The following is a 239,601-nucleotide window of genomic DNA, read 5'->3' on the forward strand; positions in this document are numbered from 1 at the left end:
ACACACTATTGCATTGCTGGTTTGTCCACCATGACCTCATATCTTCTTCTTTTATATTTGTGCCTGGCCAACATTTTTATGTCCTGTACTGGTGATCTTGTGTTTTTGTCCCAAATATACCACTTTACATTTGCCTCTGTTGAATTTGTCTTCTTTTTCACAGGCCCATTTATCCATTTTGTCAAGGCTGTTTTGAATCTATTTGTTTATTAGCATTTGTTTTTAAAGCTTTGAGTACCAGATTCTTTCTCTTCTTCCCTCCTTACCCACCCCAACTAAGAAGACAAGCAATTCAGCAATTCAATATAGGTTATGCATATGCAGCTATGCAACACATTTCCATAATAGTTATATTGTGAAAGACTAACTATATTTCCCTCCATCCTATCCCACCCACCATTTGTTCTATTTTCTTCTTTGACCCTGTTCCTTTTCAAAAGTGTTTGCTTTTGACTACCCCCTCCCCCTATCTGCCCTGCCTTATCCCCTTCCCCCGCTACTTTCCTGTAGGGTAAGATACCCAACTGAGTGTGTATGTTATTCCCTCCTTAAGCCAAATCCAATGAGAGTAAGGTTGACCCATTCCCTTTCACCTTACAGCTCTTCCCCTCCATTGTAATAGCTTTCTCTTTACTCTTATGTGAAATAATTTGCCCCATTCTATCTCTCTCTCCTCCCAATATATTCCTCTCTCACCCCTTAATTTTATTTTTTTAGGTACCATCCCTTCATTTGAATTTATTTTTTGTCTTTCACAGTTTTAAGAATCTTACCAAATTTAAGAGTATCTGTAGCTTTCATTGCATATTCTCAATTCCCTTCATCTGTGTCATAAATATAGATGTTGACTAGAATAGACCTCAAGACTAATCTCTGGTACACCACTTAAAACAACCATCCAGGCTGATATGAGACAATTGATAGCCATCCTTTAAGTCTGATAATAATAATAGCATTTATATAATGTGTTTTGAGTTTGCGAAGCACTTTACAAATATTATCTCATTCGATCCTTACAACAAGGATGTGTGGAGGCACCTGCGTGGAATGAGGAATGAGGAAACTGGGGGAGACAGAGGTTAAGTGACTTGATCAGGGTCACCTAGCTGGTAAATGTCTAAGGCTGATTTTGAACCCAGATCTTCCTGACTCCAGGTCCAGCATTCTATTCACTGTGTCTCTGAAACAACCCTGAAATCAATTATTGATTTATCCCAAAACAATATAATCAAAATTTGCCTATTCTTTAGCGAACTGTCAATGAGGCTGTCAGGTAAAATAGAATAAAAAAATCTTACTGAAATTAAGGCAGAGAAAAGTGACATATGTAGCATATCTGGGCTATCATTCTGTCATAGACGGAAATTCAATTGGTCTGGCATGATTTATTCTTCACAAAGGCATTTGGACAGCTTTCTTCCAGATATCTTTGGTACATTGTTTATTTCCTGTTCTGAACATTGAACTGGAAAGCAACTGCACTAATCAATTAATTGAACTTGATTCAACATATTTGAATTAAAAACTCTATCCCACATACTTTTTGCAAAATTATAAACAATTCCCTTCATTCATGTTCTAGTTCTATGTCTCATCATGATATGGAGGTACCCCTGGCTTCTCTATGCTAATAAAGAATAAATTTCTACTTAAATGGATGGACTTCAAGTACAGACCGAGCAACAAATCACTTATCTGTTATTGGAGGATCAGCCTTACTGAGGACTGATAGGCTCATCATGAGAAGGTTACTCATCAGAAAATGACTTTTTTTTTGGTCTTAGCAACTCATAAAAACTGTCTACTAAGACACGGAGGGGTTATGACTCACCCTGACGAACTTATGGCTCTTTCAAAATGTATACAAACTTGATAAAAGTGGGCAGAGATGTAACTAGTGTAGGGAGACTGGGGCTTTGCCCCAAGTGCCACATCTGGACAGACAGGATGCACATTCACCAAGGGGGGAGGGGATGGTTTCCTCCCATATCCCCTACATCATGGTCCTCTGCCATCCTGAACCACCACAGGGTATGACTGCACCTGAGTCTACATCCCCAAGGTGCTATCACCATGGTGTCCCTCTCCTTGAGCCCATCTTCTCCCACATATCCTCTAGGGCAAGGGCTACATTGTCTGGATGACTATTAACCTGCTTTTCTGATGCAGTGACACCTAACTTTGGACTGTACTCTGTATCATGGCTACTCTCCCTCCCTCTAATGAATGTGCTCAGGTAACAAAATTCCTAGTTAGAGCTCTGAATAGCAGCACCTCGTGGTGACACTGTCAAAAACAAGTATTTTATTTCTTCTCCTGCTTTGAGGTATAGGGGTTCAAGGGACAAATAAGATTGTGTACTACCACAATGAAATGAAATCGTCAGGCATATATTTCTCTAAGTACAGTTTGCTGTCAAAAATCTAATAAACACTGAAGTATGATGTCGGCGATAATCAGTTCTAACCAAGCTCCAAATACCTAGAAGTTCAATTCCATTAAGTATACAGCTTGAGCTCACAGCTTCTAAACATGAGGCCTCTCTTAACACTATCATAAACATTGTGATTATGATAAATGCTTCCATATCTGCTTATTTCAAGCATAAATGCTTTCCTTCTTTTTACAGACAATTTGGGATAAGGCAAATGCCATCAATCCCATTTATATTCATTTGCAGTCTCAGCCAACATTTAAATCCAAGGCTCCAGAGAACAGCAAAATGTCTTAAATTAATACATTACAACTTCACTGCCTAATGCCAGAGACTGATGGGAAATTGGCCTCCCCCATGGTACTGTAAAGAATATTCATTTTTCCATCTGGAAACTGAGCATTTGTAAGGATATTGAAAACCGGTGTGATTTCAATAGCTATATAAACTTCACGAGCTCATAAGGCATTTTTTCACTTTTATGAAATGGATTTCATTGTAGGGAGACATCATGGCTTAATGGATAGAAAGCTGGTCTTTAGGATAGGGTTTTGCTTATACCCAGAATGATCTGACATGGTGGCACCCATGTGGAAGACAATAGGCACCGGCTTCTGGGAGAAGTCATTCTGTATTCCCTTACATGGGTGGCTGTGCAGCCAGAACAGGCTACATCTCAGAACCTCCCAGACTGGGGTGGTCTCTCTTTCTTTTAAAGCTATGTTTGGGGGTGAAGGTCTTGTGCCTCCACAACATGGCCACCATTCACTAAGCTGAGGCAAAAGGAAGGTGGTTCTTTTTCCTTTCCCACCTTGGGCTCTGTGGAACCTAGAAATGGGTTTGGAGTTTTAGTTTTATTTTGTTCATCTTTTTTCAGTTCTCAGCTGAGGCAAAGGAGTCCCAATGCTTGGGAGTATAAACCATGGAGACCTGGGATTCCAGGGATTCCAGGCCAGAGGTAGCTGCCTGCTCAGAAGGCAAGTCCTGAAAAGTCAGGGTGCCAGCAATCAAGGCCAAGGGGGTTTTGGACTTGGAACTTGGTGGAATTATGCTACATAGAAACTGAGTCAAACTGTTAATCTAATACCCCTCTGTTCTCCAGAGACTAAGGGGTGTGTAAGGGGGGATTTATCTCCTCAGGTATTAGAGGGAAATGCTTATATATTTGATCTTGATGTATTTTTGGAGTGCTGGAGTATCCTAAAATCAGGAGGTAATAATCAGTGGAGGATCATCAGTGGCAGAGATTAGACACCCACTAAATTCCATGAAGGGTATTGAAGATCCCTAAGGGAGGGGTAAAATGTAACACACATGGCCTTCAGGCAGTGGGGGCCAGACTGTTATCATGGATGGTTCTTTGAGTAAGGGGCAAAGAGGGATATGTCAGAAAATGAAGGTGGCACAACAAAAGATATCAATGAAGATTTTGTTTTAAAAAGTTTTTCATGGACTGGGTCTTGATGAATTTTTTGTTGTTCCGTTGTTTGAAGTCATGTCCAACTCTTTGTGACACCATTTGGGATTTTCTTGGCAAAGACACTGGAGTGGTTTGCCATTTTCTTCTCCAGCTCATTTTATAAATGAGGAAACTGAGGCAAAAAGTGTTAAGTGACTTGTTCAAGGTGACATAGCTAGTGACCGTCTGAGGCCAGATTTGAACTCAGAAAGATGAGTCTTCCTGATTCCAGGCCTAGCACTCTATCTTACCACCACTTAGCTACCCTACTGTCAATATTAGTAGTCTAGTCAAGTAAAAAGTATTTATTGAGTGCCTACTATGTGTCGGACTGCTTAGTACTGTCAATAAAAAAAAAAAAGATTAAGGAGGACGGAGAAGGGCTTCTTGCAAAAGGTGAGACTAGTTAAGCTTGAAGGAAGGGATTGGGGGAAAAGCTGGGAGGTAGAGATGAGGAAGGAGAGACTTCCAGATGTGGGGGACAGTCAGTGAAATGCCCTGAGTTGGGAGATGGTGTGAGAAGAACAGCAAGGAGGCCACAGGAACTAGGAGAAATGAAATTCTCTCTTCCTCTTCAGAATTCCAGTTTCTGTGACAGTTGCCAGAAGTTCCATGGAAATATGGAATATTGAGAGAATGGGAAGGAAATAGTATAGAAAGATACTTCCATGAGGACGAATCTCCACCTCACAAATAGAAATCCTTTTAGTGGAGGCTAACATCCAAAACTATCCCAGGGGCTGAGTTTCCTCTTTTGTTAGAACTGCTCTTCAGCAATTAATGGGCTTTCCATTGTGTTTCCCAACTGTTCTGCACAAGTGAACCAAACCAGGAACCAGTTGAAGTCATTGAAGCTAATACTACTGGAGCTACTGTTTCCATGGCTCCCATGAAGCCTCTTTGCCAAACTGATTGGATTTGCAATTCACTCGCTAAGCTTGTCTGCTTAGGACAACATAAGGCAGTGAACTTTTGCATATAGTGAAACTGGAGTTGCAGGGAAAAAAAGTCTTCTTAAGGAGGAGAGAAGTGAAGGCCTCAACTGGGGGATGGGATGGGGTGGAGGAGAGGAGGGATGGTTCAGCTAGAGTTTTACTGAGTCCTTCCTTCTTGGATACCTAGTGTTGCTCTATCTGGAATATTTCTATTTGGGGCAAGAATGAACATATGTCATATTCCAGCTCAATTGGAAAACTGTTGTTACTTAAAAAAAAAAAACACCACTTTTCATGCTAATGGAAATCTTAAGGCTGAGTATTAGATGTTTGGGGTATAAAAGGGCCTTTAAAATAAAATGAAGTGAAGGGAGTTCTGTTGCAATTAATGGAAGCAGTTCCACTGTGTAAAAGACCTGGGGAACTTGTATTCTTCTATGTGTTACAGCCTTGGAAACACTGCTTCAAACTTAACATATCTCTTGTGCTTTTTGACCCGTTACTAAGGTGCTTGGGAATTTGTCCAGAGAGCCAGGAAATCATTGCCCCCAAAGCCCCTGAAAGTCGCCCTAAACCAGGTCATTATCACCCTCTCTCTGAAAATCATGGGGCAGTGACAGCAGCTCTGCAAGCTTTGCTTGTCATTGTTATCATTTTCCTTTTGACAGTAATGGAAGGGTAGATATGATTAACTCAAGAGACTCTAAACAACCCTAATATCTTGAGGAACTTCTAATTTTTTAGCTAGATTCAGAAAAGGAATAGAATGTCAGACACTCCTTGACTGTGTGACAAGTCACTTAACTTCTTGCTGTTTCAGTTTTCTTTAAAATGGGGATTATAACTACTAAGTTCCAATCTAATAAGAATATTAGTAATTATTAGCATTTAATAACAGCAACAATATTGTCAGTCAATTAGCAATATTATGAATAATTAAAATTTATTTTTATCATGAATAATTATTAATATCAACACAATAATGATAATTATGATGAAGTGGGTGCTTCATGTGAGTTTGTACTGCATATTTCCATTGGTATGAAACCAGTGACCATATTGTACAAAATTATAGTTTTAGTGTGAATTCCAATAGGAATTCATTATTTGCATTAATCAGAATCTAGCAAGACTGAATAAAATAATTTACACAAAGCATTTTGCAAGTCTGAAAGTGCTATAGAAATGTTACCAATGGGGGCAGAGTCAAGATGGCAAGTAGAAACAGGACTTCCTTGCAGCTCCAGCTTCCACCTCCCCCAATTCATGTAAAAAATGACTCTAGACAAACTTTGGAGCTACAGAACCCACAAAACGACACAGAGAAGCTAGCCTCCTACTGAGGACAGCCCAGCAGGCAGGAAGAAAGTGGCCAGCGCAGTGCTCTGGGAGCCAACCCCAGCCCCACTTGAGCCAAGCCGGAGGTCTTAGCCCCAGGCGGCCTAACCAGCCCCTGGCTAGAGGGACTTCAGATCACCAGCAGCTGTGGTGGTTTCCAGAATTATCAATACATAGATGCCAAGGACAAAGGGAGAGGTCAGTGCAGTGTAGACTTTGGGACCTGGGAATTCGGAGTGCAATCTGGCCTTTGCCCTCTAGGGTGAGAAGCTGCTGAGCTCCTGCAGTGCTGCTGCCATGTGGCAGCTGCAGCTCCTGGCCTGCAGATTGTAGGGGGACCAAGTGACCAGTCTGAGGGGTAATCACTCTTGCTTTAACCTACTTGGATCTGGATTGCTCTCTAGGGTGGAGGTCCTGGGGTTTGTGAGCAGTCTTCCAAAGCATGTGGAGGCTTCAGAGAGGGCACCCAACTACTACCTCCAGCAGCTGCAAAAACCCCAGCGTTTGGGATAAAGCTCCTGTTTCTGGTAGCAGAGTTCTACTGTGGCGAAAAGTCCAAAAGTAAAGTAATTGAGTGGCAACATGACCAGGCAAAGGAAGCAAAGCAAACAGAGCAACCCAACTTTACACTCCTATTTTGGGGACAAGCAGGATCAAAGCATGGAACAGGAGGAAGACAGTGAAGCCAGAACTCCTGCATCAAAAGCTTCCAAGAAAAATATGAGCTGGTTACAGGCCATAAAGGACCTTAAAAAAGGATTTTGAAAACCAAATAAGAGAAGTGGAGGAAAATTTGGAAAGAGAAATGAGAATGATGAAAGAAAATTATGAAATGAGAGTCAACAACCTGACTGAAGAAAATAATTCCTTAAAAAATAGACTCAGATGGCAAAAGAGGCTCAAAAAGGCAATGAGGAAAAGAATGTCTTAAAAAGCCGAATTTGCCAGATGGAAAAAAAATCTCAAAAGCTCACTGGAGAGAATCATTCCTTCAGAATTAGATTGGAGCACATGGAAGCTAGTGACTTTATGAGAAATCAAGATACTATTAAACAGATCCAAACAAATGAAAAAATAGAAGGCAATGTGAAATATCTCATGGGAAAAACCACTGACCTGGAAAATAGATCCAGGAGAGATAATTTAAAAATTATTGGAGTACCTGAAAGCCATGATCAAAAAAAGAACCTAGAAATTATCCTTCAAGAAATTCTCAAGGAAAATTGACCTGATGTTTTAGAACCAGAGGGCAAAATAGAGGTTGAAAGAGTTCACCGATCACCTCCTGAAAAAGATTCCAAAAAGAAAACTCCTAGGAATATTATAGCCAGGTTCCAGAGTTCCCAGATCAAGGAGAAAATATTACAAGCAGCCAGAAAAAAACAATTTCAATATTGTGGAAACACAATTCAGGATAACTCAGGACCTGGCAGCTTCTACACTGATTGAAGGGCTTGGAATATGATATTCTGGAGGTCAAAGGAGCTGGGATTAAAACCAAGAATCACCTACCCAGCAAAACTGAGTATTATGTTTCAGGGCAAAATATGGTTATTCAGTGCAATGGAGGACTTTCAAGCATTCTTGATGAAAAAACCAGAGTTGAATAGAAAATTTGACATTCAGATACAAGAAGCAAGAGAAGCTTGAGAAGGTAAACAGGGAAAAGAAATCATAAGGAATTTATCAGAGTTGAACTACTTATATTCCTACATGGAAAAGTGATAATTGTAACTTATGAAACTTTTCTCAGTATGAGAATAGTTGAAGGGAATAGAAATGTGTATATGTATATATGTGTGTATATGTACACATACATATATATGTCTATATAGGAGAATAAATGGGTGTATGAATACATATGTGAATGAGTGTATATATGTTTACAGGTATACATAGACAGAGGGCACAGGACCAATTGAATAGGAAGGGATGATACTTAAAAGGTGAAATTAAGAGGTGAGAGAAGAATATAATGAGAGTAGATGGGGAGAGACAGAATGGGGTAGAAGAGGCATGGGAAATGGTTACAATGGAGGGGAAGAACAGGAAAGCGAAAGGGAATGAGTCAACATTATTCTCATTGAATTTGGTTTACAGAGGGAATGACATACACACTAAATAGGGTATCTCACCCTACAGGAGAGTATGGGGGAAGGGTAAGAGAGGGGGGATAATGGAAGGGAGGGCAGGCTGGGGGGGAGGGAAGCTAGAAACACCCACTTTTTTTTAAGCAATTGGGGTTAAGTAACTTGCTCAAGGTTACTTGGCCAGTTATTTCTGGGTGTGGTGCTAAGTATCTGGTCCCAGATTTGATCCCCAGGTCATCCTGACACTGAGCCAGTGCTCTTACTCGCTGAGCCACTTGGCCGCCCCTGGAAACACCCACTTTTGAAAAGGGAAAGGATCAAAGTAGAGAACAGAACTAGTGGGGGTGGGATAGGTTAGAGGGAAATACAGTCAGTCTTCCACAATATATCCACTATGGAAATATTTTATGTAGCTACTCATGTGCAACCTATATTGAATTGCTTATTTTCCCAGTGAAGGTAGGTAACAAGTGAGGAAGGGAAAGAATCTGGAATCCAAAGTTTTAAAATAAAATGTTTAAAAATATATACGAATGTTATTATTAATATTTTACATGTAACTGGGAAATGAGATATACAGGCACTGGGGCATAGAGATCCACTGTGCCCTACTGGAAGTCGAAAGGGGCACGGGGGAAGATATGGGAGAGAACAGATTGGGGTAGGGGATATTCAGTGGGAACACTGTTTTGGGGTGGTGGGTAGGGAAAATTGGGGATAAAATTTGTAACTCAAAATCTGTGAGTGCAAATAGTTGAGCTGTGCATCTGTATCTGTAGTGGGTGTTTCCTCATTGGGAGTACCTTATGTCAATGAAATAACTAGTCCAGATAAAAGATGATCCCTTTCATTCCTAAAATTCTGTGGCTCTATATTGGCACAAGCCCCTAAAATATACTGCATAATCTTGGGTGGGTCACTTCTTTCTGGGACTCAGGAAACTGAGATTAATATTTCTATTATTAATGTTATTAATAATATTAATTGCTAATATTTATAAACTTGGATAGTGTTTTAAAGTTCACAAAGTTCTTCACAGATATGATCTCATTTTACCTTCACAACAACCCTAGAAGGTAGATGCTATTATTTACCCACTTTACAGATGAGAAAACTGAGGCCAGGAAGGGAATAAGCATTTATTTTATTTTATTTATTTCATTTTATTTGGTGCCCACTATGTGCTAGGCATTGTGCTAAGTACTTTGACAAATATCTCATTTGATCTTCACAACAACTCTGGGAGGTAGTTGCTATTAGTCTACCTATTTTACATTTGAGGAAACTGAGGCAAACAGAGGTTAAGTGACTTGACCAGAATCACACATCTAGTAAGTGTCTGGGGCCAGATTTGAATTCAGGCTTTTCTGACTCCAGACCCAACACTATCAGCTCTCTCTAGGTTAACCTAGATAACCTAAAATTCTAACTCAAAAAAAAATTTTTTTTAAAGGATAACCTCTTCAGAATGATGAACAGGAGCAAAATACTTAGGTGCTTTTCTTCTTCTCTCACTGTTCACAGTCTTATATTGGAATATCTGTTGTGTGTTTAACAAACAACTCCAAAGTCTGTTCTTTACTTCTGTTGAATCCCCTACTTGTCTTCCCACACAAAGAATTTCACAGTTTATGTGGGTCTAACTCAGAGTTATCTATTTCAAACTAGAAGCCGTGAGAAAACAGTCATGTGTTTAGTCTATCTCTTGCCATATATCTATATCTTGCCACAAATAGCACTATGAAGAGACACATTTTAATAAATAATATTTGATAATTATGGTGACAGGAGGGTTTGAGAAGTATAAGACTAGATGAATGCCATAAATCTTGGCATAAAAAAAATGCAGTGTGTCTAAATTCACAAGCTACAGACTTGATCCAAGGAGCAAAACAAAATTAGCAAGATTTAAATATGTGTTGAATTGAATTGAACTAAGTATCTAATCTCTCCTCAAAAACCCATGAAATGCTTATAAGTAATATTAGGATCTTTTTGGATATGAGAATAGATACTTTCTATGTTAAAGTGGAGTATTTGTGTATGAAATATATGCATGTGTAGTAGGAGTGGCCTGGCTCATGGAGTTTTAGTCCTTTCTAAAATATATACTGTGTTTCCCCGATAATAAGACCTATCCCGAAAATAAGCCCTCCCCTTACTGTGTAAGATTCCTCTAAAATAAGCCCTCCCCTGAAAATAATCCCTATTGAGATTGCTACTGTAGTGAAGGTGATCCCCTGCACTGCATGCTACATTATGGTACCCTCTGTATGCACCGTCCTCCCTTCCCCCCCACCCCAGGTGAAACGCACGCCGCGCTCTGAGCTGCATCCAATCAGAGCTGCAGCAGTGAGCGCGTCATCCTGTTCTTCCCCAGTGATTTGCTTATTGAATAAAGGTACATTTTTTTGTTCACATTTACCTGTTTATTAAAATTGCTGTCAATGTTCATTAAAATAAGCCCTCCCCTGAAAATAAGCCCTCTGGTGTTTTTCTGTCAAAAAAAATAATAAGACAGTGTCTTATTATCGGGGAAACACGGTATATATATATGTAACTAATGCTGAGTGAGGGGAGCAAACCCAGGAGAACATTGTATACAGTAACAGCCACAGTGTGCGATGACTGACTTTGATAGACTTAGCAAGGACCTAAAACAATTCCAAAGGACTCATGACGGAAAATGCCATCCACATCTAGAGAAAGAACTATGGAGTCTGAATGCAAAATAAAGTGGACTATTTTCTTTTTGTTTGTTTGTTTCATTTTGTTTTTTTCTTTCTCAAGGTTCTTCCCATTTATTCAAATTTTTCTATACAATATGACCAATGTGAAAATATGTTTAATAGGAATATATATGTAGAGCCTATACCAGATTGCGTGCCATCTTGGGGAGAGGGGAGGGAAGAAGAGGGAGAAAACAGAAAACTTATGGAAGTGAATGTTGAAAACTAAAAAGAAATAAATTAACTTAAAAAACATATATGTATACTGTGCATACCCTCTGACCCAGCAATACCACTGCTAGGTCAATATCTCAAAGAAATTTTTAAAAAAATGAGCAGGGAGAAAGGACCTATATGTACAAAAATATTTATAGCAGCTCTTTTTATGGTGGTTAAGAACTGGAAACCAAAGAGATGCCCATCCATTAGGAAATGGCTAAACAAGCTGCAATATATTATTGTAATGGAATATTATTGTGCAATAAGACATGACAAGTAGGATGATTTCAGAAAAACCAAGAAAAACTTAAATGAACTGATGCATAGTGATGTGAATAGAACCAGGAGAATGTTATATATGGTAACAGCAATATTGTTCAATGAAGAATTGTCAATGACTTAGCTATTCCCAGCAATACAATGATCCAAGAAAATCCCAAAGAATTGAAGATGAAGCATACTATCCACCTCCAGGAAAAATAAATAAATAAATAACTGATGTTGTTTGAATATAGACTGAAGCATGATGGTATTTTCACTTTCATTCTTTTTCTTTTATTAGAGTCTTCTTGTAGAAAATGACTAATATGGAAATGTTTTACATGATTGCACATGTATGACCTATATCTGATTGCTTACTATCTCAGGGAGGGGGGTAGGGAGAGATGGACGGACGGATGGATGGAGGGATAGAATTTGGAACTCAAAACTTAAACAGAAAGCCAAATGTTAAAAAAAATTGTTTTAACACATAGTTGGGGGAAAATATATTTAAATATGTGTATAAATATATACATATATAAATACAAATAAATATATAATATATATGCATACTTATATTGTGTATATTATGCATGTTATTATTGTTGTTCAGTCGTTTCAGTCATGTCCAAGTCTTTATGATCTCATCTGGAGTTTTCTTGGTAGAGATACTGGAGTGGTTGGCCATTTCCTTCTCCAGCTCATTTTATAGACAAGGAAACTGAGGCAAAGAGGGTTAAGTAACTTTCTCAGGGTCACACAGCTAGTAAGTGTCTGAGACTAAGTTTCAACTCAAGAAACAAATTGTTCTCCTGGTTCTATTCACTTCATTCTGTATCAGCTCATACAAATCTCAGGTTTCTATGAAATCATGCGCTTCATCATTTCTTACAATACAAAAATATTCTATTACATTTATACAGCATAATTTGTTCAGTCATTCCCTAGTTATTGCGCACCCCCTCACATTTCCATTCTTGATCACTTCAGAAAAGGCTACCTATAGTTTTGTATATCTTCAGAGTTTGTTTGCTTAGGACTACTCCTTCTCTTAATATAGCCTCCATTTAATTTCACCCTTTTTCTTCTCTCTCCCCCCTTTCCCTTCTATTTACTAAATTCACGTGTGTATGCGTTTGTGTATACTCTTCCTTTCTTTGAATAGTTCAAATGAGAGTGAGATTTATGTGTTAGTCTCTTCCTTACATCCTACTGTGTTTGTATAAATGTCTACCTGTGCACTTTGATTATGTGAGGTAATTTTCCTTAACCTTTCTTTCTCTTCCTTTCCTAGAATATTCCTCTTCCCCCTCTCTTTCTATTCTTCTCTTAAGATCATTCATTTATAACAGAACCACTCCTCGACTTTGCCTATTTAGACTCATTTTATGACCCCTGATGATGATAGACTTCGTCTTTCCACTTTTGAATATAGGGCAGCTTATCCTTTTTTTAGTCCTTTATGATTGTTCATTCCTGTTTATCTTTTAATGTTTAACTCCTGTGTTTATACTTCAAAGTTTCTATTCCGCTCTGGTCTTTTCATTAGACATTCTTGGAAGTCCTCTATTTCTTTCATTTTTTTTTCATGTTGCATTATACTCAGTTTTGTTGGTTAAGTTATTTTTGAATGCAAGCCTATATTCTTTGCCTTCTGGAATATTGCATTCCAAACTCTCTTTATTTTTAAAAACCCTTGAATTTATATCTAAGTTGAGTTGGTTATTTTTTTTTTGAGGCTTTGCTTATAGATGCTTTGTAGTCATTCTCCCCTCCGACCCCCCCAGGCTTGTGTCTTGATTGTTCCTGTCACCATAATAACTTTTTATATTGGAATTCTTTTTTTGTTTGCTCTTTCTTCCATCTTACGTCCTGACTTTGGACTTTATATTAGGGCCTGACTCTGCCCATTTCAGGTGGGAATATCCAGGCTGATCTTGCTGTTGCTTTCTTAGAGTACTGAGTATTGTGTTAGTCCAGGATCTCAAGGATAGCTCAGACTGGGAACTCATAAACTTTCAGTATTCTCAAAGTGTCCGATCCAGAAAAGTCAGATTGCCATTTCCCTGGTCTGAGCGTTGCAAATTCTTGACCTGGGTTTGGATCTGAGTAACAATGGTCTCATCTACTATCAGCCATCTGGGAAGCTCTGCTGTTTCAGCGACAGTTTTATAGGTTCCCCTTCAATCTGGGCTTCTTGTCCCTCTTGCAGGCTTCAGACTAGAAGCTAGAAACAAGACTCTCTTCTGCTTCTTGGGTACAAGCCACACTGATGCTGGCTTTTGAACTTGCTCCTTAATACACTGCTCAGAGCCTTTGACAAGTCTGACAGATATAATATTAATGAAAAAAGTTTGAACTGTGGGGAGAGTCACATGTGACACCAAGACAGTAGGTGAACACCTGCTGTTGGGAAAATGATGCTAACAGACTTGCTCAGTGTAAGGTTGCCACAAACCTTCAATTTGTAAAAAAAAAAAAAAAGTGCAGTATCTGCAGAGTGTAATTGAAGCAGAATAAAATGAGGGCCGCCTGAATTAGCTTTTTATTTCTTTTCTGGATTATCCTGAATTTGTCTGGTTATAGTCCTAATCTGTTGTTTTCTCTTTCTCTTCAGCAGCAAGGTGGTACAGGGGATGGAGCCCTGGGGCTGTGGTCAGGAAGACCTGATTCTAAATCCATCCTCAGACACGTATTAGTGGTATGATCCTAGGTAATTCAGTTTATCTCAGTTTCCTTAGATGAAATGAAATAATACCCTAGAACCTTCCTCAGTTTACCTAGTATCTGGGACCCAGAACTGGGTAGTGGGGTCCAAAGCTGCTGATTGGTACCTGTTCCATAGCAGTGCCCTTACATAGGTCTGGGTTGGGGACTGGTATGTGTCTGGGACCTCCTCTTGCCTTAAGGCACAGTCTTATGGCATGCTCTACATGGCCCTGACCTAGGTAACAGACTATAATGGGAATGGGAATTTGAAGATCTTCCCTGCCCCTTAATAGACCTACAGGGGAGTTTGAAGACCTTCATTGCTTTGAAAGTAAACTCTGCCCCCTCATAGGCTGAATGTGATCACATGGGACCTGTGATGGAGGGAATTTGCTGAAGGGTGTAGCAGAGCCCACAGGAAGCTGGTCAGAGCTGGCCAGATGATGGGGGAGAGAGGAGCTCAGGCAAGGAGTCAGATAAGCTCGTGAGTAAATATTGCTCCTGTATTGGTTTGTGGGAAGGCTGAAGGATGCTGTGGCTCTCAGAGTTATTATGGCTTCTGAATATCTTTGGAACTATGATGGAATGAGTTTACTGGTTTTGGGATTTGGTTTTCTGGTGTCTAAATTTATCCTTCAGTTCTATCCTTTATCTGGAGAATCTGGTATACTTTGGCGATCAAACATCATGCAATACTTATAGGTACGGTCTTTATCTGATTGTGGGTACTGTAAATATTGCATTGGCGCTACACAGACCCATCCTCAGTGTCCAAAGACCCCTTTGTCTGTCTCACTATCTTAATCTGGTCTGGAAAAATAACTCACTGTGAACTTTTCTTGGGTTTGCCATCAGGATTCAATTTTTTTGCATCTTTTGTACATCTATTTGGAGGCATTTTGGGGTGGATGGGGAGCTCACTGTACTTCAGGTTACTCCATTATCTTGGTGCTAACTTCTTTGAGCACCTACTTTCAGTCCAAGTTACCATGTGGAAACAGAGGAAGTCAGTTTCTGGTCATGATGTGTTAATGATTGGCCCAGCACCAAGAAGAGGTGACTCAAGAATTGCGGACTCAGAAATGAGTATACCTATTTTTCTGTCTTTTCCTTTTATGACTATGAGGAAGAATTCTGATCTGTCCAAAGGGTTGGGGGAAGATTGCCCTCCCATATCACCCTAAGATCTGAGCACATGGCCACCTCACTCTCTTTGTGTTTTTTCTTTCCTGATTTTAGGCTAATGAGTATTGAGAGATTAGCACATTTGACCTGCTCAGTTCTGGAGATTCAGAGTCTCACCAGTGACAAGATGCCACCAGTAGTTGCCATCCAGTGGAGACAGCTACAGATAGATTCAGAGAAATGTCAGCAGAGAAATGTGCCAACTATGGACTCAATATAAGCATAGACCATTGGAGACCAGCTGTGATGCCTTCCCAGCTAAGAGGAATGTTGAAGACAACACGAGAGAGAAAGGGATTTAGGAGCCAGGAGTTTTGAGGTGCCCCCCAGTCCCATGCATTCTCTATCCATTTGCTTCTCAAGTAGTAAGACTTGAGAAACACATCTTCCACTTCCTCCTCCAAAAAGTATCTCCCTATCCAGATGAGCAGTGATTAAAATTCTCATTAGAATTTCATTTTTTCTATTTTGCCATATTTACACATACTCCTGGGAAGTCTAGCTCTGTTATCAAACTAATATCTTAGTGTCAGATCCTTTATCAGATTTTATTTATCAAATCCTTTCTTCAGGATTGTAGAGTTCAGATCTCTGAGTATACAGGAGGCTGAAACTGAAAGAGGTAAAATGATGGGGGGAAGGATAAATAATACTAATAGCTCATAATTCAAGCACTTTACAAATAGGAAAGGTGGGTGAATATAGATAAATTGCTTATTTCCCAGTTTTGCCTCCAGTTAACTAACCTTGTACCCAGATAGCCAATGACAGAAAGAGAGAGCCATAGGTTGTGAGGAAATTGTAAGTTATTGTATTCATGGACAGAACACTGTAGGGAGCCTTGAGAGCATACCAATATAATTTTGATAAAATCCAATTCTCCCCACTCCAATTCATTCTTTACATTACTTCCAGATTAAATTCCTTATGGACTGAATTTGATTACATTATTCTTTTGCTAAAAAGAAAAACGAAACAAAAAAAAACTGCAGTGAATCCTTCTTATCACCAAATGAAGTTCAGATTCCTTCAAAGTATTTTATGATTTGGCACCACCTTACATTTCTAGGCTTTTATCATACTATGCTCCTTTGTGTAATCAATGTTCTAGTAAAACTGGAAGATTTGTTGTTTCTATACACATGCACACACGTATATATCATATGTATGTTCATATATAATATATGAGTGTGTATACATGTGTATGTATATGTACATATGTGTGTATTTTGTTCACATTGTTCCTTATCCCTAGAATCCCCTCCCTCCTCCACAAAATCATTCCAATCACCAATACCATCAATTTATCCCATCCTCAAAGGCACAATTCAAATAGCAACTCCTAAATAAAAAAATACCTGATACCTCTCAGTAAGTAATGATCCTTCCACTTTTAGAACTCTTACAACACTTAGCCCTTCTCATTCATTTGTCAAGTTAGCATATTGCATTATAGTTATTTGTGCATGTGCCATATTCCTAGGCTAGTCTATAAGTTTCTTAAGTTTAGCAATAGTATCTTATGTTAACTGAATATCTCTCCCAATACCTAATGCAGTTCTCTGAATTTTCCATAAATATTTGCTGAAGTATAATTGGTATATATAGCAGGAAGAAATATAATGTGATCTATTTGATAGATTTCAGGATCTATTTTGTTGGGTGACTTGTCAAATCTAAAGGACAGCTAAATTCAAAAGAAGTAGAACCGTTCAATAATACACCTGCAAAAGTAGGTTCTTATGTATAAAAGAATACAAAATTGCATGCCAAATTAAGCACCTAGGATATGTGTATTTTGTCCTGGATCCTACATGTTAGAATCTTTTTTACTCCACCATCTTGGCTCTACTCCCCCCCCCAACCCCCCCAAATCTTTTTTGTACACTGATAGTTTTTCAGTTTGTTGATTTCAGGACATATTACCTTGATTTCATAACAACAGTTCCTCCAAACTTCACATTTCTGCAAAGAAACTTTTGGGTCTATGAAAATAGCAATTATAGGAAACTTTCCAACTCTCACTACCCCCCTCTTTCCTTATTCCCTCCCCTTCTTCCACCCACGTCCTCAGAATTCTAGGTGAGATAACTAATTTTCTGGTTTTGAACCAATGATAGTTGTTTCACAGCTACCAACAAAAACATTCTCCAAAGCCCTTGTTAATATAAATTGCAATAAAAGTCACATTTGTTTTCCTGCTTCAAGCTGATAGATTTTGGCTGTCACTAGTTTGATAAGCAATCAAGTCTTCATTTCTTTTAGTGAGTTTGTTATATAGTAATCTTGCTTGCTGGAAAGGTCAGTGATATATTTCCTCACTTTTATTTAGCAGGTGCAAATGAAGGTAGGGATGGAAAGGTGGGCAGGGACTATTATACTAAGTATTAAGGAAGGAAAGTATCTTTAACTAGCCTTTCTTTCACTGAAGGACAAAATATAGGAAGTCAGTCAAAGTATGAGCAAGCAGTGACTGTGGATCAAAGAATGAGATAAATATATCTCCTTCCTTCCCCTTAGTACATGGGGCTTATATCTACCATCCCTCCATTTCTGGGATGATCTTAGTGGCTTTATCCAGTTGGTAGCCTGGTTTCTCTTTTGCCTTAGCTACACTGATCTAGTTTATAAGTTTACAGCTCCTCACTGTTATGGTGCTAAGTGTTGTATGGATTATGTTCATTTGTGGAACAAGTGATTTTCATTATCATAAGATCTGCCATGAACTCTTCTTTTAGGAAGAGCTCATTAGGGGTAAGGGCTCCCCCAACTTCTGCCTGCAAGGGTGCTGATGTCACTACAGAATAGGCATTCTGTAGATAACAGAGAATGGTTCAGGTGGTGGTGTTAAGAACTCCATGTTTCTGGACAGGAGCTAAGATGGAATATTAGGAGGAAGAAGTACGGAAAGATCCATCATCTAAAAGCAAACCAAATCAGAACAAAACTTCTCCATTTTGTTTTGTTGTTGTTGTTGTTGAGTCATTCAGTGATGTCTGACTCTTTATGGACCACAGCATGCCAGGCCTTCTATCCTCCATTATCTCCCCAAAGTCTGTCCAAGCTCATGTTCATTGCTTCCATGACATCTATCCATCTCATTCTCTGCTGTCCCCTTTTCCTTTTGCCTTCAATCTTTCCCAACATCAGAGTCTTTCCCAATGAGTCCTGTCTTTTCATTAAGTGGCTAAAATATTTAAACTTCAACTTCATTATTTGACCTTCCAGTGAATAATCTGGATTAATTTATTTAAGTATTGGCTGATCTGATCTCTTTGCTGTCCAAGGGACTCTCAAATGTCTTCTCCAGCACCGCAATTGGAAAGCCTCAATTTTGCAGGGTTCAGCTTTCTTTATAGTCCAACTCTCACAGCCATACTTGAAAAAACATAGCATTGCTTATACAGACTTTTGTCAGCAAGTTGTTATCTCTGCTTTTTAGTATGCTGTCCAGATTTGCCAAGGAGCAAGTGTCTTCTAATTTCATCTGCAGTGATCTTTGAGCCCAGAAGTATAAACTCTGACACTGCTTCCATTTCTTCTCCCTCTATTTGCCAGGAAGCAATAGGATTAGATGCCAAGGTCTTACTTTTTCTTTTCTTTTCTTTCTTTTTTTCTGCTAAGTTTCAATCCAGCTTTTGCACTCTCTTCTTTCACCTTCATCAAGAGACTTTTTTTTTGCTTTTTGGAGGGCAGTTGGGGTTAAGTGACTTGCCCAAGGTCACACGGCTAGTTTTTGTGTTAAGTGTCTGAGCCCAGATTTGAACTCAGGTCCTCCTGATTCCAGGGCCGGTGCTCTATTCACTCTGCCACCTAGCCACCCAAGAGACTTCTTAATTCTTCTTCATTTTCTGCCATCAGAGTGGTATCATCTGCATATCTGAGATTGCTGGTATTTCTTCTGGCAACCATAACTGACTTTTTGATTCATCCAGCCTAGCATTTTGCATGACATATTATGTATACAAGGTGACAATACACAGCCTTGTCATACTTCTTTTCCGATCTTAAACGAGTCAGTGGTTCCACGTTTGGTTCTGTTGATTTTTGACCTGCACACAGGTTCTTCAGGAGACAAGTAGGATGATTTGGTACTCCTATCTCTTTGAGGACTTGCCACATTTTGTTGTGATCCATACAGTCACAGGCAATAAAATGTAGGCAGTAAAGAAGTAGATGTTTTTCTGCAACTCCCTTGCTTTCTCCATAATCCAGCAAGTGTTGATGATTTGATTTCTAGCTCTTTTGCCTCCTCAAAAACCAACCTGCTCTTCTGGCAATTCTTGGTTCACACATCGCTAAAGCCTAGTTTGCAAAATCTTAAGCATAACCTTGCTGGTGAGTGAAATGAGCACAATTGTTCAGTACATTCTTTGGCATTGCCCTTCTTTAAGATTGGGATGTAAACCTATCTTTTCCAATCCAGGGGCCACTGCTGAGTTTTCCAAGTATATTTGCTAGTATATTGAATGCAGTACTTTAACAGTGTTACTTTTAGAATTTTAAATAACTCAGCTGGAATTCTGTCGCCTCCACTAGTCTTATAGTTAGTAATGTTTCTTAAAGCCCACTTGAATGTATTCTTCAGGACCTCTTGCTCTAGATCATTAACCACACTAGCATGGCTATCTACTTCTGTTAAATTCCTACCATTTTTGTCTTTTGTCATGAAACATTTCCTTTTTATCTCTCATTTTCTTGAAGAGACCTCTTGTCTTTCCCATTCTATTGTTTTCTTCTATTTCTTGCATTGTTCATTCAGGAAAACCTTATCTTTCTTTGCTATTCTCTGGAATTCTGCATTCAGTTGGGTATATCTTTCTAATTCTCTTTTATCTTTCACTTTCTCTCTTTCTTCAGCTATTTGTAAAGCCTCATCAGACAGCCATTTTGCTTTCTTGATCTTCTTTTTCTTTGGAATGTTTTTCGTTGTTGCCTCCTGTGCAGTATTTTGAACTTCTGCCCACCGATTTATAGGCACTCTACCTACCAGATTTAATTCCTTAAATCTACTCATCACTTCCACTTCATATTCATAAATATGTTATTTAGGTCATACCTATATAGACTGATGGCTTTCCTTACTTTCTTCAATTTAAATCTGAATTTTGCAATAAGAAGCTCATGATCTGAGTCACAATCAGCTCCAGGCCTTGTTTTAAACGTGCTTCTCCATCTTTGGCTGCCAAGTATATGATCAATCTGATTTTTATATGGGATATCTGGTGGTGTAGAACCCCTTTTGGGTTGTTGAAAGAGTGTTTGCTGTGATCAGTGACTTATCTTGACAAAACTCTATTAGTCTCTGTCCTGCTTCATTTTGTACTCTAAGGCCAAACTTGTCTGTCATTCTAATTATATTTCCTACTTCAGCATTCCAATCCCCTACAATGAATGTGGCATCTTTTTTGGTGTTATTTCTAGAAGATGTTGTAGGTCTTCATGGAATTGAACAACCTTGGTTTCTTCAGTATCAGTGGTTGGGGCATAGACTTGTATTACTGTGATATTGAGTGGTTTGCCTTGGATTTGAACATATATCATTCTGTCATTTTTGAGTTTATTGAAAAAACTTCTCTAAACAGATCTAGAAAATAAACCAAACCAAATCCTGATCAGGAAATCCAAGAAAAAAATCACAGTGAGTCATTTTTCTAGCCTAGGTCAGCAAAAAGAGACAGATAGAGAGGTCTGCAGACCCTGGGGTCTGGCCCTGGTCAGGAGCATGCCTTGAGGAGAAGCACTTTGGCACATGGAGACACTATGCATCAAGGTGAGAGGAGGAAGTCCAGAGGAAGCAGAATATCGTCTAATTCAATCTAATTCTAATCCAGCTTAGTCTAATGAGGGCCTCACTAAGGTGGTAGCTGTATAGTAGAGAGAAGGGATTAGATGCAGAGATATTGAGGAGGTTAGAAACAGGACTTGGCAACTGATTGACTCTATGATTCATTCTATTTTATCCCAGAAGGTACAACTTGAAGCAATGGGTTTAAGGAACAAAGACACAAATTTAAGTTTGGTGTAATGTCTTAACAATCAGAACTATCCAAAAGAGGGGTGGGGTGCCTTGCTGGGTAGGGGAATTTCCCCTTCCTTGAGGTCTCCAAGCAAAGGCTGGATGACCAATTGTGGGTGTTTTGTAGTACAGATCCTTTAATCAGGTATGGCTTAGGATAGATGGTTTGTGGAGGTCTCTTCTAGCTCTGAAGTTCTGTTCTTCTCTGATGCCATACACTGTCAACATTTAACACAGGATAAGCATTTTTTTTAAAAGAAGTGTTAGAAGTAGTAACTAAAATTAGAGTTTTAAAGAATTATAAAAACTCTCACCATCCCACCAAAGAAAACCTCCACATGTTTAGAGGTTAGGTATATACTTGTAACTTAGTCATCTCTTCAGAAACTATCCTTGTGAGCTATTTATCAGAATCATAAATGTGTGTGTCAGTGGGTCAGTAAGCCTGTTATGTGCCGGGCACTGTGATAAATATTAGGGATATAAAGAAAGGTTAAAAAATAGTTGCTACTCTAAAGGAACTCACAAGTATGTGTGTGTGTGTGTGTGTGTGTGTGTGTGTGTGTGTGCATGTGAGTAAGACCACACAAGTTAACCTTTGAAAGTAAAAAGGGGAGAAGAAAAAAATACTAATTTTTTAAAATGAAACACAAAATAGTGACTTTTTCCTTGCCTTGCATTATATTCAAAATACTATTGGGACTATTTACAATTATAAAAGATAACAATATTTGACTGTTGGCATAGAACATAATGTCCTATAGAAATAAGTGCATTTTGGTTATTTACAGAGTGTATATTAGGAACTTCTAAAAATTCACAAACCTAGAAAAATCAAAGGCCTGACTGTCTTTCACCCTCTCTACCTCCTCCTCCTCCTCTACCAATCTGGCATTCAACCAACCATTTCCATTTCTGTAGCTAACAGCAACCAGGGAGGGGTTTGGCTTTTATAAGGAAAGTAAACTTTGTCTGGAGTAAAGAGGGAAAGGTTCTGTTTGCCAGTGGCATCCAAATCTGAACCAATTGACTCAGCGCAGAGTTTGTGAAGCTGAAGCAAGAATTTCACTGGTGAGTCTTCTGGTACTTATCCTTCTCTGAACAGAAAGAACAAGCAACCTGTGTTCATTCTGAACAGTCCAACCTAACTGCCAAAATGTTACTGCTGGCTACTTCATGCCAGAAATAAAGCTTGATCAAGATCACACTTCTTCAACTTCTATCCCTCCTTGAAGAGGCAGGAAATTTGGCTTCAATGGAATAAATCTCTGCCAACACTAAAGAAGGGACTAAAAGTGTGTTCTTAATATGAAATCCTGAGTCCTAATCCAGGCATTGATGTTCAAGTCCTCTCTATGTGAAAAAGTCCATCTTTGCTTCCCCATGTTCTGCCTCGGGACAATAGTTTTTGCCTCACAGCTATGTGATGACTTAAAATCAATACTTCTAAAGAGTTATAGAAAGGAAACTTGATGTGCACTATCAGTGAACCCATTTCTCCCCGTTACTGGGAATGCACATACGTTTCCAGTAATATGCATGGAGCTGGAATGTGTGAGCCTTTATTTTGGCTTTGTGATTTGGAGCTGCAGATTGGTTGTTAGAGAAATATTTCCATTATTAAGTGACTCTAGGGCTCTATGATTTTTCTCCTTTTGTTTTTTGTTTCATAGTGCTTTATAGATAAAAATATAAAATCATACAATTTTTCTTTATTTCTTGACAATTTTTTTACTTAAAAGTTACATGTAAAAACAATTTCTAGCATTCTTTTAAAAAAAATTGAGTTCCAAATTCTTTCCTTCCTTTCTGCCTTCTCTCCTCATTGAGAAGGCAAGCAATTTGATATAGATTATACATTGCAGTCATGCAGAACATATTTCCATATTAGCCATGTTGCAAAATAGACAAAAAAAAGAATAAAAATAAAGAAAATTTTAAAAAATATATGCTTTGATATGCATTTAGATTCTATCAGTTCTTCTTCTGGAAGTAAATAGCACTTTTTATCATAAATCCTTTGGAGTTATCTTGGATCACTGTATTGCTGAAAATAGCTAATCAGGGCGTGGAATCTGTGGGCCTTGAGGCCACGTGTGGCCCTCTAGGTCCTCAAGTGAAGTCCTTTGATTGAATCCAAACTTCACAGAATAAATCCCCTTAATAAAAGGATTTGCTCTGTAAAACTTGGACTCAGTCAAAAGGTGGCACCCAAAGACCTAGAAGGCCACATGTGGCCATGAGGCCCTCAGTTCCCTACCCCTGACTAAGTCATTCACAGTTGATCATAGCACAATGTTGCTGTTACTGTGTACAATGTTCTACTGGTTCTGCTTACTTCACTTTGCATCAGTTCATATAAACCTTTTTAGGTTTTTCTGAGGGTACCCTGCTTATAGTACAATAGTATTCCATACCACAATTTGTTTAGCCATTCCCCCATTGGTGGATATCCCCTCAATTTCCAATTCTTTGCCACCACAAAAAGAGCTTCTATAAATATTTTTATGCAATATTTGTTACATCAGAAATTGCTGTGTTAGTCTCAAATACATTAATAATTCTCTAATACAGTTGTTGTTCAGTATAGTCGAATTTAATTATCTACATGAAATTATTTTGCGATTGTTTTCAGCAATGTTTAAATTCAAGGTTAGTTCCCTTCATATAATGTGTGCCACTTCTTCTAATCATCCAGCAATGTGTACTAAGGGAATATAAATTGATTTTACTATTAGCTTAAGTATAACATCTAAGAAAATAATCTGCTTCAAAGTTGGTAGGTACAAAACTGCATTTGGAGTCAGGAAGACCTGTGTCTGAATCCTGTCTTAGTAATGTATTGGGGGCCTGGCCATTGAGAGCCCAGCCCTGGTGAGCATTTGTGGTATGATCGAAGCCTGACTCAATTCCTTACTGGAACTCTGGGGCATGCACAGGTATCCTATGACTATTTCTGGTCTGCTAACCTTGTGGTGAGGCTTTTAAAGGCTTCACTATCAGTTTCTGAGCCACAACTGAGCATGTATGCAAAAGGCCCCATTGACTCAACCTTGTCCTGTTTCTTCCCTGGCTAGATTTGAGTAAGGAGAAGAGGATGGTTTTAAACCTGTGACTGGGGAGAATGCCAGTGAACTACTCTCCCTACCCAGGCTGACATGAAGGCATGAATGCATGGCCTTGTTTCTACTTCTGTCCCTCTTGTACTTATTCCTTCCTGCCTTAAGTGAAGATAGAACAGATTAGGATGTGACTTTGTGGGCTCTGAAGGTCAAGAGAGTTTCAGGGGTCTAGGAACTGGAGCCCATGTCAGGGTTAATGCCCAGCCAAGCCAGGTGAAAAGTAAAGGCCTAAGTTGTCTGCTTGAGCAGCCCAGCAGCAGACTGGCACTTAGATGCTGGGTTATATAGTATGTGGCTATCACCTATACCATATTCAGAAGAAAACTTCAGAGGAGGCAAATGTTTCATAGTATTTCCTTTAAGATAAGGCTAAGGACCACTTTGGTATTAGGGAGAGTGTCCCTTGGTTTGGGTGGGATGTTCTTGGATATCTTCTCAATAAATATCCCTTTGTAAAAGCTAATTGATTAAACAATGGTGGAATGCTAATCAAAGGTTTTGATAATACTGAGAAGATATAACTTGAACTGGTTAGATGATATCAATGAGATAATTAGCAATTGAAACTGAGAAAAACAATATAAGGATGCCAGTAGCATTAGAAAGGTACTCCCAACCCCTCAGGGATACCCCTAGAAGCTTGAGGAGGAGATGTAGTATTATTCTGGGGACCCAGCTTTCCAGTAAGAGAGTTGGGACAAACAACCCCAGAACCTAGTAGCAGAACCTTGATCTAGAAAATTGTTTAGTTTGAGTGGCAATTGGGACAAGGAACCCACATTTCACAAAGGCTACCCCATTTGGGGTTTTCTTGGCAAAGATACTGGAGCAGTTTGCCATTTCCTTTTCCAGATGAGGAACCTGAGGCAGACAGAGTTGAGTGACTTGCCCAGGGTCACCCAGCTAGTAAGTGTCTGAGGCCAGATTTGAACTTAGTAAGATGAGTCTTCCTGATTCTAAACCCAGTGTTCTATCCACTGTGCTACCTAGCTGTCCCCACAACCTCCCTGCTCCCAGAGATCCATTTATGCAACAATTTTATAAAACCAAACAAAACTTTTAAAGACTTTTGCATTCTGATCAATGCAATGACCAGCCCTGGCTCCAGAAGAACAATGATGAAATGTGTTCCCCATCCTTTGACTACAGATGGAACATAAACAAGCATTTTGGAATAAGGCTAATGTGTAGATTTGCTTTGCTTGACTGTGGACGGTTTTATGTTTTTTTGAGGGGAGAACTAGAGTAATGCGGGGTCATTGATGGTGATACCATAAAAAAGAAAGAAAGGCAGTGAAGCATTTTTTGAAAATACACTGAAGAGAACAGAAAGTTTAGAGACAGACAATCAGGACAGCTTTAAAGCTAACCTGTAGAATTTAATATATATTGGAAAACATCAAGCTGATTGTATATATAATAGGGATCTGCAGCTTTATATATTAAACAAACAAAAAACAAAATAAAAGACTTTAAGTTGCAGTTAGTTATTGCTCTGCACCAATGAATAGTTTCCACAATGGAAGTTCCATTCACCAGTGACATCACAGGTCCACATCACAGGCTGTACCCATTTCAGGGCTAGGCATTATTAAACAAGGTTTAGATAAGATAAAATTCCTGCTGTCCTAGACTGGATCTAGTAGGAGGATGTAATACATAGATAAATAGTTGGTGTTAAAGCATCATAATTACATTAGAGAGATGTAAAGAAAATATTTTATGAAGTTGATGGGAAAAGGTTATTACTGACCAGCAAACTGCAAATGACTTCCTGGTAGAGGGAGCATTTGAGTTGAGCTGTAAAAGATGAGTATGAATTCAACATTGCCATGAGTTACTGAGTTTTGTTTTGAGGCAATTGATGTTAAGCAACTTGCCCAAGGTCACACAGCTAGTAAATATCTGAGGCCATAACTCAGGTCCTTCTGACTCCAAGCCCGGTGCACTATCCACTGAGCCACTAAGCTGACCTTTGCTGTGAGTTATTTATACACTCAGATTGTTGAGGGGGTAATGCTTGGGACTGATTGAACAGAAATATCTTTTTTGGATTTTTCCCCTGAGCTGTAGTTCTCAACAAATAGAAAAATATGAAAAAGATCAAATTCAGTCACTCCACCAGTGGATCTGTAGATTGCTTATTTCTTCTAAGTGACACTTTTTTTTAAATATTAAAGAATACTTTTCAATTTTCCCCTTGGAAAAATTAAGAAAAAAAATTAACTTCAGTACTTGGACCTTGGAGTTTGCATTGCATATGGAATGAGCTACACATAGCTTCATATTCCATTGATAGAAGGGATGGAGAAATTTTTTATTAAATTCATTTCTTGTGAAGAGTTTTGAGCTTTTTTCTTGACTGGTAAAGAAAAAATGACATTTTCTCAGAAAACATATAAACAATAATAAAAAAGAATAACATCTTAAAATATAGTATGACTCTTACCATAAAACCTTTGACAAGACCAATGTAAGTGAATATGAAATATTCAAACAAAATTTATTTTTTTAAAAGTAACTTTCATCTCAAGTGTAATTATCAAAGTTCACTTTGAATTTCTGTGACAATCTCTTCTCCCCACCCCTACAGCACCCAAGAGGGGAGAATTTCCCATTTATGATGCATTTAAACTGCTGAAAGGCAGTGGTAGCATAGTGGTTAGGGGACTGGCCTTGGACTCTAGAATACTTAGGTTCAAGACAAGTTCAGGAAGCATGTAACAAACAAAAGCAAAGAATATAGTAGCATAATGTTAAAAAACAAAACAAAACAAAACTCAAAGACCCCAATGGTGGAAAGTGCACTGACTTTTGAGCCAGAGAAGACAGATGGGTTCAAATTTCATACTACCTGTGTGACTGTGGAAAAATTGGATCTTCCTGGGATTCAGCTTCCTCATCTGTAAAATGAAGGGGTTGTATGAGATGTCCTTCTAACTCTAACTCTAGATCTAGTATCCTGCCCTGACACACGCCTGATGTGTGATTATCTTTGTCACTTCTCAATGTTCAGGGCCATGAGATGAATTATGGAAGGGTTGTCATTTTGCATCGAAGGAGAGTTTCCAGCTCTGAAATCTGTGTTCTCAGACCTGTGAAATTATGGCTAGGATCGCCCTGCCCTACTTCACCACCCCCCTATCCTCCTTACAATAAAAAAAAAAAAGACAATTCACTCATCTGTTCTTAGTTTTCATTTTTCTAATTTCTTCTAGGATGCAACAATCTATTGTTCACTGTTTCTTAGATTTTTCTCCCTCAATCTTTTGAACATGATGAAGTTTTAGCAAAACTTTTAATCACTTGCCAGAATTTAGTGGACCACTTCTTCTGATTTATCCATTTCCATTTGTTCTCCCCTCATGCCCTACAGCAATCATTTCTTTATCTTCTATCTCCCCGCCACTGCTTTCTCCTTTCCATCTCAGACAGCTACTTATCAAGTGTCCTCCTCCAGGCCCATTGTAATCTCCAACACTCTCCTACTCCTTCCATCCTTTATCCCCAAGACTGACATCATGTTCAGCAAAGCCCAAGGGATCTACAAACCCTGCTTTTGGAAAATCTTTTATCTCTGGCTTTTCTGCTTGTGGCCAAACTCAGTCATCCCCGAGGAAGTCACTGTGAAATCACAAGTTTTGATTGTTATTGTTAATCTGGGGGGGGGCAGAAGGGGGAGGGAGGGAAGCAGGAAATCTTCAAAAAGATTCTTATTAAAAATGAGTCCCAGATCTTGACTCATTCCCATCCATGCTTGTCATCTGGGTCAGGGGAAAGTTGGGGGGAGGAAACTAAGGAAAGAGTACTTTATAACATAATGAGTATTTAATAGGGATAAGCCTACTTGCTATCAGTTTTTCCCCTTCCTCCCCCTATCTCTCTTCATCCCATATAAAAGTAGTTGATCTCAGCAATGCTACTATCTAGTTGAAGCTAGTCACATTCTGTGATACAGTGGATTTAAATGAGCATCTTAGAAATAATATTCTTGGGAATTTTGTTCTATCTGTAAATACATCTTGATAGGAACATTTTGCTGGATGTTAATGTTCTGTTAATGAAGAAGTTGGAACTCCAAACCCAGCTTCTCGGAAACAGTCTGTGTTTACATTTGAAACTTTCTAAAAAGTTAAGAGAAGCATGTAAAATAGAGTCAGAAGTGATTGATTAAAGGAGTTTGGGATAGTTGGCCTAGAGAAAAAATTGGCTCAAACTGAGAGAAGACTCTTTCCTGGGTTTTCTTCTCTTTTTTCTCTACACCTTCTCTCTTACTAATCTCATCAGCTCCAATGCTCTCAATTATTATCTCAATGAAAGGGCTCCCAGATCTATCAATCTAGTCCTACTTTTTCTCCTGAGCACCAATCCCTCAGCACCAACTGTCTCCATGACATCTCCAACTGTATGTCCAATGAGCATCTCAAATTCAACATGTCCAAAACAGAACTCATTTTTCTCCCTGTAAATTCACCTTTCCCAAAAGCTTTTCAGTTTCTGTCAAGGTTATCATCATCCTCCTTGTCATGCCTGACTCAGTCATTCCTTATATCTTGTCCATTCTACCTCCACAACATATTTTCCATCTACCACCTTCTTTTCACTCATGATTACCACCTTAGTTATCAATTACTCAATAAACTCTTATTAAGCACCTACAATGTGCTTAATAAATAAAATACTAAATGCAGGCACAGTCTAAACACTGGGGATACAAAAAGAGGAAAAAGACAGTCTCTGCCCTTAAGGAGTTCACAATCTAATAGTTCAGACCGTCATCACCTGGACTATTTCAATACCCTCCTAACTGGACTCCCAGCGTCCAGTCTCTTACCACTCTAATCCATCCTCCACAAAGGTGTCAAAATAATCTTTCTAAAGCACAAATTGGACCATGCCACTTTACCGCTCAGAAACCTTGAATGACTTTCTAATGTCTCTAGGGAAAAAAAAATACGAAGTTCAGTTTGGTGTTTAAAACCCTTCATAAGGGGTGGCTAGGTGGCACAGTGAATAGAGTACCCGCCCTGGAGTCAGGAGGACCTGAGTCCAAATCTGGCCTCAGACACTTAACACTTACTAGCCGTGTGACTTTGGGCAAAGTCACTTAATCCCAATTGCCCCTCCAAAAAAAAAGCAAAAAAACCCCCCCAAAAACAAACCCTCCACACAAAAAACCAAATCCCTTCAGAAGATGGCTCCCAATCTGCCTCTGCTGACTTACTTTGCCTTATTTGCCTTCATTTACTCTCCCTTTTAGGCAAATCATCTCACTTGTGGTGTCCTTTGTTCTCAGAGAGGACCAAAAATGATATCACTATGCTAGAGTCAAATTTCAATGTGCTGGACAGTGGCTGATAAGACCAATACAAGCTTGGAATGCTCTATCATAGGCTGGGCACAAATAGTCTGTGTGAACATTTGGGATGGAATCTCTAAATTTGCCCATCCTGTGTTTCCTTTGAGCTGTTTAAGTTCTGCTTTGCTCACAGAGCACAGCACCTTCTCTGATGTAGGCACGCCATGCTGAGAGGTCCTATGCCAGTGTTTCCCACAATCAATTCCAAAGTTCTTAAGAGAGACCTTGAGATTGTCCTTGTATCGATTCTTCTAACCACCATGTGAGTTCTTGTCCTGTGTGAATTCTACATAAAATAGTCTTTTTGGCAAGTTTATGTTTTGCAATTGAACAATGTGGCCAGTCCATCGGAGTTGTGCTCTCTGAAGCAGAGTTTGAATGCTTGGCAGTTTAGTTGGAGTAAGGACCTCAATGTTTGGTACTTTATCCTGCCAGGTGATCTTCAGAATCTTCCTAAGACAATTCAAATGGAAGTGATTCAGTTCTTTGGCATGGTGCTGGTAAACTGTCCAGGTTTCATAGGCATACAACAATGAAGTCAGCACAATGGCTCTGTAGACCTTCAGTTTGGTAGTCAGTCTAATACCCCTTCTCTCCCATACTTTCCTTTGGAATCTCCCAAACACTGAGTTAGCTCTGGCAATGCATGTGTCAACCTCATTATCAAGGTGTATTTCCCTGCAAAGTATACTACCAAGGTAGGTGAACTTATTCACAGCATTCAAAACTTCTCCATTTGCTGTAGCCAATGGTTCCATGTATGGATGGTGTGGTGGTGGCTGATGAAGCACCTGTGTTTTCTTGGTGTTAATTGTTGGCCAAAATTAGCACGAGCAGCAGAGAATTGATCCATACTGGGAAGGAATTTCTCCTAAGCCCACTGCTCTTAAAGTCTCTTGCTTCCTTCAAGGTTTGACTCATGGGTTACTTTTTATAGGAAGCCTTTCTGAATCACCCAGGTTGTAAGTTCTCTCATCTTCCTCAAATTAAGTTGTTTATACTCACCTTTGGCCCAAGTCACATAAATACCAACTGTCCCAACTTCACCTGCATCTCTCCATGCAGGTGTATTTCACTGAGGCCAATATAAAGCAGGTGGATGTTGCAACCTAGAGTGGGACCTTGGGATCCTGGACACCCACATCCCCACCCTCCAAGTGCTGAAGCCAGGTGTACTGAGGATGGCACAACCACCAAAAATTTCATGAGTAGTGGCTCCATTGAAGTATATGCTCTTTCCTCTGTACAGTTGCTGGCAAAGAAGCTGTGTCCTTGGAATGCTGGCCATAGAAGTTGCTAAATTCAACTTGGAAAAGGCCCTCTCAGACCTTTCAGGGGTATCAGAAGAAGCAGATTGGGCTGAGGTCCAGATTAAATTGAAGCCACTGAAGTCAAGGTGAGTGTTGAACTGAACCTTTGGAATGACCCCCAAATTGGTGCTGATCAGTATGCTCCACAGTCACCTTGGGCCAATTGGCTCAGAAAATGGCCAGGAAGGAGAACATCTACTCTAAGCCCTTGTAATGCCATGCACAGAAGCTTTCCAGAAGAACTACTACTGTGAACAGCTTTTTAAAGGTTTTGATTACTCAGTATAGTGATCACTCTATTCCATAACAAAAGCAAAACATCCATGGAAAATCAAGGTGCAGCATAATTCAAAATACAGCATTCACCATATTTCAACTTATCACAGAAAATCACAATATAATATTCTCAACATAGTCTCAAAGTAAAATAGTCACTCTTAAGTTAATTCAATCAGTCACAAAATAGTCACTCTTAAGTTAATTCAATCAGTCGCTTATCCTAGTATCAAAGTACATATCAAAGTCTTCCACTCTTGGGGCAAAGTCTTGATGAATTCAATCAGTCACTAATCAATAGTCAAAGTACTCAAAGTGAAATCAGTCACTTATTCAGTAAAGTGTTACTAAGTATCTTACACAAAACCCTCCACCCCTTAGGTCACTAGTAAACTACAATTCCATAATTACTCACTACTCAAGGAGAGGTCTTTTCTTCATCTTGACTTGGGGCCTGTTCTCAGATTCCCTGGATCCCCTTCCATGACCCCAGATTCTACCTGGATTCAGTGGCAGACAGCTCCCAGTTCCTTGACCAGCTCTCTGGGGAGGTCCTGCTCCACACTGGCATTCATAGGGTTTGGTCCATGTCAGCTCCTTCACCATGTCTGCTCCAAGGAATTCAAGGCTCAACCAAGCCACAAACAAACAAACTCTCAGCATCCCAGCCAAAGTTTTCAGGACTCAGTTCTCCATTCTTCTGTAGCTGTTCTGCCACAAGATCTCAGTCTCAAGGAAATTCTGACTGTGCCTCTCTGGGGCTTTTCTTATATGCACAGTATTATCTACATCACTTCCTTCAGCCAACTTCCTGTTATGTTAGTAACAAGGGGGAGGAGTTCATACCTTCTGTTCCCCCAATCAGAGGCTGGATCGGTTACTAAGTGTTAAGTACCTGCTACTTTTGCCAACACAAAGGGATCTTCGAATTCAAAATTACATTACCATTACAGCCCTCTGTCTCCCACCTGTCTCTATGAAAGGTCCCCAAACCCCAGTCATGTGTATATACCCTTCCTAAGGTCTCCATTTCTCAGTTACCAGCATATACCTCTTTTTTCCATGGGAGTAATCTTCAGCGTGACCCTACTTAATCCCTAGGGTTAGGTTGTGGCTTCTCCCTTTCAATCTCCTCAGTCTCAATTCTTGATTCTGCTGTTTGTCCCTTTCTTCAGCAGCCCCTCTAACTGTTAAGAGACTGGAGGAGTTAGTGTGCTTGAAAGGTAGCCTGGTGTGTGATCCTGGGCAAGTTATGTAAATTCTCAGCTTGTTTCCTCATCTGTAAAATGAAAGGGCTGGACAGGATGACTTCTAAGGTCTTTTTTAGCTTCAAATATATGACCCTATACTTATCTGTTTACATTTTACTTCCAGAAAAATATAAGCTCCTTGAGGGCATTTTTTCATTTTTCTTTTTATTAGTATAAGGTAACTTTTATTGTCTCATGGATCCCTTTGGCAGTCTAATGAGGCTTACAGAAGACCCCTTTTCAGAACATTGTTTATAGGGCAGATAGGTGTGGAAGTGAATAAACACCCGCCCTGGGTCAAGAGGATCAGAGTTGAAATCCAGACTCAGACACCTGATACATTTACTAGCCGTGTGACCTTGGGCAAGTCACTTAACCCCAATTGCCTTGCCTTCTCCCTCTCCCCCAAAAAAGAATGTTTATAGTGCTTTTAAAAGATGCTTTTCTTAATCATCCTTAATATTAGTGCTCTCTCCAATATATCCTGTATAGATCTTGTTTATACATACTTGTTTGCATGTTGTGTCTCCCATTATACTATGAGCTCTTTGAGAATAATAATTATTTTTTGCTTTTGTTTAGGACTCAGGACCTGAAATAAAGTAGACACTTAATAAATGCTTATTGACTTCCTGAATAAAAGATAATATGTAGGATTATAAAAATTTTATTTTTGAAAATTTATTACTATAATATATAAAATTACAAAAAAGTATATATTGAAATATAATTATCAAAATGCTTTTAAAATTTGTCATATAGTTCTGTATCTAGCAGCAGGTCTAAGAACTACTATATAAAGTAATCATATTATGAGTATATATAAATATAATTGTATTACATATAAACTATATTACAAATATAATTATTATGTAATAATAATTCCAAAGTGGTGACGAGTATAAATGATGTTTCAAGATATCTGCAACAACTTTAATGTGATATGAAAATATCTGATTTCTGTTGGTGACAAAGTCAGAGGTACTGATAATTTACTGTCTTTATTGGCTACATTCATAACTGAAGGAAATGTTAAATTTCTGTTAGAGGTTAGTAAAAATAAAGATGTGATTTTTTTTCATACAAATTCATGGGTCCCCTGAAAATATACAGCAGACTCTAGGTTAAGAACTTTTGTCTTAGTGCCTAGCACTGTGCTTTACACATATTAGGTATTTAAACACTTATGGGATTGGATTAGATTTACTATAACAATCCTCAAGTATGAAAAGTTATCTTGAGGAAGACTGATTAATATTTCTTGGGTTTGCAATGGCTCAATAAACTGGAATTCATTCTGTATAATCCTGTCAGCAACTGTTTGGATACATTATTTGATACTATGGAATTACTGGGATTATCTTCCACTATTTAGTTTGGTCTAGGCTTGACCTGAGTAATTTTTGACAGAGAAACATTACCAAGAACCAAATATATACTCATGAATTAATTGACTCATTCAGTGAGGCAAAAGATTAGGGAACCTGGTATGTTAGTGCCTTGGCCCTGCTATGGTCCACTTTGTTCCAGAGGATCTGGCAGTAACAACCCTCCATCCATGTCCTTCAACAAAGAAAGACATGACCATCTTTCATCACTTACATATAGCAGGGAAGGTTCTCTGTGCCCTATATCACATACAAGTATATCATACTTGGAGAAGGCTTACTACTATTTTCTTTTTGGGCATCTTAAGATTTTCTGAGACATCTTTGGCCTTTCCTTCTCTCTAACTCTACATCCAATCAGGTTTTTAAAAATGCTATTAAATTCTATTTCTACAGTCTCCAATTCCTCTCCTCCTTTCTGATTCCCATTCCCTGGCTCTTGCCCAGGCCCTCACTGCCACTTATCTGGACCACTGCAATAGTATCCTTCCTGCCTCCTATCTTTCTCCTAAGTTATCTGTGGCAGAAAAATCATATCAAATGAGATACAAGTCAGATTTGGGCTCTTTTAAGGTACATTAGCTGGTGCCAGTTTTAAAGATTGGCTCTTTCCTGTCTAGTTTCCTCTTTGGGGGCTAAATATGTGAAATACGTTTTGAATGACTGAAACCACAATGACATCCCTGAAAAGCATTTATCTTCACGCATCCATCTCATGTAGCTTTTGAAACTGAGATTAGATGGACAGTGTCTATGGACATTAGAAAGACAACATATGGTAGAATGTAAGCTGGGGTCAGGAGAGAGTTCATTATAATTGTTATGGGCTAGCAATTAAGTGCCTTCAATATACTTTGCAACATATACTGGACTAACTATGGGGTCTTAATCCAAACTGCCTCCCTCCCCCCTCAAGTTTAGATGCTGCTTTTAAGAGGAAGCCAGGGAAAGTGATACCCTAGCTAAGCGACAGGGCAGCCTAGCGGCTCCAGGGTGGGCTAGATAACTTTGCAGGACCCTTCCTAGTCCAAGAGCTTAGAGATTCAACTTGGGCCACCAGTGCAACACTGAACTCTCCGTCTTCTACGCCGGGAGCTTACCGGAACAGGTAAGCCCGGAATGGCGCGCCACGTGTCGAAAAGAATGAGTTAGAGAATGAGCGACTTTCCAAGCGCAAGGCTTTCCCAGGACTGGCGTTCTCGGCCGGGGCTGGGAGAGAGGGGGCTGGGGGACACTTCCCTAGCTAAAGAGCGTACTAGCCCGGGCAGTGGCCGGAGAAGGTGTAGGCTGGGCGGGGAGAGAGCCGGCCGGCCTGGCCGGGGGAGGAGGGAGAATCTAGGAGGGGTGGGGGGAGAGGCGGGGCCCGGCTTCCTTCGTCACTTGATAAAACGCCTGTGAGTCTCCAGAGAACAACGGGCTCTTTCAGCTGTTCGAGAGCGGGCTACGAGGGGGAGAGGCTGGACAGGGAGTACGGCTAGTCCCGGGGGGTGGGGCAGGGGAGTGGAGCTGGGGAAGGAGAAGGTGGTAGTGGTGGCAGCAGAAGCAGCGGCGGCGGCAGCAGCAGCAGCAGGTCCCTTTCTCCTTTCCCTTCCCCGCCTCGCCATAATTGCCGATGGCGGCTGCCGGGCAGCCGGAGCTCCTCTTCTACCTGTCGGCGTGTCTGCTGCTCCATCTCTGCGCCGCCTTTAACTTGGACACCCGGGAGGAAAACGTGATCCGCAAGAGCGGGGAGCCCGAGAGTCTCTTCGGATTCTCCCTGGCTATGCACTGGCAGCTGCATCCGCAGGACAAGAGGCTGTAAGTTCTCTGCCCTCCGCGTCCCTTCCACCGTCCCCCCCCGGAGCAGCTCTCCCCCGCCGCCGCATAGCCAGGGAGAATCCGAAGAGACTCTCGGCCGCGCGCCTCGCCCCTCACCACCATCCCTCCCAGCCCTGCCCTACCCTCCTCCCTTCTTCTCTCCTCCCCTCCCTCCGCCTCTCCCTGCGAGAGCCCCGGAGGCGCCTCTTTTGAGAAGAGCTTGAGCACGTCCACACCCCTGCCGGGCTGCCTGTCCTCCTCTTCGCCCCACCCGGAGCAGCTCTGCCCTGCGGCCAAGCAGATCCATCCCTGGCCGAGGCTGGCGACCTGAGGGGGCTTCGGAGGGGGAGAGACACTAGCCAGTGCTGAACTTACCCGTGGCTCCGGGATCCCGACTCCTGATTCATCCTTCTCCACATGAACCCTCATCCTCTGGGGCGGCGGCAGAGGATGAAGGGGGAAGGGGAGGACACGGTACTTGGTTCACTCCCCGGATAGGGCAAGTGTCCAGGCGGCGGCAGCAGCAGCAGCATTACTCTGGTTTCCAACTTTCACCCCCACCTCCACTCTATCCCCATTGCCCTCCGGGAGAGTTTATTTCCCTCTTGAATGTTTTTGCGGCGAACCTGGCAGGTGGCGGCCTTTCACAGGTCCACCTTTGTGTGTATGTGTGCATGGGGAGAAAGTTGTATCAGAGAGATCTGGGTCTTCCTCTCAGAGCTCCACCTTTGTGTATGTGTTCGTGAGTGTGTGTATATGTACACGAGGAGAGAGTTGTATCAGAGATCCGGGTCTCCCTCTTAAAAAGTCCGCGTGTGTGTGTGTGTGTGTGTGTGTGCGTGTGTGCGTGTGCATGAGTACGTGTGTGCACACGCGCGCGCGCACACAGGGAGAGAGTTGTAGCGGAGAGATCCGGGTTTCCCTCTCAGATTCACCTTTGTATATACGTGTGCGCGCGTGCCAGAGAAAAAGTTGTATCAGAAAGCTTTGGGCCTCCGTCTTAGAAGTGTGTGCGTGCATGCGTGTGTGTGTGTGTGTATGCGCGCGTGTGCGCATTCGTGCGTGCGCTCGGGGAGAGAGTTGTACCAGAGAGCTCGTGCTCTCCCTCTGAGCTGATGAGTTCGGGGGGCCACTTGTGGTAGCCAAGAGTTTGCAAGTTCGTTTTTATTGTGTTTCCTGTGGTTTACCCCTAAGGCGTGCGCAAGTCTTGTGAGGATTAGATGGTGCTTTCCTGTAGTAGCAGAATGAAGTCTTTAAAAACATTTTTTAAGGGTGGAGTTAACCAACCACCTGTTAGCAGAAATAGATCAGCTGAGAAAACAAGCTATAAAACTGGGCTATATCCCCTTCCTCTCTACCTCCCGCTACTGCTGTGGCCCCCCATACTCCCCTAAACCCCCAGCCAAAACCTGGAACCCCTGTTCCTTTTCACTGGTCTCCCCACCCCCTTCCAGAGGTTAAAGCAAAAGTCCGATCGGAGCTTAGTCTCTTGGAAAGAAAGTATGGAATAGTGACGTACCCCCTCCCCCCATCACTGTCCCAGCCAAGCCTAAGGAAAAGGGGTTAGCTTAGTTGGCTCAGCCTGTCTTGTCTTTTATTCTTTCTAAGAAAACTTCACAAAGTCTTTCCACATGATCCGGCTTATTAGAAACCAGTTCGAGGCGGGTTTTTTTTTTTTTTTAAGAATACAGTGCTGGAGAGTGAAAAAAATGGTTTTTTGTTTTTTGTTTTTGGATCTTGGTAGTCACGGTCTTGCATTCTTGATCTGGGCTTGGGGAAGAAAAAGAAAGGAACAACAAAAGGTTACCCCACCACCACCACTCCCCACCCCTAAGGCTTTTAGTTAAGTCGAAGCCATTTCAGAATCAGACCAGAGAAAATAGAATGCTGTTTCCCTGGACAGAACTTTTCTGCATGGGAAAAGTACATAGAATCATATCCTTTTTAGAGAAGGAAGGAGGAACTTAATGACTTAAGATGAGAAACTTGGAGTTTGCAAATAATTCATTGGAGACTGACACTTAAAGAGGCTGCTCAGAATGCCATTTTTCTGTTACACCTGTTAGTGGAGCAGGGCATTTTGATTTAGACACGTTTGAGGAATCAGGACGCCTCGGCACTGTTGAACTCCTGTAGAACTTCCTGGCTAAGTTTCTGATCTGAGCTAAAGAAAATACAGTTTGACCTAACTGGTTCACATTGTAGAACTCTGTGTCTCCAAAGGGCATGATTATGTAAAAATGTTAGTCTGTGTGTGGATTTGGAACCTGAATGGTCTAAGCTAGTCACAGGTCTGCCTATGTAGTAAATTACATGTTGGTGACATTTTTTTCCTACAAAATTCCTGGCAAATTTGATGGCTCAGGATTTCTCAATCAAGACAAATTGAAAACAACATTGGGATATGAACAATTTCCTAAATATGCTTTCTGAAATTTGGTCGTTAAATCTGTTAATCATTCATTACTCTCTTACATCTCCTTTTTCATCTCCTTCGGTGAACAGTTACAGAATTCTGTTCAACCCATATTTAATAAGTGGCCACTTAGGATGAGGCTGTGTTTGAGATACTGGGGAAATTGAGAAAAAATCAAAATCAGTTACTGCTCTCTAGGAATTTAGCCTGTGATGTATAAAAGTGAATCGAAGTACAGGACAGTGATAAGAGCAAAGGAGAGATTGGACAAAGTACTCTAGGTAAATTTGAAGAAAGACCACTTTTCTTCAATGGGGGAATCAAGGTAAGTTTTTATGGAGGTTGTGGTGTCTGAGCTAGGCCTTGAAAAAGTTGTAGATGAGAAAGTTTATTCCAAATACGCAGTGACCTGGGGAAATATTGAGAGTGCAGAGGGCAAGCTGAGATGGGAAACATCTAGTAATAGAGAATGAGAGCCTGAACTTGAGTTGTGGGAGTATAAGTGGAGACCATATATAAAGTAAGAGATTGTGAAGGTAGAATCACCGAATTTGACAGCCAAATGAGTGATGGGGAGAGGCATTAAAGAGGAGAAGAAAAGATGATTCTGAGGTTTTGTACCTGAGAGGATGGTAGTGCCATCAAGAGAAATGATAAAGTGAAAGAATCTGGGTGGATCTGGGTGGAACATCATGGGTTTAGTTCCATTGTGTACATACTGAGTGTGAGGGGCTAGTGATATTTAGAAATGGATGTTTATAGTAGGCAGTCACTGATAGGACTGGAAATGTAAATGATAGATCTGCCCTAGAAACTATCTGGGAATCACGGGTGGTCAACTTGGTAATTGAACCCACTTGAATAGATGATGAGGGAGAGAGTGAAGAGAGAAAAGAGGGTATAGGATGGAGATTAGGGATTAGCCATATTTGGGGAACAGACAGAGGATGATAAGGATGCTAAGAGGTGATCAGGACCAAGGGAGATTAGAATATCCAGAAGTAGGGAATGGTCAACAATTTGAAATGCTTGTAGGGAAACTCAAAAAGGATCTGAGATTCTTTGATTTATTTCAGATATTGGATAGGATTAAAAAATATGAAGTTCTTGTCTTATAATCAAGTGGAAAGCACCAAGTATCTAGGAATGTTTTTCTCTTTTTTTTTTTTTTTTTTGCTTTTTGGAGGGCAGTTGGAGTGAAGTGACTTGCCCAAGGTCATAAGTGTTTAGTGTCTGAGGCAGCATTTGAACTCAGGTCCTCCTGACTCCTGGGCTGGTGCTCTATTCACTTCACCACCTAGCCACCCCTAGGATCTGAAAGTACTAGAAGGTGAGAAAGCATCTAGTTCTTAGAATGCCTAAAAAGAACATAGGATCCTCTTAGGAAAACTACTCACTCTTTTTTTTTTACCTTCAAATATAGTAGGATTTCAAGACCTGGAAGTTTATCCATTTTATTTTTATCTTGTAAAAAAAAAAAGATTCACACCATTTTACCATAGTCCTGGAAAACCATCAGTTACTTTCAGCCAGATTTTTTTTTGGGGGGAGGGGTGATCACTCAGGTATGCTGAACCAACTTTGGGCCTTAGCAAGGCCAAGCTTCTTGGGCTTAAAAGCTATGTCTTGGGCTTAAAACATGTCTACTAGCAATTTTGGGGGAACATTTTTGTTTTTGTTCTGCAGGTAATGCAACCAAGCTATTCTTAGGGTTAATATAACAAAAATAACCAGACGGCTAGAGTAAAGTGAAGGGTTATGGGAACAGCCAAAGGAAATGCACCTGTGACTTAAAGCAAGTGCATTATACTGTGATAGTGAGAGGCCATCCAATAGATTGTAAACCACAGTGAAAATGTATTGACTCAATTTCAAAAGCAGGGTTCAAACAGGTAGTGTTTGAATATCATAAATTCCAAATGTTGAACAACTGTGCATGTAGAAAGAAAAAGGCCTGATTTTTAGAGTTTTATGTTTAAGTTAAATTGAATTAAATTCTATTTAGAATTATATTAAAAAGTGTGCCACCTCCATGACTGATATGTGGTGAAGTGGTGAAGACAAAATCCTGATGGGGCGATTGTTGTCTATGAGGTGTTGACTAGGGGGTCTGATTGTTGGGGGTCTTTTTATAATCATAAAACATGAGCTTTTCCAGATTGTCTCATGTTTTCAGTTCTTAATTCCCGATCTTTTTCAACTCCTTAGACAATATATGGGTAGAGGTATAAACTTTCTCATTCTGAATATTACAGTGAAAGCTTTGTTGGCACTCTTTAGATTAATGTTGCAGAGTTAGTGGATTCTGTTTTGGAATTTCTAGGTTGATAAAAATTTCTATGCCATTTCTACCCCAAACTCAGACTCTGTCTTCTTATGCTGTGCTTTACATTTAGTTCTTTTAAAAATTCAGGTCTACAAGAGTGGAAAATTGAAAGGGTGTTTGTCTTTAGTTTTGTGGTGTAGCACATAAACTTGGACTAAAGAAGACCTGATTCTGAATTCCTTTCTCAGCCACTTATTTGCTCTATGACTACAAAGCTTCAGTTTCCTCATCTCTAAAAGAAGGATAATAATAAATAGTATCTACTTGACAAGGTTGTGGCAAGTATCAAATGAAATAATATGTGTAAAGGCACTTTGCAAATCTTAAACCATTTTATAAATATTAACTTTGTCACAAGTCATCTATCACCCCCTCACTAGAAAGAAAAGCAGAAGGAGGTGGAAAAAGAAGAGGTGTGGGGAAGGCAAAAAGGAGGTGTGTGACATGGATTTAACCTTTTAGACCTGGAAGGGAATTCAGAGATCTGCATTAATCCCCATAATTTTATAGATGTTGAAACTGAGGAGGCCCCAACAAATTATTTTCCCAATATTATCCAGATTACTAAAACTAGAACTCAGGTCTTTTGACTCCTAATCTGGTACTGTTTACAGCCATATCAAATTGACCCAATTACTTTTAATTATCACATTCAGGGGCAGCTGGGTGGCTCAGTGAATAGAGCACCGGCCCTGGAGTCAGGAGGACCTGAGTTCAAATCCAGCCTCAGACACTTAACATAAAAACTAGCTGTGTGACCTTGGGCAAGTCACTTAACTCCAATTGCCCTCCAAAAAGCAAAAAAAAAAAATCATATTCAGTCTCTTCATACTTACTTTATGGACTTGGGATTTTGTCTGCTAGAGCAGATAAATATCCCTGTGTGCAATCCCTATGTGTGATCTTTGCCCATTTTTCAAAAAAATCCTGGAAAACCTGCCCAGTGGCTAGAGGTTCCTGTGTACCATTTGGGAGGTCCATCTGTTGTCTCTCATCCTCCTTACACAATTGAACCACTTCCTTTTCTAGTCATTTCCTTGGTGATGTATTTTGCCACTATTTCTTCTGCATAAGTCATTGTTGGTTAGACCTGCCTTAGCCTGCTTAGACCTGCCAGGTGTTTTTACATCATCCTTTAGATTATTTGTAATTTTGAGATCGTGGTATTCCACAAGTTATAGCCATCCAGTGTAACTGAGAAAAATAATTAGTTTTAAAGATCTTTTGTAGTGAAGGCCATTTGAATCCACTGGAACCACCCTACTGTCTCTCCGAGCTCATCAATTCTGGACATGCTTCCATGGGCAGCTCTTGACAAAAACACATATTTATAGAGGAATTCTAAGGGTTATTTGTGCTGCTACATCTCACAGTCTATTCAATAGGAGTTTTTCATCCCGTGTGTTAGATTAGTTTTCTTTGCAGTCCTATCATACTTACCCAAAAAGTCCTGTAATGTGCTAGGTCTCCAAGCAAGTAAGTAAGATCATCTGCATTTATGATATACAAAACAAACAAGCTGTTGGATTGTAAACTCCCTGTGGATTGAGACCATTGTCTTATCTTTGTAAATACCCCATGCAGTATATTGCACATTATAAGCATTCATCAAATATTTGTTGAATGGATACTTTTTTAGGTTTATTATTGACCTAAAAGGTTGCCTTAGTGGTTTTAAGCCTTAAACCTATCTAGTTAAAATTCCATTGCCTGGCATTGAAGGCCCTCCCGTCACTGGTTCCACCCTACTTTTCTAGCTTTATTTTATCTAACTCTTCGCCTTTATACACTCTACACTCTTGCCAAATCAAACTACTTTCTGTCCCTTGAATAAGCCTTTGATGGAATATTTTAAAGACTAATTCTAATATCAGATCTTCCATCAGGCCTTCCCCATTGTGATGATTGGTAATAACCTTGGACCCCATATAGCACTTAGATTTGCACCTCTTTAATGCATTTATGCTTTATTTAAAGTTAGAATTATCTGTGTATTGATGTGCTGTTTCCCCCTCCATTATGGTGGGTAGAACATGTCTCATCTAAGCTGTGTATTTCCCCATGGACAGTGTTCTATCACAATACCTGATATGTATTGAATTGGTTATTGTCAATAATTTACCTTAATGAATTTTCTAAGTCTTAGGGCAAAAATGATGATGGGCAGTAACGAAGTAGAAAGAGTTCTGATTTAAGAGGCTCTGGGTTCAGATCCAGCCTTGCTTCTTAGTACTTAGATTACCTTAGATAAGTTTCTTCCCTTTATATATAAAATGAGGTATTTGGACTAGATGAACTCTAAGGTCCCTTCCAGTTTGAATTCTATTGTCCTATGAGTATGGGTGCATTTAAAAATTAGCTCCTATTAGAACAGATGTTTTTAGGTATAGGAACTGGTACTGGACCTGTGATTTACTAGTATGCAGAACTCCCAGGTGAGTCAACTCCCTCTACCAGTGCAAATTGGCACCATCTCTACAGTTTAGAATCTTAGAATTCCAGGACCCTAGGAATAACTCTTGGGAATTATTTATTCATTTCTGTGAGTCAATGGACCCCTTTGGCAGTTTGGTGAAGTCAACGAACCCCTTTTCAGAATGATTTTAAATGCAACAAATAAAATGGTAGGATCAGAAAGAAACCAATTGCATTAAAATATTGTTACCTAAATTCAAAAACAAAATCAAGTTCTTGGATTCCGAGCAAAGAAGCCTAGTTTAGTGAATTGCTTAGAATTCTGAAAGCTTAAGGAACTTCTTGGGGTCTGAGGAGAAAATAACCTAGCCAGTATGTGGCAAGACCAGCCAAGACCAGCTCCATCCACGATCCCAAGGTGCCTTTTTGAGATTTGAAAACATTGATTAGGTTTGCGCTTTTGATCATAAGAACCGTGCTTATGGGAACTTGTTTATAAATAGCATTAAGCACTATATTTAAGCTTTTTAAAAGCAGAAGAGTGTGATATTTGAGTACTGCATTTGGAAACATACTACTTGTGCCTAATGCTGTGGGGACTGTAAAAAAGTGGCTTTAAGTGTCTTTTTAGGTTCTCTACAAAAGAAGAATTTTTTTACTCTAAAGGCTTATTTGACCATAGAATTTAAGTGAGTTCATGAAGTAATATCTTCAAGTCTGTAATCCTCCTTCAGTGTTTGAGGAGTAGTCATTGCCGGAGGCAGAGGGATAGACTTGGTGACATCCGCAAATGCCTTCAAGCCTGTGATTCATCCTCATTAGCTCTTCTGGTAAGACATGAATCTGTGTCTGAAGGCAAAATATCTAGACATCTAGAGACATGAAAGGAGTCTCTATACTTGACAGTTCTACCCCAAATGTTCACATGGCTGTTTTGTGCCCAACCAGTCAGTAGCAGAGCATTCTAAGCTCATATTGGCCTGATCAGCCACATTCGGACACACTGAAACTTACTACCATAGTGATGTCATTTTGGTCCTCTTTGAGAACGAAGGACAACATGTGTGTTGTGGGGGGGAGGGTCCTACGTGCCACTTCTTGATTCCCGACTCTTTACTACAGTGTGTTATTTATTTTACCTTAGTTGTTTAAAAAAAAAGAGGAAGAAGTGGGGACAGGACAAGGATGAATTTCAGACCTGGCAAAAATTTGTAAGGCTCTGTTACATTTGGGTAAGATTTATATATCGTTTGATCTACTGAATTGTACCAAAGGCTATTATTTAAACATCCAGGCTTTGTCTCTATCTAGACAGCTTCCCACACTTCCTTTTTTTCATCATACTTCGGCATGGTTTGCCCCTCAAAACCAAATGGGGGATCAGAGTACTGTTCAGGAAGAGCTTGTGAGTTGAGTAGAATACTTTGCTGTGCAGGGGCATCTTCAAAGGGCTGGATTTGATCATCCTGAGCTTGAACAGTAAAGAATCAAGTTAATGAGGGTAGACTACAGTACTTTTTTCCTAACTAATTTAGTTACACCTATCAGTTTTAATTTTTTACAGTCTAGTAGGGAGGTAAGACATAATGCATATTAAAGTGATCAGCTCATTAGGGAGTTTAAAAAGTGGATCAGGAGGCTAATGAGATTTGGGAAGGTTTAGGATGATGGCATGGAGGGGTCAGAGCATAGTCTATATGTCTTTGAGGCATCTCCGGTTTAGACTGTAGGTAATGCTGTCCCATGATCCATAGCCTTTTATCATTACTGAATGTTAAAAGCCCATCTTTTAAATACCAGTATAATCTTTTTGTAACAGTGATCAGAATAAATTAAAAATTCCCTAAGATATTTCCCTAAGCTAATACAGCCTAACTACCTCCCCTCCCCCTCTTGTTATTCAGGTCTGGACCCAGCATGTTGTTTAATCTGAATGATGTTTACGGTGTGTATATGTATGTGTAATTCTGGACTAACTCAGTGAGCTGTAAATACAACTGTTGTGATTTGGACAATTCTCTTTATCCACTTTGTTTTTTTTCAGAAGATGTGTTTGTATCCACAATGCTTAGCATAGTGCCTGACACAGAGTAGACCCTGAATAAGTGCTTACTAATTAAAAAAAAAAAATAAGCCCAGAATATTACAAGATATCCTTGGTGAAATCAGTGTAAGACAAAGTGCTGCTTTCTATGTAATATGTATAAATGTAATAAACTTAGAGTAACAAGAGATGTGGCTTGGCTATTATACTTAAACTTTATACCTTAAGGACATCTAGGATGATAAGCACACTTTGCTGCGGCATTTCCCTTGGAGCCTCTCTCAGTAGAATAGTTGCCTGGATTCATCATGGTCATTCCTATGTTACATGCATCAGACCCCCCACCATTATGGGCTATCATACTTTATTTTCCTTTTTCCCTTTGCCTTTTGAAGTGGTTAAAGGGGGAAGATAGAAATTTGGAGGGAGTAACAATGATGACAATTGTAAATTCACCCCATCTATGTCTAACATCTATGTGTTAGACATAACCATTACCATACTGTATATGTGTACCTTTCCTATTTAGAGTTTGGTCACATTTAAAAGCACATTTTCCCTTTTTTAAGGCTCTATTTCACAGTCTTGACTTAAAAAACTTCTACAATCTGTGATTTCTTTGGTGTAAGTACTCCTTCCACCAACACATATGCAACCTCTAAGTGCCTTCGGAGATGATCTTCATACCGTGCCTGAAAAATTTGCAATTTAGCTAACCTGCAAGGTGGGTGGTGGGCCTGTCTGACTTGAGCTGGTCAGGCCCATAGACTCTGCAGCATAATCTTGAGAACCCAGCATCATCTCATCACCACCTCATCATGATCCATTAGAGTAAGACTGTTCCAAAGTAGCTACTACAAAAGATGTGGAAGAAAAATGCCTTGTAGGCTTTTGATGGTTATTAATATTGAGATTCAATACAAGTTTGGGTAGTGTTTCCACTGAAGACTAATTTGAAAGAGAGAAGATGAATGTGCAGAGAGTTGTGGGGTGATGAAGTTCTTAGATTGGCCTTTGTCATGAAGGTGGAACCCCCATGAAGAGGGATTGTATTATGGCCAAGCAGAGTTCTTAATGAAGAGTTCCAGCTGTTATTTTTCTTCCCTGGTTGCCATGCCTTCTCAACCCCATGTCAGAAAAGTCCCTTTTGCCTCTCTGGGAGGCACAAGAAGTAGTTTGCAAGCTGGTACAGTTATTCTGGAGGCTTGATAAAAGTTGGGTTTCCCCATTTTGTTTGATTCATAACTTTTTAATCTAATGTCTATTTACTCCAGAGCTCAACCTAGTCGGTCACTAAAGAAACATTCAAACTTCCTACAGTTGGGAGACATGTAGAGGGTTTTGAAACACTGTGTTCCTGATAAGAACAAGTAAAATTTATTATAAAGCTGATATTTAAAGGTAAACAGTGATCTCTTGGAATTAATTGAAAGCAGCTAATTGTTAATCAGTCCCAAATAGGGACAAGTTATTTGGGTTTCTCACAAACACAGTTCTCTTTCAGACTAGTAACTGGAATGATTACTATCTTATCTTCTCCTGTTTGGCTCCTCTGTGTAGAAAAACATGGCACAACAATTCCTAGTCAGTTTACCAGGTAAGTAAGGTTGACATTTGTGCAAGTAAAATGATGGTCAGCCAGAGCAAGCAGCCAGCTGTCAATCCAGTTTCTCTTTTCAGTTTTAACAGATCTTTTCCAAAATGTAACTTCTCCCTTCTTTAACCCCCCAGATAGAAAGTAGAGAAAACCTTTGTCCTGTGAGAGGGTGAATAAGCACTCAGTAAAAATAATGTTTGGTTCATTAATGTGTGTGTGTATTTGGAATGTATCCCATCGATGATGATGTTATATCCACAAGTTCACAGATGCCAATATTTCAAACAGTTCCAAAGATATCGTTCACTAGTGATGCCTAGTGATGTTTCAAAATACACACACACACACACACACACACACACACACACACACACACAATATGGTGTTCCTAAAGTCTTTGTGCAGTTTTAAGCTATTAAAGTTTATGTGTGTGCACATGCATATATGTGTATACACACATATGTACACATGATAAATTGTGTGAAAAACAGAATGCATCATGTTTGTTTGAAATGCCTTTTCAGTTATAATTTAAGGCAAATATTTATGCTAATGTTTTTTTCCTAAGTCTTGGTTGGATAGGGAAGTAAATAAGCAGGGATCTTTTGAAAGAAACGTGTTGCAAAGTTAATGACGATGAGTAATAAAATCCTTGGTTAATGCTTTGTTTTCTAATAATAACCAATATCTGTTATGACTGTAGCCTCAGTAGTGTCTAATATCTCTTCTCAGGTTGAGTTCAAAATAAACTTCAAGTACATGTCTTTTGCAATGTATGGCTTCCTTATTTTCATTAAAAATGGTAAGTATTTTAGATTTTCTAGACTTCTAAAAGACTGGAAGTCCATAAACCAAAAGTGAATACATTAAAGATAAATTAGCAAGCATTTATGAGGTGCCTACTATGAACCAAACACTGTGTTAGGCACTTGGCGGGGAAAAGACAAAAATTAAACAAGCTCTAGCCTCAGGTACTTAGCATTTTATCGAGAAAAATCTGTGTAGAGAACTCTGAGTATGGAGACTCTTCTCCCTTCCCTCCCCTTTGCAGATTGTAATCTTGCTATGATTTGGTAGATTAATGTGAAGCAACTAGGGTTTAGGTAACTGCCCTGGGGGGGGGGGGGGGGGTCACACACCTCAGTATCGGAGGCAGGATTTTAACTTAGTTCTTCCTAACTTAAAACCTAATCTTTTTTTTTTTTTTTTGCTTTTTGGAGGGCAGGTGGGGTTGTGACTTGCCCAAGGTCACATGGCTAGTTTTTGTGTTAAGTGTCTGAGGCCGGATTTGAACTCAGGTCCTCCTGACTCCAGGGCCGGTGCTCTATTCACTGCACCACCTAGGTGTCCAAAACCTAATTCTTTATCCATTATATCACCCGGTGTCTGAAGCAGAAATATCGTGGACCAAATAATTTTTTGGAATCATGGCAAGAATTTGAAGACTTCTCTCATATTATATTCTAATAACGTTCCCTTTTGCTTAGTTGTAGTTAGCATTCATGATAAAACAAAGCATATTGTCCTTTATTCAAAAGATAACAATTGAATTAATGCCTAATAAGGGCGTGGTACAAAAAGAAGTGTAATGGATATGCCTGTGGCATATGATAGTAAACATATGGATGTTGTGAATCTTTGGGAATTCTAGGCAGTTGCCAGAAAAATGAATGGACATTTGTTTAAATGTACCTGTCCTGTACTGGATGTTTTCTTGTCCTTTGTAAGTTAATTCTAATAGGTTTCACTATAGAGATAATATCAGTCTTACCAGTTAGTTGATGATGATGTATTTTTTGATAGAATATAAACTCCTTTAGTGCAGGGAGTTTCATTTTTGTTCTTGTATCTTTGACATCTAGAAAAGCACATAGTATATAATTTTAAAAGTTATTTTATTTTTAATTGATGAAATAAAACATAATATAGTATAATAAAAAGATGATTATGCTTAAAACTGCAAATCTACATGCACAACTTGTTATTTCTTTCAAATATATAACAAAATTATCAAATAAAATTCTTTCTTTTTTCTTTCTTACCTACCTCTCACCCCACCCTAGAGATGGCTACCATTATACATAAATAAGCATATGTATGTAAAATTAGTCCAGACATACTTCTATTTATTAGTTCTTTCTCTGGATGCAGATAGCATCTTTCTTCATATGTCCTTTATATTTAATTTGGGTATTTAGAATAGTCAAAATAACTTACTGAGAGTTGTTCTTAAAACAATGTTGCTGTTACTGTATACAGTGTTCTCTTGGTTCTGCTCATTCCACTCTTCATTATTTCATTCAAGTCTTTCCATGTTTTTCTAAGATCATTGAGCTCATAATTTTTTGTAGCACAGTAGTATTCTATCACAATCTTATGCCACAACTTGTTCAGCCATTCCGCAATTGATGGATACCCTGCAATTTCCAGTTCTTTGCCACCACAAAGAAAGCTGCTACAAACATTTTAGAACATAGAGGTTCTTTTCCTTTTTCCCTGATCATTTTTGGAAATAGACCTAATAGTGGTATTGCTGGGCCAAAGGGTATAGGTAGTTTAATAATTCCTTGGGTACATAGTATATACTTAATAGATGCTTGTTGATAATTGACTTGTAGTTCTCTTGTGTTCATAAATGGCAAGGGAACATTTTGAGAAAAAAATCTTGTCTTCCCTTTCCTTCAGTTACATGACTATAGCCCTCAGTTCTACCAATAAATTCCATCACAATCTCTGGGTCAGGTTAAAGTTAATTATCACATGGTCTGTGGGCCGTAGGCCAAAAGCACAAGTTGAGTCCTCTTTCATTATAGGAGAGCTCTATAACATGTGCTGGGATTGGGATAGGAGCAGGTAACATGTAGCAATGGAAACAGTCCCCTAGTAGCCTGTCCTTAGGCATTAAAGATAGGAAAATGAGAAGGATAAGAAATGTGTGCTTGAAAGGGGAGAAGAGAAACATGGTCATGGGAAAGATTGTTTTAGGGCTCTCCATCTTATGTTTAAACTACCATTCTCTTTGTATCACTCTTTTTTCTGAAAGTGTGATCCAAATCTATACTGTTTGTTTTTGACTTGTAGGCTAAAATAGGTTACCAAGTTCAAATGAACCCAGGGAAGACACAGTCCCTATTGTATTTATGTCTTGGTTGTCATAAAGTAAATATATGGAATTGGGAGCTAGTATAGTAAGAGGGAAGCCTGTGATTTTTTTGCTTTTTGCTGTTTCAGCTGATTTCTCCGTAACCCTAGCATCCCTTGTGTTTTCTCTTGCTGCACCATATTGATTACCAGTTTGTTTACTTATTGCTAGGAGAGCTGTGGAAATCTTTGTTCTAAAGGGATGTAGTCAGCCCTTTGCATATCACACAGTGTCCTGTTATTAAAAAAAATGGGGTGAGAACTAAGGAGGTAACTTGAAAGAACTGAATAAAGTGGAAGTGAAGTGTCTGAGATTATACATGAGCCTAAGCCATAGATTAAAGAAGTTTAGAACTTCTGATTTAGGCCAGTCCCATCATTTTACAGATGAAGAAATCAGCCAGGCTAGTGACAGATCCAGGACTACAGCCTGGATCTCCTGATTCATTGTCCAGTGATTTTTGCTAAATTATGTAGTTATTTTTTAAAAGCAATAATTTTTGCCTTCCCAGGATTCCTTTAATCAATGCCACATGATTTCATGCTTGACATTGCCTTAAATTGAAGGAACTGGAAGTTTTACATCAATGTTCTCATTGTAATGATAATAATTAACCGAGCAGGTGAGAAGTACATTGGCAGAGTGGATTAAAAAGTCCTGGCCTCAGGAAACCTAGGTTAAAATCCTGCCCCTGACTCATACTGGATGTGACTCAGGGCCTCCTCAGCATTGGTAGAGGAAGTACTCTCTCAGGAGCCACCTTACCTGATAAAATAATAGGTCTAGAAAAAAAATTGGGCATTTTTGAGGTTCAAATCATTTTATTCTTTAAATTATTATATATCAGAAGCTAACCATTTTTCAAAAATGGATAGACCACAACACATTCTTGTATTAGAAATATGAATTCCAAAATGTCCTTGAGAATCCAACAAATACACTTAGGCTTAAACTGAGTGTCTGCTGCCCACAGTTGTTCAGACCCTGATTCATAAAAATTTAAGACCATTTTCAGCATGTCACAATAGTGGATACTTAAAATATTCAATCTGTGTAGATGTATAGAGATCTTTCTAGTGGAAGAAATATGCCATCTCCATGTTCCGCTATGCTATTGGAGCCATTCTTCCGAAGATACTTTTAGTGAATCTATAGAAGATAAACTCATAAAGTAATAATAATAAACAAACCTAATACCACCTACTATGTGCTCGGCACTGTGCTAAGTGCTTTATATATATTATCTCATTTGACCCTCACAACCACTTTGGGGTTGTTGTTGTGGATGGAGTTCCGAGTCAGGAAAACCTAAATTCCATTTTAGCCTGAGATAGTCACTGTGTGACCCTGGGCAAATCATTGAACTCTATTTGCTTAGGAGGCAACTAGGGGACTCAGGATAGAGCTCTGGGCCTGGAATCAGGAAGACCCAAGTTTAAATCTGTCCTCAAAACACTTACAATCCGTGTGACCCTAGACAAATCACTTAACCCTGTTTGCCTCAGTTTCCTCATCTGTAAGATGATCTGGAGCAGGAAATGGCAAGCCATTCCAGTAGCGTTGGCAATAGGGCCCCAAATGGAGTCATCAAGAGTCAGACAACTAATTGACTAAACTACCAAAAATAGCATTGGGAGGTAGGTGCTATTGTTATCTTCATTTTGCAGATGGGGAAACTGAGGCAGACAGTGGTTAAATAACTTGTCCAGGGTCACACAGATAGTAGTGACTTTATTTCTTTTTTTTTCTATTTGGAGGGCAATTGGGGTTGACTTGCCCAAAGTCACATGACTAGTAAGTATGTCAAGTGTCTAAGGCTGGATTTGAGCTCAGGTCCTCCTAATTCCAGGGCTGGTGCTCTATTCACTGCGTAGATAGTAACTTTTTAATATTGGCAGAGTACTTTCATATGTAATCACATGTGATCATCAAAAATACCCAGTGAGATAAATTCTGTGGGCTTTATTATAGATCCTTTTACTTTAGTTGAAGAACTGAGGTTCAGAAAAATAAAATTACTAAGGATCATAGGTTTAGAGCTCAAACGAACTTTGGAGATCATCTGTTCTACATACTACAGATAAAAAAACTTGGGACCCAGAGGGTTAAGTGATTCTCTTGTGGTCCCAGAAATACTAAGTAAGTATTAAGTTGCAAAGCCAAAATTTGGACTTAAGTCTTTGGACTCCAGATCTACCACTCTTTCTCCTGCATTGGTAGTAAATAACAGAGCCAGGTTTGTAAGCCAGGTTTTTTATTCCAAATTGAGACCTCTTTCCTTTGCACCAAGTGTTTTTACTTTTTAAAAATTTCCATCATGGACTCCTTTGACAGTCTGGTGAAGCCCATGGACTCTTACTCACAGTAATGTTTTTAAATGTGTAAAATAAAGTACGTAAGATTACAAAGAAAAATCAGATATTTTGCATTACAGTTATCAAAATATGGGGGGAAAAGTTCACAGTCCCCAGATTATTAAGAATTTATCTATTACACCAAAGGCAGAGACATTATCCTATCATTTGGTCCTTTGCAATAATTAGTACAGAGCCTTGTATGTAGTACATGTTCATTAAATATTGTTTGAATCAATGTCCATCTTTGGTCCCCCGACTAAATTTTAAATTCCTGGACAACAGAAATGTCACTTACTGCCCCTTTGATGAACTACCCCCCCACCCCCACCCCCGTTTGCATACTAGGCACTTGTTGGAATTGTTTTAGAGTAGAAACAAGTTGTCCCGTAAAAGCCCAACTTGAATTGTCTGTTTGTATACTGAAATGCCTCTTTAAAGTTCCTTAATCTGCAGAGGCCCAGACTTGTTTGACTTTACATTCCCAGGTTCTAGGGGAGGTTTTGCTATGCCAGGAGCACATTTACAGGTTGAAGTTCAAAAGGAAGCACGTTGTACAGGGAACACCCAAATTTGGCAACAGCTGGCTCCAGAGGTAATAACTCTCTCATTGGCATGGATGGTACATTCTTTCTTTGTTTAAACTGTTTTTCCTTGTCTTCCTTCAGGGCTGTATGTATCAGTCCACTTGATTTTAATAGCTTTTGTTGTTGTTTTCCGTTCTGTGACACATTTCCATGGTTTGGCTATTATTGATTCATCCATCCAGATCCTGCTACATGTAATTTAACATACTTGCTTTACTCTCTACCAGTGTTTTCATTAGGAATTTCCCAATACAATATTCCTGCAGTATACTGTATCAGCAATGCCATATTCACAATGCCTATAGAGATTACAAATATGCTGATATAATTATCCATCACAAAATACGTCAGGTTTGCCATTTGGGGAAATAAACTAGAAAATTTATTAAGATACCAAAAGACTGAGTCCCAAAACCAGAAAGTGAAAGCCATCAAAGTAGTTATGACATTGGCACAGGTAGATAAAGTAGAAAGCACCCACATTCTCAAGCCTTTAAAACAGAACAGGCTACCTCAGGCAAAGGTCCTCCTCTCCCCACTCACAGCAACCACCCAGTGTCCTGGAAGAGCGCTCCCAGCAGCTCCGGCCCCTGGCAGTCCTCAGCAGGAGTCCTAACTCAAAAAAAAAAAAAAAGGCAACCGCCGCCAACTGCCAACCGCAGGACCGTTAGCTCGGCTTTTCACTTTCTCTTGCTCTGCTATGTCAGCACGTCCATGGGGCATGGGAGATCTTTAAATCCCATAACCCTTACATATACCTCTTAGCTTTTCATATGGGAGTAGTATGCCCAGGCTCATATGCCAAGAATAACATTTTAATTAACTTTTTTTGCATCAGGTTTAGAAAATAATATCTGCTAAACATTGAAGCACAAGGACAAGCCATCCTGTCTTTATTTATACATACAGAGTACTTACTGAGGGAGATAATGAACCAGAAAATGGAATAATGCTGCCAAGTAGTGCTATTCTGAGGCAGCTAGGTGGCTCATCGAAGAGAGTGCTGGGCCTAGAGTCAGGAAGACGTGAGTTGAAATCCCGCCTCAGACACTTACTAGCTGTGTGACCTTGGGCAAGCCATTTAACCTCTGTTTATATTAATCCAACTAGAGAAGGAAATGGCAAACCACTCTAGTACCTTTGCCAAGAAAACCCCATGGACAGTACGATCTACAAAGTCATGAAGAGTCAGATGGGACTGAACAACAAGTGTTTTCTACATTTCACAGGATCCTAGATTTAAAACTATGACCTACCCATTTATTTTACAGATGAAGTAACTGAGATCCAAAGAGATGAATTTCGTTACCCCAGTTCACATAGGTAGTCAGTTGCAGAACCACAACTTGGACATAGATCTGCGGATCTGAAATCTACCATTCCTTCCATTCTATCATTGCTTTTTGTCACCTTGTCTGAAAGTGGAGAAAACTAATGTCAACTTGATGGAATCCTAATAAAGGTGCCCCCAGCCCCACTATTCTAATGTCATTATAGGCCCCACTTAACAGCAGGCCCACTGTACCTACCCCCCATATCCTAACTACTTCATATATGTCTCACTACTCACTAGAACAGTGGGTATGTCCATGAACTCACATTTCTCACAGAAACAGTAGGTGTGTCCATGCACTCAGCCACAACCACATCCATCTAGTTCCAGATAAGACCACAATAATCAGCCAATCAGAAAGCAGAACCACCAGGATGCCCAAGCAGAATGTGGACCCCCAAAATAATAGAAGGGACTTTCCCTAAGTAGTCACCTTTGCAGTAATAGTAAAGAAATGACCTAGAGTGAATTTATGATGTAAAGAGACTTATTATAATACCATTATCATACATATGTACTCCCCCAAATAGGTTTTTTCAGTATGCATTGTGGGTAATTACATGTGCAGTTCCACTGTGGCTGGGACCCCTTCTCCATTGCGTAATCCCTTAACAAACCCCTCCTGCCTTTTTAATATTCATAATTTCTGTTATGTAATTGCATCTTTACCCTATAAAAATCCTACTGAAGTTGCTGGTTCCTCTTTGGTTCCACTACACTACAACATGAAACCCCACAGTTTTTGGTGTCCCAGAGTTTAAACTTCAACATACTAGTGACAACAATCGATTTGACTCAACAAACACTTATTAGCTTTGTATTGGGGAAAATGCAAAGTTCAGATGAAACATCTACTCACCCTCAAAGAACTTAGTGTGAAATGACAGTAACCCTCAGTCTTACTAAGCCATACAAAAAGTATTTGACACCATTAGCTAGTGACTACAAAGCAAGATTGGCTATTTTTGTTTCTTTTAAATAGATTTTATTGATTTTTTTTTTTACATCTCCTAGATTTCCCCTGTGTCTTTCTTCTTCCCCCTTCCTGAGCGCCATTCCTATAACAAGTAATTTTTTTTTTTTTGCCTTTTTGGAGGACAATTGGGGTTAAGTAACTTGCCCAAGGTTACACAGCTGGCTAGTTTTTTTGTGTGTGTGGGTGTTAACTGTCTGAGGCCAGAATTGAACTCTGTCCTCCTGATTCCGGGGCTGGCGCTTTACTGACTGCACCGCCTAGCCACCCAAACCATACCTTTTATTTTTTAAGTAATTTTTTTAAAAAGAATAAGTGGAAGAACAGAAAAGATGTTAGCAAAACTGATTGACTTATCGAAAAGATCTGAGATTGTGTGCAATGGTGCACATCTCTGGATCCCACTTCAGTAAAGTGTGTGTTTGGGAGGGGGTTATCTTCAAAGGTCTCTTCTTTGAACCAACACTTGTTCTTTATAATTTCATGACATTAGTTGTTGATTGTTGTGTGGTGTTTCTTTGTGTTTAAATTGTTGTAGTCACTGTACACTTTGTATCGATTCACGTTAAGTCCCTCTATGTTTCTCAATAGTCATGTTCAGCTTTTCTAACAGTATGATAATATATTCCATTGCGTTCATAAGCCACAATCTGTGCAGCCATTTCCCAATCAATGAGCATTTACTTTGTTTCCAGTTATTTGCTACCACAAAATGTGCTGCAGTAAATATTTTGGTGTCTGTGGAGCCTTTCTTTTTTGTCAGTGATCTATCAGTGGAATCTCTGGGTCAGAGAGTTTGGACTTTTTAGCCACTTTATTTTCATGATTTCCTAATTACTTTCCAAAATACATGTACTAATTCATGGCTCTACTAATAAGGTATTTGTGAGCATGTATTTCTATAACCCTTTCTTATCTTTTGTCATCTTTGCTAATTTTCTGGATGTGAGGTAAAATTTCAGGGTTGTTTTGATTTTCATTTCTCCTATTATTACTGATTTGGAGCTTTGCAGGATTGGTTAATAATGCTATTATTATTAATGATGCTATTATTGTCATCAATAATGATATTATCATTAATAATAATTGTTTTCATTCTGATTTCATTGTGATTTCATCTATATAGGGAACTCTCAGATGGGAACTCCCTTTACCAGTGCAAGTGAGCGCCTTCAGTCTTAAAGAGTTGCCTAGAGTCTTAAGTGATATGCTTAGGTCACAGCCATGAGTGGAATAACGTGCCCAAGGTCACCCAGGCAAGTGAAGCATTTGAGGCAGAATCTAAACCTACTTCTTCCCGGCTCCCAAATCCAGCTCTGCTCACCACACCATGTGGTCTTTCCACCCACATTCTAGAAGGGATTGTTGGGGTCCACTGAGCATGTTTTCATAGCTGATTACTTTTCTAGCTGAAGAAGCAGCAGAGCTTTTAGCTAAAGAGCTCTATTGATTTGTCATCACCCTCAGCCCATTTGATTGAGTAGACAGTACAAGCAAGGTCTTCTTGATTGGCTTTGGCTAGATCCCAACTATTTAACCAATGCCAGAACTGGTTGTTCTTCTCCTTGGACTTCACTTCTGTTACTGAACAAGATGTGCTCATCCCTTCTTCCTCACTTCTCATTACTTTAAACAGAAATGGAGACCTTATCAAACTCCCTTTTCTCTCTCTCACCCTAGCAGTGACTCAGCGTTTGATCCTGGTGAGAAGAGCCAGGTTGCTGCAGGCTACTTAGCAGACTGATGGTGTTTTAAAATGTTTTGACATGAGAATTAGTTATAAATGGGTGCTTAAAAATTTTTTTTTAAAGCTTTGAATCCCATGCTGATTTTAAATGGGAGTGATTCATTCCCTTCTGAAGAGAATACAAGGGGAAATGCTTTTTTAGGCTAGATACTGTTTGACATTTGCCTTTTAAATTCCCATGTACAGTTCAATTCAGCAAATGCGTATTGAAGGCCTATTGAGTAGAGGCAGCGTGCTTGGTGGTGGGATACCAAAGTGGAGTTGGGGGTAGGAGGGAAGATGCAATTACTTCTTACCTTTGGGAGTTTATATGGAGGAACTGTAATTCAAGTTAGACTATGACATACATAGTAGAGGTCATTAATTGTGTTCTTTGGTCTTTTTCCAGTTGTGTCCAACTCTCCGTGACCCTATTTGGGGTTTTTTCTTGGCAAAGATATTGGAGTGGTTTGTCATTTCCTTCTCCAGCTCATTTTACAGATGAGGAAACTGAGGCAAACAGGAATAAGTGATTTGCCCAGGGTCACACAGCTAGGAAGAGTCTGAGGCTGGATTTGAACTAAGGAAGGAGAATCTTCCCATCTCTGATCTGGCACTCTATACACTGTGCCATCTGGCTGCTCCCCAGGAGAAGTCACAGAATCATAGAATTTATAATTGGAAAGGGTCATAGAGTTGATGAAGTTCAGCCTTCTCATTTGACAGATGAGGAAGCTACAGTCCATAGAGGGGAAGAAATTTAGTCCAAGGTTAAACAAGGTAGTCTATAATAGAGCTTGAATGTGAAACAAGTCATTTGATTGCAGTTCAAGAGCTCTTTGTACCATTATACTGTGTTGCCTAACAGCAATGCATGAAAAAATTGAGTAAGAAGTATTCCTCATTGGCAATCTGGAGAAAGCCTTCATGAAACTTGGGACTTGCACTGAGCTTTGAAGGAAGAGAAGGAAGGAAAAAAAAAGAGAAAACATACATCTATTTTTAATTTATTTTGTTAAATACCAATTAAAAATTTTTTTAAAAATACTCATTTAAAATTTTATGAGTTCCAAATTCTCTCCTTCCCTCTGCCTTGAGAAGGCAAGCAATATGATATTGACAGTATGTGTGACGTCATACAGAACATTTCCAAATTTGTCAGAAACATGCATTTATTAAGCACTTTCTAAATGCCAGGTACTAAGTGTTTTACAAATATTTCATCTGATCCTTACAGAATCCCTTCTGAGTGGGTTCTATTATACCCATTTTACTGTAGAGGAAATGAAGTGGATATGAAGTTGAATGACTTGCCTAGGGTCACGCAGCTAATAAGTGCCTGAGGCTGTATTTGAACTGGGGGGGGGGGATTTCCCTGACTCCGGGTCCTGTGCTCTGTCCCTCCATTGCCTTTCCTGCCTCCCCCCAAAAAACCAAACCCCAAATAGCTGGTAGCCACGTATTCATGTTGATCCTCAAATAAGCCTGGCCCTATTGGCATAATCTTTGTAAACCCAAGGTCACCTGTGCACTCTGTTTAAATATGACTATTGAGAGAGGGCTTAGATCATGTGAATAAAACCTACCTTTGAGGTAGAATTTGCAAAGTAAGGCAAGGCCCCATCACTTCTCACCACCTTATTACATTCTTTGCTTTAAGAGTTATTCTGTTGGGATAAAGCATTACCTCCAGAAGACCACTAAGGAAAATAACAGATATTAACTTGTAAGGCAGGAGCATTAGCTCATTTGTCAAAATTAATCAGATTATTGAGCTGTCACTTTAAAAAATCAAGGTCTTTGAGGAAATGGGATATAAAACAGTTAACTTTTGATTAGGGAGCAGTGTTTAAAGTATGGAGTGTTGTCTGAGGAATATAACTTGCCTTTATTTTTTTTTCTTTTTTCTTTTTTTTGGAGGACAATTGGGGTTAAGTGACTTGCCCAAGGTCACACAGCTAGTTTTTGTGTTAAGTGTCTGAGGCTGTATCCAAACCCAGGTACTCCTGACTCCAGGACCGGTGCACTATTCACTGTACCACCTAGCCTCCCCTTTGCCTTTATTCTTAAAAGAGAACATATATACATATATATATATAATAGAATCTTTTAAAAAATTTCTCAAAATCTTAATTTTGAACTTACCATATTGTGCTAAAACATAGCAAAACCTTCTAAGCTTAATCAGGAATTTAGGACTCTTTGCATTTACTACTGTGCTTTTGGGGGAGCTTTTGTGTCTGCTTTTCATACTTTTTCTGTCTCTTCCCTTGTCTCTTTCTACTCAGTGTGGCTACCTGTATTGGTCTCTTGCCATCACTAGTGTGCTTTGGCCTCAGAAATCAGATGGCCAAAATGTCAGCATTGTAAGTTAGAGGTGAGGTGACTCTGAGTGAGTTCCCTGAAAGCATCATTATATAGTTAAAGTGTATAAGCTTGAAGTATATAGACTTCCTGTTACTTATTCTGGTTATGAAGAAACCTTTATTTGTTTCATATCCTGATTTGGCACAGTATTTTGAACAGGTAAGGTTACCTAGAACTGAGTTCCAGATAGGTAAAGAGTCACTTTGATATTATGCAAGGCCTTTATATAAGAAATACAATCACTGACTACTTAAAGCAAAAGACTAAAATGCCTAATACTGTTTTCAGCTCTGAAAAATATAATACTTTTAATAATGAGATACCTCAATTTACTCCTTTTTAAAAACTATTTGATAAAGGTGATTGTTAAATCATTTTAGTCATGTCCAACTCTTTGTGACTATTTGATTTTGGGGGGGGGGGCAAAGATACTAGAGTGGTTTGCCATTTCCTTCTCCAGCTCATTTTATAGATGAGGAAACTGAGGCAAACAGAAATAAGAAGATTTGCCCAGGGTCACACAGCTAAGGCTAGATTTAAACTCAGGAAGATGAGTCTTTCTGATTCCAGAGCTGGCACTCTATCCACTGTGCCACCCCAGCTGGCCCAAAGAACTGAAGGAAACAGTAAATTGGGTGTTAAGAGGACAGTAAAATAGTGAGGGGGGGGAGAGGGTGTGGAGGAAAGGAGAGAGAGAGGAAGAGGAAGAGAGAGAACCCTCATACACACAAAGCACATACTGGAACCAAACTCAGTTTCCAATAACTTTGAAATTATACCAGAGTTTGGGCCTGAAGTACAGCTCTTATGTTATCAACTTGGCTCCTTGCACTTTCTTAATATAGGTGTGTCTCTGATTAAGGACAAAGTAGTTCATACAGTAAAGACAACTCCCAAAATACATACGTTGTTTTTGTTATATACTCACTAAACCTTTTTCAAGGACAAAATAATAGCAGAGAAAAATCAAATCTGTTGATTTTAAATTAGGCTCAGACCTTCAGTTGAAATGAAAAGCTGCTAAGACCTGTCAGATCAGCAGATTGAGAGTAAGATGTTCTGGTTCTATTCCTGTCATTGATTTTTCAATGGGAATTTGATTTCTCTACTTATAAAGAGAAAATCATCAATACTTGTGGCCCATCTCCTTCCTAACTGTTCATGGGAGTCTCCATGTTAGTATATGGAAAGCTCTCTAGACTTTACATAAGAAAATCAAAGCTGTAATAGCCACAAGTAGAGACAACGGATTGTCTGAATGATTCAACTCCATGAGTATTTTGGAGTGCAGTACTACTAAGGCTCTCAATGATTATCTTACTGGCTCTAGTTTCTTATTCACTATAAATCCTTTCTGCCCTAATAATTTTGTAAAAGACAATTACTTTTAAAAACCCACAAGTTCTGTTTTTCTTCTTCCCCTCCAGATTTGAGGGATGGGGATGGGGGTGGGGGTAGAGAGATATGAGGGAGCAATAATAAATGCTTTTTAATTTAAAAAAATAAGAAAAATTAAAACCCGTAAACCATCAGCTTTCCAAAAAAGAAACTAAGAAAAAAAAGTGAGTTCCTAGTTCTGAAAAGTGTCCTGAAGTAATGGATATTATTTCAGTCAACCCTAGCAGCTGCCAATGCTTTTCAAATGCAGCCAATTTCTGGATGGTATCTAACATTTAATCACTTCCTAATTCTGAACTAACTCTTAAGGGTCGAATACCTGATTTTCCAGTTGCCACCCTTTGCTTGGACCTTCATGAAAGTCTATTTGCTAGTAAACTTGCCTCTTAAATAAGTTGTTAAATAATGGGTTTATCAATATAGCATGTCAATATAAGGTATTTGTGTCAGTATGAAAACAAACTTTGGGGAAATGTGCCCATTTCTACTTAGGAGAGAAAACAAAGTTATTGCTCTCTGCTTATTAAATAATCTCTCAAATGACTATTTTCTAGTAACTTAAAAATTAACTCTTAAGTTCTTTAGATTATGCTTTGAGAGATAAGGGAATGGGGAATGAATTTAAAGAAAACTTATATTTAGTAGAAGATTAGTGAGTTTGGAGTCAGAAGACCTCACTAGCTATAGGTTCTGGAGAAAGTCACCTGACCTCTCTGAGTTCTAGTTTCTTCATCTGTGAAGTCAAAATAATGATTTCTTTACTCACCTTATAGGAATATTGAGTGATCCATGAGAGAGCATATGTAAAAGTGCTAATAATCATGAATCTCTGTATCATTATAACTTAAATGTCCCAGATATCTAAGCACGTACAGCAGAAAATAATGCTGGTTTCAGTTAGAATCTGAGTTTGATTTCCACCTTTGACAGCCACTACCTATGTGACCTTGGACAAATCACTTAACCTTTTGGGGTCTCAATTTCCTTCTTTGTAAAATGATGTCATTGGATTCCATGACTTCTGAGAACTTGGTCCCTTTTCAGCTTTAGCTTTATGAACCCATGATGTGGATAAGGACTGGACTCGTGATTTCATTTGTATAGAGGGCTCCCCCTACCAAAGCTTAAGTAGTACATCCATGTATAATGATATAGGTACGCTCTAGGTGAGGACTTGATTTGTGACACACATATAGACATGTGCACAGAAGACATATTTTTGAGAATTCTATACATATACACACAGATATGTGCATGCATATATACATATTATATATGTACATGTGTGTATCTATGTGTCTCAGCTTAAACCTAAAGTAAGGCCTATTGGGCACCAATACATTTGGCTGCCCAGAGCACTCATTATATACAATATACACTGATAAAAATACTCTGGGAAACTCTCCAAGACTGTAAGGTATAGATAGAAAAGAAAAAAGATAAACCAGAGGACAGATGAATATTTATATTATTTATATTGCTTACCTTAACGCTTTTGCTCTAATGATTGACTTTATGTTGTGAAAAAAAGACTCCATGTCCCAGCACTAAGTGCTCCTTTCAGAGAGTTTTTACTTAGTCCTCTACTTTTAGACTGAAGAGAACATGAATTGACCCTGACAGCTTGAAGGAAGTTGCCTGGGAATGATGAGTCATTATTCTTTTATAAAATCAATCTAGCATTACTTACAGACAATAATCCCAAAGAGAATGACCCTGTACTCTAACAAATAGACTCTGAAGTCAAAACTGTCATCAGTGACATGAAACTAAAAGTTAAGTGACTTGTTACCATGATAAATCTCTTGACCCTAGGACACAAATGGACAAGAAATAAGAACATTTTTAAAGTGTTATGTTCAACCTTAGGTTGGTTGAGCAAGCAAAGGTATGGTAGGCACAAATAAAAGTCTACGATGCAGTTGAGCTCTCTACTGTCCCAGGCAATGAATGACTTAGATAAAACTGTCACCTTTGGTTATGAGAAATAGTGCATCACCATCTATGTGAACCTTTGATGTCAAAGGATGGACTATAGCCTTTCGTTATAGAGGGCAACCACGCCTAGAGGTTAAGTAATTTTACTGGAGCCATCACAATATGGGCAGGACAGTGTAATAAATGAAGGGAGGGCCTTTGGAGGCCATCTGGAGATGAGAGCTGCTGAATGCAATTGTGAAAGTTAGTGCTTCCATGTGTGGAGAGGGCTGCCTTAAGAACTAGAGACTGGCTTTATACAACCAATTTCAGTGACACCAGAATGGCCTTTTTTGGATCCTAGAATAGCAGTTATGCACACCAGTAAACATTCACCAAGTCTCTCTCTACTCTGTGAAAGTATCTTACTTCCTAAGTATAAGGCAGAACCTGCCCTCAAGAAACTTATAATCTATTGGGGGAGAGGGGTATAACACATTAAAAGACTATTCAAGGTATGTCAGAGTCTATGTGTATTTAATTGGCAAACAAGTATATTATTATACAGTTGACCATATTTTCTGACTCAAAAATCAGGACACTTTCTTTTCTTGAAATTGGGGCTATATCAGAAAATTTGTAAGGTATGGTCATTGTGTAGATGAAGGCAATCTATGCCATGAGCATAATCAGTCAATAAATATTTATTAAGCACTTCCTATGCGCCAGGCACCATGCTAACTGTTGGGTAGTTTCATGGAAAAAGCCTCCAACTTTAACTACAAAGGTCCAAAAGCTATAAGCACACTAAATTAAATCAGCTGGTGAAGCTATAGTGTCCTTGGTTGTATACACACTTCTGCCCAAGAACCAACAGAGTCAGTGTGCTTTGGAGTGGGGAACACTTAGGGGAGTTTAAGAGACCTGGTTTAGAATTCTAGATCTGGCCCTTATTGTTGAGAGGGATAGAGACTGGACTTCCCATTTCTTTGATGTAGGGTACTCCACAGCTACGCAGAGGATAGATTGGGAAAGGGAGATAGTTGAGTTAGGGGGACCAATGAGGAGGCCATTCCTTCTTGTTAAACTATTGCTAGAGGGTGTCACAGTGGATATAATATTGGACTTGGAGTCAGGATTTATTAAAATTATGTTATGGCAATAATATTGATAATATTCTATAATATAATTACAGTATATATAATCTACCAAGGCATGGAAGGATTGTGTTGTCTACCAATAGAGGCAGTGCCCATGTAGATAATATAAAACCTACTTAATAATAGCTAGCACTTATATAGCATTATAAGGTTTGCAAAGCACTTTACAAATACTATCTTTACTAATTATTATCCTCACAATATACTGGAGAGGCAGGTAGTCTTATTATTCCTATTTTATAAATGAGCAAACCAAGGCAGGCGGATTAAGTGTCTTGCCTGGGATCACACAACTGGTAAATTTTTGAGGTTGTTTGAACTTGGGTCTTCCTGACTTTAAGTCTAGTGCTTTATCTGCCATGCCATCTAGATGAAGTATAAGCGTGGACCTCTATGTACAGTGGTAAACCATGGGTGCTAGCCTGCAAACTTAACAAAAGTCACCCATCCCTTGGGAAATAATCAGCCGAAGGCTGTAAGGTTAGGACTGACCTGAGTTTGGAGGGGTGGGGATGAGGGTGATGAGCTGAAATGTCATTGCCCTTGTGCAAGTGCAAGTGCATTTTTAGGAGGAGCCTTGAGTAAAGCTCTCATTTTGAGCAGTTAAGTTGATCAGTGGCTAGGGTCCTGAGCCTGGAGTTGAAGATCTGAGGAAGAGGAGGAAGAAGAGTAGTAGTAGTAATAACAATAATAACAACACATATCTTTCTGGGTTGTTGTGAGGATCAAATGCAATAATATTGGGTAAAGTGCTTATTAGTACAGTGCCTGGAACATAGTAGGTGCTATATAAATGTTAGCTTTTAATAATGATAATAATATGATGATTATTACTTCTACACTACTGAAAAAGGGGGCAAATAAATTATAAAATTCCATTTAACAATGGCAAATCTATAGCCAAGAAAACTTTGGTATTCAAAATGCCTTATCTTCTGAGGGTCCTGGAGAGCTTATGGCTTTACTGTCATATGAATTCTTAAAATTTCATTAATTTAGAATTTTTTCATTTCAGAAAGTAAAAAGGGAGTGTGTTAATATATAAAATGAAAATTTATTTTCACTTACTCTTTTAATCTTGATAAATCAGGGTTAAAGGTTTTGAACATCTGTAAAAGGGAGATAGATAATTTGTGTTCCAGCTGTTAGTCAACAAAGTTATTTATTGAATGACTTTTAACCTGTGCAGCACTATGCTGTGAGGTATCAAGGATCTTAAAGAAATGTAAGGTACCATAGGCATGTGTACTCAAGAGTAAACAATTGTTGGGGCGGTAACACAGATAAGAAGCAGTTAAAGAATAATGAGCTGACAGTGGCATTGACTGAAAATGCCCTGGGAAATCAGAGAAAGGAGCTCAGCATGGACTACATTACTGAGGGAGAACTTCTTGGAGGGGATAGGAAGCTTAAGGGATTCCAGGAAGGGGAGAAGGGGTTATTGGAAGGTTTAAATGCATGATATGTGGGAGGGAGCAAGGAGGCCAGCTTAGCATGGATAGTAGATGGCATTGAAGAGGCCTAGAAAATTAGGTGAAGTGGCTACTGTGTGACTGTTATAGAGGGTTTGAAAGTGAAGTAGATGATTTTAAACTTATGTAATAAGAAGCCATCGTAACTTTTCTAGGAGGGGAATAACAGGATAAAAATGGTGGTCCAGGAAGATTCATCTGGCATTAAGTTGTAGTGGGGAGTAACCTGTATCAGGGACATACTTGGGGGTTGTCCCAGTTATCTGGGCATACACTAGGTGATAAGGATGAGAATAAAAAAGAAAGGGTGACTTCATGGGAAATTTTGTATAAAGAAATACCACTTGGTTACAGATTGGCTCTATGGGTCAAAATAGATGGAAAAGTCAAAGACAAGTCCAGATTTTTTAGGTTGTTGGAACCATTTAAGATAATGGGATGAGAAGAGGAGTCAGTTTATGGAAGTTAGGGTTGGTGGGGATAATGGTGCAACTGGTTGAGATTTATTTGTGGAGTTTGAAGCAAAGGAGGATAGTTAAATAGAGATATCCAAAAGCTATTAGAAATATAGAACTGTAGTAACTGTAAGAAGGCAGGAGGTATAATAAGTAAAGTATTTAGGTCAGACAAAATTTTACGTAAAGCCTACACCCTGTCTCAGTATTTGGAAGCTCTTATTTTAATTCTTTTTTGGAAGTCAACTTCCAACCTCTATCTCTTTCCACCAGGAAAGCAGTGGTGAGCAAGCTGGATTCTTTTTTTTTTTTTTTTTTACTTTTTTGGAGGGCATTTGGGATTAAGTGACCTGCCCAAGGTCACACAGCTAGATTTGTGTTAAGTATCTGAGGACTGATTTGAATTCAGGTCCTCCTGACTCCAGGGCCCATGCTTTATTCATTGCACCACCTAGCCACCCCTATAGCAAGCTGATTCTTAAGGAAAGGTCTGGGAACTTGGGGTGTCTTCCCAGGGGTGGGCATTAAATTGTGACCTTGTAAACCAGGTTGGAAAGTATTCTCTGAGCAGAATCATAGGGCAAAACTTTGGTACAAATGTTTTATTGGTCTTTCTAAAATAATAGTGGTTTGTGGATATGGGATTTTATAAAAGGAAATTGGGAAACAGTAGTATTTAGGGAGGGCATTAAAATCATTTGGAATATAAATAGGTTATTAGAGTTGATTAGGGAAACCAGATTATTGGGATTTTCCCAAATAAGGAAACTTTAGAAAGATGGAAAAGTTGTGGGAGGGCACACTTGTAATCTCCCTACCTGGAGAGGCTGTCAGATCCCTTGAACTCAGGAGTTCTGAATTTCCTCGGGCTTAGCCAATCAGTTGTCTGTGCTAAGTTTAGCATTAACTGTCCCCTTCCCTGCAAGCCATCTAATGAGGGTCAACCTGCTCAAGTCAGAAATGGAATAAGTCAAAGCTCCTGTGCCTATCATAAAGGGTCTAGGCAGCAAGTGGGAGAGATAGGGAGACCCTGACTTTAAGAAAAATGTTCATGGGAGTTTAGAATGGAATGGACCTTAGTGGTTAATTCTAGGTCAATATTTTCACTTTACAAATTAACCCCCCCCCCCCTGCAAACTACAGTGAAGTTAAGTAATTGGTCCTGACTAACACAAAATATAAGTAACAGAGCCAGGATTTAAACCCAGGTTATATATCTTTTGCTTTAGTCTCTACCAAGTCTTGTATCAAACCCGATTTTTTTTTAATGTTCCTAGAGAAGGAGATTCAAAAAGCCATCTTTGACAGATAGTTTTTATGCCTAGCAGTTCTTGAGTAAGGTAATTCTCAGGTACATGTTGGGAAATGCTGGCTGTAAAATGCTTTGAAGCACTTAAATCTAAGGGGATGCTGGGTAAATGACAAACACTGTTATCTCTCAAAAGATGTTTAGACCTAATACAGTCCACAGGGGAGATATCTTATATTGGTCTGTTACATTCTATTTGGAAAAGTACTATGTCTGAATTCTTACTCTTCTACTTTAAAAATAAGTGCCTAAATAGTAAGTTTGATATCTATGAGAAAGTTTTCACAAGGAAGATAGGAAAAGAGCTAATCGAGACTTATATTCACTTTGAATGTCTTTACAAATTAAAGGTTTCCTTGGTTATATTCACTTTAAACTCCTGCTTCATACTGGCAAAATGCACCTTTCTTTTTCTGAAACCAGGGAACCACCCAAAGTGAGATAGTTTGGGTTTTTGTTGTCAAGATCTCATATCCTAGCTTCCCTCAAATGCCCACTAATGGCTCATGTTCTGCAAGAAGGCTTTCATAGTCATTCTTAGTGTCAGAGATTCTCTCCAGTCTAACCTGTTTAGGTCTTGTTTGTACATAGGCAATGGCACACCATTAAACTGTGAACTTCTTGAGGAACAGGGACCTTTCTTTGCCTTTCTTTGTATGCCTAGAACTTACCACAGTGCTTGCAATATAGAAGGAGCCTCATAAATGTTGACTTCTTGTTGTTGACCATGTATGTGGGCCTAAGTAAGGAATGAACAGTGCTAGTTGGATAGATGGCAATTTCCAGAGGTCTGAAATGGAGTTTTCTGGGATTTGTTTATTACTATAGTTCAGTGGGTTGTTGGTAGACTAGGGTCTAATGGGCCACTGTTCTTAGATTCAGCAGGTTCTTAATTCTGAACATAGCCCTTGCTGGAGAAACAGACCAGACTGACCAATTAGCTTACAGTAAGTTACCTTAAACTGATTGAGGGCAAGGCTTATTGGGGAAGCTTTGGTTTCGTAGGCAGGAAGCTTAGAAAGAAGAATCTCTATTAAATTATGAACCTGTTTGCCCTGTCATGACCTCTCTTTTCTACTAACTTATCCCATCTCTCCTAACAAAATCTTTGCCCTTTAGAGAATGCCGATGGGTAAACTAGAGAATTTCTGATAGGCAAACAGCAGGGCTTTAGGACACATGTATCTGGGTAGTCAACCTTATGGTACTTCTCAGTATATGTTTTAAATAGAATTTTATTGGATGGGGGGAAGGTTAGATTAAGGTATTTCCTATCCCCAGTGGGGAAAGGTTGAAAACTATTTTTCATGAACACCCATAATTCTATATTCTGTATTAATATGTCATATATGTCAGCAAGATAGTGAAGGCTTGCAGGGGTGGGAAACCTGTAGCCCTGAGACCACATGTGGCCCTCTTAACCAAATCTAAACTTCACAGAACAAATCCTCTTAATAAAAGGATTTGTTCTGTAAAACTTGAATGCAGTCAAAAGGCAGCACCCAAGGATCTAGAAGGCCACATGTGGCCTCAGTGCTTGCAGGTTTCCCACCCCTGGAGGAAATGGAGCACTGCTGGGCGTAGTGTTAGGAGTTAAGGAATTAAAATCTGGCCTCAGACACTTTTTGGCTATATGACCCCTGGACTTACCTCCTCTGTCTCAGTTTCCTTATATGTAAAAGAAAGAATGATAAGAGAATCCATTTCCCAGACTTGTGAGGAACAGACAAGATAACATTTAAAGTGCTAATGCAAATCTTAAAAGTGACATATGTGAAATTATTATTAATAATTGTGATGTGTGATAACATGGTTCGCTTCTTGTCTCACTTAGGTACTCAGACACTTACACAACTCTCTCTCACCACACTTTCATGGCAATGCATTTAGCTTATATAGACTTGGATGAAAAAAACAATCAGTTTATCATGAGACAAGTGTTTTTTTTTTTAAGCAATTGGGGTTAAGTAACTTGCTCAAGGTTACATGGCCAGGTGTTTCTGGGTGGGTGCTAAGTGTCTGAGCCTGGATTTGATCCCAAGTCATCCTGACTCTGGGACCGGTGCTCTTACTCACTGTGCTACCTGGCCACCCCAGACAAATGTTTCTTTTAGGGTCAGAAAGATTGCTAGAATAGATTTGGTCTCAGAGGACCTTGGTTCACAACCCAGCTCAGCCACTTGGGGCAAGGCACTCACCTCTAGACCTATTTATAAAATGAGAGTTGAGCTAAAGGAATGGACTGCTGAGGTCCTTTCCATCTCTAAATCTGTGATTTTGGGATTGTATACAGGTGGTTAATAATTGACTACTATCAATAATGAGATATCATTTGCAAATAAGTACTTGAATTTTGATAATTTCTAGTAGGTCGCAACCATAGCTTCATAGATAAATGATTAAAAAAAAAGCAATCAAAGCCTCTAGAATACCCTTTAGACCTCTGCTGTGTAAACATTAGATAGTCTCTCTTGATATAAGGACGAGGCTCTTGTGGGACTTGATGTTAAATAGTATTTGTTAGTAGTTGAACAAAGGATTTTTGGAAATTAAATGGCTACTTCATTTTGATAATTTCTATGTGTCCATATGAAGCCTATGTTCATTGATCTCACTGGAAAATGCAGTTAGTAGGAGTGAGCTAGAGCGATTGCATTACATAGCATTAATCTTATGCCTGGTGCAACCTTCTGCCTCTGATTGTACAACCATGGGCCAGGCACTTAAACTCTCAGTATCCCCAGGCAACTTTCCAAGATTATAAGTTAAGGAGGAGTTGTATGGCATTCACCAGTGGGGGGTGTTTCAACACCCGGGAAATCTCAGGTCTGGGCTTGAAGAAAAAAATCTTGAGTTGAGGGATTGCTGATTCTGATTAAAGTCCACAATCACCTCATTTTTTTTTACCTTCCTAACACCTCCAAACCTATGTATATAGAGAAAATTATACTTCATCAGTATAAAAAAGTCCATAAAACTCGGATGTTCTTTCCCCTTTCTCCTGGTGTACTACTACTCATTGATATTTATTTGTATGGTATATTAAATTTAGAGTACACCTCGCTATTTTGTTCTAACTTGACAAGTCCAGTTTCAGAATTTCACAAGTTTCAAGAGCATGTTATTTAAATGTGAGAGGTCTAGTCATCATGTTTAAATTAGGGAGAATATCAGATCCTTTTGGGTAGCTAGGTGGTACAGTGGATAGAGTTCTGGGCTTGGAGTCAGTCCTGAGTTCAAATCTGGCCTCAGATTTGGACTTACTAGCCATATGACCCTGGTCAAGTCATTTAATTCTATTTGCCTCAGTTTCCACATATATAAAATGAACTGGAGAAGGAAATGACAAACCCCTCCAATATCTTTGCCAAGAAAACCCAAATGAGGTCATAAGAATCAGACACGAATGGACAATAATCCTTTTTTTTTTTAACGGGGTGAGGGAAAAACTAGTTAGACAATGAGTGTGTGTGTTGTAGTGGTAGGGGTACTAGATTTGGAGTTGGGCTATTTGGGTTCAACCCTGCTATTTACCTCCTGTCTGACCTTAGAAAAGTCCCTTCATTTCCCCTTTCTTGGCCTCAGCTTCCTCCCTGTAATCTTAATGGAATATAAGATCTTCCCTGCCCATTAATAGGCCTCACATGGAGCCCATTAAGGGAAGCTTGGTTAGGGGAGACTTGCTTGTAGGAAGGCTTTCACACCTTTTGTTAATTTCTAATCAGGCAATAGGGTTTTTTGATGGCTTCTGGCTCTCAGACATCTGTATATATTCCGAGTTAGTTTTTTGCTTTGGGGGCTGGCTTGCTTATGAGAAGGATCTTATGATACCCTGGTTGAGATTCTGAGTGCCTGTATATTCAGAGCTCACAGACTGCTCCAATGTAAAGGCTCTCTGGATCCAGGGAGGTATGTAAAGTGTATAGTTAATGATCCAGGCAGTCAGAACCCTGTCTGTTGGTCTTTTTTTCCTCTGCTTATATTTTCTTTGTTCATATTTTCTTTGACATTCACGGTGCTGACTTTTCCCCTAAACTAGTGAATATAATTAAAAAAAGATTGTTGACCCCATAAATAGTTATATTTCCTATTAAAGCAGATCTAAGAACCTGTGCTAGCAGCCATTCTGGATATGCCAGTGTGGTTGCCACTATACTCCCCTGAAAAATAAGAAGGGACTGAACTAGATGCCCCATCCCCTAAGTTCCCTTCAGCTCTGGAGTCTATACCTACCCATCCTGTGTTCTCACAGTACCATGGCTCATGGGAACATTCATAGAAAACACCCATAGTTGGTGTGGGCTTGACCTCAGTGGCCTTAAACTGAATGACAGGCAGACATTTTTAGTTGGGAGGAAAAAAGGACCACTCTTTTTTGTCATGATGACAATAGGGATTCAAGATATATGATATTTTCTATATGCCATTAAGAATTTTGTTAGAGGGGCTCTTAACCTTTTTTGTGCCATGCAATTTAATGAAAACTAGACCTTTTCTCAAAATAATTTTTTAAGTCCATAAGATAAAATATATAGAATTGCAAAGGAAAGCAGTTATTTTGGAAATACAATCTGTAGACAGGAAGAATGTAATCATGTGCAATTCAGGATTAGGTCTAATAACTAGTAATCCCTAAGTAGGGATGGTTGTAAGCAATATTTTGAGACATCTGCAACCACTATAGTTTGATAAGAAAACATCTGTGCTTTCTATTGGAGACAAATTCACAGGTACTGCTATTAACACTGTGGTTGTTGGCCACATTTATAATGGAAGGAAATGTTAAATTTCAGCTAAATGTTAGTAAAAATAAAGATGTAACTGTTTTCTCATCCAAGTTCACAGGCTCCCTGAAATCTTTTGATCGAGCCCAAGTTAAGAATTCCTGTTTTAATGGGAAAGATGATCTTCTCATGGTCATTCTCAGTTCTAATCTAATTGGAACCAGCTTCCAGATGGAGAGTCAATTTATTTGATTTTATTTTAAAAATAAACTAATGATAAATTTTGTTTTGGTACAACAGAAAATCTAAACAAAACCAAAACAAAACCCCTTTATAAAGTTCATGCTCCACCCCCGTGCCCCAACAGTTATTTTATCAATTAATCGTAAAAGGAGATGAGTCCTTTCACTTTGATCATATGTGGTAATAAAATCGACCATTGTAGGTGACCAGACTTTTCTTGCCTCTCCTTGTTGATTTTATTCACAATGCTATTTTTATTGTACATAATGTCTGGTTTTTTTTTTTTTTACTCCAACATTTTATACAAGTAGTCTGATGTTTTTCTAAATTCTTAATATTCCTAATGGTGCAATGGTATTCCCATATGTTCATATACCAAAATGTGCTCAATCATTTCTCAGTTTTCATAGACTTTGTTTCACAAATATGTGCTTTTTGTTATCGCAGTGCTGCTACAAACATTTATGTACATATGCTTCTTTGCGTGTTGACTACATCTTCCAGGAGTGGAATCTCTGGGTCAGAAAAACTAAACAGTTAAGCATAGCTTCCCGAGTAATTTTAAATCGGTTTTCCCCAGGTTTGAACCAAGTCACCACTCTACCAATAAATAGCTGGGTGGCACCGTGACTAAAGTACAGAGCTTTGAATCAGGAAGACTTGAGTTCAAATTCTCCCTTAGATTCTAGCCATGTGAGCCTGCACAACTAGTTTAATTTCTCTTGGCCTTAGAATCCTCATCTGTAATATGAAACAGTTGGGCTTGAGGGCACATAAGGTGCCTTTCAGCCCTTCATCTCTGATCCTAGAGTTCCTTTTTTCCCATAACTTTTCCAATGACAAATTTTCTCATCTTTAAACATCTTTGCTACAGGCGGCTAGGTGGCGCAGTGAATAGAGCACCGGCCCTGGAGTCAGGAGGACCTGAGTTCAAATGTGGCCTCAGACACTTAACACAAAAACTAGCCGTGTGACCTTGGGCAAGTCACTTAACCCCATTGCCCTCCAAAAAGCAAAGCAAAGCAAAAAAAAAAAATCTTTGCTATTGGTAATATCATAGCTTGCAATTTATATAATGATTTAAAGTTTGCAGACTGTATTAAATGTATCAGATTTGACCCTTACAACCATCCTGAAAGGTAGGTGCTGCTCATTTTACAGATGAAGAAACTCAGGCTTAATAAGATTACATAACTAACCTATGATACACCTACTAAGTGTCAGAGGAGGGACCTCTCTAGTCTAGTGCCCTTTTTATTATAGCATGCTGCCTGGCTTTTGATGGATATGGTGCAGAGGTGTTTTGGTAAATATTTAACAGCTGTTTTTAAAAACTGACAAATTTTTAAGTTTAATCTTTGAATTCCAGATTCCCTTCCTCCCTTGTCACCCAACCTTACTGGGAAGATAAGCAGTTCAGTTTCGGTTGTACATGTGTGGCTAATGCAAAACAATAACATAGTAGATATATTGTAAAAGACTGACTATATTTCCCTCCCTCCTATCCCACCTCCCACTTGTTCTATTCTCTGCTTTGATCCCGTACCTTTTCAAAAGTGGGTGCTTCCAACGTCCCTACCCCCCAGCCTGCCCTCCCTTCCATCATCCCCTGTCTCATCCCCTTCCCCCCTACTCTCCTGTAGGGTGAGATATCCTATTTAGTGTTTATGTCATTTCCTCCCTGAGCCAAATTCAATGAGAATAAGGTTGACCCATTCCCTTTTGCCTTCCTATTCTTCCCCTCCATTGTAACCATTTTCCCTTGCCCCTTCTATATGAGATAGTTTACCCCATTCTGTCTCTCCCCATCTCTTCTCACTATATTCCTCTCTCACCTCTTAATTTCACCTTTTAAGTATCATCCCTTCCTGTTAAATTGATCCTGTGTCCTCTATGTATACCTGTAAACATATATATATATATACACACACACATTCACATATGTATTTATATGCCCATATACCCTCATATATAAACATATATATTTCTTTTTTTTTTAAGCAATCGGGGTTAAGTAACTTGCTCAGGGTTACACGCCCAGTTATTTCTGGGTGTGGTGTTGAGTATCTGAGCCCGGGATTCAATCTCCAGGTCATCCCGACACTGGAGCCGGTGCTCTTACTTGCTGAGCCACCTGGCCACCCCGACATATATATTTCTAATCCCTTCAACTATTTTCATACTGAGAAAAGTTTCATAAGTTACAATTATTGTTTTTCCATGTAGGAATGTTAATAGTTTAATTTTGATAAGTTCCTTATGATTTCTTTTCCCTGTTTACCTTCTCATGCTTCTTTTGCTCCTTGTATATGAATGTCAAATTTTCTATTCAACTCTGGTTTTTTTCATCAAGAATGCTTGAAAGTCCTCTATTCCACTGAGTGACCATATTTTCCCCTGAAACATGATACTCAGTTTTGCTGGGTAGGTGATTCTTGGTTTTAATCCCAGCTCCTTTGCCCTCCAGAATATCATATTTCAAGCCCTTTGATCCCTCAGTGTAGAAGCTGCCAGATCCTGTGTTATCCTGATTGTGTTTCCACAATATTCGAATTGTTTCTTCCTGGCTGCTTGTAATATTTTCTCCTTGATCTGGGAATTCTGGAACCTGGCTGTAATACTCCTAGGAGTTTTCTTTTTGGGATCTTTTTCAGGAGGTGATCCGTGGATTCTTTCAACTTCAGTTTTGCCTTCTGGTTCTAAAACATTAGGGCAATTTTCCTTGAGAATTTCTTGAAGGATGATTTCTTGCTTCTTTTTCTGGTCATGGCTTTCAGGTAGTCCAACAATTTTTAAATTATCTCTCCTGGATCTGTTTTCCAGGTCAGTGGTTTTCCCAATGAGATATTTCACATTGCCTTCTATTTTTTCATTTGTTTGGATCTGTTTAATAGTATCTTGATTGTTCATTAGGTCACTAGCTTCCATTTGCTCCAGTCTAATTCTGAAGGAATGATTCTCTTCAGTGAGCTTTTGACATTCTTTTTCCATCTGGCAAATTTGACTTCTTTTTTTTTTTTTTGCCTTTTGGAGGGCAGTTGGGGTTAAGTAACTTGCCTAAGGTTACACGGCCGGTTTTTTTGTGTGGGTGTTAAGGGTCTGAGGCAGGAACCGAACTCACTGCACCACCTAGCCGCCCCTAAATTCAGCTTTTTAAGGCATTCTTCTCTTCATTGCCTTTTTGAGCCTCTTTTGCCATTTGAGTTAGTTTATTTTTTAAGATGTTATTTTCTTCAGTCAGGTTGTTGACTGTCATTTCATCATTTTCTTGCATCATTCTCATTTCTCTTCCCAATGTTTCCTCCATTCCTCTTTTTTGTTTTTTTTCAAAATCCTTCTTAAGCTCCTCTATGGCCTGTAACCAGCTCATATTTTTCTTGGAAGCTTTTGGTGCAGGAGTTCTGACTTCGCTGTTTTCCTACTATTCCGTGTTCTGATCTTTTTTGTCCCCAAAATAGGAGTGTAAAGTTGGATTGCTTTGCCTGCTCATGTTGCCACTCAATTACTTGACTTTTGGGCTTTTTGCCACAGTAGGACTCTGCTACCAGACAGGGGAGCTTTGTCCCAATCACTGAGGTTTTCTCAGCTGCTGGAGATATTAGTTGGGTGCCCTCTCTGAAGCCTCCACACGCTCTGGCCAGCTGGTCTCTCACCCTAGCACCTCCACCCTAGACCGCAGCCCAGATCCAAGCAGGTTAAAGCAATTGTGTTTTTTGAGTGATTACCCCTCAGACTGGTCACTTGGTCCCCCTACAGTCTGCAGTCCAGGAGCTTAAGCTGCCATGTGGCAGTGGCTGCATGGCCGTGGTGCCTCAGTGGCTTCTCCCTCCAGGGGATATAGGCCAGGCTGCACTCCCAAACTACTGGATTCCAAAGTCCACACTGCACTCCCAAACTACTGGATTCCAAAATCCACACTGCACTGACCTCTCACTTTGTCCTTAGCCTCTATGTATTGATAATTCTGGAAACCGCCACAGCTGCTGGTGATCTGAAGTCCCTCCAGCTGTTGGCTGGTCAGGCTGCCCTGAGGCTAAAAACTCAGGCTTGCCTGGGGCTGGGCTGGGCTTGGCTTGTAGAGCACTGTGCTGGCCACTTCCTGCAGGCTCTTCCAGGAGGTTAGCTTCTCTGTGTCATTTTGTGTGTCCTGTAGCTCCAAAGTTTGTTCAGAGTCACCTTTTATATGAATTGGAGGAGGTGGGAGCCGGAGCTGCAAGGAAGTACTCATTCTACTCTGCCATCTTGACTGCCCTCTTGCTTATCCATTTTAAAAAACATCAACCCATTTTAAGCGAATCGTTCCTGCACCTTCTAACTGCCCTAATAATGATAAAGTTCTTCTTCCCATATAGAAAGATAAATGGTTTAACCTGATTGAGTCCCTTATGATTTCTCTTTCATGTTTACCTCTATGCATCTCTTGAATCTTGTCTTTGAAAGTCAGATTTTCTATTCAGCTCTGATCTCTTCATCAGGAATATTGAAAAGCCTTCTATTTCATTAAACATCCATTTTTACCCCTTGAAAGATTGTACTTAGTTTTGCCAGGTAATTTATTCTTTTTTTTTTTTTAAAGCAGTTGGGGTTAAGTAACTTGCTCAAGGTTACACGGCCAGTTATTTCTGGGTGTGGTGCTAAGTACCTGAGCCTGGATTTTATCCCCAGGTCATCCCGACACTGGGGCCAGTGCTCTTACTTGCTGAGCCACCTGGCCACCCCTAGGTAATTTATTCTTGCTTGTAATCCCAGCTCTTTTTTCTTCTGGGGTATCATATTCGAAGCCCTCTGCGTCTTTAAATGTGATGCTTGCTAAGCCATGCATGTTCATGGCTATTGCTATACAGTATTTGAATGCTATCTTTCTGACTGCTTGAAGTGCTTTTTCTTTGACTTAAAAAAGATCCCCAAATTAAAACTAGATATCTAAAACATTTTGGTTTGTTGTTTGATTGAGATAGAGTTGAAAAGATACAGCCTAAACATTAAATCCTAAGGTGTGTCCACTGTACCTATGACATCATATTTAGCAAAGCTCTAGTTCATAACTGTAAAAATTAATTAATGGATGATTAGTATGCTCAAAGCTATAGATATGAGAGTATGTTATGTAATAGCTGATTGCTAACATTTATATAGAGCAATAAGTTTTGAAAATTGCCTTATGAATATTAGCTCATTTTATCTTTTCAACAATCCTGGTGTGGTAATTATCCCCATTCTACAGATGAGGATACTGAGACAGACAATTTAAGTGATTTACCTGGGTCACATATCTAGAAAGTCTGAGGTTCGATTTTGAAGTTAGGTTTTCCTTACTCCAGGTCCAACATTCTACTCTTTGATTACACACACATACACACACATTAATAGTGTGTGTTATATACATGTAACACACATGTAAGTGTGAAGTATAAAGTATGTACATGTTGCCAAGAAAATTTGCTACGTACGGAATTTTTCTATCACAGCTACTTGAAAAACAACATTTATGTGTGTATATATAGCATATGCACATATAGCATGCAAGTTTGCATTTCTGTACACACATGCTATACATGTAAGTGTGAACATGAGTAAGTACACATTACAAAATTTATGTATAAAGTTTTTCATTACAGTTACTTGTCAAACTATACATACACAATGTGTACATGTTTGCATGTATATACACATGTACAGATGTGAACATGTAAGTGCATACATGTTACCAAGAAAATTTTACATGTACAAAGATTTTTTTCATCATAACTACTTGCTAAGCTATACAGATATACTGGTTTGTGTGTGTGTATGGTATACATATCACACATGTACATGTATGTATTACAAAGAAGAATTTTATATATATAAAGGTTTTTTTTAATCACTATTTGCAAAACTTTGTAAAATTTTCTTCCCAGAAGAAATTGACATTAATATCCTCTGTTTAGAACTTAATATCCTTACCAGTCTGTCCCCTCTGGGTACCCATGGATCCTTCACTTACGCTGTATTCTGGTCAAACGGGAATACATGCTTTTCCTTCTTTGGGATGGATGTTTCATCTTGCCTCCTTCCCTGTGTCTTTTCACAGACTCACTCCATGCCTTGAACACCCTCCCTTCTTACCTCTGCCTCTTCGAACCCCAAGGTTCCTTTAGAGATTAGCCTAAGTTCCCCCTCCTACTTTAGGCCTTTGCCCTCTCTACCCGCCCTGATCACTTATTCGTGATCTTCCTTCCCCTTGATATTCCTTTGCTTTACTTATTGATGTATATCTTGCTTCTTTTTAGTAAAAGATGTCTCTTGAGGACAAGGAATGTTCCATTTTTGTCCTAAGTACAGTGCTCAGCAAAAAGGCATTTAATAAATTTTTTTGAATTGAATTTTTTCCAATAACCATTGTTTACTCGCTATTAATTGTGTTCCTGGAGAGTAGCAGAAGCAGAGATGAATAATTTAGGGGGAAAAAAACCTTTCCATTTGTATTTGGCTTGGGTGAGTTTCATGTATATATTGAAATATGGGACCTTTCTTTAGTAATAATTTGAGATAAGTAACATGGTATAGCAGAAAGGATACCAGAACCAGAGATATTTAGAACCAGAGATCCTGGGTTTTATTCCCAGTTTTCCTACCAATTAGCTGTGTGACCTTGGGCAAGTCACTTAACTTCTTTGGGACTTCCTTTTCTAGTCTAAAAAGAAATGTTTGGACTAGACAGTCTTTAAGGTCTGTTTTAGCTCTAAATCTAGAAATTAACTTCAATAATGAAGTAGTATTCTGAAGACCTAGGATGACCTAAAATACTGCTGCTTTTTTTTTCCTGCTTTGGCTCCCAGTTCAGTTTCTAATGTTACCAATTATAATGATGGTGACAATGATAAATGAATGAATGAATAATACCTGTTAACATTTATGTAGCACCCACTGTGTGCCAGGAATCCTGTTAAAATACATATTATCTCATTTGATCTCACAGTAATCTTGCAGAGTAGGTACTGTTATCATTCCCATCTTATGATTAGAAAACTAAGACAAACAGGTTAAAAGAGGGTCACCCAGCTGGGGAGTGTTTGAGTTTGGATTTGAACCAGGTGTTCTTGAATTTAGGTACTTCAGTCTGCCCTGCTTTCTTTCAAACAAACTTTATGATGTCCACCCTTCTTTCCTAGCAAGAGAGATGGCTAAGTGTCTGGGTTTCAGAGAGATTCTCTGCATGCAAAATTAATAGAGGGAATATAGATGTTAACAAAGCTGTAATGAAATACAAGAGATGCTGTTGAAAACAATTTACAGGGGATAAATCTGCAGGCAGTTAATTGAGAGTTGACTCTTTTTGAGATGAGCTTGTACTGTCACAAGCTTGTTCCTTTGGTATGCTGTTTTCATGTGTGCTTCAAGCTCTGTTGTTGGCTTGATGTGTGATGGGAAAGATCTGATGATGCCCTGAAAGCTGCTGACAATTGTTTTTAGTTATCAAGATCTCTGGCCTTAGGAGACTGGAGACCATTTTATTTGCCCCTGGCCTGAGAGTCATAATGTGAAATAATTGATAGAATATTGGATTTAGACTTGGAGACATGAGGGTTTGAAACCCACCCTCCTACTGTAGCTGCGTGAGCCTGCACCAGTCACTTCCTTCTCACACCATTTGCTGGTTACTAGGTGGCTCCAGTGAGATAACATGGAAAACACTTCAGAAGCCCTAAAGCCTTCTATGTGTCTTAATCTTTGGTTTAGCTGTTTCTCATGCTTCGAATGCACTCTCCTCTTACCTCTGCCTCTTCAAATCCCCTTTTTCCTTTACAAACACCACCAACATCTTTCCTAGCTACTAGTTCCTCTGTCCCTCAGAGAAATTTACCTTACGTTTATTTTGCAAATATTTTGTGTGCTCATTTATGTACATATTGTCTCTCTTGAAAAAAGGCAAGCTCTTTCAAGGCAGGGACTGGTTCATTTTTATCTTTGCATTGATTGCATTTAATAGGCACTTAATAAATGTTTGTTGATTAAGGCAGAGTAGGAGACAGGGCCAGACAAGCACCCAGAGGTACAGCAGGGGAATTAGATGAGATCAAAGCTACAGCCTTAGTGATGACCCCAGTAAGAGACAGGACCAGCTGAGTGCAAATCATGGAAGGAGACAGGCCCAGACAGGAAGAAGACAGGACCAGACTGGTAACTTGGGCAGCACAAACTCTTAACTGTAACAGGAGGAAGATTAAGAGAAGCCCTGTGGAAGCTAAACACCTGGAATCTTGCCGAAGGCCTGCTGCTTACCTGTAGGAACAACATGATCAAGGTCTTGGGGACCTTCCAGGCCTATGACAAGTTGAGTCATCAGGATACTGAGACACAGGAATTCCTACAGAAGGAGGGTCAGATCTTAGGACCAACTACATACAGGACCAAGCAGGACCTGCCTCCATGATCCATGAATACAGGAGGGAACAGAATCTTACCCAAACACAAAGGGTCATTCCAGAAACTGAGGCTGGAGATGTAAATAAACAGAAGAAAATGCTAAATACAATGAAAAAATACTATGGACTGAGAGATGCCTAAGAGATAAACCCAGAAAAAAAACACTTATATAACAAGTCCACATAGAGTGTCAAAGAAAAGACTACCTTGGACACAAAACTATAAGAGTACCCGGAATAAATGAAGCAAGAAATATGAAATCTAATGTTAAATGACAACTAGAGAGGTATGCTAATCACTTAGAAAACATTATCCAACAGCTGACTTTCATGAAATGGGCCAAATAGAAAGTAATGACTCCATGAGATAATAATATTAAAATCAAATCGAAAGATTTAAAAAAAAATACAGCTTAAAGTAAGTACATTAAAAATAACTGACCTGGAAAGTAGGTTGAGAGATAAAAAATGAGATAGATAATCATTGAATTACCTGAAAATTTTAACAGCAACAAAAAAGCCTTTATTTAAGAAATTATTTAAGAAATCATGAATGAAACCTCCTCACCTCTATTAAAAACAAATGAAAATGTTAAAAACAGAATCCATTAGGTAGCATCCTGAGAAATTCCCAAATGAAAATTTCCAAAAGTGCTACACCCCAAATCCAGAGCTTTCAGATCAAATGAAAAATAATATAAAGAGCCAAAAAGAGAGTTTAAGTACTAAGGAACCACAGTCAGGATCATAAAAAATTAGGCAACTGCCAGTTCAAAGGATAGGAGAACTTAGAGTATATTACAAAAGGCAAAAAGATAAAGACTTATAACCAAGAATAATTTACCTAGTAAAACGGGGGGGGGGGGTAAATAAACTTTTAATAAAATAAAAGATGCCCAAGCATTCCTCATTTTTTTTTAATTGAATAGAAACTTTGAAGCACAAACCCAAGAGAAATCTAGAAAGGTAAATACATGTGATTAATTGCTGGGGATAACAAGATAAAGAATCATTTATATTCTAATGTGGGAAAAGAAACAAATGTCTTCTCAGACCTTAGGCTTCAGCAGTTATAGCTAAAGTTAAATAAAAACAGGTCCTGGAGCTGTTTTCTTAAAAAAAAAAAAGTGGTATTTTTTTTTTTTAAATAGTATCAGCAGAAGGAAACGGAAAGGAAAGGGGAATATGTAACTGAACAGGAAAGGAGAAGAAAGAGGATGGAACTTACTATATCACATAAATAGCAGTGCTTGAGATGGATACAAAGTGACATGGAGGAAGGGTTGGGGGAAATAGGCATCTCATGAACCCGTTTCATTTGAACTATACAAAGGATTGAAAATTAAATTCAACAGGAAAATAGGAAGAGATAAGAAGGGAGACCTCTTACTCTGGCTTTTCCTTGTGGGCATAGTGAAAAGCCAAATGAACTCTAGTGTCAGAGGGCAGATTATGCTGAGGGATTTCAAAGGAAAGAAAGAGTAAAAAGACGTGATTGGGGGTAAGGCAAGGTAAAGAGTCATGACAACAGAAATGAATCACCTCTATTCTAGATCATTAGTGTTAGGCAAATTTCTTCTCTTTTACCACATTCTTTTGGGGAGCAAAGGGAAAGAAGATAGAAAAAGTACAAAAACACAAGATAAAGGGAAATGCATACTTAATAATCATAACCATAAACACAAATGGGATTGAACTCACCCATGAAATGGAAGATAATAGCAGAATGGATTAGAAAGCAGACTCTAGCAATATGTTGTATGTAAGAAATATAAAGATTTACATACAGTTAAAAGTGAAGGGATGGAGTAAAATGTCATATTTCAGGTGAACTCAAAAAAGTAGGGAGTAATAATCAGGAATTCAGACAAGGCAACAATAAAAATAGACACAATAAAAACAATAAGCTGGGAATGTATGTAATAATTATATTATTTCTAATATATATTGTATTATTTGTATTAGTGATAATCACTATGCATAAAGGCACCATAGATAATCAATATCAATAATTATATTCACTGAATAGCTTATTATAAATACTTAAATATGAACACTTTAAAGTGGCTTATATAAATACCTAAAGGAAAAATTCATCAAATTTCAGGGAGAAATGGACAGTAAAACTGTAAAGGAGAGGGAGGGAGTGTTGTTCAATCTACCACCTTTAATTTTAAACAAATGTAGCAAAAATTAACAAATAGGAAAGAAATTTGGGACTGAAGAGAACTTTAGAAAAGTTATTTATGATAGATTTCTGGTAATTATTAAATTGGAACAGAAAGATGTTTGCATGATTCTCTGAGGATAAAACAGTTGAGGATAGCTCTTTTACAAAAATTGACCATCATGTACCAAGGAATAAAAATCTTATAATGATTATACTCTGTAGAGGTCCTTTGAATAAAGGATTAAAATTGATTAGACACTAATTTAATTACAAAATAAATGGTGGAGCAAAGAGCAAATCATAGTAACAAAGGCTATTTCCTAAGAGAAAATAGCAACAATGAGACAGTATACCAAAATTTAGGGTATACAACTAAAACTGTCCTTATTGAGAAATTTATATAGCTAAACACTTTGCTCAACAAAAGAGATAAAGAACAGATCAATTAGACATGCAACTAAAAAGAAAACAAACCATAAAAGAAACAAATCAAAAAACCCTCAACTAAACATGAAATATAGAAATTTTGACAATCAAAGATGAGATGAACAAAACTGAAAGCAGAGAGAGAGAGTGTGTGAGTGAGCACAAGAGTGAGTTTTGTTGTTGGGTGCAGGAAGCATGTAATTTAAAAAAACTTGTTAGGTAGTCTGCTTTAAAAATGAGGCCAAATTGTTCACATTAAAAATGAAAAGGTAAATTCACAACAATTGAAGATGAAATAAAGAAAACTATCAAACTTTTTTGCCCAATTATATGCCCCCCAAAACCCTGATAACTTAGATGAAATGTATGACTTTATAATATAAACATTAAATTGTAATAAAATGCAATACAAAAATACAAAATGCCTATATTCATAGGTATAGATCACTTATATAATCTAATACTGGAGAAAGAAATCAAACAAATCATAACTGAACTCCCAAAATAAAAAGACTAGAAAGATTTACAAGTGACTTCTCTTAAATGCTTAAAGCACAATTAATTCCAATATTACATAAACTGTTTTGCAAAAATAGGGAAAAAGGGGAACCTTCCAAACCCTTTCTGTGTGATGAATATGGTCTTGATAACTAAACCAGAGAATGAGTGACAAGGCAGACGAAGAAAATTATAGACCAGTATTCCTAATGAACATTGACATAAGAATATTAAATAAGGCAGGTTGTTTAATGGATGGAGGAGCCCTGGACTTGGAGTCAGGAAGACTTATGTTCACATTCTGACAGAGATACTATGTGATCTGAGCAAGTCACAACATTTGCCTCAGTTTTCTCATCTGTAGAATGGGGATAATAATAGCACTCAAGGGGTTAATTCCCCCAATAGGGAAGATAGAATTTATTTTTAGCAAAGAGACTGTAAAAACATAGTAAAAAGATACATTTATGACCTGGTTGGATTTATGTGAGGAATGCAAAGTTGGTTTAAGGAAAACTTACGCATAATAGACTATATTTATAACAAAAGCATTTTTAAAATCAACTTCATCATATCAATAGGTGCTGGGGGGGGGGGGTACTTTGAGAAATCCAAGCATCACACTAAAACCCAGGCCAAAATGATCTATAATGAAGAAAAGCTAGAGGCCTATTTTAGAAAGGTTTTATTGATATGTTTTATTTTTATATTGCAAACATTTACAGATTATTCCTACTCTCTGAGAAATCTCATGTAACAGAGAAAAGATATTACAAGAAACCTCTTGTAATAAAGTCTCTTATAGTAAAACAGTTGAGTAAAAATAGTATAGGACCTCATCTGAAAGCATAAGCAGCATTTCACATTTCTAGTAACTTCCCATATGCCTCACTAGTTTAAAAAAAAATTAACAAATATTTTCTCTCTCTCTCACCCTTCCCCCTTGCCAGTAAGATCAGGGATAAAGGGAGGATATCTGTAATGATTACCATTTTTTTATAGAGAGTTCTAAAAATGCTTGCTATAGTAATATAAGATGAAGAAATTGAGAAAATAATTTTAGGCAAAGAGGAAAGAGAGTTGTCACTTTTTGCAGATGAAATGATAGTCTATCCAGAAAACCCATAAAGTGAAGTAAAAGTTAATTAAAACAATAAAACAACTTAAGCAGATTTGGAGGAAATTTAAAAATCCATATATATCTTCAGCATTTGTATATATATTAGCCACAAAACCCAGCAGGAAGAGATAGAAAGAAACATTCCGTCCAAAATAACTACAGGATGTATAAAATATTTGGAAGTTATCTGTCAACACACACATGCTAGAACTATATGAATACAAAACACTCTTGAAAGAAATAGGCCTAAATAATTAGAGAAATATTAATTGCTTGTGGTTAGACTATGCCAATATAATTAAAATGACAGTATTACCTAAATTGATTTTTTTGAAGGGGGGAAGGCAAGGCAATTACCTAAATTGATTTTTATTCAATGCCACAGTAAACTGCTAAAAAATTATAGAGCATGCAGAATTAACAGTGGAATTAAAAAATCTCAATAGATATAATGAAAAAAGTGGGAAAGGAGATCTAACAGTATTAGATTTTAAACTGTACTACAAAGTAGTAATATTCAAAACCTTTTAGTACTTAAAATAAATATAAAATTAAATTTTGAAAAATTAAAATCTAGAAAAGTTAGACTAGTGGAACAGATTATATACACAATTTATAGAAGAAGCAAATGAACCTGTTAGCCTAGCCTAGTATATACATGGAAGGCAGTTAGGTGATACTTGGATAGAGAGTCAGGCCTGAAGTCAGGAAGTGTGAGTTCAAATCTGGCCTCAGTTACTTAGTAGCTGTGTGACCCTGGGCAAGTCACTCAAACCTCGTTTGCCTCTATTACTTCATCTGTAAGATGAGCTAGAGAAGGAAATGGCAGACCACTCTAGTATCTTTGCCAAGAAAACCCCAAATGGGGTCACAGAGTCAGATACAACTGAAAAATGATTCAACAACAAAATATACATGGAAATTCGAATTTTATTTGGTAAGTTCAGAATAAAAACATGAAATTCCTTAAATAGTAAAATAGGGAGTGGGCATAAACTTTTAAACTGTAATACAAGGTGATGGGGTATTCACGTAGAGAAAAACTGTGTGGCAAAGGAGCATCTTATAATTCATGGTTACTGTATGCCTTTTTCTTCCTTCAGAGGCCGCATGAAATTCTCTTAGGTATAGGTTTCTCCTGGGCCCCCAGGTTGATCCCTTTGTAGTGTCCCTAACCAGCGCTCCCCTCTCTCTTCGTCAATGAGTTCTTCTCCCTGAAGCTGCCTTTCTTACAGTGACTATAACTCCCAGCTATTGATGTCTTGTCTCCAGTCTTTTTGATCCCAGCTGGAAGCACCAACTCTTACTGGAACAGTTTCCTTGATGACATGACTATTGGGGCAGAAGAAGAGAAATTCTCTCCCTCCTCACTCTGTTTCAGTTCTTTCTCAGAGCCTTGGTGTTAGCTCTCAGATGAATCTTCAACCAGGAGCTCTTTCACCACTCTTTAAGTTCACTATTTGACTGCCCGACTCTAGAATGGCTTGCTGTTTTTATGTGAATGGTCCAAGACAAGGGTGGGGAACCTGTGGCCTCGAGGCCATGTGTGGCCCCGAGGCCATGTGTGGCCCCCTAAGTCCTCAAGTATGACCCTTTGACTGAACCCCAACTTCACAGAATAAATCCTTTTATTAAGTGGATTTGGACTCCAAGAGGTGTGTTATGATCTTCTTAAGCAATTACAAGATGTTTCCTATATGGCATCAGCCTTTTATCCTCCCATTGGTTAAAACCCTGTAAACCTCTCAAGTTGATTAAAATTCACATCTTGTTGAGACTTCTCAATCCAAGTATCTGGACCCTGTGTGATTATATTAATTGGTCTAGAGTGGAGCTCCACCCTTATACTTGGTTAATTATCTCTAGCTCAGAGATTTTTTTTCAAACCCTCAAAATTTATTTTCTTGTATGTAGTCTCTGGTATTATCGATAAAGGAGAGTGAGTACTCAGTAGACATTTTGACTGCACAAAATCTTTAGGCAGGAGTGAAAAACCAGCCCTCAAAAAATGACTGTTTTGGTACTGGTTCAAAGTAGCAGTGCCACAAGAGTCTATCATCATCCACTAATTTTTGTAAGTCTCAGTTTGGAAATGCTAAAACTTAATTTTGTATGATGAAGCAATATTTCCTCTTCTTTTGATGGGTTGTTCAGCTGAATTGAAGCATAATTGGGAATCCCCAAAGACCTTAATTATTTCCAAGGACCATGAAGCAAAACTCCCCTTTCCCCTAGAATTAATGGTTTAAAACTGCTACAGGAGGATGAATTTGAAATGTGAATGACTGGAGAATTTTCAGTGATGGCTTTTAAGGGTAGTTGGAGAGACTGTATGGTGTGGTCAGAAGAGTGGACTATGTAAAGCATTTTGAAGTAAGCTTGACTTAATAGCCTCAGAGTAGGTCACATTATTCTATCAGTTCGAATGATGTCATGTGATTTCAGTTTTTCTTCCTGACCTTTTACAGGAAGCACTGTGGTTTTATGGTTTTTGAATTTCATTTTGTTTTGTTTTAAGGTTGAAGTTTTTGAAGGCTATTGGTAGGCATGCCATGGTTCTTTGCATAGGCAGTATACATTCTGAGGCAGACAAAATCTCTGTGGAGGTCCTGCTGGTCCTATAAAAGATGTGTTGAAAATGTTGGGGGGTTTTGGGGGATAAAACTGCCTAAATGTAAACCAAGAAGCTTGCTTTTTTTTCAATCATGATAATTTTTCTTTTGTTTTGATCTGATATGGCAAACCAGTTAGATGTCTTGATGTTGCAAGCCTCTCCCATTTTTCCATTAAACTTAAAATGTACATATCTTCAGCACTGTCATCATGGATTTAGGATTGTTGTTGTGAGTATGCCTTTCATTGACATAGGGTAGCTCAGGACTGAGAGTCCAGGACTGGAAAAGAACAAAGAAAGAGTGAAATGGTTTGACTTTTTGCTTCAGTAAATGAAATTTGCTGTCTGGATTCCAGCGGCCGCCTTTAGGGATTCTGACTCTGTGACATAGAAGGTCCTGCACTGAAACTGGCTTCCCCTGAGTGGATCAGAAAACCCCCAGGGGAAGTGAGCTTGGGGGGGCCAGGGAAGGAGGTTAGCCTTAGAGGATACTGGGAGTCTAAAACTTTTTAGCATTCTAGGAACCTTCCATATTTACTGATCTTTCCCCTTAACCTACAGCTTGACTATTGCCTTTTACACTAAGCCTTTACTGATCCCTCAAGAATCTAGTGCCTTCTTCCTCAAAATTGTCTTGTATTTACTTTTTATGCTTTGTATGTGATTATATATGTATATATTGACCTCTAATATTGAAATATTGATAATCAATGTTCATTAAAAGGCACTGTGCTAAGTGGAGGTCATATTTTCTTTGCATCCCCACCACCTAACACAGTTCTTGGCACATAGTAGACAATTTTAAAATGCCTGTTGATGGATTGTTTCTAAGCACTCTATCTATTTCTATGAAAGCAGTGATTTTAGGCTGCATTCGTATCAGTATGATTTAATACTGTGCAGAGTAGGAGTCTTGCTATTTCTCATATGACCGTGTCTGGATTATCAGTTTCAGATCTGACTTACACATTTGAAGAAAGACTTTGAAAGATAGAGCTCATACAGAGGAGGGCAGCCACAATGGTGAGTGAGGGACCTTGAAACTATACTGCCAGAAAGGTCAATTGAAGTAAATGGTTATGTTTATCCTGGAAAAGAGAAGACTTAAGAAGGACATGATTATTGCCCTCAAATATTTGAAGTGTTGTTCTGTGCAAGAGGGATTAGGCTTACTTTGTTTGGCTCCAGAGGGCAGAGACTAGACTTCAGTCCAATATAAAGAAAAACTACCTGACAATCAGTTGTTTCAGTGATGACCCCATTTGGGGTTTTCTTAACAAAGACACTGGAATGATTTGCCATTTCCTTCTCCAGCTCATTTTATAGATGAGGAAATTGAGGCAAACAGGGTTAAGTGACCTGCCCAGGGTCACACTCCTAGTAAGAGTCTGAGGCTGGATTTGAACTCATGAGGATGAGTCTTCCTGATTCCAAGCCCAGGGCTCTATCCGATGCACCATCTCGCTGTCCCCTAACAATAAGAGTAGCTCCCAAATGGAATATTTTAGCATCTCCTGTGCTGATTAGTGGCATACTGTGCCTTTGGTAGGTAAGGAAGCTCTTCTCTTTTCTCTAATTTATTTAGACAGATCTTCCTCCAGTAAGCTGCTGCCCTGAGGTCTGAAAGCGGTTGGAGCCCAGATTTACCTCTTGAATTGGTCTGTATAGTAACCTTTCTATGGTTACTAAACCTGGAGCATATTGTTGATCTTGGATGTGGATAACTTCAAGTTCACTCACCTTTACTTTTCTAAGTCCCTTTTCCCTAATCACAGTATTTCCTGAATCTTCTTTTAATGTTTGCCAGAATTCAAATTCAGCCTTGGATACTTGCTAGTTGTGTGATACGGGGCAAGTCACATAACCCAGTTTGCCTGTTTCTTACCTGTAAAATGAGCTCGAGAAGGAAAGAGCAAACCATTCCAGTATACCCCCCCAAAGTAATAATAACCCAAATGGGGTCCCAAAGATTGGGACATGACTGAAAAATGACTGAACAACAATCTTGGGAAAATGAGCGAGATCAAGGGGCCCTCTGCCGTCTGGGTCTTGTTTTTCCTCCTGTGTGCCTTATTTCTCCTGCCTCTGGAATGAAGACAAGGATTTACCTGGATGAAGGAGGAGAGGATCTGGCTACAAGGGCTTAATGGGAGTGGGGGTGGGGCAGTGGAAGGGAGCATTTCAAAGATTTTCGAATCCAGGCTTGTTGCCATTTAAAAGGTGGGCAGTAATGCCGGCAAACTTTGAGAGAATTTGACAGCGTTTGATAAACTACTTCATTTCTTTTCCTTTGGGCTTTTTTAAAGGCAAATTTGTTTTCTCTGTTCTGAAAACTCTGCCATCACTATGCAGATATATGCAGTGTTTACTGTATACTAGATTATAAGTAGAAAAAAATCAGCTTGATATTTTAATATACATGAGCACGTACATTACTTATATTCCTCTGATGATCAATCGGCTTCTAATGAAGGGGTAATCTTTTTCCTTAACAGAGTCAGCCCCTGTGGATGTGTTGTTGATTTGGTCCCTTCTTATCTTCTCCAGCATATTATCCTTATATATTCATATTTTCTCACCCTCTCTCCCTCTCCCTCCTTCTCTCCCCCTTTCTCCCTCTTTTTCCCCTTCTCTCTGTTCCTTTTCCTCTCCCCCTTGTCTCTCTGTGCACCTTGTCTTTCTCTTCCCCACTTTGTCTCCCCCCTTATCCCTCTAGCCCCCTTACCTGTCTTTGCCTTGTCTATTCCCCCTTTTTCTGTCCTCTCCTCCCTTCTCTCCCTCCTCCTTGTCTATCACCCCTTATATTTGGTTTCCTGTTTTTCATCTCCCCTTATTTACTGGTTCCTTTCCTACTACCTAAAAACACGTCCACTTCACCCCCCATTCTTGTCTCCATTTAATCTCTACTCATTCCCTTCTAAACTCTCTGCAGGCTGGCTTCTAACCTCATCACTCCCTCCAAATCTCTCCCTCCGAAGTCAACAATGATTTCTTAATTTCTAAATCTAAAGTCCATGTCTCAGTCCTTGTTCTTTTTACCCTTTTGTAACATTTGATACCAGTGACCATTTTCTCCTACCAGATACTTGTCAGGGAAACATTCACCTCTTATCTGCCTGCCAATTTCTTCTCCTTTGTTGGACCATCATCCATGCCCCCTTCCATGTATGTAGACTCTGCCTTGGGCCCTCTTGTCTTTTTCTCTACCCTGTCCTTTTGTAGACCATGTTAGCTGTCATGGTTTTAATGATCACCTCATAGATCTATTTATCTAACCCTAGTCTCTGTCCTGAGCTCCACTCCTATCCCACAAACTGCCTATTAGATTTTTCAAACTGACTGTTTCATTGGCATCTCAAATTCAGCATGTTCGAAATAGAATTCGTGATCCTTTCCCCAAATCCAGAGCACACCAGACCAGTGCAGGGCTTCTTTGTGTTCTAGGGGCCCCGCCCAGAACTCCACCCACCCACCTGGATTCTACCAGGATTTTTCTTACTTACATAGGTGAAGCCTAAGGACCCCCCAGACCTTGGCATCAACCATGCTATTAAGCTTTATTGACCCCTGGGCCTTTTCATTCAAATTTCATACAAAGTATCCAATATATATCATCTCTCCCAGTTACAGAGAGTATAAGCTCTTTGTCAGCAGGGCTGCCTTGCTTTTTCATTTATATTCACATGCTTGGCTCATAGTAAGTACTTAAAAAAATGTTTTTCTATTTCTTTCCAAAAACCGACTTCTTTTCCAAATTTCCCTGGAGGGCATCACCATTCTTTCATCTCCCTGGTTCCCAGTGTAGATGTCATCCCCACAGAACTGTACTCCTTGAGAGCAGAGACTGCCTTAGTTTTCTTAGCACATTATTTTGTATATAGTAAGTGCTTAATAAATGCTTCCAAAAATGCTTCATTCATTAATCATCCTTGACTTGTTACTGACTTTAGCTCACGCATTTGATTTTCTCCATATTTTCTTTTTCTTTCCTCTCTCTGCAACATCTCTTGCATTGCTCCCTCCTCTCCACTCACACTGCCATCCCCCTGTTTTCAGCCCTTTTCACCTCTCACTCCTTACCTTTCAGCTAAACTATTTCATTAGCCTCTTAATTGGTCTTCCTACCTTATCTCTCTGTAGTGAATTTTTCCTCCTTATAGCTAACAGAATGATTTTCTTACTTCAAAGTTCTGACCACACACACACACACACACACACACACGCACACGCACATGCAAGCACTCAAGCACATGCACAGGCACACACACCCTACATTCCCCTCTCTAGGTGTTCTCTATTACCTCAAGTCAGATACAAACTCCTGCTTGATATTGAACAGCCTTCCCAATCCCTCCATATATTCTATAGTCCAAACACACCTCCCTATACAACATCTCACTTATTGCCTCCAAAGACTTTGAATAGGCCTAGAATACACTCCCTTGGCTCACCTCTGCCTCTTAGATTTTCTTCTTTGCTTAAGCTCAACTGGCTACCTCCCTCTCTCCCTCTCCTGCCTTTATCCTCCTCTCCCTCCCTCTCTCTCTTCTCTCTCTCTCTCTCTCTCTCTCTCTCTCTCTCTCTCTCTCTCTCTCTCTCTCTCTCTCTCTCTCTCTTCTCTCTCTCTCTCCTCCCCTCCTTCCCTCTCTCTCCTTCCCTCCCTATGCTTCCGTCTTCCTCCTTTCCTCCTCTCCTCTTTTTTTCTCTCTCCTCTTTACCTCCCTCACTTTGTTCCTCCTCCATCTTTCTCTCCCTCCTTCTCTTTCTCTTCTTTTTCTTTCTCTATTCTCTCTCTCAATGGGGTGATAGGGTGGGGAAAAATAGATTTTTATTAATTGAAAAAAAATAATTAAAAAAAAAGCAGAAAACCTGGACCAGTTCCCTACCGCTGGCACAGAATTCAGCCAGAGCTGTAGAAAATTATATCTGCCAGATCTTTCCTCTAAACGTGGCCATCGATCAGAACAGCAGTCAGTCAGGTGACAACATGAATTGAATGCCTTATATTTGTAGAGCACCATCTATACTAAGTGTTCCTGAGATGTAGCAAAGAACATCTCTTTGCCACACTTAGCTTACCACCTAAAAAAGATCCTAGTACAATATAAACAGTTTGGTATTCTCACCTTTCATTTGTGGTCTTTCCTTTCCCCTTCATCACCTTGACAGACAGCCCCCCACCCGTGACCTGCTATTCTTATTATTCACTTGGTACTCTATCTTAAGCCTTTTTGATTTGTTTCTGGTTTTGCATCTCTTGTGCATAGTAAGTACTTAATAAATGCTTGTCCAATTGAATTTAATTATGGGGATCTGTGGAGTCTTAGTATTTTGTGTATGCAGGTTTATCTCTTCAACTGGATTTGTAATCTTTTTAAGATTAGGGAACTGCCTTTCATTTCTTTTGTGTTCTTACCCCAGTGTCCCCACCCAAGGCTCCCAAGTGACTAGTGGATATACAGTAGTTGGATCTATTTTAGGTAGTCTTGACTGATTGTCTCTATTAAGCAGTCTTGGCTAGCCCCCATCATATCATCTCACTGGGCAGGGCTTGCAAAGTCTGTGGTCCCTTTACCCCTTCCCCTCACATGCTTGTTGGTGCTTCTCACATCGCCGATTCTTATGATGTTTTAGACCTAAAAATTGGACGGACTTAGGTAGGTCTTACTTAATAGTGTCTTCCACACTATTCCTCCCTTCATCTCCCTTCTCCTATCCAGAAAAATACAAGCTACCTGGAGAATGTGAATGTACCCTGGGGTGGGGGGAGTGGTAGCTGTAATAGTCATTTTTCATTTTCTCCTTTTTGATTCTTTTCCAGCGGCCTCCTCTCCTCTCTTTCATCTCCTTCAGTTGTTTGTTTCCATTTTACTACTCCAGATTGTTCCATAATCGCCCAGAGTTACCTATGCAAAACAGATCTCAAAAAATGATGCAACATTACTAGAATGAAAGAGATTGTTGGCCTCTCTTCCAACTCTAAAATTCTTTGATTCCAAAGACAGTCAGTTTTACTCTGATTATCCAAACCCAGAGGGTTGGAGCTTCTGGGAGAGCATTAAATAGGAGATAAGAAAACCACCTGCCATAATATCAGCAAAGCAAGTCCTTTATAGTGGGTGGGTTGATAGGCTATCACCTGAAGCCAAAAGCTGACTTTCTAGAGCAAGGAAGCTTAACCTGGTGTCTGAACATTTTGAAAAATATTTTGATACTATTTCAATATAATTGGTTTTCTGTCAGCCAATCAGTAACCATTTATTAAGTGCCTACAGTGTACCAAGCATTGTGCTGAGGATGGAAGGAAAAGAGAGTGTCCTGTAGCAACAAACACCTTAGCATACCCAGGATGGCTGCTAACACAGATTCTTAGATCTGCTTTTCTAAGGGAAGGCAACTCCAAATGGGTTAACAATTCTTGCTTTAATCAGTCAAACATATATCATTTACCTAGTTCAGGGGAAAAAGCACCCTGAACTTCAGAGAATACAAACAAAAGTTACAACAGAAAATAACACAGTTTAGCAGACAGGGCTTCCAGCTGCCTGACCATTACATCCATACCTAGTTAGTTACCAGAGAGGGAAGCACCAACATCTGGGTTTTCAAAGCCGGGGGCTCAGCAGCTGCCCAGAGTCTCATCTGGTCAAATCACACAACTTTTCTCATAGTGAGCCCCAGTGCAAAACCTCACATCAGGGTATATATAGCTTTCTCCTGGGTCAGAGAATGTCACAGCCTTCTTGACCCACTGCCCAATCACAAAGTAAGAAGGTGTGGGCATTCCTGAAAAACAAGCCTCCTGTCACAGGCTCTGTGTGACCACATTCAGCCTATTAGGGGGCAGAGTATATTTTCAAATCAGGGAAGGTTCTTAGATTTGCTTACGCCTAGCAAGGGGCCAGGCAGCAGGGAAGATCTTCAGATTCCTATTCCCATTATATGTCCTTAAGGGACCCATATTCTAATGAGTGAGAAAACATGCAAACAACTATGCCCATTTTAATCTATATCTATATCTATTTTACATCCATAGACAGCTATAGATATAGCACCTACTATATGTCAGGTACTGTGCTTATTATTAAGCTTACAGGGCTTACTTACCCCAGGGATGTAAAAAGATGCAAAAGACAGTCTCTGCCTTCAAGGAGTTTACAATCTAATGTGGGCCGAGCAATGAGGGGAACAGTTGGATCAGTGATAGGAGATGAGAAGAGGGTACCACATCTTAAAGAGTAAACAGATTCTAAGAGGGCAGCTAATACAAATGGATAAGGCTGCCTCAGGCCGGCAGAATCTGCCAAAGTCTTTGACCAACCTTTATAAATGTCACCTTATTCTGGCTAATCTTAGAGATGCTAATTTCTCCAGGTGCTCAAACACTCTCTCTACTTTTGTCTTGTCAACAGGTTGTTGGTTGGGGCCCCTCGAGCCAAAGCTTTTCCACTACAGAAAGCCAACCGGACAGGAGGCCTATACAGCTGTGACATCACATCCCAGGAACCTTGCCAACGCATCGAATTTGATAACGATGGTAAATTCTTCCTGACTTTATTTGGACAAATACAGTTTCAGGGGAGGTCTTATAGTGAGGAGTCATGTTAGAAGGTAGTGACTTTATTGTGAATTTCTCACTCTTCCTCCTTTAACTTTTTCAATAATGGATTATTGGGGTATAAATTGAAAGCAAGCCGACTTTGGAATTAAAGGGCCCTGGTTCAAATCCCACTTCTGTTACTTGCTGTGTGGATTTGAGTGCGTCAGTCACCGCATATGCTCAGGCATATGTTTCCTTATCTATAAACGGAGGCAGTTTGGCCTAGGTGACCTCCAAGTGCTTTACAGCTCTGTAGGGGAATAAAACATCTTTGTTGACAAGTGTCATCAGCAGTTCTACATGTTGATAGTTTGCATCTAAAACTTTTTCTTTCGGGGAGTAATGAGCTCCTAAATCTCAGTGAGGTGTTTAAAAAGTGCTGCTTTTATTGCTTCCATCCTAACAAGGATTAAACAAAACACACCTTTCAGTAATAAAGTATGCTGATGTTGCCACCTATTGACAAAATTAGGTACTGCATAAAGCCATTGTCTGAGAATGAATTCATGGCAGAGGAAAAAAATAAGACTTCATTTTATTCTCAGCAATCGAATCTCCACATTTGATATGAAAAATGCTTGAAAGTAAAAGATGGTTCTAAACTTCAGATCTCTTTCCTAAGGTGAAAGTTGAAAACATGGTTAAAATTCTGGATGCTGTGTTAGAAATTTGTCTTGTGAGAAACAGTAATGATATACTAATAAATAGTAATGGTATCTCCCATTCATGTAGTGTTTTAAAGGCTGACAAAATGCTTTACATTCATTGTCCCAATTTGATTCTTCTAGCAGCTATGTGAGGGATATGGGTTATTATCTTCATTTTACAGATGAGGAAACATGACCTGCCACACAATTAATAAGGATCACACAGTTAATAAGTATCTGCCAGAATTTGAAATACAGGTTTTTCTAATCCCCAAGGCCAGCATTCCCTTCACTGTCTTATACTGCCTTTTTATCTGGAGCCATAGGGAGTGAGATACTGCTTACAGTTTGCTGCCCTTTAACACTTCTGTGGTTCTTTGGGGCAGCCAGGTGGCACAGTGGATGGAGTGTGGGTCCTGGAGTCAGGAAGACCTGAGTTAAAATCCAACCTCAGACACTTATGTACTATGTGACCCTGGGCAAATCACCTAACCCTGTTGGCTCAGTTTCCTCATCTGTAAAATGAGCTGGAGAAGGAAATGGCAAACTACTCCAAGTATCTTTGCCAAGAAAGCCCCAAATAGGGTATGAAGAGTTGGATATGACTGCAAACAATAAAACGTAGCTTTTTAGTGGTGCCCTACCAGGGACTTTCAGACATTTGTCCTTGAAATGTTTAGCCACCCTATTTCTTTACAGTTTTAACTAGACTATTAACTATAGTTATAGTCTCTGCATACTTTTTGCCCTTTTTTTTTTTTAGGGCAATTAAGGTTAAGTGACTTGCCCAAGGTCGCACGGCTAGTAAGTGTTAAGTGTCTAAGGTTGGATTTGAACTCAGGTCCCGTCCTCCTGACTTCAGGGCTGGTGCTCTATTCACTGCGCCACGCAGCTGCCCCCATACTTTTTACAATGTGAAAAAAAGAATACAGGTTCCTTCCATTGCTAATGTTTTAACTTTTCCTGTTACTAGAGTCCTAGATTGCAAAATCTTCTCTATGTCTCAGTGATTACGCTGAATGCTGTTGCCTTCTTGGGGAGAAATGTTGAAAGCAGGGGGAGGACACGTGCAAAACTCCACAGTGCCTTACACTTGGAAATGGAGTTAGAACTTGCTAGTACTTAAATGTTGTTTCCCACTTAACTTTTTGTACTTCGCTTGAATAAAGCTTAGATTCCAGGTCCTTGATTAGCTCAAATAATGAAGATTACTTATGTCAGAATGTGATTTGTGACTTGGTGTGGAAACTTCCACTATCTCATGATAGCCTTAGAGAGCTGTCTGAGGCTTAGACAGGTTGAGTGACTTGCCCATGGTCATAGCAGCTTGTATGTATCAGAGGCAGAAACTGAAGAAACCTCTTTCTGACCAAAAATTCCAAATGCTCTCTGCTACAACACATTGCTTCAAAGGAAAGTGATTTACTAGTTAAAAATTAAATAAAAATGAAGAGGAAGGTCATTCTAGGTTGTTAAATGTAATTCTTATCATTGGCATTTTAGGGACTTACAAAGGATGCTTAAATTGTCAAATCAGCCAACATCCATTAAGTGCCTGTTGTATACCAGGCACTGTGTTGAGTAGTGGGTGTACAAAAAAAAGACAAAAACAGCCCTTACCTACAAGAAGTTCACAAACCAATGGGGAGACAACATGAAAATATGTTGTTAGCAAAAAGAAAAAAAGTGAATTGAGGTCTTTTCTACTTCAAGCGAAGAGAAGTGTGCTATTACTCATTATTAATTCAGTTCTACTGGTGTTCTTTGATTGGATATCTTGGGCTGAGAAGCACCTACTTTGCTGTCTTGGCTACAGGTTGGAGTTAAGAAACACTTCTGTGCTTGTAACCTCTAGCAACAAGTGAAAGTAATGTGCAGAAGTGTTATCTCTTGCCACCATCAAGAAGCACTTGTTAATAATCCTTGTAGGGATGGATCTTTGGTTGATCCCTTTATTTAGTATCTTTTAGTATTTGTGTTGAGTGTCAAAAGGTGTAGAAGAGAGGGTTAACAAGCAATTATATAGTATTATATATTTCAACAACATATGGGGCAGTTAGGTGGTGCAGTGGATAGAGCCCTGGCTCTGGAGTCAGGAGGACCTGAGTTCAAATTCAGCCTCAGATACTTGCTAGCTGTGTGACCCTGTACAAGTCATTTAACCCTGATTACTCCCCCACCCCTCAAAAAAGAACTGGAGTTCTTAACTTTCTATAAGAAATGATGAACTTGTTGATTTTAGAAAAACATGGATAGACTTACATGAAATAATTAAGAGCAAAATGCGCAGAACCAAGAGAACATTGTATATACAGTAATAGCAGTATTGTTTTAAGGACAACATTGAACAGCCAAGTCATTTCGATTATTGTAAATATCCAAATTAACTACAAAGGTCATATGAAGGAAGATGCTTTCTGTAGCCTGAGAAAGAACTGATATGTAGAAGTATATCTAGAATGATTTTACATACACATATACATACATATTGGTGTCTGATGGTAGACTTCTCTAGGGTAGGGAGAGGGGAGAGAAGAAATTTACATGATAAATTTATTATATATTTAAAAGGAATAGCAAGTTATATATAATAGATTTGTAGTTTCATGCGCAATCATCATTTTATTATTGTGTTATGGAATTGCTTGTTTTGGGTGGCTAGGTGGCGCAGTGAATGGAGCACTGGCCCTGGAGTCAGGAGAACCTGAGTTCAAATTTGGCCTCAGACACTTAACACTTACTAGCTGTGTGACCTTGGGCAAGTCACTTAACCCCAATTGCCCTACCTTCCCTCCTCCAAAAAGCAAAAAAAAAGAAATACTTGTTTTATTTCATAAATTAAAAGTAAAAAATGTGGAATGTTCTTAAACATTCTTACAGTTTGTCTAAGGGTGGTAATAATTTCTATGTATCTCTGGGTAGGATCCAGGGGCAGAAAGTTACTATTTTATTTTTTAAAGAAACAAGCAGATATCTTTGTTCATGTTCTCAGAGAATTCCAAAGTGCTAAAAAATATGTGTGATTATCTTTTTATATCATAGCTGACCCTAGTTCCGAGAGTAAGGAAGACCAGTGGATGGGTGTCACTGTCCAGAGTCAGGGACCAGGGGGAAAGGTGGTGGTAAGTACTAAGAATCAGAGGTTTAAGGGTCCAACTGTTTTAGACTTTGCTACCAATGACTATAATGAGCAATGGAAGTGTTTATTCTTTGGCATACTTTGAATAGGCTTGTATTGCCTTTTTAAAAAACCACAGGGGCAGCTAGGTGTCTCAATGGATAGAACACTGGCCCTGGAGTCAGGAGGACCCTAATTCATATGTGTCCTCAGACACTTAGTAGTTATGTGACCCTGGGCAAATCACTTAACTCCAATGGCCTCCAAAAAAAATTACATACAAGTAATAAACAGTTAAAACAAATTTATTAATTATAAATATATGTCAAATATGCTAAATAGTCAAGACATTTAAAAACCACGGGAGTTGATAAGTTGATAATTATACAATATATTTGCAATCCATATAGTTAAGTTGAAACACAAGGTGGCATATTGGATAGATGGCCAGCCTTGGAATCAGAAAGACCTGGGTTCATATCCCATCTCTGACACAGACTAGCCATGTGGCTATGTGCAAGTCAGTTAAACCCGGGACTGGACCAAAAAAAATTATGTTACAAGATAAAATTTATAAAAAGTTAGCATGAGTCATCATAGATTGGGTCACTATATTTGTATGAATTTACATTCTTTGTGAAGAGGAATAAGGGGCATTTAACAAACAAAGGATTCTGTTATTTTTATGGTATTTTTTTGGAGGGGGTGAGGAGGAAGGGATGGTGAAGGATTTAGTTATTGAAATTTATAAGTGTTTTTATTGGTTTTCAATACATGTCTCATAGAACCCTGGAGGTTGCTATGAATTTTGTAATAAAATATTGGAAAATAGAGAGTTATTACCTTTTTAGATTATATGTTCTTTCCCTCTTTTTAGAGTAACGCATACAATAAATGAGAGGCAGTATTGTAATAGTGTAGGAAGTAGGCCTTAGCATCAGGAAGACACCTAGGTTCAAGGCCTTCCTTTGACATTCTTACTGCTTGATTCTAGGCAAATCACTTAACCTCTGAGGGTCCCAGGCATCTTTGTAAGTTGCAGAAGAATTGCTGATCTCCTTGGCAGAGGGATTCACTTTTCTGGGAGTAAACAGTGGTTTATGTTTATGCAACATTCTCTCTATAATAAATTCACACACACATTTATGTATATGTGTACTCACTAATGTGTACATTTACACATGTAACTGAATATATACACATGTGTGTACAAACATATGTAAATCTATTTCAAGCATCAGATGTGCATTGGGTATATGTGCAAATGTAGCAATGGTTTCTTTCTCCCAGAACATAAAATTACTTTTAGTTACAAATTTTTTGGTTTTGAGTTGATTAAAAATGAAGGAAGTAGGACATTTTCTTAGTTTTGGTAAATTTTTCTAATACATTGAGGAATTTGCCATTTCTTCTTTGCATTTTGGGAATTAGCATCTAACAGTTGCACTTGGAACTTCCACTTGGGTGAGAACTAGAAGTGTATTGAGTATCTAGAAGTTAGCTAGTTATCATCTCACCAAGCAATGAGAGGATGCCTTTTGATCAGATCCTAAAATGATGAATGAATTATTATAAGTCATAGAATTAACTGTTGTTTTTTATCGCTTTTGTCCTTTTATTGTCCTTGTGCAGTTGACCCTCTCTAAAACTCAGAGTTATGAACTGTTTTTACAGACTAAATTGTGCTTTTCTCTCTTCCACCTCACAGACATGTGCCCATCGCTATGAGAGAAGGCAACATGTTAACACCAAACAGGAGTCTCGGGACATAATTGGGAGGTGTTATGTGTTGAGTCAGTCTCTTACCATTGAAGATGACATGGATGGTGGAGATTGGAGTTTTTGTGATGGCCGTTTGAGAGGCCATGAGAAATTTGGTTCGTGTCAGCAAGGTGTATCTGCAACTTTTACTAAAGATTTCCATTACATTGTTTTTGGAGCCCCAGGCACTTACAATTGGAAAGGTAAGAGAACCTGTCTCCTTGCAGACAGGCAGTATTATTCCTCTGAGAGCCATGGGAAAAACTGTGGGTGACTGGAACCTGTGTATCCTTTTCATGAAATACACAATTATCAATAAAAAAATAACTTTTGAATTATACTTAATTGAAAATAAATGATTAGATATAGTAAGATAGGGAAAAGGTAGGAAAATATATATCTATCAGTATCTGCATCTATATCTTTATGTATTTACATATGTATACATGTATGTATATGTGTATGTATGTGTGTTATATATGTATGTTTGGTAATTTTACTTTTGCCAAAGAATTTTTACTTTTCTGGGTTTAATTTTGGTCACAAAACACCATGTCTTGAAGCTGGAATGGTCATTATCTATAAAACTAATCTTGAGGATTCAAAGTATTTTAACTGCTGCTGTCACCCCTACAGTGAAGATTAAGTTTGTCCAAAGGAGCACTTTATTACTAGATAACAAATTTTTGTTATCTAGAAATTTTTAAAAAATAGTACAAAAAATGATCTATAGGATCTTGATTTTGGAAGAAAACATTGTCAAAAATCTCTAATAGTTTTAAGCATCTAATAAAGAAGGACAGATTTTAGCAGTCTGTAGCTGTAGGAGAAAACCAAACAAGAGAGTAGTGTTATTTATGCAAATACAAGGGGCAAATGAAATAAAGGAGTAAAAATATTATTACACTATTTAAAAAAGTTAATCCTTCAGAATGTCTCAACTAGACTAAAAAGAATAAGCAAGACTCTCCTTGAAGAGTGTAGCGTAGAAGAAACAGGAGTAGATTAAAACAAAATATCCTAATTTTTTTTCCTACCTCTAAATCTTATGTTTTAAAGGGAAAGGTTTACAATGCCACATTTACATTCTTCTTCAGTCTTAATTTTTTTAGTTCATCTTTATTTAACTTGCTGTTTTTAATATGTATCTATCATATGTAAGCAAACATGTGATACATGGAAATAATAATTTTCTTTGCAGTGTGACTGTAATGGTTACTACTATCAAGTTTGATATCTGTTAAGCGACTCTTAACAGGAGTCTTAACAGGAGGTGAATGTTTTTTTTCCTCAAATCATTATGTGTAAGCATCAAGAAAAGTTAAAGGGTGACAGGTGAATGCATAAAGTAGTGGATGTTTCTTTGGTTGCATCTTTTCCTAGGATGTCATATGCCTACAGTAAGGTAAAGCAGTCAGTTCAATTGATATCAGTTAAATTAGGAGATGCTGAGAAGATCTCTTCAAGGAAAAGTGTGGTTGGGGGAGACAGGGAGGCAGTCAGGTAATTTTGTCCACAGTAGTAATATTAAAAACTTGTACTGGTATAATAAAAATAATTTTGTCAGACATTGAAAGTGTAGAAAACAAATGAATGACTGGCTTTCTTCTACCTCATGGCAAGAAGAAACTTTCCTGATTTAAAAAAAATAATAACAATAAGAATTTTATTGATTTTTTTTTTTTTCCCCTAGGAAAAAATAGCTTTAAATTTTTCCTTCTTTCTTTTGGGGCCTTTTCAAAATTTGGTTTTTGTTAAAAATGATTCTTACGAATACTGCCCTCTGATAAATTTCATAATTACATTTTTACCTAATCTGCCCATGGGTCTCCTTTACAAAAGGTATAATCTCTCAACATGCCTTCTGTGCCTGCCACGTGGCTCTAACCATGTTGAAATGGTATTTAGAGATTTTAAATGATTTCTCTTGAACAAAGAGGAATTATTACTAATAACTACAAGAGGATGCTTCTTCCAGTTTTTGTGGAAAAGGACTCACAGCAGGGGGTGTTTTAGAAATAGCAATGGGATTTGAAGGCAGCAGCCTTGGGTTGGTGCCCCAGCTCTGCCTCATTCTTGCCTGGTAACCTGGAGCAAGTCCCTTAATTTCTTTGACCTCATTTTCTTCAGCTGTAAAATGGTCCTAATAATAGCTGTCCTTCCTACCTCACAAGGGTAGCATGAAGATAACTTATGGAAAGCAATTCTAGACCCTAAAGCACTGTGTAACTGTCAGCTCTTGTAGCGGAGATAGGATGAGCTTGGAGTTTGGTTATATTTCTGGGACTTTCTTTAATTTTTTTGCATGAGCAGCAGAGTGTTTGAGTATATGATATGAAATTCTATTTTTAAAATTAAACGTATACACATAATCTACAGATTTTATAGCAAACATCATGTTTTCATCTTGTTTCATGACGTCATAGAGATTTCTTTAAGATTCAAGGCATCTATTTTTTTTAAATTATCACAGTCTCCATTTTCTTGACTCTAGAATTTACTTGGATGACAGTTATATTCTTTTCACCTTTGTTATTATGATAGACTTCATCTTTATTCTTTCTCACTTTCTTACTCTCCTTTGAACTCTGCTCATTTTTTCTCCAGTGATCACATGGAAAATGTATTAGGAACCATTTGTTTTCTTTCGGTTTTGTCTTCATTCCCTTTTTTGTTTTTTGCCATTTCATTCCTTCAGGAATTGTTCGTGCAGAGCAAAAGAATAACACTTTTTTTGACATGAATATCTTTGAAGATGGGCCCTATGAAGTTGGTGGTGAGACTGACCACGATGAGAGTCTAGTTCCTGTTCCAGCTAACAGTTATTTAGGTAGGAATAAGTGTAGATGGCAAACATTTCCAGACCAGTTTCTTGCTCTATTACAGTCCTGTGTCCCTCTCTCTAGAGCTTCATTCCCCAAATCTTGGAAACTCAGAACCCCAGGATTCATTAGATTCTGCCTAATAAAAACCAGAATGAAGGGTGTACCTGTCTACACCTGTTTTGGCTTGGCAATGGAATTCTACCTGACTTGAGATTATTTAAAGAGAGTAATAATGCCAATTTTTAACCAAACTGGTACCCTTCCTAAAATTCCTTGGTATGGGATGTGGCCCTCTGCTTTGTACATTAGAAGGAGTGCATCACATTCACTGGTGGCTTTTAACTGTGGGCCATACTGAAATAAAAAAAAAAAAAGATAACCAAATATGAAATTTCATGTGCATACTACCAAACTTCTTTATGAAATTATTCTCAAGAGTTCCATTATGTTTGGCAGTGCTTATTTTGTGATTTGGAATCATTCTCTAAAAGGTAAGTATGACCTAGGCCAGCTGGGTCCTGGCTTGCTTGTGACATTTAGTTTCTAGCTTGAGCTTAACTGCTGGAGCTATGATGAGAACTTACAAAATGGTGATTAAGTGTCAATCCCTTTGTGCCTAAGGCTTCTTGGTGTTACTAATGGCTATTGTAAATTATTCAAGTGCACTATGGAAATTATAAATAGGATTTAAAAACCTCTAATTCTTGGTGTAAGTTGACATGAAGAACAATTACTGTGGTTTTCAAAATGGCAAAAACATAAGAACAAAATCAACCATCCAAAACTAAGCTGAAGAATTTGTCTCAAACAAAGAAGAGAAAGTACTTGGATAGAAGCGATTAAAAAAAATCCTCCTTGGTGTAACAGAAATAACACTGGGTTTGGTGTAAGAAGATTTGAGAACGATTCTTGGCCTCACTATTGCTGTGACCTTGGGCAACCCCTGTTATCACCTTCAGCCTTTGCTTTCTTACCTGTAAAATGAAGACATTGAACCAGATGATACCTAAGGTCCTACCAATTCAGTCCTATGATCCTACTGCAAATAAGGAAGCTTGAAGGAGAAAATTAATTATGTTTTGAAATTTTAGAAAACTACCTTCTATAAAAAATGGTTAGGTTTAACTTTATAGACATATGGCAATCCAATAAGGAATTACAAAATGGAAGGGAAAAATAAAGCCTCTGTTCTGAAGCACTATTTATTCACAACCAAAGACTGAGTTAAGGAGCAAGGAAAGGCAGAAGACAAATCAGATGGAAGTCAGTCAAAGAAAGACCTGATGAAGATGAAGATCAAGTGAAAATGACTCAAAAGTGGGAACTGTGGGAGCATCAAGGACTACTAATGACGTGAATTTGAGACTTTGAAATGTGTGAGATCGCCATTTTGCATCTCTGCATTGACTGACAATGAGACAGGAAAGGAAGGCTGCTGTAAATGGTTTGTGCTCCTTCCCATTAGGAATCATGCCTACATTCATGATACTTTTCAAGTTAAACATTGATGTTAGAACACAGACTTGGTATTTGAGTATGTTCTAATAGATCACCCCTGCCTTTTATTTTTAAAGTCAGTTTTATTTGGAAATCTATGCAACATGGGAAATACCAAGTGTGTTGGCCAAAATTGACCTTTGTTTTAGTTTTTAATTCGGTAAAATGGAAAATGTCTATTAATAAATCAAGCCTATATTAAGGATTTACTATGTGCCAGCCACTATGCCAAATAATGGGGATACAAAGAAAAAGTAAAAACAATCCCTGCCCTCAGGGAGCTTATGTTCCTCTAAATGTTTTGACCGCAGGTTTCCTGTCATTTCTAAATATTTACACATCTCTGTCACACTGTCTTTACCTCCTTTTGAGTGAATAATCATTGCATGGGATGGAAAAACTCAACCTACATAGATTCAGCTCTGCTGAAAGTCAAATCATGCCATCTTGCACATACAAAAGGATGCATATATTATGTATGGCTCTCATTATGGCATAGCTTAGAGCCCTAGTGTTACTCTCATTCTAATGCCATCATGAAAATGAGCCTATAGCTATAAGCTGAATAAATGCTTTATAATTCAAGCTGTGTAATGCAAAACAGACTAGATAGTTTTCTTTTGAAGTACTTAATATCCCTAGAAATTAGGGGATAGTGATAGTTCTTATCACTTTTTTTTTCTTATTTGTGTGTCAGGGTTTCAACCGTAGGACAAGAAAACAAACCCATCACTGTTGGTTATGTTTTTTCGACTGTCTAGATTTATTGCTTGATCGAAGCACTTTCTTGGTTATTATTTCTTGTGAATAAAGGGATAGGTATCCGAGGTCTGAGGAGGTGACCCTACAACTTGGAGTCCATTGACTGCTGTCATATCTTTGGTTATCTAAAGAGAGACTCAACAGTTATCACCTTGTTTTCCAAACATAATTGCTTTTTCTTTGATTTCTTCCCCATGTGTATATACAGGCCTTCTCTTTTTGACCAGTGTTTCCTATACAGATCCTGATCAGTTTGTTTACAAAACACAGCCCCCCAGTGTAAGGGTCGACAGATCTCCCGATGTGATGATGAATAGCTACCTAGGTCTGTGACCCTGGAGATGATGACAAGTAAATTGTCTTTGTCATTTTTTTTTAAAATAAATCCACCTTGATTTACATGTCAGCATTTATCTTTAAGTCTCACTCCATTTCACAATAAAAAGCATTTGATAGCTGGGATTTAGCCCTTGAACCACTTTCAGAGACCAATTGGTAATGGAACATTCCAGTCAAAACTTCCTGTAGCTCTTATAGATCATATTTTAAAGTCAGTTCCTAATTTGAGAATTGGAACAGTAGTGGTGAAAGTTTCCACAAGTTAAAGAAAATAAAGAGGCTAAGCTGATACTTTCCTGTATTTGTTGTGCTTTTGTATAGGATTCATTTCTCAAATTTGAATGGTTTGGTATTGGCATTTATGCCTCAGACCTGACCAGTTCACTCCCCCTCCTCAGCAACCCTCCTCTCTCCATGCACACACACATGAGTATACACACACACACATACACACACACACAAACACATTTATGTAGGTATATATTTACACACATTTATATGTATATGTGCCTTATATATACACATATACGTATATGTACATGCACACACATATATGTTTTAGTACTTGCATTCCACTAATCAGTTCTAGCAAACAATCTGAAATAATTAGGTGCAGGCCCTTGTTAGGTGTGTCCACTGAAAATTGTGATGAGAAGTTACAGCTTATTCACCTCTGTTGTTACCAATTTCTCAAAATTTTTTAATATTACATTTTGTTTTTTTAAATAGTATTTTATTTTTTCCAATTACATGTAAAGATAGTTTTCAACATTCTTTTTTTATAAGATTTTGAATTTCACATTTTTCTTCCTCTGTTCCCCCCCTCCCCAAGACAGCAAGCAATCTAATATAGATTATGCGTGTGCAGTCATATTAAACATATTTCCACATTAGTCTTCTTGTGAAAGAAGAATCAAAACAAAAAGGGGGAAAAAGGTGAAAATAGTATACTTCAATCTGCATTCAGATTCCATAGTTCTTTCTCTGGATGTGAATAGCATTTTCCATCAGGCAGCTTCTCAAATATAACATAAGCTCATCAGCATTATATCATGCCTTTCTTTTGCATGTCCATGACTGAGAACCAAGTTTCTTTGGAACATCTATGTGCTATCTATTGTGTATTAAAGATTTCTCTTTTGACTGACTACAGAAGAGATTGATTATAGAAGATATGTCAACATATCAAAACCTTATAATTGTATTATGCAAGGTGAAATGGTAAAACCCAACTTCCTGTATGGATTTTACTCTGCTGAAAGTCAAATCATGCCCTCTGTGTGTATACACCAAGATATCTTCTATATAGCATATCCTATAATCCAAAGGTTGTTCTTATCATTAAAAAAGCTGTATAAATGCTTCATGCTCTGTTAAATGCTAACCAGAGTAGATATTTTCTTTTTGAAGTCTTTAATATGCCTAGAAAGCACTGATAGTTCTTATCATTCATTTTTTTTCTTCTGCTTGGATACCAAGGCTCTTGGCTCTGTAGTCCATTTACCAAAGTGGATGGGGTTGGTGGTGGGGAGGAGGTGGTAATAATGGAAACACCAGTGACATAAACCTTTCCTGTTATAGAAAGTTGTTGTGATGTTATGTGTCTCGCTTTCCTAGGTTTTTCACTGGATTCAGGAAAAAGTATTGTCTCTAAAGATGAGATCACTTTTGTGTCTGGTGCACCCAGAGCCAACCATAGTGGAGCTGTGGTTCTCCTAAAGAGAGACATGAAATCTGCACATCTTTTTACTGAGCATCTGTTTGAAGGAGAAGGGCTGGCCTCTTCATTTGGCTATGACGTGGCAGTAGTGGACCTCAACAAAGATGGGTAAGGATTTCTCAATAGACTTAACTTTTTATTTTATTCCTGCTTTTATATTGAAAAGCATTCATTACTTACTGAGTCTGAGGACTTGAAGATAACTTTGCACATAGTTTTGTTTTTTTTCTGGTAAGGATTTTCTTAGTTCTGCTGACAGATTTTTACTAAGCTGCCATATTTTCTTCATTATTTCTGTTATTTGGAGAAAATGCACATGATAACTGTGAGCATCATCACATTTGTCTGTGTTTTGGAATACAGTTTTTATATTAAATATTAAAACCCATAAGTTTTAGGCCTGCCTAATTTTCTAATGACCTTATGACTTGTACTGCTGCTTAATATATATAAAAAAGTAAATAAAATTTAAAAACTTCATAGTATTTCAACATGTCAGCCTTTGCAGATATTCTGTGGTACTGAGTTGGTTGTTTATAAGCAGTGGTTGGAATATCCCAGAATACTCTGGAGAAAGGAGGGTTTGGAATGGAGAAGGGGAAGAATAGTGTGCAGGCTTTCAGCATTCAGGCCACCTTAGATATGGACTCTCACACATATTGAGAGCCCCATTCCAGTGTACAACCATCTGAACTAGGTTTTGGCCTAAACTAACCCCAGTAGTACCCATGATCTGTACTACTTAGTGTGTGGTACCTAGGATTCCTCTTTGTCGTACGCTGCTGAGCTTCTCGATCAGAGTGTACTGTTGGCATCTCAAATTTAACATATCCAAAATAGAACTCATTATTTACGCTCTGAAAATCTGTCTGTCCCTCTTTCAAACTCTGCTGTTTTTGTTGTGTTGGGCATGCAGATTGCTCCTTAAATCTTCTTTACGCCACATATTCAATCACTTGCCAAGTTCTACCTATCCTATCACATGTTTCACATCGATCCCCTTTTCTCCACCCTCATTCAGGTCTCTCTCACATTATGCCTGTGCTATTATAATAACTTCCCAATTGGCATCCCTGCTTCTAGTCTCTCTCCTCTTAAATCACTCCTCACACAACTACAAAAATAAACTTAGAGCAGAGAATTGACCATAGTACTGGAGAGGTTTGTCATTTCCTTCTCCAGCTCATTTTACAGATAAGGAAACTGAGGCAAATAGGATTATGTGACTTGTCTAGGATCATATAGTTAGTAAGTGCTTTTTGGAGGGCAATTGGGGTTAAGTGACTTGCTCAAGGTCACATGGCTAGTTTTTGTGTTGTGTCTTAAGGCCAGATTTGAACTCAGCTCCTCCTGACTCCAGGGCCGATACTCTATTCATTGCGCCACCTAGCCACCCCAGCAACAAGTATTTGTTGAGTGCCAGGCATAGTACTAGACTTTGGGGATATAATTATTACAGAGAATGAAACAATGCCTTCGTACTTACAGTATGGTATATATAAGCAGTGTATGACATATGTAAGCTTATGCAGGATAAATATAAGGAGAATAAACACAAAGTATTTAAATAAAAGGTAGTTTGAGAGGGAAAGCACGTAGCAGTTGGGGGGGGGGGGAGACAGAGCAAGGAGGAATCAGGAAAGGCTGTGGTGCTTGAGCTGGGCCTTGAAGGAGAAGGGGGCCCCTATATATGGCGGAGCTGAAGAAGTGTGTTCCAAGCTTGGAAAACAGCTAGTACAAAGATACAGAGGTGGGAAATGGATAGTCACGTGTGAGGGACAGAGAGAGGGCTAGTTTGGCTGGATTTCAGAGTTTGGGAAGCAGGGAAATGTTCACTGAGATTGGAAATATGTTGAGGCCAAGTTGTGAACATGTTTCTGTTTTTTATCCTAGAAGCAGTAGGAAGGTTGTGTGTAGATGGTGAATAGGAAAATGTCATGATCCGTAATTAATAATTATCTCTTCCACATCGTAGGGGTTAGGGACATGATGTCCCCGCAATCTGGAAAATCCATGTAAAATTATTTGATCCTTCCTTTGTACCAGAGAAGATGTCTGAATTTTTTCTTTTTTCTTTTATGGGGTGTTGATATTATGTAGTATTATACATATACTTTATATATTTCTGAGTTTCTAAATTTTTTTTCCTCTATCATCTGCTGGCCTTCATGTGTCATCTGCTGTTTTCACAAAACTCTCAAAAAATTCCCATTTAATTTTTTATGCCAACCCTTAACATATCGAAACCACAGTGGGGAAAGTAGTGACTAGAAAGGATAATGTAGTCTGGTTAGTATTTACAACCTTTCTAGGAGTTGGAGTGCAATACTCAGGGGATTTTGATCAAACCAGGACTCCTAAATCCTCTCCCACTTGGATTGAGACACCATGAAGGGGCTCATTATGAGAGTTAATGCAGGACCAAAATTTCCCATCCTATATACTATCCACCTTTTCAGATATCTCAAGAACTGGACCAGATTAGTATGGTCCAAAACAGGATGATTTCCTGCTTCCCCTGAACCAAAAGTACTACTTTGACACACCATTTCTTCTAGATATAGCCTTCAGTATTTGATAACTAGAGGGATTTTGGACCCACCTCTATGCTGATGATGACAAGCCAACTATGCATTTCAGCAATATGGATAGGAGCCTTATACCCCTAAACTTTTAAAGTATTTTGACCTAACTGTATATAATTCTTCCCTTTGTTATATTTGAAGCTGGCAAGATATAGTTATTGGAGCACCACAGTATTTTGATAGAGATGGAGAAGTTGGGGGTGCTGTGTATGTCTACATTAATCAGCAAGGCAAATGGAATAACGTCAAGCCTATTCGTCTTAATGGCACCAAAGATTCCATGTTTGGCATTGCAGTCGAAAGCATCGGCGATGTTAATCAAGATGGATACCCAGGTGAGACAACGGATGACGAAATACTGATGGTCTAAATGTGAAAGTGACTTCCAGCAATTAGTGTGTCTAAAATCTTATAAGAATACTTGTTTGTGACTTTTGGAAATGTAAATGCCTGTCCAACTGTTATATGTTCAACAGATATTGCAGTGGGAGCACCTTACGATGATTTGGGGAAGGTTTTTATCTATCACGGCTCTCCAAGTGGAATAAATACCAAACCAACACAGGTGACTCAGTATCATTGACCAGTTATTTCAAAATTTGTTTTTGTGCCACAACATAAAATTCTCAGGTCCAAATTGAATTTTAAAAAAAATCTTTAGCACTGGGAAATTTACTTCTGGAGACAAACTCCATGACCTATTTATTTTAATTTTAAAATATTATAAATAAGCAGCTAGGGATCAAAATAATCCCAAACAAGGAATAGTTTTAACTATATAGCCTTTCTGTATTTTACAAAGTAGCTCTCTGAAACAGGATTTCCTTCTACAGCCTTGCTAAATGCATATTTCGGCTTGTATCCACCAAGGTGGAATGAAGTGGAGAATTATTGCAATTACCTGGATGATTCAAGCCCTCAAAACTGCTATTAAGGAAAATAAGAGCTTTTTAAAAAAATTGAATTATCCAGATTAGCTTTGTACATGGAACAAGCTAATCAGATAATTACACACTTCTCCTGTGTAGATGCAACATAAATTGGAAGCCTTGGATGAACCAAAATACTTGAACTTTGGGATTATAAATTGGGGTGCCTGTAGATGAACTTTAAAGGAACATGTGTCAAAAGAAATGTTGTATTTCTTTTACAAAACATGGCCAAAACATTCATTTGAATAATCTAATATTCTGTATACCTTCTCATTCTAGGTTCTTGAGGGTAAATCTCGATACTTTGGCTACTCAATTGCTGGAAATATGGACCTGGATAAAAATTCCTATCCTGATGTTGCTGTTGGCTCGCTCTCAGATTCAGTGTCGATTTTCAGGTACACATATGTGCCTTTAATCATACAAATTGACATTTTTAATGGCTTTTAAAATGATAATTTAGATTGAAATTTCAAAAGCTTATTAGTGTCTCTGTTTGCAAAGGCAAATTTAAAAAAATTTAATTTTGAAGATATTCTTTGGCTTTGAGAATTATTTAAGGTTTTAAAGAAAAACCAAAAAACAGTTTTCTAATATAGTAAGTATTGCAGTGCTTCAGCCATCTGCTATTTCATTAGCATGGAAACACAATTCATGGATGAGCTCCCAGTTCATTTGCAAATTAATAGAACCAGAGCTTCATAAGCTTTTTTTGTGCCATAGACCCTGAAGTCAATCGATCTCTTCTCAGAATAATTAATTCAATAATGGAAGAAAATGCCAGATGTTAGTTAGAGGTACAGTAGATACAGTGCTGGACCTGGAATCAGGAAGACTTAGTTCAAATCTGGCCTCAGACACTTCCTAGCTATGTGATTCTGAGCAAGTCACTTAATCCTGTTTGCCTCAATTTCCCCATATATAAAATGAGATGGAAAAGGAAATGGCGAAACAATTGGTATTTTTGCCAAGGAAAACCCAAATGTTGTCACGAAAAGTTGTACTCAACTGAAAAACAACTGCACAGCAACAACAAAACAAAACAAAAGATACCTTTTTTTTCCATCCAAGATTATGGACTTCCCAAAATCTATCCATAGACCCTCAGGTTAAGAACCCCTGTGGGGGCAGCTAGGTGGCGCAGTGAATAGAGCACTGGCCCTGGAGTCAGGAGGATCTGAGTTCAAATCTGGCCTCTTAGACACAACACAAAACTAGCTGTGTGACCTTGGGCAAGTCACTTAACCCCAATTACCCTATCTTCCCCCCTGCAAAATGAAAAAAAAAATCTAAAAAACAAAAAAGAACCCCTGTGGAAGGTGGTCATAGGGAACTGTTTTGGCAAGCCTAGTAAATGAGCCTAGGCTGATAGTTAAACAAGAAATGATCAGTAAACTCCAGTGGCTCCCCTATTATCACTGTGATCAAATGGGTTTGATCCTGTTTGACTTTTACATCCCTTCCTAGCCGGAGCCTTTCCTGCCTTTCCAGGCTTTATATGTTTTATCCCCTTTCCCTCTCCTCCACACATACCCTACATTCTAGTGATGCTGGCCTTGCTTCCTGTCTCCTGACTCTTAACACCTTCTTACTGGGTTCTCTCCTTGCCTCTGCCTCTGGGCTTCCCTAACTTACTAAAAGACTCACTTCAGATTCCACTTTGTGTGAATACCTCTCCTAGTCCCATTTTCTCTTCCCTCTCTCCTGCAAGTCCTAGTGTCCTCTGAGAGTTCCTCCATTTGCACTGTATACATCTTGTATAGCCATAGTCGCTGGTGTGGTCTCTCTCCCATTAGAAGGTGAACTCCTTGAGGGCAGAGATGGTTTTTTCCTTTCTTTGTATCCTCAGAACTTAACATAGGAGCCACTTTGTCAACGCCTGTTGTTAACTAGCCTCTCTGAAGCATGGTGGAATGCACTCTACTTACCTAGCTTTTGAGTCCCAGGGCCAGCTCCTTACCATGCTCAGGTGTCAGAGAAGTGCTTTAGTAGAGGTCTGTGTCATTTTAGATGAACTGAGAGAAAAAGCACTTAAAAATTAATACATTTTTTAAATTAAAGAATATTTTAAAAGAAATGTAGTGGGGGCGGCCAGGTAGCACAGCGAGTAAGAGCACTGGCTCCAATGTCGGGATGACCTGGGGATCAAATGCGGGCTCAGACACTTAGCACCCACCCAGAAACACCTGGCTGTGTAACCTTGAGCAAATTACTTAAACCCCGATTGCTTTAAAAAAAAAAAAAGAAAGAAAGAAATGTAGTGGAAAACCTCGCCTATATGGAAAAAAGCTTCCCAGAACTCTTGGCTTCCAGAATGGCTTTAGACCTGGAAGTGGGTGGAAACACACACACACACACACACACACACACACACACACACACACACACAGCCTGATTATTTTATTATTTTACAAGTGAAGAAGCAGCCGCTCCCTGAGCACTTGGCAACTAAGGAACACATCTGGAGACGAGGGAGAAAAAACAAAGAAGACTGAAAAAAGTGAAGAAGAATGGAGGGAGGAGGGAAGTGAATGGCGGTGGCCATGATTAGACGTGGCCATGGGGGTGGTGAGTGGCAGACACCAGCAGTGATGAAGAGAATGAATGGTGCTGTAGTCTGGGAGAGCAGACAGCCACCCACACCTCGGGACATCATCTCCAGGCTGGTGTGCTCGACTGTCACAGTCAGCGCACCTGTTCCCTTGCCATCTCCACGACTCAGCTGTGTTGTCTTCCCTGCTGTGCTAATTGTAGATCCCTTCTTGTGACATGGATTCTAATCTTCCTTTAGAGGAATGGAAAGGACAGAGGAATAAAAATTGTGCGAAGCACAAAAGAGAGAAACATGGATATCTGTTTATGTCTTGAGAAGGATTAAAACAGGAAAATATTGATAGATCAGTACAGAGTGGGCATCCACCCTGTGTAATATCAGAGCTCAGAAAGAATAGCTGTTAAAATGATTCGCCAAAGAATTTAGTTTCTTTTCTTTTTCAAGAAATCAGATCCTTGAAGCTAAAATTCCTATTATCAGTTACTTTCAGCTTGAATTGCTTTTAACACTTCAACACATTGTTGATCCATCAGACTGAAAGAGGCTGCATGGAAAAAATCAGGGAACCATAGCCTGTGGGCTACATCCAGCCCACACTTGGTTTTGTATCAACTTTTTTGTATAATAAAAAGAAGACTAGATTTGGAGGAGGAAGACTTGAGTTCAAGATCAGGCTCTTCTACTTAGTAGTTGGGTGATTCAAGATAAGTCACATAACCTGTCTGGGCCTCAGTATCCCCACCTGTAAAATGTGGGGAGTGGGTTCTGCAACCTCTAAAGTCTCTTCAGGTTCTGAGTCCTGGGATTCCAAACATCTCTGCCCAGTTGTGTACTCCTGACCTTCATGTAGAAAGACCATTTGAAGAGGAAGTTCAAGGGAGAGGCCAACAGAATTCTAAATGGGTTTTCTTGTTTCTTTCCCCCTTTCAGATCTCGACCTGTGATCAACATCCTGAAAACAATCACAGTAACACCGAACAGAATTGATCTAAGACAGAAAATGGCCTGCGATGCACCGAGTGGCATATGGTGAGATTGATAGTTGTGTGCTCTGGGCTGCCTCTGTCTGCTTCTTCATACACTGGGAATGGTCAGCACTGTCTGTCAGACTGACTTTGTTATATGCATGTGTGTGCGCATGTGTACTATATTGTGTTTTCCTAAGAATTTTAATTCCCTTTATTTGCATACTTGGATACTGCAATGAGAATTCTGGGCCATGGAAAGAAGAAACCTTATGTTATCTTTAGGTGGAACAATGGATAGAGCCCTGGACCTTGAAGCAGGATAGACCTGAGTTCACATCCTGCCTCAGACACTTATGAGCTGAATTATGTGGCCTTGGGAAAATGTCTTAATCCCTTTTTGCCTGACTTTCCTCAATTGTAAAATGAAGAAAGTTAATTAATTAATAGTACCTACTTCTCCAAGTTTTAGAGCCAGCTGAGTGATAACCATGGATAGAGCACTGGGCCTAGAGCCAGGAAGACCTAAATTCCCTGCCTCAGACACTTATTAGCAGTGTGACCCTGGGCCAGTCACTTAACCTCTGTTTGCCTCAGTTTCCTTAGCTGTTAAATAGCAATGATAATAGCACTTACCCTTCAGGGCTATTGTAAGGATAAAATGAGGTAATATTCAAAAGGTGTTTTGTAAACTTCAAAAGGCTATATAAGTGCTAACTATTATTACTATTCTCTTAAACAGTCTTAATGAGTTATCCTTTTTTGGGGGAAAAAATGTAATTTGGGGATAAGCGAAAATGAATGTTTTTAATTGATTTATCCCACCATGATAAGACATTATTTAAGAATGATTTGCTTGATTTCATACAGCCTGAAGGTCAAGGCCTGTTTTGAATACACTGCTAAGCCCAGTAATTACAATCCTGCAATATGTAAGTACCAGAAACTGTATATATGTATGTATTTTTAAAGATTTTAAAAGAAATTTATTCAAAGTTGAAAGATCTTCACAAATTCTAGAAAAAACATAACTGTGGCAAACAAAAGAAATTTTAGGAGTAAAGTGCTTTTTATTAGAGACAGTGAAATGGGTGTAGTAAGATAAAACATGGGACAGGAGCACTTGAGTTCAAATCCTGCTGCAGACACTTTTAAATGTGTGACTCTGGGTAAGTAACTTCTGTAGACCTCAATTTCCTCACCCATAAAATAGGAATAATAGCACCCACCTCCTGGGATTTATTGTGATGATAAAGTGCTTTACACATATTATATAATTTTATAAACTTTTAAAGTACTGTATAAATATTATTATTATTATTATATGAGTATACCTAGTTCCCCCTCCTTCTTTAAAAAAATATAACAGCACATATCCCAGAAGATAGAAAGTCCATTTCTACCAGGATACTTTGGAGAATAACTGTTCCTGTAACTATGCTCAGTTTCATGGCAGCCCAGTGAAGACTTTTCTTTCCAGTGAAAATTAGTGTGTGGAAAAGCTAGCTTTGGGGTTCTTGTTGGTTTAAAAAATGTTCTATGGAGCTGGTGAGAGTTTGACTGATTTACCAAGTCCACCCTCTTTCTGACTCCATCCCTTACGATGTGCTGGGTTATTTATACGGCACCTCCCCTTACCCCACACTCTTTCATGGCCCAAAGGACACAGACAGCATTGATTCTTTTCCTTACTCATCCATTAAAAGGGCAGATTTTCTATGTTCTTGAACAACCCAAGCTGACTTCTTCCACAAGAGTTTGACAGTCTTAATGGTACATTTTTGCTCATAAAATGTAAGAAGAATTTAAGCTAGCTTAAAAGTTTCCTTTTTGGGGGTGGCTAGGTGGCTCAGTGAATAGAGCACCGGCTCTGGAGTCAGGAAGACCTGAGTTCAAATCCAGCCTCAGACACTTAACACACTTACTAGCCGTGTGACTTTGGACAAATCACTTAACCCCACTTGCCCTCCAAAAAGCAAAAAAAAAAAAGTTTCCTTTTTTGTGGTACATTTAGTGACTGAATTTGGTGCATGATGTAAAATGGCAGTACACCTCTTTTTTATTTGAAGCACATAAGGCAAGACAAGGGGTTTGTGGTATTTGTTGTGAGACTTCTTGTGAGTGACCTCATTGGTTTGCTTCATAGTTGAAGCAAGTGTGTCAGAGTTTAAACCTAAATTAAATAAGTATTTAAACCCCCATGGTAAAAAGATAAGAATATAAGAATTTTTGTATTGTGTCCAACTTGTGATTTATCTAGTCTTTCTCTTTCTCTTGATTTGATAGAAGTGCTAGGGACATTATTGTTCTCTAATATATCATTCTCAAAAAGGTTAGATATTCTAGTTTTCCTGAACAAATCCTATTGTGTACCTACCTTCTATTAATTTATCTAAATTCACTTACATTTTTTAGCTTGTACTACTTTTGGGGGAGTGAAGAGGATAATTATTTCAATGAATTTACTGGCCGTTGTGTAGAACAGTACTCTTCCCCTCCCCACCTTTAACTCAAATTTACCACTCTTGAATTTCAAGGGATGCCCTCTGGTTCATTCTAGATTTTTGTGAAATTTGTGTTTTCCTAATGTAAATAGTCCCATCTATACAGATGAATTAGTAAGTCAATCAGCAAACACTTATGAAGTACCTACTTTGTGCTGGGCCTGTGATGGGTGCTGGGGATGCAAAGACAAAAATGAAACAATCCCTGCCCTCAAGAAGTTTGCATGCTAATAGGGAAGAGAGCATGCAAAGATATAAGGCAGTCTTACTTGACTTCTGTTCCTTTCCCTTGAGTCTTTTCCCAGTTGCCTTGAAGGGCAGCTTCCTTTCTCTGGTTTTTCTCCAGTTCTGATAGGCCTTTCTCATTATCCTTTTAGTCTTGCATTTGGTATTGCAGGTCCAGGGTCACTATGACTTTGTGCAAAGAGAGTGTACCAATTTAATTTTAATCTTATTTGTAATACTCTCCTTACTACTGCTCAGCGTTCTCTCAGCCTGCTTGCCAGAGCTTAAGCTCACAAATACAAAGAACAGTCTGCAATGTACCCAAGTATAGCTGGGATTTTTTTCAACCTACATGCGTTACATTGTACTTCCTTATTTAAAAAATCACAGATCCTCTGCTATTCTTTGGGTGGTAAATTAGTCATTCCACTAAACAAAACAATTCCGTGGCTAGTAATTGAAGGCAGAAAGGTACGTAGAAAGAACACTTGGTTTGGAATCCTAGGATTAGGTTTTGAATCCCAACTCTATCATTTACTACCTGTGTAACCTTGGGCAGGAGACATCATCTGTAGGGGGTATTGGACCAGATAATCTTAAAGATTCCTTCTTGTTCTAAACTAATGATCCTATGAAGAGAAATTTTGTTAGAATTCTAGTAAGAAATTTTCAGATCACATTTTGTGTAAAATAGAGGTTTATTCTTCAAAGCATTTATTTGAGCTATTTTTTTTTTATCTTTAATGAGCCTGGAAATGAGCTATTTTTTTATCTTTGGAAGAATAAAGTATGATAGGTTTTCACCATATCTTATGAATTATGTACAGGACGTTGCATTTGTATGATTAGTCTCTCAGTCAAATATTTATCAAATGCCTGCAATACAGAAATGTATTTTTATCTATGTGTATTGTATTTGGAGATATATACAAATATAAAACTTTTTCGGGGAATATTCAAATATTACCTGCTATTCATGGCAATTCCATAGTACTGAAAAAATTGCATGTCAATTAGAAAAATGTTTGCAAAACTATAAAAATTAATACATTTAATTGTCTCTTCCTATATTAAAAAAATAGATGAATTGGCGTGTGGCAAGGCAGTTTTATTGCACAGGCCTTAAATGTAGTAATCCACTTATACAGATACTCATTATTTAGTTTTAATGAATCTTCTACTTGGCTTGTTCTCAAAAGGTCAGTTCAGAGGCAGCCTGGAAATATTTTATGATGATGTGAATTGTCTGGAGGGTTAGTAAGGGTTAAAGTAGAATTTGGTACATAAATGGTTTTAATGCGCTCAAACCCTTCCTGACTTTTTGCTTTGAGGGGCACTCAGCATGTAAGCCTTCATCTAGTTCATTTTAATGTTTGCAGGTCACTGATAAATGGATAATGTCAAGATTATGGAGGGCCTTAAAATGGGAAACATTCCATTTGGCAGCTTTGACATTTAGGAATTCTTCAGATGGACACAGAAATGCCTACTGTTGAAACAATATGTCAGTGTCTCTAAATTTTGGTCTTGCCTATGTGTATAGAAACAGTATCAGTTACAAGGAGACAGCCACATAGCTGTGGGAGTTGTACATGTGTGTGTGTATGTTCATATGTGTGTTTTCATATATAGAACTAGTTAACATGATTGTTTTCAACACATGATATGGCAGAAAGAGCATTGGCTGGAGTCCTTGGACTGAGGTTTAAAAATCCCCCTCCCATGATGCTTACAACCTCTCTGATCTTGGGCAAATTATTTAACCTCTCTGGTCCTCAGTTTCTTCATACATTTAGGGGGTTAGAATAAATAGCTTCTGATGTCTCTTCCATAAAATCTGTGATTTTATGATCCCATGAGGACAATTGGGCCGAAAGGTGATTCCCCTTCCCCCACTCAAAAGCTGCTTCCCTGTCTCTGATTTATGGTATAATCTGGGCAAATTACTTTTACTTTCCCAGGTCTCCGTTTCTTTAAAATGAAGTGGTTGAATTTATATTATCAGTGCCAATAACAATAATAACTAATATTAATAATAACAATATTATTAAACCTAACTTACCTCTTAGCTGTTCTTCTTTCTGGGCAGTTAGCATGTATTGAGTGAATCTGAGCAAATTTATGGTAGTCAGAGAAACATAATAGAACAAATATGCTGTTTGAGGGGTAGGGTGGGTGGGAAATGCATCCTAAAGTCATATATAAATGCTACTTCCACCATCCATATCATGTAAGGAGGCAGTCTGGGTTCAAAACCCATGCCCAGTGCTAGTTTTCTGTATGACCTTGGGAGGTCAGAGTTTTAAAATTAGACCACAGTTTTATCAGCTGTAAAATGAGGGGGGTTGGACTAGGTGAACTCTGAGGTTTCATTCTGTGTTTCTATATTTTAGAAGCTACATAAATGGAGATGATCAAAAATATTGATTTGTAACATTGATACCTAGCTCAGAATTACTGTGTGTAGGAAACTTGATAAATAGTGACATTTCATCATTATAGGAACATTACATTGACAAAAGGACCACACGGCAACCAACTTTTAATTCTTTTTAGAAGTTAATTCCACCATCAAAAGACTACCATATCATAATTGTAAATCTTTATAAGAAAATGCAACCAGAATCACTGTGGTGGTTTTATTTTGTCTGTTTTGTCTCTAATCTTTTTTTTTTTTTTTTAAGACAACTACCCACTTGATAGCACCTACTTGATTCACCTGCCTAAAAGCAATGGGATTATTTTTGCTTTTTGAAGAGAACTTTGACCCCTATTTAGCTCTAGAATTCTCTGATTTGCTATAATCAGGTCAGCCACAAACTTAACAGAAAATACAGTGCTGTGAAATTTTGGGTTGTTCTTGAGCGCCCTCAGGTGGCTTGAGTTGAAATTAATTTATAAATCATTGGATTTTGAATATGGAAACGAGTCAATAAATGTTTCATAGTATCTGTTTACTTGTTAAATTTTCCTTAGCAATTGTGGGCACACTTGAAGCTGAAAGTCAGAGGAGGAAATCCGGATTATCATCAAGAGTTAATTTTCCAAATCAGGCTTCTGAACCTAAGTCTTCACATGCTTTGACTCTGAAAGGGCAGAAGCAAAAAATGTGCATGGAGAGAACACTTTGGCTGCAGGTAAGGGATTAAGAGACTAAGGAAGAAGGGTCAAGGCACAGCATGAGTATTATTCATATTTAATTTAAGAGGGGGTTTTATAGTGGTGTGTACAGATTTCTAAGAGTAGGAAAGTAGTATACTTAAATTCAAAATAAAATACTCCTCAGAAGTGTGTCAGAATGTCACTGTTTCCATGTAGTAAGTTATTCTTATTAGGTGGTATTATTTTCCAGGAAAACATCAGAGATAAGCTACGTCCCATTCCCATAACAGCTTCAGTGGAAATCCAAGAATCAAGTTCACGGAGGCGAGTAAATTCTCTTCCAGAACTTCTTCCAATTCTGAATTCAAATGAACCCAAAACAGTGATCTCAGAGGTAAGTTTGCCTGACTCCCCATCATGTCAGAGACTTTTTTCCTGCAGTGTTAAACAATCTGGTAAAATGTCTTCCCGAGGGGGTAATTACAACATGTGATTAGATTGAGAGATGTTCCTTTGTATAAACTTATATTGTAACATGTGCATTACATATTGCACATTAAACTTAGCTAATCACAATCTAAAGAGGTAACAATAAGAAAAAAATCATCTCTGCTTGTACAATGAAAATAATTCCCTATATTTTTTAGTAATTTGGAAAAATCACCATCTTATTGATTTCTCAAACAAAAGTCATGTGCTTACGTATGTTGATATATGTACATGTTATATACATTTACTTTAGCAGCTGACATGTTTACTGTTCACTCTGACCTCTAGTAATCTAGAGACTCACAGGGATCATAGATCTAGATATGGGTATAAATATTGACATATACATTAGTATGTGTATATATACACACATATACATACATGTTTGTATACATGCATGCATGTATGTATATGCATACAGTTTTGTTTGCCATCAGTGAAATGATGATTTCTTTCCTCCTCTCTGCCCCTAAATTAGGAAGGCATGTAGGTAATTATGAGTATTTTGTAGGCTGAAATTGTTTTTCTATTGCAATTTTTTCATATTATAACCAGCTGAGTTTAATATTTCTATATCGTATATTTCTCCTGTCACAGTGTTCTCAAACTAAAGACCTTTCCTGCCTTTGAAAAGTCATAAAAGTGCTCTTGGTTGGTCTGGTTTTTATAATCAAGGGGCAAGTCTTACTCAAAAAGTGAAGTGATTACTTTAAGCTGTCATCAGCAAGATGAAATGGAAGGCATTAGACACTCAGTTATATTATATTAGAATTGGAGAAAGCTAGTCTGAATTGTTATGAGATGCTGTACTGAGTTGGGAGTGAGATGGGGAAGGAGAAGGATTAGGAATCGGTAGCGTACTGATTTAGAGAGGAGAAGATTCACTTATTTATGGCTATACTTCTCTTTTGCTGTCAGTGGGCCAATTTACATTGATGCTATAAACAGTCTCTATAATCTCTGCAGGTCTTGAATTTTTGGAGCCCACTTTCATAGAATAAATAGTAAAAGGTGTAAGATTTTTTGAAATTAGAGGCAGGTTAAATCTAAACTTTGTAAAATACCATAGTGTATTTAACACTGCTTCATAAACTCATTGGACTGTTATTGAAATGGATATTTTTGTCATCTTTATACCCTTTTTCTGGCACATTTCTGCTTTCTGGAAGAAGCCTCAGTTGTAGCGTGGTGAAACAAAGAAGAAAACATTTTTGTTGTTCAGTTGTTTTCAGTTGTGTCTGACATTGTGACACAATTTGTGACCCCATTTGGGGTTTTCTTGGCAAAGATACTAGAATGTTTTGCCATTTCCTACTCCAGCTTATTTTATAGATGGGGAAACTGAGGAAAACAGGGTAAAGTGACTTGCAAAGAGTCACACAGCTAGTAAGTGTCCAAGGCCAGATTTGAACTCAGGAAGATGAGTCTTCCTGACTCCAGGCCTGACACATTATCCACTCTGCCACAAGACAACATTAGCCATGATTTTACTAAGCCTTCTGTCTGTTTTCCTGTTGGATGTTAACTTATACTCTTTTCTGGTTTTTCTCTAGGTCCAGTTCTTAAAAGAGGGATGTGGAAATGACAACATCTGTAATAGCAATCTGAAATTAGAGTACAAATTTTGTACGCGAGATGACAACCAAGACAAATTTTCTTATTTACCAATGTAAGAATCCTTTTTGTAGCATTAGCATAAACTATTATCATTTGACAAGGGCCATTTGATGGGGAAGGATTTCAAGTGTCTTGAGAGAATGATACTGTTACCTCTCTGTCTTTTTATAGTCACAATGGCATTCCAGAGCTTGTTCTCAAAGACCAGAAGGATATCGCTTTAGAAATAACAGTGACAAATAGCCCATCCAATCCCAGGAATCCTGCAAAAGATGGGGATGATGCCCATGAAGCCAAACTCATTGCGACTTTTCCCGACACGTTGACTTATTCAGCATACAGAGAGCTGAGGGCTTATCCTGTGAGTGTTCTTAAAGCAAACGAGTGTATTTCATATGCGTTTGATATTTTGACCTAACTTTTTGTTTTTTGCTTTCACAGGAAAAACAATTGAGTTGTGCAGCCAATATAAATGGTTCCCAAGTGGACTGTGAACTTGGAAATCCCTTTAAGAGAAATTCCAGTGTGGGTGCTAACTTTTTTTCATTTTATTATTTTAAAATGTTGTTAAGATTTTAATAGATTGGATTCATGTTAATTGGCATACACTTGTGTTTCTCTTTTTTAGGTTACGTTTTATTTGATTTTAAGTACCACAGAAGTCACCTTTGATACCACAGACCTGGACGTGAATCTGAAGTTGGAAACGTAAGAGTTCTTTTTCCTCAGTGCCTTCACTTAGCCTTGCACCATGAATGTGTAGGCCTCGATGAGTTCCCTCTGATCTGACTCATGAAAGAAGTATAATTATAATGAAAAAACTGTTAAAATAAAACCTCATTGTTTCCTTTTCACTTCAGAACAAGCAATCAAGATAATTTGGCTTCAATTACAGCTAAAGCTAAAGTGGTTATTGAACTGCTTTTGTCGGTCTCTGGGTAAGTGTTTGTATTTAGCATAACAAATCAATGTTTGAAAGAACCATTTACAATCTTTACTGAAACCCAGTGTTTTTTAATTTAACAGAGTTGCTAAACCTTCCCAGGTGTACTTTGGAGGTACTGTTGTTGGTGAACGAGCTATGAAATCTGAAGATGAGATTGGAAACTTAATAGAATACGAATTCAGGGTGAGTTATGGTGTTCAGGGTAAGATACGGTGTTCATGACATTCATTTTTTTTACTTGTCTCCCCATTGTCTATCAAATAAACTCCAGACTCTTCAGCCTGGCATTTGAGGGCCCCCACAGTCTGACCTTTCCATCCATTTTTTACATTGTATTTATCACATACTCTCCACAGCCAGGGGGTACAGTTCTAGACCCAAACTTAGGAAAACCTGAGTTCAAATGCAACTCTAACATTTCGTATTCTCTGTTTACCCCAATTTCCTGATAATAATGGCACCTTCTTCATAGAGTTGGTGTGAAGATCAAACGAGATAATACTTGTAAAGCACTTTTACCACAGTGCTTGGCACACAGTAGGCACTATATAAATTTGTTGTTTTCATTGTTTCAATCATGTCTGGCCCTTTGTGACCCCATTGGGGGTTTTCTTGGCAAAGATACTGGTGTGGTTTTCCATATCCTTCTCTAACTCATTCTACAGTTGAGGAACTGAGGCAACATGACACCTTGTAATTATTTGTACTAATGAAAATCTAAAAAAAAATATACTTTTTGGTTTTGAAATGTGATATCACTTGTTTCTCTCAACAGGTTTACCTTCCTATTTTTGTTTTGCTTGAGGAAGGTGAAACTAGGTTTATATTTTGTAAAACATACTGACCATAGTGTGAAAGGAAGCTTAGAGGGGCGGCCAGCTAGCATAGTGAGTAAGAGCTTGGGATGACCTGGGGGATCGAATCCGGGCTCAGATACTTAGCACCACACCCAGAAACACCTAGCCGTGTAACCTTGAGCAAGTTACTTAACCCCAATTGCTTAAAAAAGAAAAAAGAAAGGAAGCTTAGAGGCATGTTGAGCAACAACATTGAAGTAATGAAAAATTCCCTTGCGACTAGCTACACCCAGCAGATGATTAAATTGTCCAACTATCTGCTTTACTTTATCCAGATGACATTGAACCTTGCTGTAAAGTCAGACATAGATTTCCCTTTCCTGTGACTAAAATTCCTTAGCTCAGAAATATAGCAATTACATATAGTAAAAGCCTGCTATGACATGGCTTGTCTATCATAGAAGTGTCATTCCTGACCCGTGAGAGCAGCCACACGAGGAGATTGCAATGGGTATCTTCACATTTGAAGTTAATGGCAATGACCTGATTACATAGACACGGATCAGGAGACCAGTGTGCTTTGCCCTTGTCCTCTGCATGAGCAAACATGGCCCAGGAATCTGTTTTTCCAATGCCTCTCTGTGTGCTCATTCAATTTTTACATCAAATACTCGTGACATTTTTCTAACTGCTTATGAGTGGTAACTGTTGCTATAAGTTTGCAATAAGAGAATTTACTTTGAGATAACATATGCATTTTATTTCCCAACAGGTAATTAATTTAGGTAAACCTCTTAAAAATCTTGGCACAGCATCTCTAAACATTCAGTGGCCCAAAGAAATTAGCAATGGCAAATGGCTGCTTTATTTGATGAAAATAGAATCCAAAGGATTGGAACAAATAAACTGTGAGCCACAAGATGAAATTAACTCTCTGGGATTAAAGGTATGTTAATGAGGTTTTTTTCAACTTATAACTTAGCTAATGTCATTGTGTCAGTGAAATGGGAGAGATTGCTTTGATATATTAATCAGACTTTTTTGAGAAAATCAATAGAATAATAACCTTGCCCTTTCCTCCTTCCTCATATTTTTCCTTTTAGTTATAAGTTACCAAGGAAGAGTGAGAAATTTTCAGGTTAAGTGCCTAATTCCAAAGGGTAGAGCTGCCTTTACTCATTCCAGGAAATGAAAACTTTAAATTTGATGGCCAATAACAGGATAAAATCTATTGAGAACTGAGAAGAGTTAGGAGGCATAATACTATGGTTAGTGTGGTATTATGGTATAGTGAAAATAGAGCTGGACTTGTAGCCGGAAGAGCCCTGTGTTCTAATCCTGCCTCTTTGACACTTACAGGCTGTGTGACCATGAGCAAGTCACTTACCTTCTTAACCCTTAGTTTCTCCCTCTATAACATGGGACAGTGCTATTGGTAATCTTTACCTCACAGGATTATTATGAAGATCAAATGAGATAATGTATAGAAAACCCTTTGCAAATCTTAAAGGGGTTATAGAAATGTCAATAATTATAATAATAATTCTTTAATCATGCTGGAGACTTGGACAGGCAGTTTCAATTCTGCTTTGCCTCAACTATATCAGTCAGAGATATTTTGTAGGACATCTGTTGACCATTGAAAATGTCCTTTAGAAAAAAAAAACATAGATGTAAAGGTTTTTTTTTTTTGTGGTTGTTCTGGACCTGTGAGAAGGTAGCATGGTGTGATAGAGAGTTGGCCTTAGTGTCTAGAAGACTCGAGTTCTAATCCTGCCTCTGAAATGTTCTCTGTATGTAACCCATAACATCTCAGTGCCCCTGGGCATCTATCTAAAGGACTCTTAAGTTTCCAAGCAGATGCTAATCTGCATTAATAGAAGAAATTTCCTCCCTGGGAGTTCCCTGCATCGGTGTGGTGACAGGTTGTTTATGTCTTACCTAATTCTTTGGAGAACTTGTTCTTTTTTTTCAGCATGTATTTATGTAAGCTAGGGATGATCTGCCTGATCTGAAAATCATTAAATGTCAAAAAGTAACGATAAAAACTTTTGCTGGTTTTGTACATAAATTGTGGAGAAAGGAATCTGTGTGTGACTAATATAAAAATGTAGATTTGAAGTAATTTTGGGGAGGGATGATAATAAAAAGGTCCAGATTGGATGGGGAAAAAAAGGAAAGGCAGAACCATTTGACCACTTGAGATCTTCCTGGTGACAATTCTCCTTTTCCTTCAGGAATCTCCTCATAACTCAAGAAAGAAACGAGAAATTGCAGAGAAACAGACAGATGATGGCAGAAAATTTTCTTTATTTGCAGAAAGAAAATATCAGACGCTCGTAAGTGTTCTCTAAAAGATTTAGCAGATTATTAGTATTCTTTGGTACACTACATTTCAACTTTTCAAATTTTAATTTCTTTCTAGAACTGTAGCACAAATGTTAACTGTGTGAACATAAAATGTCCTCTACATGGTTTGGACAGCAAGGCTTCTGTTATATTACGGTCAAGGCTATGGAACGGTACATTCTTAGAGGTATGGGTCTCATGATGGGACGCTTGTTTGGAAAGAGATTTGCTTTCATATAAGGATCAATTGTTTCTTTGATGCATGTATTATCTTTTTCCCAAAACAGGAATATTCCAAACTGAACTACTTAGATATTCTTCTTCAGGCTTCCATTAATGTTACTGCTGCTGCAGAGAATATTAAGGTCCCAAATGCAGGCACTCAAGTGAGTAGTTTTGGAATCATTTTGATCTTTTTCTGGACTAGTTGGTGATACTAAAATTGTCAGTATTTTTTGTTTTTACCCTCTTGCCTTTCTACATTCCTCCTTATACATCTACTCATTCCCTTAAAGAGGTATATGCATTTTAATAGACTCTTAGGTTCAGAATGAAACCTAGAAATCATCCAACCTTGCACATATTAAATTATCAGAAATATTTGTAAAATGAATTATAGAATAATTGACTTTTAGAGTTTAGAAGAATTGCAAAGATTATCTATCTAGGTCAGGTAATCTTAACTTTATTTTTAATGGGTCATGTACCCCTTCTCAGAATAAAGCTTTTAAATGCATCAGACTCAGGATTACAAAGGAAATCAATTGTATTGAAATACTGTTGTACTTGGTTCATAGATCTCAAATTAAATAACCCTGATCCAGGCTAATCCTCTCATTTTTTTTAAGATGGCAGATCCATAATCTCATAAATGTGGGCATTACCTCTACTAGTGAATTTTGTAAACCATTTTTTCTTTCTCTTCTTCTGTGATTCTTGTCCATTTTCTTCCAAAGAACCTCCAGACACCTCCAGATCTACCCAAACAACCTAGAGATCTTCTCTGGGTCTTTTAATATTTTATGGATACAGGGATAACACACTACCCATATGTTAACCCTTCCAATCTATACATAACTGGCCTGACTCCTTTTCCAGTTAAACAGGTCTTCAGTGACCTTTTCAAACCAAAATAATCCTGACTTCTAGTCTTCTTTAATGAAAGTTGTCATTGTACTTTTATAGCTTAATTCTAGGTTAATACTCTGTAACTTACTTAGAACCACCATATATCTTTCTTTTGCCCTTTGGGTGACCAGAGGGAGCATCTTGAGGTCATTGATAGGGCTACATAATTTCCTAAATGAAGTATATTCTGTCAGTCCTGTGCCCATGGCCTTGTCTACCTGCTATGTTTGTTTAAGGTGCTTGCACTGATGGACTAACTCAGTAGTCTGCCAAAGCAATTGTATGCTGTAGTCTGGGCAGTAAGCAAATTTATTTTTTGTCTACTTGGTTGTGTGATTACTGGACTGATCTCCTTTGAGAAGTGAAGTATCTCATTGAGGAGGACCTGTAGTATTTGAAGGATTGATGCAATCGGCACAATTTCAAAAATGAATATTAAGAGGACCTCAGTTTCTCTAGGTAATCCCCCTTCCATTTTGAAGACACAAAGGACATTTCCCCCAAACCAGGGCCAGATTTGGCAAGCATACATCTCTCTGTTTTATGTCTTACTTAATATTGACTCTCAGAGAAGCATTGATTGAACTTGTAACTGTGGTTTCATCTGTCAGGAAAGTGTTGCATGATCTTAACATTTGTATGAAAAAACTTTGGAGAAGAATCATAAAAGCTACATTTTGCTCTACAGAGCCTAATACTTTCTCACGATCAATTCACAATAAACACAAAAGTATCATGTCTTCACAGAACAATTGAGTCAAATAGGACTGTGACAATATATTTGCTCTAGAAAATTATACTTGAATGTCTCCAATGATAGGGAGCTTATCACAAGGAATCCAAATTCTTCCTTATATTGAGCCTAAATCAGTCTCTTTGTAACTTCTAACCAGGAATCTACTGGAGTTGACTTGTGTAGGCTTTCAAATGCTGATTGTTAAATTTTCATTGTGCATAATTTATACTTTAGAAATCAGCAAATGCAGGGTGTCTAGATGGTGCAATAAATAGAGCATAGGCCCTGGAATCAGGAGGACCTGAGTTCAAATCCGGCCTCAGACACTTAACACACACACAAAAAACTAGCTATATGACCTTGGGCAAGTCACTTAACCCCAGTTGCCCTGCCTTCTCCTCTCCAAAAAGCAAAAACAAAAAAGAAATCAGCAAATGCTACAAATAAGGGCTTGATTTCTTATTTTGTTGAGTTTTTAGATTTAAGAAGGTCATGAAGAAAGTACTGATAATGCAGAGTACGCTTAAAATGGTATTACGTATTTTCAGAGAGTTGCCTGTTAAAGATTTACTAGCACAACATTGCTTCTGACTGTCAGTCATTCTTCTGCCCTCTATAGCAGAGGTTCCTAACTTGTGTGTCATCTGTCCCTTTGGCAGTCAGATGAAGTCTTTGGACCTCTTCTCAGAATAATATTTTTAAATGTACAAAACAAAATCCATAGGACTATAAAGGAAACCAATTATATTGAAATAACTATCCAAATATGAAAAGTTTCCAAGTTCATAGACTCCCTGACCTCTCTCTTTTAACCAAGGGGACCATGGACTTTGGGTTAAGAACCTGTGCTCTAGAGTAATACAGACCATGTTTACTTTCTCATTCCTACAAATATTTGAAAACTGATGAGATTTCATTTTTCTTGAACCTAAATATCCCTGGTATTATTACTGATCAGTAATTCAGCTCAATAAACATTTATTTAAAACTTGTTATTGTATAGACCATAAGTGGAGCTGGGGTGGGAGGAAATATAAAGTGTAGTTAACCCTCATTGGGATGCCGTCATAAGAGAAGACAAACCCTACCTAATGATGTATGAGAGAAGGTATATCAAAGTGTCAAGGGGAAGATCATTCTGATGGGGGGCATCAGGGAAAGCTTCCTGGATGAGATAACATTTGACTTGGGCTTTAAAGGATGGTCAGGAGTTTTCTAGGCAAAGGAGGTAAGGAGGATATTGCTAGTGTAGCAAGCAGTATCTAATAAGCAAAGAGTCAGGAAGGATGCAGGTCAGTATTATGCCTGACCAGATCTGAGATTTCCTCAGTGCTGGGAGTCCCTGGGGAGGAACGTCTTTGACCAGAGCAGATCACATCTTAAAGTCTTAAATTTCCTGGACCATTGAGAGGTGAAATGGATTTTCCAGAATCATATAGCCAATATGTGGTAGATGAGGGACTTAAATGTGGAGGGGCCTTCCTGATTCCCTCCCCTATGCTGCTTCCACCCAAGGAAAAATATTTATGCATGCCTACATTCCTCCTTACTTCTTTGCCCTCCATCAATCTTGGTAGCATTCACTGTCACCTCTGAAGTGTGAGCATGCTTATTTTCCATATATATTCTTTCTACTTAATTAACAGTTCTTTTTCTTACTGAACTTTTAATTGGAAAAAAAGAAGAGCTTGATCATTGTGAACTTATAGCTCTTTTAAGTCTCCCTATAGTGAAGAAAGCAGGATTGGAGATGTAAGCAAGTGTGGAATAATAGAGGACAAAATTTTCCATTTAAAATTAAATACATTTCATAGATGGCCTTGCCTAACTGCTTTTGGGGACAAAATCTGAGCTAGAGCTGGTCTCTCAAATTTTTGCTCCTTGCATTCCTTCATACAACATACCCTCATCCTCACAGAATTTCTTCTGTCTCACAGGTCCGTGTTACAGTATTTCCTTCAAAGACAGTTGCACAGTATTCTGGAGTGCCTTGGTGGATCATTCTTGTGGCCATCCTTGCTGGCATTTTGATGCTTGCTCTATTAGTATTTTTACTATGGAAGGTGGGTTTTATTTAGCATTTGTAATGTGCATTTGATTTCATGTTTTTAAAACTATTGATTTGTCAAAAGAGTGAGGCCAGCATGTTAATTATCTGGATATTATGGGAAATTTTGATGTGTGAAGTTCAGCTACCTTAATGTACAGTCATAGAACACATAACTAAATACATTTTAGCAATCCTTGACACTGGCATGCTCTTCCTTTGGGAACAAACAGGTCCTTGATTGCTGGCTACTGTAGTCTTGGCAAGTTTTAGCCAAACCTTCTCCACACCTCCCCATCCCCCACCCCATTCCCCACTGCCTCAATGTGAAATGACTATATGAGGTGAGCAAAACTTGGAATTAATTTGAAAAAAAAAAAAAGGACCACCCATACTTTCTATTCTAAACATAATAGAAACCCATATGGAAAGTTTTCATTTCTTTTTAACTCTAAAAACACCTTCCTCTCTCCTCCTTCTGAAACCACTTTACCACATTAAAAAACATTTCCTTCACAGAGCTTGTACTCATCCTCATATGATTTCCTATATATATATATATATGCTACATGAGGGTTTATGTTATGTATGCATATCATGCATCTTATATGAGGTATATATTTATGTGTATACATATTTCCTATGTGTATCTTTTATGAGAATTCTGTCTGTATATATACTATTGTTCCTAGAGGTTACAACATATAGATACTATTTTGCAGCCTGGGTTTTTAGTATTACTGGTAATTCATAATTTTCTCATCTCATATTACAGTTTTGTTGTTGTTTAGTTGTTTTCAGTTATGTTTAATTATTCATGACCCCATTTTGGGGTTTTCTTGGCAAGTATACTAGAGTAGTTTGCCATTTCCTTTTCCAGCTCATTTTATAGATGAGGAAACTGAGGCCAACAAGGTTAAGTGACTTGTCCAGGGTCACATAGCTAGTAAGTCTCTGAAGCCAGATTTGAACTCGGGTCTTTCAGATTTTGGTGCTGTAACCACTATGCTGTCTAGCTATCCCCATTACAATACAGAGTTACAAATAAATTACAAATAGAGTTCAGAGTATAATGGGCTATGCAGAATACTATTTCCCCTTTCTTCTACAACAAATGAGAACTATGCGTCCTCCAGCCCCTGCTACACTTGTTTCTCCCAAAGTGAATTCATTCTTTTAGACTTCTCCCAGAGGATGTGTTTGGAGTTCTTGTTATCCCAAGACCTTTTGATTCACAGTGAATCTTAGAGCCTGACCTCCATTAGCTCAATGTAAACCTTCTACTGCTCAAGCATCAAGTTTATGCAATTGTGTTTTTCATAGTCTGAGATAAGTCTAACCAACCTATACCAAAATAAAATCAAGAAAAATGAAGTCAAGGAAAAAGTGTTTTGGTGTTAGGGAGTGCCTAAGGATGGCCTTCCAGATAGGCTATGCTATCTAAAAATTGGTGTCATGGAAAGGTACTTCAAAGACATGACTTCTAGCCCCAGCACACTCATCAACTAGATGTGTTACTTTGGCTAAATCATATAATCTCTCTTTGCCTCAGTTTTCTTATTTGAAACATGATGGGGTTTGGATAATTTTTAAGATCCCTTCCTGATCTGCCATTCTATAGCTCTGTTTTCTTTTAAGTTTTTGTGCAGAATACATATGTGACTAAGACTCATTATTTTATGGTTACTCCCATTATACCAAGGCCTTGATTTTTCTCCATTTGGATCCCCCAGATGTGTGAATTCTTGGTGTGGGGAACATACCTCCACCAATGCAGAGCAACTCTTATTAACTTACAGTATTAGAGAATTGCCTGAGGCCTCAGAAGGTTAATGACTTGTCCGTGATCATAGAACTAGTATATGTTATAATCAGGACTTTCTGGCTCCAAGGGTGGTGTTCTGTGCACTAAGCTAGTGATGTCAAATTCAAATAGAAAAGGGTTGGATCTGCGTATTGACTACTTAGAAAAACCACAAATTAACATTATTTCTGTTGTGTTTTTACTTATTTTGTTAAGCATTCCCCAATTACATTTTAATCTGGTTTGGGCTTTGGTTTCAAGAGTTTGACACTTCTGCCTTAGATCATAATGCTGTCCTTTGATTAGTGTGGATAATTGAGAGATCAGTAGGTGATTTCACAAACAAGGATACATTTCCCAATATCAACTAGGTATATCTTTTCCTTCATAACATTTGTCAGCATAAGAAGTTGAATTCGCCAAAGGTCACAGATCTATCAGGCCAAGCTATATTTCAAAAGTATAATTTCAAGGCCTTATGAATCGAGTATAAGTAAATAGACCAAGTTCTCTAGTTATATAAAGGAAATTACAGTGGAAAGTGGGATAATACTTTTATACTCATTTAAAATGACCTAACCTAATTCACTTAAGTTTTTACCGTTTGAGGGTTTCATGTTCATCTGGAATTTGTGAAAATGACAGCAATCATTTTTTCACTGTGCTATCTTCAAATTTATATTGTAATTCGCTCCACAAATACCTAGGCCTCAAGTAGCTGGTATTTGTTCTGCAGAATTTATTGTGAAAGGAGGGAAAAAAAACCTTCTAAGAAGCTCTTTTCCTAGGATTTGTGCAAAGTCTTACTTCGGAGAATTCATTTCCTAACTACTGTCTGAACAAACAGCATAGGTCAGCCTTTTGACCTTCTGCAGAAGGGCACAACTCACCTTCTAGATGAAACCAAAGCTACAGCTTGGCATGTTTAAGCCTTCCATTTGGAGAAAATGCATGCCTTGACATTTTTCTTCTGAATAAATGAAATCCATTCCCCTCTGATATGTTAACCCATATTGGTTCCTTAGTTGTCAGAGTCATAAAAGGAAAATCAGCAGGAGAGACAGTATGTCCTGGAGGGATTAGGTTGAATGTTATCCCAAATATTTAGTGTGCTGTCTTACCTACTGGCTTCTGAAATTGGTATATTCGTAGATAGACTGTAAAAGTAATGGATCACGTTCTGAATTTTCTTTTGTTTGGCTGTTGTACATCATCCTGTGAAATTGACTAAGTACCTTGCTTCCTTATAGTGTGGTTTCTTCAAGAGAAATAAGAAAGATCATTATGATGCCACATATCACAAGGCTGAGATCCATGCTCAGCCATCTGATAAAGAGAGGCTTACTTCTGATGCATAGTATTGAGCTACTTCTGTAATTGGTAATTGATCAATGTTTTTTCATTGCTAGCTGTGGGATCTGCTGTGGTTGTGGTGGCTAATGTTAAGGGAAAGAGCTTGCTGCATTCGTTCCATTAACAGATGAGTTTTCATGTATCTCCATGTGCTTGCTTGCTTTTGTTTATTTTCAATATTTGCATTTGAATGCTCACATGCTTTTTAAAAAAAAAAGTGTAGGAAAAACCCTTCAGCTACAAGTATGATTTCTCTTCCTTCCCATCCATTCCAATACAACCTAAAAGTGTAGCAAAACTTTGAAACCTTATATACTCTTAAAAAGTACCCCAAATCTTTATAGTCACTTATATTTTGCTACATATGTATATGTGTACATGTCTGTACACACATACATAAACACTACTGGATAGTGAGCAAAATTGGAGATTTTAAACACATATAAGAAATTGCTAGTGATTTTTTTTTGTTAGTCATGGAATTGCCTATAACTAGAAGTGATGTTGGCTGCTTTATTAACCTGTTGCATGCTAAAAACATGTTATTTCTCTTGATGAAAAGGATTCTTCATCATTTTAATTTTACCTTATTTTTTCATCATTATCATTTTAATCTACTTACATTAAATGGAGGGGGGATTGATAATTTGGAATAATTTTGTTGTTCAGAAATGTTGTGCTGCTTAGATCAAGAGGTGCAGCCTCACTTTGCGAGACAGGTCAAAGCCCATTTCAGCACATTACGACCAAAATTTCTCTAATTAAGATTTCAGACTCTACACACTAGTGGAGTAATAACAGATACAAAGAAATTTCAGTTTAACAAAATAATTTAGATAGTCCACCGCGTTTGTTGTAGTGGACTTTAACCTCTGTATTTTCTTTTTGGAGATTTCACTTAAGTTTGTGGAATTCCTTTTACCTTTCTAATTTGTGGACCCAAGAGAGAAGTTAAGTATTTTTCTTTCTCTTTTTTTTTTTGACATATTAGTAAATGGGGAAAAGATGACATTTTCCCAACTTCCTGTTCCTTTCCATGGCTTAGTTCGGTACCCCACTCAAATTTCAATGGCATAGGACTTCTCTCATGCTGTTGAATGTTTATTAAATTATTACATTGTTTAAATGGGGTAATAGCTGTGTTTTATGGTAGGTAGATACTATTGTGATATGATCTGAGATTATAAATCATGAAAGAAATGTGGTCAGCATAGAAATATCCTTGAGATGAAAGCCCTCATACCATTTTTTTTCCCTATTGCCATATTAATACTTATGCATTTTTTACCATGGTATTTTAATAATACTGTAATACCATTCAACATAAGCATTCTGTTCCTGTAGGTAGTTGCATAATAAACAGTCTAATCTTTCATTCTAAATATTCTCATCATCCATCATCTAGCTGCATTTCTAAATTGGAAGACTCTTCCTTTACTACCACACTGCATTCCAAACAGTTTTTGATTCTTAAATAACCTAGAAAATTTCCATTCAGATTGCATCTCGTCTTTCAACAGAGCAGCATAGATATAGCTAAAGTATTTAATTCACATAGCACTTCCAATGGAAAAGACATCTTGTATTTTCCAAGAAAAACGAGGAGCCATTTCCAATGTGTTGTGCGTCCCACAGCAGTTCAAACAAAAGGTTTAGGCAGTGTATAATTCAGCTTAATGCTAGCACACTGTTACTTCATTATTTGTAAAGAAAAGAGATTAACTGTTAGATAGGTCAACATATCCCATAAAACTGAAATGACATAGCTCCCAGGAGATACGATAGGAGCAATGAAGCTTTAAACAGGAGGCATAGGTAAGATTTTTAAATATGCTAGTTACACCATATACCATATTCAAATACTATCTTGCAAAATGTTTGTGACTTAACATCAATTTATTTTGGCAAGGAAATCTTCTCTCTTTTTTTTCAGGCTTGATTTAGCTCTTAATCTATTTCTAAAATGTCTTTTATGCTGAAACGCCTCCCCTAGTGTGATTTTAAAATGAACCATAATTCAAATATGACATTGTGACTATTTGTAAAATTGTAGAAGCATTTTCCCAGTGACTCCTAAATTGTTAGAACAGAGATAGGTTTCACTGTTGTGAAAAAAAATTTTTTTAATCTAAAGTCAACAGGTGAAAATGGACTTGGCCTCCAGTTGCAAAAGCTCTTCTGCTGTATTCTCACTCTATTACCCTCCCTTTCTCCAGCCTCAGCCATTTTTCTTTTCAGACATATGTGTTCCTTTCTTAAGGAAAATTATTTCTTTTCTCCTAAATGTGGGTATTACTTTAAAAGGAAAAAAAAAGCTTAGCTATTCCTGCCTTAGTACATTTTTTTTTTGCATTTTATAACTGAATATTTTTGTTTCCCTTTTCTGCCTCTTCTCCAGTGTGGATTCTTTAAGCGCTCCAGGTACGATGACAGCGTTCCCCGATACCATGCTGTAAGAATCCGGAAAGAGGAACGACAGATCAAAGATGAGAAATATAATGATGGCCTGGAAAAAAAACAGTGGATCACAAAATGGAATGAAGATGAAAGCTACTCCTAGGGGGGGAAAACAGCACACTCTCCAGACTGTTCTCTTGTTTTCCAACTCAGAAATTTAAATGGATTTTAAAAGTTCCTTCAGTAATTGAGGATTGGTTTCAGACTTACTACAGACAGTATGGACCTACAGTTTTGAACTGTGGATATTGTTACGTATCCCATGGCTTTTATTTTGCACAGCTAAATTTGAGACGGATGGAACTGATTTTTTTTAAACTGCCTTAATTTAAATTTCCAGATTGCCTTTCATTTTGGTATGGCTGACCCATGATGAGAAAGAGTATGCTGAGTTGTACCTCCTGTGAAATCATCCCGATAGTATATTAGAAAGAAAGCCACCATCATCAGTCGTGCCGATATCTACTGGCATATAGTAAGTTTCATAATTCTAGCATTGCCCTTCCAAACATTTCTTCCACTAGAATTGGAGAACTTTAAATCGACAGTGGTTTGAGCTAAAGTACTGTCTTCAAGTAAATGTGCAATAGAAGGTGATGCTGCCATCCTACCATCTTGTTTTTAACCTCAGATTTGTGTGAATACTGCTCACACCAAAATACACAGGTGATCATCTTCTCTTTTGACTAACACACACACACACACACACACACACACACAATAGGCTTGAATACTAGTGTTTTTTCTGTATATATTTTAGCCCTGGTATTTATTTTTCTCATAAATCATTTTGCCTTTCACTAACACATAGGCCAAAGACTATCCAATTTACCTTTCTTTGATTGGTTTAGGTGATCAGAGTTAGTACATAGGTGGTTAGTGGTTTTGACCTAAATCTTTCACTGCAAAAAGAAAATAATAATTCTTTATAAATATACCAGAGATATTTTTTTAATAACTTAAAACTTAACTATATATTGTAGCATCTTCCCCTCTTCTCTCTTCCCATCCTCCTTCTTCCTAAACTCCATCTAGATCTGGGTTTGGTTAAGAGATAGGATTTAACTCTAAGATTATTTTGTCCTTACTGAATAGTCAGGATCCTTTTTTTCTTTTTTTTTTTTTTGTTTGCCCTCCAGCAACTATTTTCAGAATATCACACACATGCTTTATGGAAGTCTTGAAGGAAATGGACTTGTTTGTCCCCATTTCTTGCTCCTCCAGATGCTCTCTATTAATAGCACTTAGGAAAAAGGCTAGGTGCATATGGTGGATCTCAACTGATCCAATTTGAGACTACTGAATGATGCTCTAATGTCAAAACAGTGATTTTATTTTTCAGACATGATAGCATGACTTTTAATTTTTTGGTTACTATTAGAGCCATCAAAAAAGTACATTGATGTTTTTTTCTCCAACCTATGTTCCATGAGTGACTTTGTGATTATTAAAATAAGAACTTTACAATGCTTTCAAATTGCTTGTTGCATTCTGCTGACATAATAAGGCAATTGCTATGTTACATACATTGATAATATCTTGAAAAGGAATGGGTATCATAAAACAGTTTATTTAACTCTCGTGTTCCAAAATGTTAAGTTATATGGGGAGGGAAAGGAGGAAGGTGCTAATTAGTTTGAAACTAGTATAAGAAATTTCCTGAAGTACAAAATACTATTATGTGTTATTTCATCGATTTGGGCAATTTTTTTTCCTTTTCAGAAACTATATGCCCTTAAAATGATTATGCATTTCAAAGGTCTTCATTTATAGAGACATTTACACACATTGTATTTTGTTTACAATTTTAGTGTCAAAAAACTAGGTAGCATCAGTGTTTAAAAATTCAGTTTTTTTCCTGGATAACTCAACATCCCAATGTAAATGTACTGGCTTTATAAGCTGCTAAGAGGCTGCTTATGTTGGCAGTTTGTAGACCTTTGTTATAAAAAAATGAATGTCCTGAAGTTGGTGTAGTTTTCAACAACACAAAAAGCAAGAATGTTGTTGCAGTGTTAAATTTAGAATTGTTAAAAATGTCATCTCAAGTCAAGTCACTGGGTCTGTTTTCATTTGATAAATTTTTATACTAACTAACGTTGTGAAATCATTCCATGATGAGAACGTACCTGTGGATATTTGTATAAATGTGTGAAATAAAATTTTTTTATGAAAGTATTTATTGCTTAGTCATTGTCATAAAGCCAGCTTTAGTATTGTAACATTGCAAACATTTGTGAGAGAAACTTAATTGCCAGACTTTCTCTTCATGAAACCAGTTATTTTTAGGTCTTATATAAGATTTATGAAATAATATGAGTTAATTACTTTTAATGCACAAAATCATCTGAAAATTGTTCAGATACAGTTTTGACTAGTGTTTGATATAAATGAGTAAACAAATGCCCAAAGGAAAGGTGATATAAAATCTCTAATAAGAAAATTTAGATAATTTAAACAACTTTTTAAAAATTGACAATGGTGTATTGATTTTATGTGAGTCTGTGCTAATGAAAGAGGCAATCTTTCTTTTTTTTCCTTGTCTACATTATTTACCATGCTCTTAGTATATTCTAAGTCTGACACTTATTACCTGGGTCCCATTTTCCTCACATGTAATATGAGGATGTTGGACCAGAAAGCCTCAAAGATCTGTCCAAACTCTGAATCTGTTATTCTGTATCCAGATTGATTTTGGACAATGATGAGATAGTGTCTTTGCCAGATTCAAAATGTGAAGTTATTTGAAGTAATCAAGTAAGTGTTTTTTCCTTTGGCTATTGAGATAAATTTTAGAATTGTTTTCTTTCCTAATAGATGAAAAGCCTAAGAGATTATTTGGTTTAGAAGAATATTTGCAGAATGAATGCTGATTCTGGGCCATCTTGTGTAATAGACAAAAGATTGGACTTGGAATCAGAACACCTGGGTTCTTGTTCTAATACTACTTATTATATCACTGTCATTTAACCTGAGTCTCAATTTGTCTTATCTCTAAGATGGAGCAGCTAGGTGGGCAGTGGATAGAGTGCTGGGCCTGGAGTCAGGAAGATCTGAGTTCAAATCCAGCCTCATATACTTCCTAGCTATGTGTTCCCAGGCAAGTCATTTAATCCTGTTTCCCTCATTTTCCTCATCTGTAAAATGAGCTGGAGAAGGAAATTGCAAACCACTCCAGTATCTTTTGTCAAGAACACTCCACATGGGGGTCACAAAGAGTTGGACACAACTTAACAACAACATGGGAATAATAATAATAAAGTAATTTACCTCACTTATTAAGCCACTGGACACATTGAGAGATTTATTGGAAGACAGCCAGAGAAAAGTCATATAGACATAGTTATAAACCATGCATAACTTGGGCATAGTTGCATTGCTGTCTACTACCCAAATCCATGAGATTACTGATGCACCAAAGAATTGAAGTGGTCTATACTAGTGCAACTGAGAAGCCCAAGGTTGTGTTTAGACTTATTGTAGGCCTTTGATACTTTAAAAAACAAATAGCCCCAGCCAAGAATAAACAAGACTATCATTGCAGTGTTTATTTTAGAATTGTTTAAAATGTCAAGTCAGGATTATAAGGATCTAATGAGATAATTTATGTTAAAAAGCACTTTGTAGGCAGTAGGAATTTATACAAATGTAAGGTATTACCATCATCATCTGTATGAACATTGAGAATTAATGACCTCAGTGGGACTGCTCACTCCTGTGATGCCACTGATAAGGTATCATTTGGCACCACTGACTTCCTGCCACAACAGCACTAAAAGGAATACATTTCCACTCCTGCCTAAGCTGTTTACTTACCTTCAAAGTAAAATGTTGTTCTAGGTCTACTCTTTGTAAAACAAGTCTTTAATCATTTTGACTTAATCCCCACTCTAGCAGCTTTATTAAACTTCTCTGGTAAGATTCAATTCAAGTCAAAAACATTTATTAAGCACATGAGCTATATGCAAGACACTGTACTAAACATAAAGACAAAAATGGAAGAGCCCCTCCCCTCAGTGAGTTTATATTCTTCTGGGCAGATACAACCTGCACAAGTTTAATATAAGGTAGGGAATGAAGAAGCGGTGGGTAGAGATCAGAGTATTCAGAGGACTGTGCCAAGTGATTGAGATAAAAGTACAAAACCTCGCCTTCAATAAACTCCTGTTCCATTGTCTATGGCATGTATAGAGATGAGGATAATTTCTGATTAGGAATGAAGGGGGCAAAGAAGAGAAGTCATCAAAGTGTTCTGAGAATATTTGAGGAGGAAGAAATAAGTAAGAGAAATAGGGAGGTTACACTTGACCTGAGCCCTGAATAAACATTGATAAATAGATCAAGAGAAAAAGGTGATCAAGGATTGTGTTCAGATAAAGGGAATGTCTTGTACAAATGTAAAGGCACAGGAAATGGATGGTTTTGTCAAGTCTTAGTGAAAAGTAATAGCTAGTAGACCCATTTGCTAGAATGATAAGAGTATGTGACCTAGGTCATGATAGGTTATCAAATAATCTAACAAAATGAAAATAAGTCACACACCTAGTTGCTGACCTGTCCTCAAGAATCACCTTCATTAATCTTTTTAACTTTGTATTTGTCTAAAAGATTATGTTATGCTTTCTTGGTTGTCTTCAAAAAACAGTCTTGTCACCCACAATAACCTGTGTCATTGCCTGTCAGAATGCTAATGGATTCTAGAGTGTTTAGTAATGTGGGGAAAACATAAAAACTACAAATAAAGGAATGAACAGTTAGGATGGTCTAAGGTAGAGAAAAGACAGTTTAACAAACAGGTTTCTAGGTTATATGCCCTCAAAGGAGAAGGAAAACAGATTGGAAAACAGAAGGCAAACACAACATTCTAGGTTTGAGGACTTCATCTCATACCTAGAGGAAGGCACTGACTGATCAGCCTTGCTGACATTTAGATTAAGATTTTAAAAGGTTTTTCTGACACCAAAATCAAGGGTCCTGCTACTGGTAGTTTCTAGTGGGGAAAATGAGTCCTAGGGGACTTTGGAACTCCCTTTAGTTGTGACCTCAAGAGAGTTTATGTAAATAAACAAATGAATGTTTTCTTTGGTTCCTGATTATGGTCAAATGGAAAATCAATGTTTCTCCTTCTGTCATACCTTAAAATAAATATAGGTTTTTTAGATCTGGAAGTTGTTTGATCCAGCTGTTATAATTTGGGAGTATTACTGAAGTGCTGACAGAGACCATCTCTGTAGTGGCTGTTTCTACTTGTCCCTATCTCTCAGGAAAGTAATAAAAGGATTAACAGCTAAGTTGTCTGTCTAAGGAGAGAGGTAAGTTGTAAATGCACAGATCTTAGCAAGAAAACTGGCCTAGCACAGGGTAAAGGTGGGCCAGGCACCATGATGGGGAAAATGGAGCAGATAAATACTTGATGATTACATTGAAGTGAGCAATGTCAAGTGCCATTTTTGTAACAGTCAGCAAAGCTAAGTGTCAGGGTAAAAATCTTCTCTGGTCTAGTTCTATTTGTCAGTTAGGATAGCTACAGACACATTTGGAAATAGAAGCTGGGAAAGATGAAAGTGAGGGGAGAGGTCAGATAATGGTGTTTTCTCACATGGTAATCAATCACATTTACTCATATTTAGATGAGAGGATCTCAAAGATCTACCATGATAATATATATATATTATAATAATGATACATTTATATAATACTTGAAGGTTTGTAAAAACATTTTTCATATGTTAGTTGATCTTCACATTAACTGTGGTAAGTAGATGCTATATGGGGCAGCTAGATGATGGAGTGGATAGAGTGCTGGGCCTGGAGTCAGGAAGACTCACCTTCCTGAGTTCCAATCCAGTCTCAGATACTTATTAGCTGTGTGATCCTGAGTAAGTCGCTAAACCTCATTTGCCTCAGTCTCCTCATCTGTAAAGTGAGCTGGAGAAGGAAATGGCAAACCACTCCAGTATCTCTGCCAAGAAAACCCCCAATGGGGTCATGAAGAGTCAGCCTAAAATGACTCAATAACAACAACAGGTGTCATCATTTAATAGGTGAGAAAGCTGAAGCTGAGTTAAGTGACTTGCTTATGGTCACAGAGACATTAAGTGTCTTAGGCTGGATTCCAACTCAGATGTTCTTAACTCAGAGGCCAGCAATCCAATCACTTAACTGCCTGGAGTGTACATTATTGGGTGTGATCCGACCTGAAAGTAAAATTCAGCTCTGGTGCATTGTATTGGCAATATAAAGCATTGCATTAGCAATACAGAGGTCAGGAGGGAAAATTTGTGAGACTGGGATGGGGGCTGAGTCAGAGTACACATGATGGCAGCATCAGCAGTTGACTTGGAATTGGCAATGACAGCAGCAGCAGCTTTGGAAATTTCAGCCTAGAGACAGTAAGGGGCTTAGACAACTGGTCAGAAAAAGATTACAAGGGACCCATCTGCTAGTACTGGGCATGGGACGGAGCACTATTTGACAACTTCAATGCCCATATTCATTTCTAGATCATAGTTCCAGGATAGAGAGAAGTACTTGTGGTTGCAAAGGAGTAGGGGCCCTGAGGAGTGATAATGGTTTCAAGGGATCAGGGACTCTTCCTGGGTAAGGATCAGAATGCTGTGGCCATACCTCTCTCCAAATAAAACCACCTTGGTAGCACTGAAAACATTCAAAACCCCAGAACTAGCTGGGAAAACAGCAACACAAAGAAGTCTCAAGGTTGGGACAATGCCCCTTCACTTCCCTAGGTGATAGGATGGAAAAATGAGCAAACAACAAAAAAGGAATCTGACCATAAAAAAAAAACTACTATGGTAACAGGGAAGATCAAGACACAAACTTAGAAGACAAAAACAAAACCTCAAATAAAATTGCAAATTGAACCACAAGCCCAACTAGAACTCCTAGAAGAATTAAAGACAAAAACAAACAAAAATCAAATGAGAATGGTAGAGGAAATTTTTTTTTTAAGCAATTGGGGCTAAGTAACTTGCTTAAGGTTACACGGCCAATTATTTCTGGGTGTGGTAGTAAGTTTCTGAGCCTGGATTCGATCCCGACTCTGGGGCTGGTGCTCTTACTGAGCCACCTGGCTGCCCCTTTTTCTTGAGGGCAGTTGGGGTTAAGTAACTTGCCCAAGGTTACACGGCTAGTTTTGTGTGTGTGTGTGTGTGTGTGTGTGTGTGTGTGTGTGTGTTAAGTGTCTGAGGTCGGAACCGAACTCAGGTCCTCCTGACTCCAGGGCCAGCTTTACTGACTGCGACACCTAGCTGCCCCAGAAATTTTTATAAAATAAATGAGAACAATGCAAGAAAGTTATGAAAAGACAATAGCTTGATATGGAGGGGAAAATGGGAAAGGGCAATGCTTGAACCTCACTCTCATCTGAACCTGTTCAAAGAGGGAAGAATATATATACACATTATTTGAGTATAAAAATCTATCTTACCCAACAGGGAAGTAGGAAGGAAAGGGGTAAAGGGAAAGATGAGTGGTGATAAGAGGGAGCGAAGATTTTGGGAGGCAGTGGTCAGAAGCAGCATTGAGTAGGAACTTTTAAGTGCAAACAGAGTCAAGAGAAACTTAGGAAGGCAAATTTATTTGAGCACTTGGAATGGGGCTAGTTAATGATGTAAAATTAACATTCTGATAGGGGGAGAAGATACAGGTGTCCTCTCATAACCTTAAAGTCTTCAAAGGTTATTGAGGGAGTTAAATTAAAAAAAAAATAGATGATCTTGGGATGGATTGGTTCTTTTCTGAGTGCTTGAAAAGGGGGAAAAAAGAAAGGGTTAAAGGAGAAATAAATGAGTGTAGAAAAAAAGAAGGGGATGAAGTTTATCATTTCTTCTTTGGGATTCCTGGAGCAATACAATAATTAATGAGTCATGATAATCTCTTCTCATTTTCCATCTGATTGTATTCATTTTGGACTTCCTTGACCTTCCCAGAAGCATTCATTTTAGACTTTAGAAAAGAAACCAAGTCTGATATATTTGGATATATGTGGAAGTCATTTGCATAAAAATGGTAATTGAACTCATGGGAGTTGATGAAGTCACTGAACAAGACAGTATATGAGAGAAAAAAGAGAGACAGCCCAGGGTAATGTGTTGAGGGAATACCTTCAGTTACGGGGAGTGACATGGATAACGAATCAGCAAGGGATACTGCCAAGAAGCAATGAAACAGGTAAGAGGAAAACCAGAATAGGAGAGTATCATGAAAATCCAGAAGGAGGAGATGGTCAACAACCTCAAAAGCTACAGAAAGGATCGAAAAGGGGATTGTAGAAAAAAAAAAAGCATTTAATTATTGAATAGATAATGCATAGAATTAATGCCTGCTTAAATATAGATAAAATTCATCTTTGGAACTAACCCAATTGTTAACATGACAATAATGGCTAACATTTATTTAGTGCATACTATGTGCCAGGCACTGTGTAAGTGCTTTACAGTTATCTCATTTGATCCCCATAATAACTTTGGGAGGTAGGTGCTATTATTATCCCCATTTTATAGATAAGGAAAGTGTGGCAAACAGTTTAAGTGACTTACCCAGGGTCAGGCAACTAGTTAAGTGACTGAGGCCAGATTTAAATTCTGGTCTTCCTGACCTTAGGCCCAGCTCTTTATCCACTATGCCACCTAACTTTGGAGAAGCCTTGGACATCCAGACTATTTCAACAAGGGACCCTGTAATATATTATGCTACATTAGTATAGTTGGCTGAAATGTATTGTTTCAGGGAATAGTGGTGTTATGTTAGGAGATAGAGAGATACATAGATACATAGATGAATGAATCACCTTCGTAGAGACAGTAGTTAAACCCAAAAGAACTGATGAGGTTAACAAGAGGGAGAAGAAAAGATGACTAAGGACAGAACCTTGAGGTACATTCAAAGTTAGGGGGCATGTTAGTACCTACCTCCCAGAATCCCTAGGAAGTAAAATAGAATTGATATGCCAATTATTATTAACATACTTATGTGCTGTGTCTCTCCAGTAGAATGTGAACTTGTCAAGGGCACCTCTCATTTTTGTCTTTGTATGCCCAGCATGTAGCTGAGGGCTTATTTACCAAATGTTTGTCAAATCAAATTTGTTTTGAAATCATTTGAAAATGTTGAAATCAAATTAAATCTACTAGTAGATTTTACTTTCAAGCACCATACTCATCTCTGATTCTTAATTAGTGGTATTCTAAAGAGCTTTTAAACACAGCAACAGACTAGAATCATACATGTTTGTTACCTAATCTAGTCAATCGAAAAAGTTAAAAATAACAAGCTTTTGTAGGGAGACATTCCATTCTTCTCCCCTCTTCCACTTAACATATAACTGAACTTCATGTACTAGTTTTTGTTCTATGATCAAGCATCAGTAATTCTTCAAATTCCCTTTGCTCTTTTCTACCACCAGTCCTAGGAAAATACAAAACAAAATCTACCTAAACTTCCAAACTACTCATCTAAACAAAAGCCAATACACTAAAATACGTAGGCACTAGTAGGAGGAAAGGGGTGATGCTGAAATCCTTTCTGAGTTTTCATGACACTGTGCTCTCCTGGCTGTCTTCCTACTTGACTGAACATTCTTTCTCAGTCTCATTTGCTAGTTTATCATCTATCTCATGCCCCCTAACTTTGGATGTACCTCAATGTTCTGCCATGTCATCTTCTCTTCTCCCTCTTGATAACCTCATCTATCCATCTATCCACCCATCCATCCATCCATCCATCCATCTATCTATCTATCTATCTATCTATCTATCTATCTATCTATCTATCTATCTATCTATCTATCTATCTATCTATCATCTATCTATCCATCCATCTATCCACCCACCCACCCATCCATCAATCCATCCATCCATCCATCCATCCATCTCCAATGCTAGTATCTACCCTGAACTTTAGTCCTAAATCACCAAATACCCATTAAACCTTTTAGAATGGCTATCTTAAGCTAAATATGTCCAAAACTTAACATATTATCTCCTAAACCTACTCCTCTTCCAAGCTAACCTGTTTCTGTTGAAGTTACCATCACCCTTCCAATCTCCCAGGTTTATAACCTTGGTATTATTTCATTATCCTTCACCACACATATTGAATCAGTTGCCAAATCTTGTATTTCTACCTTCACAACATCTCATGCATCAGACTGCTTGTCTCCATTCAGATAGTTACCACTTTAGTTAAAGCCATTATCCTCTCTCACCTAGATTATAGCAACAGCTTTTTTTTTTTTTTTTGGCTCATGTCTTTCTCTACTCTGATTCATTTTACACACAGCTGCCAAAGTAATTTTTCTTAATTACAGATCTGACCATATCAATTCCCTGATCAATCAACTAGAGGTTTTCTGTTGCTTCTAGAATAAAAGATAAACTTCTCTGTTTACGTTTAAAATTTGGCATAACCTGGCCAAAACCTGCTTTTCCAACCTTATTAGAATTACTCCCCATCCTGCACTCTGCAAACTGGTCAAACTGGCCTTCTCTCTGTTCTCACACAGGAGACTCCATCTCCTATATCTATCTTTGTACTGACCCATGCCTGAAATGTACTCTCTTCTTATCTTTGCCCCATAGAGTCCTTCTCTTCATTCTAAAATGCAGCCAAAGAATCATCATCTGCATGAAGCCTTTCCCGATCTTCCCAGTTGCTAGTACAAACTACTTTGCACACATTTGTATTTATTCACAACACACACACATATCTGCACATGTCCTTGTTTTCTCCCCTATTGAAATATAAGATGTAAGTAGAGTTTGTCTCCTTCTATGTGTTTGTATCACCAGAGAATGACACAGTACTCAGCACACAGTGGGCAATTAATAAACATGTGTTGATTCATTGTTAATTAATGAATTTAATTTTCCTTCCTTAATTATGAGGTTCAGTAAGCTTGTTTTAATTATTATTGTCCATACCCTACATTGTGCAGTAGTGTACATTTTGGGTTTGGATGTTACTGAAAATTAATTATCTTTTGGCTCTTTTTTTTCTGCATGCACTTGGAGATGGTGGGATCTCTGAAGCTATTTATGGTTGCCTCTTTACCTCCTGGGCTGCTTCATATTTTTTGCCCCTAAAGCTACTGTTTTGGACTCTCCCATGCCAGCTGGTCTGCTATTTTTTTGGTTGTGTTTCCCGCTGCCCTCCCCTTCGCCCCCCATCTGTCAACTACATTTCATTACTTAAAGTTGGGCTTTAGTGTGTACCTGCAGTATTTTTCCTGTCCTCCAAATTTGATGTATCCACATTTTGGCTTAATGTTCAGGAACTACTTGTATTTCCTTGTTGGCCAAGAGATGACTGGGGTTCTCTCTTCTAAGACACTGATTTCAATCTGGTTTCAGCCCTGGTACAGCATTTCTTGCTGTCCTTGTATATATGAGCAACAATTTATATACCTTCACCAGGTTCTAGATTAGGTTGGGGCATTTTATCAGGGCTCTCGGGGTTTGCTTAGGGCTTCCCTAATCTTTACCCAAGTCCAGAATCATAGGCTGACAGTTATATCACAATAAACAGAAAAATGGCCCTGGGCCAGGGAGTGTAAAATCTCCCATTAAAATATAGATTTTTCTCCAACTTGAGGATCTAGGGAATGCCATAGAGTGAGGCAACAGATAATAATCCTCACATCCTTCTTCCCAAGGCTGCCAGTTCTGCAGGTACAAAGGTCAATGAAAACTTTAGTGGGGGTGCTGACTGGATAGCCACCTAGGTTCAGGAAAGGAGAAGGGTGGGAAGCAGAGGTGAGTCAAGGTACTTCATTGTGTGGTGATGGAAGAATTTGATATTTTATTTACTTATAATGGAATAAAGACATGGAGTACCTGAATTCTGATCCTATTGTGGGATAGTTCCTTCCTTCCTCCATTCCCTAGCCCCTGTGTCTGTTTCTCTTTTTATTAGCCCAACTATAATGCCATACATGCCAGCCTCTTTTAGGATGGGGGTAGAGGGTGAGAAAGGTGGAGTGAGATGACTTAATTGGGCTCCCTGCCTCCAATCTTTCCCCTCTCTGATCTCCAGTTACCTAACTGCTATTAGTAAAGCACAGGATCACATATCAGGACCCCACTGAAGCTCCTTATGGCTTTTTTTTTTTTTTTTACCCAGATGACTGGGAAGATAGTTAACCACCTGAGCCTTAGTCCTCTGGACCAATTCCAGCCAACTTAGTGGATGCTGGTAGATATCCCTTACAATACCAGGCATGGAAAGATAGAGAATCTGTGGAAAGGCATGGAGAAGGGAGAAGAAATCTTGATTATAAGGAGCAACAAGCAGACCACTTTGGCTGGAGTAAATTACTAAATTACTAAATTACAATATGCCTAGAAAGGTAGATTGGAGCCAGGTTGTAAAGGGGTTCAAATGCCTTACAGAGGAGTTTTACAGAGGCAATTAGAAGTCAAAAGGTGCTTTAGCTGCAACACAACCACAGGGAACTCAGTAGCAGCGGAGCCACTCAGTTGAATCAAAAAGGATTCCCTTTGAATATCATGCATCTCTTTTTCCTTCTATGGCTAAGTAAACCTCCTTTTGTTAATTGCTGAATGTTTCATAATGAACGTCTCATTTCATCACCTTTTTAAATCTAAACCGCTAGGGATCTGGTCTCAGTCAGGCTTTTCCATCACCTGGAATGCACTCACTCTCTCTGTCTCTCAGAATCCCTTGTTCCCTTCAAGGTTCAGCTGAAGAGTCACCTACAGAAAATTTACCTAGCTCCCCATATTTGTTAGTGCCCTCTCTTCAGAAATTACTTTGTATATATTTTGTGTTTATTTATGTTTTTCTGTGCAATAGAAAGTAACATCCTGAAGGGCAGTGACTGGCCTTTTTTTATTTTTTACCCTTTGAGTCCCAGAATTTAGCACAGTGCTTGGCAGTCTATTAGTCAATAAGCATCTATGTGCTAGGCTGTGTACTAAATTCTGGAGATATAAATGAAGGCAAAAACATAGTCACCATCCTGAAGGAGCTTCCATTCCAATGGAGACAACTTGCAAACAATGTATTCATAAAAAGTATACAGTGTAAAATGGGCAGTAATCATATACAGGAGGCACGGAAAAGCTCGTCGAATGAATTCACTTCAGTTCTCTGTAGAGAGTCTATCAATGTTACTCTAATTATACCACAGAGCAGCCCTTTTAAATAACTGAATACCAGGATTATAAGCCTTCCGGTCTTCCCCATTCCTCCCTCCCCCCTCCATCCTATATGTAAATAACATTAGTAGCAGGTGAAGGCAGCCGTTTCATCTTCCTGTGCCTTTCTGAAGGCAGGAGGGGTCCTAGGGAAAGCAAGGCGGATTAATGCCAACGGGGCCCTACTGGGTGGCTGGATGGGGAGGGTGTGTGGGGGGCGCGAGCCACGCACGTGGTGGGAAAACACTCGCATCCCAACCCTCCCACACTCATTCAGGAATGGGATTTTTGCTGCGGATCCCCCTCCTCACGCTGGTTAAGCAAAGCCAGGCTTGGAGAAGGTGGAAGGCGGACCCCTGCCAGCTCGAGTCCCACCTGGCACCTCTAGGTCCGCTAGACAAAGCATACGCACGCCTTCCCCATGAGAATGGGCGTGGAGACGCCGGGATTCGCCCGTCTTCCCCCTCTCCTTCTCTCCCTCTCTCCCCTCCTGGGGGCGGGGCGCTCGGCTCCCTCGCTCGGGTGCCTCGCGCTGGAGGCCCCGCCTCTTCCTGGCCCTGCCCCCGACGCCTCGCACGTACGCGCCACGGATGCCGGGAGCTGCGCACGCCATGGCACCTCCTGGTTTACGATCCTCAGTCTCTTCACTTCTTCTGGAACGCATTTCACTATGAAGTTAATGAGATACCTGCGCCGGGCAGCTTCGGCCGGCCCGGGCTCGGGCCCGGGTCCGAGTCCCAGCCCAAACCCGGGTCCCGGTGCCGGCCTTGAGCGCAGCGTGCCGGGCCAGGTGGATTTCTACTCGCGCTTCTCCCCGTCCCCGCTCTCCATGAAGCAGTTTCTGGACTTCGGTGAGCGGGTTTGCGCTTCTCCAGGGGAGGCCCTGGAGGGTCCCGTAATGGGTAGGGGGAGGAGGGGAGGACGTTGCCCGCTCCCGCCCGGGACTCCCTCTGTCCTTCCCATCCCCCAGGCCAATGTCACTCGTGTCTTTTTGTCGTCTCACGTCTGTGCCTGTCCCGCGCCGCCCTTGGCTCTGTCCGGCTCCCTGTCCACCCCTCTCCCCCGTCCAGGTCTCTCTCCACCTACTTGTTTCTGTCTTCTTCCCCCCCCTTTTCTTATTTTGCTTTTGCGTCCCAATCCACTCTTTCTTTCCTTGATTTTTGCCTGGTGCATTTCTCATTTTTAAGTAAAAACTAGGAGCTAGAAAAATCATCTAGTGCTGGAGTTCTGTTTTTTTTGTTTGTTTGTTTTATTTATCTATATTTGACATAACCAGAACTCACAGTTTGGGACAAAATCTCAGACGTAAGCCACAGTTGTATTTGTAATAAGCACCAAGAGCCAGTAATAATGAATGATAAATTCTCATTTCGGCTCAAAACCCTTTAATCTCTTTTAGGTAGTAGAAAAGTCTTTTGATGGCCATGTTGCTGCTTTATGTTGGTGTAGAATTTTTCTTATCCCAAGATTACTGTTCGCTTTTTTTTTTTTAAGGAAGCAACTAGTCATATACACTTGTGAAAGAAAACATATTTTACTCCTTTTCTTGAAAGAGAATACCGTTCTAGGGATTGAGGTTAATTCAACTGTGAACTGGAAGTCAAGGACTTCCCCTCTCCCCCTTTCGATTTTCTTAGTCTCTCCTGTACTTAAATCCTCAGGACTACAAGAAGATTAACCCCTCGAACATAATAGGTGCTTTGTAAATGCTTATGAAAGTATTGAACATAGATAAGCTTGCATGAACACAATGTCATGAGAATCAGTTTTTTCCTTAATTATATCTATGACAGCTTTTAAGTAACTTATAGTCTAGTTTTCTTACTGTTCAAGTTGATGGTTTTTTTTTTTTAAAGTTTTCTCTAAAGGAAAGAAGATAGTTTAGGAGGTTATAGAAAAGGAAAGAGGTGGTTCCATTTAAAAGCCTTTGGGGTTTAGTTTATTGCTTTCTTCTTGGACAAAGTCAAACACACATTAATTAATATTAATAATAATAGTTAATGTTTATATAGTACTATGTTTCTGGCACTGTGCCGAGCACTTTACAATTATTATCTCATTTGATCTTCACTATAGCCCTGGAGGTAAAGTACTATTATTATTTCCATTTTACTGATGAGGAAACAAAAGAAGAGGTTAAGTAACTTGCTCAGGCTGCTAGTAATTTTCTCAAGTCCACTTTGAACTCAGGACTTCCTGAAGGTTGTAGAAAAAGGGGAAAAGTGGAAAACTTCTAATAAGTAATCTTTGGGAAAAAGCACTGTACATTGTGGTGCTTGGGGACAATAATTTACTTCTTTTGCTATCAGGGTTCACCGCAGTGTTCTAACAGAACATCCACAACATGATGTTGATAATTTCATTATTTTAAAGTTAAGATTCCTAGTTTATGAAGCCTGCTTGTTTTGACTAGAATACCTCTGCATGTTTCCATTTTTATTTGTGACTTGAAACAATTGTTCTGACAGTTAAGACGTAGTCATTTCCTTAATATGCCATCAAAGCTGATTTTTAGGAGAGTGTTTTCCTTTAAAGCTTTTGAGGCAACATGATATGAAGAAGCATTGCATTGTGGTGGGAAAAGTACTTTTCAGAGTTTAAGAAGAAACAGGTTATGTCCTAGCTCTCCCACTAATTTCATGACCTAAGACAAGTCCACTTAACTTTTTTATAAATGGATTTACTGTATCAAAAAAAGCCATATGTAACTTTTAAAAAGAGTTAAGATTAATAAATGTTAAAATGTGTAGGTATAATTTTTAAAAAGTTGCCCATTTGAATTACAATGAATTATTTTACATATTTCCTTTCTAGATATTAATATTGTAGAATAGAGAATAGGATAAAAGACAGTTTATCCTGCAGTAATCACAGGAATTTTCAAAGCATCTATAGTAGCTTCCAGGGGAAGAGAAAAGGGTTTCATCACTAGTCTTAAGAGTGGTCACAAAGTAGGGTATGGTAATGAAGCATTCTTAGTTTAAAAAAAAAAAAACCTCTTATTTTTGGTATTTTAATTACAGTTATCAGTATGTGTAGGACATACCGATCCCATTATAGTATAATATTAGTGAACACAAAAACACAATGATAACTCCCATCAGGATAGTTTGATCTGTATATTTAGGCTAATTTATTTATAACAGAAGAATGAATGTTTTCCAGACTCATCTTCCTTCAAAGATTACAGAATCCTCTAATTCCTTTGTCAGGATTCCAAACTTTTTTATCTGGCTAGTGAATCAAGAAACCATTCTTTTGAATGGAATGTGTGGTAGAAATTTAAAAGTAGATTGGTGGGTATTTATCCTGTCATTAATATTCCTTAAATCAGTGAGTTGTCATGGTAAAATAGTAGAAGGCAAAGATCTAATCATTGGGAACTTTGATTATTTTTTCTTGATAAAACTACAGTTCTTTCTAGGCAGAGTTGACTTGATCTTGAAAACTTATGATTTTCTTTCTCTTACATATTTTCTTTTGGGAGGGCAGTTGGGGTTAAGTAACTTGCCCAAGGTTACGCAGCTAGTTTTTTTTGTATGGGTGTTAAGTGTCTGAGGCCAGAACCGAACTCAGGTCCTCATGACTCTGGGCCGGCACTTTACTCACTGTGCCACCTAGCCACCCTCTTACATATCTTCTTGTTTCCCTTAAGGTTCATTTTTCAAACAAGATAATATTTTTGTAAGCAGATATTTTTAGAATTTAACTGTTCAGTAACAAAGAATATGAAAGCAACTTTTGGTGGGAGAATAGTTTTGTGTTTAAAGAATCTCCTTTCCATCACAGTTCCGTTTTAATTTCCAAATTCCTTTTATTTCAGGATCTGTGAATGCATGTGAAAAGACCTCATTTATGTTTTTGCGGCAGGAGTTACCAGTGAGATTGGCAAACATAATGAAAGAAATAAGTCTTCTTCCAGATAATCTTCTAAGAACACCTTCAGTTCAACTGGTACAGAGCTGGTAAGAATCCCATCTTGTTTTTGGAATATCGATGGAGAATATTTTACCTTACATTAAACATGATCTTTTTGTTAATCTTCATTGGCCCACCAGAATTATAAACCGTCTTTACTTGTGGTGTATATATTTGTTTCCTAAATACTAGACATTACTATTTTTTGCTTTGAGAGAAGAAGTACAGCACAGAAATGCAGGTGCCATAGTTAAGTATGTCTTGTGATTTCTAAAATTCAAACAAGATGCAATCACTATGGGTAAAGGTATTTTAAAAGCACACATTTTAAACAAATGGATTGATTCAATTGTGAAAACATCTTCAGTTTTATAAAAACTGAATTTTTTATATCATAAAAAATTGGTTATAATCTTTTTATTAATTGTTGTGCTATTTTCAAGTAATTACCTTTGTCTTCACAATTGCTATCTCTTACACATCATAAACATTTAACAAAAGAGTTGGCCAAGATAAATTTTGGATGAAAAATAATTTAGTTAAAAAAACTTTTATTCCTTGATTATGGTGATTATTTCAAGAGGTTCTAGTATTTTTTTTCTTTTTTGGAAATTATACTTCTGTGAGAAAATCTGCTCTTGCATATACATTTTTTAAGTTCACAAAAGAAACAAGTGGGTCAGAATTAGCATAATCATTAATTTTTTAAATGACAGTACAACTTTAAACATTAAACTGTTACAGATTTGATTAAGCACAAAATGATTACGAAGTAGAGAAGAAAGCTGAAATATTTCAGAGGAACTTCATGTGGGGAACCTATGGCCTTGAGGACACATGTGGCCCTTGATAAGTCCTCAAGTGTGGCACTTTGACTGAATCCAAACTATACAGAACAAGTCCCCTTAATAAAAGGATTTGTTCTGTAAAACTTGTACATTTGAACTATACCACTGTTTTTTTTACTTAGAATGAAGATAGAGAATTTAAGAAAAAAACACATAGTAGGATGAGATCTTAAGATTCTTGAGTAACATCTTGTCTAAGGTATTATCAGGAAGAGGGAGTGTAGATTAGTTTTTGAGTAAATATTAAAAAGTATCTCTTCAACAATTGATGTACTTCTAATATGACACCATAGTATTGTTCCTGATCAAAAAGTGATACTAAAAATACGTTTGAAATATTTTTACAAATTAAAGTCTTACTAAGTTCAAATTTAACTTGGGGATTCACATTTTAGGTACATTCAGAGTCTACAGGAGCTCCTTGATTTTAAGCATAAAAGTGCTGAAGATGCTAAAGCTGTTTATGAGTAAGTATGTTCTTGATCCCATTCCTATAATGCCTTTACTGTTTAGTTTCAGTTTGCTAAACACTACTCCAAAAAGCAAATGCATTGGACTTAATTTTGCTAGTGGAAAAAGGAGTTTTGAGGTTTTGTTTTTTGGTTTAGAGGATTTATTAACTCTTTGAGGCCACAGTGACTTAACTAAGTTTTCTTCCCACTCTTAAGATTCTCAGTCTCTATTTAGCTTGACTCCTATTGAGTTATATGACTTATTTGCTGAAAAAAAAATACACTAGCATGTACACATCTGAAACAGTCTTGTCCCTTTCTTTTTTTTCTTTCTTTTTGGAGGGGGGAAGGCAGGGCAGGAAGGCAGGGCAGTTGGGGTTAAGTGACTTGCCCAAGGTCACATAGCTAGTAAGTGTTAAGTGTCTGAGGTTGGATTTGAACTCAGGTCCTCCTGACTCCAGGGCTGGTGCTCTATTCACTGCACCACCTGGCTGCCCCAATGTCTTATCCCTTTCAAAGAAGTTATTTTGAGAGGCTGTATGCTTAGTTTCAACAATGCTGTCATTGCTCAAAATATTTAGAGTTCTATTTTAGAACTGCCTTTAGAATTTGTGGCACATACTTTTGAGTATGGTTAATGGTGAACAAAGGATAAAGACTTAATATGATTTTTGAAAATAAAAGTCTTTCAAAGTCTAATCAATAAGAAAGATGGTCAGATTGGGTATATAGTTTTTAATTTTTGAAAGAAAGAAAGAATGAATAAGTATTGGGTATAAGCCTTGCAGTACTTTGAAAGGGACAATACTCATTTAGAGATATAATTTTTGTTACTGTTTTTAATAAACAAGTTCCATTAAAATCCTGCCTCATTGAACCATTTTGATTGTGCTTTTTGGAGTTTCCTGTGAACTTATTTTTTAAAGGGAAGTGCCAGATAGTTTGGAAATACAATTTTAATATAATATATTACGTAGAACATCAAATTAGATTTAAAATATATTTATAATATATTTTAAAATAACCACCCTTCTTTTACACTCTTTCTGTTAATCTTTTCTAAGCATTATCATCTTTAACATGGCTTTTGTGCCCACTGCAGATTTGCTTGTATATGTACAAGTCTGTGTCAGTATTTAAACTATTGGCACATTCTAAGTTTGGGCCATTTCTGTTATCTCTCCCCCTCCTTTACTACACCCTTCCCTGCCTTCATCTGCATAGTGTTAACATAATAGAATGAATGAAATATTATTATCCAGCATACATAATTTTTTGCTCTAGGTAAATGACAGTTTCTAACATTGAAGTAGTGATAATTGCCATTTATCTTGTTTCATTATTGACTAAGAATGGGGCCTTTGTCTGGTCATATTCCAGAAGCATACCTGTAGTACCATGCTTACAGTGAGTGCTAGGTAAAGAGTTTCAAATCCAACAAGTATTTATTAATCTCCTACCATGTATAAATGCTGTGCTAGACATTGAGATTCAAAGACGGGTTGAAAAAGTATTCCTTCCCTGAGTCAGCTTAGGTTATTTTTCTTGCAGTGGAATGTGAATACATGTAAACAAAGATAAATCTCTACCATGATAATTTGAAGATGCAAGAGAGAGCATTGATATCTAAGAAGATCAGGGAAGGATCCTTTTAGGAGATGGTACATGAGTTGAGCCTTGACTTAGACAATATTATTTCATTCCTTCTACCACTTTAACACCATGAGGATGAACCCAGGTGGGTGGGGAAAGGATTGGGAAATGCCCCAAACTTAGCATAGACTACTGTATCTTTGTACCAATAGTCTAAATGTTGACATAGGCTTGTTCATATGTGATCAAACTTGTGATGGGCACAATAGCCATGTTTAACATCATCTTTAAGGTAATGGTGCTCAATCCCTTGAAGGCATTCTAAAAACAGGTGTGGAAGTACATTACGTGGACACTTTTTGCAGTGACATTTATGTGAGTGATATAATGCCATGTTTGGGAAACAGTAAATAGAACAGTTTGCCAGAAACATAGAGCATGTCTGAAGGGGAGTAATAAATACACCCTCAGAGGTAAATGCAAGCCAAATTATGAAAGGCTTTTAAATGCCTGGCCTATGAGAGACTTAAATTTTTCCTAGGGGGTGACAGGGAGCCAGTGAAAAGTTTTGTTTTTGGTTTTGTGTTTTTTTGGTGAGGCAGTCGGGATTAAGTGATTTGCCCAGGGTCACACACAGGTAGTAAGTGTCAGGTGTCTGAGGCTGATTTGAACTCAGGTCCTCCTGACTCTAGGGCCATTTGTCTATCCACTGTGCCACCTAGCTGCCCCCCAGTAAAAGTTTTTAAGCCACTGGAGTGACATGGTTAGAGTTGGGCTTTAGGAAAGTTATTTTGGCAGCTATATAGTTTTGGTAATTGTTGGGCCAGAATGTGAAATTTGAACTTATTGAAAGGTTGGTACTCTTTTACTGCTTCTGCACTTGTGCTAAGGTATATTGGTAAACTACCACCCAAAAAAATGCACTGGTGCTGTTTTTATTATGTCTGTTCTACATAGAAATTAAGGATTTCTGTTTTCCTTTCCTGTTAGTTCAGTTTATTTTGTTACTCTAAAAAGAAGTTATAAAATGTAGGACCAGTCTAACAGGTGTGTTTTGTTTAGCTTTACAGACACTGTGATAAGAATCCGGAATCGACATAATGATGTCATTCCTACCATGGCTCAGGGTGTGATTGAATACAAGGAAAGCTTTGGTGTAGATCCAGTGACCAGCCAGAATGTTCAGTATTTTTTGGATCGTTTTTACATGAGTCGAATTTCAATCAGAATGCTACTCAATCAGCACTGTAAGTACCTAGGAGCAAAGAGAGCAGAAAAACTAAAATGAAATATGTTGATATAGTAGCAAATTATTCATTTACTTCTGTGCCATCAGCTAAATATATAGCTGATTCACATTTTTAGTGAATATCGGTGGTTAGGCTAATGCTTATAGGAAATGCCTATATCTTCTGTTTAAGGTCTACTGAGAGAAGAAAATATAAGACCGAGATAAAGCATTTAGCTATTTTAACTCCTAAATTTTTTTAATTTTGGGTAGCCTTGCTGTTTGGTGGAAAAGGAAAAGGAAGTTCAGCTCACCGAAAACACATTGGAAGCATTAATCCAAATTGTAATGTTGTTGAAGTTATTAAAGGTAATTTCCTCTGAACTTATATTTTATTTTATTTTATTTTTTTAAGCAATTGGGGTTAAGTAACTTGCTCAAGGTTACACGGCCAGTTATTTCTGGGTGTGGTGCTAAGTATCAGAGCCTGGATTCTGAACTTATATTTAAAAAAAAAAAATTACAAAAATCAAAAGTGTTACTTCCTGGCTACATAAGGTGTTAACTCTTTGTAATATTGTATGGAGAAAATTAACAAGTAGCAAATATTAGGATTACAAAGTAATTTTGCCTTATTAAAGACTGGTGCATTATATAATCATTCAGCAGACATTTATAATGCTTATCCTATATAAGCTAATGTGTTAGGCACTAGGAGAGATAAAAAGATAAATAAGACACAACCCCTACTCTCAAAGAGTTTACAGTCTACTAGTGATGATAATAACTATAGTACAAAATAAAATGTAGTAAATGTATCAGTGAGGTATGAACAAATGCTATATAAGAGTTCATGGAAGAGGACCCTTCTGGCTGGGGTGGAAGAATTAGTAGATTTCATGAAGGAGGTAGTATTTGAGCTGGACCTTGAAGGATAGGTAGGATTTCAAAAGGCAGAGGTGGTAGGGGAGGTCATTGTAGACATAACAGAAAGGCAATAAAGCACCAGATTTGTTAAGAAAATGGCAAATAATCTGGTTTGGAGAGAGTGTAAAATGCATGAAGGGCAGTAATTTTTTTTTTTCCCTCTGTTATTTTGTCAGTATGAATGGCATCACAATCAAGTATATAGACTATAACTTTTTCTAACTTATTCTGCCCTTAATTAAAATAACTGTTTCTCTTTGACATGTAGTCCCCTGATGAAATTTTGTCATACATCTTCTTTCCAGAAATTATCAGCATGTATCCATATTGTGAGCTGAAAAATTATCTTCATAACTTCAGTAATCTTCAGCAGTCTGATAATGAGTTTCTGCCATAAAAATTTTTTTAAATGGAATCACAGTATATACTTGATCTTTGTATCTTTTGTCTAGGAGAGAAACTTTTTAAGGATGGGTTAAAAATGACTAAAACTTGAATACTTTTTAGTCTTTTCATGCATGTTTAACAAATACACTATTAATAAAATGATTGTATTTTGTGGAATGTACCAGCAATTAATTTTGTAAGAATATATTCCAAGTACTTCTCACATATGGGGTGGGACACTTTCAGCAAAAACATTCTTCTCATTTTAATTCTCAGCCCATCAAAATAGAGCCAAAAATAGTTGATTATAGCAATTAAAAAATTTTATTCATCAATTTTGCCTGTTTAGTGCAGCAGTTCTGCTGTTTCAATGTATGAAAATGAGTTACATGTATTTAACTCTTTTCCTTTTTAATTAATTCTAGATGGCTATGAAAATGCTAAACGTCTTTGTGATTTGTATTATGTTAATTCTCCAGAACTAGAACTTGAAGAATTAAATGGTAAGACTGTATATAACATTTTTTTCAATAATAGTATCACATTTCTTTCACTAATGGTTAGTGTTAGAGATAATAAGGAGAATTTTATTGATTTTTTTATGAATCTGCAAAATGAAAGTTATCGCTCTTGAGCCATAGATTTTTGGATTATGTAAAACAAATACATAACAGCTCACATTTAAAAACAATTTACATCTTGCAGAATATTTCCTTTGCAACAATTCTTTTAAGTTAACTAATGCATATATCATTCTATAGCTTCATAGAACCTAGAGCTAGAAGGGACAGATGAGGAAACTGAGACTCAGAGGATAAATAGAATCATTGGATCATATATTTAGAGCTGGAAGGGACCTTAGAGATTATAGAGTTCCTTTTAAGTCTGATTTGGTGACATGGGTAGGAAGTTCTCTGTGCTCATGGAAATGTAGGAGGAGAAGTTATGGAACTGATAATAGAGGAGTGACTTAAGGATTTTTGTAAGTGTCATTAACTTTTTAAAGCCATCTATGTAATGTATACTTTAGTGTGTTAATAATCTTAGTGACATGAAGAAATTTAGGTGGCACAAAAAGTACTGACCTTACTCCTTAGGAGATAGGACCATAGATACAGAACTGGAAGAGACCTTGGAAACTATCCAGTTCAACCTTCTCATTTTACAGATGAGGTTAAGTGACTTTTAAATGAATTTTTGGCTTATTATTCCACTTGTGTCAATTAATGAGTGACATTCTCAAAAGACATTAGTGGAAAAAAGCACTGGCTCTGGAATCAAAGAATCCAGGTTCAGACCCCACTTCTGATACAAGATGTGTGACCTGAAAAAGTCAAATACAAATGAGGTTAAGTGACCTTTCCAGGTTACACAATTCGTGTCAGAAGTAGGATTTGAACCCATATTCCAGAGCCGTTTTCTACTACATCTTTTGAGAATATCACTCATTGATTGACAGAACTGGAATAAAAGACACAGTAATTCATAATCCTTTGTTTCCTCCCCAATGTTAATTTTCAGACTAATTATTGTCATCCTGATCCTAGTGAACATTTGAATGTTGAAATTATATTCTGTAATTCACTAAAGGTAATACAATATTTTTGACTAAGATACCTGAAAAAGAATAGAAAAATTCTGCCTTAGTCCACTGTTTTCATTATGTCCTATTTTTTTCCTTTCTCAGTTTATGTGTACTGGCCCAAAAAAAAACCCACCAAAAAAAACCAACCCTCAAAAACAAAAAGAATTGTAAGCTGAAAGTTTGTGTTTTCTTGCACTCTCTAAAACTTCTCTTCAGGAAAGCAAAATGCTATAATTTTGAAGATTTAGTGCCTTTTAAAAAATTTTAGTAGAGCTAGAAGAATGGAAAAAGAGTAGGGGACAGCCACTTTTGTTAGGTTATTTGGAAATGTTCTTTGAGATTGCTACACTACTAATGTTGTCATTGTCAGTCTTGAATTCCATGAGCAAGGAGATTGAAACATTGCCATGAAGAGGGAGCTATGTAACAACTCTTCAAAAACAATAACTTCCTTTCATAATGTTTCTTCCTTGATTACACTGTTTATCTTTTTAAAGATGCTTGGGTAGATTCAATTCCATGGTTACATTTTTGTTTTTCTACTCTGTAGCAAAATCACCAGGACAGCCCATGCAAGTGGTTTATGTACCATCACATCTCTATCACATGGTGTTTGAACTTTTCAAGGTTTGTAAAGTAGGATTACATAAGCTTTGTATACTTATATTTTTCCTTAGTTTTAGGAATCTTAATTTCTGAAACCACTTTAGAAGTAGAATGTAATTTCATTAAAAAATATATACCCCACTTATCTGAAAGTCAGTGTTCTGAATTGGACAGCATAGGGATGAGCATAAAGACAGCATAAAACTTTTCACCCCGTTGTTTTTTACTCTTACTTAAAACTTAATTCTTAGTAAGCTTAATTATCTAGCTTCTAGCCCATAACAAATTAAAAGCAGAAAATTAGCAGCTTATACATAGGGGAGGGAAGACCAGGTGTTTGGGAGTAAAGAGTGATTCTTAACAGTAGATAAAATAGTCATTCATTAGAAGTGACAGGTGCCAGCCTAACAGTAAAGAACAGAAGAAAACGAAACAAGGTATACTATTGTAATGGATAATGCTAATGTTCAGTTGACATTTACATAGAGCTACAAGGTTTACATAGTGCTTTTTTTTTGTGGCAACTCTGAGGTAAACAGTGTATTATTATCTTCATCTTATAGAAGAGGAAACTGAGGTATAGAAAGGTTAAATAATTCATTCAGACAACTGGCAGCTGTGGAAGCCAGGGTTCAAACTTAGACCCTTCATTGGTCTTCCCACTGCATGAACAAATTCATAGGATTTAGAGCTGGAAAGACCCATTGATGTCATATAGTCCAGCCTTCTCGTTTTATAGATGAGAATATTAAGGTCCAGAGATATTGTGTTAAATGAGAGGTGAACTGGGATACAAACTTATAACCTATTATTCCGAACTCTTAAGTTCTTTCTATTAAATCATGCTGCCAGAATAATTCTAATCATCAAGAAAGGCTTTTATTTTTTTTTTAATGTCCTTTATTTAATCCAGTGGGGACACATATTTTACAAAGATTTCTATCAATACCTATAAAGTTTTGGTGTTTTGTTTAGAACATATCACTTGGCAATGATGGCAGATACATGAGACATTCCTGTATTTAAGTTTTTTCTTAGCTATAGCATTTTAATGTCAAGGACTCATCTTTTGTATATATTGTATATGTTTTAAGAACACTTGAAACTTAAAGCCTATTTAAAAAATTTACTGTTATAGTTTAATTTCCATAGAATAAAAGAAATAGACAAGTTTTTTATTATTCATTAACACTTATTTACATGTTATGTGAAATATAGAACTAAGCAGTGTTCCTAACCACATGATAAGAACTAACTAATGCAAGATGAAAATAGAGAAAACTTGGAAATAAGGGTGTATTGCCATGATCTAGGTTTTATTTAGGAATGTGCATTATTGTTGAATTGTTTATCCCTATCTTTAATTGAGATGGTTTAGTATTAGATTCTGGAAGTCATTGTTTATGAAAAAAAGTTGTTCTTTCTTTTGAATAATTTAAGACATTCTAAATCTTACCTAAAAGATAGGAGCTATGTTTACAAAAATGCAGTGTATTGACACATCAGATATAGGAGGGGAAAGCTCTTTTACCTAGTATCTAGTATTATTACACAATAGTTCTTTGGCAGAATTTTCTACTTCAGTATAACTTTTTAAGAGTTTTAGAAGTGTATTTATTGTTTATAGAGAGCAATCTAAAACTGCCCTTCCCTGTCACATTTCTTAAGAATTTTTTTTTAAATGATCCTTCAAAAATACTTAGAAGAATTCTCTGGGTCATTTGTGGTCATTTGTTATTTTTCTTTACTGGTATTAGAAACTTCAAGGAAGCTTACAAGTTTTGCAAAATTGTAGCTCTTAACATAACTAATATTTTTCAGAATGCAATGAGGGCAACCATGGAACACCATGCCGACAAAGGTGTTTACCCTCCTATTCAGGTTCATGTAGCACTGGGTCATGAGGACTTGACTGTGAAGGTAATTGCTATTTAAAAATGGGGTGGTTAGATATGCCAAAATGAAAAAGCGTTTGTTAATTTCAAGGTGTGAAATTAAAAACAAATGATTAAACCAGAAAGAAAATATTTCCACTTGTGCCCAGTAGTCATATATCAACATTATCAACTGGAATTACTCACTAGTTCAGGCAAAAGTACGTAAGAATATAGACACATCATCTCAACAATTATCTGTGGTATTCATGACAAATCAGTTTCAAAATATGAGTCTTTATGTAGAATTGTATATAAACTATAAACCATTGCTCTGAGCCTTATAAATCTTAAAATCCCTTAACATAAATGTGAGTTGCTGTTTTACTGTTAATGGTTGAATTCCAATGTAGACAAATTAGCTTTGTGTAAAGAAACTTTTGCTGTATACGTTTCCTTCTAAATCTTACTAGTCATCTCAAAAGATAAATGAATGCCTCGTCACAGCTTGCTACCATTATTGGAAGAAGCTTCAAAATGTGTGGTGAATTTGTAGTTATTTGTATGTTTTACAGTTTATAGCATTTGTTATGCCCCTTTGTATTATGTGATGCCCCTGAGACTGTTTACATCTGTGGGATTTAAAAAACCTGGTATCTCTTAGTTCTTTCCATACAGATATAGTTGACATTAGCAGTTGTGTTTGTGGTTCTACCTTTATGATTCACAGGGTACAGGATGCTTCTATTCCAAATAAAACATTGTAGCTGAAATTAGCCAGCACTGGTTTAAGTTGTGTTCTGGTAGGTCAAGATAGCACCTTTTCTTACTTATTTTTCTTGTGACTGACAAAATTTAACTTGCCATTCATCAGTTTCTTTTGAAGTTTTGCTGTTATTAATAGATCTCAAGATAACCAGAACTGTGATGCATTTAACAGAGTTTTAAGGCTGACTCTGCTCTAGGACTTCATTCTTGGCAATTTTGTTTTTCAGTTTGATACAAACAATTATTTTTATGGACTAGTAACCCCCCACAAAAATCCTTTTTTTTTTTTTTTTAAGTCTGAGATGGTTTTCTGTTTTTGGGGGGTTTTTTGCTTTTTGGAGGGGAAGAGCAGGGCAATGGGGTTAAGTGCCTTGCCAAAGGTCACATGGCTAGTAACTGTTAAGTATCTGAGACTGTATTTGAACTCAAGTCTTCCTGACTCCAGGGCCAGTGCTCAAGGGGTGCCACCCCTTGAAGAGATGTTCTTTAAAAAAATTATCTGTACTGAATATAACCATTCATCTGTTTTTACCTTGCCTCTAGAATTCTTTTTCATATACATATTTGTTTTTTTAAGTGTACCATCTACACCAAATTTCCATATATTAAATCATTGCCTTAACTTGTGTTAGGGACCCAAGTCCTAAGGTTTTTTAAAATTTCATATGTCAAACACATGTGATTTTGTTACAGTGGGAACTCTGTCTACTCTTTCAGAGTCTAACTTGTCTCTTAGAGTTTGAGACAGAAGAACTGACTCAAAAAGGTTAACTGGTTTGCTCATAGCTACATAGCTGTTTCTCAATATGTAGAGGTTAAATGACACATGACTTGTCTGGGGTTGCTTAACTGGTTCTTAGTCCATAGAGGTTAAATGCTTTGCCTGTAGCCACACAGTGAATTTTTAGTCCACAAGCTGCTGAAATTCTTCATATTTGTCACTCCTTTTTCCACTCTTCTAAAAAACCTTTGCAGTCCAGAATTATGTAGTATGTTGCTTCTCTGGTTCCAGCTCAAACTATTCTACATTAATACCCAGTATAAATTATCTAAAGTGGAATTTAATTTAAGCTACATTAGTTTATTATCACCATTGAGTTCTATTTCTGTGCCTTATGACTAAGAGTTGACCTTGGAGTCAGTTGGGACATTATTCCACAGTAGATCACTTATTTACTTGAATATATCTAATACAGCTGTCCCCCACTACTGCTAGAGTGTTTTTTGTAGTGAGTGCTTAAATTATGCTCAAATTTATAGGTGGTTTTATATAAATTTTCATTTATATATAGTGTTTGAGTTTCAAATGGTAAATAAGCTCATCAACTTTTACTTCTAGTTCTACTGCCTAGTTTTCTCCCTTCAGATTTCTTTTGTTGCTTTTTAGCTTTCTGTCTTTTCTCATGCTTTCCTTACTCATTTTCTAAAACAATCTCATGCCAGGTTGCCTTCTTATTCAGAGCTAAACTTAATGCTTTCAGCAGCATTATAAGTAAGTGTAGAAAGTATAGTTAACTATAGTAACTATAGAAAGAATAGATGAAACCAAACAGTGGTATCATCTGCCTTGTTGCTTCAGTTGCCACTCCTAAAGGATGTGGACTATTTCTGTGTGTTTGTTTATTTAAGATCAATACCTTGCTCTCTTTGGTGGGGAAAAAGGCAGCTTTTATATATATTTTATTTAGTTTCTAGATAGCATGTTGATTACTCATGTAGCCAATTGCAGATGAATTAGAAATACTCAAGTATTTACGTTATAAATTAACTACTCTAGATTAAGGAATAATATGAAAAATCTTTTATATAGTTAAGTTCCTAGGACCCACTTCATTAATTTTTAAGACAAATTTCTGTTTCCCCGATAGGTATTTGAATCTGAAGCTCAAGGGTTGTTTCAAATTTGTTCTTAGCTCTCCTACACCAGTTTTCATATATTGGACTCCCTAAAAATTAAATAGTGGGTTAGGTATAGTATGATATTTAAAACAAATTTACTAAGACAGCTATGCTGTGTAATCATGTACAGTGCTTTTTTTTTCTTTCAAATCTTATGAAAAGTGATAAACTCTTCTGACTGACAGAATTAAAGCTCATATTAGTTGTGAGGAAAAAAGATTAGGTTGACTTTTAATCCTATTTGCATGCCCACAGTTTATTAAAATTTAAAAACTATAAAAAGACTTAAGAAATTTGTATGTTTTTCTCTCACAGTAAAATTGTTCACTTTGTTTTGCTGTAGACAGAAGTGTTACATTCTTCAAAAAAAAATCTTTTAAGTAATATTCAAATAAGGACCCACATTCAGTACTTTAGTACTTTATCAGACTGTAGCAACACTCTAATCTTTGTGTAAAATCATTGCCTTTTATTCTTCTTGGGAGTAGGTTTTATTGAATAGGAATTAACCAATTACAACAGGCACACAAGGGATTTTCTTTTCCTCAGTTGTTAGAACTTCCAGGAAAGACAATGGCCATATGTTCTCCTATTTTGGATCTGGTTTACTAGATGCCAGATTTAAAAGGCCTTTGTTTCAAAAGCTATATGAATCTTCAGCTGTACATTATATGCTAGGTTAATACTGTTTTTCTTTTCTAAGAAAGTGTTAGAAAATATGTTTTTTTTTCTCTTAGATGAGTGATCGTGGAGGTGGTGTTCCTTTGAGGAAAATTGATAGACTCTTCAACTACATGTATTCAACTGCACCCCGACCTCGTGTTGAGACATCTCGAGCTGTACCGTTGGTATGTAATCTTGTAATAATGAAATATATTCTAGTGATGTTCCTTTGTACTGAAGTTAAAAAGAGATGGGTTGCCAAAGGCAGCCTTTAAAAACTACTCAGTATGGCCACAAGATGGGGTTCTACACAAGGAATAAAGGAAGATCATTTTGTAAAGAAAACAGTGCCTGCTTTAAAAAAAATCTTTCAGAGTAGTTCACATATTGAGAAAGCTAAAATTAATAAAAGTGATTCTGTTACTAGACCTCAATCTAAATCATTAGATTTTCAAAGCCAAAAAGTGGTAAATCACATTCTAGTGTATTTTTACAGATGGTATGAGAATAAATAAATGCTTGTTGAATTGAATTAAGTTCTTCTTTGATGCCTCATCATAGCACAGAGGTGATTCTGGATACTTGAAGGTTATGCTGCCAGAGTACAAACATTAGAAGGTTAAACCAGTCTGGAAAATCTCAAATATGTTAGTCACAGAGTCATAGAATTTGAGAGTTGGAAGGGACCTTAATACCCATCTTGTCCAAACTGTACCCTAAAGGAATGTGTACTATAATGTACCTAACAGGTACATTCAGCCTGTGCTTGAAGATTAGTAATGAAGGGTAACCTGCCACTTCTCTAGACAGCCCATTCCACTTTTGGACAGCTCTCATTGTTAGAAGATTTTTCTGATGTGAAATCAGTTTGTTACTTTGAAAATCTACCCATTGTTCCTAGTTTTGTGCTTTCGGGCCAAAGAGAACAAGTTTACCCCTTGGCACATGACAGAACTTTAGGTTCTTGAACATAGATATCCTGTCTTTCCTGAATTTTCCTCCAAGATAAACATCCTCAGTTCCTTCAACCATTCATTTGACCTGAACTCAGAAGTCCTTTTCCATTTTGGTTGCCCTTCTCTGAACATTCTACCTTATCATTGTTTTTAAATTGTGGTGACCAGAACTAAACATAGTACTTCAGATGATATCTGAGGAGAGCTCATTAGAGAGGGACATACCTTATTTGCAAAAGCTAGGCCTGTTGTAATGCAACTTAAGATCACATTAGCTTTTATGGCAGCCCCAAAAACTCAGGGAAAATCTGTGTGTCTCATATGAGAACTAGTTTAGCGAAATTCAGAAAATTGACCACTGAGGAGGAGGAGGAGGAGGAGATTTTTTTAACCACAACAACTCATGAAGACAGTTTGCTAAGGCATGGAAATTGTCTGCACTGGTAGAAGAAATACTCACGGTGATGGTGTTACACACCTGTAAATTACTAACTCATGTTTATGGCACTTTGCTAAAACAGGCAGACATGAAATAACAAAATCCTTGGGTTCAAGGATCCCTACTATAATCTAGTAGGAGTAATCATTGGCAAATAATGAAATGGTCATCTATGTTACATCTGCTAAAAAGTTTAATATTTAGGAAAGGTGAGTCCTAGTCAGTTTTACCACTGATTTAATGATTGGAATTGAGTTCTCTAAATTTGTATTTATTGAACTGTCAGTGATATTTTCACATTTGCTAAAGTCTGGGTTAGATTCTTCTGTGATTAGTATCTTTCTGAAATGAATGATTTGTAGTCTTAGAACAGCCCCATTTTTTTTTTTTTTAGGTCATGGTATACCATGTACAGACCAGAACATAACCAGAACAAAATTCATTGTAAGATTTTGAATTCTTCCTAGGGGTTTACCAGAAGGACTTCATTACAAATTTACCTATAATGTGGTCCCATATCATAGTTTTAGTGTATTGCATTTATTCGCTGACTTCCTTTATGCCAAAATAATTCCTAAAATTCATTTAGGAGACAATAATGACACTGAAAATATTATTAATACCCGAAGGCTAAATTGAGTGTGACATAGTTAAGATTTTAGTTAAAATCAAACCTTTTTGGAGATGGAGCCTAGATGGTGGAGTACAGGTAGCAACCCAACTGAATTCTCTCAACATTCCTTTGCAAACAATTTTAAAATAAATCCTCAGATTAATTTTTGGAGTGACAGAGCCAACAAAAGATCAATGAGACATTTTTTCCAGCCTAAGGCAGTTTAGGAGATTGACAGGAGAGGTCTAAGACACCAGGGTAGGTGGCTGTGACAGCAGTGGCAGCTTTGGGAGCTTTCACCTTGGAGATTACAGGGGAACCTGTTTTGACACTGAAAGCAACTAGTGCTGATTGGAACTGTAGTGCCCTTAAGCAGTTCTGGGTTGCAGTTCTACCATGGAGAGAAGTACTTGTGGTTGATCACAAGGGAGCAGAGGCTCTGTTGAGAATTCCAAAGTGAAGAGGAGCACCCATGCTTGTGATTGGAGGAAAGCAGACGACCTGACCACAGTTCCAGGGTCAAGGGGGGGTGCTAGAGCTCGTGCCTCCAGGGGAATAGGGGCCCTTACTAGGTATCAAAGAAACCCATCCTGATATCCTAGAAGCAGTGGGTAAAATAGAAATGGAAAGAATCACCACCTGAAAGATCCCAAAATAAAATTACCCAGGAATATTATTGTCAAATCCCAGAGTTCTCAGGTAAAGAAGAAAATATTGCAAGTAACCAGAAAGAAGCCATTCATATATTATGAAACTGCAGTCAGGATCACACATGATATAGTGGTTGTCATGTTAAAGGAGTGGGAGGCTTGGAAAAAGATAGTCCAGGAGACAACCAAGTTACAACCAAGAAGAACCTACCCAGCAAAACTGATTGGGGGACTTGGGTGGAGTGGGGAAGGGGAAGTGGACATTTAATGAAATAGAGAATTTTTCAGCTTTCCTATGAAAAGACGGAAGCTTAATAGAAAATTTGACTTTCAAGCACAAGAATCAGAGAAGCATAAAAAGTAAACATGAAAGAGTAATCATGAGACTCAATATAATTAAACTGTTTACATTTGAATCTGTGTGGAAGATGATACATTTAACTCCTAAGAGCTTTACCATTATTAAAGCAATTTGAAGGACTCCACATAGAGGGCATGAGTATGAATTAGTTATATTGGGATGATCTTTGCCACCTTCCTCCCTCCAAAAAAAAGTGAAGGTATGAGATAGGGAGAAGGGGGAAAGGAGAGGTAGAATAGGGAAAATTTTCTCATAAAAGAAGTTTGCAAGGAAAATCTTTTATAGTGGAAGGAAAAATGAATGGGGGAGGGTAGGCAATGCTTGAACTGCACTCTCATTAGAATTGGTTCAGAGAGGGAAGAATATAAATGTACACACTCTGTTGGGTATAGAAATCTATATTCAATAAGGAAATAAAACAGAATGGGGATTAGCTATAGGGGAAGGGATGGTAAAAGGGAAGGCAGATCAAGGAAGAGAGTGGTCAGAGAGTTTTGAGGAGGGCAGGATAAAAAGAAGGATAAATAGGAAAAAAGGATGGAGGGAAATGCACATTAATCATAACTGAATGTAAATGAGAGAAGCTCTACCCATAAAATGGGAGCAGATAGCAGAATGGAACTGGTTAGAAACCAGAATCTATCAGTATGTTTACAAGAGTCGCACTTGAAACAGACACACAGAGCTAAAATAAGACTAGAGCAAAACGTAATATGCTTCAGGTGAAGTAAAAAAGGTAAGGGTAATGATCATGGTCTCAGATAAAGCAAGAGAAAAAATATTCAAAGCAGCTCTTTTTGTGGTGTCAAAAGAATAGGAAATTGAGGGGATGCTCGTCAATTGGGGAATGACTGAGCAAATTGTGGTATATGATTGTGATAGAGTATTATTGTGCCATGAGGAATAATGAGGGATGTGGTTTCAGAAAAAAAAAAAGCATAGTAACACCTATATGAACTGATACAAAGTGAAGTGAGAAGAACTGGAGATCATTGTATATAGCAGGGTCTGTACAACCTGTAGCATATGGGCTGTTTGTGGCACACCAAAGGATTTCGGGTGACACATGAAAAAAGGAGAGAAAAATATCCTTTGTATGTAGAAGAAATCCTTTGGCATGCTACAGGTTGTGCAGGCCACATGTACAGCAACAGCAATGCTGTAGTGATGATCAGTTGTGAAAAACTTAGCTGATCTGATTGAATATAATGATCTAAGACAATTCCAGGGGACTCATGATGAAAAAATGCTATCTACCTCCAGAGAGAGAAAAGATGAACTCTTAGGTGCAAATAGAAATTTAATTTTCTTATTTTATTAATTTTTTGTGTGATATAGCTAACATTGAAATATGTTTTACATGATTTCACATGTATAATTAATTTATCAATTTGCTTGTCTTCCCACTTGGGTGGAGGAGGGATGTGAAAGAGGGAGAGAATTTGGTACTCAAAATTTAGGGAAAAAAAGCCAAATAAATAATAAATTTGAAATATAAAATTTGCTATGCAGATAGAAAAATAATATTTAAGATTCTATTAATATAGTAGTTCATATTAGGCTTGAAGGCCATGTATGGAAAAATTATTTATTATAGAGACTATTTAAAAAAATACTTAGGTTAATTAAAAAAAGTTGCTTAATGTTTTATTACTAGTGTACTTTACTGGAAGAAAACTCGATTTATAAATCTAGGACTTACAAATGAGGTTATAATTCAGATGAGATAAAGGTGCTTCAGTTTAAAAAATCACAGGTTTTAAAAAAATGATTATTAATTCTGGTGTGAAACTGTCAGTAAGAAGCATTGGGTTGCACAGAAATTTGACCATGGATACCTACTATCTGTGTGAACCTGGGCAAATCATTTAACCTCTCTGAGCCTTAGTTCCTTATCTGTAAAATGGGGATATTAGCACCTACCTCATAGGTTGTTATGAAGATCAGATGAAATAATATTTGTAAAACATTTTATAAACCTTAAAGCATTATATAAATGTTATGTGTTATTAGTAACAGGATAAATTTCATCATGGACGTGAGAAAAATACATATATTTTTGTATATAAAGGCATTACCATGTAATTCTTGAAAAGGTATGTTTTGAATTTTAAATTGAAAAAGGTTGAATTATTATATTGCATGCAGCTCAAATAGTTATGAAATCATCACAGTATAATCTGCAGATGAGAATATTTGTAGAACTTCTTTGCTTTTCTAATACATTCTGTTATTCTTTTCCATTTTATAAGTGAGTTTATAAGCCCTGAAAGCAAGAAACATCCATCTCAAGATGACTTAAGAGTCACAGGCACTATTGTAGTGCTGGGTCACACCATAGTATGCAGCATTCCTCAGATTACTCAAGATTTAATCGTTTAACACAGCCAAGAAGTCATTGATTTACTTGTATATAACACCTGGTGTCTCAGCAGTTAGGTGTCTCTGAAGGGAAGACAGATCTCTCTCTCTTTTTTTGCTTTTTGGAGGGCAATTGGGGTTAAGTGACTTGCCCAAGGTCACATGGCTAGGGGTGTGTGTGTGTGTGTGTGTGTGTGTGTGTGTGTGTGTGTGTGTGTGTGTGTGTGTGTGACTGTGTGTGTGTGTGTGTGTGTGTGTGTGTGTGTGTGTGTGTGTGTGTGTGTGTGTGTGTGTGTGTGTGTGTGTGAAGTGTCTGAGGCCGGATTTGAACTCAGGTCCTCCTGACCCCAGGGCCGGTGCTCTATCCACTGTGCCACCTAGCTGCCCCGGAAGGCAGATCTCTTAAGCTGGTATCTAAATCTTTTGGGGGGCAGAGGACAGACAGATGTCCATCAGGGAGAAGCAATGTAAACCTGAGCCCAGCAATTATCTTGGACAGACTGATAGGCTGCAGTTGTTCTTGCTGGTTAAAAGAAGGGAATAATACATTTGACTGCTCTTCCCCCCACCCCACCAGCAGGGGGTGGTTATGTCTGACCTTGATCCTTTTGTGGTGACTGCTACTGAGATGGGTTCAGCTGTTGTACCTGGAAGGTGGAGTGCTGGGACACTGAGGGTAACAGAGCTGATGGCTGCTAGGGACATGGCTGTTGCAGCTGAGGTAGTAGCTCCTGTATGTATCAGAAAAGCAGCAGGTGATAGCGTGAGTACACATACCACTGTCCTCTCCTGAGCGTGCAGTGGTGGCTTCACTCCTTCATAAAAGGGAGTATGTGTGGTATAATTCTTTGACCCTTGTGTTACTTGCAGGGCCCAGGAAGATGCACACTGTCTGGAGTTTCCCTGGGAAACTGGCCTGGAGAAGGCCCAAGACTGAAGTTGAGTTGATGGTCTCATGATTGGGGAGGAGCCATTGTGATGGCTTTAGGAAATGCCATATCCTGAGCAAACAGTCTGTGATTGAAGCTCCACTTCTCTTTTCCATGAAACTGCTACTCTTTGGGCCAGCTCCCCAACTAGGCTTACTGACCCTGACCATGAGTTGGACCTGGTTGTATTTGGTGGTGATAACTCATGATTGGAGAGGTCATGTTCATGTAGGTCCTCTTTGGGAATCTGACTTGGAGATGACTATTCTGGGTGCATCTTTTTTCTTGAGTTGGTTGAAACCAGAGATTCGTGCTTTTTCTGTTTTGCTGATTGTCTGGCTCTTTCGTTTTGAAACTAGATCGTATTCTAGATTCATCAGTAGTTATCTTCCCTGAAAGTTCTCTTTCATAACATACCAGGCTGTGGGTTCCTTTGAACAATGTTGATAAACAATACTAAGTTGCTCTTTGTTAAGTACTGTACATTTCCTTCTAATTGATGAAGCAGAAGCATGTTTAAAAGAATCAGACTTCCTGTCCTCTTGCTATCCATCTTCCTTGACAAGTCAAAATTCAGATCTAAATGGTGGGACTTAATAGACAAACTTCTTTATTAATAGATCATTATCCTTACTTTATCCCTCTTCCTATTACTGGAACTTTGTATACTTTTGGTAATGCAAATTTGACTTTAAAAATCAGTTTTTGGGGGCAGCTTGGTGGTGCAGTGAATAGAGCACCAACCCTGGAGTTAGGAAGACCTGAGTTCAAATCTGGCCTCAGGCACTTAACACTAGCCGTGTGACCTTGGGCAAGTCACTTAACCCCAGTTTTCCCCCTCCAAAAAAAATTCAGTCTTTTCCTAGCGATAATTTTATGATGACAAATGAATAATAATGCCACATTACAGATAATTACCTCAAAGGACCTAAAGAGCAATGAAAAGAGGCATGCATTATTATTGCAAATTTGTTTATGAGAAGTAGTGCAATAGATATTCGTGATCAGAAAAGAAGGCAATTGATCATGTATTGTGAGGATAACCTATAAATAATCTGAGTCTTATACTGGTTATACAGAAAATTTGCAAAGAACCAAGAGAAGGCCTTGAGCATGTTATGTAGATTCTTTTTTTTTTTCTTAAGCAATCAGGGTTAAGTAACTTGCTCAAGTTTATTACACGGTCAGTTATTTCTGGGTGTGGTACTAAGTGTCTGAGCCTGGATTCTATCCCCAGGTCATCCCAACACTGGAGCCGGTGCTCTTACTTGCTGAGCTACCTGGCCACCCTATGTAGATTCTTTGTGGAGAACTTAGGGAAAGACACTTTTTTATGGTTCCAGCAGTATAGAGCCACCCACCCTTATACATATGTATCTACACGTTTCTATAAATATACGTATTATTTTCATGTATACATATATAGATACATATGTGTGTATACACATATCTTGTCATTGTTTAATAACAGTTTAAGAAAGCACTTTTAAAAAAAATCACCTAAATTAGCTGGACAATTCAGAACAGCTTTAGTTTCTTCAGTTAATAAAAAGTAATTTATTGAACATGAATTTTCTGTCTAACACTATGTGACATATAAGACATGATCCTTCCTTTATAAGGAGCTTAGAGTTGGGTATATAGACTTTTAACATATATGGAAAAATTAGAGAACAAATGCTAAATGGTATACTATTCATGATGAGTGTAATAGGACTTCATATAGGGGTGACTAAGGAGAGTAGAAAGGACATTTCAGGCAGGGTCAAAGAGAGGCAGTAATGAGCATGGAATGTGTAGGGTAGAGGTATCAATCATGTGACCCACAACACTACTGTACAGGCCAAGTCAGATTAAAATGTCATTCCTGTCTGATGTTAACATATTTATGCATTTATAAAAACTACATCTATACATACATATGTGTGTGTGTGTGTGAGAGATCCTTATGTACAATTTAGGGGCCCCTGTTTCTCTTTGAGTTTGACTTCACTGTTGTAGAGGACAGTGAATAGACCTAACTGGCTGAAACAGAGGTTAAGAAATGAAAGTTGCAGTGGAAACATCTTGAAAGTAAAGCACAGGATATTGAGTTTGATGTGGTTGGGAGTAAGTGAGTTCTTCTAGGTTTTCAGGTGGTGGGGATGGGGGTGATATGGGAAAAAGTGCTTTTAGGAATATTCCAATAGTGTAATGAATGATAGAGGGGAGGGGCTGGAGTTAGGGAGACTAATGAACTATAAGCCTCATTTTAACAATTGGGTCATAGGATTTATAACTGGAAGGGAATTTACAGGTCATATAGTTAAATTCCTTTATTTTATTATTGAAGAAAGTAGAAAATTGTGATTTTTGCATTGTTACATAAATAGTAAGGAGAAATGAGATTTGAATGTAGGTCGTTTTGACTCTAAATCTAGTGTTCTTTTCACTACATGATGATGCTTTGAGCACCTGGATTAGAGTGCTTGGCATTGGGAATGCAAAAGAAATTATCAAGGAGACAGTTCAAAGAAAAAAAAAAAACATGACATCCCAGAGCTTGAATATTAGAGTGTGGCCATTCTTAAGTCTTGGTGGAATAATTCCTAACTGGGACACTATTATCTATAGGTACAAATGCTTAAGAAATATGGGAAGTATAGTCTTAAGTGAACAGGTAATGTCTGATACAGATATTGAGAGATCCAAAAATAAAAAAGGTCAGTTTATGGGTAAATGTAAAGAAAAAGTTGTATCATTATTGGAGTTTTATTGTAAATTAAGATGTTACATATAAAACTTTTTTTTTACAAGGTATCATATTGTCCAAATCATGACCTAGTAATAATGAAGAATTTCGTTATAATTAGGTTGCTACTGGGAAAGCAGACTATTATAACATAGGGAGTCTAAGATGCTTTAAGCAAAATTATATTTAAATTTTTTATTTTTTATTAAAAGTTTTATTTTGCTATCTTTGATTCTTATTAGCAAGGAGAAGCTGGTTGGAAATCTAGAGTTAAGACTGTTTTAGTAATGAAGTTAGGTCCTAAGGCACAAATGACGGGTGTGTAAATGTGTGTATGAGTATACTCGCATGTATGTATGAATGAAAGTCTGTTGTAACCATTATTTAAGTGAAAACATTTGTGATAAAAGTGTCAATGGAGCTTAGGAAGTTGACTTAGTAAAGAGTTTATCAGGTTGACAACTTAAAGAAAATTTATGATGTGCCCAAAGTTTTTTTACCCAGAGCTTAATACTAGATTTATAATCACAACTTTTTAAGGCCAAATTTAGAAAAAGTAATGAGTTGTCAAATAGGTGACATTTGTTCTTAGCGATTTCATGGCATTAGAATGCTTTATATTTGTTATCTCCTTTTATCTCTTCGGTAAACCTTGTAAGGTACTTAGTAGTCTGTTATTATTTTCATTTTACAGAATGAGGACATTGAAGCTTAGAAAAGTTTTTGTGACTTGCCCAAGGTCTACACTGCTAGTAAGTAGTGGATCCAGTACTCAAGCCACAATCTTCTAACTCCCAGTCCCTTGCTCTTCTGTTCCTTGGTAACTTCTAGAAATGGTCAGAGATGAATGTTCTTTTGAGAGAGGTAGCCAAAAATAAATTATACCAAAGAAAAAGGAAATTTGGGCTGTGCCATGTATTGGTCACCTTAGCAAGAACACACCAAGACCATACTCAAGCCATTTTATGTGAAATAAAGGAAGAAGGAGTTTTAAATAAGCAGAGTTGAAGGTTTGGGGGGGAGGGGAAAGGTACTTAAATTTAAGGTTCATTGTCTACAATAAATTGTGTCGGGCATTAAAATAAAAAGTTAATTGGAACTTATTTCTTTCATATTTATATTAACATGTAAAAGTGAACAAACTATAACCTAACAAGTAAATGTATTTGGAGTTATGATTATAATTTACTGATACCAGTTTTATTCTTTTCTCTTTATTAAAAAAGGCTGGTTTTGGTTATGGATTGCCCATATCTCGGCTTTATGCACAGTACTTTCAAGGAGACCTGAAATTGTATTCCTTAGAAGGTTACGGAACAGATGCTGTTATTTACATTAAGGTAATGACTACAGCCCTTTTTATTTACCAGAGCAGTCTTAGTTTTTGGTTTGTCAAAAAGCTTAATTTTAAGTTGTAATCAAGCTTTACAAAATGGGTGTGTGTATACGTGTGTGCGTATGTATGTGCATGAGTGTAAAAAATGCATCTTAATGATCTTTGAGAAACATCACAGCAAGATAAGTGAAAACCTAGCTTATCAAGTTGGTTACCTTCATTTTCTTGTGGTGGCCACACTCTTTCTGTAATAGGAAAACCATTCACAATGGCTAAAACATGTCCATTTTAAAGTATCAGTGACTGTGTTATAAACTGAATTTAATATGAGTTTCTGTTTCTTCTAGGCCCTATCAACAGAGTCAGTGGAAAGGCTCCCAGTATATAATAAAGCTGCATGGAAACATTATAAAGCCAATCATGAGGCAGATGACTGGTGTGTGCCAAGCAGTGAACCAAAGGACATGACCACGTTCCGCAGTGCATAGCTGCATGCAGGCCATCTGAAAAAACAGAATGGATTTTTAGTGTATTTGAGAGGGACTTTGGAAAACTGTTACACAAAACATTTTACATCTGATTTTCATGCTCATTGACTGGGTAGAATAAATTGAAACTGAATTCCATAGCTTTCTTTTAGACCTCCTAAAACATTGAACTGTACCATTTAACTGTAAGAAGAAAGAAAATTCTAGCTACTGTGTACATTTACTTTTAACTACTGCAGATGTGGCTAATATATTTTGCTTCCTTTTCAGTGTACTTCAGGGACTGGGTTTCAGGTATAGAAATCTCCAGGTTCCTCATGGGACCTATGCAATTTATCTTATATCTAGTAAAATCATTTCCCTAATTGTACTGATTAATTGGTTTACTATCTTTTTATAGTCTGGAAAATCTTGTTATGTTGTATTTAATTCTACTCAGGAATGAGAGCAAATTAAAATTGTTTTCACATTAATCAATAACTGCCTTTTGGTTGCACATATAAAGGCAGAAAATTATTAGCCTGTGGGTTTAATACCACCTGCTTTTTATAATTTCCTTTTGTAGTTGACTTTGAGCCACTTACTTTTAGAGGTAAATTTTCTTTTTCTGAACAATCAATATGTAGTTCTCTCTGTGTTCAGATCCTGTGAAATTTACACTGAATGATGTTCTTTTGATTAATTTCAGGAGGAAAATTTTTGTTGCTGAATGACTAGCAACACTTAACAAATCCTCAAAAATTTTGAGGCTACAACTATTTACTATGTGATTATAATTTGTTTAGTGATTCTAATTATGACATTAAGAAGCAGTGTGACATAATCGATAGAAGTCCAGCATTGGAGTCAGGAAGACCTAGGTCCAAGTCTCACCCAGCTGTGTTTACCAAAGGTCAGCCACTTAACTTCTTGCCTTAATTCTCTAAGATTTTAAGTTGATTTGTTTTGGTGGAGGGTATTCTCATAACAAGAGTTAACCATAACAGTGAAATCACAGATCTAGCTTCTTCCCAAAAAAGTGATCTTAATAATGGTATAAATTATTTATGCATACCACATGGGCATAATGATTCAGGTCTAGATTAGGTTTCCATAGACATCTAAAAAAGGATAATAAAACCTCTCTCAGTTGGTCAGTCTTCCAGCCTCTTCAATTACTGGGAGTCTGATTGTATAGGAGGGGCCCATAATTGCACATAAGAGAACAGCAAAATAAAAGAATAAGAATTGAATAAATAACAACTGATAGCAAACATAAGACCTAAGGATAAAAAGCCATATGTATCTTGGTAGCATCATTTTATCAGCACAAGTAGTAATTGATTTTTGTGATAAGTTACCAGAAAGAGATCAGTTCTCCTTCAGTATTGGAGATGTGACTGTAAAGTAATAAGACTATTTTGCGAACCTGTATCATTTTGTTTAAGCCAGTGGGAGAAGTGTCACATACATTTTTTAAAAAAGCTTTTTATTGGAAAATGTTAAAATAGTTTCACTTATAAAGAATAGTGTGTTTTCTGATGATGCAGGTTAAATGAGGTATTATTGCCTATTCTATGTAAACATTGCTAATTTTGGAGGAATGATCAATTAAAAAAACAACAATGTATTATTAGTGTGCTACATATTAGTAGAGGAAGGGCAAATAATTCTGACTCATTACCATTGATGTTTATAATAACTGCCTTCAAATTTTCCAGCAATAATGATGTATAAACTTTAGGAACTCTTCAAATCAGAAGAGGTTTTAAGTAAATTATAAAATGGCCATTGTCTTTCTTAAAATGAAATTTTTACAATTAAGGCATATAAGATTGACATTTCTATTTTTTTAATCCCATCATAAAGAGTGTCCTTTTCTTTTAGACAGCTTAACTTAAACATACACTTTTAGATAGGGTGATTGATATGAACTTCTTTCTGATAATTGTGATCATCCACAGAAACTTACAAATATGAAATTTTTTGTTTCTTCCTGGTTCCTTATAGTTTAGCATATTGCTTGACTAATTAATAGTTCTTGATGACTCTAAGCTGTTTTAAAACATATATTCACCAAGACCTAGTTTATGCAAATATGGTAGAGATAATTTACTTTTAACTGTATTGTATAGATATCATTCATTTTCTAAATCAGTACGGCTGAGAAAACTATGAACTGTTTTAGAAGGTCAAAGTAAAGTAGATATTCCATTTTATGTTTTGGCTATGTTCCTCCCCACCTGTGGTTTCCTCTTCTTGAATCAGGAAATATAAGTGACATATTCAAATGAAAGTTTAAAGTGTAATTTTATGAAACATTTTGTATGTGGAACTAAATTGATACCATAAATGAAACTTTAAAAAAATCCTTTCAAAACTAATTAAGTTTTACTATAGAGCTGCTATATCTTGTACAATAAAATCAGTTATTCCTCCCTGTCAGTTTCTGCTGTTCAAATAAATTTCATCAGGGATGAAATGAAAATAGGAAATTACAACTTTATGACTTACATGACTCTTTTTTCTTTAGTGGCCAAGACATAAATGATATTATAGAGAGTGAAAAATGAAATGACTGAGGAAACAAAGGTTCAAGCTTCTGAGCATATTGATTTATTAAGCATTGCATGCCAATTGTATAACAAATCAGGGACCAGTGTCCTTCCTCAGCTTTGGCACAGAACCTGAATACAGGGTAGGGGTGGAGGGGAGGGCAGGAGACCAATTTTTATGCATTAAAAGCAATTAAATGAGACCAACTAATTAAAAGAAAATGGCATAAATCAGGATAAAATTAGGTAATCAGATTTCCAATTGGGAGAAAGATTAAAGAGTTTTCAAGTTGCAAAGGGAAGAATGAACAAGTGCAATTCTCTGAATTCAGAAAAAGGAGTGTTGAGCAGAGCCAAGATGGCAGAGTAAAAGGAGGAACTTAATGGAGTTCCCACTCCAACCACCTCCAATACCTGTAAAAAAAATGACTAAACAAATTTTAGAGCTATAGAACCCACAAAGTGACAGAGAGAAACAAACCTCCCATTGAAGGCAGCTTGGCAGGCCAACAGGGAGGATCTATCGCAGAAGACTGGGACCTGAGCGCAGTCCTGCATGAGCCACATGGGCCCAGACTGGGGGTGGCCCACTAACAGCCGCTCAGACTGGCCAGAGCAGACTTACAGAGAGTGAATCACCAGCAACTGTGGTGGTTTCCAGACTTCTCAACCCATAAACACCAAAAAGAAAGTAAATGGTCAGTGGGGAACCCTGTTGATCCAGGGTGAGAGAAGAGCGTAATCCAGCCCCTGCCCCCAGGGTGAGAGGTGGCAGTGGCACAGAGGCTGCAACTGCTGCTGTGTGGTTGCCTCTGGAGCTCCTAGCCTGCAGATCGTAGGGGGACCAAGTGACCATTCAAAGGGTAATCACTCTTGCTTTGACCTGCTTGGATCTGGGTCATGGTCTTGGGTGGCTGTCCTGGGGTGAGGAACGCCATTTTGCCAGACAGAGCTTGTGGTGACTGTAGAGGGGGCACTCTCCTCACAGCTCTGACAACTGTGAAAAACCCCAGCAATTTGGGACACAGCTCTCTCTACTCTGGAAGCAGAGTTCTACTGTGGCAAAGAGCTCAAAAATCAAGTAATTGGCTGGCAAGTTGAACAAACAGAGGAAGCACAGTAAGACTGTAGAATCCTTTTTTTGGGGACAAAGAGGATCAAAATAGAACCAGAAGAAGACAACAAAGTCAAAACTGCATCAAAAGCTTACAAGAAAAATAAAAACTGGTTGCAGGCCATAGAGAATCTCAGGAAGGATTTTGAAAATCAAGTAAGAGAAATGATAGTGATGCAAGAAAATCATGAAAATGAATCAGCAGCCTGACTGAAGAAAATAACACCATTAAAAACAGACCAACTCAAATGGCAAAAGAGACCCAAAAAGCCAATGAGGAGAAGAGTGCCTTAAAAAACTGAATTGACCAGATGGAAAAGGAATTTCAAAAACTCACTGAAGAGAATAATTCCTTCAAAATTAGATTGGAGCAAATGGAAGCTAATGACTTTATGAGAAATCAAGATACTATAAAACAGATCCAAACAAATGAAAAAAAATTAAAGGCAATGTGAAATATCTCATTGGAAAAACTAATGACCTGGAAAATAGACCCAGGAGAGATCATTTAAAAATTATTGGACTACCTGAAAGCCGTGATAAAAAAAAAAAAAGCCTAGAAATCATCCTTCAAGAAATTCTCAAGGAAAATTGCCCTGATATTCTAGAACCAGAGGGCAAAATAGAAATGGAAAAAAATCACTGATTGCCTCTTGAAAAAAGATCCCAAAAAGAAAACTCCTAGGAATAGTATAGCCAAATTCCAGAGTTCCCAGGTCAAGGAAAAATATTACAGGCAGCCAGGAAGAAACAATTTGAGTATTGTGGAAACCCAATCAAGATAACGCAAGATCTAGCAGCTTCTACATTAAGGGATCAAAGGGCTTGGACTATGATATTCCAGAGGTCAAAGGAGCTAGGATTAAAACCAAGAGTCACCTACCAGCAAAACTGAGGATAATGCTTCAGGGGAAAATATGGTCATTCAATGGAATAGAGGATTTTCAAGCATTCTTGATGAAAAAAACAGCTGAACGGAAAATTTGACTTTTAAATAGAAGAAGCAAGAGAAGCATGAGAAGGTAAACAGGAAAAAGAAATTATAAGGAACTTATTAAAGTTGAACTATTTACATTCCTGCATGGAAAGACAATAATCATAACTCATGAGACTTTTCTCAATATGACAGTTGAAGGGAATATATATGTATATATTTGTATACATATATATGTGTGTGTGTGTGTGTGTGTGTATAGGAGACTGTGTCTATAAATATATATGTGAGGGTGTGTATATGTGTGTACATGTATACATAGAGGGTATGGGATCAGTTGAATGGGAAGGCCTGATATCTAAAAAAATAAAATTAAGAGGTGAGAGGAATATGATGAGAGGAGAAAAGGAGAGATAGAATAGGGCAAATTATCTCATAAAAGGCGCAAGAGAAAACTTGCAATGGAGGGGAAGAGCAGGAAGGTGAAAGGAAATGGGACAACCTGATTCTTACTGAATTTGGCTTAAGGAGGGAATAACAAACACTCAATTAGGTATCTTACCCTACAAGAAAGTAGGGGGGGATGATAGAAGGGAGGGCAGATTGAGGGAGAGAGTAGTTAGAAGCAAACACTTGAAAAGGGACAGAATCAAAGTAGGAAACAGAATAAGTGGGGGGCAGGATGGGATGGAGGGAAATATAGTTAAGTCTTTCACAATATAATTATTATGGAAATGATTTGCATAGCTACACATGTACAACCTATATTGAATTGCTTGTCTTCCCAGTGGGGGTGGATGAAGAGGGAAGAAGGAAAAGAATCTGGAAATCAACGTTTAAAAAACAAATGTTTTAAAAAATTGTTTTTTACATGCAACTGGGAAATAAGATACACAGGCACTGGAGACTAGAAATCCATCTTGCCCTACTAGAAATTTTGGGGGGTGGGCTTGGGGGAGGATATAAGAGAACAGATTTGGAGAAGGGGTATTCAGTAGCCTTACTGTCTTGTGGGGGGTAGGGGAAAGATAGGGAGAAAATTTGTAACTCAAAATCTTGTGGAAATGAATGTTGAAAACTAAAAATAAATAAATTGGAAAAAAAGAGGGTGGCCCACTCCACCACAAGTGACTGTATTCAATCAAAGGAACATGGATACAATAACTGATTGACTAGTACAGAGCCAGTTCTCAGATCTAAGATATGGGTTGCTTGAGATGTATAATTGTGAGAAAACTCTTTACATCAATTTTCAGATCTGACTGGGTTTCTCATCATCATAACTTAGGTCCTTAGTTAAAGGTTTGAAAGCAGCAGGTCAAGGGGATCCAGCTTCCCAGCCCCACAGGGCTAGGTTCAAACAGTGTAATATGGTTTTCTCATTTTGACTTTCTCAATTTTGAATGGTTTTCTCACAAGTTAGAAATTGGATTGGATCCATAATAGAATAGAAAGGGAATTGAACTTCCTCTAGAATTGAATCACAATATGGTGTCAGTATGATTCGCTTAGTTCCCACTATCACTTTTAATTCCCTCCATATTTTCGAAATGGAAGGTATTAATGCTCACGTTACTTACCTGATGAGTTATGAGTAAATCTCTTTGTAAACCTTGATACACTACAGAAATAATACCATTAATGATGGTGAGAGCAATAGGTCATCTATTGAGTACCTATTATGGGCTGGGTGCTGATGGGACACAAAAATGTAGGGAACACAGCTTTTGTATCTCTACTGACTATTGAAATTCTGGAGGGTCAAAGGTAGTGGTTATTATCTGGGCCTTAGCCTAGCCCTCCTGAGCAGCAGTATCAAAATGGGGGTAATAATAGCATCTACCTTACAGGGTTATTGTAAGGAGCAAATGAGAAAATATTTGTAAAGCACTTTGCAAACTTTGAAGTGCTATGTAAATGCTAGCTACAATAAAGAATTATAATATGATACAATATGTAGTGTGTTATATAAATGTAGTATGTTATCATTATTGTAGTAGGTGCTAAAAGGGTTGAATTAAATAGAAACCAGAGGGCACATTTCCATTTATATTAACCCTATCCCTCCAATGTTGTTATTCCACCCTGCCCTGGCCTTCCATTGGGCCTTGTAAAATGCCTGTTCTGTTGTTGTTAAACTGTTCTTCAAATTTGATCTCTTCCTCTCATATTCCTTTAGTTTTCTTGCAGTCATGGAAACTTGGCTTCCCCAAAAGATACTTTGTTTTTTACACCTTTTCCAGTACTAAATATACTGTCTCTAATATTTCCCCAATGCAGTGGGCTTGGAAGAAGAGTTGACTTCTTTTTCCTCATTATTCTCTTTGAGATCCTCCCCTATGGTTATTTTCCTGGTGAACTTTTTGTAAATGTATTCTATAATGTAATATGTGAATCACATATCCCATGAAATTATGTTTCCTGATGTCTTTGGGTATGCAATAAACCAATTTCATCAACTCTTTTTAAAAGAATACTTGTGAACTATCCTTCCATTTAGGGATAACTTCTTTTTTTCTGTTTATAGCAAGAATATTAAGATTGATATTGTACAGCTCCTTTAGCAGTATAATCTCATTGGTCATTGGACAAGGATATCACATTTAGCATACCAACAGTCAAATTGAAATTGAGAAATAGTCTAAAGACTTGTGACTCTTAGAAACATCTGCCCCCTTTCTTGCTACTCTACTAATTCCAAAGAAGAAGTAGAAAGAGGACACTTGGAAAAGAGGGCTGTTTTGTATTGCTTTGTTTCAGGGTTTACTATGACCAAAAATTTTGTTATTGAGTGGCTAGCCTACTGGTGAGGAGCCTCTCAGTGTTCTTGAAAAGCATACTTGATCTGTTTCTAGGGCCACATTTAAAGCCTTTCCAGAATGGTAGAGCTTTCTGGAGTTTTTATTACACTGGCATAGCCTTGAAGAACCCAAAAGTCATTTTCATGCCATAAGAAGTCATCAGAGTAGAACTTTGTGGAGCTTAGAAACATCCAATCTTGAGAATGCAACATTTAAAATTGGCAAATACATTAATTCTGCCAAATCTTGCATTGAGAAGAAAAGACAAAACCCATAAGTACAATTCAAATTCAATGTACAAAAGCCTCTCTAGGAGACTTTGTTGAATAAAGTAGTTTAGAGAGTTCTAACAAGGTGTTTCATAGAAAGGTCATGTTCATTACATTTGGAAAGAGATGCTGGGGTCAGAGTCAAGATTGTAGAGTGAGAAGTATTTTTGCCTTAGCTCCCAGCAAATCCTCACAACAATCTAGAAAATGCTCTAGACTGAATTCTGAATGGGAAAGTCAAGAAAAAGTCAAAGTAAGTCATTTTTCCAACCCAGGGAAGCTTAGAAAGATATCTGCCAACAGTGGGGCAAGGGTTGTGGCAGGTGGCAGTGGCCATGAAGACAGGGAATATTACATTGCCCTGGGACAAAAAAGGAGTTGAGAGAACACCAGGGCAGAAAGAGAACCCACAGGACCCCTGAGCTAGCTCTGGGGTCAAGAATGGGTCCTTTTTTGGCAGCTTTTTCCCTGCCATTACATAGTCTGGGTCACGGACTCAGGGCAGAGAGAAGCGGTCACAAACAAGCAGAATCCTAGCTAAGTATGGAGTGCAAAACAAGTTCCAGAAATTTTGCTGTGTGGTTCTGAGTACAGGAATAGAACAGTGACTCTATTTTAGCCCTTAGCCTAGCACAAGCCTGCAGTGGAATAATCGGGGCAGAAGACCAGGACCAAAGGGGAGCTAGCATTAACCTTGCTGTGAACCTGTATAATTTCCCAGCAGGCTAACAGTGACTGAGTTCAACAGCAGTCTACTGAAACAATTCTATGCAAGCCAACAGGCTGAACTAGTGGAATGCAGACCAAGAGGGCAGTGAGCAGAGCACTCCCCAGATCACACCACTTTGGAAGTACTGAAAACCTGCAAGTCCATAGACACAACTGTGAAAATAACAGAAGGACATAAGCTCAGGCCAGACGTCCTCTTCCCACCTGGTACTCCCACCCCAAGAAGTGAGTAGAACCCAACATTATCATAAAGCCAAAGTCATGAGGTAGGCTGGAAGAAATGAGCAATGATGTAAACAAGAAACTCCAACCATAAAGAGCTACAATGGTGAAAAGGAAGCACAAGACACAAACAGAAGAAAACAACTTAAAAGCACCTACACACAAAGCCTTGGAAAAATACAGACTGGACATGAGCCCAATAAGAATTCCTGGAATATAGCACTAAGGAGCTAAAATTATTTTTAAAAAATGAGCTATGGGGGCGGCCAAGTAACACAGTGAGTAAGAGCACCGGCTCCAGTGTCGGGATGACCTGGGGATCTGTATCAGCAATGCAATATTCACAATGCCTTTGGAAATTACAGATATGCTGATGTAATTATCCATCACAAAATATATCAGGCTTGCTATATGGGGGGATAAGCTAGAAAATTTATTAGAATACCAAAAGACTGAGTCCCCAAACCAGAAAGTCAAAGCCATCAGAGTAGTTATGAAATTGGCACAGGTAGATAAAGTAGAAAGCACCCACATTCTCAAGCCTTTAAAACAGAACAGGCTACCTCAGGCAAAGGTCCTCCTCTCCCCACTCACAGCAACCACCCAGCATCCAGGAAGCATGCTCCCAGCAGCTCCGGGCCCTGGCAGTCCTCAGCATGTGTCCTTAGCAGAAATTCTGGCTGACTCAAAAAGGGGTTCATGGTGCCGCTGCCTCTGCTGCTGCTGCTGCTGCCGTCACTGCCACTGCTAGCCACCGCAGGAACTCTAGCTTGGCTTCCACTTCCTCTTGCTCCACCCCTTCCTGCTACATCAGCAAGTCCAATGGGGCATGGAAGATCTTTAAATCCCATAACCCTTACAGGATCGAATCCCAAGCTCAGACACTTAGCACCCACCCAGAAACACCTGACTGTGTAACCTTGAGCAAGTTACTTAACCCTGATTGCTTTAAAAATAATAATAATAATAAAGTCAAAAGACTTAAAAAAAAGAAGAAAATAGGTTATTGAGAAAATAACTGACCTGAAAAATAGATCTAGGATACATAATTTAAGAACTGTTGGACTACCTGAAAATCATTATTTAAAAAAAGCCTGGACATCATATTTCAAAATCATAAAGGGGGGGTGGCTAGGTGGTGCAGTGAGTAAAGCACTGGCCCTGGAATCTGGAAGACCCAAGTTCGGTTCCAGCCTCAGACACTTAACACCCACACACACACAAAAAAACTAGCCGTGTAACCTTAGGCAAGTTACTTAACCCCAATTGCCCTCCAAAAGGCAAAAAAAAAAAAAAAAATCATAAAGAAAAACAGACCAGATATCTTGGATCCAAAGGACACAGTAGAAATGGAAAGAATCCACCAGTCACCTCCTAAAAGAAACCCTAAAATTAAAACTCTGAGGAATGTTATAATGAAAACCCAGAGCTCCCAATTCTAGGAAAAAATACTGCAAGTAGCCAGAAAAAGAATTCAAGTACCATGGAACCATAGGATCACACAGAATTTAGGAGTCACTGGAATAAAGAACCAGAGGGCTTGAAATATGATATCCCAGAAGGCAAAGGATTTAGGGTTACAACCAAGAATAACCTACCCATCAAAACAGTATAATCCTATAGGGGAAAAATAAATATTTAATGGCATAGAGCACTTTCACATACACCTGATGAAAAGACTACAGCTGAATAGTAAATTGGACATTCAAACAGAGTACTGAAGAGAAAAATAAAAAGGTAAATATGAATGCTTGCTTCAGCAGCACATATACTAAAATTAGAATGATACAGAGAAGCTTTGTATGACCCCTGTGCAAGGATGATACACAAATTCATGAAACATTCCATATATTTTTGTGAAGGAAGGTGTGCCCTAGCCATCCCACATCTCAAACTGCATTCTAAAATGGTAATCTTCAAAGCTATGTGGTACTGGCTAAGAAATAGAGTAGTGGATCTATGGAATAGACTCAGTAGTAAATCACCATAGTAATCTACTGTTTGATAAACCCAAAGACCCCAGCTTTGGGGACAAGAATTGAATATTTGACAAATAGTGCTGGGAAAACTGGAAAATGGCATGGCAGAAACTAGGTATAGACCAACATCTTACACTGAGATAATATTCAAAATGGGTATATGATTTAAACATAAAGGGTATTACCATAAACAAATTAGGAGAGCAAGGAATAATTTACCTGTTAAATCTATGGAGAAGGGAAGAATTTATGACCTAATGATATATAGATCATTACTACATGTAAAATGGATAATTTTGATTATATTAAGTTAAAAAGGCTTTGCACAAACAAAACCAATGCAACAAAGATAAGAAGGAAAGCAGAAAACTGGGAAACCATTTTAAATAGCAAGTGATAAAATCCTCATTTCTCCAATTCAAATTTGTAAAAATACTAGTAATTCCCCAATTGATAAATGGTCAAAGGATATGAACAGGCTGTTTTCAAATGAAGAAATCAAACTATCTGTAATCATATGGAAAAATGCTCTAAATCACTATTGATTAGAGAAGTGCACATTAAAACAACTCTGAGGTGTCATCTCCACACCTATCAGATGGTCTAATATGACAGAAAAGGAAAATAACAAATATTAGAGGGCATATAGAAAAACGAGGACACTAATGCACTGTTGGTGGAGTTGTGAACTGATTCAATCTTTCTGGAGAGCAATTTGGAACTATACCCAAAGGGCTATGAGACTGCATATCCTTTGACCCAGCAATACCACTACTACATTTTTATACCAATGAAATTTTTAAAAGGGAGAGAGGGAGAACCTATTTGTACAAGAAATATAGCAACTCTTTTTGTGGTGGCAAAGAATTGGAAATTAAGGGGATGCCCATTAATTGGGGAATGACTGAACAAGTTGTAGTATGTGATTATAATGGAATATTACTGTGTTATATGAAATGATGAACAGGTAGATTTCAGAAAAGCCTGGAAAGACCTATATGAACTGATACAAGGTGAATTGAGCAGAGCCACAATAGTACACAGTAATAGCAATACTGCTCAATGATCTTAGCTTTTGTGAATGACTTAGTTATTGTCAGTAATACAATGATTTAAGACAATTCCAAAGGATTCATGATAAAAATGTTATCCATCTCCAGAGAAAGAAGAATTGGAGTCTGAATGCAAATCAAAGCATATTATTTTTCACTTCCTGTATTTTTTGTGTGATTTTTTTTCCCCTTTGGGTCTGCCTTTTTTCATTGCATAACTAATATGGGACTATGTTCTGCATGGTTCAACATGTATAACCAATGTAAAATTGCTTACTTTTGAGGGGGGAGGTGATGGAGGGAGAGGAAATTTGGAACTGAATTTTTTTTAAATGAATGTTAAAAATTGTCTTTAGATTTAACTGGGAATTTTACAAATTTTCTTTAAAATTTTTCCACATTTCAGTTTATTTATTTTAGTTTTCGACATTCACTTCCACAAGATTTTGAGTTCCAAATGTTCTATCCATATCTCCCATTCCCCCACCCCATGATGGCATGCATTCTGATTACCCCTTTCCCCAATTTGCCCTACATTCTATCATTCCCCCATCCCTTATCACCTTCCCCTTCTATTTTTTTTGGTAGAGTAAGCTAGATTTATATACCTCATTGCCTGTGTATTTTATTTCACAGTTACATGCAAAAACAATTTTTAACATTCATTTTTTAAAACTTTGAGTTGGGGGGGGGATGTGGAGCCAAGATGACAGAGTAAAAGCAGGGACTTGCTTGAGCTCTCCCCCATACTCCTTCAAATACCTGTAAAAAATGACAAATTCTAGAGCTGCAGAAACCACAAAATGACAGAGTGAATCATCTCCAGCCCAAGGCAGCCTGGAAGATCAAGAGGAAGGGTATATCACACTGGGCTGGGAGCAGAGCACAGTCTGCCATGGGTCATGCCAGCACAGATGGGGCCAGAGCAGGCTGAATCACTGGCAGCTGTGGTGGTCTCCAGACTTCTCAACCCACAAAAGCCAAGGACATTGTGAAAGGTCAGTGGGGGAATTCTGTGGGATCTGGGTGAAAGAGGAGTGCAGTCTGACCCCAGCCCCAGGGTGGCAGAGGTGGCAGCAGCTGCAGTTGCATCAGGTGCTGCTGCTTCCAGAGCTCTGGGTGCACAGACTGTGAAGGATCAAGTGGTTAATACAAAACTCCTGAAACGTGGGACAGTACACCCACCTTTACTGGAAGCAGAATCCTACCTTGACAAAGAGTTAGAAAGTCAAGTATTTGACTGGGAAGATGAGCAAACAGCATAAAATAAAGTCAGACTAAAACTTTGTGTTCTAAATCTTTTCCTTTCCTTGCTCCTGTGATAGTAATGGAATATAAAGATTCCCCTGTATTGGCTTGGCTTTCAAATTGATTGTGTTAAAACCCAGAGCTTGTTAATTCCACCTGTGGGATGGACTTGTTGACTTGAAAAGAGAGACACGAACTGGGAGGAGCTGGTGATGTAGATTTGGAGAGACACAAGAGAGAGGCAGAAGAACTTTTTGGAAGCAGCACCCTCATTAAGGCAGAGAGAGAGACTGAGAGAATTGCTGGGGGCCACTTTGGTAACTTTAGTTCTGTACCTTGAAAATGTGACCTAAGAGATGTTTAGTGCTGATTCAAAAGTAAATTGACTATGCTATGGGCATGAAAGATCTTGGGGCCGAATGTAATGGGAATGCAAATTTGGAAGATCTTCCCTGCAATTTGCATTCCCATTACAGCTCCCCACCCACCCTTATTGAGAGACCAAGCAGTTACCCTACAAGAGGATGTACACATGTAGTAGTCATGCAAAAAATTTCCATAATAGCATTGTGAAAGACTATATTTCCTTTCATCCTATCCCACCCCCTCCCATTTATTCTATTCTCTCCTTTGACCCTGTCTGTCCTCAAAAGTATTTGCTTCTGGGGAGGGAAGAGTCAAGATGGTGGAGTAGAAAAATGACCTCCCCGCAGCTCCGGCTTCCACCTTCCCCAATCCATGTAAAAAGGGGACTCTAAACAAACTTTGGAGCTGCATGACCCACAAAATGACACAGAGAAGCTAACCTCCCACTGAGGACAGCCCAGCAGGCTGGCAGGAATCGGCCAGCACAGCGCTCTGGGAGCCGAGCACAGTGTTCTGGAAGCCGAGCCCAGCACCACGCCAAGACTTTAGCCCCAGGGCAGGCCTGACCACCCTTGGCCAGAGGGACTCCAGAGAAGCAGCAGCTGTGGCCATTTCCAGATTTTTCAACACATAGATGTGAAGGACAAAGTGAGAGGTCAGTGCAGTCTGGACTTTGGGACCCAGTAAGTGGGAGTGTGTGGCTTTTGCCCCGGGGTCAAGAAGCCACTGAGACTCTGGCACAGCCAGCCAGCACCACCTGGCAGCTTCAGATCCTGGCTTGCAGAGTTTAGGGGGACCAAGCACCAGTCTGAGGGGTAATCACTCTTGCTTTAACCTTCTTGGATCTGGATTGCAGTCTAGGGTTAAGGTGCTGGAGTGTGTCCAGCCTGCCAGAGCATGTGGAGACCTCAGAGAGGGCACCCATCTAATACCTCCGGCATCTGAGAAAACCCCAGAGTTTGGGAGGAAAGCTCCTCTGTCTGGTGGCAGAGTCCTACTGTGGCAAAAAGCCCAGGGGCCAAGTAACTGAGGGGCAACATGACCAGGCAAAGGAAACAAAGCAGGCAGAAGATTCCAACATTAGACTCCTATTTTGGGGACAAAAAGGAGCAAAGCATGGAACAGGAGGAAGACAGTAAAGTCAGAACTCCTGCACCAAAAGCTTCAAAGGAAAATACGAGCTGGTTACAGGCCATAGAGGACCTTAAGAAGCAGATAAGAGAAGTGGACGAAAAATTGGGAAGAGAAATGAGAATGATGCAAGAAAATTACAAACTGAGAGTCAACAGCCTGACTGAGGAAAATCACACCTTGAAAATTAGACTAACTCAAATGGCAAAAGAGGCTCAAAAAGGCAATGAAGAGAAGAATGCCCTAAAAAGCCAAATTTGCCAGATGGAAAAAGAATCTCAAAAGCTCACTGAGGAGAATCATTGCTTCAGAATTAGACTGGAGCAAATGGAAGCTAATGACTTTATGAGAAATCAAGATGCTGTTAAACAGATCCAAACAAATGAAAGAATAGAAAGCAATGTGAAAATCTCATGGGAAAAACCACTGACGTGGAAAATAGATCCAGGAGAGAAAATTTAAAAATTATTGGACTACCTGAAAGCCATGATCAAAGAAGGAACCTAGAAATCATCCTCCAGGAAGTTCTCAAAGAAAACTGCCCTGATGTTTTAGAACCAGAGGGCAAAATAGAGGTTGAAAGAATCCACTGATCACCTCCTGAAAAAGATCCCAAAAAGAAAACTCCTAGGAATATTATAGCCAGGTTCCAGAATTCCCAGACCAAGGAAAGAATATTACAAGCAGCCAGGAGGAAACAATTTGAATATTGTGGAAACACAATTAGGATAATCCAGGATCTGTCAGCTTCTACACTGAGGGATCAAAGGGCTTGGAATATGATATTCCAGAGGTCCAAAGAGCTGGGATTAAAACCAAGAGTCACCTACCCAGCAAAACTGAGTATCATGTTTCGGGGGAAAATATGGTCATTCAGTGGATAGAGGATTTTCAAGCATTCTTGCTGAAAAAACCAGAGTTGAATAGAAAATTTGTCATTCGGATACAAGAAGCAAGAGAAGCATGAGAAGGTAAACAGGGAAAAGAAATCATAAGGAACTTATCAAAGTTGAACTATTTACATTCCTACATGGAAAAACAATAATTGTAACTGATGAAACTTTTCTCAGTATGAAAATTGTTGAAGGGAATAGAAATATATATATGTCTATATATGAGGGTATATGAGCATATGAATACATATGTGAATGTGTGAATATATGCTTATAGGTATACATATATAGAGGGCACAGGACCAATTTAACAGGAAGGGATGATACTTAAAAGGTGAAATTAAGAGGTGAGAGAAGAATATAATGAGAGGAGATGGGGAGAGACAGAATGGGGTAAACTATCCCATATAGAAGAGGCAAGGGAAAATGGTTACAACGGAGGAGAAGAATAGGAAGGCAAAAGGGAATGGGTCAACCTTATTCCCATTGAATTTGGCTTGAGGAGGGAATGAAATACACACAAAATAGGGTATTTCACCTTCCAGGAGAGTAGGGGGGGGGAAGGAGATGAGAGGGGGGATGATGGAAGGGAGGGCAGGCTGGGGGGGGGGGGGATTTGGGAGCATTTTCTTTTGAAAAGGGACAGGATCAAAGTAGAGAATAGAAGAAGTGGGAGGTGGGATAGGAGTGGGGGAAATATAGTCAGTCTTTTACAATATATCTATTAGGTTATTGCTTGTTTGGTTTTTTAAAAAGCAATTGGGGTTAAATAACTTGCTCAAGGTTACACGGCCAGTTATTTCTGGGTGTGGTGCTAAGTATCTAAGCCCAGATTCAATTCCCAGGTCATCCCAACACTGGGGCCGGTGCTCTTACTCGCTGAGCCACCTGGCTGCCCCTAAGCAATTGGGGTTAAGTAAGTTGCTCAAGGTTTCACGGCCAGGTGCTTCTGGGTGGGTGCTAAGTGCCTGGGCCCAGATTCGATCCCCAGGTCATCCTGACACTGGGGCCGGTGCTCTTATTCGCTGTGCTACCTGGCCACCCATATGTTATGGTTTTGCATTAGCCACACATGTACATCCTATACTGAACTGCTTGTCTTCCCAGTAAGGGTGGGTGACAAGGGAGGAAGGGAATGAATCTGGAATTCAAAGTTTTAAAATCAAATATTCAAATATATTATTAATACTATTTTACATGTAATTGGGAAATAAGATATACAGGCACTTGGGCATAGAGATCCACTGGAAAAGTTGAAAGGGGTGTGGGAGAAAATATGGGAGAGAGCAGATTGTAGGAGGGAATATCCTGTGGGACTGCTATTTTGGGGTGGTGGATAGGGGAAAAACGGGGAGAAAATTTGTAACTCAAAATCTGGCAGAAATAAATGATATAAATCAGAAGTTAATAAAGCATTTGAAAAAAAATTTTAAAAAACCTAGGGGGTCAAAAATAGTTTCTGTATATGGAATATAAAAAAATATATATGTGGAATGAACAATTGGAGAAACTTAAATTAGAAAAAAAAACCACGGCTATGCAAGTAGGACCATATGACATTAATAAAGAGATGAGGATATGGTATCTGATTATTTACTAAATCCAAAATGAAAAAAAAAGAACATTTTTATTTGTCCTCAAGGGAGCTATTTTAGAAATGGCATAAAATAGAGAAACTTTTGAGGATCATAGATGTTAAAAACCATTTTGTTACTTTTATTAGAAGAATTGAAATTAACTAATGGGTAGAATACAGTTTAAATAATAGGTAGGTAATACACAGTATAGCTCAAACAATTGACTAAATGCCAGGTATATGTTGGTGAAGTCAAGAATTATCTAGTTTCTGAGACTTAAAATAATATGCTCTTGTAACTCTTGTATCAGAGAATGTCTGACCTAAAGGACCCAGGCATACCTTTTTAGAAAAATATGTATTTTTTATTCTTAACAAATCCCAAACAAAAGGAATATTTCTAGGTACCATCCAGAATAGAAAGAAGATTATATATGAAGTAATGAATATTACATAGTGCTTGCTTTTCTTTTAGAATATATAATAAATTCAGTGTTTTATTTTCAAAAAAAAAAAAAAAAGAAAGTGTTTGCTTCTGATTACCTCCTCCCCCAAGATGCCCTCCCTTCTATTACTGCCCTCCCCATCCCCTTCCCCTCTACTTTCCTGTAGGGTAAGACAGATTTCCATACCCAATTGAGTGTATAAGCCAAATACAATGAGAGTAAGGTTCACTCATTCTCTCTCACCTCCCCCTTTTCTCCTCCACTGTAAAAGCTTTTTCTTGTCTCTTTTATGTGAAATAGTTTACCCCATCCTACCTCTCCTCTTCTCCTCCCAGTACATTCCTCTCTTACCCTTTAATTTTTATTTTTTAGAAATCATCCCTTCATATTCAACTCGCCCTGTGCCCTCTGTATATATTTCCTCCAACTACCCTAATAATGAAAAATGTCTCATGAGCTACAAGTTTCATCTTTCCATGTAGGAATGTAAACAGTTCAACTTTAGCAGTTCCCTTATGATTTCTCTTTCCTGTTTACGTTTTTATGCTTCTCTTGAGTCATATCTGAAAGTCAATTTTTCTATTTAGCTCTGGCTTCTCAAGAACGCATAAAGTTCCTCTATGTCATTGAAAGTAAATTTTTCTCCCTCCTTGATGCCTCTCAGTTTTTCTGGGTAGGTGATTCTTGGTTTTGTTTTTTAAAGCATTTATTTCTTTATATTAAATTGAAAGAATATATATTTCAATATTCACTCAAAGTTTATCATTTTTCTTTTTGGAGGTTGTGATAGTAATGGAATATAAAGATTCCCCTGTATTGGCTTGGTTTTCAAATTGATTGTGTTAAAACCCAGAGCTTGTTGATCCCACCTGTGGGATGGACTTGTTGATGTGAAAAGAAAGTCCTGAACTGGGAGGAGCTGGTGACGTAGATTTGGAGAGACACAAGAGAGAGGCAGAAGAACTTTTTGGAAGCAGCACCCTCGTGGAGGCAGAGAGAGACTGAGAGGATTGCCGAGGGCCACTTTGAATTGCCCTGGACTTTTGAGACCTGCCCCCTGAGCTGCCAAGGACTGAGGAGACATGGCTGTTTTGCTGGTATTTTGTCTGTTTTGATGTTGTTTTGCCAGATTTGTCCACTGGTGAAAGACAGTCCTTTTGTTGAAGAAGTCCTGGAACCTGGCTGTTGGCTAAGAGCTCCTGAGACTGTCCTGCAGACAGAGAGTGAATACTGTCCACTGGTGAAGGACAGTGCTGTTGTTGCAGGGGTCTGGGAACCTTCCTGTTCAATCAGAAGCCCTGAAGAAGGATTTTCTTGTTGTATGTTTACAGAAATCCTGGGAGAGGGTTTTGCTAATGTTTTCAGGGGTTCTAGGACTGTTCTGCAGACAGAGGATGAATTAATGAAGAGACTGGCAATGTATCTTGTGACCTTGCTAAGCCTTGTCTCCCCAGGAACTAAGATTGCTGAGAACTTGCCTCGTGTCAAGATGAAGAAAAGACCTCCATTTGGGTATTAAGTGCTGTGCTTAAACTTGATGTAACTCTGGGGTAGATTCAATTGTGATCCAGGGGTGGGGAACTTTTGACCTTTTTGTGTTCTATGCTTGAACAAATGAATGTACTTTACTTATGTTTGGAAACTAATCTCTATTTGAGAAGAGGGGCTTTGTGGTGGACTAAATGAAGGTACAGCCCAGGGGTGGAGTAGTATTTAGAACAGGGACTTTTTAATTGATTGAATGAATGGAAGGTCCTGGGGTGGGGTAGTACTTGGAGATTTTTTAATCACACTTAGTAGATGCTGCATTTTGAATGATGTCATGTTTTGATCTTCTCTGTTCTTGGTTTGTCACTGAATAAAATGGAGAGCACCTATGCTGGTATTCTGAACCTTGGGAAGTTACCTTTCCTTGGCATTACATTACAGAGGTGGATTGCATTTTTCACCATGAATATTTTGTATTTGTTGTGGATCATTGTATTGATCAGAGTAAATAAGTATTTCAGAGTTGACTGTTATTACAATATTGCTGTTCTGGTTCTGCTAACTCCATTTTGTATCAACTTGTATAAGTCTTCTCAGGTTTTTCTGAAACTATACACTCTCATTTCTTTTATCTATATCTCTATATAAATTAATTTATTTAGTTTTTTGGTTTTCAGCATTCACTTCCATAAGATTTTGAGCTTTGAATTTTCTCTCCCACTGTAAACTCTCCCCAAGATAGTGTGCAATTTGATATAGGCTCTACTTATACATTATAGTAAATATATTTTCATATTAGTCATGGTGTAAAGAAGAATTAGAACTAATTGGAGGAACCATGAGAGAAAAGAAACAAAACAAAACAACAAAAGAAAAGCAGAGCAAATAGTATGTTTTCATCTGCATTCAGACTCCAAAGTTCCTTTTCTGGATCTGCATTGCATTTTCCATCATGAATCTTTTGGAGTTGTCTTAGAACCTTGCATTGTTGAGAAGAGCTAAGTCTATCAAAGTCAGTCATCACACAATGTGACTGTTACTGTGCACAATGTTCTCCTGGTTTTTCTCACTTCACTCAGTATCAGTTCATATAAATCTTTCCAGGTTTTTCTAAAGTCCGTCCAACTGCTCATCATTTCTTATAGCACAATAGTATTCCATTACATTCATATACCACAACTTGTTCAGCCATTCCCCAGTTGATGGGTATCCCCTCAGTTTCCAATTCTTTGCCACCACAAAAAGGGCTGCGATGAATATTTTTGTACATGTTGGTGATTCTTGATTTTAATCCTAGTTCCTTTGACTTCTGGAATATAATATACCAAAACCTCTGATCCCATAATGTAGAAGCTGCTAAATCTTGTGTCAACCTGATTGTGGGCTCCACAAAACTGGAATTGTTTCTTTCTGGCTGCTTGCAATATTTTCTCTTTGACTTGGGAACTCTGGAATTTGACTATAATATTCCTGGGAGTTTTCCTTTTGGGATCTCTTTCAGGAGGTGATAGTGGATCCTTTCAATTGCTATTTTACCCTCTGCTTCTAGTATGCTAGGGCAGTTCCCCTTAATAATTTCTTGAAAGGTGATGTCTAGGTTCTTTTTTAATCATGGCTTTCAGGTAGTCCAGTAATTTTAGAATTCTCTCTCCTGGGTCTATTTTCCAGGTCAGTTATTTTTGCAATGAGATATTTCACATATTCCACTATTTTTTTCGTTCTTTTGATTTTGTTTTATAATTTCTTGATTTCTTATACTCATTAGCTTCCATTTGCTACATTCTAATTTTCAAGGAATTCTTTTCTTCAGTGAGTTTTTGGACCTCCTTTTCCATTTGACCAATTTTGCTTTTTAAGGCATTCTTCCCCTCATTGACTTTTTGTACACACTTGCCATTTGGTCTAATCTATTTTTTTTCCTGCAGGGGGGAAGGCAGGGTAATTGGGGTTAAGTGACTTGCCCAAGGTCACACAGCTAGTTAGTGTAAAGTGTATGAGGCCAGACTTGAACTCAGGTTCTCCTGACTCCAGGGCCAGGGCTCTATTCACTGAGCCACTTACCTCCCCCAAGTCTATTTGTTAAGGTGTTATTTTCTTCAGTATTTTTTAGGTTCCTTTAAAAGCAAGATGTTTGCTTGTTTTTCATGATTTTCTTGCATTACTCTCCTTTCTCTTACCAATTTTTCCTCTACTTCTCTTACTTAACTTTCAAAATCCTTTTTGAATTCTTCTGTGACCTGAGACCAAATCCTATTTTTCTTGAAGGCTTTGACTGTAGGAGTGTTGATTTTTCTGTCTTCTAAATGTATGCCGTCTGAGTTTTTCCCCACTGTTTGCTCATTTTCCCAGCCAATTACTTGATTTTTAAAAACTCTTTGTTAAGGTAGGGCTCTGCTTCCATTGTTAAGGGCTTACTGTCCCAAGCTTCAGGGGTTTTGTTCAACTGTTTTCAGAGATACTTCTAGGGACCTGTAAGTTATTGGTTCTTCTAAGGTGGTATGAGCAAAAAAGAGATGTTTACTGTGCTCTGGTCAGTGAGTGACCACAAGCACTCTTTTCTGCCCTGGAACTGTGAGGAGGGTTCCCTCTCCACTGTTGCCACAAGCTCTGCTATGTTGTATTGCCAAAGCAATATTCACAACACTGATGGTGACTACGAATATGCTGGCATAATTCTGAATTGCAAAATATAACAGACTCTCCATGTGTAAGACAGAAGCAAAACATTTATCCAGACACCAGAAAGTCAAATCCCAACACCAGAAAACCGAATTCATCATAGCAACAAAGAAATCTATACACAATAACACTGCAGAGGGTAACACCACCCCAAAGTCTTCCCCCTGTGTGGGCCTTTCCACAAACACTGACAAGCTCAGCTGTCTCCTTGCCTGTGTCCTCTCCTCCCTCTATTCTAACTGCTCTGACTCCCAATTTCCTCTAAACTCTGCTCCACCTGTTTGGCAAACTCCTCCCACCACAGATTCCATGAGATTACATTTGGCCTAATAAGGGGCAGGGAAGATCTTCAAATTCCTTGCCCCTGGACTACAACCTAGCTCCAAGTATGGGAAAAGAAACAGAATCCTCCCTTGGTGCCAGTAAAGAGATCCATGTAAGCTTCCGATCAGTTATTTGATCCCTTTACTGTCTGTGGGCTGAGATTTCTTGCAGCAGCTACTGCCACCACCACTGCCCTAGGACTGCACTGGGGTGGCAGCTGGTCTGTGCTCCTCTCTCACCCAGGTCTGACAGACCTTTACCACTTTTTAAGTTGTTTTTGGCATTTGTGGTTTGAGAAGTCTGGAAACCACCTCAGCTGCCAGTGACTAAGGCCTGCTCTAGGTTTTCTGGGGCACAGTCTATACTGGCATGGCCCATGCTGGAATGCACTCCTTTCCCAGCCTAGTGCAACAGACCTTTCCACCAACCATCCAGGTTGTCTTGGACTGAACATTTGTTTCACTCTGTCTTTTTGTAGTTTCTGCTGCTCTAGAAATTGTTTAGAGAAATTTTTACAGGTATTTGGAGAGATTTTGGGGAAAGCTCAAGTGAGTCCCTGCTCTACCATCTTGTCTCCATCCCAAAATATTTTTTTCTAAATGGTAAACATAAGAAAGAAAATGTGAAGGACTAAAAAGGTTAAACTGTTTACCTTCTTTTATGGGGAGATGATTCATATAAACCCGCAGAACTTTATTATCATTAGGTCAGTTAGAGGGAGTCTACTTAGACAGGGGGCCTGGATGTGTCTATTATGTTGGGATGATCTAAAAAAGAAAAAAAAAGAATACAAGGCTGAGAAGGAGAGATGAACAGGGAGAGGTGAGAAGGGAGAAGAAGAATGGGACCAATTATCTCAGATAAGTAAGACATCTAAGGGGGCAATTGGGGGGGGGGTGAGAATGGGCAACAGTTGAAACTCACTCTTATCTGAACTGATAAAAAGAGGAAAGAATAAACATATATACATATTTAGGTACAAAAATGCATCTTACCCAACAGGGAAATAGGAGGGAAAAAAAGATTTCTTAATCTTAATCCTTCTAGAAAGAGGTATGAATGGGAATAAGAAGATTAAGGGAGGTAGTGGTCAGATGCAAAACAGACTCTTAAAGTGCAAGATAAAAAAGGATAACTATAAGAATAGGATGAAAGAACATACACACAGCAATTATAACTCCAAATATGAATGGGATGAACTCACCCATAAAATAGAAGCATATAGCAGGATGGATTAGACATCAGAATCTAATATTTTTACTAAGAAACAATATATGCATATGTGTGAATACACCACATGAGCACACACATGCATACGCATACACACACATTTAAATAAAAACATTTGACCCATAAAGATACTCAGAGTTAAAATATGGGGCTAGAGAAGAATTGATTGTACTTCAGCTGAAGTAAAAAAGGTTTGGGTGGCAATCATTATATTAGGCAAAGCAAAACAAAGATAGACATAAAAGAAATAAACAGAAACTACATTTTACTAAAAGATACCACAGACACTGAACTAATATCAGTACTGAAAGTATATACACCAAATAGCATAATATCTAAATCCTTAAAGGTAAAACTAAATTAGTTATAGGAGGAAATGGTAAAACTCTAATAAGGAAGGACCTCAATTTAGACCTCTATGATTTAGATAAATCTAACTATAAAATAAACAAGCAAGAAGTTAGATAACTGAATAGAATTTTAGAAAAGATATGATAGATATTTGGGGGAAATTAAGTGAGAATAGAAACGAATATGCCTATTTATTAGACAAGCAGAAATATTAAATGCATCTTTCTCTGACTATCCTGTAATAAAATTAATTTTAATAAAAGGCCTTTGAAGCATAGATTAAAAATTGGAAACTAAATGACTTAATCCTTAAGATTAGGTGGTTCAAAGGGGAAAAACATAGAAACAATACTTTTGTTAAATAATGAAACAACATACAAATATTTGTGGGATGTACCCAATATAGTACTTAGAGGAAAACTTCTCTCTCTCCCAAAACACCAAGAGAAAAAGATCACATCAATGAATTTGGTGTGCAACTAGAAAAATTAGAAAACCAAACAAAAACTCCCAATTAGACAACAATATAGAAATCCTGAAAAATCAAAGGAGAGCTGAACAAAACTGAAAGTTAAAAACTGTTTAATATATAAAACTAAGACCACTTAAAAAAACCCAACATTGTCTCAATTTTATGAAAAAAGAAAACCAAAATACTAGTATCAAAAGTAAAAAAGATGAAATCACAACCAATGAAAATGAAATAAAAACAGTTATTATAAACTACTTTGCCAATTTGCCAGTTTATTTGCCAATAAAACTGAAAATCTAATGAAATGGGTCAATATTCACAAAAACAGAAACTGCTCAGATGAATGGATCAGGAAATAGAAAACTTAAATAAATAACCTCGTCTTAGAAAAAGAAATTGAACAAACCATAAGTGAACTCCCTAAGAAAGAAAAAAGACTAGTTGTATTTACAAATGAATTCTACCAAATGTTTAAAGAACAATTACAAGACTATTTAAATGGAATGAAAAATAAGTAAAGAAGGAGGCCTAACAAACTCCTTCTATGACACACATATGATCTTGATACCTAAATCAGGGAGAGTCAAACAGAAAAAAAACAAAATTGTAGACCAATTTTCCTGATGAATATTGAGGCATAATTTAAAATAACATGCTTCTAAGGAGAATACAGAACTATCATAAAGATCATACAATATGAGCAGGCTGGATTTATTCCAGGAATGCAGGAATTGTTCAATATTAAGAACCCTATAAGCTAAGGTTGACTATATTAACAACAAAATCACATAATTATTTCAAAAGAGAAAACTTTTGCCAAACTGCAACATCTATTCCTGTTCAAAACATTAGAAGGCATAGGAATAAATGGAATTTTCCTTAAAATGATAAGTAGTACCCGTCTCAAACCAAAAACAAACATTGTCTATAATGGGGAAAAGCGAGAAGCCTTTCAGGGGTGAAACAAGGATGTCCATTAACAACATCACTAGTCAACATAGCACTAGAAGTGCTGGATAGTAATAAGAAAAAGAGCTTGAGAGAACCAAGACAAAGTTATTTAAGTTTTCTATTTCCTGTTCCATTAACCTGGGCAGTTTGCAGATGATATAGTTTACTTAAGAAACAAACAAACCCTGGACTCAACTGAAAAACTAATCAAAACAATGAACAGTTTCAGCAAAATTGCAGGCTATAAAATAAACCCACACAAATCACCAGCCTTTCTGTATGTTACCAACAAAAACCTAGCAGAAAGACATAGAAAGGTAAATTCCATTTGAAATAATAAAATACTATTGTTCTGTAAGAAATGATGAAAGGGATAGTATATTGGTAATGGGTTTTGTTTTTCTTGCTTTCTCAATGGGTGAGAGATTAGGGGGAAAAGTGAGACAATTTGGAACTGAAAATAAAATAAGGTTGCTTTTTTTTTAAAGGAAGAAGACATGCAATTTAAAAAAAGTTAACTCTATATGGTTGACTGGAACTACATTTCAGTAAACAATATCAGTGACAAAAGAAGCACCAGATTGCATGATTTTAATGGTAGAATATAATGGTAGTCTTCATTCCTGCCTTAATTTCATAATAGAACTATCAGGAAAACACCAAGAGTCTAGCACTGTGCTTTTAAAATAAGATGAAGTTGACTAGTGTACTGAGTATGTGTGTGTGTGTGCACATGCGTATAGACACATGTGAACACCTTTGGACATGGTAGAGGGCAGCTAATGGAATAATATTTTATGTTTGGAAATGTGAATGAATTGTTGTAATTTCCTAATGCCATCTTTAGCCTATCGGCTGATTTGAACCACTCCTTGAAAGCAGAAGTTAGTTTCAGTATAGAAAGAAGCCACTTTCTTGTCAGATATATGAGGCTGTTGCTACATCCCAGACTCAGATCTTGCTGCTCCCAGGGTCTGGTAACCCTGCATTCCATAAGTAGCATCACACCTATAGCTACACATCATCACATCCTTCTTGGTTTTGTGACATCTGGGTGTTGTAAGCATAGTAGGATACGTTGATGAGCCAAAATACCTAGACCCAGATCTATCTGGGATTAGATAAGAAATATATTAATTTTTTTGATTTTTTTTATGGGTAAGAGATTTATTCTTTTTTTTTTTTTTTTTTTTTTTTTGTTTTTTTTTATTTTTGTTTTACATCATTCATTTCCACCAGATTTTGAGTTATGAATTTTCTCCCCATTTTCCCCCTACCCACTGCACCAAAAATAGCAGTCCGACAGGATATCCCCTCCTCCAATCTGCTCTCTCCCATATTTTCACCATGCCCCTTTTGACTTTTCCAGTGGATCTCTATGCCTCAGTGCCTGTATATCTTATTTTCCAATTACATGTAAAATAGTATTAATAGTATATATATATATATATGTATATATATATATATACATATATATTTGAATATTTGATTTTAAAACTTTGAATTCCAGATTCATTCCCTTCCTTCCATGTCACCCACCCTTACTGGGAAGACAAGCAGTTCAGTATAGGATGTACATGTGTGGCAAATGCAAAACAATAACATAGTAGATATATCCCCCTCCTATCCCACCTCCCACTTGTTCTATTCTCTACTTTGATCCCATCCCTTTTCAAAAGTGGATGCTTCCAACTTCCCTCCCCCCCAGCCTGCCCTCCCTTCCATCATCCCCCCTCTCATCCCCTTCCCCCTACTCTCCTGTAGGGCGACACCCTCTTTAGTGTGTATTTCATTCCCTCACTGAGCCAAATTCAGTGAGAATAAGGTTGACCCATTCCCTTTTGCCTTCCTATTCTTCCCTTCCATTGTAACCCTTTATCATTGCCTCTTCTGTATGAGATAGTTTACCCCATTCTCTCTCTCCCCATCTCCTCTCATTATATTCCTCTCTCACCTCTTAATTTCACCTTTTAAGTATCATACCTTCCTATTAAATTGGTCCTGTGTCCTCTATCTATGTATACCTGTAAGCATATATACACACATTCACACATATGCCCATATACCGTCTGATAAAGACATACACACACATATGTTTCTATTCCCTTCAACTATTTTCACACTGAGAAAAGTTTCATCAGTTACAATTATCGTTTTTCCATGTAGGAATGTCAATAATTCAACTTTGATAAGTTCCTTATGATTTCTTTTCCCTGTTTACCTTCTCATGCTTCTTCTATCTGAATGACAAATTTTCTATTCAACTCTGTTTTTTTCAGGAAGAATGCTTGAAAGTCCTCTATTCCATTGAATGACCTTATTTTCCCCTGAAAGATGATACTCAGTTTTGCTGGGTAGGTGATTGTTGGTTTTAACCCCAGCTCCTCTGCCCTCCAGAATATCCTATTCCAGGCCCTTAGATCCCTCAGTGTAGAGCTGACAGATCCTGGATTATCCTGATTGTGTTTCCATAATATTCAAATTATTTCTTCCTGGCTGCTCATAATATTCTCTCCTTGATCTGGGAATTTCAGAACCTGGCTATAATATTCCTAGGAGTTTTCTTTTTGGGATCTTTTTCAGGAGGTGATCAGTGGATTCTTTCAACCTCTATTTTGCCCTCTGGTTCTAAAACATCAAGGCAGTTTTCTTTGAGAACTTCCTGGAGGATGATTTCTAGGTTCTTGCTTTGATCATGGCTTTCAGGTAGTCCAATAATTTTTAAATTATCTCTCCTGGATCTATTTTCCAGGTCAATGGTTTTTCCCATGAGATATTTCACATTGCCTTCTATTCTTTCATTTGTTTGGATCTGTTTAACAGCATCTTGATTTCTCTTAAACTCACTAGCTTCCCTTTGCTCCAATCTAAATGTGAGGTAATGATTCTCCTCATTGAGCTTTTGAGATTCTTTTTCCATCTGGCAAATTCAGCTTTTTAAGGCATTCTTCTCCTCGCCTTTTTGAGTCTCTTTGACAATTGAGTCAGTCTGTTTTTTAAGGTGTGATTTTCCTCAGTCAGGTTGTTGACTCTCAGTTCGTAATTTTCTTGCATCATTCTCATTTCTCTTCCCAATTTTTCGTCCACTTCTCTTATCTGCTTCTTAAGGTCCTCTATGGCCTGTAACCAGCTTGCATTTTCCTTTGAAGCTTTTGGTGCAGGAGTTCTGACTTCACTGTTTTTCTCCTGTTCCATGCTTTGCTCCTTTTTGTCCCCAAAATAGGAGCCTAATGTTGGAGTCGTCTGTTCATTTTGCTTCCTTTGTCTGGTCATGTCGCTCCTCAGTCACTTGACCCCTGGGCTTTTTGCCACAGTAGGACTCTGCCACCAGACATGAGAGCTTTTGTCCCAAACACTGGGGTTGTCTCAGCTGCCAGAGGTATTAGTTGGGTGTCCTCTCTGAAGCCTCCACACACTCTGGCAAGCTCGTCACACACCCCAGGACCTCCACGCTAGACTGCAATCCAGATCCAAGCAGGTTAGAGCAAGAGCAATTACCCCTCAGCCCGATCTCTTGTTCCCCCTCCACTCTGCAGGCCAGGAGCTGAAGCTTCCATGTGGCACTGGCTGTGCTGGGCAGCTCAGCAGCTTCTCGCCCTAGGGGCAAAAGCCAATGCTCTCCCTATTACTGGTCCCAAAGCCCACAATGCACTGACCTCTCACTTTGTCCTTCGAATCTATGGGTTGATGAATCTGTAAATGGCTACAGCTGCTGCTGATCTGGAGTCCCTCTGGCTGGCTGCTGGTCAGGCCCGCCCTGGGGCTAAAACCTGTGGCTCACAAGGGCCTGGGCTTGGCTCCCAGAGCACTGTGCTGGCCAATTCCTGCCTGCCTGCCAGGCTCTCCTCAATGGGAGGTTAGCTTCTCTGTGTCATTTTGTGGGTTCTGAAGCTCCAAAGTTTGTTTAGAGTCCCCTTTTACATGGATTGGGGAAGGTGGAAGCAGGAGCTGCAGGGAGGTCTTGCTTCTACTCCACCATCTTGACTCCATCCCTGGCAACTTATATATTTGTAAATATTTATCCATTTCACTAAGATTGTCAAATTTATGTTCATACAATTGGGTAAAATAATTCCTAATTATTATTTTAATTTCCTCTTCATTGGAGGTAGATTCACCCTTCTCATTTTTGAAACTCATATTTGGTTTTCTTCTTTCTTTTTTTTTTTATCATATTGACTAAAGGTCTATCAATTTTATCATTTTTTTTCATAAAACCAGCTCTTAGTTTTATTAATTCAATAGTTTTTGTAATTTTATTAATCTCTCCTTTGGTTTTCAGTATTTCTAATTTAGTATTTAATTGGGGATTTTCAATTTGTTCTTTTTCTAGCCTTTTCAATTGCATGCCCAATTCATTGACCTCCAGTTTTTCTAATTTATTCATGTATGCACTCAGGGATATAAAACTACCCCTGAGAACTGCCTTTGCTGCATCCCATAAATTTTGGTATGTTGTCTCATTATTGTCATTCTTTTGAATGAAGTTACTGATTATTTACATGATTTTTTGTTTGACCCACTCATTCTTTAGGATTATTTAATTTCCATAAATTGCTTTAATCTTGATGCTTCTAATATTTTTTCTTTGAGCTGGGGGTTTTGGAATTTGACTATAATATTCCTGTGAGTTTTTCTCATAGGATCTCTTTTAAGTGGTGATAGATGAATTTTTTCTATTTCTACTCTCCCTCCCCCCCTTGTTCTAATACTTAAGGACAATTTTCTTTGATTATTTCTTGTATTACTGTGTAAAGATTCTTTTTTTTATCATAATTTTAAGTTATTCCAATTGTTTTTAAATTTTCTCTTCTTGATCTATTCTATAAATTTGTTGTTTTTCTTATAAGATGTTTTCCCCTTATGATCAGCAGGCCAGAAGCTCTGGAACCCACCACACAGTGGCAGCTATACAGCCTCTGTGCCTCTAGCCCCTTACCCCTTCTCACCTCAGGGGCAGGGGCTAGACCATGCTCTTCAGTCTCTCCCTGTTCCAACAGAGTTCTGCACTGACCTTTTATTTTGTCTTTGGTGTTTATAGGTTAAGAAGTCTGGAAACCACCACAGCTACTGATGATTCACTCTCCTGAAGTCTGCTCTAGCAGCTGCTGGTCAGGGCCACCCTGGGGCTGGAACCATGCAGCTCACACTGGACTGCACTAGGCTCCCAGCTTGGTGTGACAGACCCTTCCTGTATGCCTACCAGGCTTTCTTCAGAGGGAGATTTGTTTCTCTCTGTCACTTTGTGGGTTCTGTAGCTCTAAAGTTTGTTTAGAGTCATTTTTTACATGTATTGGAAGTGATTGTAGTGGGAGCCCATGCCAAGTTTGTGCTTCTACTCTGTCATCTTGGCTCTGCCCCCCCCAACTCATTTTTTTAAATGTACATTTTATTTTGGACCCAGCAGGTCTGAGTCACTGAATGATTGATTAAAAACTTCCATATGATCAATAACAAATATTATTTACCTCTTCTTTTTCCTTACCGTAGGTCAGACCTAAAGAATATAAACTTTTTTTCTGGGGATGCAAAGAATTACCTTCCTGAATAGTTAGAAAAGCCTAGGACCTTTTCATACAGATGAAATCAAAGCTATATTCTAATATTAATATTAATGATGATGATGATGATGATGACAGCTAGCATGTATATATAGCACTTTAAGGTTTGGAAAGTGCTTTACAAGTATTACCTTCCCTTTAGTTTTTTTATCTTTTTCCTTTTTGTCCAATTTTTCTGAAAATTCTGAACTGCAAGGTGATGAAAGAAAGTACATTTTAATACACAGGCAAGGATCCATATTAGAAATATAATCACAATGAAGAGATTTACTTACCAAAAGTACAATGGACAGAGAAGCCTATAAGTTTAAAATATATGTATATGTGTGTATGTATGTGTGTGTATACAAAATCAAGTCTTTATTGATGGAAGTTAACATAAAATTTGCCTTCTATCCCATAATGAATTCTTAGATGTTGATTCTGAATTTGGAGAGTGCTTTAAAATATACCAATCAATTTGTATAAATACATACCAAACATGGATATTTATTCAATCCTGCACACAGTTAACTACAGGGTTCTATTTTACCCTAGAACTTGTCAAATGATCCTAGGATTATAGTTTCAGAATGTGGACATCATTCTATAACTACATCTTTATTCACTAGATGAAGAAACTGAGGCCCAGAGTGGATAAATTCCTCTTACATGTGGGCAAACAGGTAAAATAGGAGAGCTAGAATTAGAAGCCATATCCTTTGGTTGCACATCTAGCATTCTTTCTACTACTCCATGATCCATTTGAGGATGGTAGAAGCATTAGGAATCACTGGACATGACTAAAAGGGCTCTCTAAGACAAAGACAAGTGAAAACAAGAAATCAAAACAGTGTAGAAACAACTAAAGTCAAGCAGGAAGAAACTTTTATTTATTCAGTTCTAATTTTGTTATTAAAAGGCACAACAGAAGTATTACCGGAACCATCTTGCAAACCTTCTTACAGCCTTTACCAGTAGTGATCTTTGCACAGGTGATGTTCTCTTATTTTTTGCATCTAGGAATAAGAATAAGTCAGCAAGTAAAACACTGAAAACTGCCTACATTTATGAGTAAAGAACAAGAGTATCCCATAATTGGGTAGGGAACCTTATCATCATGTTAGCAGCATCCATGGTATAGTATCTAGAACACTGTATCAGAAAGAAGGCATCTCAAAGTCTCCATAGTATGTGACTAGCTCAGGGGTGGGGAACATGAAGCATCAAGGCCAGATGTGGCCTTCTAGGTCCTTGGGTACAGCTTTCTGACTGTGTCCAAGTTTTACAGAACAAATCCTTTTGTTAAGGGGATTTATTCTGTGAGGTTTGGCTTTAGTCAAAAGGCTGCACTTGAGGAGCTAGAGGGCCACATGTGGCCTTGAGGCCACAAGCTCCCCACCCCTGACTAGCTAGTTAACTGTGTAAACTTCCCAGGTTTCATTCTCTTCAATTACAAAATGACAACAGGGTTGAACTTCCAAAGTCCCTTCCAGTACAAGCCTACAATTATTTATTTCAAGTAAATATTTATCATCTTCTCTTCCAAATAAAGATGGATTTAGGAAAACAAAATGCTGATTAACTCCTGTAAAGCCAAGCACTAGCATCTTTCCAGAGGACTGGTTTTTCAAGGTTCTAATTACACAGTATAGTGAACTCTGTATTCAGTAACAAATCAGAGCAAAACATTCACAGAAAATCAAAATACAACATTCACCACATCATAACTCAACAACTCATCACTAAAATGGCCACATAGTTTTCACCAAAATGGTCACATAGTTGTAAGCAAAAGATAACATGTAAACCCTTTATTTAGTAAATATTTAATTCAGTCACCCTTTAGAAGGCAAGCCTCCTTAATTTACACTAAGTACAAAAGTCAAATCCTCCACCCATGTAGTGAAATCAAGTTACAATATCATCAGTCACTACTCAGTAGCCTCTTAAAGGCTAGTGGAAAGTACAAAGGCCATCCACCCCTAAGTCACAATTAAGTTATAATATCATCAGTCACTACTAAGTATCCTCTTAAGGGGTAGTGGAAAGTACAAAGGCCATCCACCCCTAGGTCACAAGTAAGTTACAGTCTCATCAGTCAGCATTAAATACCCAAGGAGAGGTCTTTTCATCTTGACTCAAGGCAGGCTCTCAGCTTCCATGGTTCCTCTTCCATGGTCCCAGCTCCTGCTCAAATCTAACCAACTGCCACCTGAGTTCAAAGGCAGATAGTTCCCAGTTCCTTGTCCACTTCTCCATGCATTTCCTGCTCCACAAGTATCGAGTCCACCTCAAGTCCTTCATGGTTTCTGTTCCTGGGAAGAGAAAACTTAACAGAGCCATAACAATATCTACACACATAAAGGTTAGCAAAATTACAACAATATTCACACATACAGTCTGCCCTATCATCTCAATTCACTTTCTGCCTGTGAAATCAACACAGACTCAAAACAGACAAAGTACCAACACTACAGTCATGCTTATTCTGGCAGCTACGGCTGGCCCTTGGAAGCTCTCAGCAGATGTTTTGGCTGGCTCTCTGAAGAAGCTCTGCCACAATAAGCTCCATTCTCAAAATCAAAATCACTTTCTCCATCTTAGGCCTCTCCTCCTCAGCCTTCACATGACTTGGAATTCTTGGAACTTCTTGGAGTTCTGGCTCTCTAGCTTGTGCTTTTCCTTATGTAAGGTTATTAGCTCCTCTCTGTTCCAACCCTTCCTGTTATGTCAGCAACAGGGGTTCATACCTTCTGTTGCTTAACAGAGGCTCTATATAATTAACTTGAAACTAAGTGCTAAATACCTGTTTATTTGCCAATACAAGGGGATTTTCAAATTCTATTACAAGTCCACAAAATAAATCCAATCAGCCTAACTAGGTCATATTCATGGTAGTTAGAATGAAGAGGATAAAACAAAACCAAGCAAACAAAGGATGTAATAATCATCTCAATTCAGAGAGTTCCTTATAGACAAGCTTGCTCTCTTGTAAGCTTATGTGACCTGAGTCCCAAAGCCCATTGCTATGGACTGCCTCTAACTGGGGGAGATCAATGCTCTGCACCTGTGAAAGGAGCAGGGCAGAGTGGGTGAAACTGGCAGAGAGGAGAACTTTGGTCACTTCAATTCTTTCTCTTTAGTATTTTTATAGCTTTTCTAAGGTTGCTTTAGGCACTTCTGTCTTCCAGCTTCCAAAGAGACGATGCAAGATGCCAAGCCCACTTCAGGCTTCAGAAGGAAAAGACTGGGAGGAGTCATCAGAGAGACATGAGAAGTCCTGGTAGCCTCTGTCTTGTCTCTATCCCCAGTTTGCTGCACTTGAGACTGAGGAATTCCCCCTGAGAGGGAAGTTAAGTTGAATTACCTTGCTCCCAACAGGAGAACACCTTCTCTCTGTATTGTTTGGTATATATTCTCTTATGTATACTTTCTCTGAATGCTGTTTTGCTTTGATTTGGTTAAGTGGATTTCTTGGCTATCACTATGTGTGGTCATTGTGGAATTGGTACTTGATGGCAAGGTACTCAAGCCTTGGATACAAAGTTTGGGGTCCTCCTCCTTTCCCCATAATGAAACAGTGATTAGAAGTTAAACTAATAATATTTAAAGGATTAGATGGGTATAATTCTAGCCTAGTACCCTCGAGAGCAGAGCAGCTTAAATTCTGGCCTCAAACACCTCAGACACCTAAAACAGTGTCCTGCTTTTCCTCCTGTCAGGAATAAAAATCTCCTTTGAGGAATGGGGTGGGGCAAGAGATAAGAGACTAGAGAGGTGTATTCTGCTTCTTTTATTTTTTTCAATTAAAAAAATATTTTTATTTAAAGTTTTGAGTTCCAAATTCTGTCCCCTTCCTCCTTCCTGTCCCCCTCCCTGAGATGGTAAACAATAAGATGTAAATTGTATTACATGTTCAATTATGTAAAACATTTCCATGTTAGTAATTTTCTATGAGAAGACTCAAATAAAAGAAAAGATGAAAGTGAAAAATAGCATGCTTCAGTCTGTATTCTTTTATCAATAGCTGTTCTTTGTCTGGAGGTAGATGGTATACAAATATCTGATAAGGAAAAAAGAAACTAAAAGAAACACCTCTCAGATCTCTTAGAACCAGCGGACTAAGTGGAAATAGAAAGAACCCAATAATCATTTCCTTGAAAGTATTCCCAAAATGATAAGTATTGCGATTACTGCAATCAATATCCAGAGCTTTAAGATAAAAAAAAATCCCATGAATAGTCAGAAAATAAAAAATATAAAAAAGCCATACTCAGTCACAGATAGTCTAAATCTAGCAGTCACCTTTATAAAATAGCAAAACTGAGTATAGTTCTACAGGGGGGAAGGGATCTCTAGTGAAACAGAGGATTTCTAAGAATTTCTAAAGAAATTTTTGGAGCTGCATGGAAACTTGTTTTTTCTTGACCATATGGTTTTGTAAAAAGATTTTCTTTTTGTCTCACTGGGAAGTGAGAGTAGTTGTAGGGGAGAGAATACAGGTCTTCATTTGTAAAATAAAATAAAATTTAAAAAAGAAGAGACCTAATTGCAATCAGGTCTTGAAATTCAGAATCACCAAGATGAACAACATTTAAATAAATTAATCCCACAATACACATACACACTTGGTAGAATGTCAGAAACATTGTTGAACTTAGCCCTCTTCCTTCCTCTCAATAGATCTTAGCTTAGTTAAAGCTCTATGTTAATATCCCATGTGTTCCATGCTTTGAAAAAATGTATATACATTTGTACACATTTCATGAAGATTAACTTTTCAGGAATTCCACCTTAATTTACCAATTACTCCTTCAAAGTACAGGTTGTGAATAGGTAAGAATCTAAATTTGCTAATTTTCTCAAATATAATGAGGTTAAACTTGTAGTAAGACAAAAAACTATCTTGAAAATGGGAAAAGAGAAGAATATAAATTGCCCAAACCAGGGGAAAATGGAATTTTTCCTTGATGGCTGCTCTTGAATTTTTTTTACTATAAGAATAGACCTTTAACATTAAAACTTCCTAAATTTACTACTTTCTTGGATTTGTATCATTCTTCTATTCTATTGATACATGTAGATTATGTCTTTATGAAAAAGAAAAGCATATGACAGTTTACAATTAGAAGCTGGTGGTCTGAGGCCTGAATAGTTTTTACTTTGGGTTTGAAAATTGTATAATGTCTAATGATATGTTTTTTAAATAAGAGAACTTTAGAAATGTGAGAATCATTCTACATATATGACCCCCAAAAGCTTTCTCTTTTTAGGGTAACTGGTTTGAAACTCATTGAGCTTGTCCTTGGACCAGAACGCTCATATTTTTATTAACAAATTCAAGAAACAGAAAGAATGCTCCTCAGAATTGTTGATGACCTAAAACCAAAAGATTGCTGATATCTTGTATGACAGAATCCTGAGTGAAAAACATCTTAACAAGCTAGAATGAAACTTGGGTCAATGGAACCTGTCTAGGATGAAGAAGATCACAAATGTGTTGAAAAGAAGGCACATAATCTGTGATCTTCTTCATCCTAGAAAGAAGTGAAGAAAAGGAAAGGAAAGAAAAGAAAGGAATGGGGATGAGGATGGCACAAACAAAAGGAAAAGGGGAAAGATAAGACAAAAAAAGGAATTCTCAACTTTGGAAATAACTACTTCTCTAAGGTAAGGAGTCAATTCAACGTGCTAATAAAAGTGTGGCAGCCTAAAAGACTTAGACCTTTATGTATTAGTTTAATCAAGGTTGGATCTGAAGTGAGGAAAGTGAACTTAAAAAAATTCCTTCGGGGGCAGCCAGGTGGTGCAGCGAGTAAGAGTGCTGGCCCCAGAGTTGGGACACGTGGGATCGGTTCTGGCCTCAGATACTCGGCACCCACACCCACAAAACTGGCCGTGTAACCTTGAGCAAGTTACTTAACCCCAATTGCTTAAAAAAAATTCCTTCAATATATTTCACATCAGTGATTCTATTTTCACTAAGTCATTAAAATTGTCAATGAATATAGATTTCCCCCATTGCTAGATACAAACTGGCTAAACATTTTAAATTTACTGTCACCCATCCTAATTGTTTCTCACATCTGTCTCTCTTAACTCTTCAGCTACCCTTGAAAAACTTGATTCTTTCCGACTCACCACATTGGTTCAGGCTTACCCAATTTGGAAGATTCACACTTCTGTTTCCCTCCTCCAGAAACGCTCATTGGTGGATGTTCTTTTTCTTCCAACTTTGGATCTTTGTTCATTTTAATTGTGTTTGTCTTTTCATATGCTGATAATTTGGCTTCAACTTCTGTTATCTGAAAAATTTCAAAACATGTTTGTTCCTTCATTTTCTAATCATTCCATCTTATTTTTAAAATTCTCTTTACTTTCATAACTGTCATCCCTTCTCAGTGCATCTTTGCACTACCTGCTCTTCAATGAACTCATTACAGTTCATTCACTCATCATATATGTATTTACCTGCAAGTTGCTTGTTAGCTTCTGTGGGACAAATATAATGAGGTTAAACTTGTAGAAACACAAAAAATTTATCTTGAAAACGGGAAAAGAGAAAAATACAAATTGCCCAAACCAGGGGAAAATGGAATTTTTCCTTGATGTCTGCTCTTGAATTTTTTTTTACTATAAGAATAGACCTTTAACATTAAAACTTCCTAAATTTACTATTTTCTTAGATTTGTATCATTCTTCTATTCTATTGATACATGTTGACTATGTCTTTATGAAAAAGAAAATCATATGACAGTTTACAATTAGAAGTTGGTCTCTGCCTTTAAGAAATGTATAATATAGCAGGGAAATGGAAGAGGTGTAGATGCACACATACAAATAAGAGAAAAATGTAATTGGCTCTATGAATTGTATAACTCCTTATAATAAAAATAGAAAATGAGGAGACTACTTCCAACTAGGAGGATATGTTGGATATAGAGGATATATATTCAACCTCTTACAAAAGGGTTGAAGTTGACTTGAAGGAAGGGTAAGATTTGTAGAGGCAGAGATAAGAAAGCTGGCTTTCTAGGTAGAAAGAGAGTATGAGCTTGGGCATGGCAGTGGAATGGTGCAAAAGGCATTTGGAAAAAGTCAAGTAAAGCAGAGAATTGTAGTATCAGGTTTGTAAAGGTGCATTGCGTAAGCCTAGAAAGACCTATTTAGAGTCAGATGGTGGAAGGCTCTGAGTGTGGACTTTGTTTTGCTAAGCAACAGGGATGCATTTCCAGTTTGTAAGCAGAGGACTGGGTATGATCCTAGTGGGCAAAGAGACCTTGTTTTCATAATGGCAGAATCACTGTCAGTAGTTTTTGAGAAATGCTGGAGAAATACCAGAAAGCCTGGATGTGAATAGATGTCCCCATTTTCCAAAAAGGGAGATAACTTTTTTTAAAGGTGCTTCTAGAAATTCAATCTATCATAAAATTCTAAAATATATAAAACTGATGGTTTGTGAATAGGTAGAAAAGGGAAACCATAATCACCAAGAGCCCACAAGAGTTCTCTGACTATCACATTGAAAAAAACCAAGATCATCTTGGTTTAAAATAATTAGCTTAAAAATAATTTTCTTTTTCCTCATCACTGTCATTTGTACCACCAACTTCCTGGTCCCTTACATTCACAATTTTTAATTTTTTTATTCTCAGCACCCCTCATGGCCTATTCCCTGACCTAGTTATTTCTAATTATTTGCGTCTTAGAAACTCTCCTGCGAGTCAGGCCCTGAAGGCCAGTGGCCCACAGAGGCAGGACCAGAAGAGGCCTGATCAACTCGGGGGGCAAGTCATCCCACCAACCACAAGGGCCACTACCAGGCCTATCACCAAAAGGCTGGGACTGGAAAGAGCAAAGTAAGAAGCAAATGCAGGGGCCCCTGTCCAGGACAGCAAATACTCCTGGGACTACCACTCCATAGCCCAGAAATAAAAAAGAAAGCCCCTATCAGAACCTCCAAGGACCAGGATGGCAGAGTGATTCCTACCTGCTCCAACCCCCCCCCCCCGAAAACATAGTAACTATTGCCCCAGGGCAAAACCCTCTACAATAAAGGCTTGGGATCCCTAGAGGAAGGGCATAGCTAGGGCCCTGCCTCAAAATGAATAGAAAGCAGACTACAAAGACTCTGGAGTTCTACTATTCTCAGAGGGAGGAACCAAACTCAGAGGGAGACAATGTGGACTCCACACCCACAGCTGAAACATCAACAGAGAATGGGTCCTAAGCACAGAAAGCTCTCCTAGATGAGATCAAAAGGAACTTTGAAAACCAAATGAGAGAGATAGAAGACAAAATGAATAATTCTTTCAAAACCAAAATTGCAGAATTAGAAAAACATTATAATGAAGAAAACAGCTCCATAAAGAGAAAAGTGTATGATATGGAAAAGGAGCTCCAAAAACTAACCAAGGAAAATGATTTGCTAAAAAGTAGAATCAACTAAATTGAAACAAATAACACTATGAGGACCCAAGAATTAGTCAAACAAAACAACAAGAATGAAAAATTAGAAGAAGAGGTAAAACATCTCAATGGAAAAATAACTGACCTGGAAAACAGATCCAGGAGAGATAATCTGAGAATCATAGGCCTACCAGAAAATCATGATGAAAAAATGAGCCTGGATTACATCCTCCAAGAGCTCATTAAGGAAAACTGCCCTGAGATACTAGAGGGTAAAATAGAAATCAAGAGAATCCACCGGACCCCTCCTGAAAGAGATCCCAAATTGAAAAGTCCTTGAAATGTTGTGGCCAAACTCCAGAATTACCAGGTAAAAGAGAAAATACTTCAAGTGGCCAGAAAGAAACAATTCATACATCAAGGATCCACAGTAAGGATCGCACAGGATTTGGCAGCCTCTACACGGAAAGATCGGAGGCAGTGGAATACCATTTTCTGGAAGGCAAAAGAGCTTGGGTTACAACCAAGAATCACCTATCCAGTGAGACTGAGCATATTCTTTCAGGCAAAGAGATGGTTATTCAATGATATAACAGAGTTCCAGACCTTCCTGATGAAAAAGCCAGAGCTCAATGGAAAATTCAACCTCCAATTACGAGATGCAAGAGTGACATAGAAAGGTAAGCAAGGAAAACACACAAACACACACACACACACACACACACACACACACACCCTGCTATTTAATAAGAGCAAACTGTTTATAGAAAAGTAGAGGGTATGAGCATAAAATACACAAAATGACGATTAAAAAAAATCTTATTAAGGGCTACAAAGGGACTGCAATGGAAGAAGAGGAATGAATGAAGTGGAAAAGGGTAAATTATGCCACACAGAGAGGCATAAAAACAATATAGCAGAGGAAAAGAAAGGAGGGAGATGAGTATTATATGAGCTTTTCCCTCATTGGTTCTGGTGCAGGGAGGGAATAACAACCAGTTAAGCATAGGACTCTATGGAGAAGAAACACAAAAAGTATCGTATTAGAGGGAGAGGAGGGAGAGGAGCTTCGCATGAGATTTGTTCCTGTCAAATGACCTAAAACCAAAAGATTGCTGATATCTTGTATGACAGAATCCTGAGTGAAAAACATCTTAACAAGCTAGAATGAGACTTGGGTCAATGGAACCTATCTAGGATGAAGAAGATCACAGATGTGTATGACATCTTGGTTCGAAGAAGAAATAACATACTTCATTAAGTATAAAAATATCCTACAGGCAGTAGGAAGGGGAAAAGGCTACAAAAGGTGGGGGGTGGTTAGTAGGGAGGGAAGAAGTAAGGGAGAAGGGGAGGAAAAGGGAGGGGGACTGATAAGGGAATACTGAGGGAGGTCAAAAAGAAAAACTGTTAAGGCGGGAAGGGAGAAGGAAAAAATATGAGCATTAACAGGGGAGGGAATAGGATGGAGGGAAATAAACAGATAACAATCATTACTGTAAATGTGAATGGAATGAACTCTCCCATAAAACGGAGATGGATAGCAGGATGGATTAGAAATCATAATCCTACAACATACTGTTTACAAGAAACACATCTGAAACAGAGGGATACACACAGGGTAAAGGTAAAAGGCTGGAGTAAAATATACCATGCCTCAGCTAAAGTAAAAAAAAGCAAGGGTAGCAATCCTTATCTCAGAGAAAGCAAAAGCAAAAATTGATCTAATTAAAAGAGATAAGGAAGGAAATTATATCCTGCTAAAAGGCACCATCGAGAATGAAGCAATATCATCAGTTACCATATATGCACCAAGTGGTATAGCGTCCAAATTTCTAGAGGAGAAGGTAAAAGAATTAGAAGTAGAAATCGATAACAAAACTATACTAGTGGGAGACCTTAATTTCCCCCTCTCTGAACTTGATAAATCCAACCTCAAAATAAACAAGAAAAAAGTTAAGGAGGTGAACAGAATTTTAGAGAGGATAGGTATGATAGATCTCTGGAGAAAAATGAATGGGGATAAAAGGGAATACACTTTCTTTTCAGCGGTTCATGGAACATACTCAAAAACTGACCATGTTCTAGGGCATAAAAACCTTACAATTCTATGCAGTGAGGCAGAAATATTAAATGCATCCTTCTCAGATCATGATGCAATAAAAATTATATGCAATAAAGGGCCATGGAAAGACAGACCAAAAACTAATTGGAAATTAAACAATTTAATCCTAAAGAATGAATGGGCCATGGCAGAATAGAAGCATGACCTCTGAGTGGCTCCAGCTTCTACCTTTCCCAATCAATGTAAAAATGGGACTCTGAACAAACTTTGGAGCTACAAAACCCACAAAATGACGCAGAAAAGCTAACCTCCTGCAGAGGACAGCCAGGCAGGCCAGCAGGAATTGGCCAGTGTAGGGCTCTGGGAGCCGAGCCCAGGGTCCCCCCACTCCCTCCTGCCAAGGAGGTTTTAGCCGTTTCCAGAATTAGCAACACACAGATATGCAGGACAAAGTGAGAAGTCAGTACAGTCTGGACTTTGGGACCCATTAAGAGGGAATACCTTGGCTTTTGCCCCCAGGGTGAGAAACCACTGAGACACCGGCACAGCCAGCCAGTGCCACGTGACAGCTTCAGCTCCTGGACTGCAGAGTGTAGGGGGAACAAGCGACCAGTCTGAGGGGTAATCGCTCTTGCTCTAACCTGCTTGGATCTGGATTGCAGTCTAGGGTAGAGGTCCTAGGGTGTGTGTCCAGCTTGCCAGAGCATGTGGAGGCCTGAGAGAGGGCACCCATCTAATACCTCTGGCAGCTGAGGAAACCCCAGCATTTGGGACGAAAGCTCCCCTATCTGGTGGCAGAGTTCTACTGTGGCAAAAAGCCCAGGGGTCAAGTGACTGAGGAGCGACATGACCAGGCAAAGGAAACAAAATAAACAGAAGACTCCAATATTAGACTCCTATTTTGGGGACATAAAGGAGCAAAGCATGGAACAGGAGGAAGATAGTGAAGTCAGAACTCCTGCACCAAAAGCTTCAAAGGAAAATACGAGCCGGTTACAGGCCATAGATGACCTTATGAAGCAGATAAGAGAAGTGGACAAAAAATTGGGAAGAGAAATGAGAATGATGCAAGAAAATTATGAAATGAGAGTCAACAGCCTGACTGAAGAAAATAACACCTTAAAAAACAGACTAACTCAAATGGCAAAAGAGGCTCAAAAAGGCAATGAGGAGAAGAATGCCTTAAAAAGCCAAATTGGGCAGATGGAAAAAGAATCTCAAAAGCTCAATCAGATTTAGATTGGAGCAAAGGGAAGCTAGTGAGTTTAAGAGAAATCAAGATGCTGTTAAACAGATGCAAACAAATGAAAGAATAGAAGGCATGTGAAATATCTCATGGGAAAAACCACTAACCTGGAAAATAGATCCAGGAGAGAAAATTTAAAAATTACTGGACTACCTGAAGGCCATGATCAAAGAAAGAACCTAGAAATCATCCTCCAGGAAGTTCTTAAAGAAAACTGCCTTGATGTTTTAGAACCAGAGGGCAAAATAGATATTGAAAGAATCCAGGGATCACCTCTTGAAAAAGATCCCAAAAAGAAAAATCCTAGGAATATTATAGCCAGGTGCCAGAATTCCCAGATTAAGGAGAGAATATTACAAGCAGCCAGGAAGAAACTATTTGAATATTGTGGAAACACAATCAGGATCACCCAGGATCTTCTACACTGAGAGATCGAAGGGCTTGGAATATGATATTCCAGAGGTCCAAGGAGCTGGGATTAAAACCAAGAGTCACCTACCCAGCAAAACTGAGTATCATGTTTTGGGGAAAAATATGGGCATTCAGTGGAATAGAGGACTTTCAAGCATTCTTGCTGAAAAAAAAAAACCAGAGTTGAATAGAAAATTTGACATTCAGATACAAGAAGCAAGAGAAGCATGAGAAGGTAAACAGGGAAAAGAAATCATAAGGAACTTATCAAAGTTGAACTATTAACATTCCTACATGGAAAAACCATAATTGTAACTGATGAAACTTTTCTCAGGATGAAAATAGTTGAAGGGAATAGAAATATATATGTCTATATATGAGGGTATATGAGCATATGAATACATATGTGAATGTGTGTATATATGTTTACAGGTATACATATATAGAGGGCACAGGACCAATTTAATAGGAAGGAATGATACTTAAAAGGTGAAATTAAGAGGTGAGAGAGGAATATAATGAGAGGAGATTGGGAGAGACAGAATGGGGGTAAACTATCTCATACAGAAGAGTCAAGGGAAAATTATTACAATGGAGGGGAAGAATAGGAAGGCAAAAGGGAATGGGTCAACCTTATTCCCATTGAATTTGGCTTGGGGAGGGAATGAAATACACACTAAATAGGGTATCTCACCCTACAGGAGAGTAGGGGTGAAGGGGATGAGAGGGAAGGCAGGCTGGGAGGGGGGAGGGAAGTTGGAAGCACCCACTTTTGAAAAGGGATGGGATCAAATAGAGAATAGAACGGGTGGGAGGTGGGATAGGAGGGAGCGAAATATAGTCAGTCTTTTACAATACATCTACTATGTTATTGTTTTGCATTAGCCACACATGTACAACCTATCCTGACCTGCTTATCTTCACAGTAATGGTGGGTGACAAGGGAGGAAGGGAATGAATCTGGAATTCAGTTTTAAAATAAAATGTTTAAATATATATACTATTATTAATACTATTTTACATGTAATTGGGAAATAAGATATATAGGCACTGGGGCATAGAGATCCACCATGCCCTACTGGAAAAGTCAAAAGGGGTATGGGAAAAAATATGGGAGAGAGCAGACTGGAGGAGGGGATATCCTGTGGGATTGCTATTTTGGAGCAGTGGGTAGGGGGAAAACGGGGAGAAAATTTATAACTCAAAATCTGTTGGAAATGAATGATGTAAATGAGAAGTTAATAAAGCATTTGAAAAATAAAAAAAAAGAATGAGTGGGTCAAACAAGAAATTATAGAAACAATCAGTAATTTCATTCAAGAGAATGATAATAATGAGACAACATACCAAAATTTGTGGGATGCATTAAAGGCAGTTCTTAGGGGAAGTTTTGTATCCCTGAGTGCATACATGATTAAATTAGAGAAAATGGAGGTCAACGAATTGGGCATGCAATTTAAAAACATAGAAAAACAACAAATTAAAAATCCCCAATTAAATACTAAATTAGAAATATTGAAAACCAAAGGAGAGATTAATAAAATTCAAATTAAGAAAACTATTGAATTAATAAATAAAACTAGAGCTGGTTTTATTTACAAAAATAAAATTTGTAGCCCCTTAGTAAATATGATTTAAAAAAAGAAGAAAACCAAATTATGATTATCAAAAATGAAAAGGGCGAATCTACCTCCAATGAAGAGGAAATCAAAACAATAATTAGGAATTATTTTTCCCAGTTGTATGCACATAAATTTGACAATCTTAGGGAAATGGATGAATATTTACAAAAGTACAAGTTGCCCAGTTTAGCTGAAGAGGAAGTAAATTATTTAAATAACCCCATCTCAGAAAAAGAAATTGAACAAGCCATCAGTCAACTCCCTAGGAAAAAATCATCAGGGCGAGATGGATTTACTAGTGAATTCTATCAAACATTTAAAGAACAATTGATTCTAATACTCTACAAACTATTTGGGAAAATTAGTGAAGGAGTCCTACCAAATTCTTTTTATGATGCAAATATGGTACTGATACTTAAATCAGGAAGAGATAAAACAGAGAAAGAAAATTATAGCCCAATCTCCCTCATGAATATAGATGCAAAAATTTTAAATAAAATATTAGCAAAAAGACTGCAGCAATTTATCTCAAGAATAATACACTACGATCAGGTAGGATTTATTCCAGGAGTGCAATATTAATATTAGGAAAACCATCAATATAATCAATCATATCAACAATAAAACTAGCAGAAACCACATGATCATCTCAATAGATGCAGAAAAGGCTTTTGACAAAATACAACATCCATTCTTATTAAAAACACTAGAAAGTATAGGAATAAATGGATCCTTCCTTAAAATAACAGGTAGCATCTATTTAAAACCATCAGCAAATATTACATGTAATGGGGATAAGCTAGAAGCATTTCCAATAAGATCAGGGGTGAAACAAGGGTGTCCACTACCACCCCTCTTATTCAATCTGGTACTAGAAATGTTAGCAGTAGCAATTAGAGAAGAAAAAGAAATCAAAGGAATCAAATTAGTCAAAGAAGAGACCAAGCTATCACTCTTTGCCCATGATATGATGATACACTTAGAGAGTCCTAGAGAATCAAGTAAAAAACTACTTGAGACAATAACAGAATTTGGCAAAGTTGCAGGATATAAAATAAACCCACATAAATCCTCGGCATTCCTACATATTTCCAATGTAATTCAACAGCAAGAGATAGAAAGAGATATCCCATTTAAAGGTACTGTAGACATTATAAAATATTTGGGAATCTACCTGCCAAAACAAATCCAGGTCCTATACGACCACAACTGCAAAACACTTTTCACACAAATAAAGTCAGATCTGACTAATTGGAAAAACATCAATTGCTCATGCCTGGGTCGAGCTAATATAATAAAAATGACAATTGTACGTAAATTAAATTACATATTTAGTGCCAAACCAATCAATTTACAAAAAATCTACTTTATAGAGCTAGAAAAAATAGTAACAAAATTCTTCTGGAAGAACAAAAGGTCCAGGATATCAACAGAATTAATGAAAAGAAATACTAGGGAAGGTGGTCTAGCTATATCAGATTTTAATCTATATTATAAAACAGCAGTCATCAAAACTACTTCGTACTGACTGAGGAATAGAGTAGTGGATCAATGGAATAGATTAGGTACACAAGACTCAGCAGTCAATGACTATAGTAATCTACTATTTGATAAACCCAAAGACAACAGTTTTGGGGATAAGAACTCACTATTTGACAAAAACTGCTTGAAAAACTGGAATATAGTATGGCAGAAACTGGGCATAGACACCATATACCAAAATCAAGTCTAAATGGGTACATAATCTAGTTATAAAGGTTGATACTGTAAGCAGTCTCGGAAAACAAGGAATAGTTTACCTGTGAGATTTGTGGAGAGGGAAAGACTGTATGACTAAACAAAAATTAGAGAGCATTATAAAATGCAAAATGAATAATTTTGATTACATTAAATTGAAAAGCTTCTGTAGAAACAAAGCCAATGTAACCAAGATTAAGAGGGAGGTGGGAAATTGGGAAAGAATTTTTACAACCTATGTCTTTGATAAAGGACTCATTTCTAAAATATACAGAGAATTGAGTCAAATCTATAAAGAATACATGTCATTCCCGAGTTGATAAATGGTCAAAGGATATGAACAGGCAGTTTTCAGAGAAACAAATTAAAATATCTATAAACACATGAAGAAATGCTCTAAATCACTATTGATTAGAGAAATGCAAATCAAAACAACTCTGAGGTACTACATCTCACCAGTCAGATTGGCTAAGATGACAAAACAGAAAAATGACAAATGTTGGAGAGGATGTGGGCAAATTGGAACACTAATGCATTGCTGGTGGAGTTGTGAACTGATCCAGCCTTTCTGAAGAGCAATCTGGAATTATGCCCAAAGGGCTATAAACAACTTCATACCCTTTGACCCAGCAATACCACTGCCAGTGTTATATCCCAAAGAAATTATAGAAGTGGGAGATAGACCCATCTGTACAAAAATATTTATAGCAGCTCTTTTTGTGGTAGCAAAGAATTGGAAATTAAGGGAGTGCCCATCAATTGGGGAATAGCTGAACAAGTTGTGGTATATGCATGTTATGGAATACTATTGTGCTATAAGAAGTGAGGAGTAGATGGACTTCATATTTACCTGTAGAGGCTTATACAAACTGATGCTGAGTGAGAAGAGTAGAACCAGGAGAAATTTGTACACAATTACAGACACAACGTATGTGTGATGACCAACTTTGATAGACTGGACTCTTCTCAGCAATGCAGTGATATAAGTCAATTCCAAAAGACTCATAATGGAGAGAAATGTCTACGTCCAGAGAAAGAACTAGAAAGAACTGAGTTTATATCCAGATAGAAGCAAACTAACTGAACTTCTTCCTTTTCTTTTTTGGTTTTATGTCTTCTTTACCATTTTTCATTCCATCTGATACAATCTGTCCTTATAACCTGACTAATGCATAATGTGCAAGTATTTATAGATCCTATACTTGACTGTATGCTGCCATGGGGCGGAGGGGAGGGAGGGGGACAAAACGTGAAACTCAAGGAATTGTGGAATTGAATCTTGTAAAGTAAAAGTAAATAAACAAATTAATAAAAATTATCTAAAGACCAAAAAAAAAAAAAAAAAGGAAACTCTCCCAAATCATTCCACCCCTGTGCTTTTGTCCACTCCATTTCTCCCACCTAAAATACTTTTCATTATAGCACCTACTTCTCAGCGTTATTGTGAGGATCAAAAGAGATAACTGAAAAGTGCTCAGCAGAGTGCTACAGTAAGTCCTATATAAATGTTAGTTATCATTGTCATCAAAACCAGACTTAAAAAACCTTCTGTATTCTAAAAATACTTTCCAGAATTTGATGATTATCATCATTCGTCTTTCTTTCTGGACTTGAGAATAATAAACTGGAAACTAAATAAGCTAGCTATATGGCTTTTGGCTTATTATAAAGTGAGTCATGGGGTGGCTAGGTGGTGTAGTGAATAGAGCACTGGCCCTGGTGTCAGGAGGACCAGAGTTCAAATCTGGCCTCAGATACTTAACACTAGCAGTGCGACTTTGGGCAAGTCACTTAACCCCAATTTCCTCCAAAAAGCAAAAAAAAAAAAAAAAGTGAGTCATGCTGGGTGTTCATGTCTATAAAATTAGCTTATGGTAATGGGGAATTGGAATATATGATTTAAAGGTGACTTCCACCTCTTATGACATCAGTTCTATGTTGTCAAGTTTGCTTTTCATGATCTAGGAAAGCAGACCTCATAAGCAAAGTAGGGGTTGTAAAGGTTGAGGAAGATTGTTTGGTATTAAGAGAATGATTTGAAAGCATCATCCATTTCCCATGCAATTATGTGATGACAAACCTATACATACTTTTTCAATAGATGGGAATGAGTACCTAGATCCTGACTTGGAAACACACTTATCAATAGTGAATTCCTATTACTAATGGAACTTGAAAAAAATAATATTATAATGCTATTTTTAAAAAGTCTTCCCTAATTCAGAATTCTTAGGAATAAAGTAAGTGGCATTTGCTGTTCAAAAACATTCCTGTTTTTGACTTCCCACCAAAATTGCCACCTATTCCCGAGTTGGGAGTCTCTTTCTCTTCCTCTTTCTCTTTTTCCTCCTCCTCTTCTTTTCTTCTTCTCCTCCTTCTCCCCCTCTTTTTCCTTTTCTCCTCCTTTTTCTTCCCCTCCTCTCTCTCTTCTCCTTTCCTCCTTCTTCCTCTTTCTCCTCCTCTTCTTTCTCTTTTTCTCCTCCTCTTCCTTCTCCTTTTCTTCTCACTCCTCCTCTCTTCCTCTTCTTTTTTTTTTTTTAAAGCAATTGGGGTTAAGTAACTTGCTCAAGGTTACACGGCCAGGTGTTTCTGGGTGGGCTTCCTCTTCTTTCTAATTGTTTGCATCCACAGCATCCAGGAGAGTGCATACAAATAGACCCACTATAAATTATTGTGGAACACAAATGGGAAAATTGCCCATGAGTTGAACTGTCTCACCATGGCATATGCTGTTTTGAGGAATTCGGAGTCTTTCTGTACTTTCTTTATCAGAGCACTTTTGATTACTAGTTCCCTTTCTTGGAACTCGATTTCTCTGGAAAAGAAAAACCAACCACATGTATAAGTTCAGAGAGTGCTGACTTGAAAGTCATGAATCTTGGATTCTAATACATTAGATTACATGAATTGCTACCTGTATAATATCCATATCAACTGATCAATGATTTGCTTGTGTCCCCTTTAATATTTTATCCATTCATTTCTATAGTTACATCCTTCCCCTTTCATTCCATGTTTTTCTATAGACTCTATGCATGTGTTTCTATGTACTTTTTTACTCTGGTTCTGTTTTCCCTGCTAATCATATTAATTTGCAGAAATGTTCCTAGATGTTATTTTGTTATGTTAAAAAATGTTATTTTTCTTCCTTATGCTGACTGATTCTAGTTTCTGGTATTATTCTTTTATATTGACACTCCAGAACTTATGCAGACATTTCTTTATTTGTCATGCATTTCATGTATATCTCAAGGGTTTTGGAATAATATAATACTACTATAAATATATTCGAACATGTGCTACTTTTCCTCCATTTGCTATATTCCCTATTTTTTCTTTTTTTTTTTTTAAGCAATCGGGGTTAAGTAACTTGCTCAAGGTTACACGGCCAGTTATTTCTGGGCGTGGTGCTGAGTATCTGAGCCCAGGATTCGATCTCCAGGTCATCCCTACACTGGAGCCGGTGCTCTTACTCGCTGAGCCACCTGGCTGCCCCTAAGTTGCTATATTCCCAATAAAGGCATTGCAAGGACACATAGGGTTGTGTACTCTAATTTTTGAAACCTGACCAGGATATTGCTACATTGTACTCTAAAACATTCTACTGCTTTGAAATCCTACTTGTAAAAGATGACATAGTGTACCTGGTTCTCCAGAGTGTTGCCAGAGTTGAAACTTCATTATTTATGGTTTCGTTCTCAGTGTTTCTGGTAGTTTTATCTTTTTCCTTTAGAAGCAAATCATTTTTAGAAAGATAATTAAAATATAATTCTAAAGGAAATAAAAGCCAAACTCTGAAAAAATAATTACTAATCTGAGACTACTCTCCACTTATGTTCTGATAGTTAATGATCCTTTTTATCATGCAGGAAAGATCTTTGAAGGAGATAATAGCCATTTCCTCAGTACTCCAACCTTCCAAGGCAAAACCTGTGAAAGTACAATATGTACTGTGACCCTGCTTCCAAAGATTTTGCTACAGTCCAAGTCAGAAAGAATCATCAGTTTTAAGTCATTCAAGCCACAAACATTATAGAGGGTAAAGAGTTTACTCTACAAAAATGCCAAAACCCCATTAGTCCAAATTTACAAGCATAGAAAGGAAATCAGCAGGATATATCAACAGGAACTTTTAATCTCTGTAAATCACTATAAATAATTTTTCACAATTTAAAGAGCAAGTATGGACCAAAGTGGAGATGTGAGAAGAGACTACCCCCTCAATTCCTTTGCAGAGGTAGTTGGTATACAGATGTGAAATACTGTATTTTCAGACTTTTTTTTCCAGTATATTGATTGGTTTTGCTGATTTTCCTTTTTCTTTCTCCTTTTTATTATTTAAAAATATTATTTCTTACAAGGTATTATTTCTTATATTATCTCATCCCTGGAAGGAGAGGGATTTTGGGAGAAATTCTGATTATTTTGTAAAAAAAAAAAAGATATAAAAAAATTAAGAAAAAAATTTTTAATTGAAGCTATTTCAATACTCTGGGCAAGAGATTATATGACCCTGAACTAGGTTCATGTGAGTAGAAAGAAATGAGTAGAAGCCCAAGATGTTACAGAGGCAGAAGTGGCAAGATTAGTTAACTGATATGATATGGGGAATGAGGGATAGTGAAGAATTGGAGATAACTCTTAGAGAATAGATGGGTGACTGGAAAGAAAGTAGCATCCTCAATAGAAATAGGAAAGTTTAGTGGAGTAATAGGTTTTGGGGGGAAGATAAGCCCCATCCACTTTCTACATATTGATATCATGAGATACATGATGAATGCATGTTGACTGATTGGATCTGAAACTCAGGAGACAGATTCTTCCTGAACCTACAGATTTTTATGTCTTCTTTGAAATTATCAGAGAGAAATCATAATTCAACCAAATGGAGCTGATGAGATCACCAGGAAAGAAGGTGTAGGATGAGATAAAAAGATTACATAAGGCAGAATGTGAGAGGACACTCAGATTTAATGAGTGGGATACAGTGATCCAGGAGAAAGGAATGAGATATTATCAAAAGGAGAAGTACCAGGAGAGAACAGAGTAATGAAAAGTGGGAAAGGCATCCATACATGGAAGGGAAGATCCGTAGTATAAAAAGAGGTAGAGAGGCAAAGAACTATGAAGATTGAGAAAATGTCATCAGATTTAGCAATTGTAAGATTGTTGGGGAACAAAAGGTAAAGAATATCAGTAAAACATTAAAAAATAATTTGAAATTAAAGGAACCTACCATTACTATATCTCAAACTGTATCATAAGGCATTCATCATCAAAATTATTTGGTAGTAGTTAAAGAAAAAGAAAGACAGATCAGTGGATGATAAAGACCTTAGAAACAAATGAACCTAGAAGTCTAGTATTCAATGAACCTAAAAACATTAATGAATGGGGAAAGGACTCTTTGTCTTAGAAAAATTGTAGGGAAAATGGCAAAATAATTAGGCAATAATTAGGTTTAGAATAACATCATACACTATTTAATAATAAGCTCCAGTGGGATAAACAGTCTTAAGATAAGAATGAATATTTAAACATCATGGAAAATAGAATGAAGTTTCTTTCAATGATATGAGTAGGGAAGATATTTGCAGAAAACAAGGGATAAAGGTCATCATAAAAGAAAAAATAGATAATTTTAACTAATTACATTAACAAACTTTAGTATGAACAGAATTAATACAACTTATAACAAGAGCAGAACCTCTAAAGTGGAATAATCTTTTGCATTTCATTTCTTGGTTAAAGATATGCTTTTCAATATATATAAAGAATCCACAAAAATCAATAAGACTTTGGTCTCTTAAAGTCATCTCCCCCCTTATAGACAAGTTATCCAATAACAATATAAGCAATTTCCTCCCCAAAGAACTACTAAATATATCAACAACCTCATAAAAAGAATACTCTGCATCATGAATAGAAAGGGAAATCGATCAAACCAACTGCTTTTTCACATCACATCAAGTTGGCAAAATGATAAGATATGAAAATAGACATGTTGGAGGAGTTGTGGGAAGATAGGTTAACTGTTAATATGTTGTTGGAGGACCCAAAATGAATCTAACAATTCTGGAAAAAAATGTTTGGAATTGCACAAGGTTATTAAAATATCCATGCCCTTTCTAATCATGAACTCTACTGTGAGAATTATTATGTACTCTAAGGAGGTCAAAGACAAAGGTAAAAAAAAAAAAAAAAGGTTTCATACATACAGTCACATTTTCCTAGATGGAAACCAAGTAGGTATATAGCCACTGAATGGAGATTGAATGAAAAACTGGTAATTCATTAATAGAGTGTGATATTATGTTTAGCCAATGAAGAAACATTTAACCATTTGTCATGTGCTCCTCCCTGTGAGCTCCAGGGATACAAAGAAAGGCAAAAACACGGTTCCTTGCCCTCAAGAAACTCATATTTAACTGGAAAACAACATGTAAAAATTGTGCATAACAGTTCTAGAGAGTACAAACGGAACGTAAGACCGTGAGAAAGGCAGCAGCCAAGGGTGGTTATGGTTGGCCATGGCTGTAGAAGGAGCTCTTCCAAAAGACTATTTCAGAAGGTGGAATTTGAGATGAGTCTTATGGGAAGTAAAAAGAAAAAAACATGAAGTAGAGGGGGGTAGAGAGAATATTCCAGGGTGTGTGTGTGCATGTGCGTGTGTGCGTGTGTGTGTGTGTGCGTGTGTGTGCATGCGTGCAGGGGGCAGACAATGAGAAGGCATAGAATTGGGAAATGGTAGTGTAATGTATGAGGAAGAGCAAGAAACCCAGTGTCTCATTGGATTTTACAGTACATAGAGGGGAATAATACATAAAAAGCCTGGAAGGTTTGGAAAGGGACCACATCTTGCAGGACTTTAAAAGTTAAATACAGGATTTTATAGTTGATCCAAGAGCCTCTAGACTTTATTAAATAGGGCAGAAATATAGTCAGATCTTGGTTTTAGGAATATCACTTTGGCAGTTGAGGGTAGGATGGATGGGAATGGGGGAAATTTGAGGTAAGGAAAGGCTATAATCTAGGGATGAGATGAGGAGGGCCTGTACCAAAGTGATAACTGAGTAAATGAAGAAAAGGGACATTTACGAAAGATGTAGTGAAGGTAGAAATGACAAGGCTTGGCAGGATATTGGATATGTGAGGTGGTGATAACTGAACTCATGGAAGCTAATGTAATCACCAAGAAAGCTATTACAGAGGAAGGACAGAGAATAGGATAGAACATTGAAGGACATACCAAAAATTAGTGGCAACAACTTGGATGTAGTTTTAAAAAAAAGAGAGACTGAGATAGAGTGGTCAGACAGGGAGAAGAAGAAACAGATGAGAGCAGTGTCACAAAACCTAGGGAGGAAGCACTATCCAAGAGAAGAGAATGATTGATGATGTCAAAGACTGCAGAGAGATCAAGTGGAATAAGACATGAGATCTGAAACAAAGAAATCAGTCTTAACTTGAGAGTGCCATTTCAGTGCTTAGAAAACGACACACTTGAAGAACTCAGAAAAACTTGGATAAACCTTTGTGAACTGAAGCAGAATGAAATAAGAACAACAAAGAGATTATAAATGACTAAATTAATATAAATGAAAATGATACTAAAATGTTGCAATTTTCTTATTATTTGTATTGTGTTGAGGGCCAGTTTCTGACCTGGTCCATACATGGGAAGACTTGGGTCCAGGATTTCTCCCAAGCCAGCTCCCTGTGAAGGCTATATTATGTCTTAAGATTGGCTCACCATCTCTTCCTGACTTGCAGGAGTTTAGGATGTGATAACCAAGTTGTGACCCAGACATAGATGCATGCAAAGGAACAAGGATGTTAAAACATATGGAATTACATAAGTTGACAAGGGCATAAAAACATACAGATATGCTAAATGTACAAGGACAGTAAATATTTTTGCATGTATTCCTAAAAGATAATTGCTTTCAATTCATTATATAAACCCTTCCCTCTGATCAATAAATTGGAACTGCTATGACAGATTCTCACCTGATTTGTGTCCATCATCCCACACTTCTCAGTTGGGCCTGTGCCCATTTTGATGCAGGCAACAGAATTGAAAAACCCTAGTCCCCAGGAAAACAGAAAATGAAACATAGTTCTTTCCCTTTGATAGAGCAGCTATAGGCTATAAATGCAGAATGTTGTATATTCTGTCAGATGCAATTATGTAAGTAGGTTTTGCTGAACTGTTTGTTTATTTAATTATATATGTATTTATATATCTTTTTACTCTAGGGAACTACTTAATGGTGATTGTATGGGTGTAAATATGGAAAAAACTAGACTGCAAAACCAAAATGCATCAATGCAGTTTTCTAAAACAAACCCAGTATGATGAGTTTCAAGATATTTACCAGCATGTTTCAGACTGTTGAACCTAGGAACAGAGATGTGTTTTATAAGCAATAGTAATTTTTAATAATGTGAAATAGTGGAACAAATTGAGCTTTCATGTGCTTTGTAGGTATTTCATTTAATACCTGATTTTTGGCTGAATTAAAGAGACCTCTCTTCCTTTCTTCCTCTTTCATTAGTTGTTTGATTAATAGCTTCATGTTTCCAGGTGACTCTCTTCCAATTTGAATCCTAGTCACATAATAGCCCCATTAAGTTTCATTTACATAGAATAGTAATAGGAACAAATTGAATAGGCAAATACGTGAACTTTCAAGTTTCCAAAACTCTTTTTATATTATGGTAGTACTTAATTACCAAGAGAATACTAATTCACCACTAAAAATAAGTCAATAAAGTTGACTTATAAAAAAGCTCAAGCCATAAAGTTGGCTATAAAGGTCTCCATTTACTCTGTGGAGATGTGACTGTGCACTCTGAAAAAAGCATACAAATGGATACCCAAAATCTCATTGTTTGTTAGATGAAATAAAGTCATTCACATCTAAGAGCAAAAACCAAAAAGCTAGGGAGAGAAGTGATATTCAATTATCTTTCTTTTTCCCTACTTTTGCTGTTTTCACATAACTTGAATGAAATTTCCAATACAGAAGCTAAAACAGCAATTTTTGCATCACAATGAAAGTAGGAAAACACACTTACCAGACACTATGTCCCATTTTTTTAAAAGTGGAGTCAATTTGCTCTCTGGTTAATCCTACTAGATTGGTGCCATTGACATTAATGATCTGGTCAAATACTTGGAACCTGAAAACCACAAAGACCACCATCCATATTATTAGTAACACATTTTCAGAGAATAATACTTCTATGACCCAGGATTTCAGGGGTGTGAATACAACCCCTTTACAAACATAAAACACAACCTCTGGACAAATTGCTAGTAGATTCTGAAGTTCTGACGTCTGAAGTGTTCAAATTCACCACCCTGTAGCCAGCTTGGGATTCTTCTTCCTTGAACTTATTTAGATTATTCAAAGTATAATGGACATGAAATAAATCACTGGTTCTATGCTCAGATCCTTTCCAAGTTGGTAGGAAATTTCAGGTGCTTACCTGCTTCTAGTATTGCTTTTTAGAACCCAGAATCATTTCTTTCACCAAGAGGCATCAGAGATGGACTTTAATGAAGAATGTTCAACTAAGAGACAGAGATACTGAGGAATCCATATACGATAAACCCCCACCTCAATGAAATGTGGGTATTTTTTCCATTTCATTTTTATTGCATTGAATGTCATCTAAATCAAAATGCAAATAAGTCTAACCAGAAGCTGGGATCAATTATTCCACTGAAGTTTCAAGTTCCATATAAAAAAATCTGGGGCCCAGATTAGAAGAGAGGTGTTTTAGAAAGAATTTGTCAATTGACAAACAGGTAGAAGGCACTTCTGGTGACACTGAACAGAATAATGAATGCCTAAGACCAAGAAAAAAGATAACTATGCTGGGTCTGGGATGAGAGTATCTTAGCCATGTATCAGTTATGACCTGGTTAAGCACAACTAGAGAAGGCAGGAGAGAAAGTCTTTTTTTTTTTTAAAGCAATTGGGGTTAAGCAACTTGCTCAAGGTTACACAGCCAGTTATTTCTGGGTGTGGTGCTGAGTATCTGAGCCCGGATTTGATCCAGGTCATCCCGACACTGGAGCCGGTGCTCTTACTCGCTGAGCCACCTGGCCGCCCCTAAGCAATTGGGGTTAAGTAACTTGCTCAAGGTTACACGACCAGGTGTTTCTGGGTGGGTGCTAAGCATCTGAGCCTGGATTCGATTTCCAAGTCTTCTCAACACTGGAACCGGTGCTCTTACTCGCTGTGCTACCTGGCCGCCCCCAGGAGAGGAAGTCTTAAGAGGATGAGAATAAGAGTAATGTAGAATTAGTTCCATATGTCCAAGTGAATGGCCATCAAGAAGCTTTTTGAGTTAGACATGGAAGAGAACATTGATATTTTCCTCCAATTTAATATATTAAAGGTTAGAAGTTTCATTTGGAAAAATTTCTGTGAGAAAAAGACAGTCAGCTCACAGTTTGATTTTATGGGCACATGCTATATATACTTTTATCTCATGTGACATATCCATATGGGCCTTATTTCTATGAATACTTGACAACATGTTGGAATTTCTTAATGTGGCCATTTTTCAAGTAATAATAAGCACAGCATCAAGGAAGCCTGGCCTTGAAGTAGGAATTGGTTTCTAGCCCCATCAAACTCTAATTATCTGCTTATATTTTTCCCCAAGAGATAGGGTTATTCTACCTTCTCTACTAAGCCAAAATACTGGGAAACTGTATGTGTATGTAGCAGGTAGGTTCTGTGAAGTCCTTGAAGGTCTTTCAAATGAAGTGGAAGGGTTGGGATGATGTAGAAGCCTTTGCTGTTTTTGCTAGAGGGTCTGTTCAGTTTTGATGCTTGTTTGGTCAGGGCAATATTGTTAGAGGTGACTTTGGGAAGAGACATTTCCATGACCTTTAGAATTTTTTTCTTTTTTTTCCTAGAACCTGTGCATACTTACTAAAATGGTCCAGTTCAAAACATTCCCAAGATCCCCTTACAAAGCTAAGTCATATAGAGTCATGAGGTCAACTCCAAGCTCACTTTCCAGATTTATGTGCTGCTCCTCCTTTGACAATTTCCATGATAAAGACAGATGGTTGCCTCTCATCCTTGTCTGCTGGGTCATAGAAGAGACGAATAAGGATTCCAAGTCCCCTTTCATCTAGAAGCACAAAAATTTCATGTGATGTCTCAAAGTATTTCAAGACAATGCTAAGATATCAAGACACACATTTAGATCAGCCAAATGAAAATTTCCCAGCTTGTGAAGGGTTTGAGTTTTACAACATCATTGGGAAGTTAGCCATTTCTAAATCAAAATACATTTCTCCCACAAACCTTTACTAAGTACCTACTCCACCCTTGGGCTCAAAAGGATGCAAGGATGAATTGAGACATGGAGTTGGACTTAAGGAGTCTACAATCTGTTAGAAACAGTATTATCTATAAAGGTTTCCAGGCTGGTCTACTGAAGTCTGTTTAACTGGAATTGTAGCTGATCTAAAGTATGCAGAATAGTTTTGGGCAATGAATTCCTAGGGCAAGTAAAAGTTGAAAATGAGAACTTTGATTTTGGTCCCAGTCTGCAGTAGGTAGCTACAGTTCCTGTATCCTTTTGGGTTCTACTGTGCAGGGGAGTGAGGTGGTCTCAATCTAAATGGCCATGGATCCTGGAACAAACAGAGGCACTATGCTTTGTACTCCTTGCCGACTATGCCATAATGTAATGTAATGCCAAGCAATGGCAACTTCCCAAGGTTCAAAATACCAGCATAGGTGCTCTCCATTTTATTCAGTGACAAACCAAGAACAGAGGAGGTCAAAACATGACATCATTCAAAATACAGCATTTACTAAGGGTGATTAAATAATCTCCAAGTACTACCCCACCCCAGGACCTTCCAATCATTCAATCAATTACAAAGTCCCTGTTCTAAATACTACTCCACCCCTAGGCTGTACCTGTAGCGGCAAGCACCCCAAGCGTCCACAGGGTTGCTTCCACCACAGGTTCTTGGATCTGCTTTGATAAAGGAAAGCAACTCAAAATGGGTTAAACAAGCTTACTTTAATCAGTCAGACATATATCGTTTACCTTGTTCAGGGGGAAAAGGTCAGCACCCCGAACTTCAAAGTACACAGACAGAATTATCAAGACAGAAACAGATCAAGTAGACAGCTTTCCAAACTGTCCAAGTTATTACATCCATACCAAATCAACATCTGGCTTTCAACATCTGGGTTTTTCAAAGCTGGGGGGGGGGGCCCCTCTGGACAACGGCTTCCCAGAATCCAGATCAAATCACAGAACACTTCTCAAAGTGAGCCCCCAGCAATTCTCTCAGTGTCTCTCTGCCTTCACGAGGTGCTGCTTCCAAAAAGTTCTTCTGCCTCTCTCTTGTCTCTCCAAATCTACGTCACCCGCTCCTCCCAGTTCAGGACTCTCTTTTCACATCACAAGCTCTGGGTTTTAACACAATCAATTTGAAAACCAAGCCAATACAGGGGAATCTTTAATTGCCATTACTATCACAGGTGGCCACTGGATGTTTCTGTGGAGGGAGTATGGAGGGAATACCCAGGTTGTGGACTAATTTTTAATAATACCTTATTGATTAACTGAGAGGTTAAATGACTTGACCAGGGTCACAAATGCAGTAAATATCAGATGAGGAACTTGAACCCAGGTCTAGAGGACTGCTCTTTATCCATTACACCTGGGCTAACTCTCACATAAAATAAGAATTTATAAAAACAAATTTTATAACTCACCTTTTTCAATTTGAAAAGAGAATAGATTCAATCTATTGACTCTTTGCATTCTTTGCCTTCTCCTGATTAAGCCTTGTTGCACAGGGCAATCCCAGACCTCGCTTTAATGGGAAATCAAAACATTTTTAAAAGACAGGGTCAACTAAATTTATGTCATAGATAAAATTATAGACATTCATGAATCCTACTTAGGAAAAATTCTCAATTTCACAATCAAGAATTCATTGAAAAAAAATCCTTTTGTCATAAGAGATTCAGCCCTCCTCTCTCCAAGATTAATTCTCACTTTCTCAATGTCCCTCATATATCCAAATAGACTTTCCAACTCTTTATTATATTTGTGATTTTAAAATGGCCATTGGGTTTGGTGAAGGCAAATTAAGTCCAAAGGAACTTAAAGTTCCTTTAAGAAATATATCATGTGATATTTATAGCATGTAAATAATGATAAAGACATTGAATTTGCTTATCTCCAATGTTGGCCCATCCATTACATGTACACACCAGACTCTAAGTACTCTTCTGCTTATAACCACTCTCCCTTTTCCAAATTCTGCCTGGAAATAACCTTCCAATTAATTTCTACAGAAAGTTACTAATTGGCTTCTGTCTGCCTGTGAAATTAGAGGTGGAAAACTAATCAGGCTGATCTAAGCAAGGTCTCAATTACTTCCAATGAAATACCTATTCCCTGTTCAATTTCTCCCAGCTGCCTTGGTACATTGGAAGAATCATGGGTGTCAGGAAAGCTTGACTGAACAATACAGCAAGTTCTGGGAAGCAGCCTTTCCCTGGTCCATCATGGACACTCCTGGAGATTATCATAACCTAAGCTCTCAGACATTCATGTGAACCCATAAGTTTTGTTAATGATCTTAATCAGACTTTTCTTGGCTTTTGCTGACTGAAGTTCTGTTGGTAACTCTGTGAGATAGTGAGGGGAGAAGGTGGGGCTGGAGAGGTCTGAGACATGGTCGATCTCTGGGCACACACTTCTGGACGTCTGGGGGCAGATGCCCAGGGCCAATCTGAGGAGAGTCTCCTTTCGGGAACTCAATCTGGTAGCTGAAGCAGCGAGGACAGATGAACACTCCCTTGTAGCCGGGGCTGTGAGGGAGGAGAGACGGAAGGACACTTCCAACCACTGCTAATGATGAATACGACGATTGGGGTGACAGAGCAGAGATCCGGTAGCGTGGGAGGGAGTGGTGGAAGGGCGTGGTGATAGGGCGGGGTTGTGGGGGTGCTGAGTACGGTCTGGAGCGGAAGGGAAGACAGGTGGCTGGCTACCTCACCATTTCCTCGGGGGCTGCTTTCAACCTCAACTAACTTTCTTTCCATTCTGTAAATTCTACCCTCCAGTTCACAAGCAGGTTTGTTCCCGTCGTTGTACCAAATCTAAGCCTATTTCTTCATTATTATACCTCTTGGTTCTCTTCTTCCTCTTAATCATTATGACTGTCTTTTTTTTTTTCCAGGCTCCATGTCTCTCCTGTTGTTCACCCAAGATCTTCCTTTCATCTCCATCTCTTTTCTTTATTCTTCTGTTCTGCTTTCCTCTGCTCTTCCTATCCCTCAGACCCTACTTCATGAATCCTAGTCTTTTTTTCTCCAGTTTTCCCCCATTAACATAGAACAACTCATTCTGCTTCCTCTCCCCTTGGATTTCTGATTCTCCTCAAGACTATTCACTTCAAAGTGCTCCTGGCCAAATGCAATCTCTGTCCTGCTTCACGATTCCAAAATGATCCATTCACCCTCACAATGTCTTCTCCTTCAGCACAAATCCAACAACTTCTTTTCCATTCTGATGGAATATCAGAAGCTATCACCCCTCTTCCCTCTCTCCTCAGCCCCTCTGCCCCTATGATCCTAAGTTGCAGAGTTATGTGATTGAACTCTATACAAGAAAAAAGGAACTCACAAAGTGCTTGGCAACAAACTACTTAACAACCAGAAAATAAATGGCCAGTAAGTAAATCAAGTGCATTCCTAGTGTCCCAAGATATCTCAAAGTTCCAATGAAATGGGAATTACCAAGATTCAAAATCTCTAAACCACCACTCACCAAAAACACTACAAATCAAAGCACCCCATTTGTCAATTGCCCACATGAAACACACCATAAGGGAAATTCTACTCCTCAGTGATGTCTCCTAGCAATAATGCCTTCTCTGCTACCATGGAAATAAAGAATAACATAAATACTTTATGATGCAACCAGCCCCAGCAGAAAGCATCCATGGCAACAAATTTTACTGGCCTCTGGCACTGTGGCTCAGTGAGGGAAGAGACCAGTCTTAGACTGGGAGTTGAAGTAAGCTCTGTTGATCCTCCAGGGATGACAAAGTACATTACCCAACAGTCACAAACTGAGGCAATATATGCTGTCATTCTGTCCTTGGTTTTAAGGCTTGATCTTCCTTCAGTTGCCCGATATGTACCATTCTGTAGCTGCCTAATAGCTTTATAGCCTTAAGTGTTCACGCATTACAGATGTTCTACCTTTCTCATTGACTGCATTTGTGCATAAAGCTCCTCCCCTTCTTCATCTGGTCCCCTTTGTCTCAGTTGGCACTTATCCCACTTCATTAGATGAGCTAATCCCAGTACATACCAAGGATTTGCAGTCTCTGCATCAATATTCTTCCTTGATAATAACTATTGTGCCTGTATCCTTTAGAATTAACATAATTACAAGAGAAGTAGAGTAACTTCAGTTAAAGATAGTAAAGTTACAACTGAAGAATCTAATCTGTATACAATAGCATAGAACAGCACAAGGGGCTCTTGAGGCTTCAGTGATGGCTTGTGCAATTGATACTCTACAAAGAGAAGTTGACTGACCTGGTCATAATGAGGGCACTCTGCCAATTCACTCTCAAAGTAGAGAAGGGACAATTCTGATGATGAGATGTTGCTGAGGAATAGAAATGAATCAAAGAGTATTAAAGATACATACATTGGGGGCAGAGCCCGACCTTCCTGAGGCTCTGGCTTCCACCTTCCCCAATCCATGTAAAAAGGGGACTCTAAACAAACTTTGGAGCTGCAAAACCCACAAAATGACACAGAGAAGCTAACCTCCCTCTGAGGACAGCCTGGCAGGCTGTCAGGAATCCAGCAAAGTGCTCTGGGAGCCGAGCCCAGCCCCATGCCTAGGCTTTAGCTCCAGGGCAGGCCTGACCAGCTGCTGGCCAGAGGGACTCCAGATCAGCAGCAGCTGTGGCCATTTCCAAATTTATCAACACATAGATGTGAAGGACAAAGTGAGAGGTTAGCGCAGTCTGGACTTTGGGACCAGTAAGTAGGAGTTCGTGGCTTTTGCCCCACTGGGTGAGAAGCCGCTAAGACTCTGGCACAGCCAGCCAGCGCCATGTGGCAGCTTCAGTTCCTGGTCTGCAGAGTGTAGGGGGACCAAGCACCAGTCTGAGGGATAATCGCTCTTACTTTAACCTTCTTGGATCTGGATTGCAGTCTAGGGTGGAGGTCCTGGGGTGTGTGTCCAGTTTGCCAGGGTGTGTGGAGACCTCAGAGAAGGCACCCATCTAATACCTCCAGCAGCTGAGAAAACCCCAGCATTTGGGACGAAAGCTCCCCTGTCTAGTGGCAGAGTCCTACTGTGGCAAAAAGCCCAAAAGTCAAGTAATTGAGTGGCAAAATGAGCAGGCAAAGGAAACAAAGCAGACAAAAGATTCCAACACTACACTCCTATTTTAGGGACAAAATGGAGCAAAGCATGGAACAAGAGGAAAACAGTGAAGTCGGAACTCCTGCACCAAAAGCTTCCAAGGAAAATACAAGCTGGTTACAGGCCATAGAGGACCTTAAGAAGCAGATAAGAGAAGTGGAGGAAAAATTGGGAAGAGAAATGAGAACAATACAAGAAAATTATGAAATGAGAGTCAACAACCTGACTGAGGAAAATAATACCTTAAAAAACACACTGACTCAAATGGCAAAAGAGGCTCAAAAAGGCAATGAGGAGAAGAATGCCTTAAAAAGCCAAATTTGCCAGATGGAAAAAAAAATCTCAAAAGCTCAATGAGAATCATTCCCTTGGATTTAGATTGGAGGAAATGGAAGCTAATGACTTTATGAGAAATCAAAATGCTGTTAAACAGGTCCAAACAAATGAAAGAATAGAAGGCAATGTGAAATATCTCATGGGGAAAACCACTGACCCAGAAAATAGATCCAGGAGAGATAATTTTAAAATTATTGGACTACCTGAAAGCCATGATGTAATGCGAATGTAAATTTTAAAGATCTTCCCTGCCCCTAGGCTA

At 38.0% G+C, this 239,601-nt stretch overlaps 2 protein-coding genes and 1 non-coding gene across 6 annotated transcripts; all 3 read left to right on the top strand.

Moving 5' to 3' along the window:
• Window positions 1-35,556: 35,556 nt before the first annotated feature.
• On the top strand, window positions 35,557-138,111 carry ITGA6 (integrin subunit alpha 6). Of its 2 annotated transcripts, XM_069080106.1 has the most exons (26): window positions 35,560-35,880; window positions 94,487-94,611; window positions 98,364-98,443; window positions 100,148-100,403; window positions 102,899-103,030; window positions 107,241-107,451; window positions 110,070-110,263; window positions 110,405-110,493; window positions 111,140-111,258; window positions 114,345-114,443; window positions 115,250-115,311; window positions 120,085-120,245; window positions 120,461-120,604; window positions 122,253-122,368; window positions 122,488-122,677; window positions 122,758-122,841; window positions 122,945-123,024; window positions 123,177-123,254; window positions 123,343-123,445; window positions 124,832-125,005; window positions 126,297-126,398; window positions 126,485-126,595; window positions 126,696-126,794; window positions 130,210-130,335; window positions 133,374-133,503; window positions 135,875-136,012. In XM_069080106.1, exons 1-25 carry the CDS (start codon window positions 35,696-35,698, stop codon window positions 133,479-133,481), a joined length of 3,228 nt encoding a protein of 1,075 aa, XP_068936207.1. In that variant the 5' UTR covers window positions 35,560-35,695; the 3' UTR covers window positions 133,482-133,503; window positions 135,875-136,012. The 2 variants fall into 2 exon arrangements, with proteins under 2 accessions (XP_068936206.1, XP_068936207.1); XM_069080105.1 differs by lacking the exon at window positions 133,374-133,503 and having other exon boundaries at window positions 35,557-35,880; window positions 135,875-138,111.
• An 11,551-nt stretch (window positions 138,112-149,662) lies between these two features.
• PDK1 (pyruvate dehydrogenase kinase 1) lies at window positions 149,663-179,144 on the top strand. 3 transcript variants are annotated; one of them, XM_069080315.1, is made up of 12 exons: window positions 149,664-149,959; window positions 152,932-153,073; window positions 154,270-154,341; window positions 156,982-157,166; window positions 157,421-157,516; window positions 158,887-158,964; window positions 160,597-160,673; window positions 162,474-162,572; window positions 165,931-166,041; window positions 176,123-176,236; window positions 176,580-176,591; window positions 177,882-179,144. In XM_069080315.1, the coding sequence occupies exons 1-12, from the start codon at window positions 149,779-149,781 to the stop codon at window positions 177,918-177,920; spliced, it is 1,206 nt and encodes a 401-aa protein (XP_068936416.1). In that variant the 5' UTR covers window positions 149,664-149,778; the 3' UTR covers window positions 177,921-179,144. The 3 variants fall into 3 exon arrangements, with proteins under 3 accessions (XP_068936417.1, XP_068936416.1, XP_068936415.1); XM_069080316.1 differs by lacking the exons at window positions 176,580-176,591; window positions 177,882-179,144 and adding an exon at window positions 175,591-175,648 and having other exon boundaries at window positions 149,663-149,959; XM_069080314.1 differs by having other exon boundaries at window positions 176,580-179,144.
• A 7,930-nt stretch (window positions 179,145-187,074) lies between these two features.
• On the top strand, window positions 187,075-187,177 carry LOC138155598 (U6 spliceosomal RNA). The gene has a single exon (XR_011166887.1). It is a non-coding gene; the product is annotated as a U6 spliceosomal RNA (small nuclear RNA).
• Window positions 187,178-239,601: the final 52,424 nt, after the last annotated feature.

Source organism: Petaurus breviceps, unplaced genomic scaffold (genome assembly GCF_028583685.1).
Source record: "Petaurus breviceps papuanus isolate PSGF00001 unplaced genomic scaffold, PetGlider_PUasm1.0 91133, whole genome shotgun sequence".
Taxonomy (NCBI): Eukaryota; Metazoa; Chordata; class Mammalia; order Diprotodontia; family Petauridae; genus Petaurus; species Petaurus breviceps.

Bases quoted from the DNA above. Each gene is read 5' to 3' on its own strand.
- ITGA6 (XM_069080105.1), top strand. From the start codon at position 35,696: ATGGCGGCTGCCGGGCAGCCGGAGCTCCTCTTCTACCTGTCGGCGTGT. The intron at 120,605-122,252 runs GTAAGTTTGCCT...GTTTTTCTCTAG, and splicing joins CCAAAACAGTGATCTCAGAG to GTCCAGTTCTTAAAAGAGGG. The intron at 123,025-123,176 runs GTAAGAGTTCTT...TTTTCACTTCAG, and splicing joins GTGAATCTGAAGTTGGAAAC to AACAAGCAATCAAGATAATT.
- PDK1 (XM_069080314.1), top strand. From the start codon at position 149,779: ATGAAGTTAATGAGATACCTGCGCCGGGCAGCTTCGGCCGGCCCGGGC. The intron at 158,965-160,596 runs GTAAGACTGTAT...TCTACTCTGTAG, and splicing joins AGAACTTGAAGAATTAAATG to CAAAATCACCAGGACAGCCC. The intron at 162,573-165,930 runs GTAATTGCTATT...TTTTTCTCTTAG, and splicing joins ATGAGGACTTGACTGTGAAG to ATGAGTGATCGTGGAGGTGG.